The sequence below is a fragment of the Caloenas nicobarica genome, chromosome 31, assembly GCF_036013445.1.
Source record: "Caloenas nicobarica isolate bCalNic1 chromosome 31, bCalNic1.hap1, whole genome shotgun sequence".
In the NCBI taxonomy this organism is placed as follows: domain Eukaryota; kingdom Metazoa; phylum Chordata; class Aves; order Columbiformes; family Columbidae; genus Caloenas; species Caloenas nicobarica.
Window position 1 is genome coordinate 534,342 of NC_088275.1, and position 267,986 is coordinate 802,327.

At 61.8% G+C, this 267,986-nt stretch overlaps 19 protein-coding genes across 28 annotated transcripts; 9 read left to right on the forward strand and 10 right to left on the reverse strand.

Moving 5' to 3' along the window:
- The first annotated feature begins 5,013 nt into the window (after nt 1–5,013).
- On the forward strand, nt 5,014–13,479 carry LOC136000024 (ETS translocation variant 3-like). Its single transcript, XM_065653693.1, has 5 exons — nt 5,014–5,151; nt 6,198–6,260; nt 7,213–7,450; nt 9,750–9,865; nt 12,232–13,479. The coding sequence occupies exons 2-5, from the start codon at nt 6,215–6,217 to the stop codon at nt 13,407–13,409; spliced, it is 1,578 nt and encodes a 525-aa protein (XP_065509765.1). The 5' UTR covers nt 5,014–5,151; nt 6,198–6,214; the 3' UTR covers nt 13,410–13,479.
- Nucleotides 13,480–30,431: 16,952 nt separating this feature from the next.
- On the forward strand, nt 30,432–57,489 carry ARHGEF11 (Rho guanine nucleotide exchange factor 11). Of its 6 annotated transcripts, none has more exons than XM_065653562.1 (41): nt 30,432–30,705; nt 38,075–38,166; nt 39,771–39,869; nt 41,042–41,091; nt 41,168–41,225; nt 41,543–41,721; nt 41,835–41,906; nt 41,999–42,118; nt 42,347–42,401; nt 42,481–42,557; nt 43,013–43,153; nt 43,935–44,009; nt 44,296–44,397; nt 44,812–44,877; nt 46,194–46,236; nt 46,724–46,820; nt 46,914–47,036; nt 47,299–47,322; nt 47,732–47,876; nt 48,140–48,233; nt 48,987–49,016; nt 49,366–49,495; nt 49,615–49,794; nt 50,173–50,220; nt 50,724–50,911; nt 51,018–51,164; nt 51,562–51,641; nt 51,796–51,921; nt 52,016–52,133; nt 52,457–52,635; nt 52,712–52,787; nt 53,188–53,355; nt 53,518–53,605; nt 53,718–53,819; nt 54,141–54,229; nt 54,357–54,593; nt 55,134–55,394; nt 55,850–55,942; nt 56,326–56,486; nt 56,593–56,779; nt 56,861–57,489. In XM_065653562.1, the coding sequence occupies exons 1-41, from the start codon at nt 30,674–30,676 to the stop codon at nt 56,908–56,910; spliced, it is 4,482 nt and encodes a 1,493-aa protein (XP_065509634.1). In that variant the 5' UTR covers nt 30,432–30,673; the 3' UTR covers nt 56,911–57,489. The 6 variants fall into 6 exon arrangements, with proteins under 6 accessions (XP_065509634.1, XP_065509635.1, XP_065509629.1 ...); XM_065653557.1 differs by having other exon boundaries at nt 30,433–30,705; nt 44,779–44,877; XM_065653559.1 differs by having other exon boundaries at nt 30,433–30,705; nt 44,779–44,877; nt 49,369–49,495.
- A 96-nt stretch (nt 57,490–57,585) lies between these two features.
- LRRC71 (leucine rich repeat containing 71) lies at nt 57,586–60,787 on the reverse strand. The gene is made up of 15 exons (XM_065653841.1): nt 60,694–60,787; nt 60,503–60,619; nt 60,266–60,397; nt 59,840–59,915; nt 59,680–59,754; nt 59,526–59,594; nt 59,255–59,414; nt 59,096–59,179; nt 58,942–59,028; nt 58,727–58,837; nt 58,566–58,605; nt 58,407–58,474; nt 58,224–58,332; nt 58,034–58,146; nt 57,586–57,708 (listed from the first exon to the last, which is right to left on the reverse strand). Exons 1-15 carry the CDS (start codon nt 60,785–60,787, stop codon nt 57,598–57,600), a joined length of 1,446 nt encoding a protein of 481 aa, XP_065509913.1. The 3' UTR covers nt 57,586–57,597.
- Nucleotides 60,788–63,071: 2,284 nt separating this feature from the next.
- On the reverse strand, nt 63,072–75,001 carry PEAR1 (platelet endothelial aggregation receptor 1). Its single transcript, XM_065653871.1, has 23 exons — nt 74,897–75,001; nt 73,132–73,224; nt 72,927–73,031; nt 72,254–72,354; nt 72,086–72,178; nt 71,307–71,553; nt 71,099–71,213; nt 70,876–71,012; nt 70,202–70,414; nt 69,384–69,558; nt 68,716–68,836; nt 68,475–68,638; nt 67,730–67,832; nt 67,504–67,650; nt 67,285–67,413; nt 67,072–67,200; nt 65,783–65,911; nt 65,490–65,705; nt 65,313–65,419; nt 64,269–64,380; nt 64,018–64,080; nt 63,474–63,662; nt 63,072–63,334 (listed from the first exon to the last, which is right to left on the reverse strand). Exons 2-23 carry the CDS (start codon nt 73,221–73,223, stop codon nt 63,183–63,185), a joined length of 3,039 nt encoding a protein of 1,012 aa, XP_065509943.1. The 5' UTR covers nt 73,224; nt 74,897–75,001; the 3' UTR covers nt 63,072–63,182.
- Nucleotides 75,002–79,033: 4,032 nt separating this feature from the next.
- NTRK1 (neurotrophic receptor tyrosine kinase 1) lies at nt 79,034–87,031 on the reverse strand. Its single transcript, XM_065653504.1, has 17 exons — nt 86,844–87,031; nt 85,428–85,502; nt 85,228–85,299; nt 84,668–84,736; nt 84,176–84,330; nt 83,925–84,073; nt 83,684–83,810; nt 83,274–83,603; nt 82,948–82,965; nt 82,658–82,716; nt 82,306–82,408; nt 81,778–81,924; nt 81,564–81,694; nt 81,314–81,486; nt 79,659–79,899; nt 79,318–79,476; nt 79,034–79,219 (listed from the first exon to the last, which is right to left on the reverse strand). The coding sequence occupies exons 1-17, from the start codon at nt 87,029–87,031 to the stop codon at nt 79,034–79,036; spliced, it is 2,382 nt and encodes a 793-aa protein (XP_065509576.1).
- A 2,555-nt stretch (nt 87,032–89,586) lies between these two features.
- Nucleotides 89,587–99,792, reverse strand: INSRR (insulin receptor related receptor). Its single transcript, XM_065653869.1, has 22 exons — nt 99,699–99,792; nt 97,365–97,916; nt 96,027–96,339; nt 95,797–95,939; nt 95,511–95,655; nt 95,211–95,425; nt 95,015–95,141; nt 94,604–94,842; nt 94,359–94,526; nt 93,808–93,997; nt 93,643–93,684; nt 93,269–93,534; nt 92,959–93,095; nt 91,956–92,121; nt 91,679–91,787; nt 91,474–91,544; nt 90,908–91,137; nt 90,718–90,828; nt 90,457–90,616; nt 90,242–90,371; nt 90,019–90,153; nt 89,587–89,851 (listed from the first exon to the last, which is right to left on the reverse strand). The coding sequence occupies exons 1-22, from the start codon at nt 99,790–99,792 to the stop codon at nt 89,587–89,589; spliced, it is 4,008 nt and encodes a 1,335-aa protein (XP_065509941.1).
- Nucleotides 99,793–100,433: 641 nt separating this feature from the next.
- On the reverse strand, nt 100,434–105,227 carry LOC136000011 (death-associated protein kinase 2-like). Of its 3 annotated transcripts, XM_065653678.1 has the most exons (12): nt 105,076–105,227; nt 103,850–103,911; nt 103,247–103,335; nt 102,912–103,133; nt 102,687–102,825; nt 102,320–102,449; nt 102,100–102,148; nt 101,949–101,975; nt 101,661–101,813; nt 101,222–101,441; nt 100,940–101,023; nt 100,434–100,714 (listed from the first exon to the last, which is right to left on the reverse strand). In XM_065653678.1, exons 2-12 carry the CDS (start codon nt 103,907–103,909, stop codon nt 100,628–100,630), a joined length of 1,260 nt encoding a protein of 419 aa, XP_065509750.1. In that variant the 5' UTR covers nt 103,910–103,911; nt 105,076–105,227; the 3' UTR covers nt 100,434–100,627. The 3 variants fall into 3 exon arrangements, with proteins under 3 accessions (XP_065509750.1, XP_065509751.1, XP_065509749.1); XM_065653679.1 differs by lacking the exons at nt 103,850–103,911; nt 105,076–105,227 and having other exon boundaries at nt 101,222–101,311; nt 101,396–101,441; nt 103,247–103,469; XM_065653677.1 differs by lacking the exons at nt 103,850–103,911; nt 105,076–105,227 and having other exon boundaries at nt 103,247–103,469.
- Nucleotides 105,228–106,301: 1,074 nt separating this feature from the next.
- On the forward strand, nt 106,302–110,955 carry SH2D2A (SH2 domain containing 2A). Its single transcript, XM_065653868.1, has 8 exons — nt 106,302–106,335; nt 107,479–107,630; nt 107,820–107,974; nt 108,133–108,222; nt 108,309–108,474; nt 108,725–108,916; nt 109,548–110,042; nt 110,815–110,955. The coding sequence occupies exons 1-8, from the start codon at nt 106,302–106,304 to the stop codon at nt 110,953–110,955; spliced, it is 1,425 nt and encodes a 474-aa protein (XP_065509940.1).
- An 856-nt stretch (nt 110,956–111,811) lies between these two features.
- Nucleotides 111,812–120,852, reverse strand: PRCC (proline rich mitotic checkpoint control factor). 3 transcript variants are annotated; one of them, XM_065653576.1, is made up of 8 exons: nt 120,110–120,852; nt 117,784–117,831; nt 116,771–117,343; nt 116,123–116,218; nt 114,280–114,423; nt 113,945–114,010; nt 113,307–113,427; nt 111,812–112,693 (listed from the first exon to the last, which is right to left on the reverse strand). In XM_065653576.1, exons 1-7 carry the CDS (start codon nt 120,584–120,586, stop codon nt 113,341–113,343), a joined length of 1,491 nt encoding a protein of 496 aa, XP_065509648.1. In that variant the 5' UTR covers nt 120,587–120,852; the 3' UTR covers nt 111,812–112,693; nt 113,307–113,340. The 3 variants fall into 3 exon arrangements, with proteins under 3 accessions (XP_065509648.1, XP_065509647.1, XP_065509646.1); XM_065653575.1 differs by having other exon boundaries at nt 111,812–112,744; XM_065653574.1 differs by having other exon boundaries at nt 111,812–113,427.
- Nucleotides 120,853–124,770: 3,918 nt separating this feature from the next.
- HDGF (heparin binding growth factor) lies at nt 124,771–131,662 on the forward strand. The gene is made up of 6 exons (XM_065653578.1): nt 124,771–125,163; nt 130,319–130,395; nt 130,524–130,662; nt 130,734–130,916; nt 130,985–131,175; nt 131,338–131,662. The coding sequence occupies exons 1-6, from the start codon at nt 125,077–125,079 to the stop codon at nt 131,342–131,344; spliced, it is 684 nt and encodes a 227-aa protein (XP_065509650.1). The 5' UTR covers nt 124,771–125,076; the 3' UTR covers nt 131,345–131,662.
- A 723-nt stretch (nt 131,663–132,385) lies between these two features.
- MRPL24 (mitochondrial ribosomal protein L24) lies at nt 132,386–134,000 on the forward strand. The gene is made up of 6 exons (XM_065653595.1): nt 132,386–132,582; nt 132,861–133,133; nt 133,210–133,305; nt 133,386–133,489; nt 133,580–133,710; nt 133,800–134,000. The coding sequence occupies exons 2-6, from the start codon at nt 132,954–132,956 to the stop codon at nt 133,934–133,936; spliced, it is 648 nt and encodes a 215-aa protein (XP_065509667.1). The 5' UTR covers nt 132,386–132,582; nt 132,861–132,953; the 3' UTR covers nt 133,937–134,000.
- METTL25B (methyltransferase like 25B) lies at nt 133,972–136,910 on the reverse strand. The gene is made up of 6 exons (XM_065653593.1): nt 136,617–136,910; nt 136,254–136,544; nt 135,449–135,511; nt 134,658–135,376; nt 134,403–134,590; nt 133,972–134,336 (listed from the first exon to the last, which is right to left on the reverse strand). The coding sequence occupies exons 1-6, from the start codon at nt 136,719–136,721 to the stop codon at nt 134,068–134,070; spliced, it is 1,635 nt and encodes a 544-aa protein (XP_065509665.1). The 5' UTR covers nt 136,722–136,910; the 3' UTR covers nt 133,972–134,067.
- A 547-nt stretch (nt 136,911–137,457) lies between these two features.
- Nucleotides 137,458–141,134, forward strand: ISG20L2 (interferon stimulated exonuclease gene 20 like 2). Its single transcript, XM_065653594.1, has 3 exons — nt 137,458–138,161; nt 139,527–139,727; nt 140,298–141,134. Exons 1-3 carry the CDS (start codon nt 137,619–137,621, stop codon nt 140,409–140,411), a joined length of 858 nt encoding a protein of 285 aa, XP_065509666.1. The 5' UTR covers nt 137,458–137,618; the 3' UTR covers nt 140,412–141,134.
- Nucleotides 141,135–144,793: 3,659 nt separating this feature from the next.
- CRABP2 (cellular retinoic acid binding protein 2) lies at nt 144,794–149,313 on the forward strand. The gene is made up of 4 exons (XM_065653773.1): nt 144,794–144,947; nt 147,246–147,424; nt 148,354–148,470; nt 148,589–149,313. Exons 1-4 carry the CDS (start codon nt 144,878–144,880, stop codon nt 148,637–148,639), a joined length of 417 nt encoding a protein of 138 aa, XP_065509845.1. The 5' UTR covers nt 144,794–144,877; the 3' UTR covers nt 148,640–149,313.
- Nucleotides 149,314–153,578: 4,265 nt separating this feature from the next.
- On the reverse strand, nt 153,579–157,584 carry LOC135999972 (dnaJ homolog subfamily A member 1-like). The gene is made up of 8 exons (XM_065653571.1): nt 157,530–157,584; nt 156,516–156,658; nt 156,247–156,445; nt 155,367–155,471; nt 155,063–155,290; nt 154,750–154,980; nt 154,560–154,660; nt 153,579–154,480 (listed from the first exon to the last, which is right to left on the reverse strand). The coding sequence occupies exons 2-8, from the start codon at nt 156,645–156,647 to the stop codon at nt 154,253–154,255; spliced, it is 1,224 nt and encodes a 407-aa protein (XP_065509643.1). The 5' UTR covers nt 156,648–156,658; nt 157,530–157,584; the 3' UTR covers nt 153,579–154,252.
- A 6,610-nt stretch (nt 157,585–164,194) lies between these two features.
- On the reverse strand, nt 164,195–171,543 carry NES (nestin). Its single transcript, XM_065653872.1, has 4 exons — nt 170,665–171,543; nt 169,644–169,768; nt 169,038–169,111; nt 164,195–168,441 (listed from the first exon to the last, which is right to left on the reverse strand). Exons 1-4 carry the CDS (start codon nt 171,475–171,477, stop codon nt 164,672–164,674), a joined length of 4,782 nt encoding a protein of 1,593 aa, XP_065509944.1. The 5' UTR covers nt 171,478–171,543; the 3' UTR covers nt 164,195–164,671.
- Nucleotides 171,544–182,036: 10,493 nt separating this feature from the next.
- BCAN (brevican) lies at nt 182,037–192,229 on the forward strand. The gene is made up of 14 exons (XM_065653762.1): nt 182,037–182,121; nt 182,242–182,634; nt 182,820–182,994; nt 183,087–183,214; nt 184,210–184,503; nt 185,882–186,274; nt 186,888–187,076; nt 187,248–187,709; nt 189,626–189,733; nt 189,874–190,032; nt 191,104–191,186; nt 191,544–191,688; nt 191,895–192,077; nt 192,167–192,229. The coding sequence occupies exons 1-14, from the start codon at nt 182,037–182,039 to the stop codon at nt 192,190–192,192; spliced, it is 2,823 nt and encodes a 940-aa protein (XP_065509834.1). The 3' UTR covers nt 192,193–192,229.
- Nucleotides 192,230–193,672: 1,443 nt separating this feature from the next.
- Nucleotides 193,673–195,925, reverse strand: HAPLN2 (hyaluronan and proteoglycan link protein 2). Its single transcript, XM_065653646.1, has 6 exons — nt 195,851–195,925; nt 195,498–195,611; nt 194,897–195,247; nt 194,356–194,472; nt 194,068–194,253; nt 193,673–193,956 (listed from the first exon to the last, which is right to left on the reverse strand). Exons 2-6 carry the CDS (start codon nt 195,583–195,585, stop codon nt 193,673–193,675), a joined length of 1,026 nt encoding a protein of 341 aa, XP_065509718.1. The 5' UTR covers nt 195,586–195,611; nt 195,851–195,925.
- Nucleotides 195,926–199,460: 3,535 nt separating this feature from the next.
- On the forward strand, nt 199,461–206,146 carry RHBG (Rh family B glycoprotein). The gene is made up of 10 exons (XM_065653645.1): nt 199,461–199,641; nt 201,554–201,740; nt 202,147–202,297; nt 202,424–202,571; nt 202,871–203,037; nt 203,244–203,381; nt 203,556–203,689; nt 203,892–204,013; nt 205,804–205,877; nt 206,071–206,146. Exons 1-10 carry the CDS (start codon nt 199,461–199,463, stop codon nt 206,134–206,136), a joined length of 1,368 nt encoding a protein of 455 aa, XP_065509717.1. The 3' UTR covers nt 206,137–206,146.
- The last annotated feature ends 61,840 nt before the right edge of the window (nt 206,147–267,986 follow it).

Genomic DNA, 267,986 nt, shown 5'->3' on the forward strand with positions numbered 1-267,986 from the left:
CTGGTTCCTGCCCTCGGTTACTGCACCCGGGCACCAGGAGGAAAACGAGGGCTGGGCAGTGGGGACCAGCTTGGGGACTGCGGGGACCAGCCTTTGGGGCTGGCACCAAACCCTTTGGTGCAGCAGGAGGGAGAAGTCCCAGCGACCCCAACGTGTGGCCACACAGGCTGGGGCTCAGCGATGCCACCGCAGTGTCCCCAAGGTGTCCTGTCATTGCCACTCCCCTGGGAGGCTGCGGTGCTGGGGGGGGTAGATTTGCATGTTCGCTCCCTCCCAGCCGGTCCCTAGAGCTGAGATCAAGGCGTTGAGCTTGCAGCGTTGGAGCAACGGGGATGTCACCCGGCCGCCCGTGTCCCCACGTCCCTTGGCTGCTGGTCCCGCTCCTTGTGGCGGCAGGTGGGTGTGAGGGGAGGGCAGGGCTGTGCCGGGTGGTGACCCCCGTTTCTTAGTGACCCCCGTGTAACAGCCACCAGCAGGGGTGGGAGAGAGCCAGCCGGTGTGGCTCTGGGTCCCACTTGCAAAACAAGCGCTGGCCCCGGGTGCATTAGAAAATCCACGAAATATCAGGGGGGAGAACAGGGCTGCCGCTGCAAAGGAGCCGCGAGCGACGCGCCGGGGCACCGGCGGCTCGGTGGAGGTCGAGCCGGGGCCGTTTGCTCGCAGGCGATGGGGAGGCGCTGTGGGGTGCTGCTCAGCGCCCCCTCCCCGCTTTACTGCCGCCATAAATCAGCCCCGAGAGGTTTACGGTGCCGGGACCCTGTGCGCGGCGCCTGGGGCTCTTGGCTCCTTCTCCGGCTCCGTGGCCACTGCTGGCGCACTCGGCTCCAGCATCCGGACGTGGGAAACGGAAAAATTCATTTTGGCGAGTTATGGATGAAGGCAAGGGGGGGCGGTCCCCCTCTTTGTTTGCCGGCGTGTTTCCGCGAGGAGGAAGAGGGAGACCGAAGGGCGGCTCAGCCCTGGGCTGCTCCGGCCTTGCCGCAGCATCACCGCCACGTCCCCGGTCTGTGTCCCGCCGCTGCGGGGGCACCTGGGAATCGCTCAGTGGCGCAATGATGGCAGTGGGTGCTGCCCTGTGCTGAACCCCCCCAGCGGCACAGCGGCCCCGGGGGCGGCGGGTGCCCCGGGGACGCGGTGATGCCGCGGTCTCGCTCCCCGTCACGAGCGAGCAGAGCGCCCACCGTGCTGGTACCGAACACCCCGGCGCGATCCCCCCTCTGAACTGGCGGGGGTCCATGGCCGTGCTCGCATGATGGGCCAACCCACCCCCAACGCCTGCGGTTTGCCGGTGACGTGCCGGCCGCCCAGTTCCCCCCGCTTCGCCTTCCCCTTCGCAAACCAAAGCGGCTGCGGAGGGCGGGGAGAGGCCGGAGCCCCCCGGCAGGCGCAGGAAGCGGCAGCCTGTGAGCAGGGGCGCAGGCCGGGCCCTGCGGTGTGTCTGTCTGTCTGTCTGTCACCTGCCCGGGGGGCTCTGCACGTTTGGCATCTCAGTGCCTGCATCCCCTGGCGCTGGCAGCACCGGTGCCGGGGGCATCTCACGGCTACCCCAGGAACAGGGGGGCTGCACCCCAAAAGCTCAGCACTAAGGTGCCCCAGACAGAGGGTCCCTGTCCCCTGCGGGACACACGGGCACATTTCCCAAAGGTTTCACCTCAAACTTGCCGCACTTTGAGCCCGCTTTGGGCCCAGGCGCAGAGCGGGGAGCATCCCCATCCTCGCTCCGAAGGCCGGTCCCTGCTGTGGGGACAAGCACCCTGGGCGCACAGCGTGGGGTGACACGGGTGACACCGGGATGGATGATGCCGGGAAGGCACCGAGAGTGCCCAGCGTGTCCCCGAAGCCCTGGGGGACACCCAGCCCCACGCGTGGCACCCGGCCTGGTGTGGGAGTCATGGGCGTAGGATTAAATGAATCATCTCGGGCTCCCGTGACTCAGGCAGCAGCGGGCGGATGCCCATGGGGGGCTGCGGGAGGGACGGGGGTTCGCCGGGGTGTCCATCCTCCTGACTGTCCCTGTCCCCACCAGACGCTGCGGCTGCCAAGCCCCGGCAGCTGAACGGTGTCCTGGGGGAGTCTGTGCTGCTCTCCCCAGTCCTGTCCCCCAACAAAACAGTGACAAAGATGGAGTGGAGCTTTTCAGCCGGCGCCGGCCCCGCAATTCAAATAGCAGAACTCAGCCGCAGTGGCTTCGAGCGTCCCGACCCCAACGACCGGTTCGGGGACCGGCTGCAGCTGTCGCAGGAGCTGGGGCTGCGGATCGGGGCGCTGCAGCGGGGCGACAGCGGGGTCTACGGGGCGCGGATCAAACTGCACCCGGCGCTGGTGGAGGATCAGACCTTCAGCCTGTCGGTCTACGGTGAGCAGCGGGTGGTGACGGGCGGTGACGGGTTTACAGCCACAGGAGGGGAGATAAACCCTCCTGTGCCTGGGAAAGGGGAAGAGAAATCGCTGTTCCCACAGAGCATCACTCACGGGATTTTCCTGGGTTTATGACTAAGGACAATCCACCCCACCTGCGCTTCCCCTGCCCTCCCAGTCCAGCCCCCCCCAGGTGTCCCCAGGTGTCCCCAGATGTCCCCAGGGTGCCCCCTGTCCCACCACAGCAGGTTTTATCACACGTTCCTCAGGCCCGGTGCCAGCGCCGGAGATCCAGCCCGAGGGGCTGTCTCGCAGCTCCCGGGGCTGCAACGTCACCCTGCGGTGCCGGGTCCCAAGCGGTGGCGATGCCGAGGCCGCCTGGCAGCCGGGGACACCGTGGGGGCGGCTCTGCCAGGACAACGGCACGCTGTGCCTGGCCGCGCCGCCCGGCGCCTTCAACGCCAGCTACACCTGCATGGCCCGAAACCCCGTCCAGGAGCGGAGCGTGTCCATCCTTCTGGAGACCCTATGCCGGCCACAGGGTAAACCCCCCCATCCCCGCTGCCGCCGGCCCGGGGGTCCCGCCACCCACCAGCGTTGTCCCCGCAGGGCCGCGGGGCCGGCGGAGGTGGCACACGTGCCTGGGGCTGCTGGCCGGCGCCGTGGGAGGCGTGTTGGGCATCGTCTGGCTGCAGAGGAGGAAGAGGAGGAAGAAGGCGGCCGGGGGAGGTGGGGCTGGGGGTGCAGGTGGGGGGGTCCAGCTGTGTCCTCATTGCTGGGGTCACCCACAAACGGAGCCGGGATGGAGGAATCGGCATTTCCCCTGAGCTGGCCCTGGCCCAGCGGGGTCCAGCCCCCCTGAAGCCCCGGTTCACCCTCCGCCCCTCTTCCCGCAGCCCCCCCAGCCAGCCAGGATGCTCCGGCGGAGATGTTGTGTGCTGAGATCCAGAGACCCCCCCCGGGGGCGGGCGACAGGGTGAGGCTGGGGGGACCGGGGCTGAACTGGGTTCCCAGCTCCCCCCTCCAGGCACCATGGCCAAGGGACCCTCTGTGTCCCCAAAGGCCCCGAGACGGGGGTCACAGCCCCCCCCAGCCCCATCACCCCGAACCTCCTGCTGCTTCACCAGGGACATGAAGGCCACTTCCCAAGGCCACGGTGTCACGGGTGGGCAGGGCTGTGACCGTCCCCTTGCTGAAGGGCTGGCAGCTCAGGGGGGGGTTGTTTCTCCCTGTTTTTTGGCCCCCCAGCAGCGGGACCCCCCCACCACCCACAGCCAGGTGCGGGCAGGCACAGGCAGCCGGGCAGAGCTGCTGGAGTAGCCGGTGAGTACGGCCAGTACCGGGGGGGTCCGTCCTCGTCCCCGCACCCCGGAGGGACCCGGCTGTGTCCCCGCACACGACAGGGACCCCTGAGCCTCCGTGACACCAGCAGGAGCAGCCGCCGCGCCGTGGACTGACGGACACTCGTGCGTCCCCCGTGATGTCCCCTCCCTGCTCTGTGTCCCCCCCGCTGTGGAGCAGGACTCGGGGGGCAGCGAGCAGTGTCCTGGGGGACGGAGCAGCTGTGGGGACACGTCCCAGCGGGGATGGGGGTGCAGGGGGGGCGTGGGGGGGCTGGTGGCAGAGCCCCCCCTGCGCCCTCCAACGGAGCGGTGACTCCAATAAAGGTGGGTGAAGCGACGTGTGGGTGGATTTATGGGGGTCAAACCCCCCCAGGGACACCCTAGGGTGGGGGGTCCCGGGCAGCCCCCCCGGTGGGGGGTGGGGTGCTCTGGGGGACACCCGGGGAGGAGGGAGCAGCACCCAGGGCTCTGTGCAGCACATGGGGGTGTGGGGACCCCCGCCTGCCCCAGGGCCCGATCCTGCACAGCTGGGTCCCCCCCCAGCTGCACCTCTGCACATCTGGATACACACACAGTGGGGTTCCGCACACAGCTGGGTGCTCAGACAGCCCCGACCCTGCACAGCTGGATCTCAATAACGTAGAACCTCTGCAGACCTGGATCCCAACGTAGCTGGATCCCCAGACAGCTGGACACACACCCACTCATGTAGCACTATTCCCGCACAGCTGGATCCTTGCACATCTGGACCCCCATATAGCCAGAACCCCTCACGGCTGGAATTCTCACACACCTGGATCCCCGTAAGGCAGGATTCCCACAGAGCTGGATCCTTCACAGCTGGAGCACCGTAGAGCAAGATCCCACGCATCTGGTTCCCGCAAAGCTGAATCATCACGCAGCTGGACCCCAACACAGCTGGATATGTTCACATCTGGATCCCCACACAGCTGCATGCCCAGCCGCCCCCCGTACAGCAATATTCCTACACAGCTGGATCCTTGCACACAGCTGGACCTCCATATAGCCGGAGCTCCTAACAGCTGGATCCCTGCACATCTGGAGCCCCGCACAGCTGGATCCCCGTCGAGCAGGATCCTCCACCAGCGGGACCCAGCCCAGCCGGACCCTTCGCTTTCCGCCCTCATTTGTCCCTCGCCGCCACCCGTCGCAGCGCCGGGGCGGCTGGGGGCGTGGAGGGAGGCGGGGCCACGGCGTGCGCGCGCCCGCCCCGCCCGGGCCGGAAGCGGAAGCGCGTGGGAGCGTGCCCGGAAGTGTGTGGGCGGTGGCGGCGGTTCCGGTTCCGGCGGCCGTGCGGGGGAGGCAGCGGCGGCGGCAGCAGCGAGTCGAGCGGCGCGGACCCGCATCGGCACCGCGGCCCGGGCGCGACCGCCGCCACCCGCACCCGCGTCACCCGCCGGCCCCGGCCCGGCCCGCGCCGCCCCCGCAGGTGGGTCCCGCCACCGGGCGCGGCCGAGGCGCAGCCGCCGCCTCCTGGCCAACCCAGACGCGCAGATTCGGTCGCGCTGGGGCGCGGGGAACCGGCGGCTGGCGGCGGGTCGGGGGCGGGCTGGTTACCGGAGGCGGGCGGGGTGACGCGCGTACCCCGGGAACCGGGAGGCCGCGGCGGGTCCGAGCACCGCGGGGCTGCGGAGGCGCCTGTGGGGGCGGAACGGGGAGATCCCGGTGACCGGGAACGGGATCCGGCTGCGGGGAGCCCTCGCGGGGCCCCCCGCTAAGCCGTTGCTTCGGGCCGTAGGAGGGCGGGCGGTCCCCGGTTACCGGGCGGGGCGGGGCGGGGGGGACGTCGCCGCCGGCCCAAGCGGCGCGACCCCGGGGCCGTTGCGGGGTTAACGGCGGCGGAGCCGCTCGCGGGGCGGCGGGGGGAGGGCGGCGGTGGCGGCGCCGCCCCGCCCGGGGCAGGGGAGGGAGCAGCGGGCGGGACAGGCCGGGACAGGCCGGCGGGGGCTGTAACGGGGGAGCCCCGGCCCCGCCGCCGCCGCGGCGCCTCGTCCCCTCCCGGCGGCCATTTCCACCCTTTGAACACTTCAAAGGGCCAAACCCGGCAGGGACGGGGCTGGTGGGGCTGGGCCGGGGTGGGGGGCTCCCAAAACCCGGTGCCTGTGGCTGCCACTGCTCCCCAACCTGGGTTTTGTCTTTGAGGGAGGCGGGCAACGCTCGGTTCCCGGGGCGCTGGCTCCAACCGATCCCCGCCAAGGCTGCTTAGAATCAACCGGGGGTCGGGAGCCGGGATTCGCTCTCCCCTCCCCGTCCCCCCCACCCCGGTCCAGCTGGGCAGGCGTGTGTATTTTGGCAGCGTGGCCCGTCTCGTAACAGGAGACAAACTGTGTTTGGCTCGTTGCGTCTGTCTGACGGCCGGGCCGGGATTAACCGCCGGGGACGGGGCTGGAGGTGGTTCCTCCAGAGAAATCCCAAGCGCCGGCAGCGATAATGGCGCGTTGGTGTCGCTGATGCCGATTTCCTTGTGTTTTGCAGTCAGCAGGAGGGAGAAAATGAAAGCAGGCTGCAGCATCGTGGATAAGCCAGAAGGAGGAGGAGGTAAGGGAGGCTGAAGGCTGTGCGCTTAGCTGTTACCAATTCCTTTCCCCACATAAAAGAGCTCAGGTCGGATTAATCCCACCTTCTAAACGCTCCTGTATGTGGGCAAATCCGCGTGCGAGCGAGGGTCGATCAGCCGCCCGCTCACTGGGCTCCCGGTGGGTTTAATATGCGAATAAATCTTGCCGAAGATGTTTTATTTGTAAGGGTTTGGGGTCTGTAAGGTGGATCCTTGCAGCCTAGTGCAGCTCGTGACTGGTTTTATCTCTGGCTCAGCCTGCGCTGGGGGTGTGGGTGGCATTTGAGCGTGATGCGACTTCATCCCCGCTGCCGGAGCCTGAAATTGTGGCTGCACGAGGGTTTGGAAAAAAAAAAAACCCTTGTGTTAGTCGTTGGGCTGGGAAACTGTTCTGAGAAAACCGAACTTGGCAGCTGCTCAGAAACATCTGCCGGCGCAGCTGAGCGAGGAACGAGCTGCCGGGCTCCAAACGGGGGGGCTGGAGCGGCTGGGAGCTGCTCCCCCCTCGCTCCCCCGCAACATCAGCGCTCCAAATGCTCAAATCTGGATTATTCGCCTTATTTCAAGCACCTGGAATCCAAATTGTACCGATGTCTAAAGCTTTTGGGCTCCTTCCCACTGCTTTTGACGCTTACAGCTCTCGTAGCTTTTCCATTTTTTTTCTTGTTTGGGGATTCTCCAAGGAGAGGGGGCTAAAATGAGTAAGAAAATGAGCAGTTCAGAGTAGGAGAGCAGAGTTTCTCCTCTTCCACATTGAATATTTAACAGGATTACGGCCCCCAGCGATGCTTTGTGGTCTCGCTCTGGAGCAAACATGATAATACAAAGTGAAGACGCTCGTTCCCAGCCGTAGAGCTTGGCAGCTGTGCGCTCCCTCGTGCCGAGTCGCTGTCTGAATGACTATTATTTGTATTTTTTTGGGTTTTTTCCAAGGTTATCATTTCCCGGAGTGGGCCTACAAGACCGAGTCCAGCCCGGGCTCCCGGCAGATCCAGCTCTGGCATTTCATCCTGGAGCTGCTGCAGAAGGAGGAGTTCCGCCATGTCATCGCCTGGCAGCAGGGCGAGTATGGGGAGTTTGTCATCAAGGACCCCGACGAGGTGGCCCGGCTGTGGGGGAGGAGGAAATGCAAACCCCAGATGAACTATGACAAGCTGAGCCGGGCACTCAGGTGAGAACAAGCTTCTGTGGAGGCAATGGGGCTGGTCACGAGAGTCTGCCCAACCTCGTTTGGGTAACTGCTTGGAGATATTCAGTCCGTGTTTGGGTGGCACCTGCATTTTTGAGGGGGTTGTGTCAAATTTTGAGTTCCTGGATGGCTCGGATAGGTCTGTCTGTGATGAGAGAGGCAGCAGAGGGACAGTCCCGGCTTCACCGAGCCCCATTCTGCGTCACGGCATCAAATCTGCGCCTCTGGTTTGGGTTGTTGTTATCAGGACAACTTCCTTCCGGGGAGATTTTCCTGTCTCTTTTCTCAGCTTCCACTGTCGGCACTGACTTGAGCAACAAAGGTGTGGGAGGAAACCAAAGGTGTTGCTCTGTTATCGCTCCATCACGGGTACCGGTTCACAGAAAGCAACTCCCCTGTCTAACACCATTCGTAGTTGTCTTTTGGCTGCTAAACCAGCACCTGGACTGGGCGTTTGCTGAGCCCTCATGACACAAATTTGGGGATTCTCTGGCCCTTTGTGTGAGACGAGGGCTGAGCGTCCCCCACTTTGTATTTCATAGAATTGTTGTGGTTGGAAAAGATCATCGAGTCCAACCGTTACCCACCCCTGGCACTGCCCCATGTCCCCAAGAACCTCATCTCCATCTGTCCAACCCCTCCAGGGATGGTGACTCCAGCACTGCCCTGGGCAGCCTGTTCCAATGCCCCATAGCCCTTTGGGGAAGAAATTGTTCCCCAGATCCAACCTCAACCTCCCTTGGAGCAACTTGAGGCTGTTCCCTCTGGTCCTGGCGCTTGTTCCTGGGGAGCAGAGCCCGACCCCCCCTGGCTCCAAGCTCCTTTCAGGCAGTTCAGAGATCAGAAGTTCTCCCCTCAGCTCCTGTTCTCCAGGCTGAACCCCCCAGCTCCCTCAGCCACTGCCCAGCAGACAGCACAACTTCACCCTCTTTATTTAGACCTTGCCATAGTTGTTTTTTCAGCTCTCACTGTGTATTTCGAAGTGGAAAACTCCAAAGTGTTTCACCATTTCAAGCCCGTCACCCACAGGAGTGGCCGGGCTGTGACAGGTTGGGGCATTATCAGTCAGTAACGTGGACTTCGCTGCCTTACGCCCTCCGATACCTCCTGGGTGGAGCTGCTAAAGACAAACAAGGAAGCAAACACCAGTGTCTCGTACTGGAACAGGAAGGAAACAATAAATTGGACGGCGTCGAGGCCGTAATTGGTGCACGAGAGTGGAAAAGAGCCTCCACCTGCCAACACTGATGATGTCTCGGCATCGCGGTGTCGGGACGCGCTCTGGGGCTGGCCCTGGGGTGTTTGGGCCACGCACCGGCAACCGGCAGCGGGTGTTCATCTCCATCCTGAGCGCAGAGAGCGGCTGGGGATGATCTGCATGTAACACCTTTGTTTGTACACGCGCGGGAGGAGGCTGAGGACAAACGGTGGTGTAAGCGGGGAGGAGGCGCAGGAGGATTAAACTCACCATGTCTGAGTTGTTCTGCCTTCCTTGGGGTGGAAGGTGAGGATTGGGATCAGCCGCAAAGGTGTGTTTTTAATCGAAAAGGAGTTCATGGGCATGAGAGCAGCAGAAACCAGCTCTCCCAGTGTCCGGTCTGTTGCCCGGAATGTTGGTACAATACCCTGGGCCTTGAAGATTGAAGAAATAAAAAAATGTTTAAATCTGAGGCTGATGAAATAAAAATATCCGAGGCTCTTGGGTAATTTGGTCCCTGTTGCTCAGTTCATTGTTGCGCTGAGTTTTGTCCAGCCTCAGCCCAGGCGTACGTTCCCCCTCGCTCAGGTTCTGCGTCTCAGCACAGATTCACCTGAATTTTCCCCTCCTGTGACGTTGTCCCAGCTCTTGCAGCAACCGCGCATGTTTTTCTGGCAGGGGGGCGCCCAGCAGTGCCAGCAGCGCTGTGCAGGATGCTTGTGCGAGACCCCCCCAGTCCCTGGCACTGGTCCCAGTTTGGAGAGGGGTGAGAACAGCATGGACAGGCTTGGCCTGTTGTTCGGCTTTTGCTTCCCTTCTGGATCTCACGTTTTCCCACACATTCTAAGGAACGTAATGACCTGTCAGACAGTTTGAAACCTGCTGCTAAAACACAGTTAAAAGGAGCAGGTGTCGTTTGGAAACATCCTGATCAACTAATATATCCTAGTGTTCATAACGTAAATTCTTGGGGCAGCTTTGGTTTTTGTAGGTACATCGGAGGCGGAAAAAAGCCAAACCAAAACAAGACCTTTGAACAGGTCACCACATGCATTGATCGATCTCTTTAACTCTCATTAACAGATACTATTACAACAAGAGGATTCTCCACAAGACAAAGGGCAAACGATTCACCTACAAGTTCAACTTCAACAAGCTGGTGATGCCCAACTACCCCTTCATTAACATTCGGCCCAATGGTGAGTGTGGGCCGGGGGCGGCTGATTTCACTGTCCCCGCTCCCAGGTCCCGTATCGCTCATCTCCCGCCGGGACAATCCGCGCTGATGCGGTGGGAGTGTCTGGGTGCTGATAAGGCCTTATCTGGAGCGCTCTTTCCCTCGGGTTTGTCGCAGCCACGTCTGCGGTCGTCTGCAGGGGAGACACGGGACAGGGTGGTTTCCTATTTGAACTGGTTTGTTGGGTTGTCTTTATTGGCGCCACGGCGCGGGTTTGCTTTGCTCTCAGGGGTCGGGCGTCCTTGGGAGAAGCGAGTTTGAGCTCTCGCGGGGTCCTTGCCTCACTCAGATGCTTTTGACGCCCGTTTATGGGGCCATATAGATGTGACACTCCTTGACAAGGAGCTTAGCGCTGTGTGGCGAGGCGTCCACGTGAGCACCGCCGGAAAGTTCACGGCTTAACGGCCGTTTGCTCTCCTGCAAAGGCCCCTTGTTTGCTGCAGTTCTGCTCCTTTTCGATCAAAAGGGACTTTTCTTAACCAGCTGATGTCCAGAGTTCAGAGAAATGTAATAGTGAGCAGAGTTTACAGAGAAGAGCGGGAACTCATCCAGTTTGACTAAAATTGCAGGTATTTCGCGTTTGTCCTTGGGGCAGAGTGGTGTGCTGACCTTTAGGGTAACGAAAAAGTTTGGGAATGGAGCGGAATTGTTCTCTGCTCGTCCTAAAAGGCCTTTGAGTCTCTTGCCAGGAGCAGTAGCGGGAGTTTTGTCCTGGAGTCAGTGCTACTGCTGTGGTTTCTCTGGAAAGAGGGGCTTTTGTTTGCAAGATCCTTTTTGGTGGAGTTTAAGTCCCCCCATAGCTGGATTTCTCCAGCTGGAGGGATTGCCTGCGTAATTGCAGAGCCACCACACAACCAGGGAAATTAGTGGCGATTGAGTCCATCCAAAGGAAAAAAAAAAAAAAAAAAGCCTTCTGGAAGTCATTAGAGTCAGGGCCGAGACTGCAAAGAAAGCGCGAAGGCGCCTGATGGGCCATTCTCACAGCCCGTGCGCTCGGTTCTCACCTTCCCCCAGGGGAAGCCTTGAAGATCCGTCTGGCAGGGAGAGACCAGGGGAAAGCGGGGACTGAACGTTGCCTCTGGAACCCCGGCGGCGGAGAAAAACAGGTTACGCGTGGGCAAGAATATTTCGTGTTGGTGCTCGCGCAGCCTGCGCCAACGTACGGCGGCGACAGCTCCTTGGTCTCGGCAGTTGAGGTGACCCGAGCGCCAGCCGGGCGCGAGCACAGACGGGATTTCAGGGCAAAGAGTAACCCCAAAACAAAGCTGGGGGAACAGAAATATTCATCAAGGTGTTTTTGCTCCACATGTGTGGGACATGGTGCCTTTACGGCAGCAGGGAGAGGGAATTGTCTTCTCCAGGAGCCCTCAGCCAGAGCATGGGGGTGGAAGATGCAGCATGAAGCCGCGCTGCAGATCTATAATTACTTGCAGCAACAAGTCTGGGCAGTTCCAGCTCAATATTGCTCAGCGCTGTTCCTTTTCCCTGTTTGCAGCCACTCCCTCCTATCTCTGGGGCACGCATTTAAAAAAAGAAGTTTGGAGAACTGGAATGCACTTGTCTAATTACAACCTGTTTTCTTTCCTTCTGGCTGGGCTGGGGGTTGGGAAAGCAAACCTGTTTGGGGCACTGGAGTCGGGTTTCTCTCGACTCTGGCTCGTGTGGTTTTTGGAGGGAAGGGGGAGAATCAAGAGGCGTGTTGCGGAGGTGAGAAAGCGGGTGGAAGAATTTGCCTTGGGATGGCTTGTTACGGCATGAGTGGGTCGTAGCCGGGCGGCTCCGTAGGCACGACGGTGGGAGAGGAGCCAGCAGAGCTGGCAGAAGCGTTGGAGAGACACCGGCTTCCCAGAAAAGCACAAATCAGTGATTTTTTTTTTTTTTTTTTTTTTTTTTTCCCCCTGTATTCCACCCCAAGAGCTTGAGGTTTACAAGTGACGCTGCTGCCGGTGGTGTTTGAACACGATTGCTTAACCGAGCTCCAGAGGCACCGTCGCCGAGACGTTTTCTGGTTAAACCAGAGCAGGGAGGTCAGGGGAGGGCGGCCGAAAGTGGAAGTGACTTCAGTGGCGCTTGGAGGTTCCTGAAACCTCAGGAGAAGGTTCACCCACAGCAGCGGGAGGTTTCGGGGTGGGCAGAGCAGGATGGAGCAGACAGGGAAGGCACCTCCCACCTCAGCGCCTCCTGTGCTGTCGATAGCACATCGTGGGTTCATGTTGCTCTTCCAAACACCAGCGGGTGCAACCCAAAAAGCAGCTTTTTACCTGTGATTTAACTCCCTGGGCTCTTAACTCTCCCGTACTCTTTCTCTCTCTCTCTCTCCTGTCCCAGGTGTCGTGCCGCAGAGCGCTCCTCCTGTCCCCACGGCTTCGTCCCGCTTCCACTTCCCCCCGCTGGACAGCCACTCTCCCACCGACGATGCCCAGCCCGGCCGCTTCCCCGGCAGCTCCCTGGGCCCGTCCAACCCCGAAGCGCTGGGCGACGGCGGCGAGAGGAAGCCGGATGTGCCGGAGCTGGAGGACGGCTCCTCGGATTGGCGCCGCGGGGTGGATCTCATGGCTTCCCGCAACGCCGTGGGTGCCGGCGGCGTCAACCACCAGAAGCGCAAACCCGATATTATGCTCCCGCTCTTCACCAGGCCCGGGATGTACCCAGATCCTCACAGCCCCTTCGCCGTGTCCCCTCTGCCGGGCCGCGGCGGGGTCCTGAACGTCCCCATCTCTCCTGCATTGTCCCTGACACCCACCCTGTTCTCCTACAGCCCCTCTCCGGGTCTCAGCCCTTTCACCGGCAGCAGCTGCTTCTCTTTTAACCCCGAGGAGATGAAACACTACCTGCACTCGCAAGCCTGCTCCGTCTTCAACTACCACCTGAGCCCGCGGACTTTCCCCCGCTACCCGCTCATGGTGCCGCCACTACAGTGCCAAGTGCCCCTCGAGGAGCAGCCCCAGTTCCCCATCAAGCTGCAGCCTCCGCCCGTGGGCCGGAAGAACAGAGAGAGACTGGAAAGCGCCGAGGAGCCGGCGGCCCCCCAGCTGGGTGCTCCGCCGCCGCCCAGGGTCAAGGTCGAGCCGGCGCTGGACAAGGAGGCAGAGGCCGAAGAGCCACCGGCCAAAGGCAAAGACAAAAACGAGAGAGAGGAAGGCCCCGGCGTGGCAGCCAGCCTGGAAGAGGAGAAAGGGCCCGTGTTTGCCAGACCAGCGGCTCCATCCTGGCACCCGGTGCCGCCAGCACCGGCCCCGGCTGAGGAACCACAGGAGCAGGGGGAGAACAGCGGGGAGAAACCAACCCCCCGGGAGTCTGCCGGAGATCCAGGGGCGCAGGAGAAGAGAGAGGACGCCCTGATGCCTCCCAAGCTGCGTCTCAAGCGCCGCTGGAACGGTGACCGGCAGGCGGACGGCCCCGAGGAGCGGCACAACGGCCGCGTCCACTGGAACGGGGCGCTGGGCACCCCTCACCTCGCCCCGGGCCCCAAGGCCATGGCGGCCGCCGCCGCCTCCGATGCCTAATCCCGGAGGAGCCGTGGGGTCCGTGTGTGCTGAAAACATCCGTGTATTTATGTAGCAAGGTTGCAGAGCGTGGGGGGCGGGCGGGGGGCTGGGGCTAGCCTGGTTTGGGAATTCTAGAGAACTAGGGGGGGGTTGTGTTCTTTGTTTTCGTTGTTGAATTGCAGGTGAGACGCGGTTTGTCTCGCTCCGGTTCGGAGAGGCGAGGGAACCGCTTGCCCTCGCGCGCAAGCTTCACACCTCGCACGGACTCCAGTGGGGTCGAGGCCTCCACCGGGACGGAGGAACTCCAGACACGGTCTATTTTCTGTGCGCTCTGGTATTTATAGAAGCGGGAATCTCCAAATTCATCTAGTTCCCCTTTTTTTGTTGTTTTTATGGAGCCTGGCGCGATGGCGGGAGTGGATTTCCTGCCCCTTCGCGACATGCCATGCGTCGGCCCCGGGAGCCGGCTGGATTTTGGCGGTGAGGGAACATTGCACTGTCTGTGGAGTGGGGAAAGTTGCAGAAAGACAAAATTTGGGAAGTTCCCAGTGTGCCAGCAAGGTGGGACGCGGCCGGGGCCAGAGCCGCCTTCCCGGCCAGCGGATCTCGGTAGCGCTTGATGATCCGTTTAATCCTTTTCGCCTTTGTGAAATACTGCAGAAGCCATGAGCAAAACATTACAAATCTTTCAGGGAAAGGGAGTGGGGTGGGAAAGAAAAAAAATAACCTAATGCCTTTAATAGACGCATTAAAATGTACCCTAGGTGGATTTTTTTTCCTAATTGTATGGGTGGAGCTGGGAGTGATTGGCAGATTAACACTGAACTGATTGTGGTGAGTTGGTGGAGGAGGAATGACAGGAGCTTTGTTAATGGTGTTTCCTTTGTTTGGTTCCCCTATCACTTGACTCATGCCTTAACTACGTGTACACTTTATGTGAGCAGGGTTTGGGACGGCACCGGCCTCTGGACAAGCCGGTTGCGTTTGGGCCAGGTTGGGTTTTTTGGCCGTTTTGGATTTTTGCCGGTGACGGGGAAGCGCTGGAGGTCGCGGGAGCGGAGGGCGGCCGTGCCCGCGGGCTCCATCTCCTCGGGCCGGCTCCGGGCGGTGTAAATCTTGCTGTATTTTTGCTATAAATCTGCTATTTCCCTATGCAGCTGCATTTCTCGTTAGGCTGATTAACTTAGGCTCCGGATTACGCTGAGCAACGTGCTTGTCTTGTCTCTCCCTGACGATTCCTTGAAAGGAGCTTAGGAAAAAAAAAACAAAACGAAACAAAAACCTCCACTTTTCGGGCTGGAGCCGCATCCCGAGCAAGCGGGTGGTTATTGAGCGGGGCGTGGGCGAGCGGCGTGCGCGGGCAGGATCGCTGCACAACGGGCAGGAGGGCGCAGGGAGCGCATGAGCACAAGATGATTTTTCCAGGCGCGGCGAGATGCCGCTCGGGCGTCTGCCGAGACGAGATGCCACGTGTGGTACCCGGAGGGACGCGGGGGGTCAGAAATCCGCTTTATTTGGGCAAGTTCGCCCCCCTGGCTGGGCTCCAGAACTGCCCCCCGGCACCTGGATTTACCTCTAGACCGAGCGTGGAGGAAACGGGCGCGGAGCCCCCGACCCTGGAGAGGGACCCGGTGTCGGCGTGAACTCAGGAATTCGAAACACGAGGCCTTTCCCATCACCGATCATATCGTCACCCCCCACCCCTCGTGCCCAAGTGCCGGAGCCGGCGGGTGCCGCCCCCCTTGGGGGAGCTTTCATTTAAGGCAAAAAAAAAAAAAGAAAAAGTTGAACTGTTGTTTGGCTTTAAACGTTTGTAATTGTTTTTTTGGGGAGGGGGGTGTTGTCTCCATAGCCATTGCACTGCGAACGGGGGCTCGGCGTTCAGGGATAAAGGACTCAGGTTCTGGGGACAGCGGCTGCGGGCGATGGCTCCGTGGTGGAGCGGGGGGCGACCGGTCCCGTCCCCCCCACCGGCAGCGTCCCCGTGTCCCCCCCGCCGGCTCCGGGGTCCCCTCGGTTCCGGGGTCCCCCCGGCACGAGGCGGCGGCTCCTCCCGACCGGACTTGACTTGGGCAGCGACCTCAGAGGAGGAGGCGCTTATAAATACATTTTAAAGGAAAAAAAAAAAAAAAAAAAATATATATATATATATTCCGATGTGCCAAAATATTTAAACTTGTAAAGTTTAAATGGTTGAAATCGCAACGTCCACCTGTATTAATTAATCAAGCGCATGTTAATGTTTTAAACGATTTTTGCTTTGTTTAGTCATAGAGAAGCTGTAGGAAAGAGACTTTAATCGGACAACCAGCAGGACACCCAGATTTTGGGGGAAAAAACCATCGAAGCAGGGCAGGGAGGATCAACCCCGTGTCTCTGCGAACCCGGCGGAGCTTAACGAGCTGCGGAGCTTAACGAGCTGCGGAGCGAAACGAGCCCCGTTGGGGAGGAGGAGGAAGAGCCCCCTCCAGAAGCATTAACTCAGCGGCCGATCGCGTCCCCGCGGGAGGTTCCGCCCGTCGCTCGGTTGTCCCTTGTTTTTTATTTATTCCATAATTATGTTTTTGTTTTTAAAATAACTTTTTTCGGGGGTTGTTTTTATTTTCATTTTGTGTTTTTTTCCTTCTCTTTTTGTCTTACGGATCCTGGTGGGTTTAATGCAGATGAATTTCTTTTGGTTTGAAATAATCGTAATCAGATTGGTTTTAAAAAAAATAATAATAATTTGATTGTTTTTTTTTTTTTTTAGAGTGCTTTTAAGGAGAAAGTATTTACCGATAGAAAGTTGTTGTTTTTTTAAAAAAAAAAAAGAAGAACAAATCACTTTTCCTGAGGCATGTTTGACTCGACTCGATTCAGCAGGGATGCGGTGGGTGCAGACGCGTCCGCAGAGCAGGATGGAACGCGTGTGGATTTGTACATACCGTGTAAAGTAGTCCTGGACTCCTCCATTGTGCAGTGCCTTTAGACGTTCCACTTTCTATAAAGTCTTCAAAAAAAAAAAAAAAGTTTGCATATATATATTATATATATATGATGTAATGTTATAGAAATATATGTATAATATACATATTTTTTTCCAGGGGTATCTGATAGCTCTGTATTTTGTTATGGAAGTTGAAAGAAAAACTGAAAAAAAAAAAAAAAAGTATTTTACCTCAAATTAAAAAGTTAAATAAACCTTTTAAATAAGCGTCTCGGTTCTCGGCGGGTTCTTGCTGCGGTGGTGCCGCTTGGCCGGTGTCGCTCCGGCTCCTTCCCGGATCCGCGGCAGATCCAGGTGCTCTTGGCTGGATTTTGGGGAGGAGCATCTGGATTTACTCCTGTTAAGTCAGGTTTAAACTTAAGTTCAACTAAAACCAGCTTAAATCTGCGCCCCGAGACCAGCGCAGCCTTCCCGCCTCTCAGCCGGGCCTGGTGTCGGTTTGATGGGGCTCCTCTGGTGGGAAGGGGCTGGGATGGGGGGCCGGGGCTCGGCAGGCTCAGCTGTGGGGTTTATTTCTTTTTTTTTTTTTTTTCCTTTTTATTTCATTTTTATTTAATTTCTGGGCACAGAGAAGGGATCTGTGGCAGGAGGGGCTGAGGGGACGGAGCTCCTGGCTCTCAGGCCTCTGCTCGCACCACCAGCCCCTTTCCGGGCCTGGCTTATTACTATGTCATTATTTGCTATATTATTTACTGTATTATTATTTTCTCTATTATTTACTATATTATTATTATTTACTGTTATTATTCTCTTGAACGGGCAGCAGGATGGGGTCCCTCGAGCCCCCACCACCCCCTGTTCACATCACACGCTCGGAAGGCCAGAGCTGCCCGGCTTTTTGCATCCAATTAATCTAATAAGCCATATATTTAATTAAACACCCATTAATTCCAAGGACACACGCACGAGGGGCCTGACAGCCAGCTAATCCTCGTGGCGGGGTTTTATTTACTTATTAATCAGTATTTATCAATTAGGTGTGAATTCAGGACTCTGGTTTTGCTGCGGCCGTGCTGAGCTTGGTGGCTTTGGGGGGTCGCTCCAAGGCCAATTTGGGGGGGATCTGAGACGTTTTAGGGACAAATAGGTCCTGTTTGGAAGTTTGCAGAACAGTCGATACAAAAAACCATCCTGTTGCATGACGGGACAGGAGCCGGCGGGGTCGTCCCCGGATCAGGCCCCTCCTGGGGAGACCGGGCAGGAAAACGAGGGGAAAAGCTGCATTTTTGTAGATGCTTTTCCAGCTTTTTGATTAAAAGGGAAAACTGAAAAAGCTCTCCCGAGTCAGTGATGAAGACGAGGCCTCTTCCAGCCCAGGGAAAAATAATGGTGGTTTGAGCTCGAACTGGAAAACCGAAGCTTAATCTTTAGAAATCTCCAGCAAAATCCAAGGGGGAATTTCCCCAAGTGGGAATTTTCCCAAGCGGGAATTTTCCCAAGCGGCCCTGGCAGCTGGAGCCCATGGCCGGTGCCATTCCGCGGTGTCACCGTCACCGAGCGTGTTCTCATTTGGCCGCTGCCTCATCTGCTCTGGCTCCAGCTCCCTGGGGGGACCAATAAACCGCGCCGGGGCTTCCTCCTTCATCTGTTCCTTCTGGTGTTGGGGTTTGTGTCCCCGAGCAAAGGCCCCGGCGGTCACATCAAGTCGATGGCATCAGCTGTGACATAATGGGAGCAGAGTCCAGCCTTGCTGGAGGAGCTGCCCCTCTGCCCCCGTCCCCTCTGTCCCCCCTGCCCCGTCCCCCCTGCCCTGTCCCCTCTGTCCCCTCTGCCCTTTTCCCTTTAGCCCTGGCCCCTCTGCCCTGGCCCCGCTGCGTTCCACCTGCTCCATCCCGAAAGATGTTTGGGGCCAGATGATCCGGGTTTGGCTCCGCTGCCCCGTGTCCTCGCGGGGACGGCAGGACTGGTGTCCCCAGCGCGTCCCTCGGCTCCCAGCTCCGTGACAGCGGCTCCTGGGGATGCGCTGGCACAGTTGGTTCCACAGCTCCAGCCCCACAGGGCATCCATCAGAGCCCTGGAAAAGGAAAAACAGATTTAAAAAAACACCCCGCGGGGTTTTTCCTTCCTCCCCAGAGGCACACGAGCCTCGGCGGGTTCTGGGGCAGGGCAGGGACAGGTCCCCTGTCCCCAGCTCACGCCACGTCACGCCAGGAGTGTCACTGTCCCTGTGCTCTCGCTTGAAGGTGGCAAAGGTGAAATGGGGTCGGAGCGGCCGCCGGAAGGGACGAGGCTCTGGGAGCCGCTCGCCGTGCCAGCCGCACCACCTCTTGCCACGGCCGAGCGTCTCCTGACGCCGGAGCACCGCGCGCGGAGCCCAGGGTCACGGTGGGCTGGAGAAGGCGGCGAAGGGAAAAATCCCGTTGGGACTTTCCAAAGCCTTTTTGGGGAGCGATGCCCAGCCCGGCGGGGCAGGGGGACGCCCGTGCACAGCTGGGCGCGTGGGAGGTGCCCCCGGGCCAGCAGCCTGCAGACCCACGGGGGATTTCCCCACCCCACACTCACAAGTCCCCCCCGGTCTCTTCTTGGCATCCCCCCAAATTTATCCTGGGGGTCTCAGCTCCCCTGGGGATCTGGCCAGGAGCAGCCCCGGGGCTGGCGCGGCCGCTGCTGTTCAAACCACCCGAATCCACAGGTGCAATAAAACCCCAAAGCTCTTTCATCCAGCCCTAGCCTCCTCCTAACAGCAATTAAAACCACCTCCAGCCCTGCTCCTGCCTGGGGGGCCGTTAATCCTCCCTTGGCACCCGAAAGGCACCCGGAGAGGCAGAGAAGCTGCTCCCGCAGCCGGGGGGGGATGAGCCTGTCACCCCGTCCAAGCCCCGGGGCCTGATCCTGCCCAGCACGTGGTTTTGCACCACGTCAGCTACAGCCGAAAAAGGGTCTGGGGGCGGCCGCAGTCTGGGGGGGCTCGTGCTGGGGGGGCGGTGCTGGATGGGGCGAGGACGCGTGGGAACGTGGGTGAAATGTGTTTGCTACCGGGAGCCTGTGGCGGCGATTGCTGTTGGTCGGCAGCTGCTGCCATCGTCCCCGCTAACGGGACACGAAGAGGCTTCGGGAACGGGAACGGGGTGTCTGCCCGTGCGCCGGTCGCATCCTGCTCCCGCACGGCCCCCGGCTCCCTCGCCCGGCTCCTCCGTCCCTTGTCCTTTCCCCCTCTTGCTCTTTCAGCATTTTCTGCCAGTTCTGCCTTCCCTCCGCTCTCCCCATCTCTGGTTCACCACGTCCTCTCGCTCTTCATCTCCCCCTCTTGCCCTGTCCCTCACCCTCAAATGAGCCCTCTCCCCTTGCACCCTCTCTCCTCCTTCCCTTTTCATCCCTTTTTCTTTTATTCCCCTGTTTTCAACCCCTTCCCTCCGCTTCGACCCCTCACCTCAGCCACTGACGCCTGTGGCCGTCAGTTCAGCTCCCTGCTCCCAACCCACCTCCTGCTCTTCCCCCAATTCCCATCCAGCCTCATCTTATTATTAGTTGAATTTGCGAGGTCTCCTGGCGGGGTGGGGGGATTCACCCCTGAGAAATGACTTTTTGGTCCCAGCCCACGCTTCGCAGCTCCATCCCGGGGCAGCCGGGGACGCCTCGTTGGTTTATCCACATTTCTGGGGCTGGACCAGGAGCACCCCCGGCTCTGCGCCCACCGCCGTGGCCTGATGGGTGAGGCGACCCGCGCTCAGGAGTCCCTCGCGGCCAGGCCGCGGTGGGACGTGGCTCCAGCACCGGCGCCGCTGCCTCCCCGTCCCGCTGGCTCCCGGCACGCCGCAGACGTTCAAGTCTGAACAGAGCGCGAGGGACAGGGAGGGAAAGGCACGGGGTGGGAGCCCGCCCAGCGCTCGGGTAGGCAAAGCTCGGGGCGCCCGGGGCGCTGGCACCGCGCCGGCGGCTGCCGGTGTCGCAATGGGTGGGCAGCCGGGAGCCGGCTACGCCCTGCGGGACTCGCAGCGAGCTCTTGGATCGGCAAGAAACGTTCTCCGGCTCCACCCGGCCGCCGCGCTGCCAGGGCCCGTCTGGCTGGCTCCGGTGGGGCTCTGGCCGTGGGCAGGAGCAGTGCCGGCAAAGCCCGGGATGTGCTGGTGCCGGTGCTGCCCACGGTGGGCACACGGCTGGGGAGCCGGGGGGACGCGGTGGGCAGGAGACGGAGACCTGGGAGGGTTTTGCCGCAGCCCCGCGGCCCATGTGCTGCGGACCCGGACAAGGCAATTTGGCAGCATCCCCGAGGGGATGAGCACCCACGCGGGACCCCCGCAGCCGTCCCCCCCTGCCCCACGCCCCCCCTGGATCTCCCAGTCACCCCCCCCGGCCCGCACCGCCTTCCATGGCGCTCCGCTCACTAGTTTAACCAGCACACGGCCGCGGGGGTTCGTTCCCTGGCACTGGGGTGCAGGGAGGGATGCTGCTCCCCGTCACCACCGGCTTCCTGGGATGGCTGAGCCGAGTGGGGCTCGTCCCCGCGGCGGATGCGGGGGGCGCCTGGCTCTGTGCCCCAGCCCCCCCTCGCCCAGCCTTCCCCGTCGGGTCCCAGCTTTGCCAAGGCCGGACGGTGCCCACGGGAGCGGCCGAATCCTCCGGCTCAGCTGTGACCCTGCGCTGATGGAGGGTCCCACCACCGGCATCACCCGCTTCTCCCAGTTCACAGGGACGGGGAAAACTGGGCTGGAGCGGAGTCTGTGGCCGCGGGCCGCCCGGCAGCGCGGGCAGGGACACGCAGCAATGGACTGCCGGCCCTTTTGGTGCCCTCGGGCTTCGCTCCTGGTTCCAGGCAGGTTTTCCAGAGGCCTCCAGGGCTGGTGAAACCCGGTCCTGGCCAAAACAGCCCTGTCAGGTCCCTACGGCTCCGGCGGGACCCCCACGGCACTGCCGGCCACCGACACGGCTCCCGTAGGGGATACCCCGGCATCCCCACGGCCGCGGGGACCGGGCGTGAGGAAGAGGAGGATGGGCAGAGACCACGTCCGGGTGCCAGCAGGGTTTAGTGCAGGCAGGGTTTGGCGCAGGCAGAGGATGGGTCTCGTTTTCCACTTTCAGCAATTCCACCCAGCGCAGGGCAGGGTTTCGCCCTCTCCGCTCGGGTCGCCGTCCCCGCGCCAGCCCCGCTCGCTGCCGGCTCCGAAGAGGATTTAGGCAGAGCGGGAGAAACCCCAAGAGCTTTGAGGATTAGGGCTGAGCTCGTGGGATGAAGCCAACCATGTCTCAGCCCAAATCCCAGCCCTGCTCCTCGGGGTGGCCGTCAGGAGCTGGATCTAATGACCCCTTTGCCCCGGCACCGCGTACAACCAGCCCCAGGATGACCATATCCAGCCTGGGATGGATTTATCCAGCCCCAAGATGACCGCATCCAGCCCAGGATGACCATATCCATCCCGGGATGACAAATCCAGCCCTGGGATAACCATATCCAGCTCCGGGATGACCATACCCAGCCCAAGATCCAGGAGGGACTGCTGGGGGACACTGGATGCCGTCGCTCCCGTTCGCTCGGGGCTGTTCGGAGCCACCGTCTCCGGACACCGTGTGCTCAGGGACCAGCCTGGGCCCCCAGAGAACCCGCTGAACCCGTCGTCTGGATGTCTCCAGCGCTGTGACCTTCCGATGTGACCCTCGCCCCCTTGTTCCCCCCCAAAGCCTACTCAGGGTTTCTGTTTGACTGTCTTGCAAAAGCCCTTTAAATCCCCCGGTCCCAGGGGAGCGAAGGGTGGGAAGGAGGGAGGGGGGCGCACCGGGACCAATCCTGGGATGGGCTCCGCGCTGGGGTCCCCCCCACGGCACAGGGGGTGTCCCTGCCCTGGGAAACGAGGGGGTGATGTGGAACTGGGGGTGGCTGCGGTGATGCCCCTTCCCCATCCCACTCCTTTGCCCCGTACCTGGGGTCTGCCCCCCCCCCCGGCCGTGCTGGGGTCCCCCCCGCCCCGGCTCCTGGCTGTTCCGCTGCTCCCTAATCCGCTTGTTTTAATAGGATTAAATGTTTTTAAACAAACAGGGCCTGCACCTCCACCTCCGCGAGGGGCAATGCCCCCCCAGGCAATGCCCCCCCAGGGCTGGGTAAGGAGATTGAGCGGGATTTGGGAGAGAGGAAGGAGCAGGAATCCGGCCAAACCCCAGCCCGGACAGGCGGCCCCACAGGATCAGCCCCAAACGCTCCCCTAAACCCCCCCAATGAAACCCCCCCCGTCTCTTGGGGGGGACCCAGGCATCCTGGCTCCCTGTGTACCCCAAAACCAGGGCACCGGGGACCCCCCTGCCCCAATTCAGAGCCCTTTCCACGGTCCCTGCTCAGCTCCTGCCCCGCTAATCCAGGGGGGGACACCCGCACCCCAGGAAAGCTCAGCATCCCCGACGGGGCTCACGGGGACCCCGGACCCCCACCCTGCACACCGGGGATGTAAAGAGGCGTCGAGGCCCTCGCTAACGAGAGACGGGGAATAAAGGAACGAGGAGAGGAAATTAGAAGAAAAAAATCAGACACCCCGCCTTTCCATCGCCCCCCAGTGCCACACGAGCCCTCGGGGGGTTCGCGGCCTCCCGCTGCTCTCCGCGCCCTGTTTGCATCCCTCCTCCATCCAAATACCCCAAAATGCCCCGTTTTTATTTACCTGCTGGGACACGGGGCCGGGGAAGCACCAGGCGATGGGCGAGGACAGAGCGGGATGAGCTGCCTCACCCGCTCCCGTTGCTCTCGTCTCTTTTTTTCCCTGTTTTTTTTTGTTGTTGTTGGTTTTTTGGTTGGTTTATTTTGGTTTTTTACTGAATCTGGAATCACGGTCGGATAACACAGAGGGGACACGGGGAACACTCATCTCCGCGCACCGGCAGCCAAAGGAGCACAAACCAGCCGGGGTTTTGGCAGCGGCTCCTTGGCAGCCAGTGGGCAGAGACCCCCAAATTCCCCACCCTGCGCCCCCCCTCCCCAGCCACTTCTCACCCTGGATATAAGCAGATTTACGCTGAACCCACCCCCTCCCTGTATATATGCAGGTGATGCTCCCCGAGACCCTCAGAGGGTTTTTCCTCCCCGGCAGTTCCTGCTCAGGAAACCCCTCCCGGGGGGGTCACAGGTGAGGGGGGCAGGAGGGTCCGGGGTCCCCCCACTCTGGGACCCCATGGGAAGTGGTTGGGGTGGTGGGTTTGGGGTTTCTCTTCTGGCCGGGGATGTGGGAGGGCCCGAAAGGGCTCCAGAAAGAGGAGAAATGAATGGGATATTTGGAGGGGGTTTCAGCCACGTGCTGGGGGTAACCCCCCGAATGTTGGGTGCACCCCCCAGTGCAGGGTGCATCCCAGGTGCTGGGCGCATCCCCCCAACATTGGGTGCGTCCCAAGGGCGGTGTGCATCCCCCCGGTGCTGGGTGCATCCCCCCAATGTTGGGTGCACCCCTCAGTACTGGGTGCATCCCCCCAACGTTGGGTGCACCCCTCAGTGCTGGGTGCATCCCCCCGGTGCTGGGTGCATCCCCCCAACGTTGGGTGCACCCCTCAGTGCTGGGTGCATCCCGCGGGTGCTGGGTGCATGCCGGTTGCTGAGTGCACCCCCTGGGTGCTGGGTGCATCTTGGATGCAGGGTGCATCCCCCCAATGTTGGGTGCATCCCCCCGGTGCTGGGTGCATCCCCCCCAATGTTGGGTGCACCCCTCAGTGCTGGGTGCATCCCCGGGGTGCTGGGTGCATCCCGGTTGCTGAGTGCACCCCCTGGGTGCTGGGTGCATCTTGGATGCAGGGTGCATCCCCCCCAATGTTGGGTGCACCCCTCCTTGCTGGGTGCATCCCCGGGGTGTTGGGTGCATCCCGGTTGCTGAGTGCACCCCCTGGGTGCTGGGTGCATCTTGGGTGCAGGGTGCATCCCCCCAATGTTGGGTGCATCCTGGCTGCTGGATGCACCCCCCAGGTGTTGGGTGCACCCCCGGGGTTGGTACATCCTGCGTGCTGGTATATCCTGGCTGCACCCCCTGGTGCTGGGTGCATTCCCCAAGAGCAGGGTGTACTCCTGGTACAGGGTGCACCCGCTCAATGTTGGGTGCCCCCCCCGATGTTGGGTGCACCCCTCAATGTCGGGTGCACCCCCCCGATGTTGGGTGCATCCCCTCAATGTTGGGTGCCCCCCCCCGATGTTGGGTGCGCCCCCCTCAATGTTGGGTGCCCCCCTCAATGTCGGGTGCCCCCCCCGCTGTCGGGTGCCCCCCCGGTGTGGGGCGCATCCCGGGTGCTCAGCACGGGGCTCCCTCTCTCCCCGCAGGCTGCCGGATGCCGTGTGGCTGCCGGCCCCGGGCGCTGCCCGGCCTGCCCGGTTCCTGCTGGGCACCAGGTGAGCGCCCAGCGCAGCCCGGCGAGCGGGACAAGGGGCGGCGGGGACACCCACAGCCCCATGTGTCCCCCCCGCCTGCACCCTCAGCCACCCCTGGGACGGGGCGCGACCATCGTCACCTCCTCCCCGGAGCTAAAAAGCCGCCACTCTTGGGGGAGCAGTGACCGTGGGGTGATGTCCCCTGGTCCCCGAGACCCCAAAGCGCGTCCCGCTCACTCCGCAGGACTGGCCGTCCCTGCCTGGGCCTACAAGACCGAGTCCAGGCCGGGCTCCCGGCAGATCCAGCTCTGGCATTTCATCCTGGAGCTGCTGCAGAAGGAGGAGTTCCGCCATGTCATCGCCTGGCAGCAGGGCGAGTGCGGGGAGTTTGTCATCAAGGACCCCGACGAGGTGGCCCGGCTGTGGGGGAGGAGGAAATGCAAACCCCAGATGAACTACGACAAGCTGAGCCGGGCGCTCAGGTGCCGCAGGGGACGAGGGCCACGGGGGGCAGCGCCCCCGGTGACGCCACGGGGTGACACTGGGGGAGCGGCCGGGGGACCCCTCCGCTCGCCCGGTTCCCAGCCCTTGCCGGGAGTGTCCGTCTGTCCATCCACCTGTTAACCCCCCCACAGGTATTACTACAACAAGCACATCCTGCACAAGACCAAGGGCAAACGCTTCACCTACAAGTTCAACTTCAGCAAATTCATCTTCATCCCCTGCCCAGTGTGGGGCTCCCGCTGCCCGTGCCACCCCCCCGGCACGCCCAGCCAGGTCAGAGGGGACCCCGCCTGAAGGGGACACCCCTGGGGACAGGCTGTCCCCCCCCAGCGCTGCCACGTCCCGCTTTGTCCCCCCAGTTGGTGCTGCTGAGCCGGCGGGGCCTGGCGGAGCCGCCGGCCTGGCCCCGGGGTCCCCGGCCCCCCGATGTGCTGGACAAGAAGGCGCCCACCCCCGGGACTCGTAAGTGTGGGGCTGGGGGGGTCCCAGCTGGTGGCCCTTGGCGTGATGCTGCCCGCCGGGCAGGGGCTGCGCTGGGGACAGGCGGGACGAGCCGCGGGCAGGCAGGGCAGGGCCTGCGGGGGTTTGTTTGGGGACTGCGGGTGTTTGGGGTCTGTGGGTGTTTGTTTGGGGGCTGCGGGTGTTTGGGGTCTGCGGGTGTTTGGGGGCTGCGGGGGTTTGGGGGCTGCGGGTGTTTGGGGTCTGCGGGTGTTTGGGGGCTGCGGGGGTTTGGGGGCTGCGGGTGTTTGTTTGGGGGCTGCGGGTGTTTGGGGTCTGCGGGTGTTTGGGGGCTGCGGGGGTTTGGGGTCTGTGGGTGTTTGTTTGGGGGCTGCGGGTGTATGGGGGCTGCGGGGGTTTGGGCGCTGCGGGGGTTTGGGGGCTGTGGGTGTTTGTTTGGGGGCTGCGGGTGTTTTGGGGCTGCGGGGGTTTGTTTGGGGGCTGCGGGTGTTTGGGAGCTGCGGGTGTTTGGGGGCTGCGGGTGTTTGTTTGGGGGCTGCAGGTGTTTGGGGTCTGCGGGTGTTTGTTTGGGGGCTGCGGGTGTTTGGGGGCTGCGGGTGTTTGTTTGGGAGCTGCGGGTGTTTGGGGTCTGCGGGTGTTTGGGGGCTGCGGGTGTTTGGGGGGCTCCGGGTGTTTTGGGGCTGCGGGTGTTTGTTTGGGGGCTGCGGGGGTTTGGGGGCTGCGGGGGTTTGGGGGCTGCGGGTGTTTGTTTGGGGGCTGCGGGGGTTTGGGGGCTGCGGGTGTTTGTTTGGGGGCTGCGGGTGTTTGGGGGCTGCGGGGGTTTGGGGACTGCGGGGGTTTGGGGGCTGCGGGGGTTTGGGGGCTGCGGGTGTTTGTTTGGGGGCTGCGGGGGTTTGTTTGAGGGCTGCGGGTGTTTGGGGGCTGCGGGGGTTTGGGGGCTGCGGGTGTTTGTTTGGGGGCTGCGGGTGTTTAGGGGCTGCGGGTTTTTGGGGGCTGCGGGTGTTTGGGGGCTGCGGGGGTTTGTTTGGGGGCTGCGGGTGTTTGTTTGGGAGCTGCGGGTGTTTGGGGTCTGCGGGTGTTTGGGGGCTGCGGGTGTTTGGGGTCTGCGGGTGTTTGGGGGCTGCGGGGGTTTGGGGTCTGTGGGTGTTTGTTTGGGGGCTGCGGGTGTATAGGGGCTGCGGGGGTTTGGGCGCTGCGGGGGTTTGGGGGCTGTGGGTGTTTGTTTGGGGGCTGCGGGTGTTTGGGGGCTGCGGGTGTTTGGGGGCTGCGGGTGTTTGTTTGGGGGCTCCGGGTGTTTGGGGGCTGCGGGTGTTTGGGAGCTGCGGGGGTTTGTTTGGGGGCTGCGGGTGTTTGTTTGGGAGCTGCGGGTGTTTGGGGGCTGCGGGTGTTTGTTTGGGGGCTGCAGGTGTTTGGGGTCTGCGGGTGTTTGTTTGGGGGCTGCGGGTGTTTGGGAGCTGCGGGTGTTTGGGGGCTGCGGGTGTTTGTTTGGGAGCTGCGGGTGTTTGGGGGCTGCGGGTGTTTGTTTGGGGGCTGCAGGTGTTTGGGGTCTGCGGGTGTTTGGGGGCTGCGGGGGTTTGGGGGCTGCAGGGGTTTGTTTGGGGGCTGCGGGTGTTTGTTTGGGAGCTGCGGGTGTTTGGGGGCTGCGGGTGTTTGGGAGCTGCGGGTGTTTGGGGTCTGCGGGTGTTTGGGGGCTGCGGGTGTTTGGGGGGCTCCGGGTGTTTTGGGGCTGCGGGTGTTTGTTTGGGAGCTGCGGGTGTTTGGGGTCTGCGGGTGTTTGGGGTCTGCGGGGGTTTGGGGGCTGCGGGGGTTTGGGGGCTGCGGGGGTTTGGGGGCTGCGGGTGTTTGTTTGGGGGCTGCGGGTGTTTGGGGGCTGCGGGGGTTTGTGGACTGCGGGTGTTTGGGGGCTGCGGGGGTTTGGGGGCTGCGGGGGTTTGGGGGCTGCGGGTGTTTGTTTGGGGGCTGCGGGTGTTTGGGGGCTGCGGGGGTTTGTGGACTGCGGGTGTTTGGGGGCTGCGGGGGTTTGGGGGCTGCGGGTGTTTGTTTGGGGGCTGCGGGGGTTTGTTTGAGGGCTGCGGGTGTTTGGGGGCTGCGGGTGTTTGGGGTCTGCGGGGGTTTGGGGTCTGCGGGTGTTTGTTTGGGGGCTGCGGGTGTTTAGGGGCTGCGGGTTTTTGGGGGCTGCGGGGGTTTGGGGGCTGCGGGGGTTTGGGGTCTGCGGGTGTTTGGGGGCTGCGGGGGTTTGTTTGGGAGCTGCGGGTGTTTGGGGTCTGCGGGTGTTTGGGGGCTGCGGGTGTTTGGGGGCTGCGGGGGTTTGGGGTCTGCGGGTGTTTGGGGGCTGCGGGTGTTTGGGGGCTGCGGGTGTTTCTTTGGGGGCTGCGGGGGTTTGTCTGGGGGCTGCGGGGGTTTCGTGGGTCGGGGCACGGCGGGCGCGGGCGGGGGGGCTCTGCCCGCAGCCCCGCGCAGCCCGGGCCGCGGCTGCCGGTCCCACAGCAGCACCCAGTGGCCGCCGCCGGCAGGGAGGACGGGGCCCCCCCCCCGGTGCCGAGGCCACGGGAGAAGGGGCCGGCAGAGCCCCCCCGGGTGCTGCCCCCGCCCCGGCTCCGCCGCACGCTCGTGGCGCTCCCCGGCCGCTGCTGCCCGCAGGTCTCGGCTCCGTGTCCCCCCCATTCCTGGGGGGCTCCTGCTGCTGGCTGGGGGGCCCGGAGGAGCTTCCCCCCCAGGCTGCGTTCCCCACACCGCTGCTGGCCCTGGGCCCCCCCGCACCCGCCTGGGCCACCTTCCCCGGCCACGTCCTGGCCCCCCCCAGCTGCCCCCCCCAGCCGGGGGTCCCCACGTCACTGCTGCTGCACCCCAGCGGCCCCCCCAGAGCCGGCCCTGGGATCTCGCTCGCCGCCGGGGGGCTGGTGCTAAAGCCCCCATGGTGCCAGCCGGGGGAGGAAGGCGAGGAGGAGGAGGAGGAGGAAGGCTGGCGTGCTGCCCCCGCTGCGCAGAGCTGCCCGGGGTGAGGCGGGGGCTCCAGGGCAAGGACACGGGCAGAAGTGGGGTGCTCCCCGGCCGGTCCGTCCAGCCGCCCAAGGGTGGGCTGTGCATGGCGGGGGGCAGCCACGACACCCCCTTGTCCCCTCGTCCCAACGCCGCAGCCCCCCCGGGACGTGGGGACACCCCCAGCACGGCCGCTGGGGTCCAGCTGAGCCCCCCACAAGCACCGCGGGGTCTGGGGTGCCCCTGCAGCCCCCGGCCCCCCCGGGCGCGCTGTCCCTGCCCGCTGGCAGCTGCCGGTCCCTCCCTGCCTGTACAAAGGACAGCAACCAGCCCCCCCAATAAACCAGTTTGCAGAGGGGGGGTCTGGGTGTTCTGCCCCCGGGGTGGGAGGCGGGACACCCCAAAGCCAGCAGCACCCCAAAGCCACCGTCACCGCGGAGGGGAGGCCACATCCACAACCCCAAACACCCCCCGAGGGTGTGAAAATGGGATTTTGGGGGACAGTGGTGCAGGAGGGGATGCAGGCAGGACGGGCTGGCCCCGGGGGGCAGGGGGAGGTTGGGGGCCAGTGCGGGGTTGGGGTTTGGGATGCAGGGGGGACGGGGCCAGCCGCCCCCGCTCGTTCCCAGGGATTCCCGGAAAACGGCCCCGTTTTCATTTTCACTTTTCCACGTTTTCTGCTCTCAGAAATCTATGGGAGCAGGAGTGAGGGGAAGGTTCCGCTCCCCTTTCTGGGGACCCCACATCCTCCCCTCACGGCACAGGGCACCTGTGGGGGCTGGAGGGGAGGTGAGGGTTTGGGGGGCTCCTTGCCGAGCACCCCTCAGTGGGGTGGCAGGGAGTGACCCTCCCACATCCCCTCTGATGCCTTGTGCCCCCCAAATCCCTGCTGTGACTAAGTGCCCTCCATACCAGGGGTACGGATGGAACCCCCATAACTGGGATGTGTCCCTGGGTCCTTCCACACCTGAGTGTCCCTGTGGGTCCCCCAAACCTGGGTGTCTCCGTGGGCCACTCATACCCCAGCCTTGCTGTGGGTCCCCACAGCCAGGTATCCCCCTGGGTACCCCCACATCCCTCCTGTCCCCGTGGGTCCCTCATAGTCAGGTATCCCAGTGGGTCCCCCCACCCCTGGGTCTCTGTGTGGGTCCCCCTCGCACTTATGCTGCCCCCATGGACACCCCACATCTCTGCTTGTCCCTCTGGGTCCCCCCCATGCCCCAGTCTGTCCACGGATCACCCCAAATCTATGGTGTCCCTGTGGGTGTCCCTGTGGGTGTCCCCTAAACCCAAGTCTCCCTGCGGGTCCCCACAGATCCCTGCTGACCCCATGGGTCCCCCAGACCCAAGTCTCCCCGTAGGTCCCCCCACACCTGGATGTCCTTGTCCCCCACACCCAGGCCTCTCCGTGCACCCCCCACCATCCACGCTGTCCCCGTGGGTCCCCCACGCCCTACCGATCCCCCCATACCCCGGTATCCCAATGGGCCCCCCACATCCACGCTGTCCCCATGGGTTCTGCACGGGCTCCCCACAGCTATACTGTCCCTGTGGGTCCCCCTGAGTCTCCCAGCAGGTCCCCCCCACCCAGCTCACCCCATGGGTCCCCCAGACCCGAGGCTCCCCAGGAGTCCCCCATATCCAAACGTCCCTGTGAGTCCCCCCCACACCCAAGCCTGCCCACGGCTGCCCCCACACTCGGGTGGCCCCGTGGGTGCCCCCCCGGCCGGGCGTCCCCGCTGCTCGGGTGTGTGTCCCCGCCACCGCCCTCCTCCCCCGCACGGCCCCGGACGGCGCTGCCCCCTCGGCGGCGGCGGGGGCTGGGCGAGCCCGGGGATTGGGAGCGGGCGTAGGCCTCTCCCTCGGCCCGGCCCCCAGCGCCGCCGGGCGGGTGGCGGTGGTGGGGGGGTGGCCGCCGCCGCCGCCGCCGCCGCCGCCGCCGCGCCGAGCCCAGCCGGGCCGGGATCACCGCCCGAGCGGGGGGGTCGGGCCCCGCCGAGGCCGCCGAAGCCGCCGGGGATGGTGGCGGCCGGAGCGGGGCGGCGGCTCCCCGCGCCCTGAGCGCCGCGGGGCCGCGGGCGAGGCACCATGAGCGTGCGGCCTCCGCAGGCCCTCGACAGGTAGGGGGGCCGGGGGGCCGGGGAGGGCCGGGCCGGGGGGGCCGCAGCCGCCCGCGGCCTCGGGGCGAGTGTCGGGGAGGGGGAGCGGGGCCGGGGCGGCGGGGGAGCCCCCGCAGGGAGAGGGACCCTCTGGGGAAAAAAAAAAAAAAAAAAAATCAGTGCTTCGGGGTAAAACTCGGTGTTTTGGGGAGCAGGGCGGGCCGGGCCCTCCGGCGCGGGGCGCTCAGTCCTCCTCACCCCCCAGCCCGTCCCTCCATGGCGAGCATTCCCCAAGACTGGGCTTACAACCCAAAAAATAAAAAACCCAACCCCAAAGCGACCCAGCCCACCCCAGTGTGGCCGGTGGGAAAATGTGGCCAAAATCAGCAGAGGGGAAACACCCGGGTTCTCTTCTCCGCTGGTAAATAACTTTCCCCGGGCACTGCGGGAGCGTTTTGCCCCAAATAGCTTCAGTTTGAACCCAGATTTTTTTCTGGGGGTGTGGAGGGTGTGCTGCCGGGGTGGCAGGGGCATCGCGCTGCCCTCTTACCCTCACCAAGGCTCAGTTCCTCGCGGGTAATTAAGCTAATTAAGGGATGTGGTCACTTTCTGTCCCTGGGCGTGGGGGGCAAGCAGCTGGCGGGGGTCCCGCTTGTCCCCCCCCCGGGCTGGGACACGGTGGCCCCAGGTGGGTTCTTGTGTCTTCCCCTCTCTGTGCATGGGAAGATGGATTCCGTGGACATTTGGGAGCTGCAAAGGGGAACCTGGCTCCTCGCAGCCGGCTCGGGCCTCTCTTGGCGTCTGTGTCCAGGGCCTGAGCAGACCGGCACGGCAGGGGGATGTGAGCTGGGGGAATAAACCCCCAAAATACTCCATTTGCTTTTGTGGTGACTTGATGGATGGAGACAGATTGCGTCCATCTGCCTGGGGCTGAGCGGGTGGCAGGAGGAGCTTCCCCGTGTCCCTGGCGCGGCAGAACCGCGGGCCGGGACCTGTGGGCCAGCGCCGGCGTGGATGCGGCAGCACCTCGTCCACAGGGATGTCCCCGGTTGTGCCGTTGGTGTGGCTTTCTGCCAAAAACGAGGTTTTCTTTTCACACCCCGTGCCCCAGAGGAAGGCGGTTGAGGGCGGCGGGGTGTGCGCCGTGCGCGCCGGTGACATCCCTGGCAGGCAGCGTTGGAGATGCTCAACGTGGGCTCGCGGTGCATCGGTGCCGAGAGGTGGTTTGGGGTGTTCGCTGGCAGGACGGGCGGCGTGTTCCCAGCTGCGGGTGGGCGAGCGGAGCGGCTCCCTCGCCATCGATCCCTCCTGCTCTGGGAGAAAGAACGAGTGTGTGCGGTGGGGAGCGCACAACCACGGCTGCGCTTTCCCTCTGTCTAACCCTTAATTAGCTGGAGAACCCGGACACAAGGCTGGTGACAAGGCTTTGCCTTTCACAGCCAGCCCCTACGCAGCAGAAATTACAGAACTGCTGAATTTTGCCCCCGTCCCGGGTGGGGAAGCGGCAGGATCGCAGCGGGGCCGCGCTGCCCCATTCTCGCTGCCCGGCCGCCCGGCCTCGCGAGCCGCGAGGCGTCATTGCCGGGCTTAAGGCTTCTCTCTGCTCTTTAAATAGCCGCGCTCTCCTCCGCTCTTTAAGGTCAGGCGCCTGAAGTGCCCTGGCCGAGCTGGGAATCGCTCGCTGCCGGGTGGCACGGCTCTTCAGGAGCAAAAACGACTGGAAAATGGGTTGACGTGAGGACTGGTTTCCCTGCAGCCAGCGAGCCAACGATGGCTTTGGGGTGGGCACGGGGCTCCCACCCGCTGGTCCCCGCAGCCCATCCGTGTCGAGCAGCCCCCGCGGTGCGGCGGCAGGTTCCCAGTGCAAACCAGCCTGGGTGTTTCTCCTCCAGTTCGAGGAGCATCAGCAGCGAGTGCTGGCCAGCCGCGGGGATGTGACTTGTAGGTGGGTTTGGTCGCCACTCTCTGACGTCTCGTTTTGCCGTGGTTTCGGTCGCAGCACCGTCCTCCCCACTGCGGGGTGCGCAGCGTTTGTTTAGGAGGCAGGTTGGGGAAAAAAAAAACCATCCCTTTGGGGCAGGTTATTCCGTATCTCGCTCACGGCTACAGGTCTTGCACCCCAAAAGCGCCGTCAGTGCCAGACAAACCAGCTCTGCCAGTCTGGGTTTTCCGGGAGGCGAGTGGCACCGTTAATGATTAATTACACTGCCCGGCGTGGAGAGCTCGGAGCGCTGCGGAGCTCCCGCCGTCCTTGTTCCGCTCGGCATTCCCGGGGAAGCCGGGCCCTGCGTCTTCCTTCGCGGGGAATTTGGATCCCGACTCCGCTTACCCCTCCGCGCTCCCCTGCCCTGGTTTTCTTGCAGGCGGGGAGGGGAAGGGTGACACACACACACTTCTATGAAACAAAATTTTGCGGGAGGAAAGAGCTCTTGGTGCACAGTGTTGCTGCTGATCCGGCCTAACTTTGCTGCTGGTGGTCACGATACTCAGGATTTATGTAGCAGAGTCCATGCGCAAAGTGCTTTGCGGGCATTATCTAATTAAGACGTAAATACTTGCTCGCACCGTCCTCGCCTCCCGCAGCCCCTCCGTGCTCTTGCTGGTCTCTGCCGGGCAGATCGCTCGGGTCTCTGTCCCTCCCCGGCCCTCACCCTGCTCGGTAGCTCCGTGGGGAGTGGATCGGGGGTTCTTTAGGGTCTCCCTTCCCCAGCTGCCCCTTTGGAGATGCTGCCGGGGCCGTTTCGGGCTCCTCGCCCCGGCCAGGCTGGTATCGGCCTCCCCACTCGCCCAGCGACCCCGGCCTGGTGAGACTGCGAAACCCAACGAATTTTGCGTAACCGCCCGGCTGCCCGAAATCACAGCTGTCCCCACGCTCGGCCGCCGGTTCTTCCCCATGGGGAATTGGCATTGCAAAAATTTGCAGCACACAGGCAATTAGAAATGTGGGGAATGGAGTCTGCCGTGCCATTAACCAACCAGCGCTGCTGCGCTCGGCGTGTTAATTTTTTTTCCCCATTTAATTAAAAGTCTTAATTTAAACAAAGCTTTTGCAGAATCCCCTTGTCTGCTGCAGGAAAGTTGCTGGCGGAATCCGGGGGTTTAAATGCAGTTTGCTGCATGGTGTGTTCATGGGACTTTGCATCTGATTTGCCAAACGAAATTTGCTACTGGCCGCCTCCTGAGGGCTGAGGCTTCGCTTCGCTTTTCTCCCTTGGAAAAAAAAAAAAAAAGAAAAAAACAACAAAAAAAGTGGAGAAAAAAGAAAAAGCTTTGCTGCACAAACCCCAGCTGGATCCGGGCTGACTCCGGCCTCGTGGGTTTGCTGGCTGGGCGGTTGTGCCGCGGGGATGTGCCGCATCCCTGCCCGGCTCCGGGACACCTGGGCGCTCCCGGCTCTGCTACTGGAACACAGAGCCCGGTCGCAGCCTCCAAACACGCCGGGGATGGGGATGCCGGAGCCGACACCGGCCGAAAGTCCCCGGCTCTGCAAACCCGTCGTGGGAAAAGCTGAGAAGAAAATCAGATCTCCTCAGGGATGGGGGTGTCATCACAGCTGCCTCTGCAGGCGGCCCAGAATGTCGAGAAATTATATTTTCCCCCTTTAGTTCATTTGCTAGCGGCACCCTAGGAAGGTTTAAATCTGCCTTGCCGTACAAACCGAGGGGCAGATGCATCGTTACAAGCTTCCCCGGTGTGTCATCGTGTGGCAGCTGAAGTGTCGGCGGCCAAGCGGGAGCAGCTTTGCGCCTCGGCCCGTCCGTCCCCTGCTGCGGAGAAACGGGGAGCGAACCCCTGGGACACGGACCCCGCGCCGGGGGCTGCGGGGTGATGTCCCCGGGGACGCGCATCCCCGGCACGGCCGGTTTTCCGCTGCGAGGTTGGAGCGGCTCCAGCGGGACTGGCCGCGGCCGGGCCAGCGCGTTTTCCCTCTGCGGGGAGGGGGAAGGGGAGGAAGCTGAATCATTTTTATTTTTTTAAATTTTTTTTAGCTGAAATTCCTTCCTTCCTTCCTGTCCCCAGAATACCAGTGTGCGAAACCGTCCGCGGGGCCGTGGCCCGGCCGAGTGGCCGGCGGCAACATTTGGCACGGGAGACGTTGGGTAATCCTGGTGCTACCGCAGCGTCGGGCTGTGGTGGAAGCGATGACTCAGTCGCAAGAAGCATCCCACCAAGACACTGATTTCCCTTTTCGAGTTGGGGTTTTTGATCCTTTTTTCCATCTGTATTTCTATTTTTTTTTTTTTTCAGCTTTTCCTGCTGACAGGCCGGCGCTGGCCTCACCGCAAAAGGTTTCCAGGCGTGCCGGTGCGGGCTCCGGCTATTTGTAAAACATTTTCTCTTCTCTGGAACTAGAATCACAGGGACCAGCCGTTTGGATACCTGGGAGGAAATTAAAAAATCAAGCTCCCGATCCTGGAGAGAGCATTTTGCAAAGCTCCAACGGGAGGCTTTGAGGATTTGATCCTTTTCCTCTCTTAATCGTTTAATTGTGGCGTTTGCTCTGCATGGGCTCCTGAGGTGGCAGCACCTGTGCTGCGCTTTGCTCTTGAGCATGTCATGATTTTTTTCTCCTCGTTCTTCTGGTTTTTCGCCTTGGTTGTGAGTGCCCCTGCCCTCGCTCCCCCCATGCTGCTCTCCCATCCTTGCAGGCAGAGCGTCTTGCTCCCGTTGCGTGTTCCTGAGAACCGAGTAGCCATGATTTAACTAAAAGTAGCCAGAATCAAGGAAAATAACCCCAGAGCAGAAACCTCCAAAGCACCCAAGGTGACGGTTGCACGGAGGATGTGGCTGCAGGTGCCGGTTCGGAGCTGGGACCTGGGGAGCCAGGGGCGGTTGCAGGATTTGGGCATCGCACGAGGGCTCTGGAATTACAGTTTTTAGGAAAATGGATCTTTCACGGCACTGAATGGAGCTTCCCCGGCTGGAAACAGGCGCCAGGGTCAGGTCTCTGTCAAGCTGACAGCATTTGGTTTAAAATGGCATGCTTTGGCTCTCTGTAAGTCAATTAGGAAGGAGCTTATGCAAAGCCGAATTAACCGACTCTTTTAGACGGCAATAAGCCAGCGCTGGCCCAGCTCCGCCGGGCGGGGATGGAAACGGGGTCCCGCAGCGGACACGGGGTCACCGTCCCCCCGTGTTGGGCTGGGTGGGACTGGGGACTCCTGGCCGGGCTGGGGGCTCCGCCGTGGTCCTGGTGCCGTCGGGCACCAGGGAGCTTCCCTAACGAAGAGGCTTAATGACGGTGGGTCGGTGCAGCCGCAGCGTAAGCCGCAGCATCCGGGGCGATGCGGGGAGCAGAGCCGATCCTGCCCCGGGCCCCCCGCGCCTGCTGCCGGGTAATCCCGCGGGGTTAATCCTGCGCCGACCCCGCCACCGCCAGAGGAGCCGATCGCTGGCCCGGATTGCCGCTGAAATGGGGGGGAGCGCTCCCACCCCTGCCCCCAGCTCCCGGGGAGCTGTTGGGGATGTTTTGACCATGTCCCCCCTCTCTGCAGTGACAGTGACCATGCCCGGGCTCCATCCTGCCAAGGTCCCGGGTTATCCCCCCTCTTCAGCCAGAGAGGGCTGTAATCAAGTAATTATGCTGTGGCATAACGGCCGGGCTGGATTAAGATTACCCAGGCAACCTTAAATGAGGTGTTTCCTAATATTTGTGTCTGTCCCTGGAGGGGGAAGAAGCCATTACAGCTGCGGAAGCGGCTCCAGCAGCGGGGCCGTGCGGTCCATGCTGCTGCGGCTACGACTTTGCCTCCCGTGGGCTGGTTTTGGGGGAGACGCTGCCCAGGGCTGGGAGTCTCGCCCGGCTCCACGGTCCTGCGGTGAGACCGGGCTGGGTTCAGCACGGATGTGTTTTGGGGCGGGTGGGGGTTTGCCAGGAGGGGTGTGTGCCCGGGAGACATCCCAGCTGCCGCCTCCGCAGGGACGATGCTGGAGGATGATGCTGCCTCCCCCTCCTCGTCCAGAGGAAGGTGTGAAGCCGGCAGGGTGATTTACACCGGTGAATTCAGCTCCGAGCCCGGCGGGCGCTGTGGGGCCGTGCTGGACGCAGGGGGGTGTTTTTGGGGTCCCCCACCCTCCCCGAGGGGTGTAAGTGCGTTGCCGCCATGCTGTGTTTCACGCCTCTGCCTCTTGATTTGTCTCCTCCCCACCCTGCCCCTGCATTGCTGGCCTCTGGGTGTCCCTTGTGCCACCTCTCACCGCCACCACCCCGTCTCGGCTGCCGGTTTCTGTCCCCCCCCGGCAGCCGGGCGGGCAGCAGGAGGCAGCCTCACCTGCCCAGGTAAGCACCGTCGGGCCGGGGCTGCTCGCGCTCTCATCCTGCTCCCGGCTTCATCGCAGCCCTCGGGGGTGAGGCAGAGACCGGCTGCTCTTTCCGCTGGCGGCACCTTCATTTTCTCACTCTCCCCTCGCTTCGTGACCCCCCCACCCCAGCCCTGCCCCGGCCAGGGAGAGCTGGAGGGGTTCGGGTGGGAGGAGAAGGGACGGAACAGCAGAACCGAGCATCACCCCGGGGATGGTGTGGGATCACGGAGGGGTCAGCAGCACCCCAGGACCCTGGGGGTGTGGATGGAGCCGGTTTGGAGGCAGAGTTGGGCCTCCGGGGAGGGGTGAGGGCTGGGGGGCTGATCCTTCCCAGGTGCCCCTGCCCATACCCTGCGCCTGCGGGCACCGTCTGGTTCAAGCGGCATTCGCAGGGACAGCTGCCCGGCGGCCGCTGTTTGCCTTGGCTTCTCCAGAGCCTCTTTGACCGGAGAATAGACACTGGGGATAAAAAGAGCCGTGCGGACGAGCCCCCCCTCCCTGTGTCCCACCCCGCGCACCGATCCCGCATCCAGAGCCTTGCCGTGGTTCCAGCGAGCGGCAGCAAGAGGGAAGACTGTAAAATAACTGTCCGTTGTCTGTCTGTCTTTTTCTCACCTGTCCCTCACTGCTTCGTGGCTCTCCCTCCATCAGCCCCGTTGCAGCCTGGTCAGACCCGCTGCCGAGCTCCATCCCATTCGCGCTGCACGGTGCATCTTTGCTGCTCACCCCACGCACCGGGGGCTGCCCGCGGGTGCTCCCCTCACCACCACATGCTGGGCCTGGGGGTCCTGGCCCCCAGTGGGGTCTGCTCTGGGGCTCCCTGGGGTGATGAAGGGAGAGGAGCCTTTGCCCAAGGCGGTTTGGGGCCAGGCAGGTTTGGGGACGGGCAGCACTCGCCTGTGTTGGCAGCTGTCACCTTCCAGATCTGTGTGTTTGATTTTCCCGAGCCCAGGAAGGAGCCATGGCTGGAGGGTGACTCCGTCCAGCCGTCCCGGTCCCAGCCGTGGCTCCGTCCAGCCGTCCCGGTCCCAGCCGTGGCTCCGTCCAGCCGTCCCCCTCCCTCACGTCCCCTCCTCTTCCTCGGCAGGTTAAGCAGCCTGTCTTCCCTGGGAGACTCGTCGGCAGAGCGCAGGTCTCCCGGGCACCGCCGCCAGCCCTCCGACTCCTCTGAAACCACAGGTGGGTTTTCCTGCCCCCTCCTCCGCTCCTCTTCCTCTTGAGGATGGCATTTGGCCCCCTGTGTGCCCAAGGAGCTTGGTGGCACCTTGCCACCCACCTCGGTCCTTGGGGACGGGGCTCCTCTGCCCCTTCGCAGCACCCAAAGTCACCCGGCCGAGGCTGCACGTGCCTGGGAGGGGGCAGGACCCTTCTGTAACATCTTCATCAATGACACAGAGAGTGGGATCGAGGGCACCCTCAGCAGGTTTGTGGGTGACACCAAGGTGAGCAGTGCAGGTGACACACCTGAGGGACGGGATCCGTCCAGAGGGACCTGGACAAGCTGGAGAAGTGGGGCTGTGCGAACCTCATGAGGTTCCACAACGCCAAGTGCGAGGTCCTGCAGCTGCATCATGGAATAGGATAGGATAGGATAGGATAGGGCAAGATAGGAGTAGGAGTACGAGTAGAATCATTTCAGTTGGCAGACCCTCAGGATCATCGAGTCCAGCCACAACCTAACCCAGCTCTAGCACTAAACCATGTCCCTGAGAATGTCATGTAAACGCCTTTTAAACCCCTCCAGGGATGGTGACTCCACCACTGTCCTGGGCAGCCTGTTCCAGGGCAGCCCCCGGTATCGATACAGGCTGGGGATGGAGGGGTGGGGAGCAGCCCTGCGGAGAAGGACTTGGGGGTGAGAGATTGGCCATGAGCTGCCATGTGGGCTGGCAGCCCAGAAACCCACCGTGTCCTGGGCTGTGTCACCAGCAGCGTGGGCGGCAGGTGGAGGGAGGGGATCATCCCCTCTGCTCCGCTCTGCTGAGACCCCCGGGCAGCGCGTCCAGCTCTGGGGTCCCCAGCACAGGACACACATGGAGCTGCTGGAGAGGGGCCAGAGGAGCCCCAGAAATGACCTGAGGCTGGACCAGCTCTGCTGGGAGGAACAGCTGAGAGGGTTGGGGGGTTCAGCTGGAGAAGAGAAGCTCCGAGGAGACCTTAGTGCGGCCTTTCCGGACTTAAAAGAAAGATGGGGACAGACTTTTGAGCAGGGCCTGTTGCGACAGGACAAGGGTGATGGTTTTACACTAAAGGAGGGAGATTCAGGCTGGATATAAGGAAATTGTTGGCCCTGAGGGTGGTGAGAGCCTGTCCCAGGTTGGCCAGAGAGGTGGTGGCTGAACCATCCCTGGAGACATCCCAGGCCAGGCTGGACGGGGCTCTGAGCAACCTGAGCTGGTGCAGATGTCCCTGCCCATGGCAGGGGGGGCACTGGGGGAGCTTTAAAAGTCCCCTCAACCCAAACCATCTGTGATTCTGTGATTTCTCAGCTGCCGGCAAAGTCACCAGTGGGGCTGGGGATGATGCTCCAGCCACTCACAGGCGGGGGCTCTTCCCTCAGCCCATGCTAACCAGGACACTCCCCTTTCAAGAGAAGGGGTCCAAGGAAGGATGTCACCATGTCCCTGGAGTCACCGGCGCAGTGTGGCCGGGGTCTTGGCAGCAGCGGCGCTGACTTGGGGGCTCCACACCCAGCTCTGGCTTGGGAATAGTGGGGTCCCAACAAGCCAAGCCCCCGCCTCACACTCGGAGCCTCACTGGTTTTCCTTCCTGTCCCTCTGCAGGTCTGGTCCAGCGTTGTGTCATCATCCAGAAGGACCAGCATGGCTTCGGCTTCACCGTCAGCGGGGACCGTGTCGTCCTGGTGCAGTCGGTGCGGCCAGGTAAAGGAGGCTGGGAGATCCTCGGGGCTCCCCTCGCCCGCTCAGAGCCACGTCCCTCCTGAAAACACGGCAGAAAGGGTTTTTTTCATCCTAAACGTGGCTGGTTTGGGGTCTTCCACCAGGACATGGTTGCTGGGGGAAGGAAAGCGGTTTTGGGGTGAGTGTTTTGGTGAAGCTCCCCAAAACCACTGTGGTCTCCCAGCTCCTTCTACAGCCCGGGGAGCTGCCGCCGACGGGTGGGTGAGGGATTCCCTTGTGCAGCCCCGGATAAACACGGATCCAGCAGCTCTTGGCGCTGCGCTGCAGGAGACGCTGCCGGTTTTGCTGTATAATGACTTTGCGGGGTGGCAGGGCTGGGAGCAGCAATTTAAATAGACAATGAGCTGCTTATTTTACAGCGGATGTTCCCACCTCCTCCCCCTTCCCCCCTCTCGCCCAAAAGCCAGGAAAAATGAGAATATAGGAAAGGGAAGAGGCTGTGAGATTGCAGGGCAGGTTAGCGCTGGGGTGTCTGTCTTGCCACTGGAGCTGTGTGGGGACCCCCTGCACCAGCCCCCTCGCCCCGGGGCTGCCTGGGGGGCCTGAGGTCCCCAGGTCCAGGACAACCAGGAGTCCCATCCCCTCCTTCCCAGCTCCCTTCGTTTGCTAATGATGAGACTGTTAAAGCCAAAAGAATCCAAATAATCTGATGTACTTTCCAGTCTCAGAGCTTGCTGCCATGTCTCAGGCCCTTGGCTTGGAGTTGAACCTAATGGAAACTTTTTTCCTCTTGGTTTTGGCTTTGGGAAAAGCGAATTTTTCCTGTATTCTGTTAAGGAGCAGGCAGGGGGAGCGGAGGCAGAGCTGAGCTGCTGCTCTTCCCGGTTCCACTCCTGCCTTTGGCTCCAGGCGCGTGGTGGCTCTGGATGTATCGGAGCCATCCCAGGGTGGGGGTGACAAGTTGGGGCCCCCTTGTTTGTCCCGAGATGGGTAGAAAAGGCTGAGCCCTGGTTGGGTGAGCAGAGAGGGGCTTGTCCAGGTGCACCCGAGACCCGGTCACTGCTCTTGTCCAGTGGTCCCTGTGTCCCCCCGGCGCTGCCAGGGAGATCTGGGACCAGCAGGACGGGAACCCCTGGCCCTGTCTGCTCTCCCTCTGTCCTTCCTGACATCTGTCTCTCCTCCCTGTGTCGCAGGGGGGGCAGCCATGAAAGCCGGGGTGCAGGAGGGGGACCGCATCGTCAAGGTGAGCACCCCCGGCCATCGGCCCAGCCGCTCCTCCCTGCTCCCCCCTCCCTGACCGACCCCTCTCCCATCTCCAGGTGAACGGCACGATGGTGACCAACAGTTCGCACCTCGAGGTGGTGAAGTTAATCAAGTGTGAGTACGGCCAAGGGAGCTGCGGCTTCTCCTCCCCACGGGTGACTGGCACCCCCCAGCCAGCTGCTCCGCTCCATCGCGCCCTGGCTGCTGTGGATGAAATGGGAGGATTTGGGGGAAAAGATGGGAAAATCTGTCTTGGTCCTTCCCATGAGTTTTCGCAGGCTGGGCCGTGGCACCCAACACAGCGGAGGTGCTGTAGGGACAGGGATGTGTCCCCCCACAATGCCATGGTGCCTGCTCAATGTTTTAAGTCAAGAGAGTGAATAACGGGGAGTCTTTCTGACCCTCCCTTTCCCATTCCCAAATTTTTCCAGCCGGTGCTTATGTCGCACTGACCCTCCTGGGCTCCCCTCCTCCCTCGGTGGGGCTCTCCGGCCCTCAACAAGACGTGAGCACATCAGGGGGTCCCCGTGTCACCCCCGCCTGTCCCCCACCGCCTCCCCCACCGCCGCTCCCCCCACCGCAGCGCATCACCGACCCCAAGCCCTTGCAGGTACCAAACCCAACCGTCCGCGCCGACGTCCCGCTCTGTCCCCCACCGCCCGGCACGGTGTGGGGAGGAGGACAAAGCTCACCCTGTGTCTTTGCATCCATCTCAAATTACAGGACCCCGAAGTCCAGAAGCACGCGACACAGATTCTCCGGAACATGCTGCGGCAGGAGGAGGCAGAGTTACAGGTACAGCAGCGGCTCTTTTCTTCTGTGGAGCCGCAGCGGAGCAGCCTCGGTGCTGTCCTAGTGTCATCGTCCTCTCTTGTCCCTCCACTCAGCGCTTCTGCGAGGCGTACAGCCGAAACCCGGCCAGCGCGGTGGAGGAGCAGATCGAGGGAGCGCGCCGGCGGGTCAGCCAGCTCCAGCTCAAAATCCTCCAGGAGACCGGTGGCTCCGTGGTACGTGGAACATGCCGGAGAATTAGGGGGTTACTCATTAATTTGGGGGTCTGGCCACCCTCCTGGCTGCCCATGGGACACCCTCCTGAGGCAGCGGGGATACACCTGTTTCCAAAATCTGCTGTGCTGGGTGGGAGCTGCTGTGGCTGGACCCACCCCAGGTGTCCCCATGTGTCCCCGTGTGCTGGGGAACGTCCCACTGGTCCAACTCACCTTCTCGCCTTGCAGGATTTGGGGCGGCCGGGCAGCGACTCTGGTTTGGCCAGTTTCAGGGCAACGGAAGGTGAGTCGTGCTGGCAGTTGGGACCGTCCCTGTGTCCCCATCTCTTGAACACATGGGTCAGTCTCTCCTCTGCTCCCAGGACGCCTGTCCCTGGACTCGCAGGATGGTGACAGCGGGTTGGAGTCTGGGCCGGAGCGGTTCCCCTCCGTGAGTGAGGTGAGAGCAGGGTTACTGCAGCTGCGGGGAGCCCCCCAACTTCTGCTGCAGCTGGGAGCGGGGAGAAAAGCCCAGACAGATGAGTCATGTCATCCTTGGGGGGTCAAGGACCTGGCTTTGCCATCGCAATTATTCGTTTGCCATCTGAACGAGCTGAATTCCTTGTAATGTCGTCTCAGCTCTGAAGTTCTTGGGCTTGTAACGCTTAACCTGGCATGACTGCCTCTAAAATGAAGGGGACTCTGAAGTTCCTGGCTTGTGGTCCCAATTGTAAAGTGTTTCTGGTGGTGCCAGAGGGTTTGTGTGGTTTCCGAGTTCCTTGTGTCCATCTCTGACCTGGAAACTGCTCTCAGACGGCCCCAAGCGCGTCTGCTGGGTGGCTGAGCGGCAGCACCACCCCCGGCGTGGAGCCCGGCTGTCCCCATGTCCCCTGACGCCTGTCCTGCTGTCCCCAGCAGATCTCCCTGAACCGCAACTCCGTCCTCTCCGACCATGGCCTGGACAGCCCGCGAACCTCCCCGGTCATCACCGCCCGCCTCTTCCAGCACCATCGCCGGCAGGGATCCGACACCCCATTCACCCCCGCGGCCGAGCAGGTGGGCTGAGCTCTGCGGGGGGTCCTGCGGCACAGCCGGGGCGTCTGGTGGGTGCTCGACTGATCGTAGAATCACAGACTCATTTTGTTTGGAAAAGCCCCTCAAGATCATCAAGTCCAGCTGTTACCCACCCCTGGCACTGCCCCCTGTTCCTGAGAACATGTCCGTCTGTCCAGCCCCTCCAGGGATGGTGACTCCAGCACTGCCCTGGGCAGCCTGTTCCAATGCCCCACAGCCCTTTGGGGAAGAAATTGTTCCCCAGATCCACCCTCAACCTCCCCTGGTGCAACTTGAGGCCGTTTCCTCTGGTCCTGGCGCTTGTTCCTGGGGAGCAGAGCCCGACCCCCCTGGCTCCAAGCTCCTTTCGGGCAGGTCAGAGATCAGAAGGTCTCCCCTCAGCTCCTGTTCTCCAGCTGAACCCCCAGCTCCCTCAGCCGCTCCCATCACACTTGTGCTCCAGCCCCTTCCCCAGCTCCATTCCCTTCTCTCAACTCGCTCCAGCACCTCAAGGTCTCTCTTTGCGTGAGGGGTCCAAAACTGCCTCCAGGATTTGAGGTTTGGCACAGGGACAGTCACTGCCCTGGGCCTGCTGGCCACACCAGTGCTGGTACCAGCCAGGATGCTGGTGGCCTCTTGGCCACCTGGGCACCCGCTGGCTCATGTTCTGGCCGTCACCAACACCCCAGACCTGGCCCAAGCCTCCCTCAGGAGCGGGTAGGGTGGGTGCTGCGGGAATGGCGAAGGCGTCCCCCCCACAAGCTCTGTCCCCTGTTCCCCGCAGGGCTTAGACCGGCCAGGACGAGCCCACATCATCGCGCCGGAGGAGGATTACGAGCCGGGATATTTCAATAACGAGGTAATGGTGTCCAAAGTATTCTTGGCTTTTGTCCCCACTCCTTAGGGGACAGGACTGTCCCCCTCCCATGTGGGTCCTGGCACCCGGTGGCATTTTGAAATCCTCCCAGGGGACACCCAGGGCCAGGCTGGTTGTGGGGAGGCAAATGTGCAGCTGGGGTGAGGAAAGGTGTGCAGGAACTGGAGGTTTACCCCACTGCTGAGCTGTGGGGTGAGCCTGATCCAGAGGAGTTAATTCTGTTCCATCCTAACGGGCTTTTCCTCCTTGGGATCCCCTCTGGGCGCAGTGCGACTCCCTGTTCCAGGACCTGGGCAAGCTGAAATCCCGGCCGGCACATCTGGGAGTATTCTTGCGCTACATCTTCTCCCAAGCGGATCCCAGCGCCCTGGTAAGGAACCCGCCAGCGTCACCATCGCAGGCAGCGAGTGGGGCGGGGAGGGATGCGGACGGGGTGGCATGTTCGGCACCGTCCCCTCCCCGGGGTGGGTGCAGGGCGGTGCTGCTGGGCGCAGCTGCCTGCACCGGGCTGGGCTTGCTGCCTGCTGCAGGCAGCTGCCGGGCAGCGGTTTCCCCAGCGCTGTGCGCACACAAGAGGGAAGCACTGGGCACGGTTGCGCTTCTTCCCCTTCCTCCCTGGCGTGACCGTGCGGTGCTGCCCTCCCCAGACCCTGTTTTGTGACCGTACGGGCGCCGCTTTCCTGAGCCTTTCAGCTTCCCACTTCTAAACCTTCCTCCTTCGCTGCCCACCTCCGCTCTCCCCTCCTTGCAGCTCTTCTACTTATGCGTGGATGTTTGCCAGCAGACGGCCAGCAAGGATTCCCGGCTCTTGGGGAAGGACATCTGGAACATCTTCCTGGACAGGAACGCGGTAAGGGCAGGACACGGCGGGGAGCAGCAGAGGGCTCCATGTCCCTGCCAGGGATCTGCTGGAAAAGCCAGCATTACCTCTCGTGTCCCTTGCACAGGGATGGGTTTTTTTAATGGTGTTTTTACCACTGATATTGCTTTATTGCTGCTGGTTCCTCTGCATCGCTGCAATGAGTTGCGTAAGGCATGGCCCTGCACGTTGCACAACTGTGACTGCCCCGGTGCCGGCAGGAGAGGAGGGTCCTGGCAGTGAGGACGGGGCTCTGGGTGCTCCCATTCCTGCTCCCGGACCTCATGTCCCTTTGGAGGGAGCAGGTTCACGTTGCGTTGCTCCAAGGCGGGGTTTGTGTGTTGGGTGCTGGGTGTGTGAGGCTCCCAGCTCTCGCCTCTCCAGCTGCAGAATCGCTGCGGGGCGATGGTGCGGGAGCACAGGGCACCCTCCCCACACTGGCTTGAATGTGGCTCCAGCGTGTGCCATATTCATAGAATCACAGAATCATTTTGGTCGGAAAAGCCCCTCAAGATCATCGAATCCAACCATTCCCCACCCCTGGCACTGCCCCGTGTCCTGAGAACCTCATGTCCGTCTGTCCGACCCCTCCAGGGATGGTGACTCCAGCACTGCCCTGGGCAGCCTGTTCCAATGCCCCACAGCCCTTTGGGGAAGAAATTGTTCCCCACATCCAACCTCAACCTCCCCTGGTGCAACTTGAGGCCGTTTCCTCTGGTCCTGGCGCTTGTTCCTGGGGAGCAGAGCCCGACCCCCCTGGGTCCAAGCTCCTTTCAGGCAGGTCAGAGATCAGAAGGTCTCCCCTCAGCTCCTGTTCTCCAGCTGAACCCCCAGCTCCCTCAGCTGCTCCATCACACTTGTGCTCCAGCCCCTTCCCCAGCTCCGTTCCCTTCTCTCAACTCGCTCCAGCACCTCAAGGTCTCTCTTGGCCTGAGGGGCCCAGAACTGCCCCCAGGATTCGCGGTTTGGCCTCCCCATTCCCAGCACAGGACGGTCACTGCCCTGGGCCTGCTGGCCACACCAGTGCTGGTACCAGCCAGGATGCTGGTGGCCTCTTGGCCACTGGGCACCCGCTGGCTCATGTTCAGCCGCTGTCACCAACACCCCCAGGTCCTTTTCCAGCTGCTCTTCCCCAGCCTGCAGCGTTCATGGGGTTGTTGTGACCCAAGTGCAGGACCCGGCCCTTGGCCTTGTTGAACCTCAGACAATTGGCCTCAGCCCATCGATCCAGCCGGGCCAGATCCCTCTATAGGGATTCCTGGCTCCTTCCAGCCCCACTGAGCTGTTCCTCTGCCTTCCCTCCCCAGCCTCTGCGTGTGAAGGTGTCGGAGCAGCTCCTGGCCGAGATCGGTGAGTGGAGCCTCCAGAGCGGCATCACCAGCACCTTTGCATTGAAGAACTGTTGGTTAGGGTGCCAAAGGACCTCAGGTTTGGGGCTGGGGCTCCTGAGCTCTGCCCAGCTTGGTCCTGGGGGTCTTCTTACAGAATCATAGGATCATTTTGATTGGAAAAGATCTTTAAGATCGAGTCCAACCGTTAACCCAACACTGGCACAAACCCAGGTCCCTTAGAACCTCATCTATGCATCTTCTAAACACCTCTGAGGTATTTAAAAGGTGTTATGAGCAGGTGTCTCAGCCTGGGTGTGCAAAATGGGAGACAGGTTGTCCCAGTTTGGGGGAGCAGAAGCTCGTAAAGGGGCTGTGCTCTGGCAGGGGGAGGCCAGCGGGGTCTTGCAGCCTCTGCCCCAGGGCCTGGGGCTGCCAGGAGACCCCCTGAGCCCATCCTTGCAAGCTGAGCACGGTTGGTGACACCGACTCTCCTCTCCCGTCCCCAGAGACTCGCCTGCGGAACGGGGACGATGTCCGAGCCGCCCTCTTTGAAGCTCAGGAGATGGTGATGCCTGAGATCCAGGAGCAGATCCAGGATTACAGGTGAGGCACAGCTCAGTGGGCTCCTGCCCGCGCTGCCGCTTCCACGGGCTGGCCGGTGCCGGGGCTGGTGGTCTTGAGCCTTGTGTTCCACAGAACGAAGCGCACCATGGGCCTGGGGAGTTTGTACGGAGAGAACGACCTCCTGGACCTGGACGGGGACCCCCAGAAGGAGCGGCAAGTGGCTGAGAAGCAGCTGGCGCAACTGGGCGACATACTGTGAGTGCCGGGCTGCCCTGCGCATGGGGGAGCACGGATCTGCCTGGAATCGGGGCGAGGATATGAGGAAGGGGATCGGTCACGGGTTTAGTTCTCATCGTGCCACCTCCCCAGCTCCACTCATTCGCTGCTGGAGGTGGGAAGGAGAGTTGGGAGCAGGCAGGGGGTGCAGCAAGGGGTGGGGGGCACAGTGGGGTGGAAGACTCGGGAGAGGATTCTGTTCCAAACAAGCTATTTTATCCCTCACCATCTCTCTCTCCAGGTCAAAATACGAAGAGGACAGGAGGTGAGTGGCCCCAGGGCGCAGCGGGAGCGTGTCCTCATGTGAGGGGTGTTAGCTGAGAGGCAAGAGGAGAGTAGTTGCATGAGCATCCCCTTCCCGTGCCAGCCTCCAACACCCTCTCCCAGTGCCAGGCGTGTCCCTGGGGGCTCCCAGGCTGGCCCTGGGAGGGGGAAACACTTCCAGCTCCCTCTCCACCACTGCCGCACCAGCTCACCCCCTCGAACTGCTTCTTACCTTTCCTCCCTTCTCATTTACCTGCATCCCTGCCCGGATATCCTCTCCTGCCTGGGGAGGGTTGGACCCTTGCTCTCCCCAGAGCCCCACGGGATGTCCCGCTCCTGCCATGGCCTCCCCAGCTGCAGAGCCCTGTCCCGGTGTCACATCTCCAGCCCCACACTCTCCTCTCTTGCAGCTCCCCCATGGCCTTTGCCCTCAGCACCTACATGAGCCACACCGGCATCCGCAGCCGCGAGCCCCGCATGGCTGGCGCGGGTGAGAAGGCACCGTCCCTCCCGGACAGGGACAAGTGGCTGCCCTTTTTCCCCAAGGCTAAGAAGGTGAGTGGCTTGGTGACAACCTTGTACTCTGCCCCAGGGCCAGGCTCTTGACGCTGCCTGCCCTGGATCTTCAGAGGAGACACGGGGAGGGGCTCTCCAGGGATCCCCATCTCCCCCCGTGCCTTGGAATTCCGCGCAGCACCAGGACAGAGCTGGATCCCGGCCCCTGCGGCGTTCGGCCAGCGCGGTCCGGGTTGGGGTCACCTCGGGGCCTGTATAGTGACACGTGTTTTTATCAGTACTTCTCTCGGGTGTCCCAACAGAGCAGCAGCACGAAGAAGGACAAGGATGCCGTGGAAGACAAGAAGCGCAACCCCATCCTCAAGTACATTGGGAAGCCCAAAATCTCCCAGAGCAGTGAGTGTTGGGGTCTTCTGGAGGTTGTACCCGCAGCCTCCCTGCTGGCTGCAGGACATCTGCCCCGTACCCGGGGCCATCAGGTGGCCTTTGGCACCTGTGGGATCCCCAGTCACCCAGTCATCTGTCATCAGCCACGCTCTGCTCTTCTCCAGCTGCTCATGGGAAACCTGTTGCCTCAACCGTCCACGCTCCCACGTGGCTTTGAGGGGAGTGGGACGGGAGCTGAGCTGAGCTCACCCCAAAATCCATCCTCTGTGCCCTATCCTGTGGTTCTTAAAAGTGCCACAGTGCAGGAGCTCCTGGGGGGCTGAGATGGTCGAGAGCAAGTGTGTACATAGAATCAGAGAATCACAGAATCACTTTGGTTGGAAAAGCCCCTCAGGATCATCGAGTCCAACCGTTCCCCCACCCCTGGCACTGCCCCATGTCCCTGAGAACCTCATGTCCGTCTGTCCAACCCCTCCAGGGATGGTGACTCCAGCACTGCCCTGGGCAGCCTGTTCCAATGCCCCACAGCCCTTTCTGGGGAGAAATTGTTCCTAATATCCAATCTGAACCTTCCCTGGCGCAACTTGAGGCCGTTTCCTCTTGTCCACACATGTATGTGTGTGTGCGTGTGTACACGTGTGCGTGTTCCTCCCTTTCTGCTTTCCGTTCTCATGCCGTTAGCTCACACTTTCTCCCACCACCTCCTTCGTTGCTGAAGTGCGGGATTGATTTGACATCTCATTTTTGTTTTTTTCCTTTCAGCATTTCATGTCCCTTTGTCCCCTGTTGAAGGTAAAAGGCCTTTTCTTTTGTTTGCCATTCACCTCATGTGCTTAGTTTTATTTTGCCCCCCCACCTTGAGGTTCCTCCGCGCTGTTGCACAGGGTGTTGGGGTGGGCTCAGACGGGTGCCGTGGGGAGTTGGGGTGCTCGCGGTGGCCGGTTGTCCGTCCTGGGCATCCCGGGCAGCCCGGCCGTGGGGAAACCCCCTTGGTGACAGCCACAATGCCACCAGCACCTTCACCTGTGCAGCCCAGGCTGGTCGGTGCCACACGGACAGACGGCCACGGTGCTGGTGGCAGCTCCGGCGTGTCATCCCGCAGCCCCGTCTCACCGAGGCTCTTTTCTTGCTTTTGCCCCAGCAGTCAAACCCGGCAATGTGAGGAACATCATCCAGCACTTTGAGAACAACCAGCATTACGAGAGCCAGGAGCCCAGCACCCAGCGCCTCTCCACTGGCAGCTTCCCTGAGGACCTGCTGGAGTCGGACAGGTGGGGTAGGGGGGCGCGTGGGGGTCCCGCGGCAGGTTTTGGTGGGTTTACACCCACGGGGACATCCCTGCCTGTCCTGCCAGGCTCAGCCGGTTCTCGGCTTTGTCTCCCCGCTGCAGTTCCCGTGCCGAAGTCAAGCTGGGCCGCTCGGAGAGCTTGAAAGGCCGGGAGGAGATGAAGAAGTCCCGGAAAGCAGAAAACGTGCCTCGCTCCCGCAGCGACGTGGACATGGACGCCGCGGCCGAGGCCACCAGGCTGCACCAGTCGGCGTCGTCTTCTGCGTCCAGCCTGTCCACGAGGTAGGAGATGTCGTGCGAGCCCCAGGCGGGGAAAACTGGGTTCTCTTGGGTGTGTTTGGCCTCAAGGGACTGGAAGCTGAGACACTGTCTCTTGGGAAAGCTTTTGCTCAGCCTATGGGTCAAGGCCAAGCCCCGGCCACACAGGGCGGGGTGGTCGCAGCCCCGTGTCACCCAGCTGCCTGCAGAGCTTCCCGGCTGACATCAGCCAGGGGAAAACAGTACAAGTTGGGCTGTAATCCCCAATTATGCCCCAGACCACAGTAGTGCCGGACCCACGTCTGGATGGGCTTACGGAAACACTGCCCCGCGGGGTGCGGCAGTGAGAGGAGGGGGGCCAGGCCGACGGGACACAAGGGTGACTGTCCCATCCCTCCCCAGGTCGCTGGAAAATCCCACCCCCCCGTACACGCCGAAGATGGGCCGCAGGTGAGTGGCTCAGCCTCGCTCTCCACCATCTCTACTGCGCCGGGGGTCCCGGGGGGTTACCTACAGAGCAGGAGGGTCACCGTAGGGGTGCACCGGGGCCATGTCCCCGCTTTGGGGCTCAGGGGTGTCCAGCTGCACTTTCCTAGCATTGCCCTCCCTGTCAGTGAGTCTTGAGAGAGCACAAGAGGAGGCGATGGCCAGAGCTGCCCTGGGAGGGGGTCCCTGCAGATCCCCCCGTAGTTCTCCATCCTCCTGGGGCGAGGGGGCACCTCTGTTCCCTTGTGTCTCCCGCAGGAGCTTAAAGGACGTATGTAATGTCTGCTGGGGGACCTAGGCTTTTAGCTCGAGAGTCAGAGGCTTGTACTTCTTGTGCCGAAGGCCCCGGGTTCAAGCCGAAATAGGGCCCAGGTAGATATTGGCTGTGCTGGGAGTGCTGCGGGGTGGGCTGGCTGGACGCGGGTGGCTGCGGAGTTACTCCCACCGCCGCCTTTTCACCCTCTCAGGAGCATCGAGTCGCCCAACCTGGGTTTCGGCGTGGATCCCTTCCTTCCCCATCTGCTGGAGGATGAGCAGGGCCAGCTCTCCGACCTGGAGCCCGAGCTGGATGCCCAGAACTGGCAGCACACGGTCAGTCGGGAGCTGGTGGCCAACCTGCCGCAGAAGGAGATCGATCGGCAAGAGGTGATCAACGGTGAGGAGCATGGGGCACCCTGGGGACGTGAGGGACCCCCCGGCTGCGCGTCCCAGTGCTGTGGGGCTCTCCCGGGCGCTTCTCCACCCCTGTGCCTTCCGCACAGAGCTCTTTGCCACCGAAGGGTCTCACCTCCGCATCCTCCGAGTCCTCGACCTCCTCTTCTACCAGCGGATGAAGAAGGAGAGCCTGCTGTCCCGGGAAGAGCTGGCGCTCCTCTTCCCCAACCTCCCCGACCTGATCGAAATCCACAGTAAGCCTCTTCGCGCTCGGATCCTGCTCTCCCTGCGGTGGGAGCAGAGGGTGACCCACGGCTGCTGGGGGCTCCTGTGTTGTCACCCACCATTCAGAGTGGCCCTGCTGATGGCATCGTCCCGTCTTGCCGCTCCGGCCTCTCCTTTCCCTCTCCCGGGAGAAATCCAGAGCCTGTTTTCCCTGGGCTCTGCAGACACCCCTGTCTGGGACACCCGCTCTGCGTAGCACTCTTACAGGACACACTTTTAGTGTCACGCTCCTTGACACGCAGCAATCAAAGCCCATCTGGCTCTCGGGGACCCTTTGGGGCAGGCGGGTGCTTCCCTGAACACACAGCGGGTGGCCCTGGCACCCCCTTCACCTGAGTCCAGTCTGTCTCTCACATCCTCATGCAGATTCTCTCTCCGAATCCATGAAGAAGCTCCGGGAAGAAGGACCAATCATCAAAGAAATTGGGGATCTCATGCTGTCTCGGGTAAGGGGACCCCAGGGGCATCTTCTTGTCCCCCAACATGGAGGGGCTGGTGTCTTCAAGGGGAGGTGGAGGTGACCCCACTGTCACAGAGACTGGGGGCTCAGGGCCAAGCCTGGGGGGTCCCTGAGCCCAGTTCTCCCCCGCACCCACGCAGTTTGACGGCCTGGCCAAAGAGGAAATCGAGCAGGTCGCTGCCAACTTCTGCTCATACCAATCCATCGCCCTGGAGCTGATCAAAACCAAGCAGCGCAAAGAGACCCGTTTCCAGATCTTCATGCAGGTTTGTCCCTCTCCTGGGCTGTTCTTCACCCTGACACCCCGGTGGCTCCCCCTGATCCCACCTCGGGGCTTATCCCCTCTTCCCTCTGCCCCAGGAAGCAGAAAGCAATCCGCAGTGCCGACGCCTGCAGCTGAAGGACTTGATCATCTCCGAAATGCAGCGCCTGACCAAGTACCCGCTGCTGCTGGAGAACATCATCAAGCACACCGAGGGTACGGACTGGGGAACACTGGGGATTGTCCTCAGGGTTTTGTGTTCCCGTCTCAAACCCGTCCTTCGCTTCCTACCGTGGGACTTGTGCCTTCTTGTTGCCACCCAGAGCAAAATCCCAGGGCGGTGGGGAGGGTGTGCTGCTTTTCCAGCAGAAAGAGCCCAACTCGGGGGTTCTGGGGGTGGGAAAATCTCCCTCTTATCCTCAGGGAGCTCTGGGCCAGTGGCTTTTTGTGCCTGGGCTGTGTCTGGGAGCCCGTCGCAGTGGGATGGGGACAGCCCGGTCCCCTCCGGCTGCCGCTGACCGTGCTCCCTGTGGCGGCAGCGGGCACCTCAGAGCACGAGAAGCTGTGCCGAGCGCGGGACCAGTGCCGGGACATCCTCAAGTACGTCAACGAGGCCGTGAAGCGAGCGGAGAACCGGCACCGGCTGGAAGGCTACCAGAAACGCCTGGACGCCACCTCGCTGGAGAGGACCAGCAACCCGCTGGCCGCAGAGTTCAAGGTAACCCCAGCTCCTCAGCGCACTGGGGGCCTGGGGGGGCTGCCCGGCCCACGCTTACCCCCCTTGGCTTCTGCAGAGCCTGGACCTCACGTCCCGGCGCATGATCCATGAGGGGCCGCTCACCTGGCGCATCGGCAAGGACAAGACTGTGGGTATGGACCTTCCCCACTGCCCCGTACTGGGAGAACTGGGAGACCTGCCCCTGCATCCTCAGCATCCCCCATGACGTGGGCATTTTATCCCCAGCACCAGCACCTTTACAGGGACCTCCTTAGACCCTCATTGCCACATCCATGGGGCCATTGTCCCTCCTGGCTGTTGAGGTTGGATCTGGGGAACAATTTCTTCCCCAAAGGGCTGTCGGGCATTGGAACAGGCTGCCCAGGGCAGTGCTGGAGTCACCATCCCTGGAGGGATTGAACAGAGAGAGATGAGGTTCTCAGGGACATGGGGCAGTGCCCGGGGTGGGTAACGGTTGGACTCGATGATGTTGAGGGGCTTTTCCAACCAAAATGGTTCTGATTCCATGGTTCTCCTGCTTCTCTACCCCAGACCTGCACGTGCTGCTCCTCGAGGACCTCTTGGTGTTGCTCCAGAAGCAGGACGAGAAACTGGTGCTCAAATGCCACAGCAAAACAGCGCTGGGCTCCTCGGACAACAAGCAGAGCTTCAGCCCCGTCCTCAAGCTCAACGCGCTGCTCATCCGCTCCGTGGCCACAGGTAGCGGCGGTGACAGGGGACAAGTGGCGGGTACTGGTGGGACCAAGTGTCCTCCAGCCACGTCCCACCCTGGCTGCGCTGGTGACAGCTGTGCTGGTGGGTCAGGTTAGAGCCCCCACCACGTCCCAACCTTCCCCATCACTCTCGGTGTCTCCCCCCCAGATAAACGAGCCCTTTTCATCATCTGCACATCGGAGCTGGGACCCCAGATTTATGAGCTGGTGGCACTGACGTCCTCCGAGAAAAACACGTAAGGCTCAGCGGGACGGACACGGGTGGTGAGGGGCAACGCCTGCCCGGGGCGGGGGGTTCCGGGGCACAGACCCCCCTGGGGAGCTGCTGAGAGTGTCCTGGCCGGGCAGGTGGATGGAGCGGCTGGAGGAGGCGGTGCAGAGTGCCACCAGGAATGTCACCTTCCCCCCCAAGCGCCGGACGCCAGAGCCCACCCGTGTGGCACCATCCAGGTGAGCAGCCCAGCACTCGCTGGGAGCCAGGGCCCTAACCCAGTCCTGTACTGGGGGCCGGGGCAATAACCCAGTCCTGTACTGGGGGCTGGGGCAATAACCCAGTCCTGTACTGGGCCCAGGGCCAGCACGCTGCTGGGTCTCTGGAGGGTGGCTGGTATGGGGACACGGGTTCTCCCACTGCAGGACAGGTTCACTGGGGACTCCGGAGGTGTCTGGCACCTTGTGCGGGGGCTCCAGCAGCGTATGCCCTGGGGTGGGTGCTGCCCCTGCGCCTCTGGCTCCTGCCCGTGTCCTGACGTGCTGTCCCTGTCCCCGCAGTATGGTTTTACAGGACCCCAACGTGTCTCCTGTCCTGTCCCGAGGCACCAGCTCCAGCGCAGAGCCCGAGACCGAGGAGAGCTGCTCAGGTGAGCCTCCCTGCGCCTGCCTGCTGCCCCCCGGCTTGCCTGCTGCCCCCCTGCCTGCCCCCCTGCCTGCCTGCTGCCCATCTCTCAGCCACAGGCTGGACTCTGAGCTCTCCCCTTCTTCCTGCAGCCAACGACAATCCCGCTGTGCTCCTGGGTGGGGAGCAGCCCCCGGCGCTGCTGGAGGAGCCGGCAAGCAGCGAGGCAGAGGAAGAGGAAGAAGAGCCGCCCGCAGCCCCCATGCCCATGGGGACCAACCTGGGGGTGGCTGACACCCCCCCGGCCGAGCGGCTGGGGCCCCCAACACACCTGCTGCTCCCGGGACCCGGCGGCACGGAGGGGCTGGCTGAGGCGGCACTGGAGGATGGTGAGTGCAGGGGGGCTGCAGGCACCCAAACCTCACACCCATCCTCACACCTCGAATCCTGGGGTCAGTTTCGGGCCCCTCAGGCACCTTGAGGTGCTGGAGCGAGTTGAGAGAAGGGAACGGAGCTGGGGAAGGGGCTGGAGCACAAGGGTGATGGGAGCGGCTGAGGGAGCTGGGGGTTCAGCTGGAGAACAGGAGCTGAGGGGAGACCTTCTGATCTCTGACCTGCCTGAAAGGAGCTTGGAGCCAGGGGGGTCGGGCTCTGCTCCCCAGGAACAAGCGCCAGGACCAGAGGAAACGGCCTCAAGTTGCACCAGGGGAGGTTGAGGTTGGATGTGGGGAACAATTTCTTCCCCAAAGGGCTGTGGGGCGTTGGAACAGGCTGCCCAGGGCAGTGCTGGAGTCACCATCCCTGGAGGGGTTGGACAGACGGACATGAGGTTCCCAGGGACAGGGGGCAGTGCCAGGGTGGGTTAATGGTTGGACTCGATGATGTTGAGGGGCTTTTCCAACCAAAATGATTCTCTGATTCTATCGCAGTGGAAAACCTGCGGCTCCTGATCCTGCGGAGGCTCCTGCCCTGCCGGGACACGGAGCCCGAGGACGATGTGACACCCACGCCGTCAGTGGCCGGGGGGAACGGCCAGGCCTGGGACTCGGTGCTGTCCAGCCAGGACTCGGTGTCCCAGGAGGTGCTGGGGGAGCCCCCGGGCGCCACCGAGGACACGACCCCCCTGTCCAGCCGGGAGGAGCCGGGTCCGGCTCCTGAGGAGCCGAGCGGCTACAAAGTTGTCCGAAAAGGTACCACGGTGACGGGGGGGCGGGCCTCAGGTGGGCAGGGTGGGGGACGGGTGCTGGGGACCCCCTGCTGTCCCTGACCAAAGGGTGAACCCCCCCTCCTGTGTGCACCCTAAGGGTGTGGGGGCTAATGGGTGCTGGTCTTGGGGTGCTGGTGGTGGGATGCTGGATGCCGATGGGTGCTGGTATTAAGGTGCTGGTGGGCGGGTGCTGGTGTTGGGGTGCTGAGGCGTGGTGGTGTTGTGGTGCTGGTGGGTGCCAGTTTGGGGCGCTGGTGGTGAGATGCTGGATGCTGATGGGTGCTGGTGGTGGGTGCTGATATTGGGGTGCTGGTGGTGGGATGCTGGATGCCGATGGGTGCTGGTGATGGGTGTCCGTACTGGGGTGCTGGTGCTGGGTGCCGGTGGCGGGTCCTGCTCACCCCTCTCCCTCCCCCCCTCTTTTTTTGGGGTGCACAGCCCAGGTGGAGGGTGCTAAGGAGGCCACGCCCTCACCAGGCAGCAGCCAATCAGAAACTGAGCTGCAGGAAGGAGGCGGAGCTAATGTAGATGGTAAAGAGACCCCCCCATCCCGGTCCCCAGACCTGGCAGGGGATCCCCACGTCCCCCTGTCCCCATCAGGGGTGATGTCCCCATGTCCCTTGACAGGAGCCGTGTCCTCTAAGGGGACACAAGTCCCTGGCAGGGCGGACACTGTCACTTGGAATGAGTGTCCCGTGCCGGAGGACCGTGTCCCTGAGGCCTGTCCCCATGGCTGAGGACACCCAGTGTCACTGTCCTGATGTTGTGATGTTGAGCGAGCTGGAAATGGGTCTGTGGCCGGATCCTGCCACAAAGGGACACAACCCGCTGTCCCCTGCCTGGGCAGCACCCCCAGGGCCACCAGCACCCACCGGTGTCCCAGCCCCCGGCTCTAACGCTGCTGCCCCCTCCAGGCAACTACTTCTACGTCAGCATGCCCGCGGGGCCCCCCCCGCCCCCACCCGCCCGTCCCAGCCTCCCCGAGGGCTTCCCGGACGCCCCCGCTCCCCACCGCGACGTGGACCTCATCTTCCGCACCATCGAGCAGCTGACGCTGAAGCTCAACAGGCTGAAGGTGAGACCCCCCCCAAACTGGGGAAAAATGGGGTGGGGGGATCCTGTTGGGGTGTCAGAGGGGGGGTGTCCCCACCGCCTCTGACCCTGTGTCCTGGCCCCCCCAGGCTCTGGAATCAGCCCACTGGCAGCTGCTGCGCTCACGGGGGGGCAGCGCCCCGGCCGACGTCACCCCCCCGGAGGGCTCAGCCCCACAGACAGACGGGTGGGCACAGCGGCCCCCCAGCCCCGCCGGGGACAGCCCCTTGTCCCGTGCCCTGAGGTGCCTGCAGGGTCCTGCTGCCAATGCCCCCGGTGAGTCCTGCTCACCCCCCGGCCCCTCGCGTGTCCCCTCATCCCCCCATCCCCTCACCCCCATCTCCCCATCTCTTCCAGGCTCCCGAGCCCCCCTGGCCGAGGACCCCTCTGGTGACGCCGGCCTTTAGTCGGGAGGGGGGGTCACCCCCCCAGCATCACTCAGAGCCGGTGAGCTGCCCAACAGCCCCCCCGTGTCTCCCCCCCCATGCTGGCAGCTGCGGGAGCCCCCCCCAGACTGCTGGGGGCTTTGGCCGGCAGGAGGGAGCACGATCCAGCAGGGCCAGCGGCGAGACCCCCCCTCACCCCCCGCATGGCAGCCCCGGCTCGGCCCCCCGTGCCCCCCCGGCCGCGAGAGCTGGATCTAGTCTGTATAAATGCACTTTGTTCTGTTCCTCTCCGTGCTGCGGCCCCCCCCAGCTCCCCCGCCTATAAATATGTACGTATGTGCCCCCCCTCCTGTAAATAACCCCCGCGGCCCCCCTAGCCTGCCCGCCGCGGCCGGGGGGCAGTGGGGACGCCCCCAGCACTGGGCTCCCCTCCCCGGCGCCCACTGGTGACAATCGGTGACCCGAGGGGGGGCCAGGGCGATGGCCGGGGTGCGTCCCCCCAGGTTTCCCCCTCCCAAGTGTCGCGGCGGGGTCAGCGCTGGGGGGTCTGATATATATATTATATATAATAGAGCCACGACCAACCGGCCGCTGTTCCACGCTGTAGCATCTGCTTTATTCTGTTCCTTTCCGTGGTAAAGGGGTTTAATGCTTTTTTTTCTTAAAAAATAAGGTGAGATTCGAGCTCTCCTCGGGGCTTCAGGGGGGTTACGTCCCCCCCTCCTGCTCTTCCTGGGAGGCTCCGGGGGGAGCGTCCTGTGGCGGCAGCAGCTCCCGCAGCCGCGCCAGGGCCGGGCTGCCGGGGGGGATGCGGTTCCTCTGCGGGGGAGCGGTGATGATGCCAGCCCCATGGCACTGCCAGCCCCATGGCACTGCCAGCCCCATGGCGATGCCAGTCCCATGGTGATGCCAGCCCCATGGTGATGCCAGCCCCACAGCAATGCCAGCCCCACGGTGATGCCAGCCCCACTATGTGCCCAGTGGCAACACCAGCCCCATGACAATGCCACCCCACAGCGATACCAGCCCCACAGCAATGCCAGCCCTGCGGTGACGCCACCCCACAGCAATGCCACCCCACGACAATGCCACCCCACAGCAGTGCTGCCCCACAGCAGCGCCGGCCCCACCGCCCCCCTCTCACCTCCAGGGACAGGCAGCGCAGCCCCTGCCGCCCCAGCGCCTTCAGCTTCTGCTGCCGCTGCCCCTCCAGCACCGCCACAAAGGCACCGAGGCCGCGCTCGGTGACGCGGTTGTCTGCAGAGGGATGGGGGCGGTTGGGGACAAGCCCAGGGGGGGTCGGTGGGGGCAAGGGACCCCCCGCCCTGGCTCACAGGTCAGGTTGAGGTTGAGCAGCGTGCGGTTTCCCGGCAGGATGACGCTGCCCCGGTGCTCCCGGGCCTCCTCCAGCAGCGGGTTCAGTGGCTCGGCCAGATCCAGCGCCTGGACGGGGGGGCACCCTGAGGGAGTGTGGGACCCCCCGAGTCGGGTACCCCCCCGTCCCCCCTGGTCCCCACCTCTGAGCTCAGCTTCTCCTGGGTGCTCGATCTCGAGTCTCTGCCGCGGGCAGCTCTGGGCTCCGGTGCTGCCAGGAGGGGAGAGCAGGGAGGGAGCTGAGCCGGGCGTGGCCCCCCCAGCCCCTCCCGGACCCCCTGGCCCATCAACCCCTCGCTCACCCTTCCTGTGCGGTCTGGCCTCCTCCTTCCGCGACGGCTCCTGCAATGCAGCAGCTGCAGACCCCCCACCTCCCCTCCTCCACCTCCCCACCTCCCACCCGCAAAGGTGGGAGAGTGGGGAAACTGAGGCAGGGCCCTGTCCACCCTAGCCCCCTCCTCACCTTCTTCTTGGTGGGGGCTTTGCCTTGCTTGCCCGGGGGCAGCTTCTCAGGGCCCGCGCTGGTGCTCTGGCTGGAGGGACGTTTGTTCCAGCTCTCGGGCTCCTTTGAGGTCTGGGGGACAGGGCGGGTCAGGGCACTGCAGCCCCCTGGGAGCCTCTGACCTTCCCTGGGGGTGAGGGAACGTACCCCCCTGTAAATGGGGGCGGGGGTCTCACCGTGTGGCACCGGCCCTGCGCCTCTGCCAAGAGCAGCCGCCGTCGCTCCACCACCTCGGCGTGCGTCAGCGCGAACGGCCCCAGGACCTGCCCGCAGCGGGGGGGGGTCAGGGCAGGATCGGGCCCCGTGCTCCCAGGGGTGGGGGGCACCCACCTTAGCGAGCCTGGTGGCCCCCGCGTCACCGATGTTGTTGTTGGCCAGGGACAGCGAGAGCAGGGAGCGGTTCAGGCGCAGGCCCTGGGGGGCCGAGGGACGGGCTGGGTGCCGGGGTGCGGGGGGCACCCAGCGACCCCCCCCCGCCCTGCCGCCCACCTCGGCGATGTAGCTGGCGCCCAGGTCCGAGATGCGGTTGAAGCTGAGGACGAGCGAGGCCAGGCTGCGGTTGGAGGTGCCGGGGCGGGACAGGCTCTGCCCGATGAGCCGCGCGGCCGCGTCCCCGATGCTGTTGTTGCGCAGCGAGAGATGGACCAACCTGCGGGACGGGACGGGCAGCGACTGGGGGGCTGCCCGGGGGGGGCTGCCGCACCTGGGGACACCTCGGGGACATGATCTGGGTCCCGCTCGCGACCTGGGTCCCACTCACGTGCTGTCGCTCCCCATCAGCATGTGGAAGGCGGGCTCGGGCAAGGGGTTCCCCTCCAGGCTGAGCGTCCTGCAGAGGAGACCCCCCCCGAATTAACGATCCTCCACGGCATCCCCTTCCCCAATTAGAGCTAATGAGGGAGCGCCCCTCGTACCGGAGGCGAGGGCAGCGTGCCAGCAGTGCCGCCAGCGCCGGGAGCAGCTGCTCCGTCAGCCCGACCTTCCAAAGGCTGCGGGGGGACAAGCGGCATCAGGGGAGGTGACAGGCCCGATCTCGGGGGGCTGCCTGTCCCCCCCGGCCCTGCCCGCACTCACTGCACGGCCTGCAGCCCGGCCAGGGCGGGCAGGCACTGGCTCAGCACCCCCAGCATCTCCTCCTCGACCTTCCAGCCTGCGGAGACGGGGGGCGTGCGGCCGCGTGACGGGATGAACCCCCAAATGCAGCCGTTCCCCTCCCGAGAGCGCCTGGAAGGCCGGGCCCCCCAGGGCTGAGGACCCAATGGGGATCCCTGTGTGGGCGTGAAGGGGGGTCCCGGTGGTGGGGGTCCCTATGGGGGACTCTGTAGGGGGTTAGGGGTGTCCCGGGGTTGGGGGTGTCTCAGGGTCTGGTGGGCCCCATGGAAGCCATATGGAGGTCTTCCTGGGGGGGGTTCCGGCCATGTGGGGGTGCAGGGGGGTCCCACGGGTTGATTTCCAGGGGCTCCTCGCCCATGGGTGCTGGGGGGGCTCCGCAGGCCCCACCTCGCAGGAAGATCCCGCGGACGCTGCGCGGGTCCTCGGGCTCCCGCGCCACCTGGATGCAGGGCTGGAAGAAGCTGAACTTGCGCTGGATGCGGGCAAGGGTCTCGGGCAGCGTCGGCTCCGCAGGCTCCTCTGCGGGACAGGGTGGGGCAGGGGGCTCAGGGCGCTGCCAGCAGCACCTACCCCCCCACACACACCCCCCCACACACACCCCCCGGCTGTGCCCCCACCGCTCACCATCCTCGGGGAAGCTCGGGGGCGGCCGGAGGGTAACTCTGGGGATGCCGGCGATGCCAGAGCGGGCGCAGAGCTCGGGGAAGTCCTGCTCCAGGAGCCCGGTGCACTGGTATTCCTCTGTGGGCGGGGGGGACACGGGCATGAGGGGGAGCCCCCCGCAGCCCCCCGCCCGCTGCCGGGGCCTCGCTCACCCGTGCCCTGCTCGCCCTTCCTCCCCGTGCCCTTCGCCTCCTCCTCCGCCGCTGCCACCTTCTCCTTGGGCGCACGCTCCCCCCGCCGCCTCATGGCCACATCTGGGGGGCACGGGGCGGGGCTCAGTGCCCCCCAGCACCCACGTGCTCCAGGGCTGGCCCTGCCCAGCACCCGGACCCCCACATCCTGGGGGTCCTTGTGTGGGTCAGGGGGTCCCAGGGCCCTGGGGGGGCCCCAGGGCTGGGGACCCAATGGGGATCCCTATGTGGGTGTGAAGGCGGGGTCCCAGTGGCAGTGGGTCCTATGGGGGTCTCTGTAGGGGGCTGGGGGGGTCCCAGAGCCCTGTGGAGGCCTCCCTGGGGGAGTCTCAGGGCTGGGGGAGTCCTTTGCAGGTGAGAGGGGGTTCCAGAGACCTGTGGGGGTCCCTATGCGGGTGAGGGGGTGTCCCAGAGCTGGGAGGGCCCTATGGAGAGACCTGGGGGGTCCCTATGCAGACCTATGGGGGTCCCAGGGCCCTACAGGGGTCCCTGTGTGGGCATGAGGGGGGTGTCCCAGTGGCGGGGGGCCCATGGGGGTCACTGTAGGGAGCGGGGGGCAGTACCAGGGTTGGTGGGCCGCATGGGGGTCCACATAGAGATCTCCCTGGGGAGGTCCAAGTGCTGGGTGGGGGCCCCATGAATGTCGCTGGGGGGAGCGTCCTGGGGTCCCCATGGGGTGCGGGGGGTTCCCAGTGCCGGGAGTCCCCATGGGGTGCGGGAGTTCCCAGGGCCGGGGGTCCCCATGAGGTGCGGGGGGTTCCCGGGGCCGGGTGTTCCCTCGGGGTCCCATGGGGTGCGGGGTCCCCGGCCCGGCTGCCACCTGCGTCCTGCTCGTTCCCGTGGCAACGCGTCGGCCGCGCGGCGAGGGGCGGGGCTTCGGGTTGCTACGGCGCCTGTGCGGGGCGGGGCCTGCCTGGAAGGGGCGGGGCCAGCGCTGGGGGGGGTGGGGCCGGCACGGAAAGGGCGGGGTCAGCCTGGAAGGGGCGGGGCCAGCGCTGGGGGGGGGTGGGGCCGGCATGGAAAGGGCGGGGTCAGCCTGGAAGGGGCGGGGCCAGCGCTGGGTGGGTGGGGCTGGCACGGAAAGGGCGGGGTCAGCCGGGAAGGGGCGGGGTCAGCCGGGAAGGGGCGGGGCCTGGTCAGAAAGGGGCGGGGCCGTCAGCTCTGACACCCGCGCCTGGAGCGCTGGGCACTGGGAGCCTGCACTGGGGGCACTGGGTCCGTACTGGGAGCACTGGGTCCGTACTGGGGGCACTGGGTCCGTACTGGGAGCACTGGGTCCGTACTGGGGGCACTGGGTCTGTACTGGGGGCATTGGGTCTGCACTGGGAGCACTGGGAGGCTGCACTGGGAGCACTAGGTCCATACTGGGAGCACTGGGTCTGCACTGGGGGCACTGGGTCCGTACTGGGAGCATTGGGTCTGTACTGGGAGCACTGGGTCTATACTGGGAACACTGGCTCTGCACTGGGTGCACTGGAAGGCTGCACTGGGAGCACTGGGTCTGCACTGGGAGCATTGGGTCCGTACTGGGAGCATTGGGTCTGCACTGGGAGCACTGGGTCTGCACTGGGAGCATTGGGTCCGTACTGGGAGCACTGGGTCCGTACTGGGAGCATTGGGTCTGTACTGGGAGCACTGGGTCTATACTGGGAACACTGGCTCTGCACTGGGTGCACTGGAAGGCTGCACTGGGAGCACTGGGTCTGCACTGGGAGCATTGGGTCCGTACTGGGAGCATTGGGTCTGCACTGGGAGCACTGGGTCTGCACTGGGAGCACTGGGTCCGCACTGGGAGCACTGGGTCCATACTGGGAGCATTGGGTCCGTACTGGGAGCACTGGGTCTGCACTGGGAGCACTGGGTCTGCACTGGGAGCATTGGGTCCGTACTGGGAGCATTGGGTCTGCACTGGGAGCATTGGGTCCATACTGGGAGCATTGGGTCTGCACTGGGAGCATTGGGTCCATACTGGGAGCATTGGGTCCATACTGGGAGCGTTGGGTCTGCACTGGGAGCATTGGGTCCATACTGGGAGCATTGGGTCTGCACTGGGAACACTGGGTCCATACTGGGAACACTGGGCTCTGACTGGGCTTGTACTGGGGCCATCACTGGGCTGTCCCTGGGTCTTTGCTGGGCCCAGTGTTGGACCCTCACTGGCCTTTTCCTGGGTCATAATCGAGCCCATTGCTGGGCCTTTACGGTACTTATTCCTGACGCCATCACTGGGCCACCGCTGCCCCCCGCGCTGCCGTTCCCTCCCTCCCACCATCGGGCCCGTCCTGCTCCCTGGCGCGGACCCTCCCCAGGGACGCAACCGCAGCCCAGGCTCACACCGCGCGACACCCCTTTATTCACCCCCTGCCCGCCCCGGGCTGGGGACAGGGACAGGCCTGGTGGCCCCTCTGTCCCCTCCCAGGATGGCCCCTCATCCCTGTCCCCCCGGGCCCTCAGCGGTCCTTCCTGCGCAGCGGCGGGGACGGCGGGTAGTGGCGGGTGGGCGGCACGTCGTAGTGACTGGGGATGTGGCTGTTCTTGGGGGAGTCGTAATGGCTGGGGGGCGGCGGGGGGGTGACACCTTCGGCCCCCCCGGGGCAAAGCTCTGCAAGGAAAAGAGGAGGTTGCGAGGGGCCGTGTCCCCCACCTGGGGCCACGTCCCCCCCGCCATGCAGCCTGTGTCACCAGGACCGTGTTCCCCCCCAGCCAGGGTCACCAGGGCCAGGGGACCCCCCTGGCCGTACCCTCCTGGGGTGGCTCCTCGGGGACCCCGATCTCGGCATACGACATCTCCCTGCGGACCGGGGACTTCATCTCCATGTAGCTGCCCTCGGGGGCCTTGGCGCCGGGCTGGGGGGGCTCCCTGATGGTGGCGTAGGGGTTCTCGCTGGCCAGGGAGCTGCCGCTGGCCCCCAGCCCCTGTGGGGGGGTCTCTGGGGGAGAAGGAGTCAGGGGGTCTCCATGGCAGGGAGCGCAGGGGCGAGGGAGCAGCCATGCCCGGGTTGTGTCCGGGTTGTGTCCCAGCCCCATCCCTTCCCCATCCCACCCGCGTTCCCTGTGTCTGTCCCTTCCCGTCCCATCCCATCCCTCTCTCATCACCTTCCCCATCCTTGTCCTTGTCCCATTGCCACCCCATCCCCATCCCGGCCTTGTCCCATCCCTGTCCCTTCCCCATCCCATCCCTGTCCCAACCTCTTCATCATCCCCATCCCTTCCTGATCCCCATCCCATCCCATCCCCATCCCGTCCCCATCCTGTCCCTGTCCCATCCCGGTCCCCTCCCCGTACCTTTCCCATCACACGTCCCGAGGCTGTAGCTGTAGCTGTAGCTCCGGTCCAGGGCCCCCCCACCTGGAAGCGGGTGGATGTGGGTAAGGGGACAAGTTTGGGGTCCCCGTCTCCCCCATCTCTGTCCCCTCCCCAGCATGACCAAGCTCCACCCAATCCACCCCAGCACCTTTCTGGAGGATCCTGAGCACGGAGGGGACCCAGGTGTCCCTCCCGGCTCCAGCCAAGGTCCCCATCCGGCTCCCCCTTACCCCTGGGGCCCAGGACGGGTGCCCCCAGGTGCTTCCAGTCGGGCGGCAGCGTGGCGTTGCCGTCGGGACCGTAGGGCCTGTCCGTGCCAGGGAAGAGCTGGGGGCCAGGCACCTGGGGACACCCAGGGGAGGGGTTGGCCATGAGGCTACGGGCAGCGGTGCCGTGGCATGCCGAGCTGTGCCGTGCAACACCACGGTGCACTGTGCAACACCGCGGTGCGCTGTGCAACACCGCGGTGCACTGTACAACACCACGGTGTACTGTACAACACCACGGTGCCACGGTGCACTGTACAACACCACGGTGTACTGTGCAACAGCACGGTGCACTGTGCAACACCACAGTGCACTACACAACACCATGGTGCACTGTACAACACCGCGGTGTACTGTACAACACCACGGTGTACTGTGCAACACTGCGGTGCACTGTACAACACCACGGTGCACTGTACAACACCACGGTGTACTGTACAACAGCACGGTGCACTGTGCAACACCACCACAGTGCACTACACGACACCACGGTGTACTGTGCAACACCACAGTGCACTGTGCAACACCGCGGTGCACTGTACAACACCACGGTGTACTGTGCAACACTGCGGTGCACTGTACAACACCACGGTGCACTGTACAACACCATGGTGTACTGTACAACACCACGGTGCACTGTGCAACACCCTGCTGCACAGTACAACACCGCGGTGCACTGTGCAACACCACGGTGCACTGTACAACACTGCGGTGCACTGTGCAACACCACGGTGCACTACACAACACCACGGTGCACTGTACAACACCACGGTGCACTGTACAACACCATGGTGTACTGTATATCACCATGGTGCACTGTACATCACCACGGTGCACTGTACAACACCGCAGTGCACTGTGCAACATGGTGCTTCACGGTACAACACCCTGCAACCCCGCGGTGCACCTCGCAACACCGTGCTGTGCCGTGGTGCATCATGCACCACCACACCACGCTGCACCAGCCCCGCGGTGCACGGTGACACACCGCGCCGTGCTGTGCCGTACCTTGAGCGAGCCGGCCCTGTCCGGGGCGCTGGGCGCCGGCAGCGTGCACTGCGACAGCGTGTGGTAGCTGGGGTTGGAGTAGTAGTGCGTGTGGCTCGGTGGCACGTCTGCGGGGACACGCGTCAGCGGGGCCGCCGGGGCTGGGGCCGCGTCCCCACAGTGCGTCACCGAGCTCACCTGGCACCATGTACTCGGACGTGTCCGTCTGTCCCGCCGTGTAGGCCACAGCCAGGTGCCGGCTCTCCTTCCCCTTCTGCCGGTGATGGTAACACAGGCCCGCGGCCAGCGCGGCCACCAGCAGTGCCACCAGGGCCACCAGGCTGAGCACCACCCCCAGGGAGCTGTAGGCTGCCGGGGGGGCCGGCACGATGGTGTAGGGCTGCTCGGGGGTCCCTGTGGGGCGGGGGCCGGGGACAGTCCTTAGCGGCGCAGGGACCCCGGCGGGGCCCCCCCGCCCTGCGCCCACTCACCGGCCTCGCAGTGGGGCCCGATCCTGCCCGGGGCGCAGGGACACGTCCCGCTGGCCGGGTGGCAGGTGACGTTGTGGGGACAGCGGCAGAGCTGCTCACACCGCGGCCCGAAGGTCCCGGGGGGACAGGCTGGGGACACAGGGGGTGGGGGGAGCCAGAGCCACATGTCTGGGACCGTATGGATCTATAGTGCCCAGGACCACGTAGTGCCGTACTGGGACCATATGGCTCCATGCTGGGACCACAGAGCTCCATACTGGGACTGTACAGCTCCATACTGGCACCACATAGTTCTATAGTGTGCAGGAACATGTATCTCCATACTGGGACAATACCACGGTATTCTCATACTCATACTACCTGAGACCATATAGCTCCATACCAGGACCATATAGATCCATACTGCCCAGCACCAGGTCACTCCATATTGGGACCATGGAGCTCCATACTGCCCAGGACCATGTGGGTCCATAATGGGACAATATGGGTCCATAATGGGGCAATATAGCTCCATACTGCCTGGGACTGTGACACTGCGTGCCAGGACCATGTAGCTCCATACTGGGCCCATATAGCTCCATACTGGGACCCTATATCTCCATACTGGGCCCATATAGCTCCGTACTGGGACCCGTATAGCTCCATACTGGGACCCATATAGCTCCATACTACCCAAGACCACGTAGTTCCATACTGGGACTGTACAGTGCCAGCCTGGGTCCACACAGCTCCATACTGGGACCACACAGCTCCATACTGGGACCACATAGCTCCATATTGGGACCACACAGCTCCATACTGGGACCACACAGCTCCGTACTGGGACCACACAGCTCCATATTGAGACCACATAGCTCCATACTGGGACCATATAGCTCCATACCGGGACCATATAGCTCCATACCGGAACCATATAGCTCCATATTGAGACCACATAGCTCCATACTGGGACCATATAGCTCCATACTGGGACCACACAGCTCCATACTGGGACCACATAGCTCCATATTGAGACCACATAGCTCCATACCGGGACCATATAGCTCCATACCGGGACCATATAGCTCCATACTGGGACCACACAGCTCCATACTGGGACCACATAGCTCCATACCGGGACCATATAGCTCCATATGGGGACAATATAGTGCCATACTGGGCCCATATATCTCCATAGTGCCCAGGATGGAGCTGGGTGGGGGTGACCATATGTGGGTTTCTCTCTTGCCCCTCCAGGCTGGATCCGGGGGGGCGCAGACCCCCAGGGGTGTCCCCTTGCCAGGCTCTACCTTCTGCGCAGAGCGGCCCCGTCCAGCCGGGCGGGCAGCGGCAGGTCCCCCGGGCCGGGTCACACGTCCCCCCGTGGTGGCACAGGCAGCGCTGGGCACAGGCGTCCCCCCAGGTGCCGGGGGCGCAGGCTGGGGAGCGGGGGGGCCATGGATGGGGTTGGGGTCAGCCCCGCTCCCCGCACCCCCGCAGCCCCCCCCAGGCCCCCCACTCACGCTGGGCGCAGCGGGGACCGTGCCAGCCCGGGGCGCAGAGGCAGGAGCCGTTGCCGGGGTGGCAGGAGGAGCGGTTGGCGCAGGAGCAGCTCAGGGCGCAGCGCTTGCCGTAGCGCCCGGGGGGGCAGGCTGCGGGGGACACGAGTCTCAGCCCCGCTTCTGGCCGGGGTTGGGGGGGGTGGGCTGGGAGCAACCCGTTGTTTTCGGGGGGACACTCACGGCGCTGGCAGGTGGGGCCGCGGAAGCCGGGGGCGCAGGTGCAGGATCCGTCCTGGGGGGAGCAGGTGGCCCCGTTGCGGCAGGAGCAGGGGGAGCGGCAGCCGCGGCCCCAGGAGCCCTGGGGACAGCTCTGCTTGCACTGCGGCCCTGCAGGAGGACGAGGAGGAGCAGCGATGAAGGCCAAGGGCTGGTGGCACAGCGGGGTCCCCCCACGGTGCCCCCTTACCCATCCGGCCGGGCAGGCAGTGACACTCTCCCGTCACCGCGTTGCAGCCGTCGGCGTGGGCACAGTCACAGCGCTGCCCGCAGCCCCCCCCGAATGTCCCGTTCTGGGGGACGGGGAGAGGTTGGGGAGTCAGCGCTGGGGGCGGTGGCACTGAACCCCGGTGCAGGGAGCACCGAATCCCCGTGCAGGGAGCACCGAACCCCCGTGCAGGGAGCACCAAACCCCAGTGCAGGGAGCACCCAACCCTGGTGCAGGGAGCACCGAACCCCGGTGCAGGGAGCACCCAACCCTGGTGCAGGGAGCACCCAACCCCCGTGCAGGGAGCACCGAACCCCCGTGCAGGGAGCACCCAACCCCCGTGCAGGGAGCACCGAACCCCAGTGCAGGGAGCACCGAACCCCCGTGCAGGGAGCACCGAACCCCAGTGCAGGGAGCACCCAACCCCCGTGCAGGGAGCACCAAACTCCGGTGCAGGGAGCACCGAACTCTGGTGCAGGGAGCACCCAACCCCGGTGCAGGGAGCACCGAACCCCCGTGCAGGGAGCACCAAACTCCGGTGCAGGGAGCACCGAACTCTGGTGCAGGGAGCACCCAACCCCGGTGCAGGGAGCACCGAACCCCGGTGCAGGGAGCACCGAACTCTGGTGCAGGGAGCACCCAACCCCTGTGCAGGGAGCACCAAACTCCGGTGCAGGGAGCACCGAACTCTGGTGCAGGGAGCACCGAGGCGGCGGGCAGGGCTCACCGGGCAGGGCTGCAGGCAGCGGGGGCCCTGCCAGCCCGGGGGGCAGCGGCAGGTCCCGCTCTGGGGGTCGCAGGGACCCCCCCGGGCGCAGTCGCAGCTCCGGTTGCAGCCGGGACCCCAAGTGCCGGCAGGACACGGCTTCGAGCAGTCAGGTCCGTGCCAGCCTGCGGGACGAGGGGACAGCGGGGTGGGCACGGGGACGGGGACAGGGACCCCTCCACCTCCCCGGGGGTGCACCCACCTTCCTTGCAGAGGCAGGAGCCATCGAGGGGGGAGCAGGCCAGGGCGTGCTGGCAGGAGCAGCGCCCCGAACAGTTGGTCCCGAAGGTGTCTGGGGGGCACAGGGAGGAGCAGTGCTCGTCCTGGGGGGGGTAAAGGGTTTGGGAGGGGTGCAGGGCAGCCGGGACCCCCATCCAGAGCTGGGGACAGGACCCAGGAGCCTGGGGACCCCGCTCCGTCCCTTCCTCCTCACATCCTGGTGCTGGAGGGAGAGTAGGTGACCCCAAAACCCCCATCCTCCCATGGACGCCCCAAAAACTGGCCCCAGGGATGCCCACGTGTCCCCCCCACCAGACAAGGGATGCCCAGAGCCCTGTGTTACCCCAGAGATGCCCAGAGCCCCTTCCCCTCCCCACAGCCCCGAACCACCCAGCCCCACACTGTTCCCACAGGGATCCCCAGACCCCCACAGTCCCCCCCACCCAGGACCACCCAGACCCCCAGTTCCCCACCTAGGGATGCCGAGGCCCCCGTGCTCCCCCCAGGAACGCCCGCACCTCCACATACCCCCCAGTCCCCCACTTTCCTCCCCCCCAGGACCACCCAGACCCTCACTCTCCCCCTAGGGATGCCCAGTTCCATGTTCTGCCCCAGGACCACCTGCCCCCCGTGCCCCCCCGAGCCCCACACCGTGTAGCCGGGGGGGCAGCGGCAGAGCCCGGTGGTCCCGTCGCAGGCCCCCCCGTGCAGGCAGAGGCAGCTCTGCAGGCAGCCGGCCCCGAAGGAGCCGGGGGGGCAGCTCTCGTTGCAGAAGAGCCCGGCCCAGCCGGGGTGGCAGACACAGTCACCCAGGAATGGGTGGCAGCTGGTGGGGGGCACTCACTCAGCATCCCAGTTCTCCCAGTACGGGGCATCGGGAGTACTGGGAAGGTGCTTTGCAGCACCTGCCCCAGGTGGGGGTTGTGAATTAACTCCTTCCTGGGCATCCAGCATCCTGGCTTGGCCAACAAGGATATGGGGCAGAGGGGCAAGGATGCTCAGGGGGTTGAGGAGGCTGGGGGGGGGTTGAGGGTGCTGGGGAGAAGGTGAGGATGCTGGGGGGGAGGAAGATGATGATGCTGGGGGAGGAAGATGAGGGTGCTTGGCAGGGGGGATGAGGATGCTGGGGGGAGGATGATGATGATGCTGGGGGAGGAAGATGAGGGTGCTGGGTTGGGGGAGATGAGGATGCTGGGGGAGGATGATGAGGGTGCTGGGAGGAGGAAGACAAGGGTGCTGGGGGGAGGAAGATGAGGGTGCTGGGTTGGGGGAGATGAGGATGCTGGGGGAGGATGATGAGGGTGCTGGGGGGAGGAAGATGAGGGTGCTGGGGGGAGGAAGACGAGGGTGCTGGGGAGAAGGGGAGGATGATGGAGGGGGTGAGGATGCGGGGTGAGGCAGATGAAGGTGCTGGGGGGGGTGAGGATGATGGGGGGGTGATGTAGTTGAGGATGCTGGGGGGGGCCCACCTCTGGCTGTGCTGGGGGTGGCAGAGGCAGCGGCTCTGGCAGTGGAGGCCGTAGAGGCCGGGCAGGCAGCGGCGCTCCTGGCAGCGGCTGCCCTGGAAGCCGGGGGGGCACAGGCAGCCCCCGTCCACATGGAAGCACTGGCCCCCGTTGTCGCAGTCGCAGCTCTCCCGGCAGTCCTGCCCGTACCGCCCCGCCGGGCACCGCTCCTGGCACCTGCCGGGGACAACGGGGGTGACACGGCCCCAAACCCCCCCACGCCGAGGCCGCCCAGCTCGGTGCACGGGGCTGGGGCTGGGGTGGCCCTGCCTGCACCCCCACCTGGCACCGTCCTCATGTGTCACATCATCCGTGTGTGTCCCTGTCCCCGGGGCGACCCCTCCCTCTGCAGCCCCATCTCCATCTGCCCCATCCCCTGTGTCCCTGTCCCCTGAGCTCCCATCCCCATGGGCCTCCAGCCCCCCGCTCCCCACCCTCCTGTACCCCCATTTCCCTGCCCCACATCCCCCTGCGCCCCATGCCCGTTCCCCCCACCCTCCCGTCCCCATCGCCCTGTGCCTGCACACCCTTGTCCCCCCAGTCCCCTGTCCCCCCATCCTCCCACTCCCCCGTACCCTCCCCACATGCCCGGCCCCCCGTGTCCCCACTGCCCTCCGTGCCCCGGCGCCCCCCCTCACTGCTCTCCGGTGAAGCCGGGGGCGCACTGGCACTGTCCCCCCCGGGGGTCACAGTGGCCCCCGTTGTGGCAGCGACATTCGCCCTGGCAGCCAGGGCCGAAGCGCCCGGGGGGGCACGGCACGGAGCAGATCTCCCCCTGCGAAGGACACAGGGGTCAGTGGGGGAAACTGAGGCAGGAACTGCATCGGGTGAGGTGGGAGGGGGGGGTCACAGCCCACCTACCATCCATCCGTGGGGGCAGACGCAGGTGTCAGAGCCAGGGGGGTGGCAGATGCCCCCATTCTGGCAGGGGCAGGGGCTGTCACAGGGTGTCCCCTCGGGACAGGGCACCTCGCAGCTGCGATGGGGGCGAGGGGTGAGCGGGAGGCAGGACCCCCACTTTAGGGGTGCCACGGGGCGGGGGGGGGCAGAGCGAGGAGCCCCGACTCACAGGGGGCCGGCGAGCCCAGGGGGGCAGCGGCAGGCGCCGGTGGAGGCGTTGCAGGGGACGGCGGGGGGGCAGGGGCAGGGCAGGCGGCAGCCCTGGCCGTAGGTGCCCGGGGCGCAGGGCTGGCGGCACCGGGGGTCGGCGAAGCCGGGGGGGCAGGAGCAGACCCCACTCAGGGGGTCGCAGGGGGCCCCGTGGTGGCAGTCGCAGCGGCGCGCACAGCCCGGGCCCCATGACTGCTCGTCACACTCTGCGGAGGGAGACCACGGGTACCTCCCCATCCCATCCCATCCCATCCAGTCCCATCCCATCCCATCCTGTCACTATTCCATCCATCCCCATCCCCATCCCCATCCCAACCCATCCTCATCCCATCCTCATCCCATCCTCTGTCCCATCCCCATCCCAACCCATCCCATCCATCTCCATCCCCATCCCATTTTATTCCATTCCATCCCATCCCATTCTCTCTCCCATCCTCATCTCCATCTTTCATCCCCATCCCAACCCATCCCATCCATCTCCATCCCCATCCCATTTTATTCCATTCCATCCCATTCCATTCCCATTCCATCCCATCCCATTTTCTACCCCATCCTCATCTCCATCTTTCATCCCCATCTCCATCCCTGTCCCTCTCCCTGTCCCCATCCCCATCCCCATCAACCCCCAGACCAGCCCCCACAGTTCCCAGCCCTCCAGGGACCCCCCCGTGCCCTACTGACACCCCGGCTGGGGGTCCCCACCCCATGTCCCCCCCACCCCCGGCACGGCTCCCTCACCGCTGGAGCAGTCTGCTCCGCGCCAGCCCGGCTCGCACTGGCACAGCTCGGGGGCCACGCAGCGCCCGTGGACACACTCCTGGCTGCAGCGCGCTGCGGGGACACGGCGGGGGCTGAGCCACGATACAGCCCCCAGGGCCCCCCCGCTCGCCCCGTCCCCCCACTCACGGACACAGGTGTCCCGGCTCTCATAGTAGCCCAGGCAGCACTCGTAGCGCCTCCGGTAGTCGGTCCGTACGGCCTGACGGTACTCGGTGCGGTACACGATCCTGCACCCCCCCAGCACTGTCAGGAAGGGGACAGTCCCCTCCAGCCCCCCCATGGCCTTGGGGACACCCTGCAGTGGGACAGCCCCGTGACAGTGCCTCATGGCCCTGGGGACACCCTCTATTGGGACAGTCCCCTCCAGCCCCCCCATGGCCATGGGGACACCCTGCAGTGGGACAGTCCCCTCCAGCCCCCGCCATGGCCATGGGGACACCCTGTATTGGGACCATCCCCTCCAGCCCCGCCATGGCCATGGGGACACCCTCTATTGGGACAGTCCCCTCCAGCCCCCCCATGGCCATGGGGACACCCTGCAGTGGGACAGTCCCCTCCAGCCCCCGCCATGGCCATGGGGACACCCTCTATTGGGACAGTCCCCTCCAGCTCCCCCATGGCCATGGGGACACCCTCTATTGGGACAGTCCCCTCCGGCCCCCCCATGGCCCTGGGGACATGCTGCAGTGGGACAGTCCCCTCCAGCCCCCCCACGGCCATGGGCACACGCTGCAGCCCCACACCAGGACCCCACAGCCCTGGGGACACTCTACAGTCCCTGCGGGAGGGGGTTTCCCACCTCTGGTGCGCACAGGGCAGGGGGGACCCCAGCACCCCGGGACAGGGCTCGGGGGAGGACACGACGTGGGGTTTGGTGTAGGACTCCTTCACCGCTGCCGTGAAGCTGCCGGAGGAGAGGACACAGGTGATGGCAGGTCCCAAGGGGGACACCTGCCACCCCACTGCCTACCGCCCGCCACCCAGCCCCCCCAGTCCGGTCCTACCTCTCCCAGTAGCTGCAGACGTTGGGGTCGCTGGGCCGGAGGGCGGCCAGCAGCCAGACGTGCATCGCCAGCGCCGCGGCCCGCAGCACCATCCTGCACCGGGAGACGCGGCTTCACCGTCCACCCGCTGCATTCCCGCTCCCCACCCACCGCCCCCAGCCTCCCCGCGGGGCCGGGTTCGCATTCCGGTGCAGGCAAACAGCCCCAACCCCAGCCCCACCGCTCCCCCAGCACCGGCCTGTGCCAAGGGGAAACTGAGGCACGGCCGCTCGCCGCCTGGGTGGCCCCATCTCCGCATTCCTGGACACCCCGGGGACACATCCCAGCATCGCCGCCTTGTTCCCCCCCGGTGCGGGATGCTGCCGGGGGGTACCCGGGGTGCTGGGGGCTGTTCGGCACGGCTGCTCGCGGCCCTGGCCCGGCGCCGCGTGGCCCCATTTCAACCCGTTATGTGTTTATTCCCAGTTGTGTTTCCTGGATCCAACGCTTTCTTGCTCAACACAGCAAGGGTCCAGCTTTGCCGGGGCGGCTCTGGGAGTGTGGCCAGCCGGGGGGCCGGGGCGGGGGACAGCGCGGCCCCAACCACCATCCCCGAGCCCGCAGCGCCGTATTCACCGGGTCGCATTTTATGGTTCTCCAGTAAACACCCGTGTGCCAGGGAGGAAGCAGAGGTTTCCTGGTCGGCACAGCTGGATTTACAGCCTCTTACGCGCCACTCCGGCCATGGGACACCCCAAAGGTGTCACTCCCAGCAGCTCCCCGAGTCACCGGGGCCGTGCCGTGATTTGGGGACAAATAAGGGCTGAGGGAGGGGGCGGAGGGAGGGAGCGACCCCCCCCTCGTCCTGGAGCACACAAAAACCGTTCAGTGGGAAAGTTTCTCCCCATTTCCCTTCGGCTCCCGGCGGTGAGGAATTAATTGCTCATCCGCAGCCAAAACTCCCTCCCCTGGACCGCTCCTCCACACACCCTCCCACCCTTGGGGACAAAATCGAGGGGACCCCCGAGCCCTTCCCATGGCCTCGCTGCCGGCCCCATCCCCCGCTCCAGCAAAGTGGGGGGGCCGGGGGGTCCCAGCGCTGCTGCCAACAACAGGAACTGCTGGGAGATGCTGGCAGGAAAAGCGAGGAGTCATCGAAACACGCCGGCGCGCCCCATCTGCTCCTCACCGGGGGGCCCGGCCGCGGAGAAAAGCTCCCCAAGGTTGCTGCAGTGGCAGGGGACACCCAAACCCAGCACTGCACGCCCCAGGGGTGCCCCTGAGCACCCCCCGAGCAGGATGGGGAGCATCGCCTGCCGCTGGCGGCGTGCGGCAACCGGGGCAACGGCACAGGATGGAGGAATCAGGGGACCAAGGGACCAGCTCCAGCCCTGCCCTGTCCCCGGCGGGGACACGGTGCTGGGGGCCCCCCGGAGCCGCTATCTCTGCCCCGGCGCTTCCTCTGCCGCAGCCCCAGGGCTGATGCGTTTCCTCCGGGGTTGCGAACCCGCAGGGATGGGGCTGGTGAGGGCTGGGGTTGGGTTGGGGCCAGGGTCAAGGTCAGCGCTGGGGTCTCCACAGGCTGTCACAGCTCCGTCCGACGCCCCATCTACCGTCCCCCCGCCGCTGTCCCCTCACCTGTGACACCCCCAAACTACAGCGCCGGGGACCGTCCCCTCCGGTACCACCCCGCATGGCACAGCACAACCCCCAAACCCCCCCAGGCAGCGTGTCCCCTGGGACCCTACGCACCAGGGTGACCCAGGACGGGGACAGTGGCACTCACCTGGCCGGGGCTGCGGGGCGGGCAGGGTCGGGGTGCGGTGGCCCCACGGGGTGGCCTGGCCGAGGGGCTCGGCCGGCCGGGACGGCGCAGCGCGGCCGTCGGAAGCGGAGGGAGGGCCGGAGCCGCTCTCAGGAAGTTTGGACACAGAGACGACTACGGAAAAGGGAAAAAAATAAAAAAAACTTTAGGGTTTTTTTCTTTTTTTTTTTTTTTTTTTCTTTTCTGGCCAGAAACCAGCGGGTTTAGAACAACAACATCACCGGGGCCGCTCACGCAGGGTGCGGGTGCAGGAGGGGATCCCGCAGCCTGGCCGTGCGGATGTCCCACACGGCCCCGCAGCCCAGTGCTGGTGGCTGGGTCCAAGGGCTGGAGGGTGTCCCTGTCCCCGGAGGGCTTTGCGGGGACCTGTGACCCCAAGAGCAGGGTCAGCCCTGTCCCCCCATGGCCGGTGACCCTGGGACTCCGTGCAGGAGCAGATGGAGGGTGTGACATCGCTGTGGGCAGGGAGCTCTGTGCCGACCCCATGCTTCTCCTCCCCCAAGGTCCCCACCTGGCACTGGCACCCATGGGTGCAGTGTTGATCCCGCAGGGCCCCAGCCAGCAGGCGGGACCCCCATCTGAGGGGGCTGCAGCTCCCACAAGGTGCAGGGGCAGCATGGATGGAGGTTTCCATTGGCTTAACAGCAGCATCTGGTGGCAACGTGGAGCAGAGCCTGGGCCAGGTGCCCAGCATCCCGGGCACCCATCATCCCACCTTCCCAGCATCCCGGGCACACATCGTCCCAGCATCCTGGACACACATCATCCCACCTTCCCAGCATCCCGGGCACACATCGTCCCAGCATCCCGGACACCCGTCATCCCACCTTCCCAGCATCCCGGGCACACATCATCCCACCTTCCCAGCATCCCAGGCACACATCGTCCCAGCATCCCGGGCACCCATCATCTCGCCATCCCAGCATCCCGGGCACACATCGTCCCAGCATCCTGGGCACCCATCATCTCACCATCCCAGCATCCCGGGCACACATCGTCCCAGCATCCTGGGCACCCATCATCTCGCCATCCCAGCATCCCGGGCACACATCGTCCCTACATCCCAGGCATGTATCACCCCTGCATCCCAGACACACCCCATCCCTACATTACTGGAATCCCTGGCCATGTGTTTCTCCCACGTTCCTCTGTCCCAGGATTCCTGGTGCTGCATCAGCCTCATATTCCAGAATCTCTGTCCTTGTGTCAACCCTGGATCCCTGGGATCCCGGCCATGTGTCCCAGCTACATCCTGGCAACCCCAGCCACGTTTCACCCCCCTCACCATGGGATCCTGCCCACGTCACCCCCATCCCGGGACCGCGGCCAGGCATCTCACCAGCACGTGTTGCCCCCCCATGCCCGGCCACCCCCTGCTCCTAGCGAGCACACGTACATTAGCTGGCCTCAACTGATGTCAAGGCGCCGTTAATTGCCTCTCCTCGTTACAGTAATAGCTCTAATCACTCATAACGATTTTCACGTCCCAGCGCAGCTCACCCGCTCCCCCCCCAGCCCACCCCGGGGCTCCATTAGGATCAAGCCCACCCGCAGCCGCCCCAAAACGGTGCTTCCCGGAGCAGGGCCGAGCACTGAGACCGCAGGGGCTGCGGGTGCAGAGGGGCCCCAGGCTGGGGACACTGGGGTCAGGACAAGGTGGGGACACCTGGAGCCAGGGACCTGCTGTGGAAGTGCCCCCCGCTCTGCTGCTCTTAAGTAAGGTGTCCCCAGGGTGACGGGGAAATATTGCTCGGGGACACTTCAGCAGCACTTCAGCTACACCTCATTCGTGCTGAGATGCCTTTGCAGGCCCCCCGAGACCCCCGGTGCCGGAGGGGACGAGGACCCCCAAGTGCACTTAGGGGCGGCCGGGGGCCGTGCAGGGTCTGACCGGAGCTCAGCCCCCCCAGGACCCGCAGCGCTGGGATGCAGCTGCAGCCGCAGTCCTGATGTCCCCCAAATCAGCCGCCCCATCCCTGGCGGGGGGAACGCAAAAGCACACGGCCGGTCCCTTTAGGGGGGACCTGGGGGCCCCCTTAGGGGCTGCTGAGGGGGTGGGACCCCCCAGGGAGCAGAGCTGGCAGCGCTGGGGAGCGGGAGGGCAGCTGGAGCAGGGTGGGACCCCCCCAGGGTGGGACCCCCCGTGCGGGGCACGGCCATGGGCCGTCGGTGGCTTCGCCGGCTGCAAGAGGCAGGATCGGGCCCGGGCCCCCCAACCCTCATTAACCCTCGTTAGCGGGGCCAGGCCGCAGGGCCGCTGGGGGGGCAGCTCTGCCAGCGAGCGGAGCCGTTAATTACCTCATTGCCAGAGTCCATTACCGCTCCCCCCGGAGCGGGTGAAATGGAGAAACTGCGGCAGGAACGGGGCGGCGGGGAGGAGAATAAAATCAATCAGGGCTGAACCCTTTAGGGAAAGCAGCTGGGGGGGCTTAACCCTTCCCTGGCTGCCCCAAGAGGGAAACTGAGGCACGGCCACCCTGTGGGGTAAACTGAGGCACAGCTGTGGGGAAACCAGCCCTCCTGGGGGGGGTTCCGCACCACACAGGGTCCCGTTTGGGGCGTTGGTCTGCGGCAATCTGTGGCGTGGGGCTGGAAAAGCTCAAGGTTGTAATCTCGTTCCTTCCTCAAATTAGATAAGAGGGAAAAAAGGCCATAAATCAGCACGGGCAGCGATGAGAGAGACCCCAAGGAAGCAGGTGGGGGGATGCAGGTGGGGGCCTGTGCCGGAGCAGGGCCAGATCCTGCCCGCGCGGCTCCGGGGCTGGACCCTCAGCAAAGAGTTGGGGCCAAACAGGGGAACCCACGTCCCGGGCTGGGGGCTGGGCGCAGCCCCGCCACGGGTTTGGGACGGGTGACAGGCTGCGGGACGCCGGGGGCGGCTCCGCTTTGCTCCAGCTTTTGGCGCGCCACATCCAGCCGCAGCTGCGCCACGCGCCGTGCCGGCCCCGAGCCCCTGGGCACCCGCCCTGGACCCCCAGCCGCTCCCGCCTGGCTCTGTGCCTCAGTTTCCCCTACGGCCCTGCTTTCCTCCTGCTTATCTCGGGTCGCAGTGGGTAACAAAGGAGCTGCCAGGGCCCTGCCTGTGCTGCCTAATTAGCCAGATGAAATCAATTCAGCTCCATTACGGTCAGATCCAGGTCTCAACCATTACCAGGGCGGCCGGAGGGCCTGGGGAGGGATGATGAAGTGGATGCTGAAGGGCGCGCGATAACCCCCGGCCCCAACGAGGGGGCACGGGGAAGGGAGGGCTTTGATCTTTTTTTGGGGGGTGGGTGGCTTCTTTGAGCCTTTGTGCTGCAAAGTCCTGACCCCCCACCCCCTGAGCCCTTGGCGAGGGGACCCAGGCATCCGGGCCAGGGCATGGCGAAGCATCTCTGGGTCGCAGGGATGCCCAGGGTGGGCCCCACAGCACAGCCAAAAAGCGCTTTTTGGGTTGGGGTGGGACCCTGACGGTGGCAGCGCGACCCTCCCGTACCAGCGCATCCCCTCCAGCTCCTCTTCCCCAGCCAGAGCCTCCCAGTTCCAAAAGGCTCCTCTTTCTCCCCAAAAGCCCCCAGTCCCACGCCGTGCCCAGCAGACCCCCTGGCGCAGCAAGGTCCCAGGGCGGGGGGAGACGGATGGTTTTATTATCGACCAGTTTTGCTGCAGAGCAAACGAGCGCGGGGTGTCCCCAAACCGGGGATGAGGGAGCAGCCAAGCCACGGGGTACCCCCAACTCCCCGGCACAGCCGAGCCCCCCAGCTCCAGTGCTGGGGTGGGGGTTCTGAGCTCTGCCCCCCAAAGCAAACCCACATCAGCCAAGTGCCGCCGTCCCGGCACGCCAGGGATATGCCGAGGAGCCAGGCGGCACAGCCAGAACCATGGGGGACACGGCTTCAGGGGTCCCCATCTCAGCCCTGCAGCTCCCAGGGCGGGCGGGCTGGCACTTCCCGTCATAAATAAAGTTTCAGTCCTCAACCCCCATCAGGGCATCAGTCCGGGGGGCTCTGCTGGGTGAGGGACAGGGGTTGGACCCCCCCGGCAGGGTGAGCTGTGCCCCCCGGCAGCAGGGAGGGCTGGGGGGGCAGCGGGGAGGTGAGGCGGGGTGGGGGTCCCCGCTCAGCCCAGGATGTCCAAGTAGACAGGGGGGGTCTTGACGAGGGCCTGGAGGCGGCTGTGGATGTCCTTGATGGGCCGGCGCTGCTGGGGCTCCCGCTGCCAGCAGCTCTGCATGATGCCGTACACCTCGGGGGGACACGTGCGGGGACGCTCCAGCTCCCGGCCCTGTGTGATGCACTCGATGGCCTGCACAAGCGGGGATGGAGATGGAGCCGGGGGGGCCGGCACCCCCATGGCGGGGGGTCTGGCACCATCCTCATCCTCCCCACCGCCCACCCGCTCACCTCGGTGTTGGAGAGCTGGTACCAGGGCTGCTTCCCGTAGGTGAAGATCTCCCAGAGCACCACGCCGAAGCTCCAGATATCGCTCTCGGTGGTGAATTTACGGTAGAGGATGCTCTCGGGGGGCATCCAGCGGATGGGCAGCATGGTCCTGCCCCCCACCTGCCATCAGTGGGGGTGTCAGTGGGGCAGGGACCCCCCCCCAATCACCTCCCCAGCCCTAACCCTGCTTATTAAGCACATCTCCCATTAAATATGGATGGAGGCGGGTTGGGGGACAGCAGCTAAAAGGGAAAATTGAGCGTGGAGCTGGAGAGGGGAGCGCAGCTCACCATCCCGCTCACCCGGTAATAGTCGGTGCTGTAGATGTCCCGGGACATGCCAAAGTCGCCGATTTTCACCACCAGCTCGTGGCCCACCAGGCAGTTGCGGGTGGCCAGGTCCCGGTGGACGAAGTGGAGGGAGGCGAGGTAGACCATGCCCGAGGCGATCTGCGTGGCGATCTGCAGCATGTGGCTCAGCGTCAGCTGCCCGCGGGGCTGCCCCTGCCCCTGGTCCAGCATCTTGGCGTCGGGGCCGTGGGACCTGCCGGGGCACAGGGACTGCTCGGAGAGGGGCCGGGAGCGGAGAGGTGAGCGCCAATAGAGGTGAGTGCCAATAGAGGTGTGTGCCAGGAGGGTGTGCAAATGTGCACACACGTGCCAGGAAGAATGTGCACATGCATACACACACGCTGGGGAAGGCCGTGCACGTGTGCACACGTGCCAGGGAAGGAAATGCACGTGTGTGCATGCATGCCAGGGAAGGGTGTGCACATGCAGAGGGGAAGGGCATGCACATATGCCCACACATGCCGGGGAACAGCATACACGTGTATATATGTGTGTATATGTGCACAGATCGCAGGGAAGGGCTTGCACTTGTGTGAGTGCATGCCAGGAAAGGGTGTGCACATGTGTGCGTGCACAGGGGAAAGATGTGCACTAGTGCACACATGTGCACTTGAAGGGCATAAACATGTGCATGTGTGCACAGCAGGGAAGGACCTGCACATGTGTATGCACACACACAGGCATCCTTCCCCGGCATGTGTACACACAAGGGAAAGGTGTGCACATGTGTACATGCCAGGGAAGGTGTGTGCACAGAAGGGAAGCACGTATGCATATGTACACACGTGACAGGGAAGAGTGTGCACATGTGTGTGTGTGCGCAGAGGGAAACAGCATGCAGGTCTGTGCACACATGACAGGAAAGAGCATGCACACGTGTGCATGCACAGGGGAAAGGTGTGCACACGTGTGCATGCATGTCAGGGAAGGGTGTGCACATGTGCAGGCACACAGAGGAAGGGTGAGCACACATGTGCAGATGTGCCAGGGAAGAGCACGCACACACGTGCACACACACAGGAATGGTGCGCACACGTGTGCACACATGCCAAGGAAGAGCACGCACACAGGAAAGCTGTGCATGTGTGTGCAGATGCATGGCCTGTCAGTCCAGGGAAGCTGCACATCGGTGGGTGCGAGCCCACACCGGCCGGGTGTGAAAGCGCAGCGACGCGTGTGACACGGGGCGTGCGAGGCCGGCCGGGGCCAGCGCGGCTCCGGCCCCTGCAGCCGTTTCGCCTTTGATGGCGAGCGCGGCTGACAGCCGTGCCGAAGCGGCCGTGGCCGGGAGCTGGGGGGGGTTCTGCTCGGCAGAACCATTAATGCCAAGTCCCATCACAATAATCATAAAAGCCACGTCTCAGAGCTCATTGCGCGGCCACTAAAGCGATGCCTCTGGCAGCCCCCCCCGTCTCGCAGCAATACCTGGGGGGGCAATCGAAAAGTCTCTGCTTATTCCAGCTGATGGCCAATCTCTCTCTATTTAAGCCTCTCAGACAGCTAATCTAATCAATATTGCAAGGAGGGCTGCATTAGCAGGGAGCAGGCTGGCTGCGCCGCGGCACTGATGGAGCTGAGGGGGGGACGGATGGGACCCCCCAGCCCACCTGAGGAAGCGGTTGAGGTCGCCGTGCTTCATGTACTCGAAGACCATGATGAGGGGTTCGCCCTCGGTGCAGACGCCATAGAACTTGACGATGTGTTCGTGCTGCAGCACCGTCAGCAGCTCGGCCTCGCGTTGGAAATCCAGGCGGGCGCTTTCCGTCACCTCCTTCAGCGCCTGCCGGCACACGGCGTCAGCCCAGCACCGACCCCCCCACCGCAGGCACCCCCCGCCCGGCATCGTCCCCTCCTCACCTTCACGGCCACCAGCATCTTCTCCTGCTCCGGGAGGAGGTTGTAGCACTCGGCCAAGAAAACCTTCCCGAAGGCGCCTTCGCCCAGCTCCCACTTGAGCACGATGTCCCGCCGCTGCACGTGGTGCACGCCTGGGGGGGGACACCCACCCGTCAGTGCCCCCCAGGCTGGGGATGGGTGCAGGGGAGGATGCTCAGCCCCCCCCAACTCTTACAGGCATCGCAGAAATACTGGGGGTTCTCGATGAAGTTGGTTTTTAGCCCCTCCAGCTTGCTCTCGGCCGAGGACAAGGGGCTGCTGCCCAGGTTCATGAAGTGCAGGGACATGGCCAGGTCGTCCTCTTGGGCCAGCACCGCCGAGCCTGCGGGGACAGAGGCGAGGCCATTGGGGGGTCCCACGCCCCCCCCAGGCAGTGCAGCCAGTGCCAGGCTCTGCCGAGCATCCCCCCACCCCAGCCGGCCCCCGGGGGCCCGGCAGCCCGATCAAACCCATTTAGAGGCTGAATCCATTCCAGGAGTGAATTAGCAGCTGCTCCCGCCCTGCTGGGGGGGCCAGCACCCCCCCATGGGCCCCATCCACAGTCCCCCGCCGCGGTCTGGTCCCCCCAGGGACTGTCACCCCGCAGCCGTGCCCTGCCCCCCGGCAGCCGGCACGGCCTCGGCCACCCCAGGGATGCAGGACCGGGGGTGTCCCTGTGCCACAGCTCGGTCCCTGCAGCACCGGGCGAGGTGGGGGGACTCACGGTTAATGCCGAACTTGGAGCGGCGCCCACACTTGTTGAGCACGATGAGCATGATGGAGAGGAAGAGGCAGGCAAACACGGCCAGCGCCACGGCCACCGAGACCTGGTGACAGCAGGGACAAGGCTCAGGTTGGGGTCCCACCGGGTCCCTTCTCCCAGCCCTGGGGGGCTGAGATCGCCACAGGTCCCATAAACTGCCGCAGGGGAAACTGAGGCGCCGTGACTGTGCCCATCATCCCCATCACATGTCCCCATCCCGCTTGGCTCTGGTTGGGCTGTGCCCTAAGGAGCCGTCTCAGCCTCCTTTGGGTGTCCTGCCCCCCCCAGCCCAAACCACAGAGCAGCTCCTCACCCCGAACGTGTGTTCGTCCGTTGTCTCCACGGGCCCCTCCAGCGAGCTGTTCCTGGTGCCTGGGGCAGGGAGACGGGTGTGGGGTGAGCGTGGGGTGGGGGGGCCCCATCCCCTGGGGTGGTTCTGGCGAGTGAGGGGACACCCAGGATGGTAACACCCCTGCAATGACTCTGCACCCTCACTGCAGGGTGGGGATACCCCAGGATCAGCCCCGGTGCGGGGGGATGCTCAGTTTGGGGGGCGCCACGGCAGTGGGGACCCCGCAGGGAGCATCGTGCTCCGTCACTCACCCGGTGGGGACAGAGACACTGGTGCAGCCCAGAGGGAGAGAGAAAGGAGAAACACTCATTATTCCCCACGCGAGAGCACCCCATCCTCCCACTCCCACCCTGGGGAAACTGAGGCACGCATGGGACTCGTTATTCCCCGGGTGAGAGCACCCCGTCGTCCTCCTCTCGCCATGGGGAAACTGAGGCACGCAGGGGCTTGCTCAGAGCCACCAGGCAGGGCCAGACACCACCCGTTCGCACAGCAGTGCAAGGAGAGCCGCGGCACAGCCCATCCACAGGGACCAGGGAGGGGGCCCCCCCAGGCAGCCCGCCCACCCGGCACCCACCGGGGATGGGCTCCTCGGGGCTGAAGCTGAAGGGGTTGTCCATGAAGCGGCCCTGGACGCTGCGGGCAGCGGAGCCCAGCGGGTTGCGCACCAGGAGGGTGTAGTTGCCGTTGTTGACGTGCGTGGGTCGGTTGAGCTGCAGGCAGCCGTGCAGGACGGTGGAGTTGTGCTCGTACTCCACGATGCGCGTGTGGATGTAGGGGCCCTCGGCCAGCGCCGAGCCGTTGAAGAGCCAGCGGATGCTGGGGACGGGGTTGGCGTCCACCGAGAAGGGGATGCACCAGAAGTGCTGCGGGATGGCCTCGTGCAGGAGCAGGATCACGGGCGGAACTGGGGGAGACAACGCTGAGTGGGTCCCCGAGTCAGACCCCTCACCCGGACCCCGCACCGGTGCCCTCCGGGTTGCTCACAGGTGACATTCAGCATCACGCTGTCCTCTGCTGATCCCACCACGTTCTCCGCCCGGCACGTCAGGTCTTTGTGGTTGAGGCGGGAGGAGATGTTGCTGATCTCCAGGATGATCTCCCAGTCCGAGAGCTGCGGGGAGCACCAGGATGGGGTGAGCAAACACCCCCCAAGAGATGTGCCGGCTCCTGCATCCCCGCTGCCCACCCCGCCAGCAAGGGGACGCTGTGGCAGGGACAGTCTTGCCTTGGTGACGACGGGCGGCTCGGATCCCACCTCGGGGACCAGCCATTCCCCGGTGGCCGGCGGCTCGGCCGCGATGCGGCAGGTGAGGTTGACGCTGTCCCCTTGGCGCAGCACCGCCTCGGGGGGCTCGATGCGGACGGTCGGGGGCTCTGCAGAGGAGAGGGGGTGAGCGGGGTCCCACGCTGTCCGTGGCCAAGTGGCTCAGGAAGGGGGACAAGCACCCAAAGCTGTCGGGGTGCCCTGGCACGTACCGCAGGCGCGGAGGGGCTGGCTGCCCAGTGGCACCATGACGCTGCCCTCCCAGCAGCCCAGCGACTGGTTCCCCGGCTCGGCCCGGCTCCCGTTCTGCCAGAGCTGCAGCCAGCGGACACCACAGGAGCAGTTGAAGAAATTTCCCACCAGGACGCTGCGACGGGGCAGGGAAGGGGACAGGGGTTGACACGGGCTGTGGTGGCTCAGACTCCGGGTCGTGCATCCCCAGTGGGGTCAGCCACAGCACCCCCGGCCCTGGCTGCACCGATTCTGCACCAAGCACTCCCGGGCAGGGGGATGCACCCAGGGCCAGGTGCCATGCCACGCGAGCCACCCCATCCCCATCCCCATGCCCATGGCTGTCAGAGCTGGCAGATCATCAGCCACAACCGGAGGCGCATCCCCAGCCCCGCTGCTGCCTCCGTGTCCCCCCGGGGCTGCAGCCTCAGCGGGGGAAGCTCCGGACTCGCCTTTCCCCCCCTGTCACTCACAGCTCTTGCAGGGGCAGATGCTGGAAGGTTTTCCAGGAGAGGTTGTGCAGTGCATTGGAGGAAAGGTTCCTGCCGGGACAGACCCCATCAGCCACCCCTTCCCCCCACAGACCCAGTCCCACATCACCCCCCCAACCCTTGCAGGGGGTCCAGCACATGCCAGGGTATGAGGCAGCACCAGGGCCACCATTGTCGTGCCAGTGCCACTGTTGTCACACCGTGACCAAGCAAAACCACCCCTGCCAGGCGTGACCAAGCTCAGCGTTCAGGCACCTCCCTGCCAGCGGGGAGCCCCACGCACCCCACAGCAGGGTCACCCCCTGCTCTCTGGGTCCCCTCCCACACAGGGACAGCGCGGCTGCCTGCGCTCCTGCCCCGATCGATGGTTTCCCACTCAGAGGTGAAGCCCCACACAACCCCCCCGGGCTGGCTGGGACAGCAGGGACACCATCGATCCTGCCGGGCGCGGGGACCAGCCACCCTGCACCGGGACGGAGCGCCCGCGGGGATGGCCCAAAATGGGAGAGGGGTTGGGGAAGGGATGTGGGGGGGATACTCACACGTGGCTCAGTCTGGGGGTGTCCTGGAAAGCATCAGTGGAGACGTGCTGCAGCCCCGAGCTGGAGATGGTGCTGGGGGAGGGAAGGGCTGAGCACCCACACTGGGAACCCCAACTCCCCATCCTGGGAGCACCAGGGAGCCCCCATCACCAGCCCCCCCCCCGTTTCCCCGTGCAGGGACCCCAGCCCGGGGCGCTCACAGGCTCCTGAGGTCCCGCAGCATCCTGGTGTCAGCCCGGGTCAAGTTCGTCAGCATCGGCTGGTTCTCGATGACACTGGAGAGCAAACGAGGGGGAATCGGGGAGCAGCCCCAGGACCCTCCATGCCAGGGGCTGCCAGCAAAGCACGGAGCAGGGGGAGCGGAGGTGACGCGGCTGTCCCCCTCCCCAGGATGTGTCTGCACTACCCTGTGCCAGCCCGCAGGCAAGGATTGGGACAGGGAAGGGGCTGAGCTGCCCCACTGTGCCTCAGTTTCCCCTGGGCAGCCAGAGGTGAGTGGGAAGTGGGGGGCTCTGGCCCTCATCCACGGGGGGGGTCCCTACCACCACCCTCATGGACAAGGCTGTGGGAATGAGAGTGACTGGGGTAGGGGGACAGCCGGGGGTCTCTCGGGGGACCCGTCATCCCCACCACCACCAGCCCCACCCGGCAGTGAACAAAGAGCTGGCAGCACCTCGCCGCGCAGCATCCCCCAGCATGCGGGGAAACTGAGGCACAGCGACATGCCGCAGCCAGCCCCAGGCAATGCGGCACAGTCACAGCTGCGGTGTGGGGAGGACGCAGGAGTCCCAGCACCCCAGTGTCACCCATCACCCCATAAATCCCGAAGCACCCTCCTCGCCTCTGCTCGCATCAGCCCTGCTCTCCCCAGCTCGTGTCCTGGAGCAGGGGGATGAGCAAGAGCAGAGGAGACCCCCCTACCCAGCAAATTCTGGGTACCCTCTCAACCCCCTTTAGTGTCCCAGCCCACAGACCCTGGGGCAAGGTGACAGCCCCACCATGTCCCTTCTCGCACTCTGGCCCTGCCTGCCGCGGTGTGGGTGCTCCCTGCACGGAGACCCCACTGTGCCCTCAGCCCCGGTATAGCTGCGAGAGGGGGCAAGGGGCTGCCCCCCACCCCTCACTCCCTGGGGGGATGCAGCAGGGATCCCCCATCTTTGTAGCCCCCAAAACCTCCTGCCAAGCTCCCCACAGCTATCCCAGCCCCAGCACTGCCTCAGATCCAGCTCCAGCGCAGCGATCTCAGCCCCGTAGTGTCCCTGCTCCATCCCTGCCCCAGCCCAGCCCCATCACCCCATCCCTAAGCCCCATCGCCCCCAGCCCCATCGCCCTGTCCCCAAGCTCCATCACTCCCAGCTCCTCCACCCCATCCCTGAGCTGCATCATACCCAGTCCCACCACCCCGTCCCCGAGCCCGAACTCCATCCCTGCATCCCTCAGCCCTATCTGCCCGGTCCCTGAGCCCCATCGCCCCCAGCCCTACCCCTGCATTTCACTGCCCCATCACACCGTCCCGGAGCTCTGCCACCCCCAGCCCCACCGCCTTGCTCCCCAGCGTCACCGCCCCCAGCCCCATCCCTACATCCCTCGGCCCCACCACCCCCAGCCCCACTCACACGTCGGTGAAGCTCTGAGCTCCCAGCAGCTGGGCCAGGCTGTCCACGGTGCCGGGCTCCCGGCAGAGCAGGGAACCGGCCCGGGGGCAGCGGCAGGGCCGGGGGCAGGGATCGGCAGCGCCCGGGGCGGGCAGGGGCAGGGGCAGCAGCAGCGCGGCCAGGCAGAGCCAGGCGGGCAGCGGCGGCATCGCGGGGCCGGAGCCGGTCCCGCTGCCGGAGCCGCTGCCGGTCCCGGTACCGCCTCCCTCGCACTTGCCGGGCAGCCCGAGCACGGGGCCGCGCGGGGCTTAAAAGCAGCGCAGGGACCGGCCTCCCGGGAGGGGCCGGCGGCTCCCCCCGCCCCCGCACCGCCCCGGAGACCCCCCCGACCCGCGGGCGGGGATGGGGGAGCAGGACCGGCCCCCCCGGCCGGGACTCATCGGTACTCGGGGATCGGGAAGCCCCCGGTCCCGGGGGCTCAGCTGCAGCCCTGCCCGGCGCCCCCCGCCCCACGGGGTGGGTGTCCCGCCCGTGTACGGGCAGCCAGCGGGGCGTCTGCCTGCACCCCAGCGCTGTACTGCACCCCAGCGCTGTACTGCACCCCGACGCTGTACCTGCACCCCGGTGCTGTACTGCACCCCAGCGCTGTGCCTGCACCCCAGTGCTGTACTGCACCCCGGCGCTGTACCTGCACCCCGGCGCTGTACTGCACCCCGGCGCTGTACCTGCACCCCAGCGCTGTACCTGCACCCCGGCGCTGTACTGCACCCCAGTGCTGTACCTGCACCCCAGCGCTGTACTGCACCCCAGCGCTGTACCTGCACCCCAGCGCTGTACTGCACCCCAGCGCTGTACTTGCACCCCGGCGCTGTACTGCACCCCAGTGCTGTACCTGCACCCCAGTGCTGTACTGCACCCCAGCGCTGTACCTGCACCCCAGCGCTGTACTGCACCCCAGTGCTGTACCTGCACCCCAGTGCTGTACCTGCACCCCAGCCCTGTACTGCACCCCAGTGCTGTACTGCACCCCAGTGCTGTACCTGCACCCCAGCGCTGTACCTGCACCCCAGCCCTGTACTGCACCCCAGTGCTGTACTGCACCCCAGCGCTGTACCTGCACCCCAGTGCTGTACTGCACCCCAGTGCTGTACCTGCACCCCAGTGCTGTACTGCACCCCAGTGCTGTACCTGCACCCCAGTGCTGTACTGCACCCCAGTGCTGTACTGCACCCCAGTGCTGTACCTGCACCCCAGTGCTGTACTGCACCCCAGTGCTGTACCTGCACCCCAGCGCTGTACCTGCACCCTGCCTGCACACCTGCGCCCTGCACCCGCAAAGCTGCACTCCACGTCCCCAAACCTGCCCCCCCAGTCCCACTGGGGCACACACACCCCCACACCTCTCCCCCTCCAGGACCTGGCTCCAGACCAGAGCTGGCAGAGCATAAGGAACAAGTGACATGACATCAGCACCCCCAGGCTCACAAAGCCACCAAGAGCCCTCCGATGTTTCAGCCCACCCCTAAAATCTCAAATCACAAGGGAGCCACCCCGGCCCAGGCTCTTTGCCCAGCGCCCCGTTGTGTTGGAGTGCAGAGAGGCTGGAGGTGGGGGGACATTTGGTGGCACAGTGGCCATCCCCAGCTGTCACCCCTGGCCAGGACCCTCCTCCTCCTCCCCAGGGAGGCAGGACACGGCCGGTGTGCACCCGCTGCCCTCCTGCCGTGGGTCCCCAGCCCCACCCAGCTGCTGCCTGTCCCTGAGCCCGTCCCGAAGCACCTCGGGGGGCTCATCTGTGCACTGAGTTGAGCATGTTCTCAGCCTGCGTTCTTCCTTCGCGGCTCAGACCCGGACCCATCTCCCACCCCAGCCCGCGGTAGCACCCACGAGGCCATGGTCCCCCCCGGGGTGACCCTCCAATGAGACCCCACTGGCCACACCCAGCAGCCCCCCCGGCAGAGCAAGCCGGTGGCTGCTACACAGCACGTCCTCCCAAATTCCGCTGCTTTGACGTTTTTCCCTAGAAACGCCCCCGGTTCAGGCACCGCAGGGCAAAGCCACAGCCGGGACACGCAGGAAGTGATGGGGCTGGCTCGGGGGAGAGTGGAAAGCCCCGTGTGCCACCCCCTCATCCGTGACCCCCACGAACCAGACACCGCTGTGGCTGAGCTTCATTCCGCTTTATTCTCGTTCATCCCGCAGCCACAGATTAGACAGTGACGCCCCTTCCACAGACCAGCACCGCCCTGACACTGGTCCCAGTGCCGAGGACTGGGGAGGGGTGCGAAGGCAGCCCCAGGCACCTCCCAGTGCAGGGCTGCCCCGTGCCTCAGTTTCCCCACGTCTAAAAGGTGAGGGTCACACTACTGACCTGTTTGCTGGGTGACTGGGGAGCGGCAGCAGAGGCAGGCGGATGGGGCATGTCCCTGAACCCTAAACCCCACTCCCCACCCTCAGACCCCCCTTTCTGCCCCCCCCCCCCAAAAAAAATAAGGAAAGACCAGTGTGGCGTCCTCCCCACCGTCAGCTCCCCGCTCCCTCCCCCTAATTCAGGGCTCCCCAATTTATTCCCGGGGAAACACACCCCACGGAGCATCCTCGCTTTGCTTGCCCCTCCTTCCCAAGGCATCCACTTGCCGGCTGGGCCCGTGGAAGCAATAAATAACGCAGAGGGTCCCGGCGATGGGGGCAGGCAGAGGAGCAATGCGGAGCGGGGAGCGGGTGCAGAGTCCGGTGGGGGTCCGAGGACACCCCGGGGTCAGAGTCAGGCTGTCCCGTTGGGCAGCCGGCCGGGGCTGCGGTCCTTGCGGGTGGGCAGGGGGGACGCGGGGGGCTCGTCCTCCCCGGGGGATGGATCCGTCTCAGCGTCAGAGGGCTCGCCCGAGCCGCGCCGGCCGTTCTCGGGGCTGTAGAAGAAGGAGAGGGTGCGGAAGGCGGGCGCCATGTCGTCCTTGATGGTCTCCAGGAGCTGGAGGAAGGAGGGCCGCTGGCGGGGGTTCTGCTGCCAGCACAGGCACATCAGCTCGTGGCTGCGGAGAGAGGGCACACGGTGGGTTTGGGAGGATCCCGACACCCCACGGCCATCCCGACAGCAGCCGGGTTGTGTCCCCACTGCGGAGACCAGAGGCCAGGGTGATGGGCTGGGTGCCTGGTTCCCGCAGCAGGGTGGGGGGCCGAGGGGATCCCCCCGACTCACAGTTTGTCGGGGCAGTTTTCGGGCCGTTCCAGGACGCCGTTGTCCATGACGAAGCGCAGGACCTGCTCGTTGGACATGCCCTGGTAGGGCTGCTCGGCCAGCGTGGCGATCTCCCACAGCACCACGCCAAAGGACCTGCCGGCACGTCACCGCTCAGCCGGGGGACGACCCCCCAGGGCCCTCCGGGCTCCCCGCGGCATCGTACCCCCACTCCAACACCCACCAGACGTCAGACTGCGTGTTGAAGATGCCGTCCTTGAGGGCCTCGGGGGACATCCAGCGCACAGGGAGCAGCCCCTTCCCCCCTTTCCGATAATAATCCGTCTCGTAGATGTCCCGGGTCATGCCGAAATCTGGTGGAGGAGGAAGAGGAGGAGGAAGGTGTGAGCAGCGGGTGCGCGGGGCTGGCGGCGAGCCTGCCCGCCACTGCCCACCCACCGCCGATCTTGACGGTGAAGTCCTCGGACACCATGCAGTTGCGGGCAGCCAGATCGCGGTGCACGAACTTGTTGGCGTTGAGGTAGGCCATGCCGTCGGCGATCTCCCCCGCCATCTGGATCATGTCCTTCAGCGACGGCGGCGGCAGCCCGGGGTTGTTCTGCACCACAGACAGATTCGGGGCTCAGGGGGGACACACCAGGACCCCACCAGGCTGCCCCTTCGCCCATGGGGCACCATGGCACCCGGCCAGCCCCTCACCTCGGCATCAGGCCTGAGCGAGCGCAGGTAGCTCTTCAGATCCCCACGTGTCATCAGCTCCATGATGACCAAAGCCGGCTGGCCCTGGGACACCACACCGAGCAGACGGACCTGGGGGGACAAAGAGGGGTGGCACGTGAGCAGCCTGACCCCTCCGTGTCCCCTCCCTCCCCTCCAGCTGCCCACCTACCACATGGTGGCACTTGAAGGCTTTCATGACAGAGGCCTCGTTGAGGAACTCGATGCGCTCCCGCATGGTGGCCAGCTCGTTGACAGTCTTCAGGGCCACCTTGGTCTCCTCTCCCTCAGCAACCAGACCCAGTGCCAACCCCTCGTACACCATCCCGAAGGAGCCCTGCCCCAGCTCCCGGATCACCGTGATCTTCTCCCGCGACACCTCCCACTCGTCCGGGATGTACACTGCAGGGCAGGGGGGACCACACCATCACCATCACTATCACCATCACCATCATCATCACCATTATCATCACCATCACCATCACTGTTATTATCATCAACATTACCATCGCCATTATCACCATGACTATGACCATCACCATCATCGTCACCATTATCATCACCATCACCATCACTGTTATTATCATCAACATTACCATCGCCATTATCACCATGACTATGACCATCACCATTACTGTTATCGTCATCATCACCATTACTGTTATCATCACCATCACTGTCACTGTCACCACTGGGATAGCAGACCCCACAGGGACACCCCTGCCCATCCCTACGTACCGTCTGAGGCACTGAAGTACTCGGGGTTGACAGAGGTGTAGAGCGTCCCGCTGGGGTACCCATCGTTCCTCCTGCAAGGGGTGGATATTGCTCAGAGGATGGGAGGGCAAGGGCACGATGTCACCTCCTCCATGACCATTCCCCAGCCCCAGTTTGGCTGGATCTGGCCCCAGCCCAGCCGTGGGGGCACAGGAGGGTTCGTTACCTCTTCTTATTGTAGAAGAAGACAAAGATGGCGAGGCAGGAGATGAGCACCATGAGGACCACGGGTGTGACGGTGAGCAGGATATAGAAGCTGCTGGACTCCTCCTCGGCTGCGGGAGCAGGTGGCCATGGGCTGGGGCTCGGGGACTACCCCCAACATCCCCATGCCCTGATCCAGCAGCACTCCTGACTCCCAGCTCCCCAGCCCCACAGCCCCCCCGCCTGCCTGCCCTGTGGCCGGGAATCCCGCTGGTGTCCCCGCTGTCCCCTGCAGATACCTGGCCCCAGGATGTAAAACTTGATGAGCCCCGTCCAGGAGCCATTGCCAGCCAGCGAGGTGGCCCGGACCTTGGCTGAGTAGTTGCCTGGCTGGAGCAGAGCCAGGTGGACCCCCCCGTACTTGGAGTAGCGGTGGCGGGAGACGCAGACAACAGTGGTGACCTCCTGGAGGGGACAAGGAGGAGGTGGCAGAGGGGGCTTCATCCCCCCCCAGCCTTGTACAAGCCTTGGGGAAGGGAGATGGGTGGGATGGGATGGGATGAGATGGCATGGGATGGGATGGGACGGGATGGGATGGGATGGGATGGTCTGGGATGGAATGAGATGGGATGGGATGGGATGGGATGGGATGAGATGGGATGGGATGGGATGGGATGGGATGGGATGAGATGGGATGGGATGGGATGAGATGGGATGGGATGAGATGGGATGGGATGGGATGGGACGGGATGGGATGGGATGAGATGGGATGAGATGGGATGGGATGGGATGGGATGGGATGGGATGAGATGGGATGGGATGGGATGGGATGAGATGGGATGGGATGGGATGAGATGGGATGGGATGGGATGGGATGGGATGGGATGAGATGGGATGGGATGGGATGGGATGGGATGGGATGGGATGGGATGGGATGAGATGGGATGGGATGGGATGGGATGGGATGGGATGAGATGGGATGGGATGGGATGGGATGAGATGGGATGGGATGGGATGGGATGGGATGGGATGGGATGGGATGGGATGAGATGGGATGGGATGAGATGGGATGGGATGGGATGGGACGGGATGGGATGGGATGAGATGGGATGAGATGGGATGGGATGGGATGGGATGGGATGAGATGGGATGGGATGGGATGGGATGGGATGGGATGAGATGGGATGGGATGAGATGGGATGGGATGGGATGGGATGAGATGGGATGGGACGGGATGGGGGTTGAGCCTCTGTAGCCACACCTGGTTGGGCCAGGCAGGGTGTGCCACAGGGGGCTCCTCACCTCGCTCTCACGACTGTACTTGATCTCATACTTTAGGATGAGCCCATTGGGGTTCCTGGGCTCTTCCCAGCGCAGCAGGACGCTGTTCTTGCTGGCCGGCTCCCAGGTGACGTTGCCAGGAATGTTGTCGGCTTGCACTGGAGAGGGGCACAGAGGCGGTCAGCCCCCTGGGGGCACCACCTGGATCCCAGTGCACTGCCAATCCCCATCCTGAAGGTGCCAGGACCCCAGAGCATCCCAGCATCGCCAAGGCAGATGGGTGCTGTGTGCCAGGCCCTGGTTTGGGAGGGGAGAAGCTGCAGGGACGTACACTCAGGCATGGTCCTGGCAAAGACGAAGGTGGCGGCACTGCAGCCCACGGTGTGCGCGGCGTGGTTGCAGGCATGGATGTCAATGCGGTACTCGGTGAAGTGTCGCAGCCGCGACAGCACCACCCGGTCGCGAACCACCTTGTCCTCAAAGATCTGGAAGTCGGGCTTGGGCTGGCGCCCGGCGCGGCTGGGGGCAGGCGGCTCCGCCGAGGACGTGTTGGCCGGGGATGTGACGGCCACCACGTCCCTGCGCCGCTTTGGGGTCCTGCGGGAGAGGGGGACACAAGGCAGTAGGGACTCGGGATGCCTGGGTTGTCCCCCAAAATTGAGCAGGGGAGGGTAGACCCTTCAGGCTTGTGTGGTCCCCACTCACCTCTGCCCGTTCTTGTTGATGGATGTCACCTTCCAGGGTGGCCTGGGACAGTGGGAAATCGGTTAAAAGATCTACCAGGAGAAGCCACCGGACTCCCTACCCAGGGCAGACCCAGGCACCCAGCCTGGGGGACAATCCCTGACGTGAAGACCCCCTGGTTGGCACCTGGGGATGGTGATGGAGTTGTGGAGGAAGTTCTCAAACTTCTTCTCGAAGGACTCGGCTTCGCCCTCCATGCGGAGCTGCCCGTCGGCGGGGCGGCAGGGGCAGCACCGCTCCTCCACGTCCTGCTCCACCTCGGGGCCGTCCCCGTCCCCAAAGCGGGTGTCCGCACTGCTGGTGGGCAGCTTCAGCCCTGCGGGCAGAGATGGGCTGGGCTGGCAGTGCTGCCAGAGCCCGGCTCGGCAGGAGGGACCGACGTGTCCGCATCCCACTGGTGTCCCCATCCCGCTAGTGTCCCCATCCCGCTGCTGTCTCCATCCCACTGGTGTCTCTGTCCCACTGGTGTCCCCATCCTGCTGGTGTCCCCATCCCGCTGCTGTCTCCATCCCACTGGTGTCTCTGTCCCACTGGTGTCCCCATCCTGCTGGTGTCCCCATTCTGCTGGTGTCCCCATTCCGCTGGTGTCCCCATCATGTTGGTGTTCCCATCCCACCGGTGTCCCCATCCCACCAGTGTCCCCATCCCACCGGTGTCCCCATCCTGCCTGCCCTCACCCTTGTGGCAGTAGTCGTTGATGTAGAGCTCCATGTCCTCGGCCAGCTGCTGCCACAGCACCAGGTAGTAGGTGATGTTGCCGTTGCGCTGCGTGGGCGGCTTCCAGCGCACCACGATGTGGGAGGAGGAGTTGGACATGGAGATGACATCCCGGGGCACCGTCGGGGCTGGGCGGACAGAGGGGTATCAGTCTGTCTTTGGGGGGCCACCACGGGCATCCCCAGCCCCTTCCCCAGCCCCTTACCCGCCGGCATGGTGCGGATGTAGACCACCTCGCTCTGCGCCCCGTAGTTGCGCCCTTCCTCAGCGGTGGTGAGGGTGATGGCGCGGACGAAGATGGCGTATTGGGTCCAGGGGCGCAGGTTGAGCAGGGCCACCCCTGGCGCCTGCTCGCTGCTGAGCGGCAGGTCCACGTCCAGCACGTTCCAGCTCTGCGCCCCGCAGGCATCCTGCCCCACGTACTCCGACACGTTCTGGAAGGGTCTGACCCATCCTGGGTATCAGGGGGGTCCTGGGACTCCCTCCCAACTGCACGATACCCCCCAGGGCCCAGCAGCCTTGTGTCACCCCAACTTGGCACGAGGACACCATGGTCTGGGGTCTCCAAGCCCTCCACGATCGGGACGAGTGAAGGATGGGGACAAGGACCACTTACGACTCCTTGTAGTAGACGATGAAGCTGAGGAGATCCCGGTACTCGGGGGGCCGGTACCGCTCCCACTTGAGGAAGATGCGGTCAGACTCGGTGACATTGGAGATGAAGCGCAGGGTCTGGGTTTTGCCTGGGAGAGGTGGCAGGGTTCAGGCAGGAGGTCGTGTTGACTCTGGGCGTCCCTGTCCCCGTTACTCACAGGACGCCCGGTCCCCATTGGTGCGGGGGTTGATCTCCGCCTTGTTCTGCCGTCCCTTGGTGCCCGTCACCTCCTCCATGTGGTAGATCTCGGCCAGGCACAGCTTGGGGTTGAAGGCAAAGTACATCTTGCCCACGGGGATGGAGAGGACGTGATGGTTCCAGTCCCAGAGCTGCTGCAGGTTCTGGTTGTCCAGGACATACAGGGTGTAATTCCTGGAGAGGAAGATGTGGATGGAGGGGGTGAGCACAGCCACCCTCAAACCCATGTGTCCCCCCTAAACCCACACCCCGCACTCACCCATCCACCATGGAGTCCCCACGGATCAGTTTGAGGTTCTTGAAGAAGGACAAGGAGACGAGGGCAAAGGAGTGTTTGATCTTCAGGAAGCCGGTGATGGTCTCGATGAGCCCCAGGCTGCTCTGCAGCTCCGAGGCCAGGTTATCTGGGAACAACCCACGTGCGTGAGCGCAGGGAGGGGGACACCCCCCATTAACTCACCCTGTGACCCCCATCCTTCACCCCCGCACCCCGCGGCGGGTCTCCCGCCCCAGGCAGGTTGTGAGGGGCCGGATCCAGCACTCACAGCCCCTGCGGATGTTGAGGATGAGGTTCCCCTCCACGAGGGTGCAGCCCCCCAGCTCCTGCGCCGCCCTTGTCGAGTCGATGGTCTTGGTGCCCACCTTGCACTCCTTGGGACACAGCCCCTCGCACTTGTGGCAGAAGATGCTGCGGGCGGGAATGGGGACAGGACATGAGCCGGGCACCACGCCACCGCCATGCCCATGCCGGGGGACACCGGAGACCCCCTCCAACCTGCTCTCATTCCTGGTATAACCCGAGGGACACTCAGAGAGGCATTGCCGCTGGTGGATGACGAACTTGGAGGCGTCGCGGGGGTTGTCGGAGACTTTGCGGAGGCTGGCGCAGTACTCAGCCGTGACGCAGCGCCAGCCCTCGTACTCGTAGGTGCGCGGTGGGCAGGAGGGCAGGCAGTGACCATTGAAGTGGAAGTGGCGGCAGGCGACACAGGCTCGGTTGTCGCGGGGTCGCCCACAGCCCCCCAGGCACTCGGCGTGGCAGCACTCGCCCGTCACTGTGCACGCCGAGCCCGTGCCGCAGGGGCACACTGAGGGGAGAGAGATGGTGCCGTGGGCAAGGAGAGTCCCGCAGGTGCAATCGCCCGGCGCTGGGGCAGAATGGTGAGGCTGGGGGTCCGGGGTTCGTGTTGCGGGAGAGGGAAGAGGTGGGAAGGGCTGTGGGGGGCTGCTGACACCCTCTGACTGTGGGGGGCAAGGGGAGAGCGGCAGAGGGGTGGCCGGGCAGATGGAGGGGTGGATAGAGGGATGGATGCAGGGATGGAAGGATGTAGGGATGGATGGAGAGATAGAGGGATGGATGCAGGAACGGTGGGTACAGGGATGAAGGGGTGGGTGGAGCGATGCAGGAATGAATGGAGAGTTGGATGCAGGAATGGAAGGATGCAGGGATGGAGGGATGCAGGGATAGAGGGAAGGATGATGAATGGACGCAGAGACAGGTGGATGCAGGGATGGATGGATGCAGGGATGGAGGAATGAGCAAAGGGATACGGGAATGGATGGAGGGATAGATGCAGGGATGGAGGGATGGCCAAATCGTGAGCGGATGGATGGCCAGGGGAATGTGTGACCAGCTGGATGGGCGGACGAAGGGCCACATGAACAGGCAGCAGGACAGAGAGATGGGGTGAGGCTCAGCTTGTGCTGAGCCCCAGTTGCCCATTGCAGCCAGTGCTGGGCAGCGGCCGAGGTTACAGCCTGATAAAGATCTGTGTTTATAGTACATATTTCATTACCAGTCCTCCTGTTTACAGCAAATGAGCCCGGGAGGGGCCCGTATTTACCTCGCCACTGGGAAAACACAGCAGCCAGGCGCTGGCCTCTCCTCCGGAGCATGATACAGTGCGGATCCGGTTACCCTGCCACGCTGCCGACACGGCACGCTCCCGGCAGCAGGGGAGCGACAGCCACGTGCCAGAGCCTGCCGTCCCCTTGCGTCTCCACCAGCCCTTCCCAGTGCCCTCCCAGTTCACCCCACAGCTGCAGCGGTGCCAGCCAACCCCTCCCTAGCAAAGCAGCCAGGACGAGTGCACCCCACGCCACTGGCACCCACCTTTCTGGCAGTAGCTGGACGTCCAGCAGCGATAATCCAGCTGCCCGTTGACGCTGGTTTGCGCACACGGCTTTTCCACGTCCAGGATGCCCGGGCAGACGTCAGCGCACTCTTCGGCCAACTTATTCCCCACGATGTAGGTGTTGTCCACAGCGTCAGGCAACAGCAGCCCCCAGTCGATGGTGGAGAGGTGGCAGAGCTCCTGGTTGCGCTCGATGCGGATGGAGCCACGCAGGATGTGGCCCAGGCTGTGCAGCCCCACGTCCCGCAGATGTGGCATCTCGAAGATGACCAGGGCGTAGCTGAAGAAGAGGTTGGTGCCGCGGATGACGGAGAGGTTGGGGAAGAGATCCCGCAGGCTCTCCAGCCCGTAGACACGGAAGAGGAGCAGGTACTCGGTGATCATGAGCAGGCGCGGGAAGCTGAGCCCCCGAAAGTCCTCGGCACCCGTGGTGAACATCAGCAGGATCTGCAGGTTGCCCTCGATGATGGAGCAGTTCTCCAGCTTCTGGAGCTGGGAGATGTCGTTGCGGATGTCCATGCTGCCGCAGACTGGGGTGGCGAGAGGGGAAGCCGTGGGTAGCAGTGATGGGGCAGCTGCCACCCACCACCACCCAGGGACCCCCCCCCGTGCTGGTCCCAGCGATGGGGCTGCAGCAATGCTCGGGAGGGGAGTTTAATACCCTGGCCCTGCCTGTCAAATGTGGCTGCAATTGGTTTGGGCGGCCAGGCAGACGCAAGTGGCTCTGACAGGCAGCCGACGCGCCGCGGCTCTCCGGGGCACGACGTGTCCGTCAGCGCGGAGAGCAGTGATGCTAACAAGGTCTGGCCGCCTGGGCAGCCGTCTCGCCCCATGTCAGCCCCAGGAACATGTCCCCAGACCATTGTGCACCCCTGGGGGACCGGCTGGAAGTGCAAAGGGCTTTTCCCTTTCCCAGAGCCGTTGGGCAGCTGTGGGGGCTCACAGCATCCTCCCCCCTGGACATGTGTTACCCAGTGGGGCAGCGGGTCCCACGAGGTTGTTCCCGTCAACTCCCCGGCGTGGTGCCCAGGCGGCTAATGGGGCACAGGGGGCTACCCCAGCACCCCCCAGCAGTGGGTTTGCCTTTTCCACCCGGACCCCAGCGGGGAGCAGGAGCAGTGGGGGTCACCCCAGGCCAAGCATCTCCCGCTCCCCGGTACCGGTGGGGATGCGAGAGCCGGGACGAGCCAGCGGCTTCCCAGCGGCAGCATCCCAAGCCTGAAACCTGATGCTGATTTATGGTGGAAAGAAGCTGCCGAGATCCCAGAGCAGGATTTACTGTAAACACCCAGAGCAAACACGGCAGCTCGGTGTGAACACTAAACACCGCGCAGCGCCGGCACCGCGGGGACCCGTCGGCCACCACAAGGCACGTGGCACACGGCCATGCCGGGGCTCAGGCCGGTGCCACCCCGGGGGACTCTGGGTCCCGTCCCCCAGCCCCGGGGAGGACACGGGGGTCTCCTCCCTCCTCCCGTGGGGGTGAGGGACCGGCTGTGGCACCAGCCCAGGTGTCACAGCCCCCGCTGGTAATGCCACCTTGCCTGACCTTGGCAATGTCACCCCATCCTGCCACCACACAGGGCAGACTGGAGGAGCGAGGGGACAGGGGTCCCCTGTGTCCTTGAGCGGGGGCAGAGAGGGGACATGGGTCCCTGGTGGGGACACAGCGAAGGAGCATCCCCCGGGCAGCTCTCAGCACAGCCCCATCGCTGGGGTGCTCCATGCCCTGCCCGCCCGGTACCTTCCCTCCTCCATCACTCCCACCTCCCCAGAACACCCCTAATGCTTGGGGAAACTGAGGCACGGGGCGGCGGGGGGACAGATGGACAGACCCTGAACCCAGCCGTCCTGATGTCCCCAGCCCCCACCAGCAGCAGAGCTGGGTTGGGACCCCAGACGTGCCCCCGCCGTGGCTGTGAGAGATGGGACCGACCCCCCCCCAGCCTGCCGCCCCCTCCCCAGCTGTTTTCCATCCCAGCAGCAGCACTGGGAGCAGGGGGGCCAACCCCGGCTCCTGCCCAGTTACGATTTTCCACCTTCGCAACTCCTGATGGAGCTGAGCGATCGATGCCCCCGGCTCCAGCCGAGCCCCCTGCTATGCTCCCCGCTTCCCATCCCAGTCAGCGGGGGGGTCCCACACTCTTCCCTCTTGCCCCAGATGGGGGATATAGCGGCGGGGGGAAACTGAGGCAGGGAGCATCGAAGCAGCTTTGCCTTGAGGTTTAAACCCCCGTGCAGACATCACCACGCAGCCCCCCTCAGCAAGCACCCCCCACCCCGCTCCCGGTCCCCACTTTCCAGGCACTTACTTTCGGAGGGGGCCCACACGGGGGGCAGCGGGGGGGAGCCGAGGAGCAGCAGCGTCACCCCCAACCACAGGGCGCCCAGCACCCTCATCCCCATCCCCGAGCGGGGGACCCCGGTGTCCCGTCCCCGTCCCGCCTCGGGCACCGCTGCACCGTGTCCGGCCCCACACGCCGTGTCCCTCCCCACGACACGTCGGGAGGGGGGTGGCCCCAGGGCCCCCGCCAGCCCCCGCGGCCCTCGCCCGGATCCTGCGGCCCCTTCACTTTTGTTTTCGGCTGCCGTACACAAAATATTTAACCTGACAACTGTGCGGGGACGCGCCAGGGCCGGGGCCAGGGCTTGTTTGGGAAATAGAGGGGGGAAAACAGGCGGCTCCCCCCCGTGCCAGAGGGGGCTGGGAGGGAACGGCTGCGTCCTGCCTCAGTTTCCCCAGGCGGAGCGGGGGGGTCGGGGTTGCTCCCGTGTGGGGATGCTGGGACAGCAGCCGAGCCCCCATGGAGAACCCCCCCGGAGCGGCACGGAGGGGGTGACACAAGGGTCACCCTCCATGGTCAGTTCGGGGTGCCGGGACCCCATGTCCCCCGGGGTCCCCCCCCCAGCACCCTGCAGTGAGGAGGGGGAGGAGCAGGAGGAAGGCGCTGGGTGCTGAGTACCGGTCAGTGCAGACACGGGAGAGGAGGATGGATGGGGGGGCACATTTATTTCTTGTGCTGGGGCTGGGCACAGATGAGGGTCTTGGCCGTGGGGCAGCCCCAGCAGAGACAGGAGGGGCAGGAGCAGTGACCCCCCCGCACTGCAGGACTGGGAGCGCTGGGGCTGGACTGGAGCTCTGGCTGTGCTCCTGCCACCAGGATGGGCAGACGGGGAGGCCCCCAGGGCTCCTCTGCTGGGGTGGCCCCTCTCTGGGGGTCCCGTCTCCTCTCGGGGGGGCTCAGGAGCAGCTGCTTCGCCGCCGGCGCAGCAGCGTTACGGGGTGGCTGCCCGCCCCGTCCTCCTCCTGGTCGCTCTCACAGTGGCGCTGGGGGCACAGCGCGGGGTTGGAGGGATGGGACATGAACCCCCCCGGGGAGAGGACCCTCCAGGAGAGAGGACACCTCCCCCAGGGGACAGGGCAAGCCAGGCGATGGGGACACCCCCATTGCACAGCGACTGCACAGCCCCCCCACGATGTGAGGGGCCAGGTCCCCCAAAGCTCCTCTCCCCGCAACCCAGCCCACGCCGGGGGGGTCCAGGTGCCGCTCACCAGCTCCTCGTCCTCCCTCCTCAAGCCGCAGAGCAGCCGCGTGCGGCAGAGCCGGTTGCAGGCGGACACCATGTTGTAGGAGAGCTGGGGGGGCAGGAGGGTGGGGGTCCAGGGGGGGCCGCTCCCCTGCTCTGCCCCTCCACCCCACAACACTACGTCCCCCCCATAGACCCCCAAGATGCAGCCAGCCCTGGGATAGAGCACGGCCCAAGGTCCTTTGGGACCCTGTGGGTGGGGGGACCCCGCTGCTGGGTGACCCCCCCAGGCCGGGACCCCCTTCACCTTCCACTTCCTGCGAGCGTTGAACGTGCGGAAGTTTTTCATGTTGATGGAGGAACGGCTGCGGTTCAGCGCCTGCTGCCGGCTCAGCGGCTGCCGGGGCGAGGACGCGGTGTTGTCACCTTGTCCCCACCCGCTCCTGGGGGTCTGGCACCCACCACCCCCCGTCCCGCTGACCTTGATCCAGGGGTGCACCAGGCACTCGGCTGCTGTCATGCGGTGCCTGCAGCACAGGGGGTGTGGGGGGCAGGGGGGTCCCAGCCCCACACACCCACATGGGGATGGGGACGGGACGGCATGGGATGGGACAGAGACAGAGGTGAAGACGGAGATGGGACCAGGATGGAGATGGAGGTGAGGATGGGGACAGAGACAGGTTGAGGTGGAGATGAAGATGGTCACAGGGCTGGAGAAGGAGGTGGGGATGGGGACAGGGACTCACCCTGGCTCCTTCACAAGCAGCTGCCGGATGAAGTCCTTGGCCATCTCGGAGGTCTGGCTGAAGCAGCGCTCCTCAAATTCGTAGTCACCGGCCAGGATGTTGGAGAGGGTCTCGGCATCTGTCTCACCCTGGAAGGGGGACAAGCCGCTGAGCCTGCGGGGACACGTCAGAGCCCCTGAGTGCTGGGACAGCTCCAGCTCGGCCAGCCCAGCACCTGGGCTCGGCCACGCCACGGTGCGCCCGTGCCTCAGTTTCCCCTGACCGGGGGAACCACCGCCCCGTACTCACAGGATGTAGGTGATGACCCCGATGCTCCTGAAAGGCAGAGGTGGGGGTCTGGCGCTGCCCTCCCCAGGGTCCCCCCCATGCCTCATGGCACCCAGGGGGGTCCCTACCTGCCCCCCAGCTCAGCCCATCACCCCCAGTCCCTGCTCCTCACCACATGTCGGTCGCAGAGCTCAGCGGCTCATAGTTGATCACTTCAGGAGCTGGGGGCAAACACAGAGCCGGGGGGGGACATTAGAGGGGACAGCACCATCCTGGCCACCTCCCGCCCCCCACGCCCGGGGGGTCCTGTCACCACCCTGGGGGTCCCTTCGCTATGTCCCCACAGAGCAGCACTGCTCAAGGACACCGCCGGGGACCCCCCCTCCCCGTACCGATGTACTGGGGGGTCCCACAGAGGCTCTTGAAGGTGACACCGTCCTCCAGGCGCTGGGCCAGCCCGAAGTCGATGATCTTGATCTGGGGCTTGGGGACATCCTTGTCCTGCAGCATGATGTTCTCGGGCTGCGGGGACAAGGCCGGGACGGTGGGGTGATGGGGGGCACGGCGGGGTGATGGGGGGCACGGCGGGGTGACAGAGGCCACAGCGGGGTGATGGGGGGCACCGCCCCAGAGAGGGCAGCAGCACGCAAAGGCATCCCAGGGAGCTGGGCAGGATGTGGTCAGGGCTCGGGAGACGCCCGGGGGGGGATGCAGCCCCTGATTCCCCGAGGGATGGGGCTGGGGGGTCCCCACGGACACCTTGAGGTCGAGGTGGGCGATGCGGCAGCTGTGCAGGTAGCGCACCCCGCGCAGGATCTGGCCCAGGAACTCGATGGCCTCCTCCTCCGACAGCATCTCCTTCTCCGCGATGAAGTCAAACAATTCCCCACCCGCGATCCTGCGCGGGGCGAGGACGGGGACAGCTCGGCCAGCTCCACACACGGCACAAAACGGGGGTCCCCCCGCCCCGGGACCCCCACTCACAGCTCCAGGACAAGCACCATCTCGGCTGTGCTGGCGAAGAGGTCGTGGAGCCGCATGATGTTGGGGTGGTCGAGTTGGTGGAGGATGGCGACCTCCCGCTCCACCTGCGCCCGCTCCAGCCCCCGCCGGCTGCCCCGGCGCCGCCGCGTCTTCACGAACTTGGCAGCGTAGAAGGTGCCGGTGCTGCGCTCCCGGCACCGCCTCACCACGCCGAAGTGTCCGCTGCGGCGAGACATGGGCTGGGGCTGGCCGGGGCGAGAACCCAGGCATCCGGCTGCCCCCGGGGACCCCGTGTGGGCAGGATCCCTGCCTGCCCCTGCCTGCACCCCGCTCACCTGCCCAGCTTCTCCAGCAGCTCGTACAGCTCCTCCACGTTGCCCGGGCTGGGGGCGGCCGCCAGCCCTTTGCTCGCCGCGGCCGCGTCCTGCGGGTCCACACCAGCACCCGGTGGTGACGCGCCGGATCTGGCCCGCGCGGGGACCCCCCACCCCATGGGAAGCACCGCAACCCCCCCAGCACACGCTGTGGTATCCAACACCACGGCCAAGCTCCAGCCCTGGCCGGTTCTCCCGGTTTGCACCGAACTCTCCAGCACGTGGAAATTTGGAGACCTTCACCCCTTGACCAGGGTGGGCAGGAGCTGCTCGGAACCCCAGCAGGGGCAGGTGAGAAGGGGGCAGCACCAGCCCCGTGCCCCCCGCTGCACTGGGGAGGATCAGGGGTGCAAAACGTGGAGAAAAACTGACATCGTTGGGTGGGGTTTTTTTCAAAAAGGGATATCATTAAAACTTATAATTTCTATTATTACAACTTATATTAATAGGATTTCTATTATTATAAGGGATATAGTTTAAATAGTGGGTAAAAACTGCCTCCATGAGCTCATCCTTGCGAGTCCCGCCTGGTCGTGCCCCGCAGCCCCCGAGGGCGCCGCTCACCTGGGTGCTGTCAGGGGTGGCCCCCGGCCCCACCGCGGCCAGGACGCCGTGCTCGGCCATCACTGCAACGGCAAGAAGTGAGGGGTGAGAGGCCTTGGGCTGCTGTCCCCCCGGCAGCAGACAAAACCAGGGTCTGACCCCCCCATGCCTCAGTTTCCCCAGCTGCAAGATGGGGCTAGGGACAGAGATATTGGCCAGAGGTGGGGTCCCCCCCACGGGAAAAACCAGCTCGATAAAGGAGCGCGAGACCCCAAGACGTTGACCCCATCCCGGCCGCCCGGTTCGGCTTCATCTCAGTGAGGATGGGGGGGCCCGATCCTGCCCCCCAGCCTGTGCCCAGCACGCCGGGGTCCACCTCCCCCGAAGCCGGGGTGCACCGCAGCAAGGCGTTTGCTCCCCCCACTTCTGGGGGTATTCGGGCATTGCCACATGGGTCACCCCGGGACTCCAAGGCCACCGGGGGCACAGTCCCGCGCGGGGGCTCCTGGGGACAGACCCCCCCTCGTGCTGGTTGCCTCCAGCCCCCCGGTGTGTCCCCATCCCCGCAGGGTTGTGCTGTGCCGGTGTCAGCACCAAACAGGCGCCAGGACCCCTCCAACCCCCCCACGGTGGCACTAAGGGACAGTGACGGGTCTCCAAGCCTGGTCCCCCCCTCCTCTCAGCCTGCCTGTGCCCCCCTGTGCACCCAGTTGTCCCCAGCCAGGGACGGGGACAGCGGCTGCTCGTGGTGACGGTCCCTGGCACGCCGGGCTCGGCGAGGGACACGGCCCAGGCACCGCTCAGCCCCGGCACCGCGGAGCCGCGGCTGGAGCTGGGCCACCGTCGCCAGCATGTGGCACAGCCGCAGGGTCCGACACACCGCCCGTGGGCACGGCGTGTCCGTTTGTCCCCTGGGGATGGACACAAGCAGCCGAGCTCCCTGTCGCTCGCCTGACAGGCCCCCCTGCACCGTGCTGCTTTTGGAGGGAGGGAAACTGAGGCACGAGTGGCCCCGCACCACCGAGCAGGCACCCCAGCACCGGCCAGAAAATGGGTCCCCAGGGCAATGACCCCGCAGGCAGCCGCAGCCGCTCCCCAGTGTCCCGCTGGCAAAAAGCACCCGGGACCCCAAATCCCTGACCCCCCGCAGCCGGTTCCAATGCACCGGGGTGCTCCGCAAGCCCCGGGCTCCCCACACCAGGATGCATTCCTGACCCCGGCGTGCCGGGGGGGCCGGCACCCCTCACCTCTGTGCCAGGCTCGGCACACGCAGCTCCAGCCGTGCCCAGCGAACCCCGGCGGTGCCGGCGGCGCCAGGCGGGTCCTCGAGGTCCCGGCGCTTCCCAGGGAGCTGCGGCTCGGAAGAAGAAAAGCTCTTTGCGTTCCTCCTCCCGAGGTCTCCTGAGAGTTCCCCCCACGCTGTCCCCGTGGCCGCCTGCGGAAAGGAGCTGAAAAAGGCCTTTTAGGGGCAATTCCTGGCGTTTCCCACTCCCCGGTTCCTCGAGCTTCCAGCGGGACAAGCCGTGGGCAGTCGGTGTCCCCTTCGCCAGCGTCCCCCTGGTCGACGTCCCCAGGACACCGCAGCCACTCAGCGCCCGTAAGGGTGAGGATTGTGAGCAGGAACCCTGGCTGACCGATAAAAACACTGCACGGCGGCTGCGGAGGGGAAGTGGAGCGGAGGGTGTGAAGGTAGCAGGGACAGACCGGATTCTTAAGGTGGCGAAAGCCGGGGCTGGCACCGCACCGTGTGCCGGAGGCACCGGGCACCGTCCCTGCCCCGGGGCTTGCAAAGTCACTGCCCGGCACACCTGTCCCAGTGCGACCGGTGCCAGCTCCAGTCCCAGCACCGCTCTCGCCGTGGGGCTGGCCATGCCTGGCACTGCCGCGATGGGGAGTCCTGGCCACGCCTGGCACTGCCGCGATGGGGAGTCCCGGCCGGTGAGGCTCAGAGCCGGCGGTGCTGGCAGCTGCGTTCCCCAGCTGGGCTGATCCGACGTCCCCAGCACGTCCCGGGATGTGCCCAGCTCCGAGGAGAAGGGCACCGCAGCTGGAGGGTGGGGAAGGGGAATGGTGCCGGATCCCGCCGCTCCTGGCGCCGAATGCCAGCTCACGGCACAAGGCCAGGCTTACCGAGCCCCGCCGCCCCTGCACGCGGTGGCACCAGATCCCGGGATGTGAACGGGACGAACAAAGAGCCCTTTGCGGGTGCGGACGTGCCAGCGAGCGGGCGGCGCAGAGGGGCCAGCGAGACCCCCCCTCCCTGTCCCAACCCAGCCCATGCCGAGGCTCCTGGCGTCACACCGATGTCACCCCGGTGCGCGCCGCAGCCCGTGCTGCCCCACGCTGCCTCGCCGTGACGTCTCCCCATCGCACGACAGCTCTTGTGGCTTCAGTTGCCACTTCCTGCCCTTTGCAGGCAACAGAGGCACCGGCGCAGGCAAAGTGCCGGCGCTGCCCGTGCCGCGGCTCCGCCATGGACCCCCGGGTCCCGGCGTGGCTGGGCGGAGGTGGGTACAGGGGCTGGGAGATGGGGCTGGGGTCTCTCCGGGGCTGGATTTGTGCTGCGATGGGACAAAAAAGGCCGGGGAGCAAACCCCGAGTAGGGGACTCTGGGTGGACAAGCGCCAGGGTAACACGGGGGGCTCGATGGAGAAGGGGTGCAGGACAAGGGGGTGCGGGGAGCAGGAGTGGGGGCCCCTGCCCACCCCTGGCTTTTCCAGCCCCTTCGAAGGGGGAGATCCAGCCCAGGAAGGGCCCCTGGAGCAAGACCCGGCTTTACTCTGTTTCGAGCCCGATTTGACCCACACTCACATCACCGGGGGGTTGTAACGAGCGCATCCCACCTGGGAGCAAAATCCCCCCCGAGCTGCCACCAGCGTTGTCGCCAAGCGCACGGCCACGGCCGGGCAGGACCTGCCCCGAGTTTGCCTCGTTGGCGCTCCCCGCGTTGGGTAGTTGCGGTTTGGGTTGTTTTGTTTCGCTTTGTCAACCCGCTGCTCCCCGCCGGCCCTGCCTGCCGGGGCACCGGGCCGGGCGCTGCTGCTGCTGCTTACGGACGAGGTTCCGGCCCCCCAGTTCTCCCCGGCCCCCCAGCTGGATCCCCCCACTCTCTCCCCATCTCAAGCGGCTCCTCTGACTCAGCTTTGCCTCCCAGACCGAAGCAGCCCCTGCCTCTTCCACCCCCTCCAGCATCTGCTGGGGATCGACTTTGTTTCGCCGAGCGGTGGCGGCTCGGGGACAAGCCCGGGGTCCCTCGGTGGCCGCACACGGACCCCCCTGCCTGCCGCCTCGCTGCCCTTCCCAGTGCTGACCTGACAACCCAGCATGCCGGGGACTTCTGGGGGGCTGCGGGATTCAGACACTTTCCCCCCAACTCCTCCCACCGGTGCTTTGCTCCTCCGGGGTTCTGGGGACACCGTCACTTCTCGCCACCCAGGGTGCTCTCCCTGGGGAGAAGCAGAGCGGTGAGCCCAGGAATGGGGGACACATGGCAAAGACACCCCTCACCCAGGCTGGGGGCAAGACCAGCCCTTGGGGGGTCATGGAGCCCCGCCACGTCCCAGCGCCCTGTGGGCAGCAATGGGGCACGGTGTCATTTCGGGGCCCCAAGGGAGGTTTCGCTGCCCTGAGCCTGTTTCTCACTGGGACAGGGGACCCCATGGATGGCGACCGTCCCCTCTTCAGCACCTTCAAACCCATCATCGAGGACAACGTGGCCAGTGCCAGGACAGGACCCGACACAAGCCCGGTCCAGCCCCAGGGAGCGGAGCAGCCCCCGGGACACCGCGACACACACAGCAGGGTGGGACATTGGGCTGCGAAGGGTCCGTCCCCCCAGCTCCCCATCCCAGCACCCCCGAGCCCACGTTCCCACGGGGACAGTGTCCTCCCGAGCGCAGCAGGAGCCCCGTGCGGGGAGCGGAGCATCCTCGGGGCACACGCTGCTCCACGTCCTCACCTGAGCCCCTGGCCGCTCTCTGCTGCCGTCCAGGTCCCTCCGGTCTTGTCCCCACCCGAGGGGGACCCGCGCCCGGAGCTGGCGGCCCTGCGCGCCCGGACAAGGCTGTGGTTCGAGCAGACGCAGGCTGGGAGGCTGGGCGCCGAGGGCGAGCTCCCCGCCTGGTTCCACGGCTTCATCAGCCGAAGGTGAGCACAGGGGAAACTGAGGCAGGGGATGGGGTGGCAGCAGCCAAGGGACACGTGGCCCTTTCGGCATCCCCGGCCCTGGGCTCTGAAACAGGCAGCTCAACCCCTGGCTCCCGCAAAGGGGGTGAGGGCGAGCAGCTCTGAGCCCCTTCCCGCAGGGAAACGGAGCAGCTGCTGCAGGACCAGCCCCCCGGCTGCTTCCTCGTCCGCTTCAGCGAGAGCACCGTCGGCTTCGTCCTGTCCTACAGGTGAGGGACCCCTGGGCCCACCCAAGGGGCTGATGTGCCAGATCCTCTGACCGTACCAACCCCATCCCCACGGCCCCTCTCCCCAGGGGCAGGGATCGCTGCCGGCACTTCGTCCTGGACCAGCTGCCGGACGGGCGGTACGTGATCCTGGGCGAGCGGAGCGCCCATGCCGAGCTGGCCGAGCTGCTGCGGCACTACAGCACGGCCCCGGTCACACCGTACCACGAGTTCCTGACGGTGCCGTGTGTTCGGGTGAGGACTCGCCACCTCCTCGGTCCCCAGAGCCAAAAATGTGGAGTTATTCCTGCTGTAAGGTGTGGGGACTTTCCCCAAGCTGGAGAAATCAAAGCCAAGGGAAGTCCAAGCATCAGGGCTGGGAAAAATCAAAGCTGGTGCTGTCACTGGAGCCACCAGGGCCATCGTGGCACCCCCAGCCAGGAGCGAGGAGCCCAACCGCAGGTGGCACAGCCGGACCACAACCCCCCATCACCTCTCACTGCAGGACGAGCCCCGAGGAGGGATGTGGTTCCCAACCGGCAGCGCCGCCACCTGTTCCCCATCCAGCGAGGTGCCAGCAAAGCTCCCGGCGTACGGCACCATGTCCAGGGGACCCCCGGGAGCCCGGCCGGCAGCCACGGACCTCCCACTGCCCATGGAGCCCGGCGCCCGGGGAGCCACAGCCAGGGAGGTAACGGTGGGACAGCGGGGGAGGCACTTTGCAAAGGACGGGAGCACAACCTGGGCACAGCTCTCATGAGACAGGGACACAGCTGCGATGGGGACACAGCAGAGATGGGGACACAACTGGGATGGGACACAGCTGGGATGGGGACACAGCTGGGATGGGGACACAACTGGGATGTGACACAGCCGGGGACGCAGCAGAGATGGGGACACAGCCAGGATGGGGACACAGCTGGGATGGGACACAACCAGGATGGGGACACAGCTGGGATGGGGACACAACTGGGATGGGGACACAACTGGGATCGGGACACAACTGGGATGGGGACACAGCTGGGATGGGACACAACCAGGATGGGGACACAGCCGGGATGGGGACACAGCTGGGATGGGACACAACCAGGATCGGGACACAACTGTGATGGGGACACAGCTGGGATGGGGACACAACTGGGATCGGGACACAGCCGGGATGGGGACACAGCTGGGATGGGGACACAACTGGGATCGGGGACACAACTGGGATCGGGGACACAACTGGAATGGGACACAGCCAGGATGGGGACACTGCCCCTGCTGGCATGGATCCACACTGGACCCACTTCCAGCCTTCCCCCCGCCCTGTCCCCTCTCTTCTCCAGGCTCCCCGTGTCCCCCCGCCACTCCCAGCCAAGGTCGCCTCCTCGGCCGCAGCCCCGGGGCTGTGCAGCCCCCAGGGTCCCTGCGCTCCGGTGCACAGAGGAGCCGCCCCCCCCGAGCCGCCCCAGCCCCCCGATGCCAAGTACCAGCAGCTCCTGTGCTTCCACACCTACGCGGAGCCCCACGAGGGCATCGCCCCCAGGCCGGAGGAGCCCATCCCGTTCTACGCCATGGGCCAGGGCCGCAGCCCCCACACCCACCCCCAGGAGAACGTCTACTCCGAGGTGGCGCTGGCCCGGCAGGACTGTCCCGCTCCGCTCCCCAGGGTGGCCCAAGGCGCCTTCTCCACGCTGCCCCCCAAGTGCCACATGCCCCCCAGGCCGGCCCATCGCCGGCTCCTGCGCAGCATGTCCAGCCAGGTCTGCAGGAGGCGGCAGCTCCCGGCAGCGCCCGGCGCGGGCGGAAAGGACAGAGGAGACCCCGGTGCGGCCACCAAGGTGCGTCCCCATGGCGGGTCCTGCGGTGGAGCCGCCTGTTGCTCTAGAGCTCGGTCCCACCGCAATGTCCCATGCTGGGTCAGGGCTCGCTCCGCACCAGGGTGATGTGGGGAGACAGGTCCCTAGGTCTCCAACACAAGTCCAAGCTGAGGGCTGAGAGGGTGAACGACCAACTTTGGCCCTCTGCTCCGCTCTGGTGAGACCCCCGGGCAGCGCGTCCAGCTCTGGGGTCCCCAGCACAGGACACACATGGAGCTGCTGGAGAGGGGCCAGAGGAGCCTCAGAAATGACCTGAGGCTGGACCAGCTCTGCTGGGAGGAACGGCTGAGAGGGTTGGGGGGTTCAGCTGGAGAAGAGAAGCTCCGGGGAGACCTTAGTGCGGCCTTTCCAGACTTAAAAGAAAGATGGGGACAGACTTTTGAGCAGGGCCTGTTGCGACAGGACAAGGGTGATGGTTTTACACTAAAGGAGGGAGATTCAGGCTGGATATAAGGAAATTGTTGGCCCTGAGGGTGGTGAGAGCCTGGCCCAGGTTGGCCAGAGAGGTGGTGGCTGAACCATCCCTGGAGACATCCCAGGCCAGGCTGGACGGGGCTCTGAGCAACCTGAGCTGGTGCAGATGTCCCTGCTCATGGCGGGGGGGCACTGGGGGAGCTTTGAAAGTCCCCTCAACCCAAACTGTTCTGTGATTTGACCAGGTCCTGGCTCTCAAATCAAACCTCCACCTGCTAAGACACAATCTCATGGCCGTTTCCCTTCACGGATTCCCCAGGTCGCGATGACAAACCCTGCGCTGGAGTTTGACGACCCCATTTACAGCCGGAGGACAAGAGTCACAAAGCGAGACACAACCAGGGCCGGGCAGGATGGGCCCCAGAACATTTACGAGCAGCTTTCTGGAGAGCGGCTCTGAGCCAGCGCACAGGTAGGGCTGAGGAAAGACCTCGGGTGGGTTTAGGGCCCCACTGGTGCATCCAGGGTCAGATATTAAATCAGCCACAAGCTGGAGCGATGCGGCAGCCTGGTATCATGACTACGAGACCAGTGCTGACACCAAGTCACAAAACAAGGGACAGCACCAACCTCGAGGACAAAACCCAGCGGCTGGGTGGGTGACACAGACCCCGGGCTGCCCCGGCCTTCTGTCCAAAACACCAGCGGATGTGGCGCACCCAGCGCTCAACGGAGCAGACAGGGCGCCCAGACAGCCAGAACACCAAGCTCAGATGCGTTCACGCTTTAAGGTGGCGGGGGGGGAAAGCAGGGCTGTGGGGCTGGAGTTGTTTTACCCCTCGGAAAAATCCCTTTTCACAAGCCTGGCTTTTGTTGCTTTTAAATGGCTAAAAGCAGAGTGCGAGTCAGCCGCGATTCCTCTCCTCAAACCTCCCCTCTAGTGCTAAACATGAGCCATTACACACCGAAATGGAAACCGAAGAGGAACCGGCAGCTTGGGGCTCTGGCTCACCCCAGGACCCCCCAACTACCCCAAGAGAAGAGTTTGGAGGAGCAGACGGAGCCCCAGCAGCGCGGGCGAGTGCAAACGCGAGGGAAAGGGATCAGCAAACATGGATTTGAAGGGATGAACCCCCCGGTGCTGAGCACAACCCGCTGGGGTCGCACCCGGCCAGGCCACGCGCAGCCAGCTCCCTGCACACGCGTTTCGGCCCCGGCTGCGCAACATCGGCCTCTCCGCCAATAAACCAAAGGTGCTTCAGCCGTCCCGAGGGAACAGCAACACCCCGAGCACCTTGCGACGGAACCAGGCCGGGTTCGGTTCATTTAAAAGTTTATTCCTTTTATCAAATCTCTTTTCAGAGGATTTTTCACTGTACACATATGAATAAATTACTCAACAGTAACTTTATTCTGGTCATTCAAATACTCCAAACGGGCTCTGCAAAGTACTAAAACATCCAGGGGACTAAACTAGAAATCAGATTATTTTAAAATATTCTAAGAAAAGACTTCATTCCTGGGGGTTGGTTTGCTTGTTTTTAACAGGTAACATGGGAGAAAAAACAACCTCTTGGAGTTTTTCTAAATGGAATAACAAAAATGAGCTGGTTTAGCTGCGGTTACAACAAATACAACCCTTAGCAGTGGGAATGTAAGTTCAATAACCAGACCAGCTCTCTGCTCCCTTCGGTGAACAACAAACTGAGTGAGGCCATGGAGATTTGGCTACAGAAATGCGGATCTGGCCAGCAAGGCTGCACATGATTTGCAGTCATTATTGCTTAGACCTTAAATAAAAGAAAGATTTCATGTTTAAAAGTTAAGGCCGGACACTGTCTCCTCTTCCCAGCCAGGAGGGGAAAGTTAACACTTAATTGAAACACCATTGATACAAATGAGCTGGAAAAAAAAAAAAAAAAAAGTAGAGTTGGGAGCTTTCATCTGTGTCTGCTCGGAGGAAATAACGCCGCACCGCGCCGTGCGGGGCTGGAACGCTCGCTTCAACATGTCTGGGTGGCAGCTCGGTACGGGGGGGAAGGAGGAAAGAGGGGAAAAAAGGAAGAAAAACGTACATACACACATGGATCACGTTTATCCCAAAGCCCTCAGCAGCGGCTCGTGCTGGGTGAGAGATCCTCACGGCTTTTTGTGCGTTCCTCGCTCAGGGCGTTTGCGCTTCTCTTGCAAGCTCCGACCTGTAAAGGAGTTTCCCCTCAGCGCGGTTCGAAACACACGGGCTGGCGGAGCTGAGAACAGAAACACTGACTTAGCCACACTTAAAAAAACCCGAAGAGATTCAAGTCATTCGCATGAGAGGAGCGCTGGATTTACTGCAACATGGGCAAGCAGCCATGAGGATGTCTCGAATAAAAGCACAAAAAAAAACCCAAAACAACAAGCAGGCTTGCTCCTGAAACTCCCTGTCTTTTAGAAAGAAAAATTACATTCTCCAGGAGTCTGAGAAAGGAGCAAAGTGGGAATTGGAAGTTTATTGAATCTAAGGGTCCAGTGACGAGGTGGCGTTGAAGGAGGAGTAGCCCCTGCACCTACGGGAGAAAAGCTCCGAGTGCCGTGCAGACGCGTTTCTGCGGCTGCCTCGGGACGGTCACCGGGCGCACAGACAGACTTGGTTTGAACCTTTCACATCATCATTTATAAGAAGTTGTGGGGGGAGGAAGATGATGGGGTCGGTTTGCATTCAACCTCTCTCCTGGCAGGCAGGGAACGGCGCATCCCCCACCCACCGAGCAGCCTCCGATCGACACGGGCACCGCTGAGCTCCAGGAGGGGCCGGACACAGACGGTCACCTGGGCCAACAGCCAAACAAGCGGGACGGAGGCGTTAGAATCCATATTTGGCTTGAGTCTGACGTCGGCTGAGCTTGTTTTCAGACCATGTGTTTTTCAGTTCCAGTTCCCTTTCCTTCGCCTGCAGAAACGGAGAGGATTAACATCAGCGCTGCCGCTCGCTGACTCGGCAGGATCGCGCCCTCCCCTGCCCCGCTGCCGGGGATTACAGAGCGCTCCGGCCTCGTTACAGGAGTTAGCACAATTATCTTGACAGAGGCCTGAATTAATTGGGCCGCGGAGGCGTTTCATTCATGCCGAAACGCAGCTTCGCTGGCGGGATGTTCTCAGCAGCCGCTTTACCGACCGCACGGCAGTGGCATCGAGACGGGAAGCAGAGAATCAGCAACACGGAGCCGGGCACGCGCTGGGAGGGGAAGGGGGAAGCGAAATGCAAAACAAGCGAAAAGTTCAGCGGGGTGAGACGCTCGGGGCCATGACGCCGCTGCTGCGAGGCTGTTTGGGCCGGCGGTGGCCGGGACATCGGTGTCGCGTGGCCGCCTCTGGCTCCCCCCGGTCCCGGCGCTGCCGGGGCAGCTCCGCCTGGAGCACCAAACCACGGAACCTGCCGGTTTCCGCGCTGCGAGGAGCCCACTCACCTGGTGGATCAGGTACGTGATCTGGTGTTTCCTCCTCTGCTGTCCCGTGGGTTGATCACCTTTTCTCTAGAAAGCAGAAACCAGATGAACTGTTTAAGCGCGGAGAAATACTGGCCCAGAGAGCAAAGCCAGCCAAGAGCTGCACAAAGCCATTTCAAGAAGCTTTTGTTTCATATTAAACCGCTGTGGGCAGATTCCGAGAAGCTCTATTGGTCTCTTACGTCTAATTATTTATAAAGGGTCCCTGTCCCCTACCCTGGTGACTGCACAGCGTCTAATACAGCCCCAGCTGTGGCTGAAACGAGAACCGGACAGAAATCTCTTCCAGGCCGCACCTTGCTGAAGGATTTCATGGTCTTCTCCTCCGTTAAGGATTTAGTCAGCCACTGCTGGGCCCCGCTCAGCTGATCGTCACCTTTGATATCCACAAAGTTGATCTCTTCTCTGCCCCGATTCCGCTTGCCTTGCAGGCGCTTGAACTGGAAGAAGAACAGAAACAACCGGAATTACACGGGCACATCACACACCAACGCCAGCCTGAAATCAGTGAAGGTAAACGGGATCTGACCTTTAGCTCCCGACAACGGGACAGGCTACACCAACCACCTTTCCAGTCAGGAATTTAATTTTCTTTAGGACAGTTCTGCTTTGCTACAGATCAGAATATCTTAAACTACTGAGCATGGAAGTTATAATCACATTTTCCTACGCAGAAAACACATCTACTCGCACTTTCAGTCTTGCTCAGAAAACCTGCGGGCTCCTGGGTCTCTTGTTTTAAGCGCTAAGGAAGCACCTGAAGTTTCACTGCCAACACATCCACCTCCTGGAACACAAATCCACCTCCAAAGTGAAGAGGCTCCTGGAAGGGAGCGAGCAGCAGCGGCAGCGCTGCCTGGCTCAGCTAACAAGCCCAGCAGTTTCTAGACTAGATCAACAACAGCAGGCGAGCTTTTTTAAACAGGTTTTTGAGCATTTGAGATAAGCAGGGAGTTCACGGCTGTGTTAAAGGATGTACCGTGAAGGTATCTGAACCTGTGCCTCAGCAAGCAACGTCCTCACTCCACGCACCTCGTCTGCCCTATGAGAATGAGACCAGGCTCGGGGGAAACCACGAACATCAGCTCCATATAAAGCAAATCCCGGCGGAGCAGCAGCCCAGCAGGTCGGCTGGCAGGACACCCCACATGTACCCAACGCAGAGCGACACCCCAGGGAACAACAACCCAGTGCGACTCGGTGTAAAGCACAAGTCCCGCTGGCAGGGCAGGACTGCAGCTGCCAAGTGGGTCCCATCACACAATCCCAGCCTGGTTGGGTTGAAGGAACCTCTGGAGATCCCCCAGCCCAAACCCTGCTAGAGCATGATCACCAGAGCAGATCGCACAGGATCACATTCAGGTGGGTTTTGAGTATCTCCAGAGAAGGAGACTCCACACCCGCTCTGGGCAGCCTGGTCCAGGCTCTGGCACCTCCCAGCAAAGAAGTTTCTCCTCATGTTCAGATGGACCCTCCTGTGTTTCAGTCTGTGCCTGCTGCCCCTCACACTGGTGCTGGGCACCACTGAACAGAGTCTGCTCCATTCTCTGACACCCACCCTGAGGTATTTAAAGGCATTGATAAGATCCCTCCTCAGTCTTAGAATCACAAAACAGTTTGGGTTGAGGGGACTTTCAAAGCTCCCCCAGTGCCCCCCTGCCGTGAGCAGGGACATCTGCACCAGCTCAGGTTGCTCAGAGCCCCGTCCAGCCTGGCCTGGGATGTCTCCAGGGATGGTTCATCCACCACCTCTCTGGGTACCTGGGCCAGGCTCTCACCACCCTCAGGGCCAACAATTTCATTATATCCAGCCTGAATCTCCCTCCTTTAGTGTAAAACCATCACCCCTTGTCCTATCGCAACAGGTCCTGCTCAAAAGTCTGTCCCCATATCCCTATTAAGTCCGGAAAGGCCGCACTAAGGTCTCCCCAGAGCTTCTCTTCTCCAGCTGAACACCCCAACCCTCTCAGCCTGTCCTCCCAGCAGAGCTGGTCCAGCCTCAGGTCATTTCTGTGGCTTCTTCTTCCAGGCTGAACAGACCCAGCTCTCTCAGCCTTTCCTTGTAAGAAAGATGCTCTGTGGTGTTCTAGCAGAGCTTAAATACAAGCTTCATAATGGAAGAGACAGTAAAGTGCCAACCGCTTCGTCGTCTATGAAGGAGGAGTCGGTGCTTGTCTCCTGCGGCGCTGCCTGGGCTGGTTCCACCTCCTGGTAGTACCCACTGCTGTAATAATCCTGCCAACGAAAGGAACACCAGCTGGTCATGAGACAAGATCCATCCTGGAGCAACCGCACACAAGGCCCCGAGACAAAGCCCCGGATCGCAAACGTCACCCTGTGCACTGCTGCGTTTCCACCCAAAGGGATTTGACTCAGCCCCGGGGGAGCACAGGAGGTTACACATGCTCCTCCTCCCAAGGCTGATAGAAGCAGTCCTTCAGCATCGTTAATCACACCTCGTTACTCTGGCACTCCTGAAGAGTCCAGGGCATCTTTTTTCCAAGGTACTCAACAAATACTTTGCTGAATTACTAGAAACAACCTGGCTTCAGACAGCAGCGATTCTGCATCCTGACAACAGCAGGGCAGCTGCACAGGGACGTTTGAAAACGAGCACAGTTATTAAACATTTATCCAGCAAAGAGCATCTCTGGCTCTCGTGCCGGAGGAATCCTGCCGTGCTAAGTGCTCCTCAGCCCAGCCAGGATCCCACAAGCCGTACCCTGCTCCAGTAACTAATTCAGAGCCCGTTTTTCAGAGCTTCACCTCCTCAGTCTGTGAACCCACCTGATAATAAGCACCGGCCTCGTCGTAGGCAGGGAACTGGCCGTACTGGCTGCCGTAATCTTCTCCCGGTTTGGGCAGCCAGCCGTGCTGGGCGCCACTGGAACCGGCGTCCGTCTTGAACTCCAGAGGAGCGTTGGCAGCAGCGTCCTGGAACTGGGGCTCCGGCTCCGTCCCCGGCGGCGGCTCCTCCGCCGCGGCCGTGCCCGGGTACAGGAACGGCTCGGTGGGCGCCAGCCCAGGCTCGCTCCTGTCGGACAGGGAGAAGTAGTTTTCCGGCTCGACGTCTTCGTCGCTGTCGTCCTCCTCCTGCGTGATCTGCTTGGTTACCTGCAGGGCAGCGCTTTTCGCCGCCGCTTTGATGGCCGAGGGAGACGGAGTCGTGGGCACCGCCGGCTTGGACGGGGGTTTGGTTTTGGAGGAGGAGGTTGGGGCCTTGGCGGGCTTGGAGTCGGAGGCATTTTCTCCTGCTTTCCTTGAGAAAGCGTGGGGCAAAAGTAACCGATTGGTCTCTTTCACCGACAAGTTTTTGGGTTGAGGAAGCAAAGCCGACAAGCCAGTGCCCTCGCCGCATCCCTGGAGAGGTTCACGTAGGGCAAACGGTTCAAGAAATAAGAGAAATGAGTGAGGCTATCTAGATTTCCTGACTCCCTGCCAATTATCTCCTCCAATTCTAGCAACATTAATGGGTTTCCCATTGCTCGGCACAACCGTTTGCGACTCCGAACGCACTGCAGGGCTTTCTCGCCCAAAAGGCCAGTGGGACTTTTAAGGGAAATGTGGTACTTGCAAATGTCGCCAGCTTCCCAAATTAAGGCATTTTTTTTCTGAAATTTAAATTTAGGAAATTTCCCAAAAAAAGGGACATGATGCTCCACGGGATTTCAGGAATTTGATACACTAAAAGCCATGCGCTAATCAGAGCAGCCGATCTACACCAGTGGAAGCCCAAGATCTGTCAAGTCAAATCGTTCTTTCCTGTGTAACTTGTTTAATTGAATATCCGAAATATTTACCTGAAAAGTATTTTTCTTCTTTACTGGTTCTTCTTCCTCTGAATCTGACTGAGAAAGAAAAACAGAGCTTAGCACAATTAGAGCTACTAAAATTAAAAAAAAAAAAAAACAACACAATATCCAATTTATTAATTTTCAGTTTGAAGCAGCTACAGAATCACAGTAACATGGATCTTGATTTAAAATCTGCCAAGAGCCGAGCTAAACAGTGACAGTGGGATGCGGTTGAGCTCTTTTTTCGGTCTTGCTGATGCATCTACACCAGGGGAAAAGGAGATAAAAGCTGCTCTGGTTACTGCCAGAGAGATAAATAAACCGTCTGCAGGAAAAGCAGGAGCACAGGACTCGCTGTATTTAGAGAGCGCTGGGTCTGCCGCGCTCCGGCAGGGGCAGGAAAAGCAGCTGCGTTTTGCTGTAAAACCTGAAGCTTTGCAAACAAGGCAGCGCTGCCTCTTAAAAATCTCATAAAATAATCATGGACGTGAGCTCATCTATGGAACAAAAAAAAAAAAAAGGATTTGCTAACCCAAAATTCCAGATTTTCAAGGCGGTATTTAGTACTGCTCTAGAGCTTCTGTCAATTTGGCTCCTGACAGAAATCAGCATTTAGAGAGGCCATAGCTCCGACTTATTTTTTTTAAATCCCGAGAAAACGAACTCAAGTCGAGGCACAGAACACGAGCCGCACGGCATCGGGTCAGCACGTCCTTTCGAAGTACCGGACACCAACATTCCGTCACTGGAGGGGAAGCGCAAAACCGCGGGTGTAAAAATTCACTGCAGGGATGAGCAGGGAAGCGCTCACAGTAACTCTGGAGCTGCTAAATATCCATTTAAAACTTGAGTAGAAAGTCTGGTCGTCTCTGGCACCATAAAAGGCCCTGAACATCTTTACGGGTTTAGAGCTTTGCAGAGCACTTTAAAGAGATTACAGGAAACAACGGTTTCTGCCAGTTTACTGTCTAAATTATAAAACAGGACAAAGACAAAGGCCATGCATAAATAAAGGCAAGTCCAGAGCTGCCAAAAAACCCGGGTGTTACATTTCGGAGAAAGGAGATAACGTCCAGGAGCGTCTCCAGAGGGACAAACCAAAGGGACGGGAGGTGTTTTAGGGAGAAAGAGGGAAGGAGCGAGGACATCGGGCACAGGCCAAGGCACTTCCAGGAGTCCCCAGCCGCTCGGACCCGCTGGTTTTCAGGTACTTTTCTCCCATCAGCGTTCGTTCCTTCACTTGACACTAACGACCTGTAATATTTGTATTAAAAGCCAGCACGCTGGTACATGGGGCAGGGGGAGAAAGGAAACAAATCCCCTTTTATTTGAGCTTATTTCAGTAACTGCACAACCAGCAAGGAAGAGAAGAGCCCAAACACCTGCATCATCACAAAGCGCTTGTTCCAAAGCGCTGCGAGAAGGTGAGTGAGCAAAAAGCGGGTCCCCTGTCCCCAACACAGCTCTTCCAGCACTACGAGACTTTGTTCCAGCTCCCCCAGGCCCAAGGTGTTGGTAGATCGCTATTAATCGATGCTGTTTATCAAGCCGTCCTCTCAAAGCTCTTCCTTGAGCCGTTCGTCCCCATGGAAATGACCTGAAGCTTCGCGGTTCAGCCAGAGGCTGCACCAGGGCCAGACGCGACTGTCACCTCCACACGGGGACAGTCCCGAGGGGGAGACGGAAGCTGAACAACAGGGAGACCCAGAGAAAATAAAAGGGGGGCAGCCGGGACCTGCCTTTCCCTGCGCACGCCAAGGGATTCAGTGCTCAGGAGCCCCCTCGGGCTCTTAAAACACAACAAACCACAAGCTAAGAGGGAAATTATTTCCTAAAGGTCTGGAAGACGCCTGAAGCCTTTAGATAAATAAGTAATAAATTGACAGGAAAACTTATCGACTGCACGGCAAACAAAAGAAGAGACTAAAGAGAAAAGCAGATTTATTTGGGAGATCCCTGCACCAGGCCATGCAGCTCCACATCATCAACTCGTTAACTTCCGTGATAAATAAGGGCGCAGATAATCTGGGTTTTGCTGTATTACGATTATAAATAAGGTTTCTATATCAGTTTAATTCTGCAAAGCGCTTTAGGATTAGGGCTGGCAGCCAGCACAAACCTCCCCATAGATATTGATGCCACAACAACAGCAACAGGCAGCGCTTTGGTACCTCGCTGTGTTCTGATAGGAGAGGGCGAGGAAAGAGACGCTGTGGTTTATGGGCAAACAAACCGGGGGGGATTGCGCTGGGGAAAGGATTCCACGCACAAATGTGCTCCTTCCCGGGGGCGAGCGGGACCCCCCAGCACAGCCGGTTTGTTTCATACTCACATCTCCCGTGTGCAGCTCGGGCGCCGTGATCCGCACCGGCTCCGTCCTCTTCTTTGGCTTGGGGAGGCTCAAATCCCCCGCAGCCCCGGGCAGAGCAGCAGAGGCCGAAGCAGGAGGAGAGAGGCTGCGGGCAGAGGCGGCGGGGGCCGCGTTCTTCGGGGGCGGCAGGAGGAGCCCCCCCGGCCGGGGCTGCTCCCCGCTGGCGGCCGGGGCCGGGCTGAAGCCCCTCACGGCGGGCGGGGGGCCCATCAGGAAAGGAGGGGGCGGCAGGAGGGGGAAGCCGCTGCCCGGTGGCTGGTGAGGCGGGGGCAGCGGCGGCACCGCGGGGGCTTTGGGGGGAGGCAGATCAGCGAAGAGCCCCCGGGCCGGGGGCTGCTGGGCTGCGGGGGGAGAAGAGGAGGAGGATTCCTCCTCCTCGCCTGCGGCCTCCTCCGCATCGCTCTCCTCCTCGCTGCTGGCATAGGCCACCAGGGACATGGCCCTCCGAGGAGGGCAGCCCTCCGCGGGCAGGAGCCGCTACGCGAGGCCGAGGATCCGCCCTCCCGGCTAGGCCGCACCGCTGCCGCGCCTTCAGCGCCCGTAGCGGGGAGGAAGGGGAGGGTGGGGGCGAGGCTAAGCCGCCATGGCGGCCCCACCCCGTGCAGCGGCGGGGCCGCGGGCTCCGAGGGGCGGCACGACAGCCCCAGCACCCGGCTCCGCGCCCGGCGCGCCGCGATCCCAGATAATGGCTGCCGCCTGCGCGCCCCCCCCCCCCGCCCCAGCCCTCGCGTCTCGGCGCTGCCGGACTACAACTCCCGGCGTGCCCCGCGCGCCGCCACCGCGCGTCTCCCAGCGCTCGCCGCCGCGCGGCACCACGGGAAATGTAGTCTGCGCGCCCCCCCCCCCCGCCGGACCACCGCTCCCGGCGTGCCCCGCGAGGGGACAGGAGCTGGCATGGCGGAAAGGCCCCGGGGTCCGCGGCAGCCGGGGGGGTGGCTGGAGGGCAAGGCCGTGCCAGGCCCAGTCAAACCCAGCCCAGGCCTAGTCAGGCCCGGCCAGGCCCTGACGTGCAGTGCGGCCTGGCCCGGCTGGAGGCCGCAATAGGTCTGGGCCGCCCCAGAAGCCTCCGAGGCGGCGCGGGGTCGGGCTGAGCCGCGGGCCGGGGAAGCGCTGCCGGAGCGCGGCCGGCTCAGTGTTCCGGGCGGGGAGGCCGGAGGGGCCCGCCCGAGCCCCGCTCTGCGGGGGCAGAACCCCCGGGCCTCGGTGCGGCCAACCCGGGCCGCCCGCCCGCACTACAGCTCCCGGCGCTCCCCGCGCCCTCCCGGCCGCCAAGGCCCGTTCAGTCGCTCGCCGAGCCGGGACTACAGGTCCCGGCGTGCCCGGGAGCCGGCGGGTCCTCCGGCCGCGGTGTCACCGCAGGGCCCCGCGCTGCCGCCGCGGTCCCGCCTGCGCGGCCCGGGCCCGGTGCGCAGGGAACAAGCGCCTCGCCGAGAGAATAGGCTGTGATAAATAAACTTCCTCGACACAGACAGAGTCTATGCTCAAGAGAAGTTTATTGTAGTAGAGATAAGCAAAGCAGCGCTGGGTGCGTGGGGAATCTGCGTTCCACCTACACGCACACCTGACAAAGTTTTTAGTGGTCATTATAGACCCCCCCTTTGTTATTACAATTCTCTATTTTTGGGAATTATCCCACCTACTAATACATATTCATACTAATAGATACGTGTGCTCTGTCGTGGTGTCAGGGTCTTCTCTCCCCATCTGAAGGCTCTCGTCTTCCTCAGTTTGTCCTTTATCTGAACTTGGGGGTCCTTGTAGAAAAAAAATCACTGTCCTTCTGGCTTTGGCCCACGTTTCTATTATCTCCCTCATTTGGGCATCTTCTTGTCCTTCAGTCCACGATTTATTTGTTCCTGTGTTTCGCTACAGCCGGTTTCCTCAAAATAGACTCAGAACATCCTTATCAATAGCATGAGCCACCTGCCATCTCATTTAACTAGCAACAGGAATCACTAGGTCGCTCTAACGTTTACTACATAGGCCAATACAACAGGCCCGGGCTCGGTGCGCAGGAAACAAGCGCCTCGCCAAGAGAATAGGCCCAGGCAGGGTCTCTCAGCAAAGCAGATTTTATTAACGGAACAGGGCAAAAAGCCCCCGCTTTTATCCCCCCAAATCGCGGCCGCAGTTTCGCTCCCCTGTTCCCCAGGGGTCGGTGCTGCAGGGTTTACAAACCACCCGACCCTGCCTCAGTTTACCCGCCTCACCCGTCTAATTCTAACAACCCCTTCACCTTAAAATACAGGTTCCTGGCTTTTTGGTTCCTTCCCCCTACCTTAACTTTTTAAATAACCGGTTTCATTCCAGGATTAGATCGAAGAGACTTCATTTTACATTAAGGGTTCACGGTGATGTCTCTCAGTCCTTCCCCCACCGGCGTCGGGTGCCGGATCCGTTGTAAAAACAACATTCCTGCGCCAGCGGCTCCTCGCAGGCGGGAGGTTTCTCTAGCGGGTGCGGATGGGGGGTCTCTCCCGGCGCATCCAGGGCTCCCTCACGCTGGTTTATTCCTTCGGCGCTTGGCTGAGCCGAGGTCGGGCTCCAGCGACCTCCTTCTGGTTCGTTCTGGCCTCAACGAGAACAGAGCCGGGCTCTGAATTTGGGTCCTTCACGCGAAGCTGAAGGAAGTCATTTGCCCAACTGCCGCCAAGTAGCAGAAGTAATTAAAGCAAAACCGCGATAAATGAGAAGCGTGGCCTGCGGTGCCCTTGGACATCACTGTTCCAAATGGTGTGACACCCGCCCGGCGTGCCCCGTCCCACCCCTCCCGCCCTGTTCTCCAGCGCTGATTAATATAAAAAATACTGTATTAAAAATAGGCATTGAGGCCTCTGGGAGCGAGTGGGATGTCTAGTGCGCTTTTCAGCTGCTGTGACACTTCCAGGTACATTTTTTTCCCCGTCACTCTTTACACAGCTGAGGCCTGGAAGAGCAAAGCCGAGCGATACCGACCCAAGGACACCGAGGAGGATCCTCCCGCGGCCGCGGGGCCGGTTGGGCTCGCGCAAGGTCCAGCTTTTCTTTGTGTCCCTTCCCCTGGGACACTGTCTGCGCTGGGGTAGGGGCTCGTAGTCGTGTCCCTCAGTGCGTGTGTGCGGTGATTTATAGGGGGAACCCCTGGTCAGGAGCCCCAAATTGCGTGACAGAGGTTTCAGCCCCTTCCTCTGCCCGCCCGCTCCCCACATCTCACGGAAAACAAACCCAAGAACAGCCACGCTATGACAGAAACGGGGATTTTTTTTGTAGATCGGGTCCCCCGTTGGGCTGAAATCCTCTGGATGTGTTGGGATCTCCCTGGCAGATTTTTTTTTTACTGCTTCAGAACTGTCTGGGTCTGTTTGACAAGAAAATCAGTGAAACCTCAGGCGGGTTAAACCACCCCGAGCCGCTCTGCGCGGCATCCTTCACTTCTTCGCGCGGAGGAGAATCAACACGCACGCCGGCAGAGATGGGACAGACCGCGTTTGAACTCGCGCCGTGTGGAAGGAGCGAGAAATCTTTGTTTTTCTCTCGCCCTTTGTCATCTTTTCTGCTTAAGCTACAGATTCCTCGGGCCTGGGGCCTCACCCCTGGGCAGCAGAGTCCTGCTCTCAGCTGGGACCCCTCCGATTATTTATTTGTGTTATTTTGCGGCTCGTTAGGAGAAATTAAGCCAAGGAAAGCACAGGCGGGGTGGAAGGAAAAGAGTCCAGCCCAGGAACCCTGCTAGGCCATGTTGAAGGTTCTGGTCTTGCGAACGGCCTAATCCACGCTTAATCTAATCACAAGTGTTTGGCTAAGCCAGGCCTACAGCCTGTGGCATCCAGGAGGAGCTGGCGCAACGTCCCCGGCACCCTCACGAGGAAACCCCCAGCACCGGCAGCTCCGCTGGTTTTAGTCTGAACCTGGGACGAGTCGAGCGGCAGCGCTGGGGGTGGAAGGAGATAGAGGTGACGGTTTACTCATCCCGTGACTTAGTCACCCCCGGCCCCCCAGCACGCGAAGATTTCCCTTTGTGCTGAATTTGTGCAAAGTGAGTAATCCCGGCGCCCCAAGGCCGGGCTTTGCAGAACAGGGTATTTCTGCAGAAAAACGCGCTGCCTCTTCAGCTTCAGGCGAACGGGGCAGCGCGCCCAGGGCGCTTGGGCGGTGAACGTTCCGAAATTTTTAATTTTTGTCCTTTTCAAAGGCTGGCGTTTCTCTCCCACAACACACCCAGCCGCAGGCGGGACGTGGCGCTTTGTGGATGCCGCTACAGCGGCTTGATACCGGTTTTAAACGGTTCCTGACACCCCGGACCCCTCCATTCCCAGCCTGTCCCTCGTGTCGTGCGTGTCCCCGTCCCTCGTGACACATCCACGCTCCCCCCCCCCCAGTCACACCATGTGTCCGCCCCCCCCCCGGACTCCCAAAGCCACCTGCAGCTGGATATTTTTTTATTATTAATTGGATTTTTTGGGGGGGAGAGGTGTCATTTTGGGGGGGGGGGAGAACCAAACCCCCCCCCCCATCATTTCGCAGCGGCCCCCCCCCCCCCCAGCACCGCGGGGGGGGCGCCAGGCAGCGCTGCCGAACCCGAGCGCATTCACCGGCAGCAGGAGGAGGAGGAGGAGGAGGAGGAGGAGGAGGAAGGGGGGGGTGGCGGAGGGAGGGAGCAATTGAATTCAAACACAAACAACCGCATGGGGCTCGGGCCCGCCGCGCCGCGCCGCTCCTAGGCCGGGGCCACCGCCGCCCCCCCCGGGCTCCCCGCGCTGGGGGGCAGGAGCCGCCCTGCTTCCCCTCCTCCCCCTTTTTTTTCTTATTATTTTAATTCCCCCCCCCCCCCTCCTTTAATCCCAGCCTCGGCCGGGTTTTTGCCTCCTAAACTTCACCCTTAACCCCCTCCCTCCTCTGTCCCCCCCCCGCCCCCCCCTCCCCGTTCCCGGGAGGAGCCGCCAGCAAAGATGTCCCGGTCCAACCGGCAGAAGGAATATAAATGCGGGGACCTGGTTTTCGCCAAGATGAAGGGTTATCCGCACTGGCCTGCCCGGGTAAGGCGCGGGGGGGGCGGCCAGGGGACCCCCCCGCTGCTCCGGGTTGCATAACGCGGCCGGTGTCCCGGGGGGGGAAGCGGGGTCAGGCCTGGGGGGGGCGATGGTGCCGGTTTTCGGTTGGATCCAACTTTACCGGCCCCTTATATAAGGCCGGGCCCCGCGGGCGGGGCTGGGGGTGATTCGGTACCGGGGGGGGTGGGGGGGGGAAGCGCTTTCTGGTTATTTTATTTTTTCTGAGCGGGGGGTTAATGTATTGGAAACTACGGCCCAGCTCCCCCCCCCCCCCCAACTGGGGCCCGCATTCATTTCCCTGTGGGGGGGGAGGAAGGAGACAGGTGGGGGGGTCGCGGGGGGGGGACCGCGTGGCTTTTGCCACCGCGTGGCAGTGGGGACCCCCCCCCCCCTCCACCCCCCACGCTGCTCCTGCTCCGTGTCACGGGGGCGGGACGGGCCCCCCCCTCGCCCCGTGCAGAGGGACGAGGCCGTAACCCCGGCCCAACCTGCGCCGGAGCACGAGGCCGCCAGCCCGTGCCCCCCCCCACCCCACGGGGACCCCCCCCCAGTATCACCCAGGGGGTGAATCACCCAATTCCCACGTGGGCCCCCCCCCCCCACCCGTCGAGTTGTCGCGGGGGGGGGCAGTGACACGTTGTTCCCACGCTGTGGACCTGCTGCTGCGCTTCACCGACGGTTTGGGGGTGAGCGGGGGGGGGGGGTTGGGATTATCCACCCCCCCCACCCCCATCCTCCTGGCTTCACCAGCGGGTGCCCCCCCCCGGGTGCCAAACCGGTGCCAGCGGCGTCTGGCTTGAAAAAGCAATAGAATTACCGAGAACTTGGGACAGAGCGGGGGGGACACACCAGGCCGGGTGGGGGGGGGGCACGGTGGGGTGCTCACCCCCCCCCCCCCCCCGCGTGTGCCGGACCCGCCGCCGCCCCCCCCGGCTCACACCGGGGCAGGGTCCTGGGCACCGTGTGGATGCGGGGGGGTCCCGAGCATCTTTAGGGGGGTGCTGGGGGGGGGGGGGGCGGTACCAGCAGCCTGGTCCCCGGGGATGAAGCATCTCGGCCGGGGGGGAGGAAGCTCTGGCGACAGAAAAACGTCGCTGGTTATTTTTGCAAGCGGTCGATGATGTAGTTTAAAATTCCCTTGTAGTGCGTGCGACCCCCGCCCTCCCCCCCCACCCCCCACCCCAGCAAACCCCAAATCACAGCGAAACGGCAAAACCCGACAGGCTTTAAAGGCCGAGGGTCCCCCCCCCCATCCCGTCCCCTCCTCCCTTCTCGGGGCTGAATAACTTTTGTTTGGTTTGTTGGGTCTGGCGGGGAGGCCCGGGGGGGGTGGGGGAGCCGGGGGGGGGTGGGGGAGCCGGGGTTGGGGGGTGGGGAGCCGGGGGGGGGGGTGGGGAGCCCAGCAGCTTTGGCACCGGCCCCCGGCGCGTTGGAAAGCGGCTTTGGCGAGGAGGAGCCAGCGGAGCCACCGCGTCCCCCGGGGGGGACAACGAGCTGCTCCCCGCCGCTCTGGCCCCCGCTTCCCAAAAAAAAAAAAAAAAAAAAAAAAGCCCCTCTAAGGGGGTGTCCCTGGGGACAGGGGGGTGACACCGGCTTGGGCTGAGCCCAAATTAGCGCCAGCGGGCCGAGCCCGCTCGGGTTTCAGCGCCACCGGAGCATTTCGGGGGGGTGGGGAGTGGGTTTTGTCCCCCCGAAAGAGGTGGGGGGTTTGGGGGTGGGCCGGGGGGTTTTGGGGTGCTGCCCTCCCCGCGGTGACTAATCCAGGCCGGGAGCAGCCGCAGGGTTTGCCCGTGACTAATCAGCTGCTCTGATGAAACGTTACCCGGCCCGTGGCGTCCCCTGCGATATTTGTTTCCAGCCAGGTGTGGTTGGAGCAGGAGGAGAAGGCGACTGGGAGAAATGGAGGGGACGGAGCCGGGGCCACCGCGGGGACGGGGACCGATTCCCCCGGGCTGTGCTCTGGGGCGGCACTCGTGCCTCTGGGGGGTCCCCACCGCTGGGACCCTCCGGTCACCCACCCGCTGGTGCTTCCCCCCATGCTGGGGCCGGACCCGCAGCCCTTTTATTTTCCTTTCCTCGTAGGCCATCGCTCATTTACAGCCCCCCAGGACGGTGAGGAGCGCGGCAGGGACCGGTGCAGCAGCGGGGGGTCCCAGCGCCGCTCTCAGCACCGCTGGCGTCCCTGTCCCTGAGTATCTCCTGTCCCCGTCACCAGTGTTCGGTGCGGCCGAGGGCTCCTCGCTGCCGGGCAGCCGTACACTTTGCCACGGTTTCGAGAAGAAACCGGGCAGTTTATTGCTGGTCAGGGGGAGCCAGGGCTGTCCCCCCCTCGCCCCGCAGGGCTGTGCCCCGTGTCGCGCTACCGGGGCCGCGCCAGCTGGGATGGGGCTGCAGTGATGTCCCTTGGGGCTGGGGACAGCGGGCCGGGTGAGCCCCAGGTCGGTGCGTGGGTACGGCCGTGGGGCTCGGGGGTGCCCCAGACCCACAGCCCAGCTGCATGCGCCCCCGCCTTGTGCTTTTTGAGTCGTGTGTGACCCACAGGAATTAACTCAGTAATTCCGCTTCCCGCCGGCCTTCGTCCAGCAGTGGGGAAACTGAGGCAGGGGTGGGTTGGTCCCGGCTCCTGGTGCTGCCGGGGTTGCCGGGGCTGATGCCAGGTCGGCTGCTCCTCTCGTGCGCCGGGGACCAGTTGCAAAGGTCAAGTGCAGAGGTTGGGGACAGAGTCCGCACGGGGGTACGTGCCTGCTGCTCCCCTGCCACGCTCCACAGCTTCCCCCCCAGGGGGCCTGTCCCAGCCTCTTGTTTTCAGACCCCCCCCCAGCCCTGTGGTCCGTGGGTCTCTGGGCAAGGACGAGCTGGTGGCACCGGTGCCATTCGCAGGAGCTGGCAGGGGAATGGCGACGGGCACATGTGGACTTTCACCCAGCACCACAGACCTTTAACCCCCCCTTGCCACCTCTGTGGCGAGCGCCAGGGATGGACAAACAGACACTGGACAAACAGGCGGCAGCGCCTCGAGCCCCGGCTGCCCGGGGAGCCGTGCGCCCTCTGCTCCCGCCGTGGTTTGGCAGCCTGGGGGGGGTCTCCGAGGAGTGGGGGGTTTCTGAACAGCCCCAGCCCCTTCCCAGCCCTCCGGGGGGGTTTCTGCCCTCGCTACCGGCATCCCAGTGTCCCCGTATCCCACCGCACCCCGGCTGCCCCTGCAGATAGAGCTGCCGCGGCCCCTCCTGCAGGGACGGGGTTTGGGTGCAGAAGGGGCAGATAAGGGGCTGTCGCTTGCGGTGGGTTCTGCCCGTCGTGTGGCTTCACCATGAGGTTTTCGCAGCACCAGGCCCAGCGCTGCCCGTCCCCCGGCCATGGCGCGACCTTGGCCAAGGGCGGTTCCTGGTGTGGGGACGGGGACAGGCGGCGGTGGGCTTGGGGTCACCGGTGCCGTGGGGCAGCCGTCCCCGTCCCCGCTGCCTTTGATGCCGCCTGTGCCGCCTTTCCTCAGGGAAGGAGGGTTTAAAAATAGCCGGGGAATGGCAAAGCCGGGGGATCTCCACCAGGGCCCCGGCACCATGAGGGGCTTGGGGGAGCCGTGTCCTCACCTGGGGTCTTCAGGGCTGGTGGGGCCTTGGACGCATCATCTGGGGAGCGACTGGGGGAAACTTGCAGTGAAGCATCCCCTGCCCGGCCGGGCTGGCGGCCGCCCCTCTGGCTCATCCTCTCACGGCCACCCCGGCCGTGCCGTGCGGGGACGGAGCCACCGCTCCCGGCGGCCGCGGTGGCAACGCGGGCGGGCGGGTTCCCGCGGGGTGCGGTGGCTGGTGCGAGGGTCAGACCAAGCTGTGCGTGGGCCGGGACCGTCCCCGCGCGCCCCATCCCTGCTCCTGAAGCGCCTGTGTGCACCGGGGGGGCCCAGTGGGGACTGGGGGCTTTGGGGCAGGACAGCGGTGCCGGGAGCCCCGGGGTGCCAGAGAGCAGAGACGTGTCACCGATCCCACAACGCAGCGTGGATGTGGGCAGGAGGAGGCTCTGGATGCCCCAAACCACATTTGGGCAGCGGGGACGGCACAGAGACACGTCCCACCCCAGTCCGGCTCCCGCGCACGGGCCGTCACGCTGCCCATCGCGTCCCAGTGCCTGCACGGAGCCCCGCGCCGGCATCGCCGGCCGGCACTGCGCAGTGTCGGTTCCCGGGTGTCCGGGGATGAAGCTGCACGGTGTTCCCAGCTCTGGGAATGAAACCGGGAGAAACCCTTGGCCAGGCCGGCCCTTGAGCGTCAGATTTGGAACCACGCGGTGATGTGCCGGGAGTAGGAGGGTAGCAAAGGAAGCCCGGTGGCAGCCCAGCCGGCTGGGGAAACTGAGGCTCGGCGAGCACCAAGGGTGGCAGTGACTTGGCAAAGGCTGTGCCGTGAGTCAGCAGCTCGCCAGGAACGGGACCCGGGGCGCTGGCACCGTCGTGCTGGGCGACGCGCTGGCCCCAGCCCCTGCCCGCACCCCCCGGCTCCTTCACCTCCCTCCGAGGTTTTCTCGGGGAATTTATGGCCACGCTCCTCGCGCCGGCTGGAGCTGGGGGGTTATTTTTAGATGCTATAAAAAGCAGCCGGAGTCGCTTTCACTGTGTTCCCGCGTGGCGCCTCGGGAATACTCACGCTCGGTGAAATGGCACCTGCCGGGGGGGTCGGTGCCGGCTGCTCGTGCACCCTCCGTCCGGGTGCTCCCACCGTGGCCGGTGACACTAATTCGGCACGGGGGTCCCCACAGTGGGACAGTGTCAACGGGCACCCCGGCACCTCCTGGCGTTTCCCCATCCCTGCCGCGGGCAGGAGGTGACGCCTCTGGCTTCACCGGCACAAATTTGCTGAGTTAAAAATGTCTGAGCCAGTCTAGACAAGAGCTTACGGCGGCCACCCCTCGGCTGTCCCCGTGGGGGGACACGGGGAGCCCCACAGCACCCGTGTTCACAGCCCTATGTTTTATTAACTGCTGTGCTTGCGTGCGGTGCCACGGTGGGTGGATTCCCCAGGAATTGTGTTTTCTTCCCTCCCCTGTGTTGGTTGGTTCGATACGGTGCCCGGGACACTCGCGTGTCGGGGGGAGAGCTGGGCTCTGCTTCCCCCCCCAGTCCTCACCCCGTCCTTGTGTCGCACAGATTGACGAGATGCCAGAAGCTGCAGTAAAATCCTCCTCCAATAAATACCAAGTCTTCTTCTTTGGGACCCACGAAACGTGAGTGGAGCCGGAGCTGGGGCCGGGGGGGCACTGACGGATCGACCCCTCTACCGGGCAGGGGTTTCGGGGAGAGGCGAGACCCCCCCCCGGCTGCAGTCCCTCACTGCTTGTGCTCCCCCGCACAGGGCATTCCTGGGGCCCAAAGACCTCTTCCCCTACGAAGAATGCAAGGAGAAGTTCGGGAAACCCAACAAGCGGAAAGGGTTCAGTGAAGGGTTGTGGGAGATCGAGAACAACCCCACCGTCAAAGCCTCCGGCTACCAGGTGGGTCCTGTCCCCTTGTCCCCCCTGGTTCCCCCTTCCCGGGACCCCTCTGAGTCCCCGTGTCCCCCCAGCCCACCCAGAAGAAGAGCTGCCCCGAGGACGCAGAGCCGCAGCGGGAGCCGGAGGGCGACGGGGAGAAGAAGGGTAACGCGGAGGGGAGCAGCGACGAGGAGGGGAAGCTGGTGATCGACGAGCAGTCCAAGGAGAAGAACGAGAAAGGCGGGAGCAAGAGGAAAGCGGAAGATGCTTTGGAGGTAGGGGGACGTCAAGGACACGGGCCGGGGGGGTCCAGGGCTGGGCTGAGCCGATCTCCCCCACCCAGGACTCCCCCAAACGCACCAAGGAGGCGGAGGGGCAGGAAGGGGAGAAGAAGGTAGAAAACGAAGAGGCCCCCAAAGAGGAGGCGAAACCCAACCCGGCCGAAGGGGAGAAGAACAGCGACGCCGCCAGCGCGCCGGACGCCAACGAAGCCAAGCAGGAGGGCAAGGAGGAGGTCAGAGACCACAAGGAGAGGTGAGGGTGGTGCCGTGACCCCCATCCCCAACCCCCGGGCTCCTCCCTGCCCACCCCCCACCCCGGGCACGGGGGGACGTCCCCGGTGACGTGGAGAGGGGGGTTCCGGTGTCACCGGCGGCTCCGTGACCGAGTGCCGGGGTCTGTTCTCGGCTCCTGCAGCCCGTAGCGGCCTCCCTGGTGAGCTGATCCCGCCGGCCCCGGCCCCGCTGGGCTCCCTGGGTGCTGCCCCGTCTCGCCCTCGTCGGCTCATCGCGTCCGTAGCTCCGGACAAGAGAAATAAACCGAAAATTGAAAATTTTTAAACAGAAAATTAAAAAAAAAAAAAGAGAGAGAGAGAGAGAAAATGAAGAGAAACCCGGTAACACGAACCCCTGAACCGACCCGCATCTCCCGGCCCCGCCGTCGCGGGGCGCATGCTTTGTATTAGTGATTTCTAGGGGGCTGATCAGTTGATTTGAAATAAAAGCGATTCTGCCTTTTTAAAGCGGTTCCGCCGGCCTCTCCCTCCCAGGGCTGTTCGGACCCCGCGGCGGGGGGGACGCGGCCCCGGTGCCCCCGCGTTGTTGGGGGCTGGATGGGGAGCAGAAGGAAACGCGAGAAGAGACTGGACTAAACTGGGCTGGTACTGGGGAGAGAAATGGTTGCAGGAGAGAGGTGGGGGGGACGGTTTTCAGAGGGGAGGCTTTTAATAAAATAAACCAACACAATTCTGCGGGGAAGCACCGCTGCGGGGCGGGCCCGGGCGGGTGTGCGGGGCCCGGGCGGGAGTGCGGGTCCGGCCCGGGGCTGAGCGTCCATCTCATCCCGGCCCCCCCGCGGCCCCGGGCGGCGGCGGCTCCCGCGGCAGAAAATGGAGGCCTGGCCGGGAGCCAGCGCCAACGCGGGACTACAGCTCCCGGCTGCCCGGGCTGCGGCCCCGGGGACGGCCCAGGCCCCGCCTGGGGAGCTGCCGGGCCGGGGGTGCGGGAAAGCGGACAGTCCGTCGCGGAAAGGCCGGGGCCGCCGCAGGCCCGGCTGGGGCCGCCGGGACAGGCCGCGGACTACAGCTCCCGGCGTGCCCCGCGCCTCCCGGCGTGCCCCGCGCCCCGGCCACCGCCCTTTAACCCGCCCGCGGCCGCTCCCAGGGTGCACCGCGCCAGGGGGCGGGGCTGCGGACTACGGCTCCCAGCGCGCCCCGCGGGACTACGTGTCCCGGCGTGCACCGCGGCAAGCCCCGCCCTTCCGCCCCGCCCTCTGCGCCAGCGCGGGAGAGAGCGCGGAGGTGAACGGGGAGCGCGGCCTGCGGGGCCTGCGGCGGGCGGGGGGTGCTGCGGGACACCCGGGGCCCTGCCCGGGGGTCTCTGCAGGACGCCTGGGTCCCCTTTGGGGTGGGGTCTCTGCAGGACGCCTCGGTCCCCTTTAGAGGTGAGGGTCTCTGCAGGACGCCTGGGTCCCCTTTGGGGGTGGGGTCTCTGCAGGACGCCTGGGTCCCCTTTGGGGGTGGGGTCTCTGCAGGACGCCTGGGTCCCCTTTGGAGGTGGGGGGGGTCTCTGCAGGACGCCTGGGTCCCCTTTTGGGGTGGGGTCTCTGCAGGACGCCTGGGTCCCTTTTTGGGGTGGGGTCTCTGCAGGATGCCTGGGTCCCTTTTTGGGGTGGGGTCTCTGCAGGACGCCTGGGTCCCTTTTGGGGTGGGGTCTCTGCAGGACGCCTGGGTTCCCACCACGTTCCTTCGAGGCCCATCACCCCGGCGGGTGTGAGGGAGTTCCCTGTGCCCCCCTGACCGCCCCCCCAGCACCATGCGGCTCTCGGCCCTGCTGTGCGCGGGGCGGCTGCGCATCCCCCCCGGCTACCGCCATGGCACCTGGCGCCCCGAAACCGCGGCCGCCCAGCGCCGCAACCCTCCCGGCCAGCGCCGCAACAAGATCTTCGTGGAGCCCATTGCCAGGGAGGACTGGAAGGTGTTTCGTGGGGACACGGTGAGTGCCCCAGGCCCCCCCCGAGGATGACGGCCAGGCTGGGGGGGCCACCCTGACCCCCCTCCCTCCGCCGCAGGTCCAGGTCCTGGTTGGGAAGGATGCGGGGAAGCAAGCGATGGTCACCCAGGTCGTGCGCGCCCGGAACTGGGTGGTGGTGGAAGGACTGAACACGGTGAGGCTGGAGCTGGGGAGGTGTCACCGTGCTGGGGGGGGACACCCGGGCTGTGGGTGACCCCTCCGCGTCTGTCACAGCACTACCGCTATGTCAACCGAACGGCCAAGTACGCTGGGACGTACATCGCCAGCGAGGCGCCGCTGCTGCTCAGCCAGATCTCGCTGGTGGACCCCGAGGACCGGTAACGGCTGCAGCGGGGGGACGAGGGGACCCCACAGGGGGTCCTGACCCCCTGAGTGGGTCCTGAGCCCCCCCCGCTCGCTGCCGGCAGGAAGCCGACGGAGGTGGAGTGGCGATACACGGAGGAGGGCGAGCGCGTCCGCGTGTCCCTGCGCAGTGGCCGCATCATCCCCCTGCCCCTGCGGGAGCGCCGGGACGGCATCGTCCCCGAGCAGTGGATCGGTGAGCGGGGACGCAGGGGACAGTGGGGGCGGCTGGTGGCCCTCGGGGCGGGGACGCGGCCTCAGCGCTGTCCCCTCGGCTGTGTGCAGACGGCCCCAAGGACACGACGGTGAAGGACGCGCTGGAGAAGACGTATTCGCCGTCACTGAAGACCTTCGAGGAGGAGATCATGGACGCCATGGGGATTGTGGAGACACGCCGGCCCAAGAAATCCTACTGGTATTAACTGGGAGAGACTGGGGAGAAATGGAACCCCCCAGGCTCTGCAATAAAAACACCCCTTTATTTTCCCTGTTTGTGGTGCTTTCGGGGTGGCCCCCAACTCAGGCTGAGCCCTGGGCTCAATAAATCCCAGATTTATTGTGGTTCACACCCAGCACCGGGAGCAGGGGGGCTCTGCCGCTCCCCGGGGGGCTCTGCCCCTGCCGCATCTTTGTCTTCACCGCTGTCCCCGTCCTCACCGCTGTCCCCATCCTCACCGCCGTCCTCGCCGCTGTCCTCACCACTGTCCTCGTCCCCGTCCAGCCCCGCCAGCACCGCGCCCAGGGGTGTCCGCGCCGCCACCAGCACCAGGTTCCGCGGGGAGAACAGCGGGTCGAACAGGGGGATGAGGGCGCAATGGAAACCTGTGGGGATAGGGGGGTCAGTCCTGGCACCACCACCGCCCCCCCCCGCTGGCCCCCGCTCCCCACCTTGCTCCCGCAGGTAGAGCAGCCGGTCCAGGAGGATCAGCGTCTCCACCAGCGGTGCCAGCAGCAGCACCAGGCTCAGAAACGCCACGACCTTGTGCTGCTGCTCCAGCATGGCCCCCACGGCCGCCGAGTCCAGCGGCACCGCGGCCGGGTCCAGCCCCACGCGGGGCAGCCCCAGGCGCGCGTATCTGCGGGAAAACGCCGCTCAGGGGGCTGAAAAAGCGGGGACGGGGGTGTCCCCAAGCCCAAACTCACTGGGGGAAGCTGAGGGCGTGCGCCTTGCGGACGGTCTGCACCCGCGGGCGCCGCTGCGCCGGGTCGGCCGCGCGGATCAGGCTCTCGAGCGCAGCACGGTAGCAGTGGACGCGCAGGGACGCGCTGCCCGTCCCCAGCCGCCCCACAAACTCCTCCAGCGCGTGGCAGGCGGCCTCGCGCGCCCGGTATGAGAGTGCGTGGCCCGGTAACGCCGTCACTGCGGCGCTCAGGGGGTACCCGGGGGGGCACCCAGGGGGCTGCGGCGGGGTGGAGAGCTTCATGTAGCAACAGGCCACCGAGGCCACGGCGGCCACGGCCGGGCTGCGGGCAAAGTGGCGCAGCAGGGCCGGGCTGAGGTCCCCGCAGGCGTGCAGCCCCGTCACCAGCATCCGCTGCCCCCCCGTGCCCCCCAGTGGGTTCCGGGCAGCGGGACCCGGCCCCGGGGGGTCGGGGGGCAGCAGGAATTCCCCCCAGGGAGCCCCGGGGTCCAGGTGACCGGGCACATGGCACGGGCCCCGGGGGGTGAGGGGAGGCGGGGGGTGGCGGGGGGGCTTCTGGCAGCGCCGGGGGGGCCCCTCGTTTCCCGGCACCCCTCTTTTTGCCAGCTCCTGCAGCAGCTCGCAGTCGAAGCGCTCGGCCATGGCGGCCAGGCGGGCGTCACCCTCCACCGCCGTGACGGACAAGCCGAGGCCGAAGGCCAAGAAACGCGAGAGGTGGCCCTGGGGAGGGGACACGTGCTCAGCTTGGCGGGGGGAACATGCCAGGGCCCCCCCAAATTCCCTCACTCCTACCTGCCCCGCTCCGACGTCCACAACGCGGTCACAGCCGGTGGCCTGGGACAGGCGCTGCAGCAGCTGCGGGGAGAGGGACGCTGCGGGGTCACAGGGAGGCTGCGGGGGGGCCACACAGAGTTTGGGGGGGTCACAGCGAGTTTGGGGGCTCACAGGGATTCTATGGCGGTTGCAGGGAGTTTGGGGGGGTTGCGAGGATTTTCTGGGGATCACATAGTGTTTGGGGGCATCATGGGGAGTTTTGGGAGCTCATGGGGAGTTTGGGGGTTTGCAGGGGCTTGGGGGGGTTAATGGGAGTTTGGGGGGTCGGGGATTTTGTGGGGGTCACACAGAGTGGGGGGGTCACAGGGAGTTCGGGGGGGTTGCAAAGAGTTCAGGAGTCGCAGGGAGTTTGGGGCTTTGGGGGGGTTCATGGGAGTTTGGGGGTCAGAGGGATTTTGTGGGGGTCACAGGGAGTGTGGGGATTTGCAGGGAATTTGGGGGCTCACAGGGAGTTTGGGGGGGTTGCAAAGAGTTTGGGAGTCGCAGGGAGTTGGGGGTTTGCAGGGGCTTGGGGGGTTAATGGGAGTTTGGGGGGTCAGAGGGATTTTGTGGGGGTCACAGGGAGTGGGGGGGTCACAGGGAGTTCGAGGGGGTTGCAAAGAGTTCAGGAGTCGCAGGGACTTTGGGGGTTTGGGGGGGTTAATGGGAGTTTGGGGGGGTCAGAGGGATTTTGGGGGGGTCACAGGGAGTGGGGGGAGTCGCACGGAGATCAGGGGTTTGCAGGGAGTTTGGGGGTCACCGGGGGTGCGGGGGGGGCACCGACCTTCCCCAGGCGCCGGATCTCGTGCTGTTTCTTGGGCTTGACGTGGCGGCGCAGCAGGGGGTGCAGGCGGAGGCTCTGGCAGGGCGGGCGCGGGGCCCCCCCGGAGCGTCCCCGCGGGAAGGCCAGGGCGCGCGCGGCGGCGGCGAAGGCCAAGAGGGACAGGGGCCACGCGGCCCCCGCGCCCCCCCGGCCCCCCAGCAGCAGCCGGGCCAGCGCCGGGGGGGGCGCGGTGGCCAGAGCCGCCTGCCAGCGCGGGGGCAGCTGCGCCCACAGCCCCTCGGCGAAGAAATCCTGTGGGGAGAGGGGTCAGGGGGGGCGGCGGCGCGGGGCGCGGGGCCGCGGGGGGGCCGCGGGGACACTCACGACGACGGAGGCGTCGAGCAGCGGGCGGTACAGCGACAGCAGGCGGATGATGTCGGCCGCTCGGCGCTGCTCCCGCTGCAGGGCGGGGCGCGGCGGGGCCGCCATGGGGGGTCACCCGGGGCGTTTCCGCTGAGGATGTGACGTCACCACGGGGCGTGTCCCCTGGGGATGTGACATCACCCGGGGCGTGTCCCCTAAGGATGTGATGTCACTATGGGGCGTGTCCCCTGGGGATGTGACGTCACCCGGGGCGTGTCCCCTAAGGATGTGATGTCACCATGGGGCGTGTCCCCTGGGGATGTGACGTCACCTGGGGCGTGTCCCCTGGGGATGTGACGTCACCACGGGGCGTGTCCGCTGAGGATGTGATGTCACCATGGGGCGTGTCCCCTGGGGATGTGATGTCACCCCAGGATCCCCCCCCCCCCGTCTGGCTGTGACCTCACAGTGCTGTGACATCACCAGGCCCTGACACCCCTCAGTGGCCATAACGTCACCCGGTGATGACGTCACCCGGTGAAGCACCCCTGGGTCATGACGTCACGCGGGAATGCAAGTCCCGCCCCTGCCGGCCATGACGTCACCAGGCCACAGCACCACCCGGCGATGCAATTGGCCCCTCCCACAGCCATGACGTCATCAGGCCACGACGTCACCGCGAGGCTCGAGCACACCCCCCCCCCCCCCGGCACCTCCCGGGCTCACGAGCCGTGACGTCACCCCCGCCGTCAGCACCCCCGGGGCCATAGAGCCGCCCCCGCCGCGGGCCAGAGCGGCCGCGCGCGCCACTCACCGCCCGGCGCTTCCGCGTTCCCGCCCCAGGGCGCACGCGCGGGGCCGCCGCCACCGCCCGCCGCGGCGCGGGTGTTTTACGTCACCACCGGCCGGGCCGGCCACGTGCCGCTCCGCCGCGGGGGCAACTTCCGCTTCCGGGCCGAGCGGCGGGGGGCGGCGGGTCCCGGGGGGGTCTGTCGCGGCCCCCCCGCCGCCGCCGGGCCCGCCATGGCCGAGCTGATCCTCAACGTGGATTTCGCCGCCTCCGAGCGGCCCCGGAAGGAGCCCGGTAACCGGAAGCACCGGAGCTTCGTGCGGCGGCGGCGGGCGCTGGAGCGGCGGGGGGCGTTGCGGCAGAAGCAGCTCCCGGCACAAGCGCCGCCCGGGCGGGGCGCCCAGCGGCAGCCGGGCCCGCGGGGCGGGAGGCGCGGGGGGAACGCGGGGAAGCCGAACCCCCCCCGGGCCAAAGCGAACGGCCCCGAACCGGCGGATCCGAAACCGAAACCGAAACCCGCGGCCAAGGGACGAGCCCCCCGGGCCCCCCCGGCGCCCCCCAAGCTGGTGGCCATCGACTGTGAGATGGTCGGGACCGGGCCCGGCGGGCGCACCAGCGCCCTCGCCCGCTGCAGCATCGTGGGCTACGGGGGGGACGTTCTGTACGACCGGTACGTGCGGCCCGCGGCGCCCATCGTGGATTACCGGACCCGCTGGAGCGGCATCCGCCGGCAGCACATGCTGAACGCCGTCCCGTTCGGCAGCGCCCAGCGGGAGGTGCGTGTGTGTCCCCCGGGGGGGATCCGGCTGGGGCGGGGGACACGGGACGGGGGGACACGGGACGGGGGGACACGGGGAAGGGGGACACGGGACGGGGGGACATGGGGAGGGCACACGGGACGGGGGGACACGGGGAAGGGGGACACGGGGAGGGCACACGGGACGGGGGGACACGGGACGGGGGGACACAGGGAGGGCACACGGGGTGGGGGGACACGGGGAAGGGGGGACACGGGGAGGGCACACGGGATGGAGGGACACGGGACGGGGGGACACGGGGCCGGCGCGTCTGCTTGGGGGGATTTTGGGAACACAGGACAGGGGGACATGGGACAGGGGGGCAAGGGGGAAGGGACACAGAGGGAGGGACACGGGGCCGGTGCGTCTGCTTGGGGGGATTTTGGGGACACGGGACAGGGGGGCACGGGGGGAGGGACACGGGGCCAGTGCGTCTGCTTGGGGGGATTTTGGGGCCGTTTGTGGGGTTTGTCAGGCTGTGGGGACAGGGACTGCTTGTGGGGTTAGGGGCTGCCACGGGGACTGGGGGCTGTCTGTGAGGACAAGAGGCTTTATATGGGGACAAGGGGCTGCATGTGGGGACAGGGAGCTGCTTGCAGGGACAGTAGCTGCCTATGGGGACAAGAGGCTGCCTGCTGGGACGGGGACCTGCCTGTGGGGACAGGAGCCACCTGTGTCCCCATGTGGCCTCTGCAGCAGAGGGAGCGTCTCTCCATGGTGCCTGTGGGGACAGTGGCTGCCTATGAGGGACAAGGAGGCTGGCAGTGGGGACAAGGACCTGCTTGCAGGGGACAAGGGACTGCCCATGGGGACAAGGGGTTGCCTGTGGGGACAAGGGGCTGTCTGTGGGGACAGGGGGTTGCTTGCAGGGACAGTGGCTGCCTATGGGGACTGGGTGCCCTCTGTGGGGACTGGGGGCCATCTGTGGGGACAAGGGGCTTCTGCCTGTGGGGACAGGAGCCACCTGTGTCCCCGTGTGGCCTCTGCAATAGAGGGAGCGTCTCCCCATTCTGCCTGTGGGGACAAGGAGGCTGGCAGTGGGGACAGGGACCTGCTTGCAGGGGACAAGGGGCTGCCTATGGGGACAGGGGGCCCTCTCTGGGGACAGGGGCTGTTGCCTGTGGGGACAGCAGCTGTCTGTGGGGGACAAGGGGACAGGAGCCACCTGTGTCCCCGTATGGGCTCTGCAGCAGAGGGAACATCTCCCCATGCTGCTCCCGTTCGGCCTCAACCTGCGTCTCCCCGTGGGGCCGTGGGGCAGCCCCACACCTCTGCTGTCACAGCTCCGGTGCGGGAGGGTGACCCGGTCCTGCTCTTCACCTCCTCTCCATCCTCGCTCCTCAGATCCTGCGCATCCTCGCGGGGAAGGTCGTGGTCGGCCACGCCATCTACAATGACTTCAAGGCGCTCAAGTACTTTCACCCCAAAGCGCTGACGCGGGACACCTCCAAAATCCCCCTCCTCAACCGCAGGGGCGGCTTCCCTGAGAACGTGGCCATCTCGCTCAAGCGCCTGGTCAAGGAGCTGCTGCACAAGGACATCCAGGTATCGCGGCCACATCCTCAACCTCAGCCGGGGGCTCCTCGTGTTCCCCCAGAGCTGGGGAGCACTGTGGGGAGCCCCCTGTTTCCCCTGCTCTGGGGAAATCACAGAATCGCACAGAATCCCAGAATGTCAGGGGTCGGAAGGGACCTCGAAAGCTCATCCAGTGCAACCCCCCCGCCAGAGCAGGAACACCCAGCTGAGGTTACACAGGAAGGTGTCCAGGCGGGTTGGAATGTCTGCAGAGAAGGAGACTCCACAACCTCCCTGGGCAGCCTGGGCCAGGCTCTGGCACCCTCACCGCGAACAAGTTTCTTCTCCTATTCAAGCGGAACCTCCTGTGTTCCAGTTTGCACCCATTGCCCCTTGTCCTGTCATTGGCTCCTGCACCATCCTGTGCCCAGAGTGCCCTGAGTTCAGCCGCTGTCACCAGTCCTGGAGCAAGGCAGCCCCGTGCCTCAGTTTCCCCTTCCCAGACACCAGCCCCCTCCTCTCAGCCCCTCCAGTGTCATGGGGCTTTGTGTCACCATGGTGCCTCGGGCTGTCCCCACCCCCTGTCTCTGTCCCCCCCAGGTTGGGAAGAGCGGCCACTCCTCGGTGGAGGACGCCCGGGCCACCATGGAGCTCTACAAGGTGGTGGAGGCGGAGTGGGAGCAACACCTGCTGCTGAACCCCGAGCAGGAGTGACCCCGCACCCCAAAACAGGGCTGGAGAGCAGGGAGCGCCCTGGGGCTGCTGTCTGTCCGCAGACAGACAGCCGGACAGTGGGATCGCGGAGCCAGGCAGCACCGAGCCTCGTCCTGGTGTCCCCGAAGTGCCTTGTTCCGCCGCTGCCGTTTGGCCCCGTCCTCTCCTGGGGACGTGGGGGAGAGTTGGGGCTACCCCGTGCCTTCCTCGAGGGGTCTCTCAGGTGCTGTGCCCCCCCCAGAACAGCCGGAGGTGCCGGTAATGCCGCAGGGCTGCGGCTCTGGGTGCAAATCCAGTCACTTGTGGGGGGAATTGGTGCCCGGGGCAGGTTCCTTCCCCCCCACCGTGGTTCTTCCCATCTTGCAAAACTACCTCTGCTGGTGCAGGAACCGGGGGGGGCAGCGCCCGGTGATCCTGCCGAGAAATCCCCAGCCCCACCTCGGTGATTCGGCTCCATCTTCCTCGTTGTGTAAGCGCCGCTGTGAGTGCGGGGGCCGGGACGAGCCCGGGCACAGCGGGGGGGACACACCGGTGTCACCCCATCCGCCTGCGCCTGGGGACACCGTGCCCTTCGCAAGTGTCCCCCCGCCCCGCACACACCGGCGTGGGGGTCGTTCCGTGAACTGCTGAACGTGCCCCAAGTTCTCAGCCTGCCCCAGGCGGGGCTGCTTTGAAGTGAAATGGTTATGTACAAAACTTTAATTAAAAAGAAATGATTAATGAGCCCTTTCAGTGGGGCTGGGGACCCTCTGCCTCCTGGTGACCCTTCGTCCTCCTCCTCCTCCTCGAGCCAGGTAACGCAGAGCCGGCGGCACGGGGGGGGCCTCACCCCCTTCAGTTACACCGGGGAGGGGACAGGGAGCTGCTGGTCCCCCCCGTGGTGACACCGAGGGGACAGGGCGGCTGAAATGGCCGAGTCCTGCGTCATCGGGAGCGGTGACAGTGCTGAGCCGTGGGGGTTCCCCCCCGCGCCGGGATGGATGTGGCCCAGTGGCGGGGGGACGGTGACAGTCCCGAACCCCCCCGGTGTGTGTCACATTTTACGAGTCTGTGCTCAGCTCCCGGCCCCAATGGGAGCCCAAGGGGGAGTTTTGGGGGACACCCCCCGCGCCTCCACCCTGAGCCCCCACAGCGGGGGGGGCTGTTCCCCTTTGGGGTTACACCACAAAAATCTGGGTCCTCTCTTTGGGGTTAAACCACAAAAATGTGGGTTTGGCGTGCCGGGTGGGGGTGCCTGAGCATCCCCTGGGCCTGGGCTGGTTTTGGGGGGCAGCTTTGCCGCGCTCGCCCCCCAATCCCGTGTGCGTGCCCGTCCTGCCGCCCGGGGGGGGCTGGAAAAGCTGTTCCAGCCCTAAAATCCGCAGGAAGGTGCGAGCGCAGGGGAGAAGCCGGAGCCTTTGTGTCTGGCTCGGGTTTGGAAGCGATTAACGGGGGGGGTTGAGGGGGGGCGAGTAATAAATGTCCGGTCGTTAAATTGTTTTTATGTCTCTGGAAATGAGAAGCAGGCGCCGGCCCCGGCTCGGCGGAACATGGGGGGGGCCAGGGGGGCTTCGCTTCCGCCCTGGGACCCCCGCCCCCCGGCCGCGGGTCGGGGTGCGGTGGGTGGTCCCGGGGCTGGGGGGACACACGTGCCCCCCCCCCCCCGCTGTCGGGGTCACGGTCGCGTTTCATTTCCGTGGCCCGGGGGGCGCTGCCCCCCCCCCCCCCCAGCTGAGATGGATTTGCAGGGCTGGGGGTGGAGGGGACACCCCCCTCGTGTTGGGACCCCCTGCCCCTTGCTGGGCCCCCCCAGCCGCTCTGTCAATGCACTGGGAGGTTTGGGGCGGGGGGGGGACGGAAACGAGCCCCCGGTGGCCTCCGGCTTCTTTGCAACCCGGGGGGTGCGGGTGCCCCGGGGGGGCAACGGCCCCGAGCAGCCACGTCCCCCCCCCCGCCACGGGGGGCTCTGGGCCATTTGGAGGGACCCGCGGGGGGTCCGGGGGGGGCACAGGTCTCTACGCTCCAAATTTCTGCAGTTTGTGAGGATTTTCGCAGCTCATCCTGCTTGGGGCGGGGGGGGGTCAGAAACAGCCCCGGAGGGGATGGGGATGCCCTGGGGGGGGGCGGTGCGGGCAGGTCCAGGGGCTCTGTCCCCCCCCCAGACCCTTCCCCCGTTTCTCCTGCCCCGCGTCACCGTCATGGGGGGGTCACACGGCTCCTGCCCCCCCTGGGATGAAGGGGTGGGGGGGAACCCTTCCCCTGCACCCCCTCCCCGAGCCCCCCGGCTCTGCAGGGCTTTGTAGAGACCACCGTGTCCCGGCCCTGTCCCCATCCCTGTCCCCCCAGCCCTGTCCCCCCATCCCCGTCCCCCCATCCCCGTCCCCCCAGCCCTGTCCCCATCCCTGTCCCCTCAGCCCTGTCCCCCCATCCCCGTCCCCCCATCCCTGTCCCCATCCCTGTCCCCCCAGCCCTGTCCCCCCATCCCTGTCCTCCCAGCCCTGTCCCCATCCCTGTCCCCTCAGCCCTGTCCCCATCCCTGTCCCCCCTGTCCTGTCCCCCCAGCCCTGTCCCCATCCCTGTCCCCCCATCCCCGTCCCCCCAGCCCTGTCCCCATCCCTGTCCCCCCTGTCCTGTCCCCCCAGCCTTAACCCCCAGCCCTGTCCCCATCCCTGTCCCCCCTGTCCTGTCCCCCCAGCCCTGTCCCCATCCCTGTCCCCCCATCCCCGTCCCCCCATCCCTGTCCCCATCCCCGTCCCCCCAGCCCTGTCCCCATCCCTGTCCCCCCAGCCCTGTCCCCCCATCCCCGTCCCCCCAGCCCTGTCCCCATCCCCGTCCCCCCAGCCCTGTCCCCCCATCCCCGTCCCCCCAGCCCTGTCCCAATCCCTGTCCCCCCTGTCCTGTCCCCCCAGCCCTAACCCCCAGCCCTGTCCCCATCCCCGTCCCCCCAGCCCTGTCCCCATCCCTGTCCCCCCATCCCTGTCCCCATCCCCGTCCCCCCAGCCCTGTCCCCATCCTTGTCCCCATCCCCGTCCCCCCAGCCCTGTCCCCATCCCTGTCCCCCCATCCCCGTCCCCATCCCTGTCCCCCCATCCCCGTCCCCCCTGCCCTGTCCCCAGCCCCGTCCCCCCAGCCCCGTCCCCCAGCCCTGTTCCCCGTCCCGTCCGGTCCCGCCGGGCTGTCGCAGCCCTTTGTTATCATTCCTGTTTTTCGGGGGATTAGGGACTCGCTACAAGCCGGGACTTGGCTCAGCCGCATCGCAGCCGGAGCTTTGGGGGCGAGGAGGGATGTGGCGGGGTGGGGGGGAGACACACGGCAGCTGGGGGGGGGAGTGTCCCCACCCCAAACCGCCGCAGGAATCTCCCTCCTGCCACGTCCGAGCTGCCAAGGAACCAGAACCGCCGTTTCTCGCACCCCCCCGCCGGCTCTGGGCACAACCTGCCCCGCCGGGACCTTCTCCGGCTGTTGCGGGGGGGGGGAAACCCCAGCAAATCATTCACCCCCCCCTTTCCCCGGCCCGATTCCTCGGGGGGTTAATCCTGTTTATCCCCCAGGCCCGCAGCCAAAGCAAAGCTCCCGCAGCCCCCCCGCAACCCCGGGGGTGCCGCAGTCCCCGTTCCCTGCCCGGGGGGTGCGGGGAGATTGAGGGGGTGCGGGAGCTCGGGGTGGTGCAGGGAACTTGGAGGGGGGTGCAGGCAGCTCGGGGCGATGTGAGCAACTCCGGGGGGCACAAGGAGCTCGGGGGGGGGGGTGCAGGCAGCTCGGGGCGATGTGAGCAACTCCGGGGGGCACAGGGAGCTCGGGGGGGGGGGGTGCAGGCAGCTCGGGGGGATGTGAGCAACTCCGGGGGGCACGGGGAGCTCGGGGGGGGTGCAGGCAGCTCAGGGTGATGTGAGCAACTCCAGGGGGCACAGGGAGCTCGGGGGGGGTGCAGGCAGCTCGGGGCGATGTGAGCAACTCCGGGGGGCACAGGGAGCTCGGGGAAGGGGCAGTGAGCGGTTCAGGGGGGGCAGGGAGATTGGGGGGATACAGGAAGCTCGGGGCGACGTGGGCCACTTGAGGGGGGGGGTGCGGGCAGTTTGGGGGGTGCGGGCAGGCTGCGAAGGTGCAGGCGGCTCGGAGAGGGGGCCGTGGGCAGTTCGGGGGTGCGGGCAGGTTAGCGGGGTGCGAACAGCGGAGGTGCCTCCAGCCCGACCCCTCGGGGCAGCGCGGCCCGGCGGGTGTGACCCCGCGGGGTGCTGGGGGGCTCGGGAGGGGGGGACGCCCCCCCCGCCCCCATCCGGTGCGCAGCCCCGCAGGTGAGCGCGGAGCCCCCGGCAGCGGGGCCGAGCGGGGGGCGGAGGGGGAGGTACCAGCCCGGCAATAAAACCGGCGGGCCGGGCCGGGGCGGGATCGCGGCGGGGCCGGTGCTGGTGCCGGTGCGGCGGGTGCGGTCGGTCGGTCGGTCGGTCGGTCGGTCGGTCGGTCCCCACTCGGTCCCGGCAGCAGCGATGCCGAACTTCTCCGGGAACTGGAAGATGAAGAGCTCGGAAAACTTCGAGGAGCTGCTGAAGGCGTTGGGTGAGTGCGAGTCCCGCTCCTCACCCAGGGTCCCCCCCCAATTCCCGGGGGGGGCGTCCTGCCCCCAAAACCCTCCTACCGCCTCGTGGGGGGGTCTCCAGATGGGTCCCCCACCCCGTTCCCCCATTTCACGGCCAGCTCACAAAGCCCTCGGTGTTTCTTCCCCAAGGGGGAAACTGAGGCACGGGGGGGTGCGGGGGGGCGCTGGGCAGCGTGTCCTGCCCCGGGGGGTCCAACGCTGCCTTAGCCCCCGCCGTCCCTGCGGGCGCCCCTCCTGTCTGCCTCAGTTTCCCTGCCACGGGGGCCTCCCCAAATGCAGACACCTCCAAACTCTCCCTCCAGGACCCTGTCACCGTCACGGTCCCTTTTGCACCAAGTGCTTCTATCCCCCAGCACTCTGAAGGCACCCGGGGAGGTGGGGCGGGGGGGGGACACAACTCACCTGCCCCACCGGGACATTGACCCCTGGGTACGGCTGGTGTCCCCAAAACCAGCCCAAACGGGACCCATGGGTGCGCCGTCCCCACCGGGATCATTCCGGGTCCCATCCACCGGTGCTGTGGGTGTTCAGGCGGTGCGGGGGGTGCTCAGGGGGGCCAGGACCTATCGCTGGGGGGGGAAGTTGGGGGGCACAGGCAGTGGGGGTCCCCACGGCTTTGGGCAGGGCCAGCGCCAGCCCCACTGCACCCCCCCCGCTCCCCTCCGCCTGACCCTCCTCGCTGGCCGGGGAGCTGCCGGAGTAGAATATTTTCCAGGTTAGGGGATACGTAACAAATATTTCAGGATAATTATCACTTTCTTGGATTTCATTCCCCTCTCCCCCCGCCTCGCCCCCTCTCCCCCCTCCAGCCCCACCAGTGAAACTCGCTCGGAAAAACCTCAGCAGGAAAATCAATCTGCCAGCGCAGCGAGCGCTTGGCCTTTCCCACGGAGCGGGCGGGGGCTCCTGCCCTTCGCGCCCCCCCCCGGTCCCCCCAGCCTTTCAGCAGCTTTGGGCGAAGCCGATACCTCCAGACCCTCCTGTGCGGGGGGGCTGGGAGGGAGAGGGATCAGCTTGAGACCCCAAGTCTGGCTGCATCGTGCTCCCCCCCCCTTGGCTTTTGCTGCTTTGGGGGGAGTTTCTTCTGGTGTCCCCCGCCCCGAGCATCGTGTAGGGGACGTGCGGGGCTGTGTCTGCCTGGGGATGAATTTTGGGCACCCCCAGGTGTGTGTCAGGGGAGGAAAGGGACTTGGGGGGGCTGTGGGGACCCCACCGCCCAGTGAGCAGCAGCATCCTGGGGGGGGCCAGGCCGTGGGGACGTGTCTGTCCCCGCTGCAGGAGGGTTCAGCTCCTGGGCCTCCCTGCCCCCCGTCCTGAGGATGCTCTTGGAGCACCCGCATCCCACCCGTGTCCCACTGGGACTGCCTGTGTCCCCCTGTCCCTGTGCTGGGAGAGCCCTTTTCTGCAGGGACCCTCTCTGGGGGCACGGTGGGGGGGGCCAGGGCACGACCCCTCTCCCGGGAGCGCTGGCTTTCAGCTGCCAGAGGGTGACACGGGAACAATGTCCCCAAAGAGCAGCTCCCCGAGGAGCTGGGCTGGCCCCGGTGACAGGCGGGGGCTCGGGGACGTGATGGATGAGCCGCCTCCGGGAGCGGGGACAAAGCCCCAGCTGCCCTGCGGTTGGCGGGGGGGACGCTGGGGGGGACACACAGGTCACCGGGCGTGAAGCTGCGCCCTGGGCGAGCCCGGAGCTGGCGCCTTGTCCCCGCGGTCACCCCGCGCCGGGTGAGCCTGTGCACCCTCCCCGTCACCCCCGGGCGCATCCGGAGCGGCCCCGGCATCGGCCCCCCCTCTCCGGCAGGTAACGAGAGCCAGATGTGGCCCAGATGTGACACACGGGGAGGGGGGGTTATGCATCCCCCATGGGTTGTTCTGAGTTGCCCGCGTTGTTGGGGTCCCCCTGAGATGTGTCACAGATGACTGGGGGGGGGCTGTGGCCATGTCCCCCCCACCATGGTCACCCTGTCCCCCCCCAGCCGCGTACCCCACGGTGGGGGTGACGGCACCGGGTGTTCGCCGCAGCCTCGCGCCGCCGGCCCCGCCAGCTGCAACCAATTCAGCCGACAAGGTGGCAGCGCCGGGGGCTCGGGGGGGCCCTGGGCTTTGAAAGGGGCTCCCGGGGGAGCGGGGGCCACGTCCTGCCCCAAGAGCCACTTAACCTCCCCGCTCACCCCGCAGCGAAGGGGCAGCTCTGGTTCCCCCCACGCTGGGGATGCCGCAGCTGGGGGGGATCTCGATGCCACCGTCCCCTTCCCCAGGTGTCAACGTGATGCTGAGGAAGATCGCGGTGGCGGCCGCCTCGAAGCCGGCGGTGGAGATCAAACAGGACGGGGAGAAGTTCTACATCAAAACCTCCACCACCGTCCGCACCACCGAGATCAGCTTCAGCATCGGGGAGGAGTTTGAGGAGCAGACGGTGGACGGGCGGCCCTGCAAGGTGGGGGGGCCACGGGGGGCTGGTCCAGAGCCCGCGCGTGAGGGCGAGAGAGCTCGTTCACGCATGTGTGTGCACACAGGCGGGTGTGCACAGGGATGCAGGTGTGCCCACGTGTGTTTGTATGCACACAGCTTCTGCACGAGAGCAGCAGCACTCGTGTGCACGCGCATGTGCGTGTACATGTTGGCACGTCTGTGCCTGCACATGCATTTTGCATGCGTGCACAAGTGTGCATGCACACGTTTGTGCCTGTGCTCGCATTTTGCATACGTCTGCACAAGTGTGCATGCACACGTTTGTGCCTGTGCTCGCATTTTGCATGCGTCTGCACAAGTGTGCATGCACACGTTTGTGCCTGTGCTCGCATTTTGCATGCGTGCACAAGTGTGCATGCACACGTTTGTGCCTGTGCTCGCATTTTGCATGCGTCTGTACAAGTGTGCATGCACACGTTTGTGCCTGTGCTTGCATTTTGCATGCGTGCACAAGTGTGCATGCACACCTGTCAGTCCCTGCACATACATTTTGCATGAATGCATGCACACTCATGTTTGTGCCTGCACATATATTTTGCATGCGTGCACAGCCGTGTTCGTGCCTGCACACACACATTGAATGCATGTATGTGCACAAGTGTGCATGCACACGCGCCCCTGTCAGTGCCTGTACACACATGGTTTGCACACACGCAGCTGCGCGCGCTTTCCCCTGTGAGCGGAGGGCTGGTCCTTCTCCCCCTGCGCCCCCTCCCTGCACACCCCCAGGTGACAGATGAGCCCGGGCGACCGTCAGGGCTGGGGAACAAATGGCTCCATCCATCTCTCGGTGGCGGTGATGGATGGTCCTGCCTGGCGGGGGCTGCTCGGGGTCTTCCCCAGGGCTTTTCCCCCCTCCCCAGCGTCACCCTCACCCCCCCCAACCTCCCCCAGAGTTTGGCCAAGTGGGAGAGCGAGAACAAGATGGTGTGTGAGCAGCGGCTGCTGAAGGGCGAAGGGCCCAAGACGGGCTGGTCCCGGGAGTTGACCAACGACGGGGAGCTCATCCTGGTGAGGACCGGGGGGGTGGGAGCGCTGGGGGGGTGTCTGTGCCCCAGTGCATGCTGGGAAGCTCCCCAGGGTGGGGAGGGGGTCGTGACCGTGACCGTGACCTTGCTCCTCCTTGCAGACCATGACGGCCGACGACGTCGTCTGCACCAGGGTGTACGTCCGGGAGTGACACCCCCATCCCGCTGCCCCCGCCGCCGTCCCCTCCCCAGCCAGCACCGGCCCCGTGTGCCCCCCTGCCCCCCTTTACCCACCCTGTGTCCTCTCCATCCTACCCCATGTCCCCCCATTGCTGTGGGGAGAGGGCTGCACCCCCCCGGTGCGCTCCAGGAAGATGCTCCGTACATCGGCCTTTTTTTTTTGGGGGGGGGGTTGGGAGGGTGGTTAATGCAGCTGTTTTGCCCCCCGCCCCGTGGCACAGGGTGTCTCCAGGGGCAGGAAAAATCTCATGTTCTCGCCCCGTTCTGCTGCCGCTCTCGCTGCGGACAAAGCGCCCGGTTTTTGGAGAGGCGCCGGGGCCGCGGCGGGGGGTAACGCAGCCCCTCCCTGGGCCTGTGCGTTGGTTTTAACTGGTTTTGGTTCAGCCTGAGGTTGATTGTGGGGGTTTTTTTTGGTTTTTTTTTTTTTTTTTTTTTTAATGCAGCCCCTGGCCCTCACCCTGCCCGGGGCTGCGCTTGCTCTCCCCCTCCCCAGTATTTATTTGTGAATATGGTGTCAGAAAGAAACACCAAACCACCCCAACCTGCTGCCCCTGCGGCCGTGCAGCTTCAGGTCCAAACCCCCCACCCAGGGTCCGAACCCCCCCGGGATCATCCCTGTCACCTCCCTCCTTTCAATAAATGTCCTGTGACCCCCACGGGTGTCCCTGTCCCCTCCCGTCCCCGCTCGCCCTCATGTGGATCCGGCACCGCAGCCGTTGCGCAAGGGGCCGGGGGCGAAGGCGGCGGCCGGGTTGACACATCCCAGCGTGGGAAGCAAGGGGCAGCCGTGGGGCAGCCGTGGGGCAGGGAAGGCGCCGTGGGGCAGGGAGGGTGTTGTGGGGCAAGGACGCAGCTCCTGCTTCGGGCTCAGCATCAGCTCCGGTGCAAGGGGGACAGACCCTCTTCCCAGCTCGGCTGGAGGGGCTGTGGCACCCTGGGGTGCTGCCCGCCGGGATGCGGGTCCTGGTGCTGCTCGTTGGGGTGCTGCCTGCTGATTTTCCTGATTAAGGTGGTATCAACTACCCCCAGGGAGGAGGCGTGGGCTCTCACCCCGGCTCCTGGGTGCAGGGGAGGGTCGGGGGTGCAGGGGAGGGTTTAGGGGTGCAGGGGAGGTTTGCGGGTGCAGGGGAGGGTCGGGGGGTGCAGGGGAGGTTTGGGGGTGCAGGGGAGGGTCGGGGGTGCAGGGGAGGTTTGGGGGTGCAGGGGAGGGTCGGGAGGTGCAAGGCAGGTTTAGGGGTGCGGGGGAGGGTCGGGGGGTGCAGGGGAGGGTTTAGGGGTGCAGGGGAGGTTTGTGGGTGCAGAGGAGGGTCGGGGGGTGCAGGGGAGGGTTTAGGGGTGCAGGGGAGGGTCGAGGGGTGCAGGGGAGGTTTGCGGGTGCAGGGGAGGGTCGGGGGTGCAGGGGAGGGTCGAGGGGTGCAGGGGAGGTTTGCGGGTGCAGGGGAGGGTCGGGGGTGCAGGGGAGGGTCGAGGGGTGCAGGGGAGGGTCGAGGGGTGCAGGGGAGGTTTGCGGGTGCAGGGGAGGGTCGGGGGTGCAGGGGAGGGTCGAGGGGTGCAGGGGAGGTTTGCGGGTGCAGGGGAGGGTCGGGGGGTGCAGGGGAGGTTTGGGGGTGCAGGGGAGGGTTTAGGGGTGCAGGGGAGGGTCGGGGGGTGCAGGGGAGGTTTGGGGGTGCAGGGGAGGGTCGGGGGGTGCAGGGCAGGTTTGGGGGTGCAGGGGAGGGTCGGGGGGTGCAGGGGAGGGTTTAGGGGTGCAGGGGAGGGTCGGGGGGTGCAGGGGAGGTTTGGGGGTGCAGGGGAGGGTCGGGGGGTGCAGGGGAGGTTTGCGGGTGCAGGGGAGGGTCGGGGGCTGCAGGGGAGGTTTGGGGGTGCAGGGGAGGGTCGGGGGGTGCAGGGGAGGTTTGGGGGTGCAGGGGAGGGTCGGGGGGTGCAGGGCAGGTTTGGGGGTGCAGGGGAGGGTCGGGGGGTGCAGGGGAGGGTTTAGGGGTGCAGGGGAGGGTCGGGGGGTGCAGGGGAGGTTTGGGGGTGCAGGGGAGGGTCGGGGGGTGCAGGGGAGGTTTGCGGGTGCAGGGGAGGGTCGGGGGCTGCAGGGGAGGTTTGGGGGTGCAGGGGAGCCCCTGCTCTGTGCAGCCTCCTGGTGCTGGGGGAACGAGGGGACTTGGGGTTGGCTTTGTCCCCGGGTGTGATGCTGCGCAGCCGGGACGGCTGTAATTCCACCTTCCCCGGGGAGGGCGGTGAAGGGCTCCGGTGTCTCCAGGTGGACGCTTGGCCCATCGCCCGTCCCCGTTCCCAAGGCGCTGCCAGGGCCGGGTCTCGGCTCTCCCGGTGTCCCCGCGCCGTGACAGGGACCTGATGGCATCGCCGGTGGGAGCGGTGCCAGGGATGCGGTGGGCGCTGGATCCGGCCTCCTCCCTCTTCACCAAATTGTCTGTTTCTCTCCCCAGAGACCCCACAAAGCCACAACCCAGTGTGGGGGGAACAGCTGGTAATGGAAACCAGCCACCCCCCCGACTCCAGCTCTGCTGCTTTTCCCATTCCGAGGAATATCCTCTTTCTCCGGGTGCCCCGGGGAGGCTCCAATTTGCCTCTTTTGAGCCCCTGGGTTGGGGGGAGGATTGGGGGCCCTTATGGGGCTGTACCCGAGAGCTGAGGCTGCACATGTGGATGGGGGGATCTCTGGAGCCACCGGCCGCCTGCACCCCCTGGCACCCCGCGTGGCGTCCGGCCACACCGGGGACCCGGGGGGGTCCCACCCTGTGCCGGGGGTGCTGCCCCACAGTGATGGGGGGGTCCTTGGGGTGGTGGGGGCTGGACGTGCCCCCCATCCGTGCGTGGCCACCCCACAGCGAGACTTGGCGGCCGGCGCTGGGCGTTGGATGGCGGCTGCTCCTTAAACAAAAGCAAATTCCTCCTCCAGCTGCTGCTGCTGGGGGGGGGCGGGAATGACCCCGAAACCTTGTGGGATGCTCTGGGCTGTGCCCCCCCACCCCCCCCGCCCCGTCCTGTGGGACCTCGCGGGTGGTTTCGGGTGCCCTGGCGCCTCTAATCCGGCACTAATCACTAATCCCCGCGGTGACCTCGGGGGCCCCCGGCGGCCCCGCTGCCCCCGTGGGATGGGGAGGGGGCCCGGGCTGGCCCCTCGCCTTTCATCTGCTGGAGACAAAGCGGGACACTGGCCCCCCCACCCCGACCCGCTTTGTGCTGCGGTAATTAATGCCCAACCCTGGGGGGGGCCCCTTGTCCCAGCGGTTTTCAGGCATTTTCTGGAAGCGAAGGCTCAGCCGGGTGGGGGGGGGATGAGGCCCCTTGGGGTCCCACGTCATCCCCTCCACAAGCCCTTGGGCCCCCACCCCCCACTGGAGCCATCAGGAGGGACTGGGGGGGCTTCATCCCACCCGAAGCGGGGAGGGGGGACGCGCTGGCTCTTGTCCCCACCATTGTGACTCCCTGCCTGGGGGCGTGCAAGTTTTTTGGGGGGGCGGGGGGGAATGTCCCCCTTTGCCAGGCTGGGATGCTGGGGGGGGGGGGGGGGGGGTCCCATCTCAGGGGTCTTGACCGCTCAGCCCCTGCTCCCCAGAACAGGGGTTTCTGGGGGGTGACCGGCCCGGCGGGGTCCGGGCGATGCCAGTGCCGTGGGGGGGGCGCAGCGCTGGGCGCGTCGGTGACTCACGGGGCCGCGTGTCCCAACGGGCTCCGGCACATGGCGGTGACACGCGGTGGCACGCGGTGACGCGGCCCTGCGGTGGCGTGTCCCTGCCCGGGGGGGGGGTCCCACCGGTGGGGTGTCCCCGCTCACACTCGGCGTGGCAAGAGGGGACCCTCATGTTGTGCTGTCCCCAGCCGGCTTGGGTGACGCGCCCGTCCCTGCTCTGGGGCAGCCGGGGACGCTGGTGCTGCAACCGGGTGAACAGGGCGGCTCCCCAAAAGTGCCGTGAGCCCTGGGAGGGGCCAGCGACAGCTCTGGGGGGGTGACCGTCACCTCCTAGCTGGTGTGACACCCCCGCTGCCCCGGGACACCCTGCGGGCAGGGCTGTGGAGTGGGGGGCTGTGAGGAGCCCCCCAGGATGTAGCCGCTGCCGTTGTCCTCGGCCCCTCCTGCTCCAGGCGCTGCCGGCGCTTTCCCGGGCCCCAGGATGGGGGGGTCCGGCTGCACCCCCCCCCCGCCCAGGCTGGGGGTCCCCATGGGTGAGGGGCTAGAGGGTTTTGTCCCCGCTATCCTATTGGGGGGGGGGGGTCTCAGCCCCGTGAGGAGGATGTGGGGTGTTCTATGGGGTGCAGCCTGCAGGCAGTTTGACCCCATTCTTTTTTTTGGGGGGACGATGACCCAGTTTTCTTTTTTTTTGGGGGGCGGGGGGAACCACCCCAGCCCATAGCACGGCCTGGAGCCCCCAACTCACTCATGCCCTCCTGAGAGGCAAGTGCAGGCCAGAAAAAGGGGGTTCAAGTGGTGTTTTGCAGGGGGGGCATCCTGCCTCCATCATGGGGGGGGGGACCTGGGAGGGTGCAGAGTCCAGGGAGCGAGAATATTGGGGTGGGAGAAGGGGCTTGATGAATATGGGGGTGAGTGGCTGTGTGGGCTACGGATCAGTATGGGGGGTTTGGGGTGGGGGGGGTCCACAGGTGGCAAAATGGGGGTTTGGGGTGGGGGGGTCCACAGGTGGCAAAATGGGGTGTGGGGCACTGCCTGGCGGGTGCTGAGGGGGGGTCCATGCCCTGCAGCCTGGGCTGCAGCTCCCCTGGGGCAGGAGGGGAAGCGGGGGGCAGGATCTGGCCTGGCGGGTCCCCCTCCCTGTTGTGTAAAGCTGGGGAAACTGAGGCACGCCTGCGAGATCAAAGTGGGGAGCGGGAGTCCCGCCCGCGCCCCGGGGCGGGGAAGCACGCGTGGCCCCGCTGCGTCAACACGCCGGGATTTGGGATTCGCTTTTAATGCCATGTACAAAGTGTCCCAAAAAAAAAAAAGAAAAATTTTTTAAATTCTTCCAAAAATAAATTAAAAGGATGGGTCCCCCCCAAGTCCCCTCTGTTCTGTGCAAAGAGAAAAGAGAAACCCCCTCCGCTCCCCAGCAAGGAAAGAAACGGGCAAAGCAAAGGACCAGGGGGGGCCAGGCAGTGGCTCCCCACGGTGTGGGGCTGGACGGCACCGTAGAGGGGACAGGGACCCCAGCGGGGGATGGCAGTTGAGCTGGGCAGTTCTTGTCCCCCCCGCAAGTCAGCTCCTGTGGGGGCTTTGCCCCACCAGACCACAGATGGGGAAACTGAGGCAGACAGCGAGGCCCCCCCACCCCGCCCATCACCAGCCCAGGGCTGAGCGGTCCTGGTGGGGGGGTGAGCTGGATCTGGCTGTGCCCACGGCAGCAGCGGCTCCTCAGAGCCGGTGACCTGACTCCCCAGCCCCATCCCTGCCCAGGCAGGCGGGGGGGTCCCCAAAGCAGGACAACCCCACGCCAGCTCCCCGGGTGGGGCAAGGGAGGTTAAGTGCTGTTGGAAAGGCGACCTATGTACATCCCTGAACGTGACGGCTTCCTGTGCCCCCCCCAGCCCCACGGCCCCGTGGGACCAGGCCGGCTGCTGGGGGACTGCGGCTCCCCCGGCTACGAGGTCTGGCACTGGACGTGTTGGCGCGAGCCGTCCTCGAAGTCGTCCTCGTGGTATGCTTCACCGCCATACGGCCGCCGGCCCGGCCCGCTGTGCGCCGTGTACTCGCTGAGCTCGACCTCCTCGGTGTCCTCGGTGGCCATCACCTCCTCCTGGGCTGGGAAGAAGGCCTGGAGCTGGCGCAAGCGCTCGGCGGGGAGCCAGCCTGGCTCGGGGAACTTCACCTGCCACCGGAGAGTGGAGATGGAGACACGGGGCCATGTGGGGACAGGGGACACTCCCTGCCCGGCCCCGGCCCCTCACCTGGAACTGCAGGATCAGTTTTCCCTTCTGGAAGGGACTCCTGTAGATGGGCATCCCCTCGTTGGGGACACACTTGAAGTCCCCGGGTCGGATAACATCACCTGAGAAGGGACATTAGTGCCACCTTGCTGCACCCGGCACCTCCGGGTACTCCCCGGTTCCTCGCGGAGACCCCACCCTGTCCCCAAACCTGGCGGGGAGGAGATGAGCAGCGTCCTGTTGTCCAGGGTGCGGATGACCTGGCGGCAGCCGCAGAGCGCATCGGCCAGGCTGATCTCCCTCTTGACGATGAGATCGTCCCCGCTGCGACGGAACACGGGGTGTTCCTTCTGATCCAGGACGATGATGATGTCTCCGGGCTCCAGGCCGGGAACTTGGTCCCCTTCCTCGTGGAAGGTGATCTTCTGCCCGTCCTTCATGCCTGCGGGGTGTGCGGGGCGAGCTCAGGGCGCGGGGGCCACTTCGGGGGTGACCCCCCCGTTCCCCACGCAGCCCCGTCTCACCTTTATCCAGGTGAACGTTGAGAATCTTCTTCTCCCGCACAACTTTGCGGCCGTTGCAGGTGAGGCAGCAGTCGCGAGGCCGGATCCACTCGCCCTGGCCCTGGCACTGGGAACACATCGTCTGGATCTGCTGGATCATACTGGGCCCCAACTGGTGGATGCGAACCTCCATGCCCGAGCCGTGGCACTTGGGGCATCTCCTCTGGGCGCCCTCCCGCACCCCGCTGCCTGCACGGGGGGAGCAGAGGGGTGAGCAGCGGGGCTGCGGCGCTGGGGAGCACCCCGGAGTCCCCCTGGCGCTCACCTCCGCATTTCCTGCAGATGATGTTCTTCTGCAGGGACAGCTTGCGCGTGGTGCCGTTGTAGAGATCCTCCAGCGACACCGAGAGCTGGTGAACCACCGTCTTCCCTGCAGGGACAGCCCCACGTCAGCGCCCGGCCGGACGCCACCCCGGAGCTGTCACCAGCTGGATCCCGGCATCGCCGGTTCCCCGCGGGGAGTGGGGATGACAGCTTCCCAGAGCCAGTGCTGCTTAAATCTTGGGGATGGTGGCAGGAACAGAGACAGTTTTAAGCTGGGCTCGGTGTGAGGGCTCAGGAGAGCCTCTGGCAGGGATCTCCTTGCGTCTCCAAGCCCAGATCCTGTCACCTGCCCCGGGGTGGCCCCAGGTCCCTGGCGTGGGTTGGGCACAACTCCTGCCCTACACAGCCCTCCAGCTGCTGGTCACCCCAGCCCTCCAGAGAGGCTCTGCCCGGAGACGCTCCCCTTTGCCTCCTAATTACCCCACTATTAAATCGTGCCACTTCAGCAAGAAGCGCCGTGGCAAGTCACCCTTTCCCCGTGACCCAGGCCAAAAGCATCCGCAGAGTCACCGGAGCGGCCCTGCACACCCTGCGTCTCGCTGCAGCCTCCCCAGGGCTCGTGGGGAGCCCAGGGCAGCGCTGGGCTGACTCAGCCCCAGCCCTGGGGACAGCGGGGGAAAGCTGGGACAGGGACAGGGAAGGGCCCTTTGAAGAGGGGCAGATGGAGAAAGTAATGAGGATGACGAGGAGCCGCGTCGGGCTGTGCAGCGTGGGGATGAGGTGGCCCGTGGGCTGTCAGCTGGATCCCGCTGCCCCCCTGGCCAGTGCCGCGCTGTGCCCAAGCGTCATGGCCCTCCCAGAGGGTCCTTTGTCCCCGGTACCTCGCCTATCTGCCCGGCTGCGCATCCGCACTCCCCCGCCGAAGAAGAGGTCAAAGATGTCCATGGGGGAGCCGAACCCGCTGCTCCCCCCTCGGCTCCCCAGGCCGCCCTCCTTCATGGCCCGCTCCCCGCCGCGGTCGTAGAGCGCCCGTTTGTGGGCGTCTGACAGCACCTCATAGGCCTGGGAGATCTGCTTGAACTGGGGAGGGGGAGAAGCGGGTGAGACGAGGTGAAAGCGAGCTGGGTGGGGGCTGGGGGGCTGCACCTACCCGCTCGCCCTCGCTGGGGTTCTTGTCGGGGTGGTAGCGCAGTGCCAGGCGCCGGTACGCCCGCTTGATCTCATCCAGGCTGGCTCCCGGACGCACACCCAGCAGGTCGTAGTATCCTGTCTCCTTCACCATCTTCCTCGTTGCTGTGAGAGGAGAGAGCTGTGAGCCTGGAACCCCCTCAGCCCCCACGGGACTCACTTTATCCCCGTTCTCCTTCCTGCGGGGCCACCCGGCTTGCACAGCCCTGCCTCAGTTTCCCCATAACCCCAGCATCCTGGGGGGTGCGGCGGGGGCTCCCCAGGCCCTGCCATCTCCCCCTGTACCGGGCAATGTGCCGGGAGCCGATAAACCCCACGCGGGGTGTGGACGTGTTTATCTTGCAACACGGGGGGGCCGGGGACACGGGCAGTGCCCGTCCTGCTCCGGGCTGCCCTGACGGGGGGTAAATAAGTGGCGGCTCCTCCTGAGAAACGCCACCGCATCGGCCCCCAGCGCTGACGGCCCCCCCGGGGCCAGGGCTGGGTCTGTCCCGCAGGGCCCCGGCTCCAGCTCGGGGACTTCGCGGCTGGTGTCCCCTCCACCCCGTCCCGGCACCTCCGATCCCCTCCCGGGGACACGGGGCGGCCGCTGGGCCGGGGGTGCCGGGGTGTCCGCGGGCGATGTGACGGCCCCGTCCCCAGGGTCACCGGGACACCCCACAGCGCGGGGGGCACCCCAAAGTCGGTCCCGTGGAGCGTGAACCCCGAAGCACCGGGAAACCCCAAAGAGCCGCCGCACGGGGGGCGCTGGGCGCCCCCAAGGCCGGGTCAGGGCCGGCGGGACCCGGGCCGCGCTGCTGACAGGCCGCGGACCCCGCTCCCGGGGGTCACCCAGGCCCGGGCCGGCCCCCGCAGCCGAGGGAGGGCAAGGAGCGGGGGGGCAGCGTGCGGGGTGTCCGGCCGGGGGGACCGAGGCCGGGGGGACCCGGGGTGGGTGGGACCGGGGGTCGCCGGGCCCGGGGCCGCCCCCACTCACCAGCCGCTCCGCCACCCGTCTCCGAACTCTCTGGAAACCGGGACCCCGCCCCACGCGAGCCCCATTGGCTGGGAACGCAGCCGTGGGGCCCGCCCCCTCCGCCCCCCGCCCCACTCCCATTGGCCAAGACCCCCTCAGCAGCCCGCCCACCGCCCCACCCCCTTTCCCTCACCCCGCATCTCATTGGCTGTCGTTATTTTCGGGCCGGCTCGGGAGGTGGAGCGCAGCTCCGGCTTTCGATTGGCTGCTATGGCTGCCGGGTCCGCCTCCCCACCCGAAGTCTCTCCTCTCATTGGCTGAAGTAGGGTGGCCAATCAGAGAAAAGAGTGGGAATTCCGAACGCCGCGGCTGTCCTGCAGGGGGCGGCGTGGTGCGCGGCGGGCCCGATCCGGGGGGGCCCGATCCGGGGGGGCCCGATCCGGGAGGGGGGCCCGATCCGGGGGGGCCCGATCCGGGGGGGGCCGCATCCGGGGGGGGCCCGATCCGGGGGGGAGGCCGATCCGGGGGGATCCGGATCCGGGGGGGGCCCGATCCGGGGGGGGCCGCATCCGGGGGGGGCCCGATCCGGGGGGGGCCCGATCCGGGGGGGAGGCCGATCCGGGGAGGCCCGATCCGGGGGGGGCCGGGGCGGGCGGGCAGACTGTGCCCTCTCCTGCCTGCTGCTCCCAACGGGGAGAGGCCTTGGGGGGTGGGCAGGGTCTGCCTGGCAACGTCCCCCCCCAGGAGCCTTTCTGGGGTGATGCCCGCTTGCCACCCCGCACCCCAAATCAGCTTTTTTGGAGGGGCCACCCACCAACAGCGGGGAGGGGCCCCACATGCCCGTGTTTGGGGGTGCTGGGGGCAGCCAGGAGCAGGAGGGACCGCTGTGCTTTGGGGCACTGCCCTCCCGGGCTGGAGCGGGGGGCACTGCTGGTTATCAGCCCTTCACCCCCCCAGGCCCCGGGACGAGGCGTCTCCAGCCGTGCGGGGGAACCGGGTCTGGGGGCTGCGCTGAGCGCCCGGCGAGGGGTTGGGACCCTCCGGCTCCCCTCGCCCACCTCCAGCCGGAGGAGGAGGACGAAGAACCTGGGGTGGTGCTGCCTGGGGTCACCGTGGGCTTTGGGGTCCGCAGGGTCCCCCCGGCGATGGTCACCCCTCCGCCGTCCTTCGAGCCAGCGCCGACGTTTGCTCCGAAATCACTGGCCATGTTTGGACAAGCAGCCGGGTACCGGGGGCTGCCCCGGCCCCCCAGAACCGTACCGGGGGGGCAGCAATGCAGCAGGGGACAATAAATCTCCCCTCCCGAAACCCAACCCCGCCAGGCAGTTGTCACCCCGCTGGGGTTTCAGTGACCCCCATCCCAGCTGCCCGGGGCGGGGGGAATTGGGTCCGAATTCCGGCGAGAAGCTGCTGCTGTCGGCTGATCGATGGCGAGGGACTGGGAGCAGAGTCCAGCGTGGGGTCCACAAACTGGGCAAGGGTTTCCAAACTGGGCAAGGGTTTCCAAACTGGGCACAGGGGTCCTCAAACTGGGCAAGGGTTTCCAAACTGGACAAGGGTTTCCAAACTGGGCAAGGGTTTCCAAATTGGGCACAGGGGTCCTCAAACTGGACAAAGGTTTCCAAACTGGGCATGGGGTTCCCAAACTGGGCAAGGGTCCCCAAACTGGGCACAGGGTCCACAAACTGGTAATGGGGTCCACAAACTGGGCAAGGGTCCCCAAACTGGTCAAGGGGTCCCCAAACTGGGCATGGGGTCCACAAACTGGGCAAGGGTCCCCAAACTGGTCAAGGGGTCCCCAAACTGGGCATGGGGTCCACAAACTGGACAAGGGTCCCCAAACTGGTCAAGGGTTTCCAAATTGGGCACAGGGGTCCTCAAACTGGACAAAGGTTCCCAAACTGGGCATGGGGTCCACAAACTGGGCAAGGGTTTCCAAACTGGTCAAGGGTTTCCAAATTGGGCACAGGGGTCCTCAAACTGGACAAAGGTTCCCAAACTGGGAATGGGGTCCACAAACTGGGCAAGGGTCCCCAAACTGGTCAAGGGGTCCCCAAACTGGGCATGGGGTCCAAAAACTGGGCAAGGGTTTCCAAACTGGGCACAGTGGTCCTCAAACTGGACAAGGGTTCCCAAACTGGGCAAGGGGTCCCAAACTGGGCATGGAGTCCCCAGCCATGCCAGGGATGCTGTTTGGGGTGCAGGAGCCACTGGACCTTTGCACCGGGGCCGGATCCGGCATCAGCTGCTCAGGGTGACTCAGGGCTGGCCGCAGTCACATCCTGTCCCCAACCCTGTGACCCAAAGCCCCAGTGGGCGCCAGGTCCGGATCCACGGGGTTCCAGCCGTGTTTGGATGTGGTGGGTTTGGCCCCGGGGCCAGATCCCACCCCAGCCGCTTTTGGTGGGGGGACACAGCCCTGTTTGTCCCGGTGCCACCTGCGTGCAGGGACCGGCTGTGCCGTGAGGAAGGAGCTGCTTTGTCGGCGTTTCCTCCGGCCGCCGCGTCTGGGGGTGAGTCAGCTCTGGCACCCGCTGCTCCCCGTCCCAGGCGCCACGCGGGGGGAGTGGTGTGGGTGCAGCAGGGCGCCCCGCTGCGGAGGGGTGCCCTGGGGGGGTTCCCCTCTCCCCATCACTGATTCAGCACCTTTCCACGTGCGGCTGGCCCGTGGCAGGCTGGCTGGCTGCGAGGGGAAACTGAGGCACGGCGCTGGCACACGTGTGGAGCCGGCCGGGCTGCTTCCCACGCCACAGCCCTTTTCCGTTCCGCTCCCACCCCGTCCCCCGCTAATGACGGGCTGCGTCCTGACCCTGTGTGCCGGCACCGGCTGCTGGCGGGCGCTGCGGCCGTCCCTGGCACTGCCGGGGCCAAGTTCACCGGGAGTTGGGCTGGGGAGGAGGAGAGGGCTCTTGGGGTGCTCGCTGGCAGCGGGCGGGTCGGTGCGTGCCACAATTTCCCCACTTGTTTTGGTACAAAGGAGCGTTTTGGGGAGTTAGCGGCGTAGGGGTGCGGGTCAGCTCTGCTGGGGTGGGAGTGTGGGACCTGGGGGTGACATTGCCCCGGGGCTGGGGGACTGTCCCCCGGTCCCCGTCCCTCCCCGCGCTGACGGACAGCCCCAGGCGCACATTCCCGGCGGGGCTCTCGCCGCGGGTTCGGCCGCAGGCATCCCCGTCGCCCCGATTTGGCAGCAGCTGTCGCGACGCTGGGGGGGGGTCATGACCTGGCAGCTGGGCGAGCCCCCCAAACCGGGGCAGAGCTGATTATAGCTGGCGGGAGCTATTCCTGGGGGTGTCTGACCCGGGTGAAGGGCGGGTGAGGGGGTGGCCGAGTCGCCCCCCCCGGCATGTCCCCGGGGGTGTTGCGGGAAGGGATGGTGCTGGTGGGGGCGGCGATGCCTCCCCGGGGGGCACCCATTGCCCATATCGCTGCGCCGGCCCCACATGGGGGTCCAGCCTTCCTCTCCCCTGGGGATTTTTGGGCCCCCATCACTTGTCCCTCTGAGCATTCCCCTTGGGGACAGCACCGGGGCACTGGTGGCCCCAGCGTGGCCCCCGCTCGCCCACATTTCCCATCCCCAAGGGCTTATTTTGGGGAGGGGAAGCGGGGGCTGCCCGCGCCCCTCCAGCCGTATTTTTAGTCCTTTCCTTATAAGGTTCCCGTGATTTTTGGGAGCTGTGAGCGGAATGAAGTCATCGCTGAGGTCATCCCACTTCCCCCCGCCCGGCCCGGCGCGGGCTCACCCCACAGGGAGTTTTTGTGTGGGCTCCATTGAAACCCCCCCCGGCCCAGCCTGCGAGGAAACAAAACCCCCGGCTGGCGGGGGGCCGGGCTGGGGGGGCTCCGGGGGGCTCCTAAAGCCCCGGCCCAGCCACCTCTCCGCACCCCCCATGACCCCCGCACTCCCCCAGCCCTTTTGCACACGCGTGTGCGCCAGCATGGTGCTGCCACTTGGGCGTGCGAGCGGGTTTTGGGTGTGGGTTTGGCAGCCTGGTCCCCAAAATCCGCCTGTGTGTGCGTGGGGGTGCTGTGGGGTGAGGGTGCTGCCCCTGGTTCGCCCTGGTGGGTTTTGGTCTGTGGAGGGGGTGTCTGAGCTGCAGACCCACACTGGGGTTCGACATGGGGGGACACGGGCGTCCTGTTGGGGACAGACTTGGTGCCTTTGGGAACATGCACGTTCCCATCGGGGACACACTTGGTCCTTTTGGGGCCGTATTCAGGCCGACGGGGAACATGTTCAGTCCCATTTGGGACACACTTGATCCCACCAGGGACACACTCAGTCCCTTCAGGGACACACTTGATGCTGTTGGGGACACGCTGGGTCCCATCGGGGGCACATTTGGTCCAGTTGGGGACACACTCAGTCCCACTGGGGTCACACTCGCTCCTGTTTGGGACACACTCGGTCCCATTGGGGACACGCTGGGTCCCATCGGGGGCACATTTGGTCCGGCTGGGGACACACTTGGTCCAGTTGGGGACACACTCGGTCCCATTGGGTACACACTCGGTCCCATCGGGGACACAATGGGTCTCATTGGGGGCACACCGGGTCCCATGGGGGGCACATTTGGTCTGGTTGGGGACACACACAGTCCCACTGGGAACACGCTCAGTCCCACTGGGGTCACACTCAGTCCCATTGGGGACACACTCGGTCCCATTGGGGTCACACTCGGTCCCATTGGGGTCAAGCTCGGTCCCATTGGGGACACGCTGGGTCCCATCGGGGGCACACTCGGTCCTGTTTGGGACACACTGGGTCCCATCGGGGGCACACTAGGTCCCATCGGGGGCACACTGGGTCCCATTGGGGACACATTTGGTCCGGTTGGGGACACATTTGGTCCGGTTGGGGACACACTCAGTCTCACTGGGAACACGCTCAGTCCTGTTTGGATACACTCAGTCCTGTTAGGGTCAAGCTCGGTCCCATTGGGGACACACTCAGTCCCACTGGGGTCACACTCGGTCCCATTGGGGACACGCTGGGTCCCGTCGATGCACACCCGCCCACGCCTGTCCCGAGCATCCCCAGCCTTTGCTGCAGCCCCTGGGGTTTGCAAAGCCCCCGGCAGCCGCCCCCTTCCCCGGGTGACCCCCCAGCCCTTGCAGCCTCATCCCCTCCTCCGCCTCCTCCTCCTCCTCTTCCTCGGGGCGAAGAAGGGGCTCGCCCTCCCCCCCACCATCTGTCCCCCCTCATCGCTTTGTCAGCACCGGCTGGAATGTGGATTCATTTCAAGAGGAATGTCACCCCCCGCCTCGTGCAGCTCCTCGCCCGCCGCCATCTCCCCCACAGCATCCGCCAGCCCCTCCTCACCCGCGGGACCCAGGCGTCCGGGCGGCCGCGCTTTGGGGGACCGCTCAGGGGGACACGGGGGAGTCGTGGGGGGGTGACGGAGCTGCCGTCGCCCGCTGATGGGTTGACGCTGCCCAGGCCTGGCCCGAGGGGCACGTTTGGGCCAAGGGCTGATTGAACGCAGGCTCGGCGCCTGATTAAACTAATCGGAGAGGTTATTTTTTTTTATTACGGTGTTTGAATCTGTTGGAGTTTATCCTTAAAAGGAAACCATCGCCTCTGGGCTGGGGAGGGGGCCGGGGGCTTCGCATGGAAGACGGCAGATAAATGTCGGGTCCTTATCGGTCCCTGGCTCCGAGCATCCCTGGGCGCTGGCACGGGGGCGGCCGGGCTAAATCCGGCGTGTGGGCGAGCGGCGGGGCCAGCCCGGCCCCGAGCACCCCAGGGGCGACGCTGAGCGCACCCGTGGGTGCGCGGCTGCCAGTCCTGGCTCCCCCTGTCCCCTTCCCCGGCGTGACTCAGCCCTTTGCCCGGCATCAAGGAGCCCATTCTCTGGCTGGAGGCTGATTCATGCGGCTCTGCCCGGCTGTCCCCACACTTGGCCGCACAACGGGGTGATTGAGCCCCCCAGGTTCTTCGCAGCACCCCCCGCCACCCGGCACCAGCTGGGAGAAGGGAAAAGCTGCATCTGCCGGGGCAGCGGGTCCCCGCCACGATGCTGGGGGTACCCGCGGGACTAGGGGGCCGCACGCTGCCCGCGCGGGCAGCTGGCCCAGTTTGGGCAGGAACAGCGGCTGGTTTTGCTGGGTCATTGCTGAAGGCGCTGGCATGGGGACGGGGTGGGTTGGCATCCCGTCCTGCTCCGTCAGCCAGCCCAGGCAGCGGCTGGGGACGTGCCCGGCGGGCAGCGAGCCTTGAGCGGCATCCACGGGGGCCTGGGCGTGGGGGAGCATCACCCCGGGGGGGAACACCGTCCTGGGGATGGGAGTCCATGGCCTCAGGGAAAACATCACCCTGGGGATGCAGGAGCATGACCTGGGGGGGAACATCTCCCTGGAGATGGGGGAGCATCAGCCTGGGGGGTACGTCACCCTGGGCATGGGGGAACATTGCTCCAGGGGGGTACATCACCCTGAGAAAAGAAGAGCATCAGCCCAGGGGATTGCGTTGAGCATCACCCTGGGGACCCCGTCTCCCGCTCACAGCCAGCCCCAGACACACATTCCCAGCGGAAAGCAGCCTGGAAGTGCAACCCCCCCAAGCTGTGCCCTCCTCTGCCCCTCCAGCCCTGCCTGAGGCTGCTGCCCCCTCCCCTCCTGTCCCCCCGAGAGCTGCCCGGCCACGGGAATGAGGAGAGCCCGGCTGCAGAGGGTCTGAGCTGGGGGACAAGGCTTTATTAAATTAATGTCAAGGCATCGAGTACATCTGGTGTAGGTCAGCCCTGCGAGCACCAACAGGTCGGGGCTGGGGGACCCCGGGGTGGCCTCGCGCCGAGGCGCTGGGTCTCAGGGTGCAGCGTGGGGGGGTCCCCAACCTCCAGCTGGATGTGCTGAAGGGGAGGTGGAGGGGAGAAATCACCGGGAAGGAGAAAACACGGGGTTTAAATTAAATACGGCCACAGCAACCCACTGGGGGAGGGTGGCCACAAGATGAGGCTGGGGTCCTGGAGCAAGCATGCGAATTTGGGGGGGGGGGTGGTACTGAGCCTGGTGGTTCTTCACTCTGAAAAGGGGTGCAAAAAATCCACACAAACGTGTTAAAAATCATAAGGAGATGGAGAAGCATTAGGTGGGTGGGTGGGCAAGGTGAGGGTGCTGGGCGTGGGTGGGGAGGGGGCTACCGGAGGGGTCCCCCCGCACCACTGTCACTCGTCCCCCAAGGACCAGGGCTCCTGCTCGGCTCTCAGCCGGCACGCCGGCGGCTGCTCGGGCATGAAGCACAGGACGTCGTCCCCCAGAGGGGATGGCACGGGGACAGTGTCGGCTCCACCGTGCTTACCGAGTGGGGTGGCATCGGCCAGCTTGGTGGCAGTGGCATCTCCAGGAGCAGGGGGCTGCGGTGGCATCGCCGCGCTGGGGTCTGTGCTCTCTGCGGGGAGCTCCTGTGCCGGTGGCACACCGGCGACGCCGTTCAGCACCTCCTCCGTGAATTCGGCCAGGTCCTCCAGACTGGCCTCCCGGTGCAGCCCGTTCTCTGCCTGAACCGGACCCTCCGTCCCCGGTGCCGCGTCTGCCGTCACCTCCTGCACCGTCGCCTCCTGCACCGTTGGCTCCTCCTGGCTGGACGAGGCGGGTGATGAGTCTTCCTCGGTGTCCCCGGGGAGCTCAGTCCCGCTGGGGTCCCGCTGCTGCCCCTCGGCCGCCCTCACCCCCATCACCAGCTCCTGGTTGTATTCCAGAGCTTGCTCCACTATTTCCAAAATATCCGAGTCTTTCATGACGTCTGCCGGCAGCTTTGCAGAGAGATCAGCTGCATCTGGGCTTTCTTCACTCACCTCTGGAAAAACGCCCCGCTGCGGCACAGAGCCCGGTGGGGCCGGGTGGGCCTCGGGGGGGTCCTCGTCCCCAACGGGGGCTGGGCTGTCCCCGCACGGCGCTTCCTCCTCTGCCGGCGGCTGCTCATCCGACATCTGCTCCGCCGGGTCAGGTGGTGGAGAAACCGGCACCTCCTGGGCCTGGAGTGCTGCTGGAGGGACAGGCTTGGCCGCGTCCTGGTGAGCTGTGCCACGCTTGTCCTCCTCTTCCTCCTCCTCTTCCTCCTCTTCCTCCTCCTCCTCCTGCCCCACCAGCCCCAGGCTGCAGCCTGGGAGCGTTTCGGCTCTGTCAGCATCACTCTCCGGCTCGATCGTTCCATCGAGCTCCTCGTCCGATTCAGCAGCCGAGCCCTCTTTGTGCCCAGGTTCCTTGAGTGTGCCCGTGTCACCCTGGGCTGGCTCATCAGGGCCTCCCGCTAACGGCCCCGCAGCCCCGGGGGAGCCAGGACCTGCCTCGGGTGCAGCTGGACCTTCCTCCGGCGGGGCAGCAAACACCCCAGCATCGTCCTCATCCTCATCCTTTGGCATCTCAGGTTCTTCTGGAGGCACCTTCATCTCTTCATCTGCTTCACCAACAAAGGCCTCCAAGTGCCCTTTGTCCTCTGGCACCGGAGACACTTCTCTGGGAGCTTCCAGATCATCTTTGTTGGCTTCGGTTGCTTCAGCTGTGATTTCTTCAAAGTCCTCTGAGATCTCAGCTTCCTCAGAGCTGGACACTTCTTGTTTGGGAGCAGAAATTATGAAATAGCCTTCCTCCTCCTCTGCCCCCGGGGCTGCCTCCATCCCTGCCTCCTCTTCACAGCTCTCCAGCATGGTGGGAGGTGGTGGCTTTTCCCTCCCTTCCAGCCACCCTTCACCCTCTGGAGCTGTTTCGGATGCTGGGGCTGTCTCTGTGGTCTCCTCGCACACTGGAGGGTTTTGGCTGGCTGTGGCCGTGGCCAACATCTCCCCTTCGTAGAGGTGCAAGGGTGTGCTGTCCGGCAGCGTGTCCTCCAGCTCCACGCTCCTGCCCGGCGCCGGTGCCGGCTCCGGCTCTCCCGCTCCCTCGGCATCCTCCTCTGCCGACTCGCTGCTCTCCAATCCATCACCCAGCACCTGCTGAAGTGCCGCGGGGCCCGAGCTGCCGCATTCCGGCTGTCCCAGCTCTGAGCTGAGCTTGTTGTTGGTGTCCTCGTCCTGCAGCTCCCCCGGCTCCTCCGGAGCCCCAGCCGGCTCCCGGCTGCCCTCCTGCCCGGGGGGCTCTGCGGTTCCCTCCTGCCCGTCCCTCCCCAGCCCTGGGGCCGGCTCCGTCTCTGGCACTGGTGGCTGCTGCTGGCTCATCCCGTCACTCCCAGCATCTTCATCGTCTTCCTGGGTTTCCTCCGTCTCTGCTGGCGACATGCGGTCTTTCTGCTCACTTTCCAGCCCTTCCGCGCTTGTTGGGGTGTCATCCACCCAGGCTGGCTCTTCTGCCCCCAGAGTCCCCTCCGTGTCCTCTGCTGTCACCTCCCACTCCTCTGGACAGGGCTTTTGGCTGTCGCCATCGTCCTCCCCACTCCAAGGCTCGTCTCCCAGCTCCGGCTCCGGTTCCTGCTGCTCCAGCTCCTCTTCTGCAAAGCCTTTTTCCTGCAGGTCCCCAGGCTCCTCCCCAGCTCCGCTCTCCTCTCCCAGGGCTCCAGGTCCCACAGCACCTCCTGCCCAGGAATCTTCTGCTCCCAGTGCCTCCCCTCCAGCCTCTCCCTTTTCTCCCTCAGCACTCTCTGCTCTGCCTGGGGCCTCACCTCCCCCAACATCTTCTTCTTCAGCCCCTGATGAAGCCTCTTCTGCCGGGATGGCCCCAGGGGTGCTCAAGGGGTCCTGCTCCGGGCACGGCTCCTGCCCCATTTCCTCCTCGGCAGCCTGATCCATGTCGCACGCAGACATTTCCTGATGCTCAAACTCCTGCTCTCCCTCAACAAGGGCCACGTCTTCCACATCTCTTTCTGTGGGCAAAACCGGGTGGCTTTCCACGGGGACAGCAACGGCACTTTCAATTTCCCTTTGCGGGGATTCCCCATCTCGAACATCCATCCCTTCGCCCTGGAAATCGTTGTCCTCCTCGCAAGGGGTCTGGGCTCCTCTCCCCTCCTCATCCTCCCACGGGTGCGATGTCTCCGTGCTCAGGGTCTCCACGTTGTCCTTCTCTCTCTCCGGCTCTTCCCAGCTGGTGCCCGCCTGGCTGAAGCCCCTCATGTCCCCTTCCTGGGCCACCGCTTCTGGTTCCCCTGGGCTCGGCGTGGTGGGCATCTCCTCCTCCCAGCTCACCGCGGCGCTTTGGGAAGCGGCCGTGCCGCAGAGTTGTGGTCCGGATGGGGAGGTGGCTCCGTCCTGCAGGGCGCTGCTCTCCGCACCCAGCCCCTGCTGCACAGTGTCCCCAGCCCTCTCCTCTGCTCCGGGGGCTTCCCCATCCCCGGCACCCTCGGAGGGGGCTCGCCCTTCCCTGGCCTCATCTGCGGCGGGTGCTGGGGCCCATCCACAAGCCTCTACGGGGAAAATAGGGCTGGGGGCACGAGCGTCCTGGGGGGCCCATTCAGCACTGAGTGTCGGCTCCTCTTTGGGCTGAGCATCGTCTTTCATCTCCTTGAGAGCATCCTCCAGCGCCTCGCTGACCAGCTGGGCCGGGTACCGCAGTCTGCAGGTGTCCTGCGTGTCCCCTGCGGCTCCAAGCGGAGGGTGCTCCTTCCCCTGGCTCAGCTCATCCCCGGCTCCCCCCGGCCAGGCAGGACCGTCTCCCGCTGGGGTCCTCGGCACAGGGCTGGGGGGCTCCGGGGAGAGCGGGGGGGCAGCTTTGCCAGGCTGTGAGAGGCTCGGCACGGGGCGACTGGGGGCTACCCGCTCCCCGGCTGTGCCGACAGCCCGCGGCGCCGTGTTGTGGAGGATGGAGCCAATTTTTGGGAGCTCCCTGGCGCCAGGGCTGTGGCTTTTGGGTGTCAGGGCATCGCTTTGGGTTTTTGCTGGCCATCCCCTCCCCTCTGCCCTGGGGAAGCCAGAGGGGCTGGCACGGGGGTCCCGGGGCAGCAGCCGCCTGGGCTCGGTGCTCACGGGTGCCAGCTTGCTGCTGCTGCTGGCCTCCAGCTTGAGATCTGCAAAGAGCCGGGGGGAGTGCGGTGAGTGTGCCGAAAAGCACCGGTTTATCGCAGGGGGAGGCACGTGGGGTCCGCTCCTGCTCCCCCCCACCCCTCCTCTGCTGCCCAGCTGCCCCCTCTCCTATTCTTAAACAGCCCCTTCAAGGAAAAGTGGGAAATTCCTCCCTCGAGTGCAGCAGCTGCTCCTGGGGATTGGGCACGGGGACGATGCTCTGCCCGGCCGCTCGCAGCAGCCGCGGTCGGGTCCTGCTGCCGGGGGAAGCGTGCAGGTGGCAGGATTTCCTTGTTGTTTTTTTTGGAGGAAAACAGAAATGCTCAACTTGTTACAACAGCCCAAGATCCCACTGGGCACACGGAGCAGCTCCTGCCCTCCCCGTGCAGGGGGGGAATCAAAAAACGAGAGGCAAAGAAGCCGATAAGCCCTTATCTGCCCTGCGGCGGCTGTGAACCCCGTGCCAGGAGCCCCCCGGATGCTTTTCACACCTTTCTATCGCAGTCAGGCAACGGCTGCCAGGAAAATACTTGTGTCTATATTCAGCCTCGTCCCTTGAACCCCCCCGGGTGACGTGGCGGCGGTGCCGGTGCCCCCTTACCTCGCAACCCATTTGCCAGCTTGTATTCCCCGGCTGGCATCTGCAGGCGGGTGCTCTCTGCTTCCAGCAGCGTCCTGCAAGGAGAGGCGTGGGGTGGGTGCTGGGGGGGGGGTGCTATGGGGGGTGCTATGGGGTGGGTGCAGGGGGGGGTAGGTGGGTGTCCGCACTGCGGCGAGAGCCGAGCTTCTCCCTGCGCACCCCAGCACACCCCGCAGGGCTGCGGCGGCCGCTTTGCAGGTAAACTGAGGCACGAAGGGGCTATGGATGGTTTTGCTGCCCCGTCCCAGCTCGGCGGGGGGACCGAGGGGACCGGAGCAGCCCCCCCTTGCTCCTGTCTCCCCTCCCATCCCCCCCGTGGCCAGGATTAGTGACTCTGCCGGGTGACATCATGCTCTGCCGGGGAGGCCCCTCGCTCGGCGGGGCCGGGGACAGCCCCTATTCTCATGCAAATTGTCCCCCCAGTCCCCTGGCAGCCTGCCTTTGTCTGGGGCCATCTGGAGGGGCTGGGAGAGGGCCCCAGAGACCCCCCCTGTGCCCAGCGCAGGGTTCAGCCCCAGCACTCGGGCGCGTTGGGGACGCGGTGGGTCCCCAGCCCTGTCGCCTCACCTGTAGGTCGCCACTTCCAAGCTGAGGGACATCTTGAGGTGCATGAGCTGCTGCCGGTCCTCCAGCACCTGGGCGATCTGCGCCCGCAGGCTCTGCTTCTCCTGCTCCAGGGCCTCCATCGCCAGCTGCGGGCAGCGCACAGGGAGGGGGTCAGGGGGGTCCCAGCCCTGCCTGCGCCCTGCCTGTCCCTGCCAGACGTGGGAGCGTGTCGGTGGCTCTCGCTTCCACCCATTGCACCTTGAGATGCTGCAGGGACGGGGTCCTGGGGTGCTCAGTTTGAGCGTGGCGGGGCTGAGGATGGGGAGAGGGGACTGGTGAGGCCAAGAGGGCTGAAAAGCGGTGGGGGGGCTGCTGGAGGAGAGAGGAAAGTCTAGGGGGGCGTTTAGGACTGTGCGGTGCCGGCGTGGGAAAGCAGCATCTTTTCCAGGTGGGCAGCACCCTCTGCCCCGCGGCATCTGGGACCTGGAACAAAGCGGGACCCTTCCCCGGGCAGCGCCCGTGCCGTCCCCCCCGCCGCCCCCGCTGCTGAATGACTTTTGCAGCTGTCTGGCTGCAGCTGCAGCAAAGTCAGTGAGAGTTTATCCTTTCCACAACCTCCCCGCTGCCTGCACCCCATGCTGGGGGGGCACAGGGGGCAGGGGCTGCCATTCCCCGGGACCCCGGTGGGACGCGGAGCAGTGGCACTGAGCAGGGTGGAGCAGGGACCTGGTGTCTGGATGCTGCTGCGGTGGCCCCAGCTCCCTGCCGTGATGGGGACAAGGGTGTCCCCGAGCCACTCTGCCCTTCCTCCCGCCCTCCCCACCCTCCTCTCCCTCTGCAGCTCTTCCAGGGACATCATCCATCGTCCATCCCCACCCTGGGGTTTGCTCCTTCTGTCTGGACACCTGTCCATCTCCCTGATCCCTTTGCAGGGGACGGGTGTGCTGAGCACCCTCCCGGCACCCACAGCGTCCCCGGGCACCCGCAGCACCCTATTCTCTCCTCCCTGGGGGACCGGTGCCTCCCCACTGCCTTCACTCACCTGGAACTTCTCTGCCTCCCCCCGCTGCTCCTGCCACTGCCGGGCCAGGTTCTCCTCCAGCATCTCCTTCCGCGCTTTGAGCCCCGCCAGGTCCTTCTCCAGGTGCTGCAGCTGGAGCTGGCTCTGCTGGTTGTCCTCCACCGCCTTCCAGAGGTTCTCCTTGGCCTGGCAGAGGGAACCCTCCAGCTGCGACACCTCCGTCTTATAGGTCTCCACCGCCCCTCTCCAGATCTCCGAGAGCCTCTTGGAATAATCCTCCACCTCTACCGGCTGGAAAGCCACGGGCGCGCAGCGGAAAGTCTCCAGGCTCTGCGAGAAGCTGGCGATCTCCTGGTCCAGCCCCGCTTTCTCCTCCTCGTGCACCTCCAGCAAGGCTTCCACCTCCTTCTCCAGCTGCACGGCTCTCTCCTTCAGCCAGATCTGTGCTCTCCTCTCCTCCTCCAGCTCCTTTCTGCCCAGGGCCAGCTGCCTCTTGGCTTCATCCCGGGCTGCCTGCTCCTTCTGGCACCTGCTTTTGACCTGCTGGACCTCTTCGTAGAGGTTGTCCCTGGCCAGCTCGGCCGTGCACTTCTCCCTGAAGGCTCGGTCCAGCGCATCGCGCAGGGCTCGCAGCTCCTCCTCGTACCTCGCCCGCCACGACTCCCCGGCGGGGCTGCCCTTGGCGCTCTGGATTTCAGCTCGCAGCACCTCGTTCTCCTCCTCCAGGAACTTCACCCGGGCCAGGTACGCCTCCAGCCGCTTGTTGAGGTCCCACATCTGCAGCGATTCCTCGCCCAGGGCTCTCGCCCCCGCGAAACTTTCCGTGCTCAGCATCGGTGCTGCCGGAGGATGCCGGGGCTCTGGTGCCGGCGCTGCCAGAGGATGCCGGGGCTCTGGAGAGGGGGGAAGGAAGGCAGAGAGGGAAGCAGTGGCTGGGAGCGGAGGGGAGAGCAGCTATTCATACTCCACGCCGGGCGAGTGGGAGGCCCCCGAGACCCGGGAGAGCAGCTGGGCTTAACTCTTGCGCAGCCGGAGCAGCCCCAGCCCACGTGGGCTCGACGCCGGCTGCGGGGCGGCTGAGCCCCAGCCCACCCTGATTTCCCAGCCCTGGGCAAGGACGAGCTGTTTTCTTGCACTTTGGGAGGGCAATTCGGTGGGCTGCATGTTCCCCAGCCCCGGCGTGGCTCGGTATCCGCTGGGAAAATCGGATTCCAAAGCCCAAGCACTGTGCCGGGGTGCCGTGGGGGTGCCATGGCAGGGCCATGGGGGGGCCGCGGGGCTCGGTGTGGAGGTCGGGAGGTGTCCAAGGATGGTGCTCAGATGCCCAAGGGCAGATGCCCGTCCTCGAGGGTGGCTTGCTGGCCCCATGTGCTCCGGAACTTGGGGTCGGGGGAGCCCAGACGGTGCCCGTGGAGGGTCCTGCAGTCCCAGCGAGGTGACACCAGTGCCTCTTGGTGGCTGGGGCAGTTTCGGATTTGGCGCAGGTCTGAGCCGGTGCTGCGCATCTGGACACGCGAGCACAGGGAGAACCCCCCGGGGGGGCACAGGGCATCATCCCGGCCTGCCCCCCCTCGGGGTGCTGCATCCAGCTGCGTCCAGCTGCAGTTTTCCTCTCTTTCCAGATGTGTGCGGCGGGAGGTGCTGAGCGGGGCCGGGAGCCCAGCGGGGACTCGCAGCTGCGGCTGGCGGCTGGTTCCGCCGGCAGCCACCAAAACTTGGCAAATGCCGGTTCAACATTTGGTTTCATTCACAGCTTTCACCCGCGCGGCCGAGCCGTCACGGGACGGGGGGCGATGAATCACTTTGCGGGGAGCGTTTGGGGACTATTATTTTTTATTTTCTCTTCCCCCCCCCCGGCAGCTGATGTGTTCGGGGGGAGGGCAGAGGGCTGGCAAGGGAAGGAGGTTTAGAAATTGAAACTCGGGAGGCTTCTGTGAACAAAAGAAGCTGTAAAACATCACTTGGGGAGAGACTCTTGCCAGGTCCTCCCTGCCTCGGAGAGACGGCGGCTTTCCCACGGGGGGGTCTCTGCTCTGTCCTCACCAGGGCAAGGAGGACAAGAGGAAATGTCCCCTCTCCAGCTGTCCCATGGGGCTGGCTCCGGGCGAGCTCCTCGGGACAGACAAGCAACAGTCCCCTCTGCTGGCAAAGGCCACCCAGAGCCACCCAGAGCTGTCCCCGAGCTCCTTCCAGCCTCGTGTCCCATCCAGGAACTGGCTGGGCCCCCGCATCCCTCGTGCCCCCCGTGTCCCCCACATCTGGGAGCAGCAATAACAGGGGTCCCGGCCCCCCTTGGCACTGCAGGTAGCGGGTTTTCCCCCTGGGTGCTGCCGTGTCCCGGCCGGAGGTGGGGGGATGGATGGCTGGGGGGTCCCCGAAGGCATCGGCTTCCCGGCTCATCTCCGGCCAGACATCCCGGCTTCCCAGCCCCAGCTCTGCTTCACCTCTCGCAGCCAGGACTGAGACACCATTAAGCAGCACGGGGGCCACTGAGGGCGGAGAATTCACCTCCGGGTCCCCGGAGCTCTGCGCAGTGGGGTGATGGAGCTTTGCCATGAGCCTTCATCCTCCTCCTTCCTGTTTCGTCCTCTCCAGAGCCGGCCCCACTGCTGGGCTGCTCGGTTTTCCCACCAGCTCCCAATTTCCTCCTCTCGCTGGGTGCTCATGGCGTGACCGGGTGCCCCAGGGCTGGCCCCCAATTTTGGTGTGTGCCGCAAAGCGGCCCTTGGTTCCCGCGGCTGCACCGGGAAGTGTCCAGGATGGAGCGTGTCCTTCCTCCCTCTCCTTGCTCCCCTCTTCTTCCTCGTGCCTTTGCTTTGGCTTTCCCCGTTGTGCCTGGTCCCCTGTACCTCCAGCCAGCACTGGGGTGTGGTGGGACACCCCAAACCCTGCAGCCCAGGGAGGACTCGGGTCCCTGGGGGTGCAGAGGGGTCCCCACACTTCCCTGCCTGGGGGACACTGGGGGCAGAGTTGGGGGGGACCCTGGGTGGGGCTGTCTGTGCACCTCTGGCGTGCTCAAGGTCGGGAGTCACTCGAGGTGGGGACACCCGTGTCCCTGGGGGATGCTAGAGCTCAGAGCCCCTGGAATGGGGATGCCTGTGTCCCTGGGGGATGCTCGGGGTCAGGATCCACTGGGATGGGGATGTTTGTGTCCCCATGGGGTGCCTGGGGTCAGGACCCACTTGAGGTGGGGACATCCATGTCCCTGGGGAATGCTCAGGGTCAGGATCCACCTGAGTTGGGGACATCTGTGTCCCTGGGAGAGGCTAGAGGTCCGAACCCCCTGGAATGGAGATATCCGTGTTCCTGGGGGGTGCTCAGGATGAGGATCCCCTGGGATGGGGACATCTGTGCCGCCCCCGTCCCCATCAAGTACTTGGGGGTGGTCGTTTGGCAGCGGTGGGGGCCTGGGGGGGGGTCAGGGGTTTGGGGATGCCGCAGTGGGTGCGTGTCACCTCGGGGTGGGGATTGGCGCGGTGATGGTGAACTTGGCATGTGGTGATGGTGGGGGCTGCTCCGTGGCTTCGAGCAGGGCCGGAGCGGGGAGGAGGAGGAGCAGGAGGAAGCACAGCTGGGCTTGGGGCCCTTCCAGCCTCCATGCAGCTGGGAGCCACCTGTGCTTGTTAAACCAGGTCCCCGTGGGATGAGACCCCCTCCCAAACCCCGGGCTGCTGGGTCTGGGCCTGGGGCCATGGGAAGGGCCGGGACCCCCCGACATCTCTGGGGCTGAGGGCAGGGGTGGGGATTCTCTGATGTCTGATAAGGGCTGTGCCCTGTTGCCACCTTATAAAATCACATAATTACAGATTCATTTTGGTTGGAAAAGCCCCTCAAGCTCATCGAGTCCAACCGTTCCCCAGCCCTGGCACTGCCCCCTGTCCTGAGAACCTCATGTCCGTCTGTCCGACCCCTCCAGGGATGGTGACTCCAGCACTGCCCTGGGCAGCCTGTTCCAATGCCCCACAGCCCTTTGGGAAGAAATTCTCCCAAATTTCCAACCTCAGCCTCCCCTTGAGGCCGTTTCCTCTGGTCCTGGCGCTTGTTCCTGGGGAGCAGAGCCCGACCCCCCCTGGCTCCAAGCTCCTTTCGGGCAGGTCAGAGATCAGAAGGTCTCCCCTCAGCTCCTGTTCTCCAGCTGAACCCCCAGCTCCCTCAGCTGCTCCATCACCCTTGTGCTCCAGCCCCTTCCCCAGCTCCGTTCCCTTCTCTCAACTCGCTCCAGCACCTCAAGGGCTTTGCTCCTCTCCCTCCTCCCCTGTACCTTCCAGGAGTTGGATGTCCCCGGGGGCTTTGCCCCATTGATGCCACCAGCCTGGAAGGACCAGGAGCTGCCCTGGGAAGGGGCAGCAGAGCAGCAGCCTGGGAGGATTCACCCCACGCCAGAACGGAAACCCTGGCCAGGCTGGGAACATCTGTTCCCAATTAGTTTGGGGGATGCTCCTTGCTGAGCCGGCACTTTGTGCTTCCTCAGCTCTGAGCCGTCTGCCGCAAAAGTGCCGGGCGCGGGATGTGACCTTGTGGGTTGGGTATGGGGGGGCAGAGGCTGGGGCAGCCCCTGGGTTTCACCCCTGCCCATCCCAGCATCCATCCCTGTGTCCGTCCCAGCATCCATCCCTGTGTCCATCCCAGTGTCCATCCCAGTGTCCGTCCATATCAGCTCAGCACCGCGGTGTGGCTGCCTCGCGGGCAGAGCGTTGCGCTGTGCATCACCCGCCGGACTGCACCGCTAACGAGACCGTCTCCGCCACCCGTAATTATTTCCCGGGGCAACGACTGATTAATTCTGCTCAGGAGCTGCGGCTTTCTGCAAACTCACCCGAGCAATTATCTGGCAGGCTCTGTGCTGGCCCCCCTGGGCAGAGGATGCTGCACACCAGAGAAAGTTTGAGCAAGATCTGGTTAAAAAAAGCCCCAATGCCGGTTTGAGGGCTCTGCCCTTGTCCCGAGGGGCTCAGCTCTGCAAATGGGGGTCCCCAGCTGCACCCCAGACCCTACTGGGCACCCAGGTCCTGACACATGCCTCCAGCAGCAATCTGCGTGCCGTCATGCCTAAAGGTGCAATAATCATCCTGCCCCCCCTGACATGGATGCAGGCAGGTAAACTGAGGCACAGTGCCTGCTTTCTGCAGGACTGAGCTCAGTTGAAAGTGCTGTGCTGGGAGGTCGGGTCTGGCTGCTCCCAGCACCCCTTCAGGGCTGGTGAAGCCCCCCCGGTCCCTCCAGCCCGCCGATGGTGCCTCCCCCCAAATGGGGACCTCACTGGCAAAGGGGGTTTTGCATGACAAAGCCTCCGTTGCCTACCTGGACCCCAGCCCGCAGCCCCCTCCCCACCCAGCTGAAGCTGCCCAGTATGAGAAATAACCGTCCAAAGAGCATCCCCGTGCTGTGGGGGGGGCTGTGGAGGGGACCCCCTTCTCCAGCCGGGTCCGGGGGAGCCAGTGCCGGCTGCTCCTCCACTTCTGCTGTGCTGGGTTAAATGACGTGCCGGGGTTGAGCATCCTCCGCTCCCCACTCGGCATCTCGTGCTGGGTCTGCCAGCTGCCAGGAGGGAGGGACGGGGAGGGACGAGGAGCCTGCCAACACGGTAATAATTTTTTTTTTTTTCTTAATTAGGGGAAGGAAAAAAATATAAAAGGAGGAGGGAAAGGGGAAGGAAAAAAAAAAAAAAGAGAGACGGGGACACGGACACACACAGAGGACTCCTCTTTTCTCGGTGCCTGCACTTATGCCTGGTGGAGCTGGTTCCCAGCCGTCCTGCCAACCTGCTGCCTGCGCTGCCCGTGCCAAGCCGCAGCTGAGCCCTGCGCCGGGGCCCTGGGCAAGGGGAGACCCCCCCGGCACTGCCGATCCCCCCACTACCGAGAAGGGCCGTCGTGGGGCTGCCGCCACGCTCCGAGCAAGGTGGGATGCGGGGAAAGCGTCGGGCTCGGCCGATGGTCACCCCCGGGGCCCGACGGGCGGCTGCCGCTGCCGTACTGCGCTATTAATTTCAATATCTCATTTCACCTCTGCGCCGGGGGAAAGTGAGAGGAGAATCGATCCGGCGCGGGGATGCCGAGTGCTTTCCCCGCGGGATGCAGGCACGGGGGGTGCGACCCACCCTGCGGCGGGGGATGCTCGGAGCCGGTGGTCCCTGGGCTCCTGCTTTCGGGAGCTTTGTCCTTGTCGCTGACCCCCCCGGGAGGACAGCGTGGCTCTGCAAGTTTGTTGGTTTTTTTTTTTTTTATTTAATGGATCAGCTTGTACCAGCGCTGGCTCTGCAGCACTTCAGGCAGCGAGGGAGCTGATGCGGGGGTTCTTGCTAAGTTGGAAGGAAAAAGGACTTTGATGCTGGTTGGTTACCGCAGCCTGGAGCCCAATCTGTCCTGCTGCCCGGCCGGCAGCCGGGTCGGAAGGTTTGGGGATAAGGGGGATTTTGGGGTTGTTTCAGCAGCTGCTCTCACGAGCCTTCGTTTTAGAAGAGCTGTGGGAGGGTCTGGGGGTCCAGCATGGGTCTGGGTGTCCGGTCACAGGGCAGCCCTCCCCATCTGTCCGGCAGAGCCCCTGGATGAGTCCTTGTCCCTGGGAGGCTGAAGTCAAGGTAGCAGCAGAAAGGGAAACTGAGGCACGGGCTGGGTAGGGTCTTGCATACAGAGGTAGGGGACCAGGTCCCCCTTCGCCTGTCCAGCCAAATGGGGAGGTTTTCAGGGGCCAAGCTGCCCTGTCCTGGAGGGGCTGGGGCAGAGTCCAGGGTTTGGGGGCGCTGCAAGGCACCTCTGGATGTCCCCGTGCTCCCCCGGCTCTCTCAGCACTGTCCCCCAGCCCTGCCGGTGTCTCAAGGCGGGGGACAGGAGGGGCTGGGCAAAAATGAGAAAGGTTTTGTGGGTTTTTCACGGCTTTTCCCTGCCGAGAAGTCCCGGTGTGGACCCCAAGTCCCCCATGGGGTGCCCCGGGCTGGGTAGATTGCTGCAAACCCCTTCCCCTCCCGCAGCCAGAGCATTTTGTCCCGGGATGAAGGGGCTGCCCTTGAGCGTTCCCTACAGGGACCATTTCTGGCCGAAGCCTCCTCTCCCGTCACGCTGACTTCTCCCTTCTCAATTCAACCCAGAACCTGTTGCTCTTCCTTTCGGCTGCCGGGGGGGTGGGAAAAACTCCCTCTGCCCCAGCCCTGAGCCTTTCCCAGCTGCTGGGAGGGTTCGTGGCGGTGCAAGGGTGGGCAGGATGCTTTAGGGCTGCTTTTCAGGGGACGGGTTGAGACTGGGGAAACTGGGAGCCTGGGTCCTTCTTCGGGGCGCTGTGGTCTTGTACGGGGAGCGAGGAGCTACGAGGGCACTGGTGAGCACGCGGAGGGGCTTTGCGGGTGCCTCCTGAGGAGCAGGGCCAAAATCTGGGACCCCTCATCCCCCACCCCACAAATTCCTGCCCCATCTCGTACCTCAGTTTCCCCACCAGGGCCCTGCAGCCTCGGGAGAGGCAGGGATGGGCGTGCAAACCCTCGCGTGTGTGTGCAACACGCTCACCCCGGCGCGCGTGCGCTCGTGTCCCTGGGGGTCCCTGCGGGGTCTGCTCCCACCGCCACCCCTCCGCGCGGGACCGCGTCTCCCCAGGGACCCTCCGCGGGCTCCCCTGGGCTGCCGGGGGAACACGTTCCCACATCGCAGCCCTGCAACAAGGAGCCCCTTTCTCGCTGCTGGGCTGGGGGGACTGAGTAGGTCTGGCAGCCGGAGGGACCCCCCCCTTCACCCCACCTGCTTCCGGGCTTTTAAGATTCGCCAGCGGCTGCTGCCAAGAGGCAGCCGGGTGCTTCTCGCTGCATCCCCTGTGCAGAGCACAGCCCCCCCCCAGCCCCTCCCAGGGGAGCCGGCGTGTCCCCCAGCACTGCTGCACTCTGGGGACCCCCCCGAGCGCAGCTCCACCCCGTGTGCACCCCAGGCTGGGGATGGATCCCGGACACGGGGACAGTTTGCAGAAAGTGGGGGATGATACGGAGGCGGCCACGTGTGTGCTGGGATGGGGGCGTGCGCGGACGGAGGTGTCAGTGTGTCCGTCTGTCCGAAGCCCGTTGCTGGTAGGGATGGGGCTGCCCGCTCGCCTGGAGCAGGGCCAGGCTCTGCCCGCGGCTGCTGACTCATTCTGCAGCTGAGCATCCCTGGAAAGCCACCGGCCCCCCCGGCACGCTGCGGGCTGGCAGGGCACCTTGTGAGCAACTGTCACGTGGAGGGGACAAGGGGCCATGGAGGGTGGCTCGGCCCCGGACGAGGAGAAATCCCATCTCCGGAGATGGGAAGGGATCCAGCCCCCCCCGGCCCCCCGCAGTAGCTCTTGCTTTTCGCCGGGACCACCGCGCTGGGGCTGCTGCAGCCCCAGGTCGCGCGGGTCCCCGTGTTCGAGAAGCCGCCACTGAAAGCGGGGCCGAGCTCAGGGGAGAAGTAAAAAGATCGTTCCTGTCCCAAAATAGAGCTCAGCTCCATTTTCCACCTGGTTTCCCACAGAAATGGAGGTTAGCCGGCCCCGCCGCGTGCGTGCCTGCATCTTGGTTGTTCCCAGCGGCTCCTGAGCTCCGAGGTGATGGAGACGATGGAGCTGCATGAGCCGCTGCCGTCCCCCCCTCGCTGAGCCTTTTGGTTGCGTTTCCCTGGTCCCGCTCCCGGCTTTTCCTCCCCAACGTGTGGGCTGAAAAATTTTCCATTTGTGGCAAACAGGAAAAGAAAACCAACCCAAAAATCCAACCCCGAACCCCAAACGTGACGTCCGAGAGTCTCTTGCCATCATGGGACTCCAGGACCTCAGGGCATCGCTCATGGACAGGGTGGAATCAGGTTTAACCCTCCCCGTGTCCCATTGGCAGTGCCGGCACCCTGGTCCTGGGCAAATACCTGCTCACCCCAACTTGCCCCGTTCCTGTAGAATTTTATCACATGAACTTTCTCCCTGGGCTTCGCGGCTGCTGTCGGCCGCTGCTCACGCCACCATGGCGCCTTGGGCATGGGAAGAAAAGGCGCCGGTGACAAAAGCTTTCCTCGCTTGGCCACCCGGGGGACGGCAGCCAGCCCCTGTGCTGGACCCCGGCCACGGCTGCCGAGCAGGAGGGTTTTGTCCCTCACTCCAGAGAGTGGGGCTGAATTCAAATGATCCGTCTGGAGCAGAGGAAGCCCCTGACTTGGCTCTGGCACCACTGGCCAAGTCCTGGGCGATCAGGCTTTGGCTGCTTGGGCTGAGCTGCTGTGGGGAAGGGGGTGGTTTGTGGTCTGCGTGTGATGGTCAGTGTTCACGGTGCTTGGTGCTAGGAGCTATTGAACCTATGGTGCATGGTGCTGGGGGCTGCACATCCATGGTGCATGGTGCTGGGGGCTATGCATCCACGGTACACGGTGCTGGGGGCTATGCATCCATGGTGCATGGTGCTGGGGGCTATGCATCCACAGTACATGGTGCTGGGGGCTATGCATCCATGGTGCATGGTGCCGGGGGCTATGCATCCATGGTGCATGGTGCTGGGGGCTGTACATCCATGGTGCATGGTGCGGGGGGTTGTACATCCATGGTGCATGGTGCTGGGGGCTGCACATCCATGGTGCATGGTGCTGGGGGCTATGAATCCATGGTATGTGGTGCTGGAGGTTGTACATCCATGGTGCATGGTGCTGGGGGCTGTACATCCATGGTGCATGGTGCTGGGGGCTGTACAGCCATGGTGCATGGTGCTGGGGGCTATGAATCCATGGTGCATGGTGCTGGAGGTTGTACATCCATGGTGCGTGGTGCTGGGGGCTATGCATCCACGGTGCATGGTGCTGGGGGCTATGCATCCATGATGCATGGTGCTGGGGGCTGTACATCCATGGTGCATGGTGCTGGGGGCTATGCATCCGTGGTATGTGGTGCTGGGGGTTGTACATCCATGGTGCATGGTGCTGGGGGCTATGCATCCATGGTGCATGGTGCTGGGGGCTATGCATCCATGGCACTGGGGGCTGTACACCACGGTGTGTAGTGCCGGGGGCTGTATTCACAACCATTCCGTGGTGCTGATCCCATAGGTAATCTCACGGAGCCCTGTTTGCAGAGGGATGCGGGTGACGAGGACAGTTCCCATCGGGCTGGCCATGGCGGCCAGTGGCCTGAGCCAGGGAGCACTGTGGAGGTGCCAAATCCACTTCTGTGGCTGCCGAAATCAATGCAGCACAAAGAGCTCATAGATCACAAAGCTGCTCTGAGTCTCAGGGTCATGATGCTCCCGTCCCGGGGAACCTCGTGCTGCATCCCTGGTACAGGGGGCTGAGGAGACCCCCGGCCCCCAGGAGCCTGTGCAGAGGCGTGTGGGGGCATCAGGGCTGCACTCCCCTGCACCACACACGGCATCTCCCCTTATCCTCAGCATCAGCCTCCTCTCCGCAGGCTGCGAGAGGCTGTGGGTGGCTGGGGCTCCTCTGTGACATGCCTGGTGTCCCCGGCGGTCCCTGTGCTGCTCCCCAGGGAGGGCTGGGGGCCGGTGACAACCGTGCTGGCCGCTGGGCTCTTCCTTCAGCTCCGGTCCCCAGCCCGCCGGGGAGAGCCCTTTGTGCCAGGCAGCCCTGAGAGAGGCCGGGGACATAATGGCAGCTTTGCTCGGCCCCGGTTTTCCCAGCCTGCGTGTAGGGAACCTCCGGCGTGAGCTGAATGGCAAAGAGAAGCTGTCCCGCTCCCTCCCTCCCCCAAGCCCTGTGCTTTGTGCACCCTCGGCCGTCCCCGGCAGCTCGCTGACCTCAGCCCCCCCCGTACAACCCACACGTGCAGGAGCGCACGCACACGCATGTGCACACCCGCACGTGTGCATGGGGCAACACGCATGCAGAAGTGCCACACGCATGCCGATGCACAAGCACACACACGCGTGCCCTGCTTGCACGTGTGCACACGTGTGCACGCACTCGCCCCCGCCAGCCAGGGCTCGCTGGCTCTCTCCTGCTGAATACCAGCTATTAAAAACCCCTTCTGAGGTTTTTTAACTGCGGTGTCTGTGAACACGCAGCCCCAGCTCTGGCATCGCCTCCCTGCCTGTTGGAGCTGAGGTTTGGGCTCAGACTTTCCGTGCTGCCGGGGCCAGGCTGGGCTCTGCTGTCCCCAGGGGACCCGGCTGGGGGGGCTGGATGGGACGCAGTGGTGCTGAGTCTCGGTTCTCCGTGCTCTCTCCCTCCTCTTGTTAACCAGGACACATTTTCTTCTCTTCCCTCTCCTTTCCACAATCCATGGGTCCGGGTTACCCCACGGCCTCTCCGTCCCCCTGCCCTGACACATCACATCACCACATCCCTGTGCCCACGAGCCGGGGGCTCCCTCAGCCTCTCCCTCCCTTGCAGGGAAGGGATATTTTTGAAGCTTCTTTGGATTGTAAGCACAGCTGGTGGTTTTTCCTCCCCCTTGCAGGGCAGAGCATGGCCTCAGCCCTCCCGCTGCTGCTGCTCTGCGTGTTTGTCCCCACGGTGGTCCCGGAGGTGTTTGGTCCTGGAGATGGCACAGGTAACTCAGCATCATCGGCTGCACCTGTGCTGCTCCCTGCACCCATGGGGGGCTGGGTGAGGGTCTGGGGTGGGGGCCCCCGTGCCGGTCCCCCTCACGGCTGCTCTCTTCTCCCACCAGAGGACCTCAAGGCTCTGCAGGTCTCCATCCCGCGCCACCCGGCCCTTGACGCCGTGCTGGCGGGTGACATCACCATCCCCTGCCTCATCACCTACCTCGGTCCCCTGCCCACCGCCGGCACAGCCGGGCGCCGCGCGGTGCTGGGAGCCCCCCGGGTCAAGTGGACCTTCATCTCCGAGGGCAGGGAGGTGGAGATCTTGGTAGCCCGGGGGGACAGGGTGAAGGTGAGCGAGGACTATCGCCTCCGCGCCTCCCTGCCCATCTTCCACCAGCGCTACACCAACGCCTCCCTGCTGCTCACCGAGCTGCGGCCCAACGACTCGGGGATCTACCGCTGCGACGTGCAGCACGGCATCGAGGACGGCCATGACATCCTCGACGTCAAAGTCAAAGGTACCTCCAAGTGGAGACCGGTGGGATTTGGGGTGGGGGAAGACAGGGGTCCCTCTCCTGCTTCAGCAAACCCCGCTGCACCTGGGTGCAGATGCACCCGTGTGGGTGGGGGGCTGCTGCAAAGGTGCACCCGTGGGGGTAGGGGGCTGCCACGAAGCCCCTTGCCCACACCCGTGTCCCCCCAGGGGTGGTGTTTCACTACCGGGAGGGCTCCATGCGCTATGCCTACACCTTCACCGAGGCGCAGGAGGCTTGTGCCCGGATCGGCGCCCGCATCGCCACCCCCGAGCAGCTCTACGCTGCCTACATGGGCGGCTACGAGCAGTGCGATGCCGGCTGGATCGCCGACCAGACCGTCAGGTGGGCACCGCCACAGCCCGGGTGTCGCGTCCGTCGCCTCCCCCGTCACCCCGCCGCCAGTCACCAGCCCTCCCTGTGCTTTCCCACCCCAGGTATCCCATCCACACGCCTCGCGAGGCCTGTTATGGAGACATGAACGGCTTCCCCGGGGTGAGGAACTACGGGGTGGTGGACCCAGAGGACATGTACGACGTGTACTGCTATGCCGAGGAGCTCCCAGGTGCCTGTGGTGCCCGCGGCCCCGTCCTGCCCTTCCCCGCTTTTCCGGCTGCACTAACTCGCCCCCGTAACCCGCCATAAGCCCACGTGAAAATATCACCCCACATCACAGGCGCTGGCTCTGCAGCCTCTGAGCTCTGCAAGGCTTTGGGCACTTTGTTGCCTGCAAGTGCAGGGACTTGCTGTGCTGCGTTGCTGGTTGGGTTTTGGGGGGCGCGGGGCTCTCCCCTCACTCACCCCTGGCCTTGGGGCTGGGAGATGCTCAGGGTGACCTGCCCCAGGCTGTCACCGCGCTGTGGGTACAGCGGCACGTGGTGTTTTGGGGTTTGGGCCAGCTCACGTCGTGCTTCGCACGCGCTGGGGTGCTGCGTGTCCTGCAGTTCGGACACGTCCCGCCTGGCTGGGCGCGCAGGGGGGTGGCCAGTCCCTCCTTCCGTCCCCAGGGAGGGTCCCCGCCGGCAGCTGCAGCTGCTGTGGGGCTGGCTGGGTGATGCCAGGCAGGTGGCAGAGATGCGGTGCCGGTCGGTGGTGCGCGGGGGATGATGTGCTGGGACGGGGAGATCGGTGCGGTCGTGGGTGCTGGCACGCAGCGTGCCTCATGGCGGTGATCACCAGCCCTTCGCAGCATGAAGCCCCAGAACAAGGTCCCCTTGGAAATGTCCCCATAGGTGCATTGTGCTGTGCAGGGCACGGTCCTGCTCCTCTGCTGTCCCTTTCCTGGGTGCCTTAAAGGCTCAGCCCCATGTGCAAGGGCAGGCATCCCGTGTGGCGCGGCCGCTCCAGCTGTCCCCGTGCTGCGGTTGTCATGTGCCTGTGCAGGGGGACCAGAGACAGGCAGGGAGCAGGCAGGACCCTCCAGCCCCCAATGCCCACGCTGGGGGTCCCCATCCCCAAGCCAGCGCCTGGGACCGTGCAGAGAGTGGAGGAGGCGAAGAGCTCCCGGAGCCCGTGTCTCCCTCCCCAGCTCTGACAGCCGCCTCCTTCCTCTCTTCTCAGGGGAGATCTTTTTGGAGACGGCCCCAGACAAATTCACGCTGGAGGAGGCGGCGGCGCGATGCCGGGCGCTGGGTGCGGAGCTGGCGAGGACAGGGCAGCTCTACGCGGCTTGGAACGCGGGGCTGGACGCCTGCAGCCCCGGCTGGCTGGCCGACGGCAGCGTCCGCTACCCCATCGTCACCCCCCGGGAACGCTGCGGCGGGGCCCTGCCGGGTGTCAAAACCATCTTCCTCTTCCGAAACCAGACGGGATTCCCCGATGCCCAGAGCAGATACGATGCGTACTGCTTTCGAGGTAAAGATGGGCACCCCCCAGCCTGCAGGTGCTCCCAGACAGGGACCAGCGTGAGGGTTTGGGGCACCCCTGGGCAGGGGTGCGGGTGCTCGGTGTGTGCGGGGTGCTGGCTCGAGCCCACCAGCGCGCCAAGCGCTGGGTGCTGCAGAGCTGGGGTGTCCTGCGGGGTCGGGATCCCTCCGTGCTGTGCACTGTGATATCGCGATAGAGCAGGGCTGTTTTGCACCGTCTCAGTTGTGCACGTCAACCTGTCGCGGTAGGATAGGGACGCCTTGCATGGTCTCTGTGTTGCATGCCGATATATCGCGATAGAGGAGGGATAACGTGCATGGGCCCAATACTGCATGCTGATACGTCGTGACAGAGGAGGGATGCTCTGCATGTTCTCAATAGCGCATGCCGATATATTGTGACAGAGTAGGGATGCCTTGCATGTCCTCAATACTGCATGCCACTATATCGTGACGGAGCAGGGATGTCCCGTGTGGCACCGTCGGTCTGTGTGAGCTGCATGGGTACGGCTGTGGGATGGTTCATTTGCTGGCCGGGGGTGCTGCCGGGTCCGTGGTTTTGGGCAGGATCTCACAGCGGTGAGTGGGAACCGAGCCCCATGGGCAGCGCTGAGCTGCCAGGGGCCACTGGCGGACACAGCTGGGAGGGGACGAGCGAGGACGGACGCTGGCAGGGACAACAGGCAGGGAGGGAGGAAGAGCCGCCTCTCTGCTCCTCCCTCCCGCTCCCACATCTCTGTGCACCCCCTTGGAGCCACGGGGGCTCCCCAGAATCAATGGGATGCCACGCATCTCCATGCCTCGGTTTCCCCAGAAAAGCCCGTGGGTTAGGCAGGATGGACCCGTCCCATGAATCCGTGACCCCCGTAACCCACTAACAATCTGCGCTCCCCGGGGATGGAGATGGGGGCCTGGAGAGGCACCCCGCCGGGGGTTGGTGCTGGTGCCCATTGAGGTTCAGGGTTTGCTGCAGGGGGAGGAGGAGAAAGGGGGAGAATCACCATTGAGAAGGACAGGGACAAGCAGGAAATGCTGAGTGTAGAACAGTCGAACCCACGAGCCGTGGCTGGTGGCTCCAGGGCCTGCACGGGCGGCGTAAATCAGCATCACCTCGGGAAACCAGGGCTCAGGACCCGGTGCCACGGCCGCTACCGAGCCCTACAGCTCCCACCGCGGCTGGCGGCTCCAGGGTCCCGATCCTGCGCTGCACCAGCCCTGCTTAGTGGGAAAGGGAGGTCACGGAGAGCTGGGTCCCCAACGGGGTGCCAGGCTGTCCCCAGGGCTCCAACCCCGCGCCGGGGCGAGGGCACCTCTGCCTTCCATGGCCAGGACCGGGCAGTAATATCCCACTTTCTTTTTGCCCACAGAAGGGACAAACTCTTTCCCTGAGGCTGCCAGAGAGCCCGAGGGCCTCCAGGAGATTGTTACAGTGGCAGAAAAGCTGGAGGAGCTGCAGCTGCCCAGAGCGCAAGTGGAGATTGAGTCGCGAGGGGCTATATACGCCGTCCCTTTCTTTGAGGACGCGGAGCTGGAAAAGCCGAGCCTGTCCCCCGAAGACGCACTGGGGCCAGGCGCCCGGCACCCCCCGCTAGATACCTCCATGTCCTCTGCCGTCCCTTTCCCCACGGCCGCGGCCGTCCCCGAGGCAGGCGTCCCGCTTAGCTGTGGTGCAGAGCCGGGGAGCCGGTCCCCCGCGGAGGAGGGGGCGACAGGGACAGTTGGGGAGTGCCCAGCGCCCGGGCACGAGCCGTCCCGCACGGGTAGGTCGAGCGGCCACTGCGGCGATGCCAGGGCTGGGGTGCAGAGAGGAGCCGCAGGGATGGAGGTGCCGGCATTGCCAGGAGAGGTCAGAGGCACACGTGGGTGCCTGGGCTGCCCCAGCCGCTCCCATCCCTTCGGCAGAGGGAACAGCCATGGCCAGGGCACGGGTGGCTCAGCGTAGGGCTGTGCACAAGTCACCAGTGCAGGGACATCAGTCCGTCCCTCTCTCGGCCGGGGTTGAGCATGCAGGGTCTGTGCCAGACCATGGTTTAGTTGCAGAGAGCTGGAGGAGGGTGCTGGCGGCCAGAGGGAGAGGAGGCCAGGCGCAGCGGTGAGGGGCTGCACATGGCCCCAGCCGCAGGGAACCTTGTGTGGGGCTGGGCTTGGCAGCGACCGAGCCGGAGCTCGCTCTGCCACGCCGCTTTGGTGGGGACAACATCGCGTGGGCTCGGGGCGGCTTCCATCTCCCTGTGGATCTCTGTGCTGGCGTTGCCCCCAGGCTGTGCCCGCTGCAGCAGGACCGCGCTGGCAGGCGATGCCGGTGCCCACAGCCCCGCGGGCGGGCTGGCTCTGGTGCCAGAGTCTCACTACCGTTCTTCTTGCCCTTTGCAGAGGAGGAGCAGGGAGCAGCGCCGGGTAGGGACCCCGGCATCGCATCGGTGGAGAGCCTGGGCGGAGGGCGAGATCCCAGCCAGCCCATGGAGCCGGACACCGTCACCAGCACACAGATGATCTCCGTGGTCCCACGGGCAGGTGCAGAGGGACCCACCGGTGCCCCGTCCCTGGACGGGGCTGCAGCAGGTGACGTGGAGCACCCTGAGGGGTTTCCCCGGCCACCCAGCCCCACCATCCCCACATGCCGCCCTGACCGCCCGCGGGATGCCATGGGGCAGCCGGCCCACGCTGCCAGCCCTGGGGCACCAGGACACCAGGTGACATCGCCAACCAGTGCCACTTCTGCCACCTCGACAGATAGCCGAAAGCCTGGTGGGACCCCTCCGCGTGGCCACGGGTCCGGCAGGGCGAGCACCCCTGTGCCCCCCACCGAAGATGCTGAGCTCTCGGGAGACGTGGCCGAAAGCCCCAGGGTGTCCCCACTGCCCCCGGCACCCTCGCAGCCGCAGGAGGAGGGAGAGGAGCAGTCAGGGGCCCTGTGGGTCCCCTCGCCTGTGGCCCCAAGGGCCGGGACCACCATCCCCATGGCAGAGGTGACGGTGGTCACCCCATGGCACACGCAGGTGCCCGGCAGCAGCGGTGCCCCAGCCACAGGAGGCGAAGAGGCTGTGCCACGACCCCCAGGCACTGACCATGGGATGCCCACAGTATCTTCAGAAGAGGAGGAAGATGAGGAGGAGGATGAGGAGGAGGAAGAGCAACCCGCTCCCTCCGCTGCAACGGTGGAGGGTTTCCTTGCAGCCATTCCCGGAGAACCAGGTGGGACCCGCAGGGACGGCCTCACCTCTCCCCATACTGGTGGCTCCGGGGTGGCCCCGGTGGGGTTGGGGGACCTGTCCCCCAGCACGGCCGCCCCCCTGCCTGCCCTCCCCACCGAGCGTGCCAGCGTCGGCGCAGGCGCCCGCCCGGCCGGGGGTCCCCGCCGCAGCGCCCTGGCCCTCGGGGCAGCCCTCCTGGCTGCTCTCTGCCACTAGAGAAAGCCAACGCCTTTCCTTCACGCTGTGCTTCCCTCTGTCCATCCGTCCGTCCGTCTCTCCTCTCTTTCTCTCTCTCTCTCCTTCTCAGCTGGGTAAGGGAAGGTTACAGGTCCGGAGAAGCACATATTTGTCAAACAAATTGGTCTGAGCTCTGCACGCACTTAAATCTCTTCTACTTCTGTGAAGTGTTTTAATGACTGTTTCCATGAAAAAAAAAAAAATCGAAGGGCCAAACCCCTACTCTGACTAACAGTGGTACTAATAAAGGGAATTAAAAGCTTTCTAGAACAAGCATCTGGGCTTGCTCTTCCCTGCGTCCCCGCGTCTGCTGCCTCGCTCCCCCGCGCGCCTCTCCCACTGACGAACTAATCTCCTGGTCCCCCCAGCGCGAGTCCCCGGGGAGCGGGGCGGAGGGGACCCCACACGAGGTGGGGGGTTACGGCTGCTTGGTACCCTCCGAGGGCCCCCCCGCGCTCAGCGGGGCAGAGGGACGGGGGCTGGAACGTGCATGGCGCGAGCCGGGGATGGCTTCCCACCCTTGGGGGGCACTGCTGGGTGGTGGGGTGCAGAGCCCCACCAGGAGCACCCCGCCTTGGGCAGCCCTCAATGGCCAAGCACCCCAAAGCTGCTGCTGTGGCCCCCACAGAGAGCGCAGCTCCCCCCCCCACATCAGCATTAGGGACTGAGACGGGTGAGCGGTGGGTGCTTGAACTGTGCGGGCGGGTGTCACCCTTCCTCTGTCCCCCCCGGGATGTTCCCAGCTCCGGTGACACTCCCAGCAGCCAAGCCCCTGCCCTGTCCGCCCTCCTGCCCCCCTGCGCGGGGGTCTCTGTGGGGTCCGGCAGTGCCCTCCCCGCCTGGCACCTTCCCCGGACAGCTGGGTCTGGCGGGGCGGCTCCTGCCCGGGCAGGGAGAGATGCTCGGAAAGAGCCGTACGTGTGCCTCAAAAATAGCTCGTTGCACTCTGGTCTGCTGAGGATGAGCTGGGTGTCCCGAGCCAGGGGAGGTGACAGTGTCTGGCGACGGGCAAGGGCAGCAGCACCGTCCTCGGCACCATCGTCCTTGGCACGGCTCCACTGAGCCAAGGACCATTAAATGGGGCATCGTGAGGCTGGAGGGTGTCAAGGACGTCCAGTCCCCGCTCCGCTGGCGCTGGCGACAGCGTTAATCACGCTCTTGAGCCGGGCTGGGAGCACACGATGTGCTCCGGGCGCCTTAATGACCGTAACGGGCTGGTGCGGGTTGGGGATGGTGCCGCCTGAATTATCGGCCCTGGCCGGGCTGAAGGTGACATCGGGGGACAGGCGGGGGGCTCGCTTTGCTGCCAGGCTGGGGACGGGCAGCCGGGACTTGCCTAAGACTTTGTCCTTTGCACATCCTGTCCCAAAGTGTGTTCGCTACGTCGCTGCAGGGGAAAGCAGGAGAGGGCTGGGGGCTGGCGGGTCCAGGAGCGTCCAGCTCGTGTCCCTGTGACCGGGGAGACGCCAAAGAACCGAGGGCAGCGCGGGCAGACGGGATGGCTCCGGGCACGTCACTGCACACGCAAGTCCTCCCGCTGTCCTGTCCCAGACTTGGTGCCCAGCTCAGGCACCTGTAGGGTGCTCACTGCAGAGACAATGTTTAACGATGTCGGGCACTAACGAGGTGGTCCCTGTGTCTGAGCTCCCGCAGTGAGGAACGGCTGCGTGTCCCTTGCAGGTGGCTGCGTCCCCAACCCCTGCCTGAACGGAGGGACCTGCACAGAGGACGGTGCCCACCCCGCCTGCCTCTGCCTGCCCGGCTACGGAGGCAGCAGCTGCGAGAGACGTGAGTCCGCCCCGGCCCAACCCAGAGACATAAATGTGGGGAAATCAGGTTTTTTTTTTTTTTTTTTTTCCTTGCTAACGGGCTGGGCTCCATCACTTTGACCCTGTCCTGTCTCCCTCCTCGCCCCCGCCGTGGCTCAGCGCTGGAGAAGTGCAGCCCCGGCTGGGACGGCTTCCAGGGAGCCTGCTACAAGCACTTCTCTACACGGCGGAGCTGGGAGGACGCGGAGACCCAGTGCAGACATTATGGGGGGCACCTGGCCACCATCCTGACCCCCGAAGAGCAGGACTTCATCAACGGTACGTGGTGCCGCCCCAGACCCCGACGCATCGCTCCCACGAAACCTCTGTCCATGGGACCCTCAGAATCCCTCACTGCTGGGCTTCCAGTTTTAAACCTTAAGCCAAATAGTAGATGAGGTCCAAGGCAGAGCCCCAGCCCTGCTGTGCCATGGGAGATGCAGAAACAGTGCAGGGGAGCCAAAGAAAATAAAGAGAAAAGGAAATAGCTGATGTGATGGATTGACCGGACTGTGGTTGGATCCTCACTGGCCACTTGGCTAGTGAGAGGCAGAGGGATCGCTGGGCTGGAGGAGGATGGATGGATGGATGGATGGATGGATGGATGGATAGACAGACAGACAAACACAGGAGCAGGCGGACAGATAGATGGACAGACACGGGAGCAGACAGACAGATGCACAATGGTTGGACAGACCAGCAGAGGGTTGGACATGCGCGAGTCCATTTGAATGCAAAGCAATGACCTGGCTGGAAGAGCATGGGGAGATAGAGCAGGACGGGGGCAGCAGCAGGGGGGACACGGAGAGGCCTGGAGGGACGTGGGTGATGCAGGAAGGGGCAGGGAGCTGCAGGGACCGGCTTCACCAGAAAAGGGCAGGCAGGGACCTGCAGGGCCAGGTAGGGACTGGTAGAGATGGGCAGGGATGGGCAGGGATGGGCAGAGACAGGCAGGGACGGGCAGGGACGGGCAGGGACAGGCAGGGACGGGCAGGAACAGGCAGGGACGGGCAGGGATGGGCAGGGACAGGCAGGGACGGGCAGGAACAGGCAGGGACGGGCAGGGATGGGCAGGACCGTGGGCACACAGGGCGCTGCCGCCCTCTCCCGGCCAGTCCCATCCGGTCGCTCCCCCGGGGTGCAGCGCGGGGGGGGGAGGGTCCCCGCTGTGTCCCCTTCTGGAGCCCCCTTGTCCCTAAACCCCCCCGCACCCCCACTGCAGGGCTGGGGACACCCCCGCCTCCCCGCGCTCACCCCCTCAGCCTCCAGCTCCCTTGAGCCCCCTCCTTACGGGGGGCGCTGGGGGTCCCAGCTGTGCCCCCCCCCAGCACCCCCCTGCCCCCCCCCCAGACCAGTACAGGGAATACCAGTGGATCGGCTTGAACGACCGGACCATCGAGGGGGATTTCCAGTGGTCTGACGGGAGCCCCTTGGTAAGTCGGGCTGCCAGCCCCCCATGTGCCCCCCGAGAAAAGAGCCACCCCCCGCCAGGCACCTCGTCGTCCTTCTCCAAGCGTCCTTGGGGATGTGCCCATGGGACAAGTCCAACCCTGGGACCGGGCTTTGCAGCCCCGCCAAGAGCTGCTCGCTTCGGCCGGGCTGAGCATCCCTGGGGGTGCTATGGGTGAGCCAGACCCGGGGTTTGGGGTCCCAGGTGGCGCGGAGATGGAACCTCGTTCCCGATGGGGTGTCATGGCCAGGAGGCTGCAGCTGGGTGCACGCTGGTGTTGTCCCCCCCTTAAAGGGTGTGCTGCAGTGCGCCGTCCCCCCCGTCCCCCCTGTCCCCCCAGCTCTACGAGAACTGGCACCCTGGGCAGCCCGACAGCTACTTTCTCTCCGGGGAGAACTGTGTGGTCATTGTGTGGCATGACGGGGGCCAGTGGAGCGACGTGCCCTGCAACTACCACCTGTCCTACACCTGCAAAATGGGGCTGGGTAAGGTGAACAGCCCCCCCACACCGGGCAAGGGCTGCACCCCTCTGAGACCCCAAAGCAGCAGTTCCTCACCATCCCCGCAGCGGGGAAACGGGTCCTGTGCCTGGGACCTTTGGTTCGTTTGGGGTATATCGGGGGTGTTTGCTGTGGTTTGGGGGTGGCCATCCACGGATGGGTGCAATGGCCCCTTGTCCCCCCACCCGCAGTGCAGTGCGGGCCCCCCCCTGCTGTCAGCAACGCCCGCGCCTTCGGCAAACCAAAGCAGCGCTACGAGATCGGCTCCATCACGCGGTACCAGTGCCGCCCCGGCTTTGCGCCGCGCCGCTCACCCATCATCCGGTGCCGGGAGGATGGGACGTGGGAACCCCCCCAGCTCGCCTGTCGCCCCGGTGAGCGTGGGGTTCCCCCCATCTCCCCCACTGCCCCCAGCATCTGTTGGGGCTTTCACTTCACCTGGGGCTTCTTGTGTCCCCCCCAGGCCTGGGTCAGCCCCCCGACGACTGAGCGAGTCCCCAGGGCAGAAGCCGCCCCCTCCCTGGGCGCTGGAGCCACCGCGGACGGAGCTGATGCCGAGACACCAGCGCAGACACCGGCGTGTGGCGAAATCTCGCCGCTGGGTGTCTGCTTCCTTGCTTGTTTTATATCTGTACAAAGAAATCCTAATAAATAAAGATTCCCTTGAAAGGGACCGACAGCGACTCGAAACGTAGCACGAAGGGTGTTTTGCTGCTGGAGCCACAACGGAGTCCCAGTCAAGGGGGGGCACTGCGGGCAGGTGATGGCTTTGCTGTGCCGGCGTCCCCTTTCTCCCATCTCTGGCCCACAGGTCCTTGTCCTGTGACACCCTCGCGGGGGGGACAGGGGGACACCCAACTTGTGCTGCAGCTCAGTGTCTGTCCTGGGGCTTGGATGCTTTTGCACTTGCAGGAAAGGCAGAATCCGCTGCCACGGGTGCCTCCCAAACTCCCCTTCATGTTGCTGTGGGTCTTAAAACAGGTACACGGGTGGCACAGAGCAGTGGCCTGGTCATCTGGGGCAGCCCTGGCACAGGGGTGGGACAGACAGGGCTGCACAGCCCCAAAATTTGGAGCACAGCAGCTGCGGAGCCAGCAGGAACAGCCTGGGCACAGCGACATCCCCAGGGACTGCAGGAACAGCCCAAAGTGGCCCCCACATCGGGTTGGCCTTGGGGACCGCTCAGGGCTTGGGCTGGGATGCGAACACAGGGCACTTGGGGGCACATTGCAGGTGCAGGGGGATGCTGGTATCTCCCCACGCAGTTTTTCCCCCGGCGCTGTGCCAGCAATAGGGCTTTTTATAGCTCTCCCTGGCCGCGTCGAACAGCAAAACTCAGAAACTCCCGGTGTGCGGTGCCAGGGACACCGATAACCCCGGGACAGGGCAGCTGGGGGGCCCCCGCACTGGCTGTCCTCCTGTCTGAGATGGAAAACCCTTGGCAAATCTCCTCATGGAGGGGCCAGACGGTCCCGGGGGGCAGCGGCCAGGCGGGAGTGCAGCTCTGCCATGCAGCTCTACCGTCACTTTATTAATTGAGAAGGCGAAACTCCATTAGTCACGCTCATTAATGCCCAGCCCGCTGTCACACTTGCACCAGCCAGAGTCCTCGTGGCTGCGGGGAGCGAGGACAGGGCGAAGGACACAGCGAGGTTGGGGAACGGGGAGCCTGTGCTGCCCTTGGCAGGGGGTCCTTGGACCGGAGCCCCGTTCCTGGTCCAGCAATGAGTCTGGCTTCTCCAGCGAGCCCTGAACCGCGAGAAGTCCCAAAGCAGGTTGGGGTGCAGGGAGCAGCTCCATCATAGGATGCAATGAGCACCCGAATCCAGCTCCAGCGCTCCGTCGGAGGATGCACAAACCACTGGGAGACCCCCTCCCAGTCCCCCACCTCGACCTCTCCACCTTGGTGACGAGGACAGGTGTCCCCCCAGCGTCCCCTCCGCTCAGCCCACCTCTCCTCCCGCTGCTCCTACTTCCCGGTGAAGCAGTAGGTGCCGTAGGTCCGCAGCTCCTTGCTGGGAAAGCCGAAGCTGCGGACGCCGGGGTCGGGCAGCCCCCCGCAGCGCTGGCGGGGGGTGGTGATGGGGTACCGCACGCTGCCGTCCGCCAGCCACCCCCCGTCACAGCGATCCAGCCGCGAGAACTTCCAGGCTGAGTAGAGCTGCCCCACTTTGGCGATGGCGGCCCCATGGTTCTGGCACGCTTGCCCGGCCTCCTTGAAGTTCAGGTGGCCCCGGATGAAGTAGACCTGGCCTGGGGATGGATGGGGACACAACGGGTGACAGGCCACCGTGGGTGACCTCCCGGGAACAACCCCAGCCCCGAGACAAAGCAGCGGTGCCATGGTGGGGACCACAGCACTACCTTGAAGAGCAGAGGTGAAGCAGAAGGCATCAAATCGGTCCTTCTGCTTGTCCTTGGCCCCGTAGGTCCGGACGCCCGGCAGGAGGAGGCGGCCACCGCACGGCTCTCGCGAGTTGATGATGGGGTAGTGGACGGTCCCATCGAGGATCCAGCCGGCGTTGCACCAGTCCAGCCCCTCCGTCCAGGCTGCGGGGCCAGAACCGGCTCAGCACCAGCCCTTCCCTCCTCCCCGTGCTGAGCAAGGCGTGTTTTGGGGGAGAAAGAGGGGTTTTTTTGTGGACACTTCACCTTTATAAAGCTGCTGGTAGGTGGCGAGGCGGGAGTCCTGCTGCTCGCAGGCTCGCTTGGCTTCGTGGTAGTTGAATTTGTAGCGCCCATTGCTGGGTTGGTAGGGGAAGACAACACCTGAGGACACAGGGATGGAGGGTGAAGGAGATGCTCTCCCCAAGGAGGCTTTGGCTTCTCATTGAATCACAGCTGGTTTGGGTTGCAGGGCCCTTCCCAGCTCCCCCAGTGCCCCCCCTGCCATGAACAGGGACATCTGCACCAGCTCAGGTTGCTCAGAGCCCCGTCCAGCCTGGCCTGGGATGTCTCCAGGGATGGTTCATCCACCACCTCCCTGGCCAACATGGGCCAGGCTCTCACCACCCTTGGGGGCAACAATTTCTTCCCTGGAGATTCGGTGCTGAAGATAAGGCTGCGACCATGGTGCATTGCAATTAGGGACACGAGGGATGGGGACACTCGGGCATGGACCCCTGGTTCCCTCTGGGGTCCCCTCTCTGTCCCACATCCCCAGGGGATGCGGTGGGAGGGAGCCCAGCCTCACCTTCAAGGTGTAGGGTTAGCGAGACGCTCTCGTCCTCCAGCCCATTGACCAGCTGGCAGCGGTAACGTCCCTCGTCCTCCAGAGCCACGTTGGTGATGGTGAGCGAGGCGTCATAGCGGTGGCTGTGCCGCAGGCGCACCCGCGGGCTCAGCGGCCCGTAGTTCTTGTGGTACAGCCCGTTGGTGATGATGATGATGCTCTCCCGGTAGTTGGCCGGTTCCACCTTGCTCCACTTCACGCGGTAGTTGCTGGGCAGGGCACGCAGGACGCAGGGCAGGGTGGCCGTGGCCCCCCGCTGCGTGTGCACCGTGGCGTGGAGGGGCTCCAGCAGGTACTGCAGGCGCGGGGGGGCTGCGGCACAGCCGGCAGCCTCGGCGTTGGCTCACCATGGCCCCACCGCCCCCTCAGCACCTCCCTTGGTGTCTCTCGATCCTCATCAGCACCTCCAGCCCCGTTCCCAGCGACCATCCTGGCTCCTCGTCCCGCTCCTGCCAGCCCCAGGACACACAGCCCCGGCTGGACGCCCCCGGCGTCATCCCCCTCTGCCAGCACCCACCCCGAGCAGCAGCACCCCATCCTCCCCCTGGGCCCCGCTGCCTACCCGGGCTCCCTGTCGGCCGCTGGAAGATGCTTGATGCCGGGGGGGCCACCAAGAGCCAGAGGGAGCCGAGCCGGAGAAGCCAAAGCATCCTTAGAGCCGGGGGCAGGACGGTGCCTGGGGGCAGCACGGGGGTCAGCGACGTGCAGCGGCACGTACCCCAGCTTTGGTGGGGACCGGAGGACATGGCGAGGGGCATCTGCAGGGCTTGCAGCCGGGGACACCGTGGGGTCGACGGACAGCCCGGCTCTGTTGGGGGCTCATCGATATTCACTGTGCAAAGGGGATGTCCCCTCGCAGGACACTGAGGACACAGGATGCCCCAACCCCACTCCTTGGTGCCCCACACCTCTTACCGTCCTTTGTGCAGCCACCGTTTCCATCCAACGTCTCCAGCGTGTGTCCTGCCCCAGCGCCCGCTGTGTCCCGTCTCCGTCACAGCTGCCACATCACAGGGCCGAGGGCTCTGGAAAGGCCAAACCCGTGTCTCGGTGCTGCCGGGAAGAGGGGACACACGGATACGGGAGGTGGTGAGCGGGTGGCCCCCGCCCCTGCCCTGTCACCGTCCCGGAGCGGGCAGCGTCCCGGCAGCCCCGCAGCCCCGCGGTCCCTTGGTGTCTGCTCCCATGGCGGAGGGAGCGGCGAGCGCCGGCCGTGCCCTCGCTCCCTGCCCCGTCGCTGTCTCTTCCCGCTTTCTTCTCTATTTTTCCCCCCAACACCTCCCTGAGGAACGCACGGGGAGGAGGAAGCACAATTTCCCATTGTGAGCATCTTTCTCTTTATTGTTCTGCTCGGCAAAACACAGCGGTCCCGGCTAACAAACATCCCTTTATTCGCAGGCCACAGCGCCAGGGAATTCAGGGAAAATGCCGGCAGCGCACAGGCCCCCGGCAGCCCCCTGGGCCGGCACAGCCTCCCCTCGGCGCTGGCTCCCGGCACCGGGACGGTGCTTTCTGCTCCTGCAGACATCAGGGCAATAGTTCATTTTGTGCCTTCCCCTGCATCGCATGTCCAATGTAGGGATGCTGCTCCCATCTTTCGGGGCTCCCGTGGGTTGTGCGAGGGGTCCCGCCGCTCTTGCAGCCCACCGGCTGGTGAAAAGTCACCAGAGAGGCTTCTCCATCGTCACCTTGAGGCTGGGATGCTGCCGGGAGCAAAACAAGGCCAGACAATGGGGCTGTGTTCTGGGCTCCCGTATCTTCTCCCTCCCCCGGGGTCTGTCTCCAGGGGTGGAGGAGGCTCATCTCAAAGGAGACAGAAGACAAGCAGCGTCTGTCCCCAGCACCAAGGGACACAGTGATCCTGGCTTTGCCGTGGCACGCACAGCACAGAAAACAAACCTCTCCAGGGAAAGCGGCACCAGGGCGCACGATGGCTCCCCGGCCCCTCGCCCCCAGCCGCTCCCGCAGCCCCCAGCCCTTGGTCAGACTGGGCTGCTTGTGCAGAGGGGTTAATGCAATAACCTGCCCAACTTTGGTGCCTCCAAGGCTCTCCCAGCTCAAACTGGTCAGGGCTTTTTTTTTGCAGAGAAAGGTTAAAGCCCAGCAGCACTGCACGCTCCTCTCCCGCGTGTCCCCGTGCATCAGCGTCTGGGTGGAGATCAGTGATGACTGGTGTCCCCCAGGGGTCTGTACTGGGACCAGTACTGTTTAATATCTTCATCAATGACATAGACAGTGGGATCGAGGGCACCTTCAGCAGGTTTGCGGGTGACACCAAGGTGAGCGGTGCAGGTGACACACCTGAGGGACGGGATCCGTCCAGAGGGACCTGGACAAGCTGGAGAAGTGGGGCTGTGCGAACCTCATGAGGTTCCACAAGGCCAAGTGCGAGGTCCTGCACCTGGGTCATGGGATAGGATAGGATAGGATAGGATAGGATAGGATAGGATAGGATAGGATAGGATAGGGCAGGATAGGAGTAGGAGTACGAGTAGAATCATTTCAGTTGGCAGACCCTCAGGATCATCGAGTCCAGCCACAACCTAACCCAACTCTAGCACTAAACCATGTCCCTGAGAATGTCATGTAAACGCCTTTTAAACCCCTCCAGGGATGGTGACTCCACCACTGTCCTGGGCAGCCTGTTCCAGGGCAGCCCCCGGTATCGATACAGGCTGGGGATGGAGGGGTGGGGAGCAGCCCTGCGGAGAAGGACTTGGGGGTGAGAGATTGGCCATGAGCTGCCATGTGGGCTGGCAGCCCAGAAACCCACCGTGTCCTGGGCTGTGTCACCAGCAGCGTGGGCGGCAGGTGGAGGGAGGGGATTGTCCCCTCTGCTCCGCTCTGCTGAGACCCCCGGGCAGCGCGTCCAGCTCTGGGGTCCCCAGCACAGGACACACATGGAGCTGCTGGAGAGGGGCCAGAGGAGCCCCAGAAATGACCTGAGGCTGGACCAGCTCTGCTGGGAGGAACGGCTGAGAGGGTTGGGGGGTTCAGCTGGAGAAGAGAAGCTCCGGGGAGACCTTAGTGTGGCCTTTCCAGACTTAAAAGAAAGATGGGGACAGACTTTTGAGCAGGGCCTGTTGTGACAGGACAAGGGGTGATGGTTTTACACTAAAGGAGGGAGATTCAGGCTGGATGTAATGAAATTGTTGGCCCTGAGGGTGGTGAGAGCCTGGCCCAGGTTGGCCAGAGAGGTGGTGGGTGAACCATCCCTGGAGACATCCCAGGCCAGGCTGGACGGGGCTCTGAGCAACCTGAGCTGGTGCAGATGTCCCTGCCCATGGCTGGGGGGCACTGGGGGAGCTGGGAAGGTCCTTCAACCCAAACCAGCTGTGACTGTGTTTTGCTGGTCCATGGCTGTTCAAAGAGTGCCCATCACACTCCCTGCTCCTTCCCATGCCCAGGGCTGCAAAAGTGGATCCTGACCCCCCCCAGCGGCTCCTGGCCTCAGGACATGGGCTCAGGGCTCCTTGGCCAGAGGATGCTGTTTTCCAGCTCTGCGGTACCACAAAGGAGCTGAGTATTTTCTTGCATTTTTCCCAAATGAAGGCAATAGCTACACCCCTCGGCTCTCACAAAACCACAGCCCAAAGCAGGGCACTTTCTGGGGCTTCCAAATGTGACTCATTCCCCTTCCCCATCCCATCAGCGTCGTGGCACGACCCCAGCCTGATGCTGCTTATCTGAGATCATAATTTGGCCCGTTGGTCTGGAAAAGAGTTATCAGAGTCACTTCTCAAACACGCTGTGTTTTACTTCTCGGGTCCTTTTCTCTTCCTCTCCCTTTTTGGAATTTGTACCCGCTCTCGGTGCATTACAAACACCTCTCTGCAAAAGCAGCCAAAGAAAAGAAAAGCAAAAGCAACACTCGAGCTCTGAGCTCCCGCCAGCTCTCCTGGCACGGGTTGCTAACAGCAGCCTCTGACTCCCCCCTCGCCCTTGGTTATCAAGGCTCAGCTCCTCCTCCTCTCCACGCAGTCCCACAGGTAACTTCTTCACCAAAATCCCCCTGAACCATCATTTTTCCTGCTGTTTAAACCTGGCTTTGCTGAGCTTGCCGAGCGCAGCACCTCTGTAATGAATCACTCCCACTGTGCTTGCTGCACCACCCTCCATCTCCTCTGTCTGACCTGATCCCCCAAAACCACTCGTTCCTCCCATGCCGAACCCCCAGGAAAGCTGAAACCCCGGGCATTCCCCAGCCACGGCTCCCCCCACACCCAAATCCCACCCAACCATCTCCCACTCAGCCGAGATGGACGCTGACACCAAAAACCCTGTGTGCTTCCCCAGCACAGTGTCCCAAGTCGCCTGATTTGGTAGAACTGGGTGCCGAGGGGTGCCAGGGCGGCAGACCGGGGTTTCGGCGTTGGCGGCACCATCCCATTCCGGTTCAGACTCTTCCGCCCGCGGGAAGCCCCGAGGCAGGGCAGGACCCAGCAGCCACCCGGGCAGGCGGGGTTTGCACGTCACTCCTCGTGTCTCCACTTTCGGGGGTTACGTTCCCCGGACACCCCACAACATGCCGGAGCACACTGTCACCTCGAGGCTCCAGCTCTCCGGGCTGTGCTTCCTCCTCCAAATCCTCACCATCATCCTCTTCGCCGTCTTTGTCCAGTACAGCCCCGAGAGCAGCGCCGAGCTCTGCTCCCAGCAGCTGAACTGCAGCCGGAGAAAGCCTGACTCGGGTTTTCAGCATCCCCGTGAGTACCCCCGCCCTGGGTGGGTGCAGAGGCCGGCTCTACCTGGGAGGCATTGCTGGTGGGGTGGCACGGAACGTCCCCGTGCTCAGCACAGACCTGTCACACCGTCCGGCACTGGACCAGACTCCAAAATAAAACAGAGGAAGGGAAACAGTGAGCCACGGGGCTGGGGTGCTGATACATCCCACCGAGGAGGGGTTGGTGGGTGGAAAACAGATGTGCCGCAAGGGTTTCCCATGTGCTTGGACAAAGCCTGGCCCAAACCAGGGACATTTGGGTCCAGGATGCGTTCCAGCAGCTGGAGCACAGAAGGGATCACTCGGTAGGGTGACACAGCTGGGATCACCCTCCCGTCCCCAGGGGGAAACCTGGCAGCTGCTCCGCACACTTTGGGGTCTCCAAACTTCCCACCGACCTGTTGGGATTTTCTGTGCTGAGGGATTTGCTCTGAGCCCCTTTCACGGAGGATTCGGCCGCCTCGGTACTGCCACAGCACACGACACGGAGCTGGGGCGTCTGCTCTATCAGGAGCATCCCCCTGCGTGTGGGCATCGCTGCAAAACTCCTCCTGGGCTGGGGGATGAGGGATCCACGCAGCTGCTCGGAGGCAAGGGCAAGGCAGGCGATGGGAAGGAGCCTCTGGAGCGCCCTGGCCGAGGGAGGGGAGCGGAGCTGCAGGCAGGGAGCGGGCAGGGAGCGGGCAGCAGGCAGGTTCTCCCGGTTCCGCCTGCCCACACAACCCCACCCGGCACAGAGTGACTCACCACCCGGCACATGGACAGGACGCGGCGCAGCTGTCGGCACAACGAAGGGGTGCAAAGGGCATTGAAACCAAGTGGGAATCAGGTCCCACCTCCTCTGGTTTGCCATCAAACAAGGGGAGAGGGCACACCTCAAATCCTGGGGTCAGTTTTGGGCCCCTCAGGCCAAGAGAGACCTTGAGGTGCTGGAGCGAGTTGAGAGAAGGGAACGGAGCTGGGGAAGGGGCTGGAGCACAAGTGTGATGGAGCGGCTGAGGGAGCTGGGGGTTCAGCTGGAGAACAGGAGCTGAGGGGAGACCTTCTGATCTCTGACCTGCCTGAAAGGAGCTTGGAGCCAGGGGGGGTCGGGCTCTGCTCCCCAGGAACAAGCGCCAGGAGCAGAGGAAACGGCCTCAAGTTGCGCCAGGGGAGGTTGAGGTTGGATGTGGGGAACAATTTCTTCCCCAAAGGGCTGTGGGGCGTTGGAACAGGCTGCCCAGGGCAGTGCTGGAGTCGCCATCCCTGGAGGGGTTGGACAGACGGACATGAGGTTCTCAGGGACATGGGGCAGTGCCAGGGTGGGTTAATGGTTGGACTCGATGATCTTGAGGGGCTTTTCCAACCAAAATGATTCTATGGTTCTGTGAAATGGTACCAGAGTGGTCCCAGTTTGCTGCTCACCCTTTGGGTCCTCTCGTCCCACAAAGCAGGACCTGGTGTTTTCAGGAGAAGCTGAGAAGTCCCAGGGGGCAGCTACATCTCAGCCCCCCCTTCATGCTGGTGCTGGGGGTGCAGGGGGCTCCTGGCCAGCCCGGGAGGTTCTGGGCTGCAGGTGGCCCATGGGCACGTAATGCACAAAGAGGTTGAAAATGGGGTGGTCGGGAGCCGCTGCAAAGGGTTGGGTGGACCATGACGGGGGGGACAGCTGCACCTGTCACCGGGACAAGCAAGAACCACTCATGCTTTCTTCTTGAGATCTCCAAGGCCTGATCCACCCCAGGTGCATCAATGCGTAGGTGGCACAAGGTTGATTTATACCAGCTGAAGCTTCCAGCTCCCCAGAACCTGTTAGAGCTGAGGGTGTCCGAGTCCCCTCGGGGGGACCAGCAGGCCGGAGGGGTTCAGCCTGCTCTCCCCCCTCCAGACCCACCCTCCTGCCTCTCTTCTGCCAGGTTTCCGGGATGGCCACCTCCGAGCTCTCCTTGGCTTTGGGCTCCTGGTGGCCTTCCTCGGCCGCTACGGGCCGGGGAGCGTGGCCACCAGCATCCTCACCGTGGCCTTCGCCGTCCAGTGGGCCATCCTGATCCAGGGGTTTTTATACTTCTTCCTGAATGGCAAAATTCACGTGGGAGCTCAGAGGTAAGGTGGGGGGGCTGCTGCTGCCCAGCCGTGCTGCTGCCAGGTCCAACCCTGGCACACTGGCTCCCTCCTCTGTAAAACTCACAGCTCTGCTTGGGAGGAGGATTATGAGGACAAGTAGGACTCTGGGTTGAGTATCATGCTAGTAAGGGCTATGTAAGTACTGCCAGCATTACAGCCAAGCATTTGAGGGGGGCACATTAGCCCTCACCTGCCTCAAGCCCAGCTGTCCCCTTGTCACCAGCATCGCAAGGCTTGGGCTGCCCATTCGGCTTGCAGGAGCGGTGGGACGCAGGGTCCGGGCTGTGGGTTCAGCTCCTATCCTCTCAACCCTGCTCTCTCCAGCTCCCGCGCTCGCCCCCCGGCAGTGCCGGCTCCGGCTCCATGTCTTCCCTCTCCTTCCCAGCGTGGTCAGCGCCGACTTCTGCACCGCAGCCATCCTGATCTCTGCCGGAGCTGTTCTGGGCAGGGTAAACCCCGTCCAGATGCTGCTGCTGACCCTACTGGGAGTCACCCTCTTCAGTCTCAATGAATACATCCTGCTCAGCCTCATGGGGGTGAGACACCAACCGGGGGCCCACCAGAAAGGGGGGGACCGTAGCTCCTCATTTCAAGACCTACCTTGTCTGTACAGACAAATCCCATATCCCCCCTTCCCGCACAGCATTTTCGGTATTCACCAGGTAAGCGACAGCGGTGGCTCCTTGACTGTCCACACCTTCGGAGCATATTTTGGCTTGATGGTTTCACGGATCTTGCACCAGTCCCATATGGACAAGAGGAAAGACCAGCAGAATGTGGGGCCCCTCTCAGATGTCTTTGCTGTGATTGGTACGGAGCTCAAATCCTACAGCGCTGGAATTACAGACATGGTGGTGGAAGGACCATCGCCAATGCTAGGAAAGCATGGAGACCTGCAAACCACCAAGGAGAGTGATCCTCCGCCTCCCTGAGGATTTGTCCTGGGGCTGCGCCACCTTTCCTCCAGGAAAAAGCTTTTCCTTGTGTCCAACCTGAACCTCCTGTGCTGCAAGCTGTGACCACTTGCATCCCTCGGCACTAGCATGAAGTTCCTTTCCCATGAGGGACCAGCCCCAGCACCAAAACCTGCCTGTTTCCCCTCCTCACAGGAACCATCTACCTGTGGATCTTCTGGCCCAGCTTCAGCTCAGCCACCACGGCCCGTGACAACACCGAGCCCTGGGCAGTGCTCAACACCTACTTCTCGCTGGCGGCGAGCACCATGGCCACCTTCGTGCTCTCGCCTGTCCTCTATGAGGAGAGCACGCTGCGGATGGTAGGTCCTCTCCTGGGACAAATCCAAGTTTCATGCATTGCCCATGGCCTGTCCCATGGGGATGGTGAGCATGAATACACCCCGGGGCACAAGGGATTGCCCGTTAGGCTTTCCTGGGTTTGTTAAGAGCCAGTTTGGTCCTCAATGAAGCCTAAATCTCCCTGGCCCCATGCTGATGTTCCCCCAACCATGTCCTGCTCCCTTAGGTTCAGATCCAGGATGCTGCCTTGGCCAGCACGGCCGTGATGGGGATGCCTGGGGAGATGCTGGTCACCCCCTTTGGGGCACTCGTTGCAGGGTTTCTGGCTGGCTTGATCTCCCTGCTTGGCTTCAGATTCCTTACGGTGAGTTGCCTTGGGCAGCCAAGGACACTGGTCTGGGTAAGGGGACGCCCTTTGAGCAGGGGCAGGATGTTTCCAGCCTGCACATCCCAACCCTGCAAACACCGAGCCGCAGCATGGCCTCCCTGGTCGAGCATCCCCCCTCCATATCCCGGTTCTTTCCCGTGCTCTCTGCAGCCTGTCCTGCGCTCCAGGCTGAAAATCCAGGACACATGTGAGGTTCACAACGTCCATGGGCTGCCGGGGATCCTGGGCGCCCTGCTGGGGACACTGCTGGCAGCACTGGCCACTGCAGATGCTTACAGCGGCAGGTGAGAAGAGCCAGAATCAGGGGTGCCAGTGACCCCACACACCGGCTGGGGCCACCACAGCCCCCCAAATGGGCGATGCTCCATACACCTTCTGTTACAGCATCCCCTTGTACCACATCACTCACAGCTATGATTGGAGCCCCTTGTTTCCCTGCCTGGGAGAATATGCTCCCCAAAAACCTATCCCCACTCTGGTTTGTAGGCTGGAGCTCGTGTTCCCGCTGGTGGCCCAGGGCAGCCGGACAGCCACCGACCAGGCGCTCTGCCAGCTCTGCGCGCTGCCCATCACCCTGCTGCTGGCCGCAGTTGGGGGCTGCCTCGTGGGTGAGTTTTGCCTCTTGGTGGGACAGAGGAATTGATGCATTTGTGAGGAGAAAACAGGAGCAGCCCCAAAGCGGATCCTCCCTGTACACTGGGGCTGGTGGTGCTTGGTGCTGCACAAACCACCGGTGGCTGGAGCTGGGGCCAGGGCTGCCATCGGGGCCGGAGCTGGAGATGCTCCCGGGGCTGGGGCTGGAGATGCTCCCAGGAGTGGAGATGCTCTCAGGGCTGGAGCTGGACGTGCTCTCGGGGCCGGGGCTGGAGATGCCCCAGGGCCAGAGCTGGAGATGCTCTGGGGCTGGAGCTGGAGATGCCCCAGGGCCAGAGCTGGAGATGCTCCTGGGGCCGGGGTTGGAGATGCTCCGGGGCTGGGGCTGGAGATGCTCTCGGGGCCGGGGCTGGAGATGCTCCTGGGGCCGGGGTTGGAGATGCTCTCGGGGCTGGAGCTGGAGATGCTCCTGGGGCCGGGGTTGGAGATGCTCCGGGGCTGGGGCTGGAGATGCTCTCGGGGCTGGGGCTGGAGATGCTCTCGGGGCTGGAGCTGGAGATGCTCTCGGGGCCGAGGCTGGAGATGCTCCTGGGGCCGGGGTTGGAGATGCTCTCGGGGCTGGAGCTGGAGATGCTCCGGGGCCGGGGCTGGAGATGCTCTGGGGCCGGGGCTGGAGATGCTCTGGGGCCGGGGCTGGAGATGCCCCGGGGCCGGGGCTGGAGATGCTCCTGGGCCGGGGCTGGAGATGCTCCTGGGCCGGGGCTGGAGATACTCTCGGGGCTGGGGCTGGAGATGCTCCGGGGCCGGGGCTGGAGATGCTCCGGGGCCGGGGCTGGAGATGCTCTCGGGGCTGGAGCTGGAGATGCTCCAGGGCCGGGGCTGGAGATGCTCCGGGGCCGGAGCTGGAGATGCTCCTGGGCCGGGGCTGGAGATGCTCCGGGGCTGGAGCTGGAGATGCTCCGGGGCCGGAGCTGGAGATGCTCCTGGGCCGGGGCTGGAGATGCTCCGGGGCTGGAGCTGGAGATGCTCCGGGGCTGGAGATGGCCCAGGGCCGGGGCTGGAGATGCTCCTGGGCCGGGGCTGGAGATGCTCCGGGGCCGGGGCTGGAGATGCTCCGGGGCCAGAGCTGGAGATGCTCCGGGGCCGGGGCTGGAGATGCTCCGGGGCCGGGGCTGGAGATGCTCCGGGGCTGGAGCTGGGGATGCTCCGGGGCCGGGGCTGGAGATGCTCTCGGGGCTGGAGCTGGAGATGCTCCTGGGCCGGGGCTGGAGATGCTCCGGGGCTGGAGCTGGAGATGCTCCGGGGCCGGGGCTGGAGATGCTCTCGGGGCTGGAGCTGGAGATGCTCCGGGGCTGGAGCTGGAGATGCTCCTGGGCCGGGGCTGGAGATGCTCCGGGGCTGGAGCTGGAGATGCTCCTGGGCCGGGGCTGGAGATGCTCTCGGGGCCGGGGCTGGAGATGCTCCGGGGCGGGGGCTGGAGATGCTCTCGGGGCCGGGGCTGGAGATGCTCTCGGGGCTGGAGCTGGAGATGCTCCGGGGCTGGAGCTGGAGATGCTCCGGGGCGGGGGCTGGAGATGCTCTCGGGGCCGGGGCTGGAGATGCTCCGGGGCTGGAGATGCTCCGGGGCTGGAGCTGGAGATGCTCCGGGGCTGGAGCTGGAGATGCCCCGGGGCCGCCCCGGGCCGGGGTCCCCGCCGCCCACCCCGCGTTGCCGCTAGGTGTCAGGGGAAGCCCGGCGAGAAGAGCCGGGCTGGGCGGGCGGCCACGCTCTCCGACGCCCTCCTCCGGTTTTCGGCATCCTCAGGAGCCCTCCTGAAGCTGAAGGTGCTGAGGTCTCCTCCGGACCCGCGGTACCAGGAAAGCAAAGTCCTCTGGGAGGTAAAGCTGGGTGTTTGCTGGTAAAAAAGTGGTTTAGGGGGCTTAGGCTGCAGCAGGGGCTGGTTGCCGATACCCTCCCTCCTCCTGCTGCAGCGTTTGGGGTGGGAAACAGCTTCATTAAAGCCACCCAGGTCCCCTCCCACAGTCCTGAGGGCCCATTTCTGCCCCTCTCCGTGTCTCTGCGTTGGCACAGGTGGCCGAGGAAGGACGCGACTGCGGGGTGAGCAGAAAGGAGCCGGGTACCAGCACCGCGGTGTAATGGACTTGACCCCCGGTGAGGTCCTGCACCACCAGGCTTGACCCTCCACCAGCATCACCAGCGCCGGGCAGCTTCTGGCAGCCTGAATTTCAGGCTCCAAAGACAGCCAGGCTTGTCCCCACATGGGAGCCAGCTCCTGGTCCCAAAGGCTTGGGGAGCCGTCGGGTGCCCACAGGCCTTTGCTGAGTGAAGAGATGCTGCAGGGACGTGGGTGCTTGTTGTGGGAGCAACCCGGCTTGCTCCAGGGACGCCTCAGGGTGTCCAGACTTGGCTCAGCCCCTTCCCCTCTCTGCTCTGTGCTTCAGTTTCCTCACCTACCACTCTCTGAGATGCACGGAAGAAAGGAAGGCAAGGAGCGGGGCTCTTTTCTTTAGGGTTGCTGTGTCAGGAAAGGGGCACGCCAAGCTCCATGGAAAGTAGTGGAGATATTCTATACTCTGTAGTTTTTGTACACAACAATTAAAACACATAGAACTTATTTTGTAGCTTCGGGATTTGCTGGGGAACACACACAGCACCCACCTGGCTTTGCTGGCTAAGTTTCCTTCAGGTTTCCTTCCAGGGAGGAAAGCAAAGCCCCCAGAAACCCCCACCCCAAAGACCGAGGCTGTGGGTTCCATGGGTTGCTCCATCTCCATCTCCCCTCCTAGAGCCTTGGCCACCAGAGGGTGTGACAGCCCAGAGCAGCCAGCGCCGGGGGGTGAGACCAGGGTGACAACGGGGTGTCCAGCACGGAGGTGACCCCCTGCCTCCCCCTTCCCACACAGCACCTCAGGCTGGGGCCAAGAAAAAGCCACCCACTCCCCCCCCAAAACAGGAAGGTGCCCCCCAGTGCTCGTCCACTTTGGGAGAGTGATGCTCCCCCGATGATCGCAGCCCCCAGGCCCCCTCGTTTTCCAGGATCCCCGTCAGCACCCAGCTCCCTGTCTCCACGCGTGGTCCCAGGCAGGAGATTTAGGCGTTGCTGCCTGCACCTGGGGCAGGGCTAGAGCATCTCAGGGTGGGGGGCCACCCTGAGATGCTCTCGCCCTGCCCCAGGTGCAGGCAGCAACCCCTAAATCTCCTGCTTGGGACCCCCTGGGAGGCTCCTGCAGCACCTGGAGCCGGGACACAGCCCCACGGGGCTCCCGGAGGGGCGGGGGTGGCCATGCTGGGGTCTCCTGCAAGAGGGGCCCGGAGGGGACCCACCCCCACAAGCCTGGGGGGTGCCAGACACTTTCACACCTCTGATGCCAGACTGGGGGGGGGTCCCGCGGGCGCAGGCGTCCCCAGCTGCCAGCACCGTCCCTGGGAAGGGGGACACAGAATCACAGAATCCCAGAGCGTCAGGGGTTGGAAGGGACCTGGAAAGCTCATCCAGTGCAACCCCCCCGCCGGAGCAGGAACACCCAGCTGAGGTTACACAGGAAGGTGTCCAGGCGGGTTGGAATGTCTGCAGAGAAGGAGACTCCACAACCTCCCTGGGCAGCCTGGGCCAGGCTCTGGCACCCTCACCGCGAACAAGTTTCTTCTCCTATTCAAGCGGAACCTCCTGTGTTCCAGTTTGCACCCATTGCCCCTTGTCCTGTCACTGGCTGTCACCCAGAAGAGCCTGGCTCCATCCTCCTGACACTCCCCCTTTCCATATTGATCCCCATGAATGAGCTCAGCCCTCAGTCTCCTCTTCTCCAGCTCCAGAGCCCCAGCTCCTCAGCCTTTCCTCGGCAGGGAGATGCTCCACTCCCTCCAGCATCTTGGTGGCTGCGCTGGACTCTCTCCAGCAGTTCCCTGTCCTGCTGGAACTGAGGGGCCCAGAACTGGACACAATATTCCAGCTGCGGCCTCCCCAGGGCAGTCAGGGACACGGCCTCATCCCACGCAGAGCAGACGGGGGTTCAGCGACAGCGTAGCGAGGTTTGGGCTGAGTGGTTTGCTACCCACCCAAAAGGCCAAATTTTACACCATCTTCTTGTAATACCTGCTGCTGTTGAGACATATAGTTATTTTAAATTATCGCATCAAAAATGCAGAAACATAATAAAAATAATTTAGTTTCAGGGTGACCGTAAAACTTTGGTTTTAAATGGGGCTCTATCCTCTGTAAAAGGAATTAAATCAAATCAGAGAAACTTTGGAGCCTGAAGCACTGCTCCACAGGAGAAGGTCAAAACTTCTCACTTTGACACATCAAACTGTCACTTTAACTTTTCCAGTTTCAGTTGTCTGTTACGGAAAACCTGGCGAAGTCACCACATTTGCTAAATGCTTCGGTGCCACTAAATTTCTACAAAAACCGCAGAGGAATGGGCCACGCGGCTCTGCTCTCGCCGCAGCTGCGGGAAGGTTATTTCTGCGCGGACACCCCGGCCCCATCCACGCTCGGCTCACAGTGAGGACACGTCCCGCGTGCCCGTGTCCCCGCGTCACACGCCGCTCCCCGGTGCCGTGCTGCCAAGTCGGGTGCAAGAGGGAGAAGCGGCACCAGGGCCAGTGCTGCAGCAAGGGGGGACCCGGCTCCGGGCAGCGCCCCCGGCCCCCCGCCACCCCCTCCCACCTCACCGCCTTCCCAGCCCTCTCCTCTCCTTTCCCAGGCAGCCCCTTTCCCCTTTTTGAACTCCTCGCAGCACGTTTCAAAAGCGACCCACTGCGCCGGGAAGAAAAGCCCCTCCAGTGAGATCATTGCGAGACCCCCAGACGTAAGGGTCGGGTGTGAAACGGACCTCCCCCCTCCCCAGCCCCCCGGCCCCTCTGAAAGGCTGTTATGTTTTGTAATCGGATTAGGGGAGCCCTGCGCCCTCCTCCCCGCTCCCATTTACCAGCACGCCCAGTTTGCGCGCCGCCACTCTCCCCGCAGATTGTTTAAGCGAGCCGGGCGCGAGCGGAGAGCTCGCCCGTGCAGCGGCGAGGGTGAGTTCGGACGGCGAGAGCCTGAAAGGTTTAGTCAGCGAACAAATTGCTTCTCTGTAGGGGCCGTTTTCTTCCCAAGTTGAACATAATGATGGCAGTTTGGCGAACAGATGGTGCAGCTAAGCAGATAATCCGGCCGGCCCCGCGAGCTCGGGGAGAGGCAGCACCGGCTCTGCCCGCGGCTCCAGGGGCCCGTCCCGGGACAAGCGGGTCGTGGCGGCTGGGTGATGATCGGAGCTTGGGCGAGCACCCCACTGTCACACTGCTTCTGCTTCGAGGGTGGATTGGGTGCCAGACACCGCTTGTGCCTCAGTTTCCCCAGACCTGCGGGGGGGGCTCTCTCCTCCGTGACTTTCAAAACAGGGCTCACCCTCAGATCGCAGCCTGACGCAGGGAGATGTACTGTGAGACAGCACCGCTTTCCCTGCACAGTGGCAAAGGACAGCTAAGAAAAGCTCATTTTACCCTAATTTTCCTATTTTGCCTCTCCCCCCGACAATACTCAAATGTGAAAGAGTCAGAGAAGAAATCCTGCCAGCTTGCAGAGGTTTTGGGGCATGATGCGCATGTGTCAGGGGTGCTTTGGCCCTCCTGTTAAACAAGGATTTATTTAAAATAAAACAGGAGAAAAAGCCTGAGGCCCGGCAGAGGAGGGCGCAGACCCGTCTGCACGGAGCAAACCCTGCCCGTGCCGCTCCGGCACCAGGGACCCCTCCTCGCGCCGCGGGGCTCTCACGGGATGCACTCCAGACACACTGCGCTGCACCCCTGCTGCAAGGGGGGGGTCACTTAATTCACGTTTCCCCCCCGCGCCAGCCATGTCCCCTGAGAGCCCCGGCTCCGGCAGCTCCCTTGCCCTCTCCCACGGCAGCCCAGCTGCCAAGAGACCTGCTTAAATCACCTCTTGCTAATGCAGCAGCTCAATCAGCTACTCAAAGGGTGTTCTACAAGGAAAAGCAATAACAACATCTCTCTGTTACAGCTGGGGAAACTAAGGCACACAAAGAGGTGCATGAGAGTCCATTGGAATTAGAGGCAGGACAAAGCCTGGGCTCCCGGCGTACGTGTCCTTACACATCCGCAGCCCCCGCCGCCTCCCCACCCCCAGGAACAGCTGATACCGTGTGCTGTTTGATAGAAAGCCAGCTAATCATCTTTCCCACCTTCGTTAGAGTGTGAATCGTTATCCGAGCGACACCTGTAAAGCTCCTTGTCAGACGAGGCTGGTGCACGCGTCTAATAATGGGCACCAGATGGGAGAGGGAAGGCTCGGGAGAGGAGCAGGGGCCCAACCATCCCTGCGCCGAACAAAGAGCAGCACCCGACAGCTTCCCGTCGTGGCACGGCATCCCCGGCACCGGCAGCACCAGCACCAGCGCCGGGCCGTGCTGTGCCGTGGCAGGGGAAGAGCCGTGGCAGCACCGGTGGAGGACGACCAGCCCCTGCTCGTGGTACTAAACATCTCGATAACTCCCAAGCAGCCCCTGCCCTTTGGAAAAGGACCTTGCAAAAGCAAACTGCAGCTTGAGGTTGAAGGCAGGAGAGGCACTGAGCCCCCGTAGCGTGCCCAGTGCCCGGGACCGGGCACCCCAAATCCACCAAGGCGCATCCCGCTGCGTCTCAGAGCATCCTCTCGCTGCCAGCCTGGCAGGGGCCACCCCCGGGTGCAGACAAAGCCTCCGGGGCACCGCGGGTTACACGGTGACAGGGAGGACACGGCGTGAATTAGAGACAGCTCCCTGCACTGGGGCTGATCCAGAGACCCCCAGACTCCTTTCCCAACCCCAAAATGGGGGGCCAGAGCTCAGCCCCTCTGCCAAGCCACCCCCTAACAAAAGCCCACACCATCTCAAACCCGCTGCAATTATGAAGCTCCATTTTCAGGCCCCCATTCATCATCAGCACCGTAATGAGCCTCCGGGCACCATCAGTGGGGGCAAAGTAATTAAAATCGCTGGCATGGCGGCCGCGTGGGTGGCTCTGTTGTTCGGTGCTGCCGGAGCCCGTTCCTGGGCAAGCGGGCAAGGCCAGGCCGGGCAGGGCCTCAAAGCGCCGCGTCTCCCCGCGGGCTAACAATCAGCTCGTTCTTTGCCGGGTTAAAAGAATAATAAAATAAAATAACACAGGGAATAAAGGCCCCAGTAAAACTGGGAGTCAAGTTTATTTACAAACTGAATATGAAGTGAAGGGCCTGGAACAAAGGTGTTATGTAAGGGACAGTCACTAAGGGGCTCTTTACCCACACTAATTGCCACTTGCTCCGCGATACCCATTTATCTTGCAGCTGAAACGGCCTCCTCAGCCTTGCAGGTTCAAGCACTGCTCGTTTCCAACGCTGCCCGGCACAATTAGCATGCAGGAGCAGCGGCCGATGCAGTTTCACTGCCCAAACCCACCAAGAAGCCTCACACCTCCTCAAAAAAGTGGCTTCGAGCCCGGACCACTGGATGCACCGGCAAATCTGTCCTGGCAGGAAGAGATGCTGCCTGCGTGGGACCTCGGCGTCGGTCGTGGAACGGGGAGGGATGACAGGGCTCCGTCCTGCCGGAGGAAGAGGAGACCTCCAGGTCCCTGCATCACCCGACCCGAGCGGTGACGAGCAGCAAAACCACCCCGGGATGCTCGGGAGCGGCTGCAGCGTGACAGCGGACGGCTGCGAGAGGAGAAGGGAGGATGAATGAGCTTGGAGCTCGCGAGGACACTTCCAAGTGCTCCAGCTGGAAACTGTCCCCAGATGTGAGAGATGGAAGGGCAAAGACTAGTCGAATAAAATTTTAAAAAAGCACTGAGGGGGAAGGAGCTGTCGTGACCTGCAGCACGTGGTGTCCCTGCAGTTTGTGGTCCTTCGCTGCCATCTTTGCTCTCGCCCTCGGCACATCCAGGGGTGTGAAGACCATGGAGGGGCCATTAGCTCCGCTCCGGCCAAACGGGCAGGAGAGGGAGGAAGAGGAGGAGGCAGCATCCCCGGGAGCCGAGAGGTCAATTTTATTGACAAACTGCCTCTTGAATGGAGCGCAGGGAACAATGCCGGCCCTCAGCCCGGGTCAATCGCGACTGTGTAAAGCAAGAGGCCGGCACCAGCGGCCCCGGGAAAGCCCTCCAGGCGAGTGGCCTTTACCACCATGTTTGCATAACCCCTGACCCCTCCTTTTGGGGTTTAATTGAAATCCCAACTTGGTGACAAATTGGCATGACCAGCGGGCTGGAGGGTGGAGGGCGAGCGTGGAAGCGATGCCGGGAAACCGCGTCCCTGCTCCGGCACAGACCAACCTGCTGCCCCTGCCCATCCTGCACCGGACACCTGCCTGAGTGATTTAATCCACACCCAAGCTGTTTGAATCACAGCGTGGTGCTTCTCCTCCCACATCACTGCCCAAAGGCTGCCGCCATGGGCTTGGACAGGCAACTGTCCGGCTCCGCGAGCAGCTCTGGCTCAGCACGGGCAGGAGCAGGCAGGCGCTGCCTGTAGATGTGCAAGGTTCCTTCGTAAAAGCCTGTTTGGGCTGAAGTCTCCTTGGACTCGGATGCTCTGATGCCGCTTTAACCACAGATACCCGGGCGGAGGCATCTGCAGCCTCGCAGACCCCCTCCCCACAGACCCCTCCTCTCCCTGCCACAAGGGAAGGGCCAGAGCCCTTCACCAATCTTTTGTGTTCAAGTAAAAGCTGCTTTTTAGAGCCAATACTAGAAATGAGCTTTTGAAAAACAAATACGACTGAAGCCCCAGAGCAGTTCCCACAGACTGGGGATCAAACAACCAGCACCGAGCCAAACAGGGCTAAGCTGTCCCATTGCAGAAGCTCCGGCGAGAGAGGTGAGAAATGACAGATGCACCCTTGTGATTGCAGAAATCTCATTTTCTGCAGAAACCAGACTAAAAAAAAAAAAAAAAAAAAAAGACAAAAAGCCCCAAAGCAGCCACCTCAAAATCCCCATCCCTTTTCCAGAGCATGAGCAGCATCGCAGCCTCCCCGCACAGCCCGTCGGCGATGCAGAGCTGTGCTGCACGAAGGCACCACCGCACCTGGGATGGGTGTCGAGGTGGGTGTTAGTGCTGGCGAAAGGGACCCTGCGGAGCTACAGCACAATCCTCCACAGTGCTAATATTTTCCCTTCACTTTTTCCCCCTGTCCCAGAATACTGTAATCATCAGACGCTGAGATTAGACTGCAGAGTTTTCCTGCCCACAGGTAGATATTTAATATTTTACATCAAGTAGCTCATCCAAGATGAATCCCAGCTGCTCTTTAAAGGGAATGGAGCAACGTCTGGTCCCATGTGCAACCAGGGCCCCAAAGTGCAAATGGCACAAGTGGGGCTTGCACCAATTCCAGCCAAAACCTGAGCGATTTCCCCGTGTAGGTGAGAGCCCATGAGCCCCCGAGGCTCCTGCCCGCGGCTTTGCCAGCCCACCCTGGCAGGACTTGGGCTGCTCTGCTCGGGTGTCCCACACTTCGGAGCATCGATGAAGTTTTTACGGTACCAACAGGAGACTTTCACCCCGTAACTGGCATCTGTACGTCCAACTTGCACTAAATCACCTTAAAAATGGAGTGACCCCACTTTAAGGCAAAACTCAAAAATATTCCAATTAATGCCTACTTCACCATCTGCACCTCATTTGCAAATCGTTTACAAATAATTTACGGGGATTTTTACATATCCTAAAATACTCTTAACTGCAGGTTTCATGTCTGTCACCTGTCACTGACTAATACATTTCCCTGCTATTATTGTTATTATTACTATTAAATGTGCACCCATCCAATTCATACATCAGACACCCCAATGATGAGGACAGAGCCGGCAATAACCAGGGTCTGTTTTCAGGAGCTGCAGGCACCAGGGATGATGAGACTCATGCGAGCAACCCCTTGTCCCCTCCATCAGGACATCTCGAACTGGTTTGCAAAAGAGAACTCAACTGACATTTTGCAGGGGGAGAGGTGCAAGGTGGGAGGTAACTTGCCTCCAGTCACTCCAATAAACTGGGGGCACTGGTGGGGACTGGGCTGTGGTCCTTTCATCCTCCTGCCTTCTCATGCAACCCTGGAGTTTGCCATGTTTCAAAGGAGAGAAATGGACTGCAATGTTGTGTTGCTTAACCTCCTTACCTCCCAGCCCCACGCATCCTTGTGAGCAAATCCGGGATGATTTCATCCCTCCCCAGTTTCTCTCCCACCTCCCAGGACAACGGGTCCTCCCGCTCAGCTGTCATTTTGCCACCCTCCCGCCCACCCTGCGGGTCACTATTCCTCCAAACAACCTTTGGTTTCCACCAGTTGAGGTTCTCAAGGGCTTCTCGCACGAAACCCTTTGAGGTATTTCACGCAGGGCTCGAAAAGGCTCCTGCTTCCTCTGGGGCGCATCATCATGGCAACCGGCTTCAATTCAGCGCAGATCCAGGCTCCCAGCTGGATCCTCGGGCACGCCAAGTCCCCCCGATACCCCTCCGCTGGCACAGAGAGGCCAAAGGAGCGCACGGGTCCCAGGATCACGAGGAACTGGCCCAGCCCCATTTCCCAGTCCCCATCCTCATACATATTCCCTTCCAGTCACCCCGCGCCTTTCTCCGCGTGTTCTTCTTTTGCGAGATCTGCCCTCCTCTTCCCCACTCCCACCGGGCGCTTCCCCCCTCCCCGCGCTCCTCCTCTGTCCCCAGCATCCCCCTTTCTCTCGGCTCTCTATAAACAAAGCGCTTCAGTGTCTGGGGGAAGAAAAGTTGCATTATGCAAATGGGAAAAAGCGAACAGGAGATTTCTCACTCCGAGAACCCCCATTCCGGGCCTGCACCTCGGTTTCCATGGCATGACCAAAGCCTGCTGGAGGCTGGTTTGCATACGGATGAGAGAGGAGATGAAATCAGCACGAAAGCCCATCGCTGACAGAACACCATTGTTTAGCCTGTCTGATTTGGAGGCTAATGAAATGCCATTAAAAAAAAAAAAGAGAGAGAAAGAGAGGGGGGGAAAAAGCCGCTTTCATCCTGGCTTTGGTCAGTGATGGGGAGGGGGCGTTAAATATGACGATGGAAGATCATCTGCACGATGGGGTTTGGGGTGAAGGTATTCTCGCACTGGGGAAGGAAATTCCCAGGATGCACTGGCCGTGCGAGCCGGAGCGATGCTGACAGGAGATGGTGCTGTGGGCAGAGCAGAGGGAAAATCAGCTCTGCTCCTCTTGGGGAGGTGCAGCAGCACCCAGCATGGAGGTACCCCAACCCACCCCAGCCCACCCCAACCCACCCCAACCCACCCCAGCTCACCCCACCCCACCCCAACCCACCTCAGCCCACCCCAACCCACCCCAAACCACCCCAACCCACCCCAGCCCACCCCAACCCACCTCAGCCCACCCCAACCCACCCCAACCCACCCCAGCTCACCCCAACCCACCCCAAACCACCCCAGCTCACCCCAACCCACTCCAACCCACCCCAACCCACTCCAACCCACCCCAGCCCACCCCAGCCCACCCCAACCCACTCCAACCCACCCCAGCCCACCCCAACCTCAACAGCAGCCGTGAACCCACCCATCGCCCAGGACATCACGGGAAGGGCATTGACCTGCTCAAAACCCCTCTGTGACCGGGAAAGACACAAGACCAAGCACATGGGCTGTGATGGGGCTCTCCTGGCTGCAGGTTTGCAGGGTAGAATGAACTAAAAACTTGAAACCAAAGGCTGGAGCAGGAAGAGGGTCAGCGAGCAGGCTTGGTGCATGAACACTCCTTCCCCATGCAGGAAGCTGCCACCGTGCTGGCAGAGAGGGAAGAGCCGTGAGCATCTCAAAGGACAACACAAAGTACAGAGAGAAACACCCATGGGTGCCTCTTCTCCCCGCTCCTCGGGCACATTCCCGATGCACCAGGCTAAGGAGGTCCCGGCCCCTCTCCCCGTGCCCCGGGATGGTGGGACGGATGGAGCCGAGCGCGGCCGCCGGCTCTCGGCCCCGCAGCTCTCCTCCCCTTGCCACGGCCACCCAGTCCCTCTCCCGCTGCCAACGGCACATTGTCTCCAGTGTGTGCCTTCCAGAACAGTGTGATTGGCCTTGAAAGGGCTGATTTGCTTTCCCCGGCTCATTGAAACGCTGGAGACCAAAGCCTGTTCCCTCCAGGCGCTCAGAAACCTGGCACCCTTTCCACTTTGCCTCCCCGTGCCCCTTGCCCAGGGGCTCCTGCTGAGATTTTGCTGTCAACAGAGTTTTGTTCCCTTTCTAGGGCGGCACAGAAGGGACACAAGGACCTTGAAAATGGCAGCTTCTTTGACACCGCTATTCTCCTTCGACCCCCCTGGCTGAATAAACAACTCACAAAAATGGAGTTTACTGTATTTCCTCCTTGGGGGAAAACACTGCATCTTGGTCCTAATTAATTTACCTAATTAACATTATCTTTATTGGGTCTGTATGCAAAGACCTCTTTCTGTACTGGCTGGGACAGAGGAGAGGAAAAAAAAAAAAAAAAAGGAATAAAATATATTCAGGCATCTCCCAGCCCCGACTGTAAAAGGGACATCACAGAAAGAAGTGCTCCCATCATTTCAGCCTGGGAGAAAGCGGCCGCGGGAGAATCACCTCCACCTCCTCCCTTTTGCAAACAGAGCACGGGACGGGGCCGTGTTACAGCACAGCAGCCTCAGAGCTGCAGTGCATGGAATCACCAAATCAGTCTGGTTGGAAAAGCCCCTCAAGATCATCGACTCCAACTGTTACCCACCCCTGGCACTGCCCCATGTCCTGAGAACCTCATCTCCGTCTGTCCAACCCCTCCAGGGATGGTGACTCCAGCACTGCCCTGGGCAGCCTGTTCCGATGCCCCACAGCCCTTTGGGGAAGAAATTGTTCCCAAGATCCTTGGGGAATTAACTGCTGCGTGTGCCTGAGGACACTGGGGTGGATGAAGTGTACGGCACGGGGGATACCGACAGACAGATACTGTGAACCAGGGAGCCAGGAAGATGCCCGTGTAGCACCCTAAAATTCAAGGCACTGCCTGACTGCCATTAACCAGGGAGCTCTGTGCCCGTTTATTCCTGCCAGGACTCTGCCTCGTGTTTGATTTTTCCCAGCGAACCATCCACCGCCACTGCTCCTGCCCAGCGGAGCCCTGCTCTGCTATTTTGTTCTTTTCCCTGCCAGATGCCAGCTCTCTTCAGCCTTTTTCGTCTCCACATGCTTAGCTTTGCCGCATAGTTCCGGAAATCAGAAACAAAAGGAGAGGAAAGAAAATAGGCTGGATCTGGTCGGGGGGGAGGCGGAGGAGGGGGAGTTTCCCTTCCGTTAAGCTTTTCGCAGCTCTCCCTGCCTCCCAATATGAGACACTATATGGCATCTCACATGACGAGCGCTCGTACCCACGTGTGCGGCCACGTGATGAGGTGCCCGGCTATGCCAGGCTGCGGGATGAAGGCAAAAAGGGAGAGTCTGGGTCCCCAGCCTGGCCCCCGCGGCTGGACAAACACGAGGATGCAGAGGAGAGAAGCTCCTCTCCAGACCCGCACCCCCAAAAACCGCGTGAGCTGCCAAAACACGCGCGTTGGGGAAAAGCATTCCCAGGCCGTGTGCTTCCTGGCTTTTGTGGCTTAGTGTCGGTGTGTAAGATCTGTGATTTCAGGGCAGGACAGGGACTTGGTCCTGCTGTTGCTAGCGGGGTCCCTATAGATCAGATGCTGGCAGCCAAAACTTCCAAAACATTGTGAATTGCAGAGTCTGAGCTGCACATCTCTGCCTCCACACCCTCCCGTCACCCCCGCTTTGAACGAGGCTGTCAGCACGGGTTTGGGTGTCCACAACATCAGAGTCATTTAATTTACAGATATTTTTATTTTATAAAGGGAAATCTCCCATCCCAGGCTTCATAATCATTAGCCGAAACAGCCTGCAATCATCCTATAAATTGTTTTCCTCACCAAAATAAAGTCCCAGCTCAGTATGTGTTTGCATTTGGAAATGTCAGCTCCCCGCAGCAGCCCGCTGCCTTTCCCACCAGCCCTGATTTATGACCGCACGGAATCTTAACGACGCAATAGGCAGCTCTCGTCCTCAGGAACCCGGTCAGGTTTCTCCATGCCGGAGGAGCGATGGGCAGAAAGCTTTGTGCGTCCTGGTGGTCACAGAGGAGCACGGGAAGGTCTCTGCACTGCAGGCATCCCCCTCTGCTTTGCTTTATTCAGAGAGGGTCGGAGCAACTCTCCAGCCCCGGGAGTCGCACCGCAGCCTGCGCAAAGCCCGCCCGGGCAGCAAGGCAGGGGCTGGCTGGCTCAGGAGCTGCAAAGTGTGAGCGAGCAGCAACAAGAGCTGAGGAAACGGGCTGTGCAGCCGTGCCAGAAAGGGATGTGCCCAGAGATAAACGAGGGCTAGCACGGCTCTGCTGCTCCAGCACCATTTTTCCACGCGTGCATCTCCCAGGTTGTGCTCTCCTGCCACAAATCTGCTTTAGGCTGCTGGAAGAGGAGCACAGCAAGCAGAGGGGCTGCTCTCGGTTCCCAAAGCAAAGCCCTGTGTTGCCTCAACGGACAAACATGATGGCGAGAGTCAACCCTGCAACGCAATCTGCTGAAGGCAGAAATCTCCACAGCCCAGCTAAAAACCCAGTCAGATTGTGGAGGAGAGACTTCAGACGTCTTCACCTGCCTGCTGGGCCGGGCAGAGGGAGATGCTCTCACCATCAGAAACCTGCTATTAGCAGCAGGTGCTTTGTCCATCCCATTCCCAGCTGCTGCGAGACTTCCAGTAATTCTCACTGACCTCATTTTCACTTAATTTTGTAAATCATTTTGGGGTTCTTGTTTTTCATTTTACTCTCTTTTTAATTTGTTGTTGTTTCCCTCTGAGCTGGAGTTTGTCATTTAATCAACTTAGACCCAGATAGCCTGGAGGGTGTTTGGGGAAGGGGGGTAGGGGGGTAAGAATGAAAACGCTAATGTCACATCACCTCCCTAAAATGAGTTTTAATTGTAATCCTTTAATCCCTCTCAGATGGCCCTCTCTCCACTGATGTTTTTCATAATTATTCCTTGCCATTTTCCCATCGGTCTAAGAAGTGTCTTCAAGAGGGAGGGGGTGGAGAAAAGGCCCTTTTATAAAATAATAATAATGGGCCAAATTAAGACACAAAGAGGGAAATAACAAGGGGGCAAGGGCTGCAGAGACAGAATGGGGATTATTAATGCCTCCCCCCTCAGAAATTTCAGTGCTGGTGCTCTCAGCCACCCCAATCAGTGGGCAATTGAACGTTGTTTGCTTGAGTGGCTGCACCCTCCTACAATGACCCACATTTAGCCAAGTGGCTGCATTGACAGAGGACCAGGTGCGCAGGATTGGGAAACTGCCACGAGCAGCGTCTCGCCAGCCTGCCCCGCTCCACACACACGGGTCTGCACGGGACCGGCCACCTCCAGGACGGGTCCCACCTGCCCGAGCCGTGGATGAGATGGTCAGCGGGAACATCCCCTCCGTGCTGTGCCACCCTGGAGAGCTTTGGAGAGCATCGTTCCCACCGCTGCTGCCCGCACCTTCACCCTCTGAAACCGGCCAAAACTCAACTCTTAGTCTCGCTCAGATGGAGCCCAAAGGATGCTGAAGATTTTACTCTTGGGGTTGCCTTCCTCAAAACCAGCAGAGAAGGGCCTGGTTGGGTGGGGGAGCAGGTCAGAAAGGGGCTTCATGGAGGTCTCAGCCCTGCCCAAGGGCCACCGAGCCCTTGATGATGATGTCTCCAGCCTTCAACCAGGACCAGTGCTCATTGCACTGGCACCTGCCAGCAGCACCCACTACCACAGCCACCCCTGCTCCTCGGCAAAGCTGAGCCCACAGGGGAGCAAAGTGACCTCTCCCTGACTGATTTACTTGGCTCTGAGCAGCGACGAATTTCCCCCAGGACCGCAGGTCCCTGCTGCTGGAGATGGCCGGGTGCAGCCTCTGCTCTCCCGGTGCCATCGTACACATGGGACCATCACCCAAAGCCTGGTGGAGGGACCGCATCAGCCCCATAAAAGTTTGCTGGATGTTTCTGAGCAGCTTGGAAAGCCATCAGGAACCAAGTACCCAGGCTAATCTGGCACATGGGGACTCAGGTCTCCAAAGATGCAGGGGTGTTGATTCAGGGGAGTTAAGCCCAACCTCCCTTTGAAAGGATGTGGGCCCAGTGAGCATGAGCAGGGAATTGAGATGCCATGAAAGTCTGGTCCCTGAACACAAGCTGCGGAGCTTTCATTAACTCTAGAGTTGCTCTGGCAAAGCACGCCAGCAAAATGGGAACATATACAGACCAGTGAACTTGTGCTTAATCTGGGAAACCTCTTGTACAGGTCTGATGGGGGTTAATCCACCTCTGACATCTCTTTCACACTCTCTCCCCCTCCCTGGCCATAAAACCCAACGATCGTAGCCAATCATCACATTACTTCAATAAACCCGACCCAAAAGACTCTGCTGATGCCTCCTCCCAGCTGTCCTGCTCCCTATTTTGGCTTTCTTGCCCAAACCGCACCATCCCATCCTCCGCCACAGTGCAGGGATCAAATTGACAGTGCATGTCGGTGGCATGACCCTTGGGGACAGCGGGTCGTGGCTGCGGTGACCCCGAAGGCCAAGTGATTCTTGCGGGAACAAAGAGCCCCTGTGCGCCGATGGGCTGGACTTTGTGTGCAATTAACTCTGGTCAAACCAAACAGACCGAGTTCATGAGCATGGAGTCTAAGGGCATCGTTGGGGTTTATAGACTCCGGGCTCCAAGGGAAGGGGGACTGGCAGGAGTGGGAACATTTGAGCAGCGGGAGCTGTAAAATGAGAGGGAAAGACAGCCCTGGACACAAACAAGGCAGGGAGGGGGGCAAAAATAGGATTACAGCAGGGGTACAGCTGACAAATTGTATCAAGCACCAGGAGCATTTGGGGAGAAGAGCTGCAAAGAAAAGGATCCCTTTAATTATCAACGGCTGGGCACCGGAGGAAGAACTGCCTCGTGGCTGGAGGGGAGCGGAGGGACGGACGGACACGGGGCTCCCACCCACAGCCAGGAATGGGGAGGGTGGGCAAACCCTGGCACTGGGGGCCGAGGGCTGGGCAGGGTCCTGAGCACGGGCACCAAGGGGCTGTTTCACCTCTCGTCTGGAGCTGGATCAAAGCAAACCCTGCCCAGCCAGCGTGAAAAGGGGACCTCAGCATCCCAAAGGGTCCTCCTTCCACCCCACTGCATTCCCCCCAAATGCCATCTCTTCCTCCCAAATGGCAGGGCAGAAAAAAAAAAAAATAAATTTGCCATATAGAATTTTGCGAGAATTCCAGTGTAAAAGCATCAAAGCGTTTTGGTTTGAATTCCATCAAAACATGACAGCTATGTGCAGAATTTTCAATTATTTACATAGTACAGTCTCACTAGAGATATAGAATAGACTATTTCTGTTGGAAGGGACCTACAACAATCATCTAGTCCAGATATGATACACAGCAAAAGTTTACTGAAATGAAACAACCAAAATAAAGGTACTTTACGGTGGTTTATATTACCAGCCCTCAATAAAAGCATCAAAATAATGTATTAGAGGAGTCGTTATGTTCTCGACGGGAAATACTCCTGTAAAATGTGTTGATTTCAACAAAACTGAATTTTTCCATTGACATATCACCAAGGAACTGAACATGTCCTCTCCCGTCAGCCTTTAGGAGATGCTGCTCCCAAGCTCAGGCATGAACAAGCCACGTTGGGCTGTGCCCAGAGGCCCTGGGCCACAAAAAATAACCACAAAACCCACTTTTCCCCACCATCTCCCACATCGTCCATCCTCTGCAGCACCCTGGTTTCCAGTGAGGCTTTTGGACAAAGCCACAAGAGCTGATGCTCATGATTTCAATCTTAAAAATCCAGGTCGAGCTGCCTTCTCTTAGGAGAAACATCTCTTCCAACTCATAAAACAAGATATGTCCCTGGAATAAAGGCGGAGGAAGAGGGAAGGCTGGGGAAAACAACCCCCAGCCTTTGCTTCATTTTGAACTGCTGCAGTTTTAGTTTTTTTATAATCCCATTTCCCAAGTGTTTGAGAAGTTTGGAAAGGCAGGTTTGGCTGCAGCCGCCTCTGAAGCGATGCCACAACCCTGGGCAGCCCCGCTGCCCCGTCTCCCAGCCCCTCCCCAGCCCCCCAAACTCCTGACCCCCTCGCCAGCCCCATTTATCGTCCTTCATGGGCAGACACGGGGGCTGGCACGGAGCTGCGGGAAGGAAACACGCAGCTGTGGGTGCTGGAGCAGGGCAGCCGCCCTGCGCCCCAAACCCGGTGCCATCCCCACCCCACAGCGGGGGCAGCTGGGGAGGCTTGGGGACAAACTGGGGTGGGGAGGGGGGAGATAAAAGGAGAGGGGGAAGAAAAAGAAAGGGAAAACAGCCCCCTTTAAAATAAAGAGGAGGAGGAGAGAGCAAAAAGGGTGGGGGGGGGGGTGTAAAAATCGTTAGCACTAATTATCAGGCACAGGGACAAACGATTAATTTGCAAGTCAATTAGTCTCAGATAGGTTCATGTTTCCTGTTCTCAGCCACTGAGGGGGAAAGAAAGAGGGAGATACAACTGTGGCCTTAATCCTCCTCAGAGGCAGCCATGGCGGGGCCGCCTGCTCGTGCCAAGGCGGAGGGAGGGGGGCTACAGCTGGCACTGCCGTGGCGGAGGGGCGGCCGCGGCGAGGGGCCGTTATGTGCCAGTCATTGTGCCCTCCGGAACAGCCCTGGCACTGCGCCGGCGCCATCCCCACCGGGCCCCGCAGGGCAGGCGCCGCCATTTGGGAGCCCCTGCCGCCATTTTGTTGATGCCCAGGGAGGGCAGCAGCTGCCGCGGGCTCTTCCACATGTAGAGCCCGTGGCCGTGCTGCCTTCCTGCCTGTCCCTCGCTCCCCCTGCCAGGCTCGTGGGGCCATGGGGGCCTGCGGGTGTCACCAAGGCCTGTGAGTGCCACCAAGGCCTGAGCGGTTGCTAGGAGACCGAGCGGCCTGGTCCAGCCTGGGGTTATGGCAGCACCATGGGAATGGGGCAGGAGCCTCCTCTGAGCTGGGGAGCTGGTGGGGACCACGCTATGAGGGGCCAGCTGGAAAATGGCCCCATCTCAGCAGCCGAGGAACAAAGCTGCCATCTCTTTGTGTGGGTCCCCAGCCCTGCCCTGCGCAGCAGAACCTGTCAGAGCCCCAAAAGGAACGGGTTTTAGCCCAAAGTTGCTCTCTGAGCCTCAGGCAAGCTGGGGTCCCAACAGGAATTGTGAGGCCAGGGGCTTGGGGCAACTGAGGATGGAGAAGAGTCCAGGAGTCTGGAGGAACGGGACGTGGGATGGGCATTCGAGGTGTCCCCCACCCTGAGCCTGGGTTGTGGTTTCTGTCAACTGGCATTGTTACACAAGAACTCCCAAAACCAGCACTGTAAAAAGATATATTTCCTAGGACCGACTTGAGGACTCCATCAAATGTCATCCCGTACTCAAGAAACACGGGGAAAAAACTGAAGGAGCTCAAAGCAGCCGACGGAGAAAAGCATCAGAGGGACCAACTCAGAGCAAGGTAGAGAAGTGCCAGCAGCCCCGGCTCCGTCCAGCGGGACAGACAGCCCCCAAGGACACACGGACACCCACCGCACCGCCGGGACAACGGGCACCCTCACCGCCTCCTGCTCCAGACACCCCCGAGCCCCAGTTCACCCCGGGCAGGACGTGGCGGCCGCTTGAGCTGCGTCTGCACCCCGTGTGTGTGTGTTCGTGCCCGGGAGGGTGCAGCGCATGATCTGAATGTGCGCCGCGTTCCCCACGCTCTGCGCGGGGATATTTGTGTGCGTGTGGACACAACATGTCTGGGACCTGACAAAAGCCATCTGATTGACACAGAAAAGGGGGCTGACAAAAGGCCAAGCGGGGCTGGAGAGCCGTGCACAATGCTGGTCGCTGGTACCACGCGCAAGGGTGGGGGATCGAGGGAGGCAGGGGGGAGCAGGGTGGCTTTTAAGGACACCTCTGGCTTCCACATTTAAAAATATAGATATATTAGGGATCCTTCAGCCTTGCTTTTGAGCAAAGAGGGAGCTTTTGCACCTAGCCGGAGAGATTTTTAACATGCATCTTCATCCTCAGCGATGGCGATAACATTTTTGCTGTTGTCCCACGGCTGCAGCCGACATGGGGTCCTTAGTGCCAGGTGAAACACGTGTCCAGAGACACCTGGAAGCGCCGTCCTTCGCCAAAAGCTTTTATAACCCCTTGCAATGCTAAAACTCAACAGGCTGCAAAACGCCGAGAGCGAGTGGTCTGAAATTTGGTTGAAACGCCTGCAGAGCAGAGGGCGGCGGAGCTGCGCCCTGGATGGTGCATCAGCATCCGAGAAATGTCACCTTGCCCTGCCTGGGGGAGCGGGCGCTGCCACCCGTCCCTTCGAAAAGCCCTCACGGTGCTGGGGGGGCCGTGATAAAAAACACACTTGTTTTTCTTGTTCTAGGCAGCTAATTCCAGCTGGAGGGTGCCGAAACCCTCCCCAAGCCAGGACCCAGCTGAATCCCCAGGAACGCTTGCATTTTCGAAGTATCATGCTCAGAACCTTTTTAAAATTTCGTTTCATTAATCCATTTATTTATTTTTTTATTTTTCTCCCCTCTCGCCTTAGCCAGGAACAAAAGTGTTTGTGGTTTAAACGTCTCCACCGCGACAGGGAAGTCCTGGAGCAGCAATTGCTTTGCTGCACAAACCACGCTGCCTCGGAACGCTCCGAGCAGGGAGGGTAAAAAGACATGATTTATCTTTTAAAAAATGAAAACTCACCACACCTGCTCTTGTTTCGCTTTTACCGTATCCTGAAAATTTCAGCCAGCTTCATGAAGCTTTTGCACCTGATTGTCTCAAGGATTGTTTTTCAATCAAAACTAGTTTTGACCTGAGTTTTAAAACTCTCATTATTCAGCTACACACCTGGGAATTCATATTTCCGTGTATGCACTGAATAAATCTGAAAACCACACTCTTATTTTGATACATTTTCTTTTAGGTTTTTTTTTTCCAAAAGAAAAAAGGGAACACTAAGAAAATGTTTAGTTCACAATAAAGAATCAATCCAAATTCCTAAGAATAATAGGAAATACCCTGGGATGATGCTACACAATGGGGCTAAATTGGTTCCCACCAGCTCAGGACCCTATAAAAGCCTTGTTAAGAATTTTTTTTTTTTTAACGTGGACATTTAAAATTGTAATTTAAAATACAATATTTTATCAGAATAATTCCTAATAAAATGCCAACATTTGCGCACATTCAACCATTTCTCGAATTTTGTTCATTATATAAATGAGCAAACATTACTTCTAGTGGCAGCAATAATAACGTATCTAAAATCCTCTTTTTTAACTTCTGGGGGCAAAATGGTGGCTGCGATTTATACCCCCAGCAGGAAAGTATTTTTTCGTTTGCTAAACTGAGAGGCAAAATGGGAGAATTACATTTAGTAACTGGCTTAAATCAGGATCCTGCGTGACCCGACAAATCCCGGGTAACCGGACGCTTTGTCTGAGCAGGCAAAATTTCACACTCCCAGAGCCGAGCCCAGACCCAGAAACACACGATATTACCCCAAATTTCCCCTCCTGGATTTTAAAGAGATAATTAGACTTTAACGATTTTTAGAGGAAGGAGCGATTGAGTCAATTTAAAGAGTTTTTTAACCCATTTGCAGGGATGGAAAAATGAGAGGAGAAACGGCAGAAAACGAAGGTGAAGTTTGACGGGGAAGAAATGGGGGGAATTCGGGGGTTTTTGGGACTTGCCCACGCTCGGTCCTGCCCGACCGCCGAGGAGCGAAACCCGCCCGGGGCGGAACCGGGAGCGTTTTCCGTGGAAAAAAAAAAAACAAAGAAAAACCAAAACCCAAAAACCAACTAAAGAAAGAAACCAAACCAAACCAAAAAAAGAAAATAAAAGAATAAAAAGGAAAAAAAAAAATTATTTTCTTTTTTTTTTTTGATTATTATTTTGTAAACCCGGACCGGCGGGACGAGCGGGTGCGATCCCGACTTTGCGCTTTAAGCCCGAGGTGCTAAAACCCGGGCGGAATTTTCAGCGCTCCCCCCGCTCAAAACGACCTTTTTTTTTTTTTTTTTTTTTTTTCCCTGCAGGTTTTGGGTTTCCAACCCGAGTTAAAGCAACTCGGCTCCTGCGAGCTCCACACGGACCGTGTTTGCAAACGAATTATTTGTCCCAAGTCGCTCCCCCCGCGCCCCCAGATCCCCGGCTCTGTCCTCCGCCCCCCCCCCGCCCGGCAGCCCCGAGGCTGCACCGAACCAAAAAATAAAATAAAACAAAAAAAGAAAAAGAGAGAGGAGTTAACTTCGGAGAGGAGTTAACTTCGTGTCCTTTGTTATTTCTGTTTTGTTTGTTAGTTGCGTTTACTCCGCTCAATAATCGGGGGTTACTCTGATCAACTGCGCGTCAATTAATTTAATTTTTTTAAAAAAGCTTCTTTTATAATCTGATTTGGGAGGGGGATATCGCCGTTTATGATTTTTATTTCTGTTTTCCCCCGCCTGCTGGATGCCATCATTATTCTTGCATTTTCTAATGAAATGTAAGATTAGAAATTAATTGAATTGCTTCCCCCCCCCCCCACCCCCGCCCCCAGTCTGTCATCTTTGTTAAATTTGGGGCTAATCGTAAATAAATTGCAAATATCCAAAGCGAACGTGGCAGGGTTTGTCTGCGTTGCCTTGTGCTTTGCCGGGGAAGGGGCTGGTTTGGGGGCACTTTTTTTGCAAAAAGTGGAGAAATCCGGGGCTGGAAGGTCCCATCACGGTCCCTCCTCTCCAGTCTTCCCATCGAGAAGTGGTGGGGGAAAAAACCAGCAAGAAAACAAACCACGGCACGAAAGAGAGGAGATGAAACAAGTAATATTTTTTGTAAGTAATAGAACACAAACCCAGTGATTTTAGCCGATTACACGGCTCTGCAGGAAAGGGACCACAGCGCAGGAGCAACGGCAGCGTGAAAAGTGCCCTAAAAATCTGTGAGACCCCAAAAGTGCCTCTGGCGGCAGCAAAGCCCGGGCAGGTCCCGGGGTCCCCTTGGGCCCCCCGCTCTGTGTCACCCCCACAACCCCTGCCAAACCCCAGCCCCGAGGGATCGGGACACCCGCAGCCCCCAGAAAAACTTGGAGCCTAAAAAAAACCCCAAACCAAACATTAATCTTTCGAATGCACCATCAGTTTGTCAAGTCGTAGCAGTACAGAAGTTCTGGAAATTCTGAAAAATAAGGGATTTATATAGGTGAAGCTTTCCACTTGATCCCCTAATATTAATTCCACTGCTGTTAATGATTTTGTTTTTCATATCTAAACACAGCTCCTATATTTATAACCATAGACATTAAATATTGTAAGTTTTAAAAAAATTTACAGCACATTTCTGTTAGAAAGTACGGCAACTAGATTTTTTTTTTAAATTCAATTTTAGATTTGTCCTTTTTACCCGCTGGCATATTCAGTCACTATTTGATTACATTTATTGCAAACAGGGAGAAACGAGCACAGTTTTCTATCATGTAAATAATTTTTAAATTTGATGAACCGTTGTTCCTCCACAAGACAAACCCACCACTGAAGCGAATGCAATTGTGTTTGCTTCACGGATGTGCACGTACATGCTCACACGTGTTATAATATTTCATATCTATCCTGGATTCATGCCATTTGCCGAGCGTGGACAACTTTTCGTCTTCAACTCTGAGTCTTAACTAAAAATCGCGGTGTTCCAGGGCGAAAAAAATATCCTCATAAATATATTTATTGCTGCTTATTATTGTCGCTGCTTCCCCAGGAGTCACAGGCAAGAACCAGGACCCTCCTTGTTTTCACACTTCCCTTGCAAACAGTGAAAAAGAGAAGATTTCTCCCCAAAACCTCCGCTCCAAGAGGCGATAAGAGGCGTCCTGGCGCGGCCTCCAGCACCTCGGCTTGTCCCCAGTGCCACTTGTGTCACCAGACCCACTCCTGGCACTGCCAGCCCCCCAGGATGGATTTGCCCCCCAGGATGGATTTGCCCCCGTTTCCCTTGCCGCAATCTTAAACCAGCTCCTATTGTCACCAACACACAGATTTTAAGGGGAAAAAAGATATTAATATATTCAATATTCCAGGTCCTGCAATGCCAGGGGCATCCCACAACTGGGATGGGGAGACCACCCTCCCAGCGGGGTAATTTTACAATCGAAAAGTCTTAAAGCCCATGTAAATTATATTTAATGATAGTTTTCAGAATAAGAGGGTCGCACTGGAACTGAAAAACCAGCGAGTGTCATTTCGGGGAGCACCAGAAAGAACATGTCTTCAGAATTTCTAGCAATTTAAAGATGTATTTTAATATTTTCTTCAGGAGGTTGAAACTTTTTTAACCTGATAAAACCCAAAAGTGGCTTCTGAAGCCAAATGTTGCTGTGGGCTGAGCTCGGCCAGGCTGGGGGGAGCGGGGGCCGTGTGCTTCCCCCCAGGGTAGGCCCCACATTTTCCCCTAAAAAAAAAAAAGAAAAACAAAAAGAAAAACAAATCGCACACACAAAATCACAAAAGCCCCCACTCCCATGTGCACACGTTGCCTGGCTCAGTCCAAACCCTTTTTCCGCACTCTATAAAATGCCACATCCCGAAAAAAAAAAAAAAGCGTTTTGTACCGAAATGGCGTGTTTCAACCCGCCACATTCAGGGAGGAAAATTTCAGGACAACATCTATTACCTTTGAAACGGCAATAAGAGCCCAGCATCGCCTTATTGTTCTCTTATAAAGCAGACGGGACTGGTTGTCTCCTGTCACCCGTTTTACGGATGCCATACCCCATTTCTTCCTAATCCTCCATTAGAAAGAAAATAAAATATAATCATTTGGAAGACGACAAACTCAGTCATATATACCCCTTAATTATTTATAAACAATTTCTGATAACGTTGTCTCGGCTTTTCGTTGCTTTCTAATCCTGACAACTTTTATTCAACCCTTATCTAAGAAATCTCCTTCCACCGCGTGAACAACCAAGGCCCGATCCTTCCTTCTTTGCTGACAAAACCTGCACTTTTTGGTGCATGCACAGTTAAGAGACGAGGCCGGCGGGATTCTGGCAGCGTAGGGAGGTCTCGGTGAACACGATGGTTTCCCCGGCTGGCGTGAGGCAGCACCAAACCCTCACCTGGGTAATGGATAAAGCCGCATCTACGATAATCTACACCAACCACAGCTCCGGCCAGGGTGGTGTTTAACCTGATATTTCATTGCAATTGGGATCAGTTTAACATTCTCTACATGGGCTTTTTTTTCTGCCCCCCCTTAGTGCTCCAGTTCCAGCAGTGGTTACGGGATTTAGCACACAAGGGCTTCTAAGATCGCTAATCCTATTAAACTTCTGCAAACAGGCCGGGTAATAAAGCCATTGGCTGCCCAGGGCCGAGGAGAGGGGGACAGACACCGCGGCGGTGACCACGAAAATGACCTCGGGAAAGGACGGGCAGCGCGTTGAGCTCAGAGGAACCCCCTCCCTCGATGGTCACCCCGATGGTCTGCCCCAAAACCGGCTCACCGAGCCCCCCACCCCGGGGACACGCGTGCACGGAGCTCCCACCCTCAGCTGGTGGTGGGTGGGATGGAGGGTTGTGGGGTGACCCCCGAAACCCAGGGTCAACCCGCACCCATCCTCATCCAGCCTCCTTTGGCTCTGCTCTCCGCCAGGGACAGGGTGTCCCCCCCCGGTCCCCGGGGACACCGGGCCAAGCCCTGAGCCAAACTGGTCTCTCAGCCAGGCCAGTGCCGCAGCCCTGGGGCCCAGCACCCAAGGGACCCTCCGCGCATCCCCCAAGGCCACGTGTCCCAGCTCTGCCACCCCAGATGGGGTCTGGGGGGACCCCATCCGTACAGCAGGGCAGCCTGCGCTAAACACCCCAGAAAACCCCTAAAACCCCGTTGTAGGGGAGATGGGTGCAGCCACCACCCTGAGCCCCCACCTAACCCCTTTTCCCCCCCCTCAAACCCACCAGTGTCTCCCAGTGCCAGCAGAAAGCTCCCGCCCTGGCACGTACCAGGGAGAAAAGAGGGCAGCAGCTGCCAGGCAGCGCCGCAGCGATGACATTTATGGGGGGGCTCGATGGGGGCAGCTGGCTGCTGATTATTTTATTTTTTTTTTTTTTAATTCATCTTCCTTTAAATAAGATTGTTCCAATTAACAAAGCGCTCGCCCAGAACAGGTTTCAGAGAGGAAAGGAGCAGGCACAGGATGGGTGACAGCAACACACACAAAAAGACTAAAAAAAAGAAGATCCCAAATCTATCTATGCTGCAAGGCTCTTGTCCAAGCTGATCCGACAGAGACCAGCGTGGAGGCCATGGGGTGTTGTTTATGATTTTATCTAAGGATGTACCCAACCGGGGCTGTATAGGAACGGGATTTTATCTCCCCTGCCACTCACCCCGAACAGGAGCGGCATCTGTGGGGTGTCACACCAGCCCCTTCTCAAACCAGAGTCACCTGCGCTGTGCCGAAACCATTAAACTCTCCAGGACAATCTGGGATTTGCACGGGGACCCGTTTCCATCACCCGCTTGCTGCGGGAGGGTTTGGTGCAAGCAGAAGCTGCGACATCCAGAAAATATTGGGAAATGCCCTGCAAACCCTCCAAAGAGCAAAACCCCCCGACCCCGAGCCCAGTCCGTTCACAGGGTGATGCCCAGGATGGTTCGCGGCCCCAGATCCGTGGTTTTTATCCCAACTTGCTGTACCTGCTGCCGCACAACGGTCCTTTGTCTCCCAGCCCATTAGCGGGGGTGCCCAGCCTTTTATTGCCATTAACGTCCAGAAAATAAATGGAAAATAAACAGTCTCTTCACAGCCGAATCGCCACATTTCCCCCTCCCTGTGTTAATACAGCGTTGAGCCGCTCTGACAAATATTCCCTTTTAAAAATGCCAGCACAGTTGAAAAGGGATTTGTTTTCATTGAGGGGAGATGGGTAATTTTTGCCTTAATAAATGTTTTTGCTCATTTAGGCTGCAGTGGTATATTTGTGAGGGGTTCATTTGATATCATAGCCATGGCAGCCGGCAGCAGCACACGCTGCAGATACGGCAGCAGGATTATCACGATAAGGCGTCACTGCTCTGTGCCACAATTCTAAGCATCAAGACACCCGCTGAACTCTGTGATACTTAAAATGATGATTTATTAATATTTCACCCCATGTAAAAATGATTTTTTTTTTCTTATCCTACCTATAGAGCACAGGGAACTGCATACCAATTTGCTAAATTCAGATCTGGTCAAAATGTTTTTAGCATATTTTTGCATATTTTGAGGGGTGATATTTTTGCAATATCGTTTTCAAGTGCTAACTGTGACTATACGGATATTTCAAGACATTTCATCGATGTGGCTAGAACAAGGCAAATAAACATATTTAAAGGTATTTGAGTCCTTACTGACAGCCACAGGCTCGCTCTGCTGGTTCAGAGTCTTGTGGCACTTCCCACTCTCCGAAATTCCCTTTCCCACAGCCAGGGATGAGAGGCAAGGAGCAGTTTGGGGTGGTTTTACTTTTGCAAAAGCAGCTGGTGGGGAACAGGGACAAGATTTGCAGCCCCGGGCCGTTGCACCCCCCCATCACAGAGCCAACGCACCCCTCTTTACCACCCAGGTGCTGCAGTCCAAATGCAAATCCTGCTTTACACCGTTTAACCAACCTTTAACCATTAAAACAGTTCCAATTTTAGCCATTTTCGCTTTCTCGCGGCACTCTGCCTCGCCCCAGGAGATGGTTGGCCCTGAGCAGGCCCAGCCAGGGCAGGACGTGGCCCCAGCATGTTGACCCCTGAGATCGTCCCTGCCCGTCCTGCCCCACGTCCCCGCGTCCCCGTGTCCCCGCGTCCCCGCGTCCCTGCGTCCGAGCTGGGGCCGCTGGTCCCTGCCAGCCCAAGCCGCCGCACGCAGGGCTGGCGTTGGGTTTTCTTGCATTTTCTGCTGTGCCGGGGACACGGGACTGCTCTGCAATTCCAGGCCCGGCACTGATAGAGGCTCCCGGAGCCGCTCTCAGCTCCCGGCTGCTCCGTCACCTTCCTGGTCCCCAAAGTCCTCCTGGCTCTGTCACCTTCGCGATCCCCGAAGCACCCGAGGGGCTCACAGGGAGCCCAGCGTCTGCTTGTGATCCGACCCGGGCACCAGCCGGTTCGGCTCCGGGGCTGCACGTGGGGTGGGGGATTCGCCGATGTCTGGCACAGGGCGAGCACCCACCGCCCTCCTCCTCGGCAAAGCCATTGCCGCTCGTCTCCCCACGCTTTTCACAAACCTCTTGTCGCCAGCCAAAGGGCTCAAATATTAGGGCAGGAGAAGGCAGGGCTGTTGCACAGCCCCATCTGTTCCCCACCTGATTTTCCCGGGAAAAACACAAACAATTATGCTTTTAAAAAATAACCGTCTCTCTGCACCGAGTCAAGCATTTGGCAGGAAGAGCTCAAACAGTGCAGAGCTCCCCATCTCAGAGCTGCCGCTGGGTTTCTGGGGGTGCCAGGGCGATTCGCTTGCAGCTTTTACCTCCTCCATGCCCAGTCTCGGTTCAGGTTTATGGGGTTTTTTTTGGGGGGTGGAGGGGGACAGACCACACCAGGCCACCTCTTGCAAATGAGTCTCCTCTGCACACCTCGGGTGCTCAGAGCTGCCAAAACAGGCAGAAAAAGAGCATAACCTAATTCCAGCCCTTTTACCCCAAACCTTGCTGGTGTCACTGCCCTCAGGCGGGATCTCACCGGCCATGGTGGGGACACAAGACAGTGGCTTTTCTGGGAGACCCAGTTAACCGCATTTACCCACCAAGGAATGAAAAATAGCACTAAAACCTTCAGGAATTGCCTTCCTGGGGCCTCCCAGCTCTTTCGAGGTGAAGGGGATACACAAGGTTCTTTGCTTTCAAAACATCTTTTACTAATTTATTTAATTCCAACTTGAATGTAGATAAATGTAGTAGTTTCACCCACGCTGAAGTTCGTATTAACGAATATACTTGCTTCTAAATGTTCCTAGCATCATGAAGTTAAAAGCAATTTAAATATTCTGTGTAATAGGGGCTCTAAAATTTCATACTAGTGGGCATGCCGGCATTGAACTTAAATTTGCGTGGAATGTTATTAAAAGCTCTCGAGACAAAAGCCACGATTTTCTGTTGAGATCAGGCATCACCCTTCTAGCAGCTGTCTATGAAGGTTGTTAACAGTTGGACTCAATGATCTTAACGGTCTTTTCCAACCAAAATGATCCTATGGTTCTATTCTATCCGGCACCCCCGGGGCGAGCTGAGCGTCTCAGCCTCATTTGGTCAGACGGGGAAGAGGTGACAAAGGGCAACCTGGAGTTCAGGGGTGGAAACAGCTGCGTGCACCCCAAACCTGGCCAAAGCTCAGTACCCAAGAGCTGCCCAGTGTTATCTTGGCTTTTGTTGGTGTCAACTGGGGGACGTGACTCTCTGGACTGGGCCAGGGTGGAGCAACCGTTCGGTGGGAGCTGAAGAGTCTTCCCCCAGTTGTGCACAAAGTGGAGCAGTTGGGGAGATCACCAACACGCGGCTCGGTGGCTGCAGCTGGCTGGACGTTTTTCTGATGGAAAACGACAATTCATCAAAAAGCAAGATGTCACGCATAAACGCGGTCCATTGCTACAAAGAGTTTGTTTTGAAAGAGAAATTGGGAGGGGAGAAGCACTGAAACGAGATCAACACATTTTGCTTTGGGCTTTTCAAGAATGAACACTGAGCTTGTTTAAGAAAAAAAAAAGTCACTTTTCATTTCAATATTTCACATTATAGAGTCTAAAGTAATTTACTTTGCAATTTTACTCTGAGAAAAACATTGAAGTTTCTGCTCTTGTTCTTTCTCAGAAGTGGAAGGAAGAGGGAAGGAGAAGGGAAGAAAAACCTCAAGTATTGCCAATGAATTTAAAACATCCAGTTCCCCTTCCGGCTGTCTTAATGAGATCGGCTTTGAATCTGTAGGAACCCCGCTCAGGAAAAAATTTATTTGAAATGTTTTCTCAACAAGAGAAAAAGATGAGGAATGGAAATGCCCCTGGGAAAGGAGCAAGTTGGAGAACACTTTTTTGGTGGGGGAGAGGGAGCTCTTGGAGAAGACGAGCACGAGAAGGTCCCGTGGGATGGGGGAAGGGACCATCTGGAAATACTTGTAGCCGATGCAACATCATGGGGAGCAGCACCAGATGAAGCGTGTTGAGGCTGCACCGGTCTGCCTCCCCCACAGCCATTTCAGTGCGACTAATCCCGATTTACCCCATTGAAACCAGCCCAGGATTTGCCCAAACAGCAGCACTTTTGTCCCTGGCTACATCAGGGAGCACGGGCTCCAGATCTTCGATCTTTGAACTGGTGCAGGCAGAACAGACTCAGGGGAAAAGCCAATTCGAAACCTTTCTATGGAGAAAAAAAAAAAAAAAAAAAAAATCTAGGGGAAATGCAGCAGCAAATTGCTCATGGATAAGGCAGAGCCTGCAGCACCACGAGATGCTGGAGACCCGCTGCAAAACTGCACCAGGGCGGGCGATGCGGAGACCCCGTCAGGGCTCCCACGGCTGCGGCCGCGAGCGCAGAGCCGGCGCTGCCTGTCCCACCCACGGCCCTGCGCCCAAAGAGCCACCGTCGCCAGCTCCGCACGTGAAGGCTCTTCCCAGGAGAAAGCAGTGGGGACAATCGGTCCCTCATAACTGACCATTCTGGATGCACCGCTACCCGGCAAGCTGGCAGCTGAGGCATGGCCACCGGAGGAAAAATCCACACGGGTCCTTTGGGGTTGGACTTTCTAATTTTTTAAAAATACTTCCAACCCTAGGAAATAAAATGGGATAGATCTGGAGAGACGGCCAGGTCCCGGCAGACTCCGTCCCCTGCTCCTCCTCTCCATCCCACCCTGCAGCACCTGCCTGGGGGTCGCGCTGCCTCCTGCCCCCCCAGCACACGGCTGCTCCCCCGGCAGATTTTTAACCACAATAATGGTGTGGGCACCGGTGCCGGCGCTGATGCCAGCGCATCCCCGGCTAACGCTGCTGCCCCTTTTGTCTGAGGGCATTAAAACCCCAGAAATGTTGGGGTGGCGAGGGGGCCCGGGAGGCTGTCAGCGCCTGACGAGTGGCTGCGCAGCGTTACCCGTCTGGCACCGGTGCCCCTCGCCACAAATGCCATTGGCAAAGCTCTGCACAAACATCTTTTCATGGCTCGCCTGGTTCTCCCGGCTGCCATAGAAACCCCTGTTTAGCTGAAAGTATATTAAAGGGTGGCGCTGGCCCTCGCGCCTGAATTCATCACATTGTATTCCCCCAGAAAAAAAAAAAAAAAAAAAGAAAAAAAAAAGAAAAAAAAAAAGAAAGCCCACCCCTTTGTGCCTCTGCCTTCGCTTTCTCTATCCAAGGGAGATGGTCGTTCTCCGGTTCATTTTGTACTCGCGATCGCATCCCCCCGCCCTGGGAAGGACCGCGGCGTCCCACCAGCCCTCGCCTTCTGGCCTCCTCTGTCTCCATCTTCCCGAACACCACGAGGAAGGACCGAAGGCTCCTTAGAATCAAAAAAGCAGATGTGGGAAACCTCCCCACTGCTCCCATCCTGCTCCTCCCCAGTGCTGCCAGCAGCCACGGGCTCGGTCCAGAGCCAGCCGGTCCCAATGGGGATTTTGGGGGTTTTTGGGTCCCAGCAGAGAATTTTGGGAGGCAGGGAGATGCAGGCAGAGGTGTGTTTGATCACACACATCCCTTTCCTTACAGAACCAGGTCGAATAGGAAGTTTCCAGCTTGACTGACAGTAAAAATGCTACGAAGCGCAACTCAAATGCAGATAAAATTATACGTAAGGCATGATAAGCCCATTTCTCTGCAAACTGCCGAGCAAGCTCATCCCATCAATGCAAGCAAGGACTTTGCCCCAAAACCGATCAGTGCTGAGCCGGGAGCTTCACCAGCCCTCGCCAGCCCAAGAGGGACCTCGGGGGCAGCAAGGACGTAATTTAGTCATCGGAGGGCGCGAGCTGGGAGTCACCGATTCAAGCAGATTTCATGCTCTGCCACCAGCCGTATCTCTCTATCAGCGCGGGCGGCGGAGGCCCGACAGCAGCGCCCGCCACCCAGCCGAGCCCTCGTCCCAGCGCAGCAGAGACCCGACGGCCCCGGGACACCCGGGGTTTACACCCACAGCTCAAAAGTCCAACTGTGTTAGTCAAAAAAAAACCCCTTTTGGTGTTATAACCTGGGTTTTCACTGCCAGAAAGGGGAAACTTCCCTGTTTCTTGCAGAACTTGCCCCTTGTTTATGCCAAATTTTTCTGTAGGTGTTTTTTCCCCTGGAAGAATTTGTTTTGTTGGACGTTTCCTCCTAAAGCTTCCTATTTCAGCAAAAAGAAATCAGTTCTGCCCGAATTTATTTGCTATAATTTTTAGCGAGTTCCCTCTGCAGAATACTCCTCAAATCTAAACTGAACTTATTCCTTATCGTTCACATCAGCACCCACAGAGGTGGCTGAACACAACCGCTATCTCAAATCTCCTGTGAAAGTATTTCTTACAAATTCAAAAACCTCTTACCAATTTAATTTCAAAACCATTTATTTTACCTCCACTGACAATAAAAGCAGAAAGGATCAAAGCCAAGTCCTTTTGTGGCGTGGGGTGCCCCCACCATCAGCATGCTTTGTTCAACACACCCTCAAAGAAACTCTCATTTTCGTCAAGAGCCAATTAAAAAAAATTGAGTTAGGGGTGTTCTAAGCTTTAGAGGTGTAAAATCGTCATCGCATCTGTAAAGCTACCAAATGGCCATGGGCAGGGGGTGCACTAGGCAGAGTCTGACTTTGCAGGGATGGAGGGGTTATAGCAGAACCTGCAGAAAAAGGCTCTTTCTCAGCTCAGGAATGAGCCCGGGTCCCCTTGTCCCTCCTGCACCGTGGCCTTGTCCCTTTCCCCGCAATCTGCAGCAGGTCCTGGGCCAGGTCCTCCTCAGGAGCACAGCGTGGGGCTCGCTCACCCCCCAGCAGCTCAGCTGCTCCCCACCGACACCACGGGACCCTCGAGGGGGTTTGGGGCCAACCGGGCCCCACACAACCCGGCCCAGATTGCAGCAGCAGGGCCAGGACTGCGGGCACAGCCTGGCCGGAGCTGACGGCGGTGATCCAAAAGTCAACCCTGCCCAGCCCCGCACGCGTGCGGGGCAGCCGGGTGTCCCCTCAGACGTGGCGCCACACCGGCACCGAGCGCCCCATGGCCCCATAGCACGGTATGATCGCTACAGCGCCCCACATGCTTTGCAAACCCTCTCCTTGTGCTGCAGGAGCACCCACACCCGGAGCCTCCAAACCCACCCCGTGAACCCACACGGGGCAGCCACCGGTGTCCCCCGCCGTGCCCTGAGCCCCCCGGGGAGCGGAGGAGCCCCCAGCTCGGTCCCACTCGACCTGACGGTGGAGGGGGGACCCTGCCACGCTCGTCTGGCCGCTCTCTGCCAATCTGCATCACAAAAGCCCCATTCTTGCGAACTTGGGCGACCTCCTGACCCCGCCAGCTCAGGGAGTGAATGGCTTTAGTCTGCCACGACCATCATGTCACTTTGATTAGTGCGTGAATAAACTCTCAATCCCGGGCTGGGGGAGGCAGGGCTGGCGGGAGCCGCGGCTGCGGGGACAGCCCCCTCATCCCGCACCCAGGGACGGTGACGGGGCTCCCGCCCCCCAGCACCCGAACCCGAAGCGGACCCTGTAACCCACGGCCCTGCCCTGCGCGCGCGGAGCCAGCGGCGCTGAACCCCCGCTCGCTGCTGGGGGGTGACCCCAACCCCTTCCCACCGCTGCCGCCTCCCCGCGGGACCTCGACGGTGAGCAGAGCAGCTGAAATTCAAAGTTTAAGGACCCCCAGGGCAACGCTGCCAGTCTCCCTTGTCACTTTGCTGCCCGAAACTCAGGCAGCGGCACCAAAAGCATCAACAGGGGAGCTCCCCGTGCCAAACCCCCATTTGACCAGATGGAGCTGGATCCAGCCCGGGTCCCTTCAGCCCCTGAAGGGGTTCACAAAAAGCTTCAGGAACCCTCAAAACATCTGACCCGTCCCAAATTGCACAGGGAAAGAGCAGCAAGGGCAGACACCTCTCCCCAACCCAGGGCCGTATTTTTTGAGCACACAGATGCCTCCAGGTCTGTGCGAAGCTCGGAAGTGCATTTCTGTGAAAACGGGCAGCTGGTGCCGCTTGCCCAAAGGAGGAACGGCTGCCGCAGGGACCACCAGGTCGCCCCTCGCCCCAGCGGTGCTCCCGGCTTGCTCAGGTCCAGCAGCCACATCCAGGGGCGGCCGTGTAACCAGCATCACCTCTAAAGTAATCAAGAATGACCTGGGGAATCCAAGAAAGGTTGCAGGAACTGCCAGCAAGCTTTTAGGCAGGCAGAAGCTCATGCTTTTGGGGGATTTTGCGTTTCAGGAGGCCCTGAAGTACACTCCAATTTACAAGCCAACCTGCAGTACATAATGAGTCTCAAACATCTGCTTTTGAGGAGAAGCCGAACTCTTGCACATCCCTCCCGCTCGCTACACGTCCCACAATAACTAATAAACCCCCGAGTTGTTCGACTCCCATCAAAACTGCCAAAATATCACCATTTTAAGTCTAAAAATGCAAGATCTGTAGAAAAGGGTTCGGAAGACAGTAAATTAGGCCCTGCATGAAGGGGTCTACATGGGAAGCTAATGACCTTTTGTCTCTCCTGTCTACAGACGGGCCTCATTTGCATGTATGCAGTTGGAATAATCTCGTCCATATTTCAAGCGTGTGGCTGCATCCCCGCATCCTCCTCTGGAGAGGTTCCCTCCCGCTGTGCGTGCCATTATCATCGCGCAGCCACTTCAGACTGCCTTTACAGCCACCTAGACACCAGCCAGGCTCCTCCAGCCCCATGGGAGGTTCTCCCCACGGAAGAGAAAGAGGGAGCTGAGGCCCCATATGTGACAAAACTGACAAGTCTCGGGGACACCCTGGGGGCTGCAGGGTCGGTGCAGCCCCAGCGAGACCCCGACAGCAACGCCCGTCCCTCAGCTATGGGGAGCATCCCTGGGGTTTGGGGGAGCTGCTCCAGTAAGAGCCCCCATCCTCTTCTGGCGACCAAGATTTTAGGTTGATCTCAGATTTACATAGCCCAAGTGTTTTACCAGGTCCCTGGGCTGCAACCTGGAGCCCCGGGATGCCCTTTCCTAGTTTTTTTTGTGGATACCTTTGAAGGAATTCCTAGAGGGCAGGTTAAAAATGTTGGAAGTGGAAAACCTGAGGGCTGCCCCCATCTTCCCCTGCTCACATCGCTTCTCCCCAAAGCCTGGGGGTATCTCAGAGCTGGTTTAACAGCCCAAGGAGGGGCTGCGAGCTTGACCAGGGGTGGTGGTTGTTACTGGGGCCAGAGCAGCTCTTTGCAACATCCAGGAGCCCAAGTCCTGCCGAGGGTTTGCGGCAGGAAGGTGGCTGCGCTGGCAGGAGACACCTTGCCCTGCAGAACCGTCTGGCTTTGCACCGTCCAGCCTCACCCACCTGTCCCATGGAAGCACCAAGAGCTGGATTAGACCTTGCTCAGAGCAATCTGGATTGCAAGAGGCAAAGCAACGCAACTCGGGTAACCACGGCTGCACCCTCCATGCCAGGACCCCAGAACACTGAGCATCAGCCCCCTTTCCCAAGGCTTCCAGAATTAAAAAAAATAAATAAATTTTTTAAAAAAAAATCCTTCTCATTTATGCCATGGTCGCGCTCTGCTGAGCCCCCAGACCCGGGCTCAGCCCCTCTCCTGCTCCAGGATCCGGCCCATCCAGGAGCCAAGTGGCTCCGCCGACAATAACGCTGGGAAGGCAGCGCCGTGGCAAACACAAGACCTCAGACAGGCAGAGCTGTCAATCCGGCCCCGATCTCTCAAAAGATTGATTAAGGACAAAAAAAAACAAACAAAAGAGAAAAGGGAACTTATGGACATGAGCTGAGAGGCGGGGAAAGAGGGGAGGGGAAACGAGCCCGGCCAAGTTAAAATTCCGACGGAGAAGTTGCAGCTGAACTATAGAGTCTAGACAAGCATTCAGGGCCCCGGCCCCAATTGTTATATAGCCTCTATTGTCTTAATTAACCATTTGAGCTGAAATGGGAGCAGACAAATCTTTTCTTCTCCATTCCACCCCTCCTCTGCTGCACACTCATGCAGACAAACACACAACCGAGTCAAGTGCTTTGATTTAAAAAACCCCTCGGCGTCCACACACGCACGCACACCTTCTTTCGGGGCAGATCTTTGCAAGGTTCCTTGAGAAAATCACTCGCCAAACAAGCGAGGGGAGAGGGGCTAGTTGGAGGTGGGGGAAAAAAGAAATGCAAATCCTGACGCAACATGAATGGGAACAAATGGGTTCATTCTTTTAATCTCCTAATGTGCTTAATAAAGCATTATTGCAATGCAAATTTTATTTTAATGCTGTACATATTTTATTTGACATGCTGGTAATTTTAGTTGGCTGAACAATCCAGCGCTTTGTTTTACTGAGTTATTTCTGTTTGGGGGGATATTTTTGAGGGTATCATGGGACTTCTGCCAACTGATACCCCCTGGGAATCTCTGCAGCACACTCTTCAGAGGCTTTAAGCTAAAAAATAAATAAATAAGAGGGCCAAATTCTCCTCTCATGACCCCAGTAGAAACGCAGGCGAAATTCAGCAGCACTTCTCACCCCACTTCTTGGAACCCTCACAAACCCCACAGCCTCTTTTCATTCCTCCCACCCATTACCTTCCTGCACACTACACCCCATTCACACTGATTTAACAGGGTTTTGGTGGAAAAAGCCTGGTCAGTCCCCGCAGAGGACACCGGTGCGAGGTTCTGCTCTGGGTGCAGAGTCCTGCCCGGTCCTGGACTCTCCACAGCCCAGACCAGGCAAATCCAGGGCAGAACCTTCATCTCTCCATCCAGCTTGTCTAGGGTGGGTTTGAGATTTGTCTGTTCTGCCCCTTCAGAAGATACTTGCATGAAGCATCCCCACCCTCGGCTCATGGTCTGCACGTTGCTGATGTTACCCCTTCCTCACCACGAGCTGAAATTGGGCATCTCTGCGGAGACACCACAGAGCAGCACCAGCTTCCCCTAAAGGAATCGGGGCTTTACAAGGATTTTGAGAGCCAGCCTTGCCCTGGAAGGGGGAGAACCTGCCTCATTTTATGCCAGTGTGTCAAGGTACAAACCTGATTGCAAAAGAAAGAAATTAGTGACAATTATAATCATCATGCTGGGCTGCAGCTCTCTAATAGAAAACTGTCATTTTGGCAGGATAAATGCAGCTCAAAGAGCTCTGTAAAACAAACATGGATGCGTGCCAATGTGCAAGTTAGTGAACGCTCTCGAGTCCACTCAGAAAGGTTTCTTTTTCAGCACAGAGCAGCATCAAACTGCTCCCTGCGTGTAGTGAACCCAGGGGCTGCTCTGCTCCCCCATGGAACCTCGAGAGAGAAGCAGAAGGGCAAGGAACAACCACAGGCACACGGCCTGAAGCACCTGGAGACAGGAGGCATGAGTGGAAAAAGCTCAGAAAAGGGATGCAAAAGCCTGTATTCGATGCACTTGCAGGGTCACGGAGCTGGGAGAGCTCACAACACCCTCCCATTTCACTGGACAAATCCTGCCACAGTATTTCACCAGGGTGGGGGGTGGAAGCACCTCTCTGATGACAGACGTGGGGTCCTCTCGTAGGATGGAGAGAAGGGAGCCTGATCTCCTGCAAAGACCTTGGGTGCAAAAAGGGAACACGTCTGGAAATCCAGACCCCAAATCTGTGTGGCAGCAGATGTAGGAGCAGGCAAGGAGCTCTCCCCATCCTCCTGTCAGGTTTGCGAGCCTTTGCTGCAGGAGATGTGGAAACCAGAGGCACGAAGGGGGTCAACGGTCTTCCCTCCACCTCTGGGGAAGGCGGATCCCTCCATAGTTAAATGCAGCAGTTCCGAGATGGTGTCAGGAAACCTTTTGGCTTCTGGTCACCAGCAGGGAATGGCTGCAGGAAGGATTAAGGCAATTAACGTGGGCCAGGGGCTGCTTCTAAGAGGTTTGTCACAGCCAAGAAAGCCGGGCGGCAGGGCAAGGAGGGCCAGGCAGGGCTCCCCGCCTTCACCAATGGAGCAGGGGGTCTGCAGGTCGAGAGAGGTCCAGAGCGGGTCCTGGCCTCTAACGGTCCTTCCCCAGCAGCGTCTCATGTTGTTACTGCAGGACACGTGGGAACAAGGACCACAGACGCCTCTTGCTGGGGACACCTGGGGGGCTTGAGACCCATCGTGCCCATTTGCTCTCCAGTCACCCCATGCAGGTTGCCCCGTTCTCCAGCCACTCGCAACCAGCAAGTCCAGCTGAGCACCCTTTCACACCTTCACTGGAGCTCTCCAACCACTGCAAAAGCAAACTCATGAAGGTCCTCCGGAGGATCAGACTCTACAAAGATGACCAGCATCACCAACTTCCCCTGTAAAACCTTTACCAACCTCACCGACAAGAAACCAGCCGGGCCCTTGAGCGCGTGCAAACACCAGAGGCCAACCTGAGAGCTGAGGTGCAGGAGCAAGGGCTGGCGTGGATGGACACCACCACCCACAGCAAGGCCAGGAGCCGAGATGAAGGTGGAGAGAAACCAGCGTCCCTCCGTGCTCTCCTTCAAACAGCAACGGCCCCAGGAGCCCAGGCTGCCCCCACCCTGGCTGGTGACAGCTCTCAGGTGTCACCTGCTCAGGCCCATGGGTGGGAACACGGCTGGTTCCCACCATCCAGGTACCACGCGTGTGCTCCATCCACCACGGCACAAGGAGGGCACGAACAAGACCTGTGCCCCAGAAAGGACTGGAGAGGTCTGGAGGATGGCAAGGGTGTTGTTGCCTCCGCTAGCGCACAAGGGTCTTCATCTTCGTTAAACCCTCCAGGCACGCTCTTAATGGTACCTCTCTAATAATAATATTTCATCTGCCTTATCTGATTAGGTTAGTCTCATTTGATTTTTGCAAAACACCTTTAATCACCGTGCAAATTCCCCATCATTATAAACAGAGCCACCACAAACATTTTCAGCAATCCAAGTTTTATTTTCAGCAATCCTTTTTTTTTTTTTTATATGCAAGAAAGGCAGTTGTAAAAAAAAAAAAATGAACAAGACAGAGGCTGAGAAAACATTAACAGGGCCCTGTGCTTTCTGCTGAAGTGCCTTCATTTCATTATCATTAAATTTGCCTAGTAATTAGATTTCAGTGCATGAATATTTTAAAAAAATGTAACAGACAGGCTGTCAAAAAAAAGCACGACAACATCAATTCGATAATTTTTTAGACAGAGACATTCATAAGCAATTAACACAGATTTCCTGGGTTTGGAGACTTTTTTTTTCTTTCTTTTCTTCTTTATTTCTTTCTTCCAGCCTTGCGTTCTTCACCTGAAATCAAAAGAAAAATCACTGTAAACATCAGCGCTTCCATTTCTGCCATCTTTTTTCTGGTGTGCCAACATGCCGACCCGATCCCCGTGCCAATCCCCCTTCTCGCAGCCGTTCTCCAGCGCTCCTCTCCCAGCCCAGCCTCGCTCGGCACGGGCAGCACGGGGCTGGGTCATCCATCAGCCCTCCCCACTCCTGCAGGACCAGATTAAATTAAGGTTGCATGAAGCTTCTGTCTTGATCTTCAGGCATTTCTGCTGAAAACAGTGATTTTGATCACTATTTGCATAATTGTACAGTTACATATTCACCAGGTCCCTAATTATACGATCGGTACTCGACGCTGCTCCAGACGAGGTTTGCCAGGGACACCATGACCTGGCCGCTCTCTGGTTGTCACATACACCCCCTGGGCCCGATGCGGGGTGGGGACAGCCCCAATCCCATTGGCGTGCGAGACGCACCGAGAGTGCTGCCAGCCCCCCCAAAAAGAGTGGTTGTGGTTGGGATGCCGGTCCCTGCTCTGAAGCTACTAAACCCACCCCGCATAGCCCTTATCCTCAGATTTCCACCCAAAGCGGTGCAGCCGAGATGCAGCACCACGAGCCTCTGCAGTATCATAGAATCCTTTTGGTTGGAAAAGCTCCTCAAGATCATCGAGTCCAACCATAACCCACCCCGGGCACTGCCCCATGTCCCTGAGAACCTCATCTCCATCTGTCCAACCCCTCCAGGGATGGTGACTCCAGCACTGCCCTGGGCAGCCTGTTCCAATGCCCCACAGCCCTTTGGGGAAGAAATTGTTCCCCACATCCAACCTCAACCTCCCCTGGTGCAACTTGAGGCCGTTTCCTCTCATCCTACATGTTTCCAACTGGACCAAGAGATGGATGGAAAAACACTTAGTCCCAAATTTTCCCCTTTTTTTTCCTCCTTCTCAACAGTCCCATAAAATCTCAAGTGCCAGCAAAAAATGAAGCCCAGAGGACTGTTTGTTGTGATGATTCGAGATCTGAGATGGGACAAATGCGGGGCCACCAGCCTCACGGACGTGCCTGGGAAGGAGCTGGTTGCTCACAATCAGCTCCATGCACTTGCAAGGGACAGTTTCTGATCCCTCTTGAACTCTTGAAATGGGGGGATTTGATTTCAGACAGAGCTTCCCACCTGGTTTTAGTCCTAAATCAGGACCAAACACTTGAAATATTCTAGAAAAGGATCCTCTTTCCTCTACACGTCCCAAGTCCTTAAGAAATCAAGTCCTTATTTTGGCTGAGCCCTCTAAAAGCTGAAAGCCTGGTCAGACCCCAGCCCTGGAGCTCTTGCCATGCCTCAGGAACCCTGAAAACACATCTGTACTCCGTGTCCCCACTCCCGGGGACAGGTCCCAGCACCGGCGCAAACCCAGCACCACGCAGAGACCCCAGCGTTGGGTCCAAGAGCAGCATTTTGCAGTAAGCCCCACCTGGGATAGCTCAGGATTATTGCGGGCAGGTAGCCAAAATGATCCTTGCAGGTCTTAAAGAGCATGTACAAGCGCTGATTAGCATACTGGGAAGAGAAAACAACAGCAAACAAAAAGCACCAAACCCTGCTCATTTGACCTAAACATACATGGATGTTAAAAACCGATATCAATGTTATTTTTTGTTATTACTATCATCATGATCATCATCTCTGGTAAATTAAGAATACACAAAACAGCCACACATATAGAAAATCCTAGACCTCAACTCAGGTCATGCCTTCCTAAAATCTCCTTTGCAAGGTTTTATCGGCAAGAGCAGGGAGTGGAAGCAGTTGGTACAAGCAGCTGAAAGACCAAATCAAAAGCATGTGAGCAGATTAAAGAATCAATCTCTCCGTTTGATGCAGAGGAAATCCCACTAATTATAAAGAAGGGGCTTATTTCCTGGAGTCACTCTGTTTGAAGTCATCAAAACTAGTAATACTTAATTACTCTACTTTATGGAATATATAACATCGAGCCCCTTCTCCCACTCGCCAGTTCTCTGATGCCATCGCTGGCGCTGGGGTTTCCAGGGGGTTGTGGTGATGTTCCCCCTGTACCTCGGCACTTATTTATTCAAATGAAGCCCTTAACAGCCCTCGCCTGAGCCTGCGGGGAAGCATTTAAACGTGCTTTAAAAGGAGGTTATAATGAAAAAAAAAAAAAATCCAGAACAATTTAGCCATGCAAGCTACCTGGCTATTATTGCAAGCGTGTGCGCATTGTGTGCACGCCATGCCAGCAAACGCCTTCCAGATCAGGTATTTAGAATTAAACAAAAGTGCGGGCGTTTGCCTCATCCTATTCCTTGAAAACGGAGGGGGACTGGCAGCGGTGTTACTGAAAAACGGCTTCCATGAGCGCTCGAGCAGCCCTTTGGACCTGGCTGAGCAACCTGTGACTGCCCAAGGAGGAGAAGAGCGAGCTGCCAGCCTTGGGTTTGTGGGCACATTTAGATTACATCCGTAGACAGAAGAAAAAACTCCAAACATTCAGGTATTTCGAGGAATAGAAAGAGTGACAGGTAAGCACGAGATCTTCTCCAAACTGGTATTAAGATACTTAATATCAAGGACTGTCTGTTTTTCCTCATGTCTCCAGGTGGCCGTAGGGCAAACCTGGACAGAACGTGCTTTGCTCAAGGGCCAACAACTGTCAGTCTCGTAAAACACCAGGCTGAAGCTCCAGTTTCTGGAGCCAGGTGATTAACATGGAGGAGAATCACAGTTTCCATTAAAAAAGAAAAACAGCGATAATCATATTTTTACAGGTTGAGAGAAACCTCGAAGAACATGACCCAAGAGATTCAGGCAGGGAAAGGCAATAAGTTCACTTTTATTAAGTCTTGCTGGTTTTGATGCAGTCTCGAGGGGAGCCGAACACTCCGGAGTGCATCCCCATGGACCTGAGTCCTCAGGCAAAGCCACCCCTGCCAAGGGACCAAAGCCTGCGGGGACAAATCCTGCTCCCAGGATGAGATGAGGGTCTCTGCATCCCCTCGCTCCAGCCCATCATCCTAAAGGCACCATCCAAGGAGCAGTTTGCAAGAGGAGTTGCCCGTTTCTATGGCCGGGGAGCACCAGGACAACCCCTGTTTGGGTTTGCCCTGTTTAGCTCTGGCTGGTTATAAGATTTTTTTTCAAATTTCTCTCTTTTTCCAATGAAGCTGGTAAATTTTGGTGGCGGGAGAGACAGGAGCGCACCTCTTCCTTCATCACCACCTGCACACACCTACCTGGGTCTGCGGGTGCTACACAAACATCACTGTTCCTAGTAGCAAAAATAAATTTTGCTGCTCCGTCCTGGAGTTTTTCCAAATAACTGAGACCAGCCACGGAGATGTGGATCTACGTGCCGCTGTTTGAAATTCTGCACATACCACCCTGCATCAGGAACGTCCCAGGAATGCTGCTGTGGAGTCATGAGGCTTCACAGACAGGAATTGGGGGTGAAAAGGGTTATTTTTTCCTAAGACAGAAAGGGAGGAAATCTGCTAAGCCCAGGTTTGACCTGCCTGGGAAATGCAACCAGGGTCTGGGCTAGTTCAGCTGCTCTAAAAAAATCCATTTTAAGATGTCTGAACTTCATGAAAACAGCAAGCTGAAGCGCTCTAAACCCTGCACAAGGACCCTGGCAATTGTGCTGTCGGTGGGGAATGGGCAAGTGCCACGGTCAGCAGCACCTGCACTGCAGGGCTGGCGTTTCACTACTCCCCAAGCTCTTGGTTCCAGCCTTTCCTTGGTGCTTTTTGCAGATACGGGCCCAGAGGTGTCCCAGCACAGCTGGGCTCTGTGGGAGGGTGCAGTGTGGCATATCCTGGGATGAGAGCTCTGTTTCCAGCCCAGTGACTCATCTCAGAGTCTCTGATCCGGCACAACCCACCGAGACTTTCTCCTTTAGGTTCTCTTTTTGAGGATGAGCGTCTACCTGGAGAACCAGAGCTCAGAGCTCTCTGCTGCAGATTTCACATGCTTTCATAATATGAATCAAAATAATATTTCCCTGACACACACAGGGAGGGTTCCCGCATTCTTTGCAGGTGATGGGAATATTTCGAGATGGACCCGAACCAAAACTCTCACATCACAGCCCCTCTGGAACCAAGAAAACCGAAGATACATCGCTGTTAATTTTTTGCCTTGCCTCTTCAGCTCTAAGGTATCAAAGGAGGAATAGAAGGATGTGCTGCGAGGTGAACATCCCCATCTTTGCCAGCTGGTAAGAAAGCAGCAAGAAAGGAACAGAAGACCCAGGATTCCCGTCTCAACCGTGAGCTGCTGCCGCTGGGGGGGAGCCCGGGCTGCATCCCCACTGCCCGAGGGACAGGCGCTGGGCAGACAGACAGATTTCAACCCCACTGTGGTTCTAGTCCTGTCCTACGTCAGAGCTCTGGGCAGTGCTCCTAACAGCGGAGCATAAGCCAAAGTTGCAGGCGCTGCTTCTTTGTACGTCATCCTGAGGCCACAGGCGATGGACGTTTTCCTCGCGAATCCCCAAAAAGGGACGTGGCCTCGAGCAGAGGTGATTTCCGTGCTTGGAAAATAAGCACATCTACAAGACCTAACCCTTTCTGTAAGTTAAGCGAGGGCTTAAACCCCCTGCTAAGGCAGGCACCCGCTGCAGCCGAGGCGGGGGGTGCGGGAAAGGGGTCCCGCTCCCCGTTTGCTCTCCCCGGAGGAAGGGACGAGCAGGTCCCCAGTGCCGAAGCTGAGCGAGGACCTCGCTGCAGCCCGGCCGAGGTCTGTTTGTCACTTTTCCTTCATTATTTGCAGTTTGTACACAGGCGTCATTAGGGATTCATTCGGTTTCCCTAGCAGCAGGCATTAGTCTGGCTTCCCTTTCCCCCTTCTCTCGCCAGCGCCCTTTATTTTTAGTGTCTTATTTACAGTTTGACAGAGTAACTGTAACCCTTGCAAGCTACTCCAGCGGCTTTAATCGGGGGAATAATGGGTCCTGTCTGGCAATGAATAGAATTTAGGGGACAGATTGTTCCACACTCGCCCGGTGGGGTAATTTATTTATGTGCGCACTTGTCAGGAGGAGAAAGGGACGGGGGATCTGTATGCACCGAGGACACCGCCGGCGCTGAAAGGGAAGGGAGAATGGAGCCAAACGCCCCAGATCCTGCTGCCCGCCCCCCCTCCGGCAGCTGAATGCCTCCGGTGGCCGTGAACTTGGAGGGGCCGCAAGCCTCATTCCCAGGCCCTCGGCACGTCGGCGGGGCCGCTGGGCGGCTGGGATGCCGGCAACGGGGCTCGGGGCTCCAGATGGGTCCATCCGCGGCAGGCAGCCCTCCCCGGCACTGCCCCGCATAGCCGCAGCGCGGGGAGCACATCCCATAGCAACGGTACAGTAGCCGGAGCACAGCGGGGGTCTGGGAAGAGAGGCAAAGCTCTCGGAAAAATACAGGATGGGTCCAGACAATGGCCCTCTCTCATATCATAAATTACACGGCAGCAACAAAAAGGGGACGGATCCTGCCCTCTTCCCTGCTCCCGCAGCCTGCGTGCTCGCTGGGTGACGGTGGGCACACGGGAGGGGTGGTGGCATCGCACCTCCCAGCCCTTGACATGGAATCTCAGAATCATAGAACAGTCTGGGTTGAAGGGCCCTTTCCAGCCCCCCAGCGCCCCCCCTGCCATGGGCAGGGACTTCTGCACCAGCTCAGGTTGCTCAGAGCCCCGTCCAGCCTGGCCTGGGATGTCTCCAGGGATGGTTCAGCCACCACCTCTCTGGCCAACCTGGGCCAGGCTCTCACCACCCTCAGGGCCAACAATTTCATTACATCCAGCCTGAATCTTCCTCCTTTAGTGTAAAACCATCACCCCTTGTCCTATCGCAACAGGGCCTGCTAAAAAGTCTGTCCCCATCTTTCCCATAGGCCCTTTTTAAGTACAGAAAGGACACAATAGGGTCTCCCCAGAACCTTCTCTTCCCTTCATCCTTCCCCTGTCCCCCAAAGCACAGCTCCTTCGCTCTGCAGCACCCCTGCTTTCCTCCCCAAAATGCTGCCCGAGCATCCACCGTCTGGGCACTGGAGCCGTCCATCACACCACAGCTGTGGTCCCTCAGCCGGTGCCAACCATCCCCAGGGTCAGGGAGTGATGGCTCGTGGTCCAGAGGTGGGACGCTCTCTCCTCCTTCTGCTCTTCAGAAAAAAGGCCCTTTTGCTCCTTTTTCCTCTCTGTGGCTCAAGGCCTGAAGCATTTTGCATTTAGAGCCAACAGCAGCAATGTCTCACCTCAAGCTTTTGCCCAGAGATGGTTGGGGCTGGACTGGGCTCCATCGCAGCCATGCCTGGGTTCCCACGCAAAGCTGGACAAAGGGATTGACCAAGAACCACCTCAGCTGGGTGCTGGTACCTGTTAGCAGAGAGGATTCACCTCACAGAGATCCCGAGAAGAGGAGGGACAGACGTGCAGTGAGTCCCTTTGCACCCACGACTCCCAGGCAGCACGGGGCTGAAAGAGAAGGGGGCTCAGGCTGACCCCCCCCAGACCCAGGCAATGGAGGTGATGAAGCTCTACCAGAACTTGTTGCTGGTGTCCCTTAAACCTCTCCCTGCTTGGCTTGGCTCCCACCTACACTTGGCACCTTTCCTTTCCAAAATAGCCTTAAAATTAGCATATCATTACACTTTCTACCTAGGCAAAGACCCTTTCTATGTTGCCAGTGTGGTATAAAGGCACTCCTGGTCCAGCTGACAAATGTTTTATACCCGTGTGGTCATTCTGGCTTCAGGGGAATTTGCTGTCACCACTCTGTTGGCAGAGTCGGGAAGAAAATGGCCACGGCCCCAGACTGCGTTCCCTGTTAACAGCAGCCACGTCAGTATGGAGCATCATTCTGTTCCTGGGGTTTTTCCCAGTTTACTGGTGTACTGGGAGAGATGCCGAGAGCCGGGAGAGCCATGGGATTCTAAGCATGGGCAAGCACCCAAACCTACCTCACGCATCCAAAGTTCCTCTCCCATAGGTGAGGATGCTACAAGGACCGTGGTTTGCTCGCTGGCCTCTCTGGCTACATTAGACCTCAAACCACGCAAGCAGTGAGCTCGAGGATGGCATAGGAGGACTAAACTAGGCAGAAAGCACCAAGATGTCATCTCCAGGTCATGGTGCAGAGAAGTATAAAGTCTTCTCTGCACCACAACTGGCTGTAGGACAGCCCATGCAATGCTCCTGGCATTTCTCCACTGCCGTCCTGGGACCGCAGGTGATGTGCTGGCTGCTTGGGGAGCAGAGGTCTGACCGATGGCCCCATGGCCCAGTCCAGCAGCTGGTGGGAGCTCTCAGCCAATGCAAGCAGCTGGAGCAGAGCTGCACATGGAGGTCTGTCGAGGTGGGCACAGTGTCTACCTGGACAGGACTTCACCCCAGGGACCTTCCACCAGCAACTGGTGTAGCTCATGGCCAAGGGATGCACGCAGGTGAACAGCCTGTTTCAGGGAAGACCTTCCCCTTGGCAGAGAGACCAAGACCTCTCCTTGTTGGGCTGAACTCTCTCTTTAGCTTGGAGGAGACTGAGGGGTGAGCTCATTCATGGGGATCAATATAGAAAGGGGGAGTGTCAGGAGGATGGAGCCAGGCTCTTCTGGGTGACAACCAGTGACAGGCCAAGGGGCAATGGGTGCAAACTGGAACACAGGAGGTTCCGCTTGAATAGGAGAAGAAACTTGTTCGCGGTGAGGGTGCCAGAGCCTGGCCCAGGCTGCCCAGGGAGGTTGTGGAGTCTCCTTCTGTGCAGACATTCCAACCCGCCTGGACACCTTCCTGTGTAACCTCAGCTGGGTGTTCCTGCTCCGGCGGGGGGATTGCACTGGATGAGCTTCCGAGGTCCCTTCCAACCCCTGACATTCTGGGATTCTGTGAACTCAACTCAAGGCAAGAGTCCATGCATACACTTAAAAAAATGCAAGAAAAAGGTCTTTGCACCAGAAATCCATGGGGCTTTTGCTGCCCCATGCCATGGGCAAGGACTTCAGCAGGGGTGGGCAGCCCAGCTCCTGGGGGTTAACGGCAGCCCCGGCACCACCGCGTCCCACCGCTGTGTCCCACCATGGGAGGAGAGCAGTGACGATGGGCAGCGAGACCTGCAGCACGATTGCGTTGGGCCTGGGAGGGGGAACCCCCTTGTCCGGGTACAATGACTGTCTATTCTGCTGATCACAAGCCTAATCCTCTTTGGTTTTTAATTGGCATTTGGGCTAAGCTGATTTAAACCTCTTCACCTTGTTGGGTCCCCCCCTCCCCACTTCTTTCTTTTCTTTTTTTTTTTTTTTTTTGGACCAAATAACAACGCTGCCATCACCAAGTCCCCGGCACAATGACATCTTTGTGCGAGGGCGAGAGGAGAGGAAAGGGGAAGGGAGGGGGAGAAGGGAAATGTGCTGAACCCACTCGGAAACAATGCGGAGTTTGTGATTCAGACTTGACCACTGGCAAAGGACCCGCTTCAGCTGCGCCTTGTTAATAAACGCACTGTCCCTTCCCAGCCCCTCTCGCTCTGCCCATCACCGCTGCCTCAGCCCAGCTGCCCCGGCACGGGCTCTACCTGTGGTCCCCATCCCGCGGTGGATGCAGTATCCCCACACCCCGATGTGACCCGCCGGAGCGGCACCCACATCCCACCCCGATCTCACCAGCGAGGCTCTGGCGTGGCGCCCGTGGGGCGATGTGCAGGATGGGGATGCCCCGGTGTCCTCTCGGCCCCGTCTGTCACCAAATTGGCGCTGGTGTCCCCGCGCCGAAGCGCTGGGCTGGCTGGCAGCCCCGGGTAACATGGATGCTGGTGCGAGTCATTGTCTGTGTCGTGGTCCAGGCCGGGGTCTGCTGGGAGGAGGAGGAGGATGCAGGTGGGACCCGACAAGGCGAGGGGCTTCTGCTGAGGGTCCTGTGAGACCAGTCCTGCTGTCACCTCCCGCATGGCTGGGCTCTTGTGGCCTTTGGAGGATGGTTTTTTTTTTTCCATATGGCCCCCACTCCTGGGTTCATGCTATAGCGAGCCAATCTGACTTAAAAACAAAAGCAACAGAAACACCTTTATTACCCTCTTTCCCAGATTTTACATTTAAAAGACAAAAAAAAAAACCACCTTAAAGAACCTCAAAGGAGCCCTTCGTTCCTGGGGGTGGGAAAGACACCTCTCGTGGGGTTTGAGGACTACAAGTTAACAAATCGGTGATAACAGAGGATAAATACCAAACAAAATCCACCATTTTTCAAGACTTTTGGCCCAAGTGAATGGTGAGGAAGGTAGTGGCAGCCATGGAGCTTTTACTTCTCTTTTTCCCCCATAATGTGGGTCACCGTGGTCTTGCACCTGTCCCCAGGCACTTGCTATAGGGACACTCAGCCCATCCCAGCTGCGTCCTGGTGTTAGAGGCTGCCCAGGTGTCGGAGCTTATGGAAAGCCTTTAAAAATAAGCAAAACAAAACCAAAACCAAATCCACAAAGCCCAACAACATAATAAATCCACTTACCGGGAAATTCCCTGTGAACTTTCACTGGGGCCAGAGATGCACAATTCACCAGCCAGAAGATGAGCAGAGCATCACGTAGGGTGAATCCACACTCTTCCCTGGCAGGGAGAGAAAGAGGATGTGAACATGCTAAATATCAACCCTGTCCTCCCCTGGCAGGATTACACCAGACCAGGGAGATAACAGCCACGTTTCTGGCAGAAAATGGGAAAGAAGACAAGAGAACTCAGTTGGAAAACTCTCGGAACGCTCACGGCTATGCCGGTTTCGAAACCCAAGCCCTGTGGCGATGCCCTGGCAGGTCATCAGTCCTGCGGGGAGCGAGAGGAGCCGGAGGCTGCTCCGGGGAGACGTGAAATGGGGGAAAGCTCCATCACCATCACTTGTCTCTGCCGAGCGCGGTGCCAGCCAGCATCCCGCCGTGGTCACGGTGGCAATCCTGCCAACCCCAAGTATTCAAGAATTTTAAGGCAGAACCAAAAACTATGAAACTAAGTCAAAGAAACACTCTTTTTTTTTTTTTTTTTTTTCTTTCCTATTTTCCTTCTGGAGGCTTGTGTTCTCCAGGCTTCCCTCCCTGCCCAGGACTGAGGCTGCCAAAACCAAACCCAGCAGCACCCTGTGACAGGGGGAATTATCCAGACGCCGAGGAAGCCGAGCCGAGAGGGACCCATCCCCGATAGGAAGACACTTGGATCGGATGCAGAGTGAGGATCCTGACACGGTGCATCCCTGTGACCTTGACCCAGCGCCCTGCAGGGTTTTCCCTTTGCTGATGCAGCAGGAACCGAGCGGGAGAGCTCGAGCACCGACAGCATCCCTGCCTCGGAACAACCAAACCGAGCAGCCACGACCCTCGTGCTGCCAGTCGCTGCCTTGTATTGCTTTGGAGCATCTTTACAGAATGATTTTTTTATTTTAATATTGCATTAATATTCACTTTATGTATTTTTCATCTGTATAAGTCCTGCTTTCATTCACGGCTATTCACAGGCAACACATCAATTTAAATGGCCAGTGCAGAATTTAGTTGGCTTGTTTAATAGAGGAAGGTGCTTGGGCCAGAGAAAGGGCCTTTTCTCCTGCCCATTAGTCCCGTAAATCATTGATAATGCTACAGAAATCAGAGAGACAATCCTATTTGGTGAAAATTAAGTGATGGCGAGCGAGTGGCACTGGTGGGAGCAGAGCAGAGATGCCCAGAACCATCCTCTCCTTCCAGCCCCATTTCCAACCCATTAATGTGCCCCGTCCTAGGGAAAGGATGAGAAAAAAAAGGAAGAAAAAGAAAAAAAAAAAATCCCCCAGCATGGACCAAAGGCTATAAATAAACGCAGTGAGAAAGCAACTAAGTAGATGCAGCTTAGGCCAAATAGCTAAGAGCCTTAGTGCATTTTTGTAAGCTTTAGGAAAGTGTTTCCCATTCCTGAATAAGCAAGTTTGGTGGGCGGGGGGGAGCGCGGCTGCGCCCCCTGCGCAGCTTGGGTTGGATCTGCCGGCGCGGATGGGGGACCCTGTAAATCATGGGGACCCCGCGCTGCTTTGGCTTCGGAGTATCCCCATCCCCAGGAGCAGCGGCTGAGGCCACCAACAGGGATTTGATGGTGACGGTCACCACTTCTCTAGTCCCTTCCCACCTTATCGACCCCACGAGGGACCAGGATGGAGCTGAGCAGCCCTCCCCCATGGGGACGACCCCAGCCAGGCGTGTTCAGGGCTCTGGCATCAGCCCACCAGGAAAAAATGTGATTTATTTTTCTTCTAAGGATAAATTTCTGGTTATTTTTAATCTGCTTTCAAAACTCCCGTCGCACCGGGGTTAAACTGGCTCGGCATATTTAGGCTTTTAAGTTTCCAGGTCTCATGGCAACAGAGGGATGGGGAGAAATTAAAAAGAACAACAAACCCGGCCTCGTGTAACACCAAGATTTCTACCTCAACCACAAGCGTCTCGCAATGCGATCTTCAGATGAAAACACCCGAAAATATTTCAAGTGCTGTAGTAAAATTAATGAGTTCACATCCCACCAGGTTGCGTGTTGAATAAAGGGATTTTTTTTTTCCCTTCTCTCATATTAACCTTAGTGTAATAACTTTGTGCCCACAAATCATCTGGACCAGACAAAGCTCCTCATGCCTCTGCCCATCACACACAAGGACGGGATGATTTCGCTTGTGTCTCACATTGATTTTTTTTTTTTCCCTTCCTAAACAGCCACAAAATGCTCTCAGGAGCAGAAAGATGAGTCTATTGAATTTTTTTTAGTCCAAAAAGGGGAGAATAAAAATATTAAACAGCCGTTTCCCTAATATTATCGCAACACACGAAGAATTAAATGTCGTCTAATGCCACGAGGAAAAAAATTTACGGCCGAGCCTCAAAACCCACAATATCCCCAGGTGTTGTAGAGATCGTTTTAAACAATAATTTAAAAAAAAAAAAAAAAAATCTGGGCACTCGCCTTTGGTGCCATCCCCGCTGCAGGAACTGAAGCTGAAACAAAAGCGCGGTGATTTTGGGGTGTCGGTTGGCATTCTCGCTCGTGCCGGGGGGCGTTTCGTGGCTGCGACGCCCTGTGCCAAGACCACGACCGGCGGGAAAAGGGAAACCACTGCGGCCGAGACGAGCGTCCCACGGAGCCCCATGCCCCTCGGCGTCGGCCTGGTACCCAGGGGCGGGATCCATCCCCGGGATGCTGCAGGGATGCAGCTGATCGCGTGGTGAGGACCAGGGGGAAAGAGAATCGGCCATTTTACGTGTCGGCTGCCTAAAATGGTGGCTCTCACCTTTTTTTTTTTTTTTTTTCCCTTTCTGCTACCGTTCCAGCACGCATGCACCCGCGGGGAGGGGAGGGAGAGAGGCCTTGGCCCCCCGCGTGCGAGGGCACCGGGAACGGGAGCCAAGGTGGAAACAGAGGGAGAAATGGAGAAATTAAAGGAGGGAAAGGGGGGGAAGAGGGAAAGGATGCGCTTCGCCTCGACACGGCCTATCTGCCGTTGGCTTTGTGCGTCCTGTGGAAGGGAGAGACGAGAAGGCATCGAGGGGGGAAGAATGGGGGGAAAAAAAGGGGAAAAAAAAAAAAAAAAAAAGGACATTTGGGCGAGGATGGCGAGGGGCAGGGATGCGCGTGGGGTGAGGGGAAAAATCTTCCCGTCTTTCTTTGCCGACCCTCCGCCCTCCCCGCAATCCCGCTTTGACTTTTCCCACAGAAGTAGCCAACCTCCAAGAATGCAAATGACATTCATTATGCAAATGCATGCAAATCAGGTTTAACTATCGGAAGAAGGGCTCAGAATTTCTAATGGGTTAACTCTTTCGTGCACAACCAGGATAACAAGAGCCTCGTGTCTTCCTCGGGGCTTTGTGTTTCACCGTCCATCCCCGAGCACCCCAACCCGCACCCCACGGCGGGCGCCCCATGGTCCCCAGGGAGGGTGTCGGGTGGAACAAAGCACCAGGAAAAAAAAATAACAACAACAACGAAACCCTCTTGGCATGGGAGCGGCTGCCCCTTCGTTAAACGCTTCGGCAGGAGATGAGACAAAGCAGGATTAAAGGCAGAATTGGAAAAAAGAGAATTAAAGAAGAAAAAAAAAAAGACAAGGGGAAAAAAAGAAAAAGGAAGACGAAAAAAGAAAAAGGAAGACGAAAAAAGAAAAAGGAAGACGAAAAAAGAAAAAGGAAGACGAAAAAAGAAAAATTAAAATTTAAATTAAAATTAAAAAAGAAAAACGGAAAAGAAAGAGGAAAACAGGAAAAAAATAAAAACAAATTAAAACAAAAGGAAAAGGCAAAAAAAAAGAGATAAAAATATTAATTTTTTAAAAATAATAATAATAAAGGAAGGGAAAAGCAGGCCGCTCTTGGCAGAAGGTGAAACCCTCCCCGCGGTGCATCGGCAAAGGGCTATGGCAGCCGGGAGGGTTTGGCTGTTCCCATCCGACCCGCTCTGTGCCGGGACGGGCGCGGAGCCACCGCCTCTTCATCTGCTGGAAAAAAATTGTCACGAAACACACCGAAATCCTGTGCTTCGTTTGGGTTTTTTTTTCAGCTTTTGCTCAAAAAAACCCAAAAGAAACCAAAAAGCAACGCACATTGCAGAGTTTTGCCCAGTGCTGGATGAGCCGTTGTCCCCCCGAGAGGGCAGCGGTGGCGCCAGGGTCCCCGGTCCCAATCCCGGTGACCCTCGGATGCTCCGAGCACATCGGGAACGGTCACGGCACCAGCAGCAGGTGCGACTCACGGCACGGCCCAAAAATCTCTGGGAAAATCCCACTTCTGCATCCCAGCCCCAAAATCAAAAGGCCCTAGAGCCAGGAACCGAAACAGAAATCCCAGGTGCATAACCTCGAACTCACCTAATGTGGGGATTGCAAGAATTATGAATATTACAGTGAGCTGTAAAGCAGAGAAATAGATGCATTGCATAATTCTAAATTTAATGGCTATGTTGTTATTGATTAGCAATAATAATAATAATGCATTTTAACGTTATTGCTGTGATTTGCCTAAGAATTATGCCTCATCTGTGCTAAAAACACTTGATTTTTCTGTTATTTTCTGTAGCTCCTTCCAATACCCACATCTGGGTTTTTTTGTTTGGTTGGTTTGGTTGTTGCGGTTTTGGGGGTTTTTTGTGTTGTGTTTGGCTTGGTTTTGGTTTTTGTTTTTTTTTTAATCTGCTCAAAAACTCTTGTTATTTAAGCTGGAAGCCGTTGGGGGCAGGAGTAATAATCTGTTCTAGGGCAAGAATTTCCCAAATTTTAGGGGTTTGGTTAGAGACACCGTAAAAATGATCATTTTACAGGCAGTCTGGTGTGCTCTGAAATGCATGAACCCAGAACTACCAGCCAGTTATAAAAAAAATAAGCCCTTTTATTTCATTAATCTGATCTCAGCAGGTCCCAGCCTGGTAAGGCCTCTGGAGAGTGGAAAATATTCAGCACTTGAGCAAACCTCGAGTGTGAAAAAACAAAAGAAAAAAAAAAAGCCAGTCAGCCCCTTCTCTATCAAAAAAAAAGATGAAGAGAGAATAAATAAATTTTTAAAATTTCAAAATAATACTTTTAAAAATAACCAAAAAAAAAGAGCAATTTGAGTTTCTTTATTTGTCGCCTGGCCTCCAGCACGCAGGCAACTCGGCCTCAGCAAACCCGCGCCTGCCTTGGACTCCAAGCCCAAATTTCCAGGCTCACACATAATTAAAAAAAATGGAACCGGGTGATTTTTTCTGTTTAATAATTATTGTAAATTATATTTTAAAAAATAAAATAAGTGAAGGCAGAGAAAGCCAAGTCCCCTGTGGAAGAAGGGCCAGAATGATGCTCGTGGTGCAGCAGCGTGCCCGGCCGAGGAGCTCCGCGCCGACAGCTGCTTATTGTTAATGACTAATATGCAACATCATTATCATCTCACAGTGCTGAGGAAGCAAAACTTCTCTAACGCTCCTGTACAAGCACACCAACAGCATGTAAATTGGCATTTACCCGGGACGGTAACTGGGGAGGATTCACGTAGCAAATACCTGGCGTCAAAGTCGTCCCCGGAGCCGCAGGATGGAGCTCAGGCTGCTGGAAAGAAAAGCAAGTTTGTGTTTTTAGCACGGTGCCGACAAGGAGCACTGCAGATATTGCTTGATTTCTTAAAAACTCCCTCATGGAACGACATGAAAAGGGGTCAGACGCCATTTTCAAAACTGATTTTTCTTTTTCTTTTTTTTTTTTTTTTTTTAAAGGGCTCCTTTTCGTTCTTCTCTCTTTTCCTTCACCTCCCTTCTATCAAATTCCACTGTTCACATTTGTTTCAAACCTATTTTCTCTGGTTTTTTCCCCATTCTTGCTGCGCATCTTTGACCCCGGAAAGCTCCAGCATTTTTGCAGCCCAAAGGCACCAGGGCTGCAGCCTTTGGGCACAGGGGAGAAAACGAGGTGCCGTGGATATTTCCGGCCTCTACATCTCCATCCCATCGAAAATTCAACTTTCAAAATGTTTTAATCACTTTGCATTGGAAAGCGGCTGCCAAATAACACACGCTGCGAGTGTTTATCCACACGGGGGGTGGAATGGAGCCTGGCAGCTCTGACAGCGACGCCTTGTGCGGGGGGCTCTGCGATGGCGCTGGAAAGAAGGGAAAAATAGGAAGGGGGAGGGAAAAAAAAGAAAAAAAAAAAAGACAAAATGACAAAGGAAACATATTTCTTGATGATCATTTAGAGCGGCTTCTCGGTGAAGCCCAGGGGCTGCACATCCCAAGAGAAGCGTGGAACAGGAGCAAAGCGGCACTCGAGCATCCCCCGTGCAGCTACTTTCTTGCCCATTTCTGCCAGTAACATGGAAAGAGCCACCGGTGACTCTGTCCGGCCTTCGCCACCTGCCAGGCCATTTTTCTGCTAAAAAGCCCCATTTTCGCTCCCCTCAAGCCCAGGTGATTTCCAGATGTCCTCAGCGCTGGGGGCTTTTCCTAAGCCACACTGTGGAGAAAACCCAGGCTGGGAGAAGGTGCTGCTGGTCTCTGAATGAATCCAGCGTCAGATACTGAAAAATTAGCAACGGCAAGCAGAAAATATCCTGGATAGAGAGATACATGGGAACACCAAGTCCTTGGGATGGGACATGGGGCAGCAGGAGCCACCATAAGGGGTGAAAGCCCCCAAAGGCTCCGGCCTCATGCCCCAAACCAGTGTTCCCAGCAGAGAAGAGCCTTTAAAGTTCCAAGCTGCTGCTGCAAACCTCTTGGTTTTCCTCCCAAGCAGGACCTTTGTGGTTTTTTTAAAGAAAGATCTGGGTTTGGGGGCTATCACAGGTAGCAGGTTTCCCTCCTGCGGGTTCGCACGGTCCCCGGTGCCAGGAGTCACCTGGGGACGAACCGGCGCCAGGCGCTAGTTAAAGCACTTTGAGGGAGAATCCTGACTTCTCACCACTCCCATCGAGGGCGAGAAGGAAAGAGGAATTTTGCAGCAGCGACTCAATCCTCCTCGTGGCAGCCAGCGCTCATCGCCTCATGGGATGCAACAGGATGTGGAAGCGCCATGGAACCATTTCTCCTGGGATCACAGAGGTTTCGATTATTGGGCCTTAAAATACAGGAGGCAAAGGGTCCCAAAACTGTTGGTTTTGGAGGCAAAGGCTCATGCTACTGTTATTTTTAGGCGGTTTAAATTCATCACACCGTGCCCTTTTTTAGAGCCAGCTCGCCAGCCTTTCCAGGGCCAGATAGGTTTTTTTGCCAGACTCAATTTTCCAACGCCTGGGGCTGCCAATAGCCTTCTGAAAACCCACAAAAACCCCAAGCCCCCTCACCCTTTTTCTCTAATTTTCCCAAAGAACCGGGAGGCGTGAGCACTCGAGAGTCAAATTTGCCCAGGACCCGCGTCCCCTAAGAAAGCAGGACTCATTCGCCTTCCACAAACTCCGCAGCGACAACAAAAGTCCCTTTCAAGCCCTTCCAGACGCAAGTCCTTCAGCTCAATTAGTCAGGCACACAGAGACACAAAAAAGCCTCCCATTCAGGGTAGTGGCTGGCTGTGGAGGACAAGGGCAAAGAAAGGATCTTTCTCCCACGCTTTCACCGGGTGTCATAACAAGCAGAAAGCCCTCTTACGGGGGGATTATTGGAGATAAGAGCCCGATGGAGGAGCTGGTGGAGAAGCTGGGGCTGCAGAAATACGGGAGGAGGGAATGGGGACGGGGTTTGGAGGTCGCAGCTCCCGAGGTCGGAGAAGCGCGGCCGCCGACGGCACGGCGCTCCATCGCGAAGGTTTGAAAAATTGCGATATTTCCCCCCGCCCCGGCACACACACGCGCAAGAATAATCCCGGTTCTCCATGGCAACCTGCTCCATGGCCATCCCTTGCACCGGAGGAGGGAGGCAGCTTGCCTTCAACGCCGGCGTCACCACCGGCTTGCCTTGGTGCTGGCAAAAGCCTCAGCCGCGATGGGCGGCGGGGCCGGCAGCACAGGCAGGGCTGCTCTCACTCCCGACTTCTCCAAAAATGGAGCAAAAAGCACCAAGAGACTGCACAACTCCATGACAAAGCTCTCCCTCCAAAAACTCGCCCGGCCCTGCGGCTGCTCCTGGACATGGGTGGGTTTGAGATTAAAATGAACTTTTTTTTCCATTAGAAAAACCCAACCAAACACGGGGGCTTGGTGGGTTTAGCTGTTCGAAGCCAAAACGAAGGGGAAGGAGGAAGAAATTTTGCAGATAATGGGGTTTGTCTGCAAAACCACAAGGCGGGTTGGTGGCCCGGGGCCCCCCGTCCGGCCCAGCGAAGCCTCCTGGGCCTGCCAACCGCCCCTAGGCCAGAGCGGCCAAACCTGCACCCCGGGCCGAGCCCCAGTGGGAAGAAAGGTCCTCTGGGCCCAGCAGTGCCTTGCAGAATTGAGCAAAGTTCCCGAGAGAATTACATGCCTAATTCCCTTGAATAATCAAAGTTTTATTCCTAATTCCCCATTGCCTCCATATGCAGCTGCAGAGGCTGGTGCACTTCCAGCTCTGTTCGAAGACATGATTCTTCACCTGAAACAGGGGGCACAGAGGCAAATTCAAAGCAAATTATAGAAAATTTAGGCCTCCTTTTTTTTTTTTTTTCCCCTCCTGCTCAGCCACGACTGCCTGCAGATTGCTGCTGCGGCACCATCGAGGAGTGAATGACAAGAACATCCAAGTTTAGCGACGTTTTACAAGGATCAAGGAGGGGATATAAACTCTCCAGCTCAGGGACGAAAAGCCCAGAAACTCTCTTAGAATACATTATCCCATAATTGTAGGGTTTCAAGCACTTTCCTCCCAAGCAGCTGGTGCCTGCTGATGCCACAGAAGGTTATTTGGCCTGGATGCATTCCTGCCCGGTTCAGCCTGGGAGACCCTAAAACCATCCTATGAAATACCATAAAAGTTGAATATTTCACTCTTACCTAAAATAGCAGGTATTTACTAAAAGCCAGAGCAGGGGAGGAACAGATGAAACAAAGTGAGCTACTCGGGGAGAGCTCTTTCTCCTTTCCAAAGAGCCCCCAGTGCCTCCGAAAGGGCAACACGGATCTGGGGGATCCCTTTTCACCTCCCTGTAGCTCACACGCTCATGTAGGAGTCATTCATGATTTGTTTATTTGTTTGGTTTTTTTCCCTAAAATGAGAAGTTTTGAGCTTAAACCAGGCAGGAACCTGCTGAAGGTCAAATGGAACCCGGGCTACCTGCGTTGCCCCGAGCGTCGCGAAGCCACAGGCTGAGCCAACAGCCCCAGGGGCCGCGCGCAGGGCTGGGGGACGAACCAGCCCCACAAACACCCAGTCTATTTCATTACCAACACTTATTAATCAGCTTTTTTTTTTTTTTTCCCTCTGAGAGCTTGCATTTTCTCCCTGTCCCAGAGCAAGCTCCACCTCGTCCTCTTCGCTTGCCTGCAAAAATTCATTGAACGAGCCCAAGCAGCCAAACCCAGCAAGATGCGCTCGATGCGGATACTCCCTCCTCTTGCACCGGCAACTTGGCGCTAACCCCTTTTGTCCCTACTTTGGCATCACTACAAGCCTTGAAAGTGAAAATAAAATGATTTTTACACCTAGCCTGGGCTGTCAAAGCCAAAGCTCAAGCCACGGCTGTCACCACTGGGTGAGGATTACACAGCTTAACTTTACAGTTACAGATACCAGGTCCAAGTCTGGTCTCAGCTGTAGCAGGATAAATCCTGGAGTTATACGCCAGCATAAGACCACGATCCACTGATAATCAGAGATGGATTCAGCCAGGAGCACTGATCCAAGCCCCCCCTGTTCACCTTGAACACTTTGGTGCATAAGGAGACCCCCCAGCCCCATCTCAGCACCAGGTTTCGGGGGGTCCCTCGCCGCAGCTCCCAAACCAAAGCATCCCAGCTCTTTTCCTGCAAAACTAACCACGGCCGTCGTAGCTTTGCAGGTGGCTAGATCTGGCTCTAGATCCCATCAGCCGTCACACTCCTCCCCTGGATTTTACAGGATGGGGCGGAAGACGGCGAGCAGGGAGGTGTCAGGACTCGCACGCACATGTCCCTTCCTAGACCTGTCCCTGAAAATCCCGCAGGACAAGCCAGGATGCAGCCCCAGGACTATTTTTAGCCTCCCTCACCATGCTGGCAGCGCTGTCACACCAGCCTGGGCCAGCGAAACCCCCCGCGGCGGCGATGGGTGACGGGGAGAGGCGAAGCCGCAGGCGCAGGCGGCGAGTGCTACGGCTCCGCTTTCACATCCAATCACCCCGGCTGCATCTGAGCGACCTGCCCGCTCACGGGCCGTCTCCTCTCAGCAGCTTGAAGACCACAGAGCTCATCATTTTCCTTCCAGCTGCCCCCACTCCGGGGCACGGCCACCCGCTGTCCCCGGGCAGGGTGCAGGAGACCCGTCCGGTCCCATTTGCTGGACACTCAGCATCATGTTTGCACCCTGGGATGTGGGGGGGGGTGATTCGAGCAATCCCCTCTCCCTTTTGCTCCTGCCACACAGGGACTGGCATCGGACACCCCAAAGCCATAGCAGGGTGTTGCAAAGCACCTTGCAAAGCACCGTGTGGCAGCAGCCAGACCCACATTTGCAAAGCCACGGTGGGGATGGGGGTCAGCAGGAGCAGGCTGCACCCCTCCTGTGGTACGGGCACTGAAATTGGGGGCCCAGGGGCCCCAAGCTCAGACAGTTAATTCTGAGCATCGCCCCAGCCTCTGTTCCCACACACCCGCCACTTGCTGAAATTAAAGCAGGGCCTGATCTGATTCCTATGGCGGCTTAACGCGCCCACTCAGCCGGTTTATCATAATCCCGACATAAAAATCATTCCCTTGAAAACGCTCGGGGGTTTTGAAGCCCTGATTGTTTGAAGAGGAAAGACTCTGTTCTCGGCACAAAGACGAGCTCCCCTCGCAGCCCCGGTCCAGCGGCTGGAGGCCTCAGTCATCATTTCTGACCCCTGTAGGTACCGGTGGTAGGAACCTTCTCGCTTTGTCTTTGCACAGGTCACCCCCAAACCCAGCTGGACCGCACGTCAAACGGACCCGACACCCCAAAAGCAGCAGAGCTGCTGGGCCCGATGCTGGGAGCGAACCAACGCTGCCTGCCAGCCCTGCCCCGAGAGCACCTTAAAAAACCAGCCCGTCTCCAGTGCAAACCTGGCCGTCATCCCTTGGTGGAAGGAAATACATATATATATATATTAAAAAAAAAAAAAAATACACACAGACATATATATCTCTAATATCATATCTAGACGATTTCTTTGTGGTTGCACTGCAGGGCCATTCCACACCTGCCCGACCCGCAGCACGCAGGGGACGGCGGGAGAGAGAGACTGGGGAGGAAAAGGGGCAATTTGTGCTCTGTGGAGACCTCGGAGGGCTTGAGCCACCAGGGCCTCCTTTTGTTTTCAGTTTAAAACTGTATAAAAAGGCCAGCAGAAAATTTCTTCAGTCGGGAAATGTCTGCTTTCCTCAAACGCACAAAAAAATCCTGATTTGAAAATTTTTTTAAAATTATTTTTCACCATTTAAGGCTGAGAATTTGCTAATATTGTATATTAAAAATATAAATGTTTTATCTAGGAAGAAAATTAACTCTACCCCAGCCAAAACCAGGACATTGACAAAGAAGAAGTTAATATCCACCAGCACGAGTATTTCTGCACATTTGCCCGTCCCCGTCCTGCTGCGCCGGCCGCAGGATGAGCGCGGTGCAAAGGGGCTTTGGACCCAACAACAAATCGATCTGCTGCATTTCTGCATCCCTGGCATGAGCGTTAAAGACAGGAGCTAAAGGCAACTCAATCGCGAGCTCTTTCCTAGATGAAAGTGATACATCGAATGAAATTAATATTTTTCATTAATTATATTTGTATAGGTTAGTTCTTCTCAATGACTCACCAAATCATAGAAAAATTAGTATTGCGTTTGCTCCATTTTTTTTTCTCCAAACACGCGGCTTCTAAGCATGAAAATGAACATGGAGAGCTAATCTCTCAATACAGAACATGCAAGCATGTCTCCTATTAACGTCTCCAGCAGTTATGTAGCCATAAGGGAGAATAGAGTAGACAGTGCTGAGTGTTAACCAGTCAAATCAGAGTGTCCAGGCAAGCTTAAATGGCCACATGTAAGCTGCAATTTGGATCAACGTCATGCCAACACATTGGGCTTTCTTAGTGCTAGTGCACTCCAGTAGCAAATTGGGGAGAAAAGGAAAAAAAAAGAAAAAGAAAAAAAAAAAGCCCAACATAATAAATCAGCTGTTTGCAAGACTGTTCCAGTTCGTGTTCCCAAGGGCCTTTGAGACAGCCAAGCAGCCAGTCCCGCTGCTGGGAACAGTCACCCACCGCAACAAAAAAAAAAGGAATTAAAAAGCAATCTCCACCCGCACGGAGCGCGACCGAGCCCGGTGGCACCCCCAGAAAGCAGGGAGCTGCGGCAAAGCTCTCGGCACCGCGACCCCCAGGGACCCACCCGATGAGAGAGCAGCGGGACGGGTGAAACTGGTTCCCATTCGCCCTGCCAGGCTGGGAGCACAAAGGACGGGTGACGACCTGGAGATGGTTTAGTCCCGCAGTGGCACCGCAGCTCCGAGCAGCAGTGGGCAGTTCATGACCATCTTAAACGGTGTTTTTTACAGTGGGGAATGAGGCGCACGAGCTCCGGAGAGCGGGGTTGGGCGCGATGTGCTTTACGCCCGGCCCCTCCATCACCGACCAGCACAGACGCGTCCTGCCTCTGGATCCCACCCCCACGCTCGGGCTCCCCACGCTCCGGGGTGCTAAATTCCCCTCCGAGTTTCACCCTTGTTGCAGTTCACATCCCCCCATTTCTGCTCACGCCTTTGTTATACCCAAGCAAGTGACACCATCAAACATCAGCCTATGGCGGTGCCGCCGCGGCCCCGCGCGGACCAGGATTGGTCACCTCGGAACACCAAAAGATGGTCACATCGCATCTCTTCCAGCCCCTCGTTGGACAAAACGTGCCTTTTTCCCCCCTTGAACAAAGACACCGACCAATGGTGGTTGGCACATGGCAGCTCACCAGTGCTCACCCTTGTCCCTTGTCCCCTGCGCGCTCGTCCCTGGGCCACTTTGCACGAGGACTTAGGGGCCACCGCTCAATGCCGGTGTCCTCCCGCAGACACGTCCCAGCCCGTGAGCCTGGCGAGTGCCGGCTCAACCAGCAACCACTCTCCTCCCGGCTCGGTCTGCCTGGGAGGGGTGGAGGAGGAGGAGAGCTCCGTGCGGTGACATCCTGCTGCCACCAACGCCAAGGCTGTCCAGCTTGATCCCACAAGATGCTCGGGGTGCGAGCGTCCATGGAAGATGCTTCTCCCCTTCCGTGGAGGATGCTTCTCCCCTTCCGTGGACCACAGCTCAGACACTTTCTGGTGCTAGTTCTCTGTTGCCTTGTCCTCTGCAGTGTCACCCCCAGAGCCGGGGACAAGCCACCGGGCCAGGAGAACAGCACTTTGCACTCACCCAAGGGAGAAGCAGCAGCAAAGCAACAGAGAACGAAGCAGGGAATAAAATCACCTAAAAACTTCCCTACGCCCCTGGCACCGCCGGCGTGGGCTGCAGGAGCAGCGCCTGGGACAATAGCAGCACCTCGATGAACCTCCAAGGGAAGACAAAAAGGAGGTTTTTCCTTCAGCTTTCCCATCATTACAGGGAGTTACCACATGCATTGAATTATTCTGAATTACAGAGCCACAGGTTAAGGGGAAGAAAAAAAAAAAAAAATCTTGTTTATTAATTTAGAGTAATCATATGAGCAGGATAAATATTTCACATTACACCCCGAACTACAGCCTTTCCCTGAACAAGGTACCAGGGACAGTTTCTTCTGGTTTTTTTCTTTTTTTAAAAAAAAATCCCAATGAGCACACGAGCGAAACGAGCGGGTCCAGCATGGGTCAAAAGTCACCTCTTTTTCTACATCTCTCACAAGAGGGTTTTCATAAAGTTTCAATGCTCCTTTCCTAAATTAGCTCAGGTGCTGTCACCCACATTTATTCTTTATTATGATGATTTTTTTCTTCTTGGAATCACCATTCTGAGGTCATATATATTATATATCTTAATCCATCACAAGTTCTCAATGTTCTTGAAGCAACAAGACACCTTTCAAATGGGTTGCCTCTATTTTGCGAGTAGTATCTAAGGTCACCAGTCTGACCATTAAAAGAGAGTGAGAAGCACCCAGTTCACCTCTTCAACCCAAAACTCCTGTCTACAGTAGAGCAGGTAAGAAAAAAATTCTTCGTTTCCATAAGGAAGATGTTGACATATAATCCAGTGAAGGGGGTAAGGACCAGCATGAATTTGCAGTCAGAGAGGATAAATTCTACAAAATCAATTTCCCAAATTAGTCTCACGTGGTTTCATACACAAGTTAGCTATTTAAATTATTTGTAAATCCCCAATCTTGGAATCTTCAGTTCATGCAAAGAAATGTTCATAGACAAAGGGTTAAAAGAAGAAAGAAAGCACTTCGATAGAGGTACTAGGGAAGAAAAACAAAGAAAACTGCAAGAAACGGTTTTCCAAATCACCATATCCTTCTTTCTAATCCCGATATCAAGTTATATCTGTCAGGGAAGAAAATTAAACATATAACAGACAGGGAATGGGAGAGGGGGAAGAAGAAAAAAAAAGGAAAAAAAAATAATCCAGTGCTCGTATTTGCAAAACAACCATTAATAAACATCGCTCTGTTGCTGCTTTATTAAACAGATAATCCAGCACAGTAATCTGTATTGATTTATGGATTCTCTGGTGCTATACGACTGGTTATGCAATGAAAGTTCATCCTTGAGCTGTAGTCTGTGTCCTGTACTTAACTAATTCATAATCTGATTGGAAGTTTTACTTTGTTAATTCAATTACAGTTAACAGCCGAGGAGAGAGCGGCAACAGCCTTGTCTTTCTCAAGACAAATGTATTCTTCACATGCACATAATCAGTAAACTCTTTCTTAAAATCATAGGAGGCAAATTGG

Bases quoted from the DNA above. Each gene is read 5' to 3' on its own strand.
- METTL25B (XM_065653593.1), bottom strand. From the start codon at position 136,721: ATGGCGGCCCCGCCGCGCCCCGCCCTGCAGCGGGAGCAGCGCCGAGCG. The intron at 136,545-136,616 runs GTGAGTGTCCCC...CTCTCCCCACAG, and splicing joins TGCTCGACGCCTCCGTCGTC to GATTTCTTCGCCGAGGGGCT. The intron at 134,591-134,657 runs GTGAGTTTGGGC...GTTTTCCCGCAG, and splicing joins CACGCCCTCAGCTTCCCCCA to ATACGCGCGCCTGGGGCTGC.
- HAPLN2 (XM_065653646.1), bottom strand. From the start codon at position 195,585: ATGCTTTGGCTTCTCCGGCTCGGCTCCCTCTGGCTCTTGGTGGCCCCC. The intron at 195,248-195,497 runs GTAGGCAGCGGG...GCTGTGCCGCAG, and splicing joins GCGGCCGACAGGGAGCCCGG to CCCCCCCGCGCCTGCAGTAC. The intron at 193,957-194,067 runs GTAGTGCTGTGG...ATCCATCCCCAG, and splicing joins CTTCACCTCTGCTCTTCAAG to GCCAGGTCTACTTCATCCGG.
- SH2D2A (XM_065653868.1), top strand. From the start codon at position 106,302: ATGGACCCCCGGGTCCCGGCGTGGCTGGGCGGAG. The intron at 107,975-108,132 runs GTGAGCACAGGG...CCCTTCCCGCAG, and splicing joins CACGGCTTCATCAGCCGAAG to GGAAACGGAGCAGCTGCTGC. The intron at 108,223-108,308 runs GTGAGGGACCCC...CCCTCTCCCCAG, and splicing joins GGCTTCGTCCTGTCCTACAG to GGGCAGGGATCGCTGCCGGC.
- LOC136000011 (XM_065653677.1), bottom strand. From the start codon at position 103,404: ATGGGGTGGGGGGTCCCCGCGCGGGCCAGATCCGGCGCGTCACCACCG. The intron at 102,826-102,911 runs GTGAGTGGGGGT...CGCCCCGCGCAG, and splicing joins ATGGTGCTTGTCCTGGAGCT to GATCGCGGGTGGGGAATTGT. The intron at 101,814-101,948 runs GTGAGTACGGGG...GTGTCCCCGCAG, and splicing joins GGGGTCATCACCTACATCCT to GCTCAGCGGCTTGTCCCCCT.
- RHBG (XM_065653645.1), top strand. From the start codon at position 199,461: ATGCCGGAGCACACTGTCACCTCGAGGCTCCAGCTCTCCGGGCTGTGC. The intron at 202,572-202,870 runs GTACGGAGCTCA...CCCTCCTCACAG, and splicing joins AGATGTCTTTGCTGTGATTG to GAACCATCTACCTGTGGATC. The intron at 204,014-205,803 runs GTGAGTTTTGCC...CGGCATCCTCAG, and splicing joins AGTTGGGGGCTGCCTCGTGG to GAGCCCTCCTGAAGCTGAAG.
- LOC136000024 (XM_065653693.1), top strand. From the start codon at position 6,215: ATGAAAGCAGGCTGCAGCATCGTGGATAAGCCAGAAGGAGGAGGAG. The intron at 7,451-9,749 runs GTGAGAACAAGC...TCTCATTAACAG, and splicing joins AAGCTGAGCCGGGCACTCAG to ATACTATTACAACAAGAGGA. The intron at 9,866-12,231 runs GTGAGTGTGGGC...CTCCTGTCCCAG, and splicing joins CATTAACATTCGGCCCAATG to GTGTCGTGCCGCAGAGCGCT.
- HDGF (XM_065653578.1), top strand. From the start codon at position 125,077: ATGTCCCGGTCCAACCGGCAGAAGGAATATAAATGCGGGGACCTGGTT. The intron at 130,396-130,523 runs GTGAGTGGAGCC...TCCCCCGCACAG, and splicing joins TTCTTTGGGACCCACGAAAC to GGCATTCCTGGGGCCCAAAG. The intron at 130,663-130,733 runs GTGGGTCCTGTC...GTGTCCCCCCAG, and splicing joins TCAAAGCCTCCGGCTACCAG to CCCACCCAGAAGAAGAGCTG.
- CRABP2 (XM_065653773.1), top strand. From the start codon at position 144,878: ATGCCGAACTTCTCCGGGAACTGGAAGATGAAGAGCTCGGAAAACTTC. The intron at 147,425-148,353 runs GTGGGGGGGCCA...AACCTCCCCCAG, and splicing joins TGGACGGGCGGCCCTGCAAG to AGTTTGGCCAAGTGGGAGAG. The intron at 148,471-148,588 runs GTGAGGACCGGG...TCCTCCTTGCAG, and splicing joins ACGACGGGGAGCTCATCCTG to ACCATGACGGCCGACGACGT.
- NES (XM_065653872.1), bottom strand. From the start codon at position 171,477: ATGCTGAGCACGGAAAGTTTCGCGGGGGCGAGAGCCCTGGGCGAGGAA. The intron at 169,769-170,664 runs GTGAGTGAAGGC...CGCTGCCCGCAG, and splicing joins GGGAGGCAGAGAAGTTCCAG to CTGGCGATGGAGGCCCTGGA. The intron at 168,442-169,037 runs GTAAGGGGGCAC...GGCTCTTTGCAG, and splicing joins GCTGGCAAATGGGTTGCGAG to ATCTCAAGCTGGAGGCCAGC.
- ISG20L2 (XM_065653594.1), top strand. From the start codon at position 137,619: ATGGCCGAGCTGATCCTCAACGTGGATTTCGCCGCCTCCGAGCGGCCC. The intron at 138,162-139,526 runs GTGCGTGTGTGT...CTCGCTCCTCAG, and splicing joins TCGGCAGCGCCCAGCGGGAG to ATCCTGCGCATCCTCGCGGG. The intron at 139,728-140,297 runs GTATCGCGGCCA...TGTCCCCCCCAG, and splicing joins TGCTGCACAAGGACATCCAG to GTTGGGAAGAGCGGCCACTC.
- MRPL24 (XM_065653595.1), top strand. From the start codon at position 132,954: ATGCGGCTCTCGGCCCTGCTGTGCGCGGGGCGGCTGCGCATCCCCCCC. The intron at 133,306-133,385 runs GTGAGGCTGGAG...CGTCTGTCACAG, and splicing joins TGGTGGAAGGACTGAACACG to CACTACCGCTATGTCAACCG. The intron at 133,490-133,579 runs GTAACGGCTGCA...CGCTGCCGGCAG, and splicing joins CTGGTGGACCCCGAGGACCG to GAAGCCGACGGAGGTGGAGT.
- ARHGEF11 (XM_065653557.1), top strand. From the start codon at position 30,674: ATGAGCGTGCGGCCTCCGCAGGCCCTCGACAG. The intron at 44,878-46,193 runs GTAAGGGCAGGA...TTCCCTCCCCAG, and splicing joins TCTTCCTGGACAGGAACGCG to CCTCTGCGTGTGAAGGTGTC. The intron at 49,795-50,172 runs GTAGGAGATGTC...ATCCCTCCCCAG, and splicing joins GCGTCCAGCCTGTCCACGAG to GTCGCTGGAAAATCCCACCC.
- LOC135999972 (XM_065653571.1), bottom strand. From the start codon at position 156,647: ATGGTGAAGGAGACAGGATACTACGACCTGCTGGGTGTGCGTCCGGGA. The intron at 155,291-155,366 runs GTGAGCGCCAGG...CCCCCCGTGCAG, and splicing joins CATCTGCAGGAAATGCGGAG to GCAGCGGGGTGCGGGAGGGC. The intron at 154,481-154,559 runs GTGAGGGGCCGG...CTCCGGTGGCAG, and splicing joins AACTGATCCTGCAGTTCCAG to GTGAAGTTCCCCGAGCCAGG.
- BCAN (XM_065653762.1), top strand. From the start codon at position 182,037: ATGGCCTCAGCCCTCCCGCTGCTGCTGCTCTGCGTGTTTGTCCCCACG. The intron at 190,033-191,103 runs GTACGTGGTGCC...CCCCCCCCCCAG, and splicing joins AGAGCAGGACTTCATCAACG to ACCAGTACAGGGAATACCAG. The intron at 191,187-191,543 runs GTAAGTCGGGCT...CTGTCCCCCCAG, and splicing joins GGTCTGACGGGAGCCCCTTG to CTCTACGAGAACTGGCACCC.
- INSRR (XM_065653869.1), bottom strand. From the start codon at position 99,792: ATGGGGATGAGGGTGCTGGGCGCCCTGTGGTTGGGGGTGACGCTGCTG. The intron at 92,122-92,958 runs GTGAGGAGCCCC...TGTCCCCTCCAG, and splicing joins AGTACAGTCGTGAGAGCGAG to GAGGTCACCACTGTTGTCTG. The intron at 90,372-90,456 runs GTGGGTGGGCAG...CTCCTCCACCAG, and splicing joins CTTCACCGTCAAGATCGGCG to ATTTCGGCATGACCCGGGAC.
- LRRC71 (XM_065653841.1), bottom strand. From the start codon at position 60,787: ATGAGGCGGCGGGGGGAGCGTGCGCCCAAGGAGAAGGTGGCAGCGGCG. The intron at 58,475-58,565 runs GTGAGCGAGGGG...CCCTCCTGGCAG, and splicing joins GGCCAGACCGCACAGGAAGG to CACCGGAGCCCAGAGCTGCC. The intron at 58,333-58,406 runs GTGGGGACCAGG...CCCCCCGTCCAG, and splicing joins AGGAGAAGCTGAGCTCAGAG to GCGCTGGATCTGGCCGAGCC.
- PEAR1 (XM_065653871.1), bottom strand. From the start codon at position 73,223: ATGGTGCTGCGGGCCGCGGCGCTGGCGATGCACGTCTGGCTGCTGGCC. The intron at 67,833-68,474 runs GTGAGCCCTGCC...CCCGTCCCCCAG, and splicing joins GCTGCCTGCAGCCCTGCCCG to AACGGGACATTCGGGGGGGG. The intron at 67,201-67,284 runs GTGAGTGGGGGG...CCCGCTCCCCAG, and splicing joins CGGTCCCCGCTGCGCCCAGC to CCTGCGCCCCCGGCACCTGG.
- PRCC (XM_065653576.1), bottom strand. From the start codon at position 120,586: ATGTCCCTGGTGGCCTATGCCAGCAGCGAGGAGGAGAGCGATGCGGAG. The intron at 117,832-120,109 runs GTGAGTATGAAA...TTTCTTTCTCAG, and splicing joins CCGAGCTGCACACGGGAGAT to TCAGATTCAGAGGAAGAAGA. The intron at 116,219-116,770 runs GTGGGTTCACAG...TTTCGTTGGCAG, and splicing joins AGGCCGGTGCTTATTATCAG to GATTATTACAGCAGTGGGTA.
- NTRK1 (XM_065653504.1), bottom strand. From the start codon at position 87,031: ATGCCGCCGCTGCCCGCCTGGCTCTGCCTGGCCGCGCTGCTGCTGCCC. The intron at 82,409-82,657 runs GTGAGGAGCTGC...TGCTGTCACCAG, and splicing joins CGGACGAACACACGTTCGGG to GTCTCGGTGGCCGTGGCGCT. The intron at 81,487-81,563 runs GTGAGGAGGGGA...GTGTGCCGGCAG, and splicing joins AGATGCTGGTGGCCGTGAAG to GCGCTGAAGGAGGTGACGGA.